The 288,358-nt window shown below is 39.0% G+C and overlaps 2 protein-coding genes and 1 pseudogene across 2 annotated transcripts; 1 reads left to right on the top strand and 2 right to left on the bottom strand.

The window, feature by feature from the left end:
- Positions 1-80,501: 80,501 nt before the first annotated feature.
- LOC132650495 (zinc finger protein 431-like) lies at positions 80,502-252,294 on the top strand (annotated as a pseudogene).
- Positions 99,550-123,863, bottom strand: LOC132650502 (zinc finger protein 431-like; the record flags this gene model as incomplete). Its single annotated transcript, XM_060375833.1, has 4 exons — positions 123,828-123,863; positions 102,380-102,506; positions 102,108-102,168; positions 99,550-100,756 (listed from the first exon to the last, which is right to left on the bottom strand). Coding segments are annotated over exons 1-4 (1,431 nt in total), but the record flags the coding sequence as incomplete, so codon positions are not given.
- LOC132650501 (zinc finger protein 431-like) lies at positions 148,538-151,347 on the bottom strand (the record flags this gene model as incomplete). Its single annotated transcript, XM_060375832.1, has 3 exons — positions 148,538-149,414; positions 150,980-151,040; positions 151,233-151,347. Coding segments are annotated over 3 exons (1,053 nt in total), but the record flags the coding sequence as incomplete, so codon positions are not given.
- Positions 252,295-288,358: the final 36,064 nt, after the last annotated feature.

Genomic DNA, 288,358 nt, shown 5'->3' with positions numbered 1-288,358 from the left:
AATAAGCATGAGAATTCAGATACTTATTTAAAACCAATCTAAAGTACCTGAAAATTTACTGAGAAGACTGTTAGGATCCATAGCAATTCTGTCATTTTATGAGAGCTCTGTGCAATGTAGGCACACATAAACATGGAAACAATGAGAATGTGTAAACACATGATTTATTGTGTTGCTTTTGGTAATAAGGGTGTGTGGAGAGGGGTCATATCTGCAAAACCATCAGATTACATACATTAAATACTTGCAGTTTTACAGTGACTCTAAAACTACTTGATGTTACCTAATTTTAGTTTGTATCCACAGGAAATCCCAAATTCTGCTATCAAGAGTTGATTTTGTATGCTAATACACGATCCCATATCACATTCAAATTTATAGTTCAATTCTGGACCATGTATTATTTTCACTTTTTGTCTTCTCAAATTATACTTGATGAGATAGCTTTTCTGACTGTAACAATGTTTTTTCTGTCAGTAAACTCTATACTGGTCTTCTTTTTATAGATTGAAAATTATTTCATATCACTTTCAATTTTATGTACTAACTGTAGTTTGCTAAACAAATGATTATGTAGGATAATATCATTTACCCTTTTATACTAGAGTAAACGACACTAATGAAATGATCTATTTAAAAATACAAAGATGTTGGCTATTTTTCAACATGAATTCAACAGAATCTGAAGAAAATTTCTATGAATTTCTAAGAGGAAAGATGATTCCAAAGCTATATCCCATGAAAAATGATACAGAATTCCAAATAGGATTATGAAGTAAGAGTACACACATGGGCAGCTGTGACCTCAGAATGTATCTCAGAGCTACAACTACCAAAAATGTGTACAACAGTTTTGACAAAATTAGGAGATGAAGAGAAATAGTGAAAACCATAAGCTTAAAAATATATTCCAATTTCCCTCAAAATTCCCAATGAAACTCTGCCAGGAAAAATGTGTAGTTGACCAAGTTACCTTTGGTTATATATGTGTAGAAATTAAATAAACAGACTTCAAAACTCTTACAAAAGCAACTCAAACTGACCGCTAAAGTATATTTGTGACCCACCAGCTACTATAGATTGTTCTTCCAAAAGGAGAGAAAACATGCTCTATGCTCTGGAGCTCTCTGTTAAAAAATAGTGATCCAAAAAGTGGGCTACGATTCTACAGCCCCTCATGCAATCTTGTGGTTTCAGACAAATCCAGCCCCAATGAAAGCCACACACACAAACCGATGTGGTGAGTGTTTTCATGTTTGCTTACTCCCACATGGATTGTGCCACAAGATATGGAATCTGCATTACACACCTACCCAACACCATGCACACCTTAAAAACCTCTGCATTTCAGAAATTCACTTTGTGTCCTGAAATTAAATTTTCCTGAGTCACAACACTGTGGTTGAAAGTAGTGAAAAGATAAAAAGATTGCAAACAAAAATTGCTGGAGGATGCACATAGCCCCTTCTCTACCAGCTTTAAAACTATTTATAAAATTGTCCACACAAACCTGAATGTGGAATGCAAGGTTCAGAACTTCTAGAGAGCAGACAATTAGTTTTCCAGTCTGTCTTCCCAGTACATACCAAAAGCAATGTATGTGTGTGCACACTGGACAGTGATATTTTAAGCATCATTTTAAACTGCCAGGGCTGCAGAGGAATTCTCCCAGATCCCCACCCAAGGCCCCCAAGAAATCAATACTCAAGGGAGAATCAGTGACAAAGGACCACTCCCCAAGTCACCACATAGATCAACAGAACTACAGTAGACTCACAGTCTCAGCATCACCATATCAGACTCAGAGAGCTTAGCAGACCTGTTCCTCCTGGTTTGGGGGACAGTGGTCCACAGACTCACCATTGCATGGTTTGTGGTTCCCCTCACAGTTCTCTTCAGCTGCATCAGAGAAGAATCCTGAAAAGAAAATATGAGCTACCTTCCAGTGGTGCTGCTGATTGGTAGGTCTGCCCAGAGTCCCTTGTTTCCTTCAGCCACCTGGCTGGGCTTCAGGACAGTAGCAGCTCCTCTACTGGGGAATCCAATCAAAAGGCTCAGACAGCTGAGGCCTTCCCAGTTGGGCCCTTCCACCTTAGGGTCAGACAGAGCCCTACTATAAGAAATCTGTATTTTAGTACAACATTCCAGTCTCCAAGACACAAGGAGACAGTTCCTCTTCCAAGACACAGGGTCCTTTGTGTGCATATTCCAACACACAATCAATGTTTAGTGCAGCTATCCCTACCTCATAGCTGAGAAATCCCAAAGCCAAACAAGTCAAAGTCAAACAGTAACAACAATTACAGCAAAAAGTGACCATGAATTTAAAAGTAAGGAGTGGTAAATGAGAAATGAATGAAAAAAAGAAAAAAAGGTAAGGACATGAATGATTCTAGGTATGTTACAGTAGAAAGTTTATTATACATAAAAGAGACAGAATAGCAAGAGGCAGGGATGTCTGGGAGAGTTCAGAGGGGACATGACTGCGAGCCTTACAAGGAAAGGGAGGAGAGGAGAGGGCAAAGCCAGACCAAGAGGCTAGGATATTAAATAATAGATGAAAAAGACCAGGTAACCAAAATGGTTGGATTACATTAGTAAGACCATCCAGGGGAAGGGGAACTCAGACCCTAGGCTAGAAGGCTGAAATGCCAACCATTAACCTATGGCAGGTAGAAACAGAGTTATGCTGGGAGAACCAGCAACTGGGCCTGCTTTGCGTTGTTAAATAGGTATCTCAGCCATTTGTTCCAGCATTTGAGACTTAACAGTAAGGAAGAATGAGGAGGCTGAAATGATTTAATTATAATCTCAAAAACTGTTGTAAAAGTTGAAACAGGGTTCATGCTCCAATAGTTTTCTAGGACTAGACATGCCTAGCAGGGCACACCAAGTATTATTCACTCCTTTTATCTTGGGACGCACCATTATTGTTAGAGTAATAACATTCCTGTTAGGCTCGGCCACACCATTTTGTCCAGATCTTCTGTGTTTGTTGAATCAATGTAACTACAGAAGTTTGGTTTCTAGAAATAAGTTTAGTTCCTCTTCCAGAATCTTAATTGCCTTGGTATGTGAAATCCAAGTATTACTAGTTTGGACTTTTCCTAACCATCTAAAATTGAATAACTGACACTTCCTGTCCAAGCAGGAAAGCTCTCACCATCCTTCTTCTCCATCCCTTTTTGTGCTATGATGACACCAGCTTCATAGTTGGTCAGTGAACTCATTTCATACACAGGTCCCTCTTTATTTGTAATTGCCCACCCTATAAAAGCCAGGGATGTTTGAGGAACCTCATTCACTGGTCTCTTTTCCATTTCACTGACCAGGTTAAGGTCCAGCCTGAAATGAGTTGCAAGGCACTGGGCCACAGACGCAGGATTACGTGTTCAAAGTAACTCTTAACTACACAGTGTGAAGAAAGGATGCATTTTGGGAGACAGTGCTCTAAACAGAAACTAATGAGAAATCCCTTTTTAAATGGGAATGAAATTCTTTTAAAAAATCATTTAATATTATTTTTTGTGCAGTACTGTGAAGGTATCAGATCCCTTGGAATTAGCATTACATACAGTTGTGAGCTGCTATGTGGGTGCTGAGAATTGAATCTGGGTCCTTTAGAAAAAGAGACAGTGCTCTTAACCACTGAGACATGTCTCCCGTCCCAGGAATGAAATTCTTAATAACTGGGAAATGTTGGAAAAGAGAAACAAATAAGAGATTAGAGCAGTGATACATAAAGAAAATAAAACTTAGTAAGGAATACCAACAATTGACTTTTTTAGAAAGATAAATATAATTGAAAAATGTGTAGGTATACTGACTTTTAATAAAAGCAGGCCCTTTTCTGGTAGAGCTATTGGCATTAATTGGATACAGTTTGGACTTGATTCTACCTGCAGTGTTAGCTGCTGAGATTACTGCCACTAGCACTAGTCTCAAATTTCTGAGCAGACATAGCCCTGTCCAAGAAGACTGCACATAAATGCATAGGATAGACGTTACTTGGAAATTCAATATTCACTGGCTCCATCTAAGGTACCTAAATTGAACACCCACCAATCTGGTCTATTTTCACTCACATGCAAAAGTTAATATGTGCTAGAAATTGAAAAATCTCACTAACCCTGTGGGGATCATGTCCTTCTTCATAGGGTGACCCCTGCAGCTGACTGCCTTAAATTTTAGTCCTTGATCTAGCTATTGCCTATCCTGTTTCACCCAGCAATTGTACATAAAAAAATGTTCTTCCTGTTCTGAACAGAAGGCAGAAACCATGCTCCACATGGAAATCCTTTCACTGTAACTACAATGGACAGTATATCACTAATTCAAATTATAAAGTTCTTTTTTGGTACAGCCCTTTAACTAAAGAATTCAGAAAGTTTAACCAAGAGGAAATCAAGGTCATTGCCCTAGGAAGAAACAGACTGGGATGAAGGTGACCTCAGTCTGAATAGCTTGTCTTGGAAACATTTATCTACCAGGCTGAAGATGCAGCTGGTCTAGAATTAATATCCCCTCCCAAGGAGAAATCACTGCAAACACAATTAAAAGATTAAGACAGCATGCAATTAATGACAGCATACATTCAGCTCTGGCCAATGCTCAAAAGGAGCCAGCTGAGGACAAAATTTTGCATTACACATATCTTGTAACCTTTAAGTCACTTTGAGGTTCAGTCCCCAGGTTATGTTTTCAACAATTTAAATGGGGACTGGAGACTTGTAAGTCTAGCCACTTAGAAAGATTTACACAGCAAAAATATTGCCAGAAGTAGACTAGTGCCCTCAAACAGCAGGTCATTCTTCAGTGACAGGGTCCTGAAGTGAGTGTGCCAGAAGAGAAAAAGGCAACATTGGAAAAAATAAAAGCTGGGGTGGGGATGTCTTATACAAGCTATGTGTTAAGCTGAGTAAGCATTTTTATCCTTCAGTTCATTTATTTAATCACTTAACAGCCAGATGGAAAAATCCACCCTCCTTTCCTCCCTGTCTCATCCCCACACCCCACTCCTCCCTACCTCTATCCTCATAGGAGCAGATCTCCTTCCCCACTTAAGTACCAACATACCCTGATGCATCAAGTCTAAATGGAACCAATTTTACCCTTTCCCACTGAAGCTAGGCAAGGCAGTCCAGGTGGAGGAAAGTGATCCAAACCCAGGTACAGAGTCAGAAACAGCCAGGACTCCCATTGTTAGGAGAGCTACATGATGACCAAGATACACATCTGCTACATATGTGGAGGGGTTCTATGTCCAGCCCATGAATACTATTTAGTTGGTGGTTCAGCCTCTGAGAGGTCCATGGCCATGTTAGCTTCTCAAGAATAACATCTGGTATACTACTTTCAAGGGTTTTGTAGGAGACAATTAATATTTACTATTGGTTTATCTACCGGTAATGCTTGCAGTTAATCTTAAACAGCTGTATAACCAAATCACCACACAGAGACTTAGCTTTTAGTTAACCTAGAACACAATGCTGGGCAATATTTACTCCCTCCTAAACCTCCAAGCCCTCAGTTTCCTAATATTTAGATTTCCCACATTAAACTTGCTTTTTGTAAAATCTTAGGTCTGGTTCATGTTCCATGTCCTCCACGATCTCTCCTCCAGCTCTGCTCTCCTCACTCTCCTCTCACCCCTTCTCCTCCCACTCATTCCTGCTTTCTGGCTCCTCCCCTCTTTCCTGTCCTCTGCCTCCTCCCTGCTCAACACTGTGTCTAGTTGCTTTATATTGTCCTGTTTACACAAGAGTTGAGACAGGATGCCTAAAATGAGTATCACAATGCAATATCCGGATTGAAACCAGAGAGTTGGGGGTGGGGTGCAGAAGAAATCAGTATTTGAATGAACAAGGGTAAGGTGTATACATTAAAAAATATATCAACACAGGGGAAATGGAAGGAAATGGTTAACTTCTATAATGTCAGCAGAAAATATCATATGTAGGAACAAACTCATGAGGAGTCTAATGACACAAATCTGCATTAAGAGGAACACAGGGTCTCTCAAGAACATTATTAACTAAGCCTACAGTGGCCTTGGAAGTGACAACCACAGCCCCAAGTGGTGGAAAGAGCTAGTATCTTATGATCTGAAGCAATGCCCCCCCCCAAAGGCCTGGGACTCAGACCATTACAGGCTCTCCCAAACATGTTCCTCGCTTTTGAGAAGGAACTCCATTTTATTCTAAATACATGGATAACTTAGTGAAAGCTCCCAAGGCCTAGGCCCCTGTCTGTTACTGGCTATGCCAAGAATGTTAATGGGTTTGAGAAAGAACTATGCCATTCCTCTTACATGAAGGCCTCATGGAATGCCTTCATTGATCATGTCAGCCATGAACACAAAGACATTTTTTGTTTGTTTGTTTGTTTGTTTTTTCTGTTGTTGTTGTTTTCCTTTTCAAAGTGTTGTCAACCAGTATAGACTTGCCCCTGTGGAAAAAACTATTCTTTTCCCAAAAACAAATCTGGACCTTTAGGTAAATGAATTTTAATTCAGAACATGACTGTTCTAGCAAGAGATCAAATCCAAAGACATTCTAGGTCTATACAGTCTGGTTGGAATACAAACACAACTTTAATCACAGGAGAGAGAGATAAGCTGATCCTTGTGGACTAGGCAAGCCAGGTATAGCGCAAGCTTCAGGAAAGAAAAGCTTAGGTCTGGGTGTGATGGTATAAACCTTTAATCCTAACCCTCAGGAAACTGAGGTATGCAGATGTTTGAGTTCTAGCCATGTCTGCTCAGGCTGTTCAGCTGAGTGAGTCAGTGAGTTGAGAGGCAATGCAGTCAAGTTGAGTTTGCAGAATTCAGAAAAAAAGTTTTACTGGGAGACTTTTACAGACACAAGTTGAAGAGAGAAACTAGGCACAGGTGAAGACAGACAGAACCAGAGAATGAGAACCATCTAGAGGATTATAACATATTGCCAAAGTTAGTATGAGGTCAAACAAAGCAATTCAGTCAGAAACTAAGAGAAGCCAGACTGGAGGGGAGTCTGAGCCAGAACAGCTGAGTTGAACAGCCTAGCAAGCGTTCTAAAAGAAATAGAAAGGGTGAGTTTATTCAGCACCAAGTCTCAGAGGATGAAAACATTCTAAGCCTAGATTTGATTGTATGGAGGCTAGAAGCTTGCAGGACTAGGCCTAGGTTAGCAGATGAAGGCACTAAGTTCCTGGAGGAAAATTACATCAGGGGAATAAATGTTACTTTAACACCTTTATGTCACCACAGGCTATAATGTTGGTAGTGACCCTGAGACCGCCTTGAGCCACTCCGTAGAGGCCTGTTCTTTGATATGAGGATCGGCCCGGTAGCTGGTTGTAAATCACATTTATCTCTTTTTTGCTAGGGTTAGAGCCAAATTTCTGGACAAGCCCAGTCAGCATGTGTATGCTAGCATGCTAATCTCTAAGAGGCCTGGTTAGCATACCTGTGGGGTGACTGAGAGGCAGTCCTCTCCCCTGGCTAAATTCTATTTAGTGTCGCCTATACTTCCCAATCCTTTACATCATCAATTCTACTCTTCCTCATCACAGCTTAATATTGGAGTGCTACCCAACACACGAGATGCCATTTCCAACCCCCACAAGACTACCTCTGAATGGATCTCACACCCAAAGGTTAAATGCTAAGAGCAGAACTTGTAGAACACACTAGAGAAACTGGAACACTGAAGACAAACTCAAGTATTCCGAGTTTGGTGTCCAGCCACGAGGATGATTCTGCACAAGAACCCCTGCTGCAAACGCTCTGCGCGAATGCGATCCCCTCAGCGAAGTGACTCAGATGCCACCACTGGTTCCAGCGAGGGCTCAGGACCACAAGGTTCGTCCCCAGGGGCCGCCGCTGACTAGCCAGTCCTGGAAGAGACCCAGCACACCAGCTCCCGCCGTTCAGCCGCCTTCTCCTCCCTGCACTCACCATGTTGCAACTTCGTAGCTTGCCTCAGTTCCCTCACAGCACCCAAACAGTGGCGGCAGCGATCAGAGCTCTTCACCTGGAACCCTGAGAGCCTGTTCGGCAGCAGGAGCTGAACCCATACAAAGGCACACGGAAGAACACGCCCCCTCTCTTGACTGGCAGGTCCGGTCAGAGGCCCTGATTGGCCAGAGAGTTTTGTGTGACAGGAGGGCTCCCTTAGGGTTAGGGTGTCTCCCTTAGGGTTAGAGTGTGTGGAAGGGACTCAGCCCGTTATTCCCTGACCCTGGCTTCCAGGCCAGGACCGTGCCTTCTTCAGGTCTAAGGAGATTCACATTTCAGCAGCACTAACGCCTGTCCTCCCAGCCTCGGGACCACCCAGCCCTCCCACACTTGCCGCTCAGCCACTTACTGCTCTCCTCTGTGGGAAGGGACCCTAGGCTCCCAAATTCAAGATCTCAGGGCATGTCGGAGGCCCCACAGCACTCAGTAAGCAGTTCTCTTTCTTCCTCCTGATGGATCAGGCTTCCTTAGCCCATTCCTCAACTGCAGTGGAGTTACCCATCTGTTCCACAAATGGAAGGTGCCCTTGAATATTAACAAGTAAAGAGCATTTTTTTAAATTATGTATACATTTTATAATTAAAGAACAAAATACAAATTAAGGTGAATTCTTTATTAAATTACCATGGTGTTTAAATGCTTTAGCAGTAATATACATATATAATATATAATATAATATAATATAATATAATATAATATAATATAATATAATATAATATAATATAATATAATATATAAAAGGTAGGAATCACATACACCTAGAAGCCCATTCTTGTGAGATGATTAATATATCTAGAGAACATACTTAGTACAATCAAACAATGCTGACAAAAAATGATTGCAGGATTCTTAAGTTATGCTGCATCATATTCATCTTTGGTGAAATGTCGAGTTTACAGTGATTTACAAGTACTACAGAGGAGTTTATTAGGATTTATAAATGACTCCCATAGGAGTCATATAGTCTTCTCAGAGAACAATATGGATTGTGTTTTGTAATAAATGCAAAATGTACTCTTGGCAAAAAGTGTAAAAGCTGCTAACAGAATTTGGGTTGAGACTGAGTTCCTTATACATTTCATTTCTGAATATAAATGATTTTTAAAAATTGTATTTTTTATAATATTCCAAGTTTATTCACTCTCTATCCCATCTATAGGCCCCTCCTTCAATCTCTCCCGATCTCACAGTTGCTCCCTCATTTCCATCCATGCCCCACTCCATCTTTTCTGAGACTGATTCTCCAACCAAGGACCATGCATGGAGATAACCTAGAACTCCTGCTCAGATGTAGCCCATGGCAGCTCAGTATCCATGTGGGAACTCTAGTAAGGGGAACAGGGACTGTTTCTGACATGAAATTAGTAGTTGGCTCTTTAATCACCCCTTCTAAGGGGGGGAGCAGCCTGACCAGGCCACAGAGGAATACAATGCAGCCAGTCCTGATGAGACCTGATAGGCTAGGGTCAAATGAAAGGGGAGGAGGACCTCCCCTATCAGAGAAATTTCAAGAAACAATATTTTTGTTTTGTGGCTTCATGCTGGGCTCAGATAACTGCACCTAAGTTTCACCTGGTACCTGTGAAAAACCGTGTGCCCGCAAGGACCAATGAGAGAGGTTGTGTGTGTGTGTGTGTGTGTGTGTGTGTGTGTGTGCATGTGCAGGTCTTGGGGAGGTTTTCCCTGTAGATAAAAATTATGCACAGAAAAAGCCAGACACTTTTCTTTATTTTGTGAGGGTGCTTTGATGGGGAACCATGAGAAACCAGAACTTAAGGGCTGAAGAGCTGAATGGCCTTATCTGATTTAAAAACTCATGGGTGGGTGCTGGAGAGATGGCTCAGTGGTGAAGAGCACTGGCTGCCCTTCCAGATGGTCCTGAGTTCAATTCCCAGCAGCCCACATGATGACCCAGAACTGTCTACAATGGGATCTGGTGCTCTCTTGTTTCATACAGGCATATATTCAGACAGAGTGCTCATGTATAAATAAATAAATATTTAAAAAAAAAAAAACAACAACAACAACTCATGGGTTTCTCTTTAAGGTTTAAAGCTTAAAACATATGCTCTGTTTGGTGCAGATCCAAAGAATTTGAAGGGAGCCAGTATGCTGGTGAACCACTTAAAAGACAGGCCTATCCACAGCCAGGTCAGGGTCACCTTGGCTCCCAAAGTACAAACCTTCCAGAAGTTCTTACCAGGGGCTGTTCTGAAAACACAGTCCTCACTTAAACTGAACAAGATTATATTGAACTTTGGAGGGGAAGTCGAGGCCTGTAATCTGAAAAAAAGTTCTCACCTCAATGTCTCCAAAAGGAAACAGTGCAAATTCTGGCTGTGGAGGAGGCCCTTAATGAGACGGTTTCCCTTGGAAATGGACATGTTTGGGGAAGGTGCAGGAACTGACTATATGGGAAGGATATGGGCCCTGCATACCAGTCTGATTTTTGCAGGAAGAATATTAAGTCACTAGGTGAACTCTTGGTTGTGCAAGGACTCGCTTGAATGGAAACAAAAATGTTTCCTAGTGGCCTGATTTAACAATGCATTCAGCCAGTAAAAATACACAAGAGCAAGTTCGGCAGCACATAGACATATCTGAGATGTCTCCCCAGTCCTTAAAAGACACATTGATTTAAGTCCTTTTGGGATAATGGTGGTTTTGGTTGAGTTGCCCCTGGAAGTTGGTCCTACTTCTATATGTGTCCAGTGTCTCTGTCTATTTTGGCTTTTGCATAACTAGAACCTGGGTGGCGGCCTCCTCCTTTTATTCAGGGTAACAAGCCTGATTGGAGTCAAATGGGTTCCCGACAGTTGGAGGCCACAGTGAGGAGACAGAATGGAAGTGCTGGGAATGTTGTGTGAATTTGTTTCCATCTTAATCCCGAGTGTGGGATTTCAGTTTGCACATAGTTCATCCACAACTATTAATGGTCTCTCAGGACATGGCTTTTTGACAGCTGATAACAGGCCTGCCTCGTGCACTGAGAAGGACTCTGAGCATATCCTGGAGTAGAGAGAAGGTGGCTGTATCTGCAGTTGATGGGGACTGATATGGAGACTCTCAAAGGACCCTTGATCAACAACAGCCCAGAGAAGTAAAGCGGTCGGTTTTACCTATTCCCCACAATGGGGAGGCTGAGGCTTAAACACCCCCAAATAAAGCAGAATTGTAAAAAAACAAAAACAAAACATAACAAGCACTTATAAGAAAATAGGAAAGAATTGCTACCCTCCCATGATTCAGAAGTCATGATGTGTTAATATTATAAAGCATTCAGTGAGCAGAAGCATAGTGATTTTTTCTTAATTGGGTTTACAAAATTTATTTTTAATATATTATATATATATTAATATAGATATGTGATATATTATATACTGTATAACATATATTTATATGTAATTGTATATATATTATATATTTTTATATATTTATGGATTGTTATTTTATATAAATATATTAATATAGTTATAGAGATATATTTTATATATATTAGGTATACCATATATATTTATATATAATTATATATTATATATTTATTGATTGGTTTTTATATACATATATTTATATAGATATATTTTATATATTTATGGATTGTTTGTTCACACAGTACCCTAGTAGTGCAGGACACCAGACTTATGTTACTAAAAAACAAACCTTTAATCGTCAGATGAGAGTGCATATAGAGTTGACACAGCCTTACACTCGTGTATGCACATCTTGAAAAGTTGGCAAAATCACAAGGCTCTGCTTTATACATTCCAAAGAACCACTGGATAATGTAATTCATGGTTATGGTTTCTCGTTGCTGGTGGGAAGACTACAGAGAGGAGTAGGTTGTTGGCCCATGACCTCATTCTAGTGAGCTCATCATCGAAGGGCAGGGACATGATTCATTGGGGTGCGGGTGGCAGGGAGGGAAAACAAGGGAAGAGAAATAATGGAACCCTTTGATGCCGCATCAGATCAGAATTGAAACCCAAGCCAGGGATGAATCCAAGGCTGCTTGTCTCATGGCCGAATCGTTTCTCTTGCCTCTGATGCAACTGCTCTGTAGTGAATCCTATCTAAAAAGAGGTTCAGTTGCTGCCCTTTCCAGCCTGTCCTTATATGATTCAACTGTGAAATTGTTGCAGAAGAAATAGAAGAGAAATAGTACTCACTAGGACCTCAGCAGTTATTTTCCTCAGTAGGAGGCACTGGGGAACAGAGAGAAAAGTGAGTGTGGATGTGAAGGTTGAGTTAAGGCCATGACAAGATAGAAGCTGGGTTTATTTCCTAAATTTTATATAGTAAAATACATACAATTTCAACTTCCCATAGCAGCTGTTTGTGTTTGTCTGTTTTGATTTGTTTAGGATGGTTGGATTTTGTTTGTTTGCTTGTTTTTGTTTTTCTAGGCTGTGCAGGACTCTGTAGACCAGGCTGGCCTTGAACTCACAGGCCAGGCTTCAGTCAGATCTTACTGAAGAAAGGAAAAAGAGGCTCTATGTCAACAGACTTTCACTACAGTGGCAGTTTCCCGAACTTGGCTTATGGGAAAGAAATATGATTTCCATTGTCATATTGTAATGTTCTCTGTGTTCCTTTGTGTCAGTCATTCTTCAAATACAAGAATAGGAAACTGAGGGACTTAAACAGAACTCGAGAAAGACCCATGAAGGAGCCACAGCATCTCAGCCCATGTGGAGGTCAGGCAGTGGCTTCAAATTTTTTCTCAAGAAATTGGCATAGTGAATTCAGGTGGCACTAACCGCTCTGGTGACTGCAGGGAATTCAAAACTCCTCCAGAACTCCTCTCGTCCAAGGGTTTGGATGAATTCCTCTGCGAAGGTTCCTATGTGTGTCTGAGCTTGGAGAGCATCCCTGAAGAGGAGGAGAGGGTCTTCCTCCCCTCACCCTTAAATGTCTCTCATCATCTACCTGTGCAGGCCTGACCCAGGTGCATTTACCATTTATAAAACCATGAGGGTGTGCATTTGCGGCCTGTGGTCTCCTTAAATGTCATAATCACTATGACACTATTCTATCCTATTCTATTCTGATTACTGTAATCCTAGAGAAACTTCTTTTTCTCAGGGGTCCCGATCTGATCGTGAAATTGTTGTCATATGTAGCCAATATGGAGGAGGGGATGGGGTGGAGTGGGTAAGGTGTGTCTATGCAGGCTCAGAGTAAGATTTCTTTCCCCGATAAGAAACAGAGAATTCAGATAATCTCACAGATGGCTGGGGAAAGCAGTGGAAGTTGATTGCTTTGTTTTTAATGGCTGAGTATATGCTTTTGTGTAAATGTGCCACGGTTTCTTTATCCATTCTTCAGTTGTGGGACATCTAAGTGGTTTCCAGATTCTGACTATTACAAATAAAACTGCTATGAATGTAGTTGATTAGGTGTCCTTCTTATAGAGCTTCTTTGGGGGATATATCCATTAGTGGTATAGCTAGCTCTTTCCAAATTTCTGAGAAATCGCTAGATTGATTTCCCAAGTGCTTGTAAAAGTTTTCACTCACACCAGCAAGGAAGGCTTGTTCCCCTTTGTCCTCATACTCACCTGGATCTGCTACAACTTGAGATTTTTGATCTTAGCCTTTCAGACTGGGTATGAGATAGAATCTCAGAGTAATTTTGATTTGCATTTCTCTGATGATGATGGAAGGTGAGCATTTCTTTAAGTGCTTCTAAGCCATTCAAGATTTCACTGTTGAAAATTCTTTGTTTAGTTCTGTAAAATTATTTAATTGGGTCATTTTTTATTGTAGTTTGATTTCTTGAGTCCATTGTATAGTTTCGATATTTGTTGAAAATAGGATTGATGTGTTCTTTTCCTAATGTGTAGATTGACATTTAGTTCCATTGATAGTGTTTACTCCTTATAGATCTGTTGGTGTTCTATTCAGAAAGTTGTCTCCTGTGCCAATGAATTCAAGGCTCTTTCCAGGTTTCTCTTCTAACAGATTTAGTATTTCTGCAGTTATATTGAGGTCTCTGATCCACTTGGATTTGAGATTTTTTTTCAGGGAGAAAAATATATATCTATTTGCATTTTTCTACATGCAGAGATAGTTAGACCATCATGGTTTGTTGAAGAGGCTGTGTTTTTTCCATTGTACGGTTCTGGCTTCCTTGTCAAAAATCAATTGACCAAAGGTATGTGGGTTTATTTCTGGGTCTTTGATTCAATTCCATTGATCAACCAACCAGTCTATCTCTATGCCAGCACCATGCAGTATTATTACTATTGCTGTGTGTTGTAGCTTGAAGTCAGGGATGTAGATAACTCCAGAAGTTCTTTTGTTGTCTAGGACTGTTTAAGCTGTTCTGGGTTTTTTTATTCTTCCATATAAAGTTTAGAATTGTTCTTTCAAGATCTGAAAAGAACTGCATTAGTATTTTGATGTGATTGCATTGAATCTGTAGATTGCCTTTGGTTAGATGGCCATTTTCACTATGTTAATCCTATGGATCCAGGAAATTGGGAGATCCTTCCATTTTCTGACATCTTCATTTTCTTTCTTCAGACCATTGAAGTTCTTTTCATGCAGGTCTTTCACTTATTTGGTTAGAGTTACACCAAGATACATTATAACATTTGTGGATATTATGAATGGTGAAGTTTTCTTAATTTCTTTCTCAACACATATGTCCCTTATGTACAGGAGGGCTATGGATTTTTTAAAACATTAATCTTGTATCCAGCTACTTTGCTGAAGCTGTTTATCAGCTATAGGAGTTCTCTTGTGGAATGTTTGGGGTCGCTTACATACACTGACACCTGGTCCGAAAATAGCAATATTTTGACTTCTTCCTTGCTGATTTGTATGCCCTTGATCTCCCTTCATTGTCTTACTGCTCTAGCTAGAACTTAAAGTACTATATTGAAGAGGTACAGAAAGAGTGGACATTCTTCTTCTGTCCCTGATTTTAATGAAATTGCTTTGAATTTTTCCACATTTATTCTGATGCTTGCAATTAGCTTGCAGTATATAGTCTTTATTATGTTTAAATGTAGATATTGTATCCTTAATCTCTCTAAGACTTTCATCATGATGGGATGTTGGATTTTATCAAGCACATTTTCTCCATCTAATGAGATGACAGTGATTTTTTTCTTTAAATTTTTTAATGTGGTGGATTACATTGAAGACATTTTGTATGTTGAACCATCCCTGCATCCCTGGGATAATGTATATGATGTGTCCTTGGATTCAGTTTGTATTTTATTGAGTTTTTTTACATGGAAGTTCATGCATGAAATTGGTCTGGAATTATCTTTCTTTGTTGGGTTTTTATGTAGTTTAGGTTTCAGCATGACTGTGGCCTCATAGAATGAATCTGGCAATGTTCCTTCTGTTTCTATTTTGTAGAACAATATGAAGAGTATCTGTATTAGTTCTTTTTTGAATGTCTGACAGAATTCTGCACTAAAACCATCTGGGTCTGGGCTTTTTTTTTTTTTTTTTTTTTTTTTGATGGGAGGTTTTTGATGATTCCTTCTATTTTCTTAGTGGTTATTGGACTGTTTAAACTTTTTCCTGATCTTGATTTATCTTCGGTAGGTGAAATCTATCCAGAAAAATCCTTTGTTTACTTTAGATTTTTTAATTTTGTAAAATACAGGCTTTTGAGTTAAGTCCTAATGATTGTTTTTATTTCCTCATTGTCTGTAGTTATGTTCCCCTTTTTGTTTCTGATGTTTACCTGGATACTCTCCCTCTGTCTTTTAGTTAGTTTGGCTAAGGGTTTGTTTATCTTGTTGATATTTTCAAAGAATCAGCTTTTGGTTTTATTGATTCTTTGTATCAGTCTCTTTGCTTCCAATGTATTGATTCCAGCCTCAAGACTGAATATTTCCTGTCAACTGCTACATGTTGGTGTGTTTGCTTCCTTCTCTTAGAGAGCTTTCAAGTATGCTGCTAAATTACTAATTTGGGATCTCTCCAATTTCTTTATGAAGGCACTTCATTTATCAAAAGGCTGTGAGCTACTTTCATTGTGTCTCATAAGCTTGGGTATGTTTTGCTTTCATTTTTATTGAAAACTAAAATGTCTTTTATTTCTTCCTTTGTTTCTTCCATGATCATGTGGTGTTTCTCTTGTTGAAGTCTAGCTTTAATCCATGGATGTCTAATAAGATTCATGGAGTTATTTCAATCTTCTTATATCTTCTGAGGCTTGCTTTGTGACTGATTTTATGGTCAAATTTGGAGGTTTCCCGAGCCACTGAGAAATGTTCTGTATATATCTGTTAGGCCCATTTGATTCAAGATGTCTGTAAGTTTATTCATTTCCCCACTTACTTTCTGTCTTGATCTGTCCTTTGGAGAAAGTCTGTGCTGAAGTCTCTGACTATTAATGTGTGAGATCCAATGTGTGATTTAAGCTTTGGTAATATTTCTTTTATGAATGACACTACCCTTACATTTGCATCACAGATGTTCATTATTGAATGGTTGTAGTGGTGGATTTTTCCTTTAGTGAGGATAAAGTGTTTTTCCCCATCTCTTTTGATTAATTTTGATTGAAAACTTATTTTGAGACATGAAAATGGCTACTTCATCTTGTATTTTTTTTGGGTCAATTTGCTTTCAAAACCTTTTCCAGCCCTATACTCTGAGGTAAGGGCTATCGTTATGCATCATTATTTTTTAGTGTAATCACCCACACCTCAGAACACTCTCTTGATAGTATCCCTAATGACCTATCTATCAAGGCACACACTCAGAAGAATTCTCTACAAGATAATAAACAGCCAACATCCTTTCCTAAGATCCAGAGAGAGAAACAGAAGTGAAGAAATTAAACATCATAAACCTAAAATAGACAAGTGAAGATAGCAACAACTAGAATCACAATTATCCCAAACCCAGATAACTAGACACCAGAGTGAAATCAAAATCATTAACACCCAAGACAGCAAATCACCACAACCCTACTAGAGGAGACCCTGAGGAATTCAATATAGCCACAGAACAAGACAATGATTTCAAAACAAAGATAAATCAAGGACATAGCACAGGATATATATAAAACCTCAATGATGTCTGTGAAAACAAAAAGTGAAATAAAACACTGAAGATAGTTGAAGACATTTTATTACAAAAGGAATCGATAAAATGAAAAACTGAGATATATCTAGAAATAAAAAATGGCTGAAGAAGTCTAACAAAAACTCAAGTGATAAACCTCACCAACAAACATGAAAAAGACATTTTCATGACTAGAGAAAAATACTATTCCTTAATTTCTCATCCATTATATTCTCTGATTCTTGATTTTACTGAGCTCTTTAATCTATTTTGGTGAGTTTTGTTCAGAGTGATACATGAGGATCCTTTGAATTATTTTATGTGCACACTTCTAGTTTGACCACAACAATGTGATGAAGATGCTGTCTTTTTTTTCCAGTGTTTATTTCAAGATTTCTTATTTTAAAAATATTAACTGTCCATAGGTATTTGGATTTCTGCATGGGTTTTTCATCTCATCATCAAACAAAGTGTTTGTTACTCTGCCAGTACCATGCTGTTACTACTATAGTTTTTAGTTCAATTTAATCTTTGGATGGGTGATCCCTCTTGCAGGTCTTATTTAGGATTGTTTTAGGTTTCATGGTTTGTTTGTGCTTCTATTTAAAGCTGAAAATTTTCCTTGCAACAATTGTCCTTTCAACAATTGACAACAGAATTGTCTGGAATTTTGATGAAGATTGCACTGAATGATTGCAATGAGGATTGCATTTTTTTATGATGGAGAGTTTTGCTGTATTAATCTTAGTTGTCAATGAGTAGGGGAGATCTTCCTAGCCCTTGCCCAGGCATAAAGATAAACCATCTTCAATATTACAGCAGATAACTGAAAATCTTCTTCATAACAAAGGACCGCCATCATTCTGAAAATGAAGAAGTGTACAAAAAGCTAAAATACGTTCACCAATTACACACCCAAATATATTCTAATAGTCAAATGAGTAAATAAGTCAAAAGAAAAATTAGATATCAAGAAAATATACAATACGAATAATACACAATATAATTCTAAATAAAGAATTCTTTATTACTATTATTAATTACAGTTTATTCACTTTGTATCCCAGGTGTAGCACCCTCCCCATCCCCTCCCAATCCCACCCTCCCTTTTATTCTCCTATGCCCCTCCCCCAGTCCAATGATATCGTAGGACTTCATCCTCTTCCATCTGACACAAGTCTATCAAGGCTCATCAGGACTGGCTTCATTGTTTTCCTCTGTGGACTGGTAAGGCTGCTACCCCCTCACATGGAGGTGATCAAAGAGCCAGCCCATGAGTTCATGTCATGTCACAATTTGCAGATGATATATGGTAGTAGACCTGAGTGACCCCAAAATTTTCCCAGGGAACACCTACAGCTGATAAATCTATTCAGCCAAGTGCCCGGATACAAAATCAACTCAAAAAAAAAAATTAGTAGCACTCCTGTACACAGAAGACAAAAGAGCTGAGAAAGAAATTGGGAAAACAACACCCTTCACAATAGCCACAAAGGACATAAAGTACCTTGATGTAACTCTAACCAAACAAGTGAAAGACTTGTATGAAAAAAAAACTTCAGTCTCTGAAGAAAGAAATAGAAAAAGATATGAGAAGAGAATTCTTAAAGAAATAATTCAAATGGCTGAGAAACATTTAAAGATATGTGCAAGATCGATAGTCACCAGGGAAATGGAAACCAAAAGTAGTTTCAGGTATGGTGTAAAGAGAGTCACATTGGCTAAGAATATTCAGACATTGCTAGTAGGAGTACAAAAATGTATAGCCACTAAGGACATATTTGTGGCTTTTCCTCAGCAATATGGAGAATGTTCTGCCTCAAGAACCAGCTATACCACTCTTGGGCATATATCCAAAGAATGTTTCATCTTTCCATGGAGACATTTATGCAAACATGTTTATGATTGCTTTAATCAACACTTCCAGAAATTGCATAAAACCCAGATGTCCATAACAGAAGAATAGATAAAGAAAATGTGGACATTTATACAACAAAACAGTACTCAGTCATTTTACAAAGTAAATCATGAAATTCGAAAGAATATGCATATCTGCAAGCAAACTAGAAAAAAATCATTCTGAGTATATAGTAACACAAGTTCAAAAATACAAATATGGCACGTATCTTCTCACATGTTAATATTACTTTTAAAGTGAATGATAAGCAATGTACAGCACATAAAACCATGTAGGATACACACAGAATAGGGGACTAGTGTTTGAGAAAAAATAACTAGATCTCCCTAGGAGAGGTTAATAAAATAGTTATTGATAGATGGAAGATGGGCTCATAAAGAAGAATCGGTTGGAAGTGGGGAAAAGGACATTATGGAAAGTAATATGAAGAGAGACAGTGAAGATGAAATGTCAATTGAATATTACTGTAGTAACCTAATACAGCAAAAGCTGCCTAAAATGTATACATATCTGAAGGTGATCCAAATGAAATAATACGGGAGAGTCCCAACAGCATGTCATTTGTCATCAAATGAAGTATGTGTTATATCTACTTGAGGTGGTGGACAAAAGAGTCTTATTAGAATGTCTAAACAATGCACACTTTTATCAAGATTATAATTTGCTCTCCATAAATTTACTACAAGTCTCTATCGCTGAATACAGCATTTACACAACTCACTGAATATAGAGAAATTAAGCTAGTGCCTACATAGAAATTTCACTATATAGGTACATTTATCTATATCTGAATTGATATATATATATAGACAGAGAGAGAGAAAGAGAGAGAGAGAGAGAAATAGATTTATGTGTGTAATCTGTATATGTATTTTTAAATTCCAATAACCAAATATTGCAAGATTATACATAGGAGGCATCAATTAATTATTTTGTTTGTTTATATATAAGAGTTAACAGTACATCATTTTTTCACTTTCCTACATTCAAAGCCTCTTGCAGTTTTAGCTCTTGAAATTTCATGGCTGCGTTTTCATGAATGGAGTTTACATAAGTTAGATGTCAAATTTTGATTTGCATTATATTGTATATATCTCATTATAATAATGTATATAGTAAAAATACCATGAAATTATATCAGTAGTAATTATGATGATAAACAGTATTACAGTAAACTAGAAAAGTATAGAGATGAAGTACTTTTCGTTTTGGTTGTTGTTATGAGATAGTTGACTGAGCCCAGCCACATCAAGATTTCTGTTGCCAGGTTCAAAACTGAGTTCATAATCACAGGCTTCAAAACTTACTCCTATCCTGATTCTTAAAGTGATTAATGTTTGTCTTTTAATCAGGAAAGAATGTAAAGAGGAAAGTGGCTGATAATCTAAGCTAAGCATACAACTTATAAATTTGTTGTCTGTCTTGATTTAAATTGCTTATGAGCAGCTTGCCCCCTCTTTTGGTCCTGTATAATTCTGAATTTGGTGCCAGACTTTCAGGAGGAAATCTGAATACAAAAGCTGAATTGAGAACCCTGAACCCAGGTGTCCTGCATAAGGCTGAGTCACTAGTATTTACTTTCTTGGTCAAAACCCCATGTCAAAATATGAATGAATTCTCTCCCTCTCCAGCCCCCACACCAATGTCCCTATTCTAGTCCACTGATAAGGGATGTCCTCCTCCTCTACTATCTTACTGTAGCCTATCAAGTCTCATCAAAATTGTCGGGATCTACTTTCCCTGTTGCTTAGTTTAGCCACTTTGACTGAAAGAAGTGATCAAAGAGGTAGCAAAGTGATCAAAGAGTGACTGCCCCTGCTCCCCTTACTAAAGGAAATCAAATGTTCAAAGTACCCTTCACAACAGCAGTCCAAAACAAACAAGCTGTTTTTTTTTATGACCTACAATTTTGTCTCAGACCCTGGTGTTCTCCAAAGTCACTGTGGACCATGATGAAATCATACAGGTTGTAGAAGAAAGAAAGAACCAAACATGTTTTTCACCTGGAGGAACCAGGTGTAGAGCCCCAGGGCTATGGGATTCCAAGAGTACATGGATGACAGGGAAATAGAACAACAAAAAGACAGCAAATTCAGAGCAAGTCTGGCTACAGTGACAGAAATATCTCAGTACTATGACCCTCAGTTGTCTGGACTTTGCTACAGTGTTTGTACTGACCTGTCATGTAAAACTTTGGGTATGCACAGACTAAGAGGCTGAAGCAACAGTAGGAAGCAGCTGTACCATACAAAGTTTTCTCTAACACTGCTGAGGTCTAAGCCTGTTACAGGACCTAAGCCAAGAATCTCCTTGGATCAGCCTCAATGCAGGGGACTGTCTCTGCATAGTGAAGAGTCTGACATGTCCCTTCCTTTGCTTTGTCTCAGCCTCCTCCTGAAACCTTTGTTTACATCAATGAGGATGCCTCTGCTCAGTTGTGGTTATTACTGGGGGCCCAACAACTACATGGAGGCAGATGTTAACCTTGCTACATTTATTCCCATTTCCAGCCCCATTATAAAGTCCGGAATGTTTTTGACAGAGAACCAAGTCAACTATGGAATGCCGATCTGTGAGTACTTGCTTGAATGTGCTATGGTTGTTCTGGTTAAAAGACAGTACATGACCTGCTAAACACATGTAATTCCATTGAGAATAATGAACTAGATAGAGGACAATGTGAAAAACAGTTTCACATTTTTTTTTCTGCTTCATTGTGCATTGCAAACATTTACACTTCTCTGTGTTATGTTTCCAGCCAGAAATAAATCAGGGATAGGAAAAACCTAACTTTTGTGTCTGATCCATGGTGTGATTCCATGGTCAGGCTTATATATTAATAACACACTGACTCTAATATGTCCTGATAAGTTTCCATTCTTCTCAGGTCTATTTAGCCATCTAAAGATCTTATGTTTGAATATCTGTTTCTTTCCAGAGACTTGGAGAGTTCTGCTAAATTGAAATTGAATATCCCTATGTCTTCAGTACAACTCTTAGGATCTCATGTTTCTCATATTCTGGCTTTAGTATATTTAAAGTATCTCAGAGTTTAGACGCTGTGGTCATAATCATTACTTATTTATTTATCATTGACATTGTAATATAGTGTTCTGAAATTCGTGTGTTTCATGCCCATATTCTGTCTTCTACTTAGATCTGCTGGAAACCCAGTGTTCTGTGATTTGATTGGAAGCTCTATGATTTTCATTTCCAACCTTTCTGTCTTTCTCCTCCTTCAGAATATCAGTTTTATCTTAGGATTTATTTTACATGGTACTGAGCATTGTCTGTGTATTGCTGTTTATTCTATCCCTCATTGAAGTTCTCCTTGAAACTGTTGATTCTTGTCTCAATGCCCAGTTGAATTCATTGCTTGATTCTGTCTTCTTTTCTGTTGTTCATCTCTTTACTTTCTGAAGTATTCATCTGCCACTTTATCTCTCTGATAAACTGTGAGTTAGGTTGTTGGTTATTTATGATACTGTAGAGGTGTCATTAGGCTTTTTCATATTTCTATTGTTTAGTTGATACTATAAATGGTACACATGTTCATCTGAACATCAATTTTGGGATTAGTGTGGTCCTTTGATGAAAAGTACCTTATTGAAACCTCAATACATATTTCCTCTCTGAGCAGGAAACAAACATACAAGCCTGTGGTCCTGGTACTTGTATTGTTATGGAGTACTTAAATAGAAAAACAGACACACTAGAATTCCTAATTTATTTTGGAAGTAAGGGACTCTTAGGAATGCTTTCACTAGATGGAGAAACCATAGTTCAGTAGCTCACTGCCGCTGGAGAGAGAAGGAATTCCAACACAGGAGGAAGGAAAGAGCCAATCCTCAGAGATAGACAAGAGACAGAAAAGACTGAATTGTTAATTGACAGAAGTCTTAATCTAGATTCTGTTTGTCCTGTGATAGGTGTATCTAGTCTTAATTCCTTGAAGTAGTTTACACAAAGAAATAAAATTTTAAATATATTAACATGTCCACAATCTGTAATCTATTCTGAAATCCTCACTTTAGGAAAAGCAAGTGTATGTAAACAGCTGGGTTAAACTCATGCTTTAGAGCTAAAGCTGGGGTACCAAAAAGGATGGTTCTGGGCTACAAAATGAACAGCCTTTCCTCTCTCTGAATGTGTAATGGCAGATAAGATTTCAGCACAATGAGAAGCATTGAGGTATATCTTCAGCAGGAATGAAAGGACATTAAAAAGTTTGATTTTATAACTATGACAAGACTAGCCATACTGTCAACATGTCAAGAGATCTGAGAGAAATTTGAGCAGGCAGTATAATCCAAATTTCTTTTATATCTGTCAAAATGACAGAGACTTAACAGATCCCTGGCACCCAGTCGGAGATCCTCCATGGCAATCTCAAAGACTTCATAGCCATCAGAGTTTGGCAGTCTTTTGATGCCACACCAAACAACATTAAGGCTTCAACTGCCACACAGGGCATCATCGGCCTCCAAACACTAGACTCATGAGGCCTGAAAGATTTTTTTATGAAGGAGGCACTTGGGAAAATTCACCTACCCTAGCCAGGCAGAGTATGGCATTTAACTCTACAATTTCCATAGGTTGGGCAGGGACAAACTGGTGGGAGAAACATGTGGCAATTCATTGTTCAGTTTTCAGCATTACCGCAGTTAAAATATGATCAAAGAAAAGGCCATTTCTGTCCATTTTATTTGTGGATAGGCATAGCTAATGACTCCAGATGTCTGTCAGAGAAAGCCTTTTTCATTAAATTAATTCCATATTTGACAGAGCTCTCTGGGATTTGAGGAGGAGCATCTCATTTATTACCATACCTTTTCACTTGAATATTTTTACTAATTAAATCAATTCACATCTTAGTAATATGTTGCACCCTTCTTTACTCCCAATTCCACCCTCTCTCCCACATCGCCCTCCTCTATCTTTTCCCATAAATACACACTGCAGCTCCTGTAGTCTTAGGATAAGTGAGTTGTCTCCATCCCCTGTGGTCTGTTAGGGTAGCACAATCAGGGGAAAGTGATCAACAATCAGAAAACATATTGCATGTCGGAGTTATCTTCCTCTTCCCTAACTACTGGACCCACATGAAGCCTAATCATCCCTTCAACTACTTATATGTAGAGGACCTAAGTTCAAACCATGCATTGTCCTTGGTGGTGCTTCAGACACTGTAGAACCCTCTGGGCCCTGTTGCATTGGCCCTGATAATCTTCATGTGGAGTTCCTGTCACACATATATACATGAATGAGTATATGGATATAACCAACTGAATCAATTGTTTACTCTTTAGAATTACTTTTATGTGATTGGAAAAACATCAGCACTCAGCTCAAATGGAAAAAATGGAGAACGAATTTATTGTTGAATAAATTTGAGAGTCTGGGAACACAATTAAAGTCATCCCAAATCCCATGTTTCAATATGGAAGTAGATTCATGCATTTTTCATAGTAAGTGAATAAAGACAGCTATAAGTCCAATATATCACTGGAAACATCAGAGAGGAGGTAGACAGCAAGATGGAGAAATTTATCATACAGGTCTAAGATGCTGTATGATGTAATTCTTGTCTTTTAGAGAGGCAGAAGCCAGTGGTGTTCTGGGTTACTGAATTCCAAAATGATTTTGTTCACTGTCTGTAAGAGATCAACTCAACATTAGAGGTGTCCAAGAAACGGCGACTCAGGATGTGTCAGGTAGTCTGGACTATGGTAATGAGGCCCCAGAGCTACTACATTCCAATCTCTCCATATCATTAAAGTTTTTATAGCCAGTCTTTGCAGACATAGCTGTTTCCAGGAGTTCTCATTGATACATGTATACAATCATACAGTTCAATATTACTTTGGGATAATCCCTGGGAAAGACTAATTTTCTTTCTCTCAGTTGTTCCTCATTGCCTGGTGTTGACCAATAGATTCTCTCTTAACATAGCATCTGGCCATATATCTCAGATTAATGCAGTACAACCAAATGGTGTTTCTTCCCAGTGATGGTAGGGCTGAAAGCAGAATCGTTCCTTCAGTAGAACCTAGTGGCCTATAGACTCATGATTTCTGTTAAGCTCCCTCTGTAAGGGTTACCCAGACTCTTATCTACCACAGGTTTTGAAAGAAGCTTCTGAAGTTCCTTCCCTAAACACTGAAGGCCATGAGTGAGAAAGTTCAGCTCACCTATGTGCAACAAAGTTACACCTCCTCCCAAGGACGTTCAGCCAACCAACCTGCAACAAAGTTACACCACCTCCCCTTGAGAGCACTTTTGTACTGTCTTAAAATGCTTGGGGTTTTCCTCTCTTTTATATGCTAGTATAACTTACTTTTTTCTTTCACTGCCTTACCTAGGAAACTCTAATTCTTTATTTAATTTGCAAGCTTCATGAAATACCTTTTCTTTAGTTATTACTATTTACATTTTGTAAGGAAAATTAATTTTTACATTATATTTACATGTGTTTTGCCTACATGTCTGTGTGTGCATGGTTACTTCAAAGGCCAGTGAAGGATGTGGATACCCTAGAAGTGGTGGCACATATTTTTGGAACCTAAAACTGGCTACTGGGACTTGAATCAGGGTCCTCCACAAGAGCAGCAAGTAGTCATAACATATCAGTCATTTCTCAGGGCCCTAGAACACTATTTTACACAGGTTTATTTATTTTTATTTCATGTCTTGAGTGCTTACCTTCTTGTATATGTGTGAATGCCCAGGTATGCTGGTGCCCAAAGATGCCAGAAAGGATCTTATGACCTAGAGCTACACATGGATCCAAGGCTTCCCAGTGGGTACTGAGAACTGATACTAGCTTTTACTCAAAGGGGTCTGTGTGCTTAAATGCCTGGGCATCTGCCTATCCACCAAAGAGATACTTTAACAGTAAGAGTGCATACAAACTTGTTAAAATTTTTAAGTGAGTATAAAATTAAATCATTTCAAAATAAAAGGACATGAAGTGGTTAATCATATTGCTAGTGAACACCTTAGTAACTCTTCCATACCCCAATGCCTCCACAAACAGAAAGATCATCAGCACCTATATATTCAGCAGTCATACGACATAGACAAGTGACAATGCACAGAAAAAAAACTATTACTAGATGCAGTTTAATTTCTTAGGTTTTAGGAGCCATTCTATGATGTTCCTAAGTTGTCTGGGCTCATTCACAAAAGCTTCAAATGTCACAGGAAAAGTCATGGCCTAAGACCTCTAAGTTTCTGAATTTGATAAAGAATTTCTGGAAAAAAATTGACTGACTATACTCATCGCTCTATCCCTATGTGTTTAGAATGAAATGGAAAAACTATCAAATTTTGCTGACTGTATACTTTGCCATGGAGGAGATCAATAAGGACAAACAATTGCTTCCTAATATAACAATGGGTTTCCATGTCTACAATTCCTTTAATTCTAACAAAAGAACCCTGGAGGGCCCTCTGATGTTCTTGTCTGGGAGGAGTAATCATATCCCTAATTACAAATACAAAACAAAACACACAGCTCTAGGAATCATTTCAGGAACCTGGCCAGAATTTTCTGCTGCTATTGGAACACTTTTGGAGCTCTACAAAGTCCCACAAGTAAGTTAGGAAAGTATTTTTGTTCACAGTCACTTAGGAAACCTGACCAAAAGAAAACAAACAATTGTTTACTTTAGACAGATTTCAAAATCATTGAATGAATTACCTTAGTATGGCAATGATTAGTAGGTGAAAGAGTGTGGTGAAAAGCATGAGCAGGACATGAGCAGTATATTCTGATAATTTCAAAGCAGATAACTTAATAATACTCGTGATTCTATCTCTAAATGCTGGCAAGATGTTCTGTGAATACTGAGGCTGTATTTGCTCACAAGTCAAATTTTACAACACCTAAGTGCCAAATCTTGCATATAAATATCTCATAATACATAGAATGGTCAATATCTGACATAAGAAAATAAAAAGTACAGGACATGTTACTAAATTTGCAACAATCCTCAAATGAAAAATTTTCAAGGAATTTTTATGATATCAATCAGGATAATACACCTCAGAGAGCAAAGAATATCTACATAGGTATATTCCAAATACTGACTATTGCCAGCCTATACTGAAGCAAAGCATCCATCAAAAGACATTAGTATAAACAAAGAAAACATTTGGTGAGTGTAAGGGTAGGGAATAATCAAGATCACAAAACCCATAGTGTGGCCCTGATTGTTATCACTCAGTTAAACAATTCATATGTGAAGAAGGAACCTATTTCCTCTTTTAAGGTGATGGCCCCAAATACATAGAGCATCAGAATCACTTTTGTTCCTGTGTTTCTTCAGGTCACATATGGACCTTTTAATTCCAAGCTAAGTGACAAAGTTACATTCCCATCCCTTTATCAGATGTCTCCTAAAGACAGAGGCCTAACCCATGGTGTGATCTCTTTATTGCTGTGCTTTGGCTGGAATTGGGTGGGGCTTTTTGTGGTTGATGATCTGAATGGAAAAGAGTTACTCTCTCACCTGAAAGCAGAAATGGCAACAGAAGATATCTGTGTGGCTTTTACACAAAAAATCCCTGCTTATTGGAAGCTAGGGTTAACAAATATTGCTGGTTTTGTGGACCTGAACCAACATACACAAGTGAATGTACAGGTATTCTATGGTGATATAGATGACTTGTTGATATTCTGCCTTAATAATAGAATATTTTTAGCCAGAGGGAAGGTGTGGATCATGGCAAAGCAACACAATACATTTAGATTCTGCAGCAGATGAGTATTATTTGATATACTTTTTCAGAGGAAGTGTATCATTTCAAAGAAGAGAACTATCCCTGGTTTCAAGAACTTTCTTGAGGATCTTACACCCTCCAGATACCGAGGAGATTTTTATTTCTCTAAATTCTGGATTGACAATTTTCTTTGTTCACGTCCTTCATTGCCATGTAAATCTCTTAATCCCTGCCCAGCGAATATTTCCCTAAAGATTAATCACAAAAAAATTGATCTGATGACCATTTCTGAGTCCAGCTATTCCATATGGAATGCAATGTATTCCATGGCCCATGCACTCCATAAACTGCTATTGAACAAAACTGAAATGGGATCTACCGAAGACAGAAACACAGACTGGCTTCTACCATTGCAGGTAAGTCTCACTCATATGCAAGGGAAGCTCAGGATCTAACATTATTACTAAGTAATTACTGTGGTCAAGCCATTAAAATGTTTTTCTCATTTTATAATTAAAAGTATAAGTTAAAATGGAAAAGCTTCTGTCACAGTGTATGTGTATACATCTGTAATTATCTTATATGATTTTGGGACTGAAAGCACTGACTTGAAGACAGTAAGTTTGAATGTCTTTTAACAAATACTTTCATAGTTTGAGATGAAATTCTGTAACATATAAATGTAATCCATGTAAAGATAAAGCAAGTTTAATATTAAAATTTATGTGCTTTCATGGAATATGCCAAGTTCCATGACGTATAGACATAGTGACCACATCCAAAGCTGCTTTTTCACATAAAATGAAATTTAGGTTAATAATACAAGACTATAAGAAGAACCTTTCATGGAAAATAAATTCCCTGTTCTAGAGTCATGAGTAACTGAAAAGTAATTGCTTGTACAAGTTCTTTATTCTTAATTGCATAAAATGAAGTTAAAACCAAACAGTGCTTCCATCTTAAAGGTTAGAGCATAAACCAGTTAATAAGCTGAGACTATATCTCCATGCATTAGAGATAAATGGATGTGTTTAGGTTTTAAACCAAAAAGATATAAACAGGAATCATCCACACACATACGAGCCTTGATGATCACCTTCAAATAGGGTATCATTAAGAAGACTGTTGAACAAGTAAATTTAACTTTAAATTCTATCAAAGACAGATGAACAAAAAATAAATTCTGAATGTATCGTGTACTATGTAATCTTGAGTATTATGGAAAGCAATGATATTTAACATAGACATTGTCACGGTTTCTGAACATGGTCTACCAGAGATGTGATATTAGGTAAGTTTGTATAAGCCTTCTCTAGATAACAGAGTACCTAAGCAACAGTTCTATAATATGAGTAGGAATTAGATAACAAAATATTGAACATCATAATTTGAAACATTAACCTGTTTAATTTGTTAAATATGGAATTAAATCATGCTAGGGGCATGATTCAGCAAGTATAAGCATGTGCTTCTCATACAGGGTCCCTGAGTTTGGTTGTCAGCACACATATGGTGGCTCACAACTGTCTTAATTTCAGCTCCATGGAATCTGACACACTCTTTTGCTTTCTGCAGGAGTCAGATATGCACTTTATGTACATGTATACACACTTGTAGGCAATAAAGAAAAACAAAAATAACACATATGTAGGGGGCCTGAAGTGGCTCAGTGTTTAGAAGTACTTTGTGCTATTTAAAGACCCACAATTCCTGTTATCTAGATAAAAGCTTACAACTATCTGTAACTCTACTCTGGGCAGTACCATCTTCTGGCCTCCAGAGGCACCAGACACATTTGTAGTGAACATTGTACCAGATAGTGTTCATATCAAAGCTGAAAGTCAAATGTTGTGACAGAAAACAAACCAAAGAGAAATGAAGGCAGGTAGTGGGTCTCTTTTCAGTTTCCTGAATTATAACTGACATAAAGTTTGCACATATTTATTGTACATTTTTAAATGAATCTGGAGTTTTGCATAAACTCCTAATAATATTATCTCATTGTAATCTCATATACATGTATACCAATTTACCAAATTGAAATACACTCATATTCATTGTGTGGCATCAGAAAAGACATATCTTAAGACATATGAATCCACTGATTTTCTCTAAAAAAATTATATTTTCTAATTAGAAATATTTTGCTGGTGCTGGGGAAAGTTACAGGGCCTTGTTTACTCTAAGAACATGCTCCACATGTTCCATATCTTAGATATTTCTCTTTGTGTTCAGTAGCTCTTGTATTACTTTCATGGGGAGAACTTTTCATCTCACTAAAACAAGTGTGGGGGGACACCTAAACAAAGTAAGCCTCTTCAAAAACAAAGCTATGTTAGAGAGAGAGAGAGAGAAGAGATAGATAGATAGATAGATAGATAGAGAGAGAGAGAGAGAGAGAGAGAGAGAGAGAGAATGGATTTCTCTTAAAGGTCATCAAACAGTAATTTGTATGGGCCACTCATATCAAATGATGTCTCTCTTCAGCTGCATCCATTTCTGAGTAAAATTAAAGTGACAAATGCTGCTGGAGATGAAATAAGCTTCGATGAGAACAAGAAAATTATGGAAACGTATGATATACAAAATTTTGTGGAACATACTCAGCACATTTCATTACTAGTTAAAGTGGGAGAGTTTGTCTTCAAGAGTCCACAAGATCAAGGCTTTTTCATCAATGAAGTTCTGATTAAATGGCCAAGCAACTTCAATCAGGTCTGGAAGTTTTCAATATTTAATTTGTAGAGAATATTTGTAAAGGATTACTAAAATTAATTGTGTGATGTCTTTTAGATATTTTTAAATAAATGTTTTTAAATTTCAGTTCACTTTCTTTACAACCCCCAAAATGGTTCCTCTTGCCTCACCTCTCAGCTTCCCCTCTCCTCCTTTTCCTCTCTCCTACTCTCTTTCCCCCAGAAAAAAAAAATGATCTCCCCTCCCACCATATCAACCCTCTCCAACACATCAAGTCACATCATAACTGACCATATCTCATCCACTGAGGCCAGTTCAAGCCAGCCTGCCAGGGGAAAGTGCTCCAAAATGAGGCAATAGAGTTCATGTTTGAAACAGCCTCCGCCCCTCCAACTACATTTGCCAGGCTACAAAGATGAAGAACAAACTACTCATTGGCCAACTATGTGCAGAGGGCCAATGCCCAGACCATACATGCTCCTTAGTTGATGTATCAGTCTCTGTAAACCCCCATGATTCTTAGTTAGTTGTCTCTGTTAGTGTTATTTGGGAGTTGCTGTCCCTTCCAGGGCCTTCCAACACTTCCACAAAATGGATAGAACTCCACCCCATGCTTGTCCCAGTATCATCAACCAACTACAGGGTGGAGCCTCCCAGAAACCTGTTCTGTAAGACTCTACTGTTGTGGTGTGTCTCAGGTTGGGTCAATTATTATTTGGAGTTTTCCCTCAATCTTTATTCCTGCACTTCCTGTAGGCAGGGTAAGTTTTGGATCAAAGGTTTTGTTAATGGGTTGATTTCCCCTCACTGCACTAGTCCTGCCTGGCCAAGAGGTGATCACTTCAGGCTTCACGTCTCTCCCTGTTAGGGGTCTCAGTTATAGGAACACCCACATCCTCCCACCGACCTCCATCTTGACAAATATATTACCTTAGTTTCCCTTCTTGTTCCCAGCCCTAGAACCTCCCACTAACATTGTCCCTACATCTGATCCCAACTCTTGTTTCTCTCCCAATTACATCTCTTATCCAGTCCCTCCTCTTTATCCACTTCTGCTGTCTAATCTATGTCCCCTTCTGAGTGACATTCCAGCACTCTCCCTTAGACCTTCCTTCTTACTTATCTTCTTCGTGTCTGTGGATTGTTGCCGGAGCCCGCCAGCAGAGTTGAACGGTTCTTGAGTTGGGAGTGAGGATTAAAATTAAAAAACTAACACACAACACACATGGGCCTTTTCCAAGAGGCTCCAGTGGAGATATTAGACTCGACCAGCCCCCAGCCTGACTTTATTGCAGAGAGCTTTTAAGCCAGAGTAAAAACAGCTCAGAAAAATGGGTTAAATTTATGAGGAGGTGAAACAATAGGTGTGATTTTGAAAAGCTCTCCCACCTGCTGTCACAAACAAAGGGAGATGGACTTGCAAATTCTTCCCTGGCTTCAGTGAAGGCCTGGTAAAAGCAGTCTTCCTGTTGAGATTTAAATATCAAAGCAGCTACCAGAGCAATGGCTTCCAACAGATCGTGGTAGGTTTATCCTGTACTATAGGTCTAATATCCTCTTGTAAGTGAATATATACCACATGTGTCTTTCTGCTTCTGGATTACCTCACTCAGGATGATCTTTTCTAGTTCCCACCATTTGCCTGCAAATTTCATGATTTCCTTGTTTTTAACAGCTGTGTACAGTTCCATCGTGTAAATGTAGCACAATCTCTTTACCCACTCTTTGGCTGAGGGACATCTAAATTGTTTCCAGTTTCTGGTTATTAAAAATATACCCTGTATAAACATAGCTGAGCAAATGTCCTTGTTGTATGGTAGAGCTTATTTTGGGTAAATGCCCAGGAGTGGTATATCAGGGTCTTGAGGTAGAACTATTCCCAGTTTTCTGAGAAATTGCCCGCTTGATTTCCAGAGAGGTGTGTAAATTTCCACACCCATCAGCAACGCAGGAGTGTTCCCCTTTCTCCACATCCTTGCCAGCATGTGTTAGCACATGAGTTTTTGATCTTAGCCATTCTGACAGGAGTAAAATTGAATCTTAAAATCATTTTGATTTGCAATTCTCTGATGGGTAAAGACATTGAGAATTTAAGTGCTCCTTAGCCATTTGTGATTCCTGCTGTGAATTCTCAGTTTACCTTTGTACCTCATGTTTTAATTGGATTATTTGATATGCTGATGTTTGATTTCTTAAGTTCTTTGTGTATTTTGGATATCAGCCCTCTCTGTGATGTAGGGTTGGTAAAGATCTTTTCCCAATCTGTAAGCTGCTGTTTCGTTCTTTGATTTCTTTGGTTTACAGAAGCTTTATAGTTTCATGAGATCCCACTTATTAATTGTTGATCTCAGAGCTTGTTCTATTGTCATTCTATTGTCTGCTATGCTAATGAGTTCCAGGCTTTTCCTCCATTTTATCTTCTAATAAATTTAGAGTCTCTGGTTTTACTTCAATGTCTTTGATCCACTTGGACTTGAGTATGTGCAGGATGATACATACAGGTCTATTTGCATTTTCTACATGCAGACATCTATTTAGACCTTCAATTTGGTTCGGCTGATCAACCTGTCTGTTTCTGTGCCAATACCATGCAGGTTTTATTTCTATTACTATGTAGTATAGCTTGAATCAGGAATGTTGATACTGCCAGAAGTTTTTATTATACAGAATGTTTTTGGCTATCCTGGGTCTTTTATTTTTCCATATGAAGTTAATGGTTGAACTTTCCAGGTCTGTAAAGAACTGTGTTGGAATTTAATGGGAATTGCATTTAATCTGAGGATGGCTTTTGGCAGGATGACCATTTTTAGTATGTTAATCCTAACAATCTATGATCATGGGAGTTCTTCCCATCTTCCAAAATCTTCAGTTTATTATTTCAAAGACTTGAAGTTCTTGTCACACAGGTCTTTCAATTGCTTGGTTGGTGTTACCCCAAGATATTTTATAGTATTTGTGGCTCTTTGTGAAGTGTGTGTGTGTGTTCACCTACTTTCTTTCTCAGCCTTATTGTTGCTTGTGTACAGAAAGTCTATTGAATTTTTTTGAAATAATTTTATATCCAGACACTTCACTGAAATTGTTTAGTAGCAGTAGGAGTTCACTGGTAGAATCTTGGGGGTCACTTATCATCTTCAAAGAATGATACTTTCAGTTCTTCTCTTCTTGTTTTATATCCCTTTGATCTCTTGTTTTATCACTCTAGGTAGAAATTGAAGCACTGTATTGAAGAGATATGGTGCAATTGGCAGCCTGGTCTTGTCCCTAATTTTAGCAGGAATGCTTGAAGTTTTTGTGCATTTAACTTGATGTTGGTTATTGGCTTGCTGTATATTGCCTTTATTGTGTTTAGGTATGTGTCTTGCCTCCCTGATTGTATGATGTCTCTTTGAAAATTTAAAATTATTATTATATTCTATATTCTTAGCTCTATTGTGATTGTGAGCTTGTGTGTGACTGAGCACATGTACTTGTTAGGGCCACACTCAACACTGGTTATCTTCCTCTGTTGCTCTCCCTTTTATTTTTAAACCGGTTATCTCTCTGAAACCTATGCTTATGGTCTTGCTGTATTCAGTGGAAAGCATATCCTTGAATTTCTCACTGTCTTCATGACCACAAAATTTCTATTACAGGAATATATTCTACACCCAACTTTTCTTTCAATCCTTTCAGGATGATCAGTTCAGGTATTCATGTTCATGTGACAAGAATGTTAAATGCTAAATCATCTCTTCAGTCCAATTTGATTATTTTCAGAAATAAACCACTACTTAACTACTTCCTGCAGATTCAATTAGATGAAGTAAATTTAAATGTGTGTTCATTCATGCTGCAGTTAATGAATGAGTGTTCATAGGTGTGTAGGTGTGTGGTTTATGTGTACATACACATGCATACAAATGTATGTACATATTGACATATTTATTATACATGCATGATCATGCTCAAGCATCCTTCCATTTATACAACTCATACTCAAGCATCTCAATAATTTTGCACATTTGTGAATTAGCATGAACAGAAAATAAACTATGGATTTTGATAGAACACTTTTCTGTAACAAATGTATATGAGCTGCCAGATATGTGTGCCAGGAACTGAACTTATATTTCTCTGCAAGAAAAGTATGAGCTCTTAACTGCTGAGCCAGTTATCCAGAAGAATATTCCTGTTAATATATTAAAATTTATGAGATAGAAAATGAATCCAAATAAAGGCAAAAAAGAGGTCTAAGAATAGATAGAAATGTTTGTTCCTGTCCTACACAATTTTTAACATATAACAAACTAAAGTTGTGCTAGTTTAGTAGTTAATGTTATTAACTAATGTGCAACTGGTGAAAATCCTATGTAACAGTGTAACTAATATTTAAAAAGAAAGAAGTATTCCTAGCATTGGGAATTAAAGGTAAAAGTCACAGTAATAGATCATAATTCACCAATGGCCAAACCATCTTTCATGAGAAAAGTAAACTTCCTTTTGCAGCTGAATCAGAGTGCATGGGTATTACTACATGATTGGAAATGTAAAGGTAGAAATAGATGAGGAAAGATGGACTGGGTTTCTGTCTGACAATCCAACTGTTTCAAAATTCATATGAAAAAAATGAGTTCTGGCTTGCTGCCTCACAGGAGAAAATATATGGACATTGTACACATTTCACAAAGGCTAGGAAGAAGTGAGTCACAGATTAGTCACCATAAAAGGATGTTGAACATTTAGCATTGGAAAGTGTGCTAACTTCAAATTTCCATTCTACACTCTTGTATTAAACACTCTGATTTCCTCATAAACCCATAGAATTTCCATAAGATATATGAATTTAAGTTATTTAGCCTAAATTATTTTAAATTAATGTACAATATTACTACCAGTTTTTCTGTGTTTCCCTCAGATTCCTCAATCTGTATGTTCACAGAGCTGTGGTCCAGGATTCTTGAAAGTTCCACAAGAAGAGAGACCTATCTGCTGTTTTTCTTGTGTATTTTGTCCGGAGCAGCACATTTCCAACCAGACAGGTATAAAAATAATATCTTTTCTCAAAGATATATATTATATGTTATATGTTAATATCTTACATGCTTGGGAATGTAGAATCAGAAAGCTAAGAAGTGACCATGGTATCATAATGTAGTGCTCTTCTCTATGTCTCTTTCACTCATCCCTGAATCCATTAGTAACCACTGCTGATTCCACACGATGTGTGAAGGTTTGAGTGGCAGTTCTCTTGCTATTGTGTCAAAATCAACCTACTTAAAAATGCTTCCTTTTGGTTCATGAAATGGCCATCTCAACTCTTGCAGTGATACTTGCTTTAGGCTACCCATTGAATGTGAGATATCCAGTTGTTCAAGATTGAATTATATTTCTGTAATAAACAAATGTAATGATCGGTGCCTGAAAGTAACTCCGGGAAAAGTAGATGTGTAATTGTTTCCTCAATACACAAGAAATGGAACTGCATTTAAAACACTTAAAAGTTGACATTTCAAGTACCAACAATAGCAGAAAAAGCCAGTCTTCATAAATGAAACTATGGCTGCCTGTTTAAGGTTATTGTCATCCATGTGATAACATATACATGTAACATCACATGGAATGAGCAATTAGTATTTATGAATAAAAAGACAAAGACACAAATACAACATTTAATGAGAAAGAGTCCATGAATTTGAGAGACACTAAATATAAGGTGGGTCCAGGAGAAGGTCTGGAAAGAAGAAGAAAGAGGTATAGTGAGGTAAATGTGTTATTTTAAAAATGAAAAATTTTATTAAAAAAATAAAATGTCATAAGAAAGAAGCATTATTATAACGATGAGAATCTATTATTATTTATTAAACTGAAAAAGGCCAACCCTTAGGCAATTTTATAAGGCTTGTCTATGCTGTTGATTTTCTCAAAGAAATCAAAAAATGGTTTTGTTGGCTCTTTGAATCATTTTGGTTTTAGTATATTGATTTTAGCACTGAGTTTGATTATTTCCAGCCATCTACTCCTCTTCAGTGTGTCTATATCTTTTTTTATTTACTTAGGGGAGATAGGCCTATTTAATTTATTTACTTGATCTTGATTTCACTTTGGTAAGTGGAATCTATCAAGAAAATTGTGCATTCTATATAAAGTTTTTGTAAAGTATAGGCTTTTGAAGTACCACTTAAAGATTCTTTTTTATTTCCTTTGTGTCTGTCCTTATGTCCCCTTTTCATTTTCAACTTTGTTCATTTCAGTACTGTCTTTCTGCCTTTTGTTACTTTGTTTCAGGGCTTGTCTATGCTGTTGATTCTCTCAAAGAAGTAAAAAAATGGTTTTGTTGGCTCTTTTAATCACTTTGGTTTTAGTATATTGATTTTAGCACTGAGTTTGATTATTTCCAAGCCATCTACTCCTCTTCAGTGTGTCTATATCTTTTTTGTTGTTTTGTTTCTAGGTCTTTCAGGTGTGACCTTAGATTGCTTGTATGAGATGTCTCAAATTTCCTTAAGAAGCACCGAGTGCTATCAACTTTCTTGTAAGCACTGCTTTCATTGTGTCCCATAAGTTTGGGCATGTTGTGTCTTCATTTTCATTGAATTATAGAAAATCTTGGATTACTTTATTTCTTTGATTGCCCTGACCCTCGGGGCTTCAATGGGGTTCCGAAGGTGGATAGATTGGAAGGAATGGGGGAAAAAGGAACAAGAGAAGCAAGAAATGAAAGCCAAGTCTGTTCATCTGATCAAGGCTTCTGTTTATTAAAAATTTTTACCCAACTTATATAGGGAGAAGGCAGGAAAGGGGGAAGGTTAATCTACTGCTGTAGGAAATAGGAAGAGTGCATTCATGGGTTAAATATTGTACCTGCAAGATACCATAAGGATGTTCTCTTAAGATATCTTACAGATGCTCTAACAAAGGATGTCCTCACAAGGCACTTCTCTATACAAGTTTCACAGTACAAACACAGACTAATGATTACACAAGTGATTCAGAGTGGGTGTATGATTTTTTTCAATTACATATCCAGGGTTACAAGTTCAGTTGCAATTTAAAAAATACAAAAGGAACAGATATTATTGTTAGCTCAATAACTCTACTTTAAGGAATCCAAAGGATGTCTCCTTAAAAGAAAACACATTTACTATATTACAGCCTGCTTTTAGGCTGGCAGTGTTTGCAGAATGATTGCAGTCTGATTGCAGTCCAGAGATACAGAAAATACATGAACTTGTCTTTTATGAATAGAAAATAATAATAAACAACTCCTTTTACTAAATGTATCATCATCTATGCTATAAATTAGATTTAGTCTATTTTAGTCAATTCTTATTTATTAAATTTTATTTCATCAGGAATGTATGCTCCATTGCCTCATATCTTTAAACAACATTTACAGGGAGTTCTCAGCCTATAATAAAAGAAATATAAATTTTAACACAAATCTCTTGGCTTCTCAGGGTTTGCATATTGTCTTTGTTTACCCTGCACCAATATACTGTTTAGGGGCATATAGCCCAAGAAAACTCCTGAAATGATGGCCTCATCTCTCTATCTGTTTGTCTGTGCTTAATGATCTCCAGGGCCTACAGAAGATTTCCAAACAGTGGACAGATATAGTTAAGTTTAGGCTTTTCATAACAAAGACTCAAACATAACACTTGTGTAGGAAAAACAAAGAAACAAACAAACAGAAATTGAATCATATTGCAGAAAGTCCCCTGTAATACAACACATGGAAAAAGAGTTAGATATAGAATAACAGTGATCCTAACAATCTGGGATTGTGTCAAGCAACTGTGCTGGCTTCATGACTCTCAACAATTTCAGTGAATATGGCTCTGTCATTCTCCCTTTTTGATTTAATATTTATAGATTTATGGCACTATTATATGACATGTAGGTCATTTTTCAGTCTTCAGAATATTACTGAAAGAACAAGACTGAAAATTAGAACAATTCCCAGGACTATTTTGGAATTAATAATGAAATATTAAGAGTCCTGTCCTGAGTCAAAGGATGTCAAAGACTATAGAAATTTATTTGCAACTTCCACATCTGAGATAGGTACTAGTTGATCTGAGCAGATAGCTGCTCTTTGTTGATGCAAGTGTTGTATATTTACTGCCAAATCAGAATTGCTCCATAGTCTATGGAGGCCAGATATAACTTATTCCCATGTTACCTTAGAAAAATTATATAGAAGTGGGGTAACAAATATCCATTAAAACTGTGAGTAAAAAGAAAATTGAGAAGAACCCACAATGGCACAATGGTGGAATTAATGAAGTATATTTTTATACATGGAAGTGATCAAAGTACTTTGTATTGTATACATACTTAGAAACTCACAGTATATAAAAAAGCATTTGAAGGATTGCTTGACAGTGTTACTGCATCTGAATATGAGTAATATATATTTCACTGCCCTAGAGAAATTGATAAATTCTTCAGCAGAAAGTTTATTGTTAATTAAAGAAGATAAAGAGTAAAAATGGGAATTATAAAGATTTTCTTCCTTGGCAGTATCAGAAAGCAGAATATGCCAGGCTACACTTATCAATGGAAAGCACTCTCATGAATTAAATGTGCAATGACTAAATAATTGTAAAAGCTTAAATGTTAATTCACTTCCTCCCCTCAGATCAGCAGGTGTGTATCCCTTGCTCAAGTCAAGAGTACCCAAACCCTGAGAGAAACTATTGCCTGCCCAAGAGATTGACCTTCTTGTCCTTTGAAGATCCTCTGGGCATGGCTCTAGCCTGCACAGCTCTATGCTTCTCTGTCAGCACAACTGCAGTTTTGGGGATCTTTCTTAAACACCGAGAATCACCCATTGTTAAGGCCAATAACCGGACTCTCAGCTACATCCTGCTCATCTCCATCCTCCTCTGTTTCCTCTGCTCTTTTTTCTTCATTGGCCGTACAAACACAACCTCCTGCATACTGCAACAAATAACATTTGCACTGTGTTTACCTTGGCTATTTCCACCGTTTTGGCAAAAACTATAACTGTAATTCTGGCCTTTAGAGTCATGAAACCAGGGAGAACAATGAGAAGATTCTTTGTCTCAGGTGTCTAAAATGCTGTCGTTCCCATCTGTGTCCTGATCCAACTTATTCTCTGCGGAGTCTGGCTGGGAACCTCACCTCCCTACATTGACACAGATGCACACTCTGAAAATGCTCAAGTCATCATTTTATGCAACAAGGGCTCAGTAACTGTTTTCTACTGTGTGCTGGCCTACTTAGGGTCCCTGGCCCTAGGCAGTTTCACTGTGGCTTTTCTGGTGAGGAACCTGCCTGACACATTCAATGAGGCCAAGTTCCTGACATTCAGCATGCTGGTGTTCTGCAGTGTCTGGGTCACCTTCATCCCTGTCTACCAGAGCAACAAGGGCAAAGCCATGGTGGCTGTGGAAGTCTTCTCCATCTTGGCCTCCAGTGCAGGACTTCTGGGATGCATCTTTTTCCCTAAGTGCTACATTATTCTCTTAAGACCTGATATGAACTCTTTGAGATGTATTAAAAACAAAAAATAGCAAATAAAAATTGATCGTTTTGATGTATTAGTTTTCTAATAAACCCATTAGTATACTAAAATTAAATTATTTACATACTTTTAAGTAACCTTTTTCTGAAATGTATATTTAAACAAAAATAAGAGCTCCTCACTTTGTCTCACAATCACAGACATTCTATTTCAGAATAGAAGCTGCTGCTGAAATAATTTTAGTAAGATATTCATGTTACTTATTAATTTGTGGACAATATTAAAAATGTAATTACATGATAGTAATTTAGATAAACAGTGCATGAACTAAATACTTGTTTTATTTCTTATTTTTGGGAGTATAACAGGGCTTTTGGTGGAATTTGAGATTCTTCTATAGAACAGGCATGAAAATAGATCTCTGGAAAGGGGGAGGGTCTTTTAAACAGTTCAGCCATTCCAAAAATCAGAGTAGAGAATTTTCTAAAAGAAAAAAGAAATCTACTACCTGGCCCTGCTCTCCTTTCCTAGATTCAGCACCCCACTCTAGAAATACTTGCTCAGTCACCTTCATTGCTATTGTGTTCACAATAGGTAGGAAATGGAAAATTATAAATATGTTTAACATGATAAATATCATACACATAATTAGTTGTAAGTAGAAAAATTATAATTTAGGTAACCCATATCCAGAAGACAAATATCTCTCATTCTCTATACTGGGGCATCTAGATCCCATGTTTCAGATGTGAGTATCACCATGTAGAAACAAGAAAAAATGTTGGGCAAGCAATAAAATGGCAGGTACAATTGATCTGATTGGCATAATGTGGGGAAGGTCCCCTAATTATCAAGGTGGATAAATATGAAAGAAGGAAGCAGAACAAATAACAGTAAATATTTGTGAAAGGGTTTTAAGCAATCATACTGGGAATTTATCTACATAAAATCCCTATAATACATGTAAGTCCATGCATGAATATGTTACATGTTACAACCTAAATATTTTTAATAATGAACACAGATAAGTATAGTTCACCACTGTCAGAAGAAGCTTTTCTTTCAACAGCAATCATGACTGAAAAACACAACCAATCACAAGGCAGAATTCTGGAGAACACTCACACCTGATAAATCTACAAAACAATTCCCAGATCTAAGGCTCAGAGATTATGCAGAACAGATGATGAAAAATTATATAAGGCAGAGGATCAGAGTATGTTCTGGTAGTGTGTCTCCTAATAATACCAGAAGCTACACCCATAAGATGAACCAATATTAAAAAAAAAAAGAAAAAGAAAAAAAGGCTTACCAATGTACCTGCACAAACATGAAGTGAAAAATGGAAAACGCCAATAGGCATGCAAAAGTGGTCCAGGAAGAAACCGTTGTCTTTAATCCTATGTAAAAAAAAAAAAAAAAAATATGTAGGGAACTAATAAAAGCTGAGAGTGTGAGAAAAAAAAAATCTTTCCAGGAAAGAGCATAAAATCAGTTATTCAACACCAAACAATCAACCCTGAAAACATACAGGGGACCCAGAAATATCCTGAAAAGCCCTTTCCAGTTGCCACATTGCACACAGAGTTTCCCCTGGTTCCCGGTGTCATGTAAATGTCCCCATCCTTCACTACTGGCTATCTTCAGGATCCGGAGCTTTCAGGGATTCGGGATTCCTGATGCCATCGCCCCGCCTATCTGCTTTCGGAAGTAAACAGGCCCGGATGCTGGAAGTCTCATTTGTGCGAAGGAAAAATGTGCCCTTTGATTTCTCCTGATCTGACATGGTCCGGCTGGTCCCTGGTCCCTGGAGAAGGGATTCTGGGGTCTCTGCCCCCCTTTTTTAGTCATTTTGACTCTCCCAGTCAAAACAGAGCTGGTCTCTGGAAGGCAAAAAGGCACTCACACAGATAATAAATCTGTTTTAAAGATTAAAAAAAAAAAAGCTGGAGGCTGGAAAGATGGCTCAAAGGTTAACAGAGCTGACTGCTCTTCCAAAGGTCCTGAGTTCAATTCCCAGCAACCACATGGTGGCTCACAACCATCTATAATGAGATCTGGTGCCTTCTTATAGTGCACAGGCATAATGCTGGAGAATGAATGAATGATGAATGAATGAATGAATCTAAAAAAAATAAAGAAAGAAACAAATCACCGGACTCAGTGTCTCATGCCTGTCATCCCAAAAGCCAGGGGGCTCTCTGAAGCAGAGAATCCCTCTCTCTTCCCTAGGTGCCTGGTTCTATCCCCACGGATCACAGCGTCATCTGTCAAGGGATGTGGTGCCCTCTCGTGGCAAGCATGTGTCACTTAATAACGAGCTTTACATAGATGCTGTAATTAATTTAATACTATGTATTTATTTCAATTTAATAAGAACAGAGCAAGGAGTGTCTCCAGAGCCGGCCTCCTCCTCGAGTCCTGTGGGGTTGGAACTCAGGAGGCTTCTATGCTAGATCAAAACAGGACCTGGGAACCACCTAACTTGAGTCCACCCTCTTCTGCTCTCCCAAATGTGATGGTAAGATTCTATTGCTGAGAACAACACCTCCGTTCATTGGACACAGAGAATCCCAGCTGGCACCTACCTAGAACCTTCACCTCCTTTGGACTACTGTTCATGATACTGGAACATTCACTGAGTGCCACCGGAAGAGAAAGGTCCACACCAACCCAGCCATGCAGCCTTTGCTCATTAATGGTGACATGCCTACAAGATTTGCTGGTGCACTTGTTGTACAAACATCATGGAAGTGACCAACTAATATCTGGTTGGGTTTCAGGAGGCCCACGCCATGAGAAGGAACCTCGATCCAATACTGCTTGGGTACCCAGGAGCCTGAGTCTACACATGCCAGGAATATAAGAGAAATCTAAATGCTACAGTTACTCTAAAGGAGAACAGCCATAGTCACGGATCTGTGCCTTCTTTGGACATCATTGGGAACTTCCTCCTGCAGCAGATGGGAACAAATAAAGAGGCCCATGTCCAGTCGACCTGCAGAGAGAGAGAGGCCTTGAACCATCCCACCCTAAATGAGATGTCTCCAGCAAACTCTCACCCCTAGGGGCTCAAGGTACTCTTGTGTCTAGAGTGTAAGTGCCAGAGGGGATGAAGGACAGGAGGGTAACAATGCCTTGTAAACACTTCAGGACCAACACACATAAGAATGCACCCTGACCCACAAGCTATCTTTTCTATCACTTTCCCCTTTCAGGGCTACCTCACCAGGCCACAGGGGAAGAGGATGCTCTCAGTCCTGATGTGACTTGATATGCTGACATGGGTGGACTTGGGGTTGGCGGATCCCATTCTCTGAGGAGCCAGGTGAGGGGTGATAGGGGAAACAGGGAGGGTAGGCCTGGGAAGAGAGGAGGAAGGGGTCTACGACAGGGATGTAAAATGAATAAATAAAAATAAAAATTAAGGGAGCTGGAGTGATGGCACAAAGCTTAAGAGCACCAGCTGTTCTTTCAAAGGTTTGGAGTTCGATTCCCAGCATCCACGTGGTAGCTCATAATCATCTATAGTAAGACTTGGCGACTTCCTCTGGCATGCAGACAGAATACTGTACAAATAATAAACAAATCTATAATAAAAAGAACTACACCACGAATCATAAATAAAGTTTCACTCCAAAAAGAACACTCTTCATCTCTTTAAATACTACTACTACTACTAATAATAAATGAAACACTTAGTTTTCTCAAAGAGAGTCTCATTGGGGCAACAAACCAGACTAAAATCCTAGGTCCCATGAACAGCAACAGATGGCAACAGAAAAGCTCAAGGGTATACTTGTGGTTTGTCAATGCTTTATATGTATATAAACACACACACACACATATATAAACATATATATATATATATATACACACTTCTGCCTACATACACACACACACACACACACATATTTATATACTGTTCCTTTGTGTACATTATGGCTTCTGGTTTCATGCTTTTATGGTATTTCTTTGTGAATGGACATCTGTATCTCTGCACCCACATGTATCCCACATGTTCTTTCTTTGCTGTTTTATTAATTACAATAGACATGTAAATCATTTTAATGATTTCTGGAAAACTGGAGCCTAACAATTTCCTCTTCATGAAATAGGAAAGTGTGTGTCCATGAGATAAATCCACTTCCCCAAACAAGTGATCTGCCCCACCTTTTAGGGTCCTCTGGTTATCGCTTTGGCACAGCTCTGTTGGTCTTTGTTATCACTGCTGTGGGTTCCAGTCATTGTGTAGATTACTAAGCCTTGACCCTTTGTTGATGGTCCCAGAATTCTAAGACATATCTTGATTATCTGGTGCTGCTGCTGCTTCATCTGCAGTGATGTGATGATGTTGGTATGTCCAGAGCCTAATAACGATTTGTGTTGGGCCATCTTTAGCCCTTATTGGCCATTCTTTGCCAGCCTCTTTGGTGGACCTACTCTACTAGGACTGAGGAATACCTGTACGGTTGTGCTAACTGTAACACAAACTTCTACCAGACCCGGTGTTAAGAATTTTACCTGGAGGGGCGGAGCCAAGATGGCGACTAGCACACACAGTTTCTGAGCAGTGGGATACCTGATCTTCTGAGTTGGAGAATGGAAGGACCCCCAACCCAGGAAAACCACAGCGAGGCTTTCTGAACACCAGAGAACATCGCAGGAGGTGAAAACTTTGGCCTCCGGTCACCCGGAGACTTGCTTGAGGAGGGAGAGAAAAGATCCTTTGTTCTTGCTGCACTCCCTTCCCCCAGACCTCCTTCCTCCTCGGCACAGCTGACTCATCTTTCTCAGCGCAGACCTAACTGCCTGGGGTATACAACCGCTGAGACGGAGCCCCAACCACTTTAGCGGCAGACAAAAGCCAGCAGTACGTACCCCGGAGTCCCAGATTCGTGCAGCAGCTGCACCATCCTCCCAGGGCGCGAATCTGCTAGACACCATACTAGCTCCGCAGGATCGCCATCACTGACGGTACGACCCGCCCAATCCCACAGTGACAGAGAATACGCTATATACTCACCGAAACCAGGCAGAAACGTCATACAACCTGGACACACCAGGCACTGGGCCTCCCAAGCTTGGAGAGCACAACGAAGAGATCCCAGGACTTCCCAGAAAGCATTGGGACTAGCAAGCCAGTCTCCAGTTACAGAGGGACTGTGACGGCGGAGCAGCACTGAACTGGTGGGGCACCACAGCCCTCCAGTTTAAGACTAACCAGGGCCAAACCAGAGAACAGAGAGCCTGATTACCCCATCCCTGCTGAAGTGACCACCCTGAAATCTCCAGCTGCAGCAAGACCTCAGAACCTGGCAGTGACAGCAGCACAGAACTGGCGGAACACATCAAAGAAGCAGGGCCAAACCAGAGAGCAGAGAGCCCCGGATACCACGATCTTGGCCAAGAGACCTGCCTGTAAGTGAGTGCACCCTTGAGAATCTGCAGTTCCCCAGATCCTGGGTCCTTCTAAATCAGAAGCCAGGCATCGAACCCCCCTCCCACCCACATACCCACTTTGGGAAACAGAGGGGCACTAGGGACATTGAAGTTCCTGCCCTGTGGGCCTGATTGAGGAGCTAAGACAGTTAATACCAGAAATTGCGCTGCGATCATCATTAGCGCCTGCGACATATACAGTACAGAGCCCCTCCCACACACTCAAGGGTTCAACATTAGCCATCACTCTGTCCCTCGAGAAACTCATCCACGCACACTTACACACACAGACACACACGCGCGCACGCGCACACACACGCTTGCATTTGCCCCGTTTGCGCCTGCGTACTTTCCTCCCACAGGTACAGCTAGTCCTCAGCAATGCTGAGAGTGCTCAGCTTCCTGAAGAACTCTCCAGACACCAGAGAGAGACAGCACCAGTCTGATCTGCAGAATCCAAAAACAAACAGGGAAGGTTTCAGATAAGCCAATGGCCAGAGGTAGGCAAAAGAACACTTCCAACATAAATCAGGACATCATGACTTCACCAGCAAACCCCAAAATCGATGGATACACCAATTCAGCAGAAGCACAGGAAAATGATTTTAAAGCCATGCTTGCCCAATTATTTGAGGCTCATAAGGAGGAAATGAACAAGTCTTTCAAAGAGATGGCCAGTCAATTGGAGGCAAAGAAAGAAGAAATAGACAATATCCTTAAAGAAACACAGGCAAACATAGCCAAACAAATAGATACACAAGTAGAGGAAAAATTAGTGGCATATAAGAAGGAAATGAAAAAAGAAATAGAGGCCATCGTAGAGAGACAGGAATCCAAATTCAAACACATGAAAGAAATGGTGCAAGGCATGAAAACAGAATTAGAATCAATAAAGAAAACACAAAATGAGAAAACCCTTGAGCTGGAGAACTTGGAGAAAAGATCAGGAACCACAAAAGTAAGCATCACCAACAGAATACAAGAGATGGAAGAGAGAATCTCTGGAGCTGAAGACACACTTGCAGAAATGGATACTTCTCTCAAAGAAAAAGTAAAATCAGAAAAGTTCCAATCACAAAATATCCAAGAAATCAAGGATGCTATGAAAAAACAAAATCTAAGAATAATAGGAATTCACGAAAAAGAAGACTACAGACTCCAAGGTCCAGAAAATATTTTCAAGAAAATCATAGAAGAAAATTTTCCCAACTTAAAGAAAGAGATGTCCATAAATATACAAGAGGCCTACAGAACTCCAAATAGACTAGACCAGAAAAGAAACACATCACGTCACATCATAGTCAAAACACTAAATCTACAGAACAAAGAAAGGATATTAAAAGCAGCAAGGGAAAAAGGCCAAGTAACATATGAAGGTAGACCTATCAGAATCACGCCGGACTTCTCATCAGAAACTATGAAAGCCAGAAGGGCCTGGGCAAGTATCATGGAGACTCTAAGAGATCACAAATGTCAACCCAGACTACTATACCCTGCAAAGCTTTCAATCAACATAGATGGAGAAAACAAAATATTCCATGACAAAACTAAATTTATACAATATCTACACAGCAAACCATCCCTACAGAAGATACTAGAAGGAAAACTCCAATCCAATGAAAACAAATTCACCCAAGAAAACAGGGCATAAAGATAATGTCCCAACAAAAATGAAAAGAAAACAAGCAATGAATCAGGGTTAGATCATCGACTCCATTACAAAAGGAACTAACATGCATTGGTCACTATTATCAATCAATATCAATGGACTCAACTCACCAATAAAAAGACACAGGCTAACAGAATGGTTAAGGAAACAGGATCCAACATTCTGTTGCATCCAAGAAACACACCTATGCAACAAAGACAAACACTACCTCAGAGTAAAGGGCTGGAAAACTGTTTTTCAAGCAAACGGTTCCAGAAAACAAGCTGGAGTAGCCATCCTAATATCTAATAAAAGAGACTTTCAACCCAAGTTAATAAAAAAAGATAAGGAGGGCCACTATATTCTCATCAAAGGAAAAATCCACCAAGAGGACATCACAATCTTGAATATCTATGCCCCAAATACAAGAGCACCGACATTCGTAAATGAAACATTATTAAAGCTTAAATCATACATTGATCCTAATACCTTAATAGTGGGAGACTTCAACACTCCACTCTCACCAAGGGACAGATCAACTAGACAGACACCAAATAGGGAAATAAAAGCACTCACAGAATCCCTAAATCAAATGGACCTAATAGACGTCTACAGATCATTTCACCCAAACTCAAAAGAGTACACCTTCTTTTCAGCACCCCATGGAACCTTTTCCAAAATAGACCATATAGTGGGCCACAAAGCAAGCCTCAACAGATACAAAAGGATTGAAATAATCCCTTGTATACTATCTGACCACCATGGACTAAAGTTAGACATCAACAACAACAGAAACAACAAAAAGCCGACACGCACATGGAAACTGAACAACTTACTACTCAATGACAGCTGGGTTAAGGAAGAAATAAAGAAAGAAATTAAAGACTTCCTAGAATTCAATGAAAAGGAAGGCACAACATACCCAATTTTATGGGACACATTGAAAGCAGTGCTCAGAGGAAAATTTATAGCACTAAGTGCCTGCAAGAAGAAATTCGTAACATCACATACAAACAACTTAATGGCCCAACTGAAAACCCTAGAAAAAAAAGAAGCAGATACACCCAAGAGGAGCAGACGGCTGGAAATAATCAAACTAAGGGCTGAAATCAATCAACTAGAAACAAATAAAACTATCCAAAGAATCAATGAAACAAAAAGCTGGTTCTTTGAGAAAATCAACAAGATAGACAAACCCTTAGCCAAACTAACTAAAAAGCAGAGAGAAACTATCCAGATCAGCAAAATCAGAAATGAAAATGGGGACATAACCACAGACATTGAGGAAATCCAAACAATTATTAGGTCATACTACAAAAGCCTATATGCCACAAAATTTGAGAATCTAAATGAAATGGACAATTTTCTTGAAAGATTCCATCTACCAAAACTAAGTCAAGATCAGGTAGAAAGACTGAATAGCCCTATATCTCCCAAGGAAATCGAAGCAATCATTAACGGTCTCCCCTCCAAAAAAAGCCCTGGACCAGATGGCTTCAGCGCAGAATTCTACAAGACCTTCAAAGAAGTGCTAACTCCAATTCTCCTCAAGCTATTCCACAAAATAGAAACAGAAGGAACACTACCAAACTCATTCTATGAAGCCACAGTCACCTTAATACCTAAACCACACAAAGACCCAACAAAAAAAGAGAACTTTAGGCCTATCTCTCTTATGAACATTGACGCAAAAATACTCAATAAAATACTTGCAAACCGAATCCAAGAACACATCAAAGATATCATCCACCATGACCAAGTAGGCTTCATCCCAGGCATGCAAGGGTGGTTCAACATACGGAAATCCATCAATGTAATCCACTACATAAACAAACTGAAGGAGAAAAACCACATGATCATCTCCTTAGATGCCGAAAAAGCATTTGACAAAGTCCAACACCCATTCATGTTTAAAGTCTTGGAGAGATCAGGGATACAAGGCACATACCTAAACATAGTAAAGGCAATATATAGCAAGCCTATAGCTAACATCAAACTCAATGGAGAGAAACTTAAATCAATCCCACTGAAATCAGGGACAAGACAAGGCTGTCCATTGTCCCCATATCTCTTCAACTTAGTACTTGAAGTCCTAGCCAGAGCAATAAGACAACTAAAGGAGATCAAGGGGATACAAATCGGGAAGGAAGAGGCCAAAGTGTCACTATTTGCAGATGATATGATAGTATACATGAGCGACCCCAAAAATTCAACCAGAGAACTCCTTCAGCTGATAAACACCTTCAGCAAAGTGGCAGGATACAAAATCAACTCAAAAAAATCAGAAGCCCTCCTATATACCAAAGACAAAAAGGCTGAGAAAGAAATTAGGGAAACAACACCCTTCACAATAGCCACTAATAACATAAAGTACCTTGGTGTGACCCTAACCAAGCAAGTGAAAGACCTGTTTGAGAAAAACTTCAAGTCTCTAAAGAAAGAAATCGAAGAAGATATCAGCAGATGGAAAGATCTACCGTGCTCATGGATTGGTAGGATTAACATTGTGAAAATGGCCATCCTGCCAAAAGCAATCTCCAGATTCAATGCAATTCCCATCAAAATACCAACTCAATTCTTTACAGACCTTGAAAAAAAGATTCTCAGCTGCATATGGAGAAATAAAAAACCCAGAATCTCCAAAACGATCCTGTACAACAACAGATCATCTGGAGGTATCTCCATTCCTGATCTCAAGCTGTACTACAGGGCAACAGTAATAAAAACTGCATGGTACTGGCATAGAAACAGAAAGGAGGATCAATGGAACCGCATAGAAGACCCAGAAATAAATCCACACACCTATGAATACTCGATATTCGACAAAGAAGCCAATTCCATTCAATGGAAAAAAGACAGCATCTTCAACAAATGGTGCTGGACCAACTGGATGTCTACATGCAGAAAAATGAAAATAGATCCATATTTATCACCCTGCACAAAACTAAAGTCAAAGTGGATCAAGGACCTCAACATAAAACCAGATACCCTAAATCAATTGGAAAAAAAAGTGGGGAACAGCCTAGAACTCATTGGCACAGGAGACAACTTCCTGAACAGAACACCAACAGCACAGGCTCTAAGAGCAACAATCAATAAATGGGACCTCATGAAACTGAAAAGTTTCTGTAAAGCAAAGGATACCGTCATCAAAACAAAACGACTGCCTACAGATTGGGAAAGAATCTTCACTAACCCTTTATCTGACAGAGTATAATATCCAGTATATACAAAGAACTAAAGAAGCTGAAAAGCAGCAAACCAAGTAATCCAATTAAAAAATGGGGAACAGAGCTAAACAGAGAATTCTCAACAGAGGAATATCGAATGGCAGAAAAACACTTAAAGAAATGCTCATCCTCATTAGCCATCAGGGAAATGCAAATCAAAACGACCCTGAGATATCACCTTACACCCATCAGAATGGCCAAGATGAAAAACTCAAGCGATAACACATGCTGGAGAGGTTGTGGAGAAAGGGGAACCCTGCTCCACTGCTGGTGGGAATGTAAACTGGTACAACCACTCTGGAAAGCTATCTGGCGCTTTCTAAGACAAATAGGAATAGTGCTTCCTCCAGACCCAGCTATACCACTGCTAGGTATATACCCAAAGTTTGTTCAAGTACACAAAAAGGACACTTGCTCAACCATGTTTATAGCAGCTCTATTTGTAATAGCCAGAACCTGGAAACAACCCAGATGTCCATCAACGGTGGAATGGGTACAGAAATTGTGGTATTTTTATACAATGGAATACTACTCAGCAATCAAAAAGGAGGAAATCATGAAATTTGCAGGCAAATGGTGGGATCTAGAAAAGATCATTCTGAGTGAAATATCCCAGAAGGAGAAAGACAAACATGGGATATACTCACTTATATAGACCAATAAGATATGATAAACATAATGAAATCTATACACCTAAAAAAGATAATCAATTGAACAGACATGGGGTAAGATGATCAATCCTCATTTAGAAAGACAGATGGGATGTGCATTGAACGTATGACAGGAGTCTACTGAGCGCATCTGAAAGACTCTAACTAGCAGTGTTTTCAAAGCAAAGACTCATGACCAAACCTTTGGCAGAGTACAGGGAATCATAAGAAAGAAGGGGAGTTTGTCTGATGGGGAAAGGATAGGAGCTCCACAAGGACCAAATATATCTGGGCACAGGGTCTTTTCTGAAACTGACATTCAACCAAGGACCATGTATGGATATAACCTAGAACCTCCACTCAGATGTAGCCTGTGGTAGCTCAGTAACCAATTGGTTTCCCAAAGTGAGGGGAACAGGGACTATTTCTAACAGGAACTCAATGACTGGCTCTTTGGTCTCCCCACCCCCAAAGGGAGGAGCAGTCCTGTTAGGCCACAGAGGAGGGCTTTGCAGCCAGTCCTGAAGATACCTGATAAAACAGGATCAGATGAATGGGGAGGAGGTCCCCCCTATCAGTGGACTTGGAAAGGGGCACGGTGGAGATGAGGGAGGAAGGGAGGGAAGGAGGGAGGGACTGGGAGGGAATGAGGGATCGGGACACGGCTGGGATACAGAGTTAATAAAATGTAACTGATAAAAATAAAATAAAATAAAATAAAATAAAAATTAAAAAAAAAGCATTCTAATGATGAAAGATAATTTCCTTTCTTCACTTTTTAAAAAATTTATTTATGATTTTATAAATTACAGTTTATTCACTTTGTATCCATGTGGTAACCCCATCCTTCTTCCTCTCTTCCTCTCTTTAACCATCCTTCCAAACTTCCTCCCATTCCCACCCCCAAGTCCACTGATAGGGAGGTCCTCCTCCACTTCCATTTGATCCTAGCCTATCTGGTCTCATCAGGACTGGCTGCATTGTCTTACTTTGTGGCCTGGTAAGGCTGCACCCCCCTGATCAAAGAGCCAGACACTGAGTCCATGTCAGAGACAGTTCCTGTTCACATTACTAGGGATCTCAGTTGGAGACTGAGCTGCCATGGGCAGGGGTTGTAGGGGTTCTAGGTTATTTCCATGCATGTTCCTCAGTTGGAGTATCAGGCTCAGAAAAGATCCCTGTGCTCAGTAGTTTTTCATCTGTTGCTTTCCTTGTGGAACTCCTGTCCCCTCAAAAGTCTTTCTTAGTTATCAGAAGAAAATGCAAATCAAAATGACCCAGAGATTTCACATTACACCCATCAGAATGAATAAGATAAAAAACTCAAGTGGCAACACATGCTGGAGAGGATGTGCAGAAAGCAGAACCCTCCTCCATTACTGGTGGTAATGTAAACTTGCACAACCACTTTGGAAATCAACCTGGCACTTTCTCAGAAAATTAGGAATAGCGCTACCTCAAGATCCAGCACATGTCCAAAATATGCTCAAGTATAAAACAAGGACATTTGCTCAACCATGTTTGTAGCTGCTTTATTTGTAATAGCCAGAATCTGGAAACAACCCAGATGCTCCTCAGTTGAGGAATAGTTACAGAAATTGTGGTGCATTTACACAATGGAATACTACTCAGCATTTAAAAATAAGGAAGTCATGAAATTGGCAGGCAAATGGTGGGATCTAGAAAATATCATCCTGAGTGACTTATCCCAGGAACATAAAGACACACAGGGTATACACTCACTCATAAGTGGGTATTAGACATATAATCCAGGATAAACATACTAAAATCTGTACACCCTAAGAATTTAATCACGAAAAGAAACATTTTTTGATCTGTTTTTCATCATAGCTTTGGAGGAAGTAAATTATTTACCATGTTCACTTATAATGTAATGGAGGAGGTCACCAATTGTGGTTTGTGTGCTATATTTTGAAACATTGGTGTAGGTATTGAAGTTTGCTGTATGCGTATCAAATCCAATCACAGAAGCTTATTAGGTCTTTCTGATATTCTTTCTGTGGCTGTTGTTGATCTAATGCATTTCTACTTGGTGATAGGTATTTTTCTCCTGCAAAATATAGAATGGAATTCCCATCATCTATATAACCCATTGCTTATTAATATTAGGTAGAGTGTGATCATGCTTTTCAATGAAGGGTCTCTGAGAAAGTGTGGTGATTTTTTTTTCATTTTCACAAATTCCTCTAAGATGTTTGTTTTCAAGCCTGATTTGGCTGGCAGTAATTAGGCAAAGCTACATTTGAAATCTTGATTATCATGTGTCAGCCATCTGAGTACACGTCCAAGGGTGGAAGATGTTCCCCAATGTGTTCTATTTTTACCAACATTAATGTTAAAATGCTTAATAGTGTGTATGAATGTATGACTGTATATATATATATATATATATATGTGTGTGTGTGTGTGTGTGTGTGTGTGTGTACAGTTTGAAGTTCCATTCTTCTTCATGTTCCCTTTAGTTACTATATGGCACCTAATGTTGAAGTACTGCCTTCTGAATGAATTAGCTAGAGGTGCTAACTAATGTAACAGCAATTATATTTATTTCAAAAAAGGATGTTATGGTGTGTAATGTTATTATGGGTTCTTAGGCCATGACAGATGTGTGAAGACCTGGTGACAGCTTTGTGGGGCTTATTTTGGTCATTGTTATATGATATTCAAAGTCATGTTGCCAGTTTTGCTTACCACAGACGTTCTCCACTGATTTCATTGATACTCAAATAACCTTAAATGAAATATTACATCAGTAAAATATTGTCTTCTATCCAGATTATAAACTTATTGTTATATAAGGATGGAAGAACATGAAATAATTTGAATAATAAATGCTATTTACAAATTAAAATTATATAATCCTTTTGTGTTTTGGAATATGTTTGTTCAGTCTTAGGAGTAAAGACTTGCTCATGACACTGTCTCAGTTCTATAAGTGAATGTCAGAGAACTGTCTCAGTGGGAATAGTTGGTTGTTTCTGAGCCTGATAATTTGAACTCAATTTCTGGGTAGCCCATATTACTCCTATAGATTTTTCTAATATTTCTATACTTGGGCACTTGTATATACAAATTCACACATCAGCACATACATAAATCATTTTTAAACCTAAATAAGGGCCAGTTTTTTCACTGGTCAAAAGACTCTTTGGGTTTCATGTTGAAAACTCATATATGGGATGCAAACAGATAGCAAACAGCAATAAGTTGTCCTCTCACTGGCAGATACGTACTCAAACATTTTTCAATGTATGAAATTAAAGTAAAGGAGAAAACTCACCTATTGACAACATCAGAAATGATTTGCAATTGTAAATAAATGTAGATATTGAAGACTTATTACTGTTCATTAAAAGAAAAATGGTAGCTTTGTACATCTTATTTTATCCTTTCATTCCTTGATTCAAGAATAGGTCATTAAAAATATCTTAGCTTGGCTCAGAGGTGCATCCCTGTCATCCTAGACCTGGGAGTCCATGGTAAGCTAATCTTTCTGAGACTGTGGTCAGCTTGGTCCACAGAGTGAGTTCTCTTTGGGTTTGTTCATTAGTTTCTATATTTGTTGGTTTGTATGTTTAGACAGAATTTATTTGGTGTAAGCTTGGATGTCCTACAGTCACTTTATAGACCTGGCTGGACTCAAATTCAGGCCGCTTCCTCCCTGAGTGCTGGAATTTCAGGTGTGTGCCACCATGCCCAGCTCCAAAGATTGAGTTCTAAAACAGGCGTGCTATGTAGACATATCATGTATTTAAATGATCCACCAAAATGTACTCTATATCTCAAATTATAGGTCCCCCCGCTCAGAGATAGTGCCCAAAAAGCTGGGTCTTGGTATTGGTCCTGGTCCTTGACCTCAGATCCTAGCCCTAGACCCAGCTGTGGCCCCAAAAGTCTGCTGTCAAGTGCTGACTCTGTTGGGCTTTCTCTCTGGGACTCAATCTATCCCAGTAGACCCCCTGGGCACCAACTACACACCTGGCAGCATCGTCTATAGATGGATGCGCATGGCCATTTCACAGGAAACTCTCAACAAAAACAGGCTCTTGGCTTAGTCAGGAACACAACCTAGGAATGGCTCCAACCACTGTGGGCAAATGCGGAGGCCCCATCTCCAAATATATCACTTAAGATGAGTAAGCAACACCTTTTTAATAATAATATGAAACCAATAACAATAATGCAACAGTGAAAAACAGCAATTTAAAAATATACAAAATTAAGGCAATCTTTTCTCTAATGGGAATAGGCGCTGGGTGTGCTCAGTCGGTGATTGTACCAACTATATGTCTACCTTGGGCAGTGAGTACACAGGATCAGGTGCCCCCAAGTGCACCACATTGGAGAGAAACAGTAGCTCACTCTTCAAGTCCACAAGGGTTGTGTGTCCTCTGATACTAAAGCTGGAGGTTGCACTGGTCCAAGTTCTGGCAAGACTGGGGGTCCCGCATAGTCCAGCAGCCACCTCACAATGGCCAGTTCCGGGGCTCCAGAGAAATCCTGGGGGAATTTCTGCAGCCACTGGGACAAGAACGAGAAGATGGCACTGTGGGTGAGAGCAGGGCAGAGGGACACAGGGTTGGGAGCCTGGCCTAGCTTCGCTGCTGCGGGGGGCGGGCATTGGTATCCTTCCTTTCCTGTCCCTCCCTCTGCTGCTCAAAACCCAGGAGCCTGGTGGGACAGTCCCTAGGGAGAGAACCCCAAAGGTGAGGATCCTGGCCAAAATTGGCCCTCCACCCTGGCCTCAAACGTCCCTCCCCGCTCACCTCCCCCTCCACCCCAAGCCCACTCACATCGTTGTCTGCTGGTCCCCATCACAGTCTGACCTGAAAGATCTATACCTGTGACAGTCCACGGGGGTGTTACCCCTAAGGCCCTGTGTCCCCAACCCACCCAGACATCTAGAAGGAACTATTATAATCTTCCAGGGTGGGGTACGGGGGTGCTAGGGGCTCCATCCATAACAAACACTGCAAATGGGGTCCAGAATCCTTTACAAAAACGGGGAAAGGACGCTCAGGGCATGAGAAAGGGTGGTGTCTGACATTCCCTGGGGAAGGTGAATGGCACCTGCTAGAGCCCCACCTCTGTCCCAATTGCCATGTATGGACATGTCACTTTAAAGGGCTAGGCCTGGCACCTAGGCTGCTGCAACTCCGTCATCCCGGTTCTGTGTGGGCACAGGCCCTAGGAAACAGCAGGAGGAGGACTGAGGGCTGCCTCCCTGGTGGAGCCGCTCAACTGCCTTTTCAGGATCAGGTCCAGAACCACTCCTGTGGTCGCAAACTTTGGATAAAGGGCCAGAAAGAGTGGTGGGCAAATAGGGGATCATCTGCTCCACGAAGTTCACGCCATCATTGCTGAGCAATGGGGATACCATGCTGGAAGGCTCGCTTCCTTTCTCTCTGAGAAAGGACCAGGGCAGGAGGTAGGCGTGAAGTGTGCAAACCCCGAGGGGCACCAATGACTTCTATGCCTACACCAAAGCGGGCTTGAAATGTGTTCCTCAGTGACCCAATAGGAACACTTGCCCAGGCCGCGACCACGGTGGATAGGGGGTGAGAGTGGACCAGAAATCTCCCCCACCACATAGAGGCCGTGGTTACCTTGGTCTCCCGGTGGGGAACAGGCCAGAAACGTGTCAGTGAGCGCACCATATGTCTCCAGCAGCGGCCCAGGCGACCACCGCTGACTTCCAAGAGACCTGAGACCCTGGAAGTCTGGAAGCAGAAGAACAGATTCATCTCTCCAGCTCCTCTGGACCAGCTGGTCTGTCCAGGCAGCTGTTGCTGCTACTGGCTTCTGGTTACCTGGCAACCAGGGTTCCGAGTTCCACCTGGAACAATGCTGAGGAAGCATGGTCACTTCCTGGAGTCACCTGCCCAAGCCTCCCCAACATGGGCTCTCCCTGGGAGCCACCAGCCCTGCAGGCTCTGCAACAGTTCCAGAGAGAAATGATGGAGAAGTTGCCTCCCATCACCACTAGAGGGCACAGAGGCACATGAGAGGGTGCCAGGATGAAAAGAAAAGCAGCAGCAGAGAGGGATGACTATCATCTCTCTTTATTCTTTTATTATTATTATTATTATCATCATCATCATCATCATCATCATTATCATTCCTTTCTTCTTCCCTAGTATACTTCAAACAAATTCACCTTCTTTCATTTCCCCTATTGAACTAAAATGTTCTCATCTCTCAGCCTTTGAATATGTATGCTCTTTATCATTTCTGGGGTGTTAGGTCCCTCTTGCTTTCCTTTAGGTTTCATAGTGTAATTTATAGTGATGTAAACATTTCTATGCATGGTCTCTGGGTTTGTTTATGGTGGATTACCCCACAAGACTGTAAGCTTATAGAGAAAGAGTGGTGTTTACATCAATCGCAATTTGTCCTTCTGTGGAAGGACAAATAACCTTTTAAACAGTAAATTCCTTTAACAAAATCTTCATAATCTCATAGTACTACAGAATTCCCACCTAAAGGATGGGAGCATGTAGCATCTTATTTGTTAATGCCAGCCATTGTGCCATCTGTAAAAAACTTTTCCTCAAGTCTTTTTATCTTGTTCTGTTACTGCTGTTACTAGGACAGCCTCCTCTATCCCTGTTGCCTTCTCTGTGTTCTCTTTAATTTATCCCATAATAAGTTACTTCCTCTAAGCTTTAGTGAGCTTTAGCATCTGGGTTTATTATATCTAAAGACTATCTGTTTCTGCCTGTTTTGTACAGAAGGCAGGAATACAACTCAGAGGTAGAACATTTGCTTCACATATAGAAGGTAAGGAAGGAGAAGAAAGGGGAGGAGAAAAAAAGGAAGAGGAGAAGTGAAACATTGCTTTTCTTTATGCAGATGCAATTCCTTAAATACAGGGTTAACAGTCTTCTTGTCTCTGCATTCCAAATAAAGTAGAAATTCCAGATACAGCAACAGTGATACTTATTTGGTGTTAGTTTTTAACCTGATCCTTCTCCTGACATTTACTCTGTACCTGCTTTATATGTAGTTGGTTTTATGTACATGTTCATTTTCTGGGAAGAATCATTTTTTTTTCATTAGGTTTTATGAGAAGTCATATCCTCAGAAAGTGTCCTGGGCTTTTAATCCTACCATACTTATCCCTAGGAGACCATATCTGCAATGGTGATTATGTCCTCTCTGTACATAATTTGATGTTATGACTTCAGGATGCATCTTGAACCTTGTTTTCAAGAGAATGTTATAAACAAGCCTTAAGCTTAACAGGCATTTGTGCCTCATGAAAAAATTTTCATCATAAAATGTCCTGTCTGAAAAGAACATCTGAGATCATTGTAAAATGCACTCTGTTACTTTCATTTTAGTCATTAACATTATTAGTACTATTTACTGTTCTTCATTATTTTGTTAGAGATCCAAATATGATGACTCAGGTGTAGGAGACTGTGTACACACTGTTAACTAAAAAAATAAAACCACACATCCAAACAAGTAAAACCTCCAAATATTGATAAGAATTAGGTTTAGATTTAGTGCCCAAAAATAATTCAGTTGAAATGTGGGAAAAACATTGAAACACCATTATTCAGCAAACGTTTAGAGTATATATGTAAATATGATGAAAGGAATGTACACATAAACAGAACTTAAAAATTCTTGGCACACGGTATATACTCACTCATATAGACATATAATATAGGATAAACCTACTAAAATCTGTACATCTAAAGAAACTAATCAAGAGGGAGGATCCTGACTAAAATGCTCAATCCCTATCCTGTAAGGCAAAGAGGATGGACATCAAAAGAAGAAGAAAACAGGAAACAAGTTAGGAACCTTCCACAGAGGCCCTCTAAAAGGCTCTGCCCTGCAGACTATCAAAGCAGATGCTGAGACTTATGGCCAACTGTTGGGCAGAGTACATGGAATCTTATGAAAGAAGTGGGAAATAGTAAGATCTGGAGAGGACAGAAACTCCACAAGGAGAGCAACAGAATGAGAAAATTTGAATACCAGGGTCTTTCCAGAGACTCATACTCCAACCAAGTATCATGCATGGAGATAACCTAGAACTCCTGCACAGATATAGCCCATGACAGTTAGTGTCCAAGTGGGTTACATAGTAATGGGAAGAGGGACTGCTTCTAACATAAACTGATTGGCCTGCTCTTTGATCTCAGGCCACAGAGGAAGACAATGCAGCCACTCCTGATGAGACCTAACAGACTAAGATCAGAAGGAAGGAAATGGAGACCTCTCCTATCAGTGGACTTGGGGAGGATCATTCATGAAGAAAGGGAAAAGTAGGTGGGATTAGGAGGGGAGGAAGGAGGGGTTTATGGGGGGATACAAAATGAATAAAGTGTAATTAATAAAAGTTTAAAAAATTAAAAAATATTTAACACAAAAAAATTAAATAAATAATAAAAAAATTCTTGGGCACACATACAAAAAGTGGGACTTCATTAAGATTTTTTTTCATTTTTGTTTTCTTGACAGGAAAAGTTTGAACATGTTCCTCCCCTGTCCTCCTTTTTATTCTCCTCCCCTCCCCTTCCCTTCCCTGCCTTCCTTGCTCAGTGTGAATTTACAAACATTGCACTTGAATGGATGCAGTTCTTTGAAAGCATTGCCAAAAGGACCCCTGCAGCCTCACTTCTAAACTTTGAACCTCAAATGCATTCTAGCTATTTTTTTTCTTGCATTGGTGATTAAGTAAAGCAACTCATTTTCTGGGGCGTAGGGGTAGATACCCAGACATGGTGAATTCCTCATCTACCCCTCCCCGTTCCCCATGCTTACGTCCTTTAGCACTTTGGGGAGCACATTGATAGAGGTTCCCCACCCATTCAAACCACAATCAAACATGTGCTTTCTAATATTTTCTAATAAAATTCTTTTAGTTGCCAGTATGAGACCTTGACTAAAAAAGAATTGGCTTCATTCTCAGGTGACAATCTCATAAGTACAGCCAGGCTAATAAGTGACATATCAAGGTGCTCAGGTGGGTATTCTGTGTACAGTGCTAGTACACAGGCTCAGACCCAGGAGCTCAGTGGAGCCAAGCCTTCCCTATTTGAGTTCGGTTCACTTCCTTGTTGAAGCCACCTATGGGTAAAAAAAAAAAAAAGAAGTTTGTGGGATTGGGATTGTACCTCAGTTGATAAGTGGTGAAGCAGAAGAATCAGAAATTCAAGGTCATCTTATAGCTGTTTAGTTTAAGGCCAGGCTGGGCTACAGAGGACCCTAACCAAATAATAATAATAATAATAATAATAATAATAATAATAATAACTACAATACGTTTCAGCTAAGAGCATTATTTGGCGGTCATTGTTCCAAGCCAGAGCTATCCTCAGGTCACCGACCTTCCTCATAGAGATAGCAAGGAGGCAACAAGGTTGAGCCCAGCAAGATTTTCTGTACACAGACCCCTCTCCAACCGAGCCTTCCTAGCCAAATATGTGGAAATATGTGTTCCCACTGATGACCAGAGGTGCCCCAGCTTGTAGTGTTGGGAGCATGGGGAAGGCAAAGTCACAATGGAGCACAGCTGTTTGATCACCAGCCCACTGAGACCATCACAAGCAAACAAAATCACAAAAGTACAACAAAGGAAAAAAATGTACTGGGTATAATGTGCTCAAAGAGTATGGAAGAAGAAAATACCAAAACTCAGAACAGTGGCCTGTCTCTCTATGGGCCCTCTATCCTGTTCCATTAGTGGTGACCCACCCCCAAATCAGGCTCCACCCAACTACACCCGAGTTTGGAATGGTGACCTTCATTCAGCCAGACCAGAGAATGGAGCAGCAACATATCTGTTGATCTCTGTCTACCAGACCACAGGCCAAAGCACCAGCCAAACTCTGCCAGACCAGAGACCACAGCAGCAGGAAATCTCTCCTAGATCAGAGTCCAGAGCAGGGGACACGCTCTGCCAAACCTGAGGCCAGAGTAGTGGATAAGATCTGCCAGACCAGAGACCAGAAAACATTGGCAGAGGTGCCAAGCTTGGGGCTCTACATACTGTATCAATCCCTTGCCACCTCCTTGCCACTCTCACTGGAACTTATGAAGCATGGCTTAAGCCTCCCTGAAATGGGAAAGAATCAGGTCTAGGGGGATAGAAGGATTTTGTCCCATGTCCTCAGTCAGTCCCAGAGACAAAAAAAAAAAATGCAGTGAGAGTCAAAACAGTTAAACAAGACACAGACTAGATCCCATTGCTTGTGAAGCAGAAAAATACACAGAGCCAGAGAGCAGATCCCACCACTCCTGCAGTGGAAAAATGAAAGTAGGATATCAGTGAATCCCTGATGCAGGAGCTACCTGCATTGTCCCTGTCCAAAGATCCAGAGATCACAGAAAACTGGGTACTCTACCACCCTTTACAGATAGGGGCACATTCATCCTCTCTGAGGTCCAGAGAACACAGAAAAGTGGATGCTCAACTCCCTTTACAGATGTGGCCCTTCAAGGGGGGGTCTGGAATGTCTTCCAGGCTCCCTGTGGCCCACAGTTGTCCAGAGCATCAGCTCTAACCTTTCTGACCACATAGATGCATTTTGCCCCATGGCCTGAAAAAAGAAACTAGAGAAACACAGAGACAGACACAGACAGATACAGACAGAGTGCTCACTTACTGGCTGTTGTTCAGTTCCTTGTGCCCGGGGTGCTTGGGAGTCTTGAGGATCCAATATGAGACCCCACATGTTATGCGCAGATCTTAGGGTCCCCAAAGATCATCAGGAGCTGGACCACATATGTAAGAGCAAAGAATTTTATTTGGGCTTAAGCTTGGTCTCTCCAACATCACCAACAGAGTGGATCAGGGAGCAGAACCCTGAGCAGCTGCATGGCAGGGTTTTGACTGGGGTTTTAGGAAGGACCAGGAAGTTCCAGTTTAACAGTTACAGGATTGGGTGACATTCAGCAATGGCAAGCTTTTTATAAAGTGATTGGCTAGCTAACATAACTATCATTGAGCAAGCTATCTCTAGGCCTCAGGAATGTTAGGTATTTTCTGTGTCACTGAATGTTCTACTACAAGGTTGGTAGGGTGCTCAGCACATATATCCCACTTTAAGATACTTTTCCATCCTTGTGGTTATCCTCAGACTGTTCCTTGGGTAAGGAATCTTACAACATGCCCCAATTCCTGGTGACCTTATGGTAGAGTCACTACTCTGGTGACCTTTAAGTGACCTTTTAAGGCCTAGTTCTTGGTGTCCTTTGGGAGGTGTCAGATAGGTTCTCTCAGTTCTAAAAGATCCATTTGAATTTTGTGGGGGTTGTAAATGATATGTCCTGTGTCAGAGAGCACTCCAATATCAAGCTGTGATATAGAAGAGTAGAACTGATGATGTAAAGGATTTACTATTGCTGAGAAACTAGTGGTCCCGTTAGAATTTAGCTGAAGGAAAGCTGCCTGTAAAATACTTCACAGATAAGTAGTATGCTAACCAGGCCTGTTAGAGATTAGGATCCTGGATTATGTAGAAATGTGGCAGGGTGAGGTTTTTTAATTTGTAATTTTCCAACGTGTATTTATTAATTCGTGAATGCGAATGAAAACAGACCAGATTGGTGGCTGTTCAATTTGGGTCAGGTTGCTTGATCCAGTGAATATTGAATTGCAAATTAAGGGACTGTCCTATGCCCATATGTCCAATCCTGATTGACACAGTAATGTCAATTCAAATTTGAGACACAGGCTATTGGCTAAAGCTGTTTCTGTCAGGTTACAGGTCTTAGCAGCTAATATTGTACACAGGGGCAAGGTCAAATAGTATCTTATTAATTGCTTTCCCTCTATAAGAGAATGACCTGTGTTTTTCAAAGTCAGTATACCTATGTGTTTTGTTTTTGTTTTCGTTCTTTGTTTTTTTTTTTTTTCAACTAAGAGGTTAACAGCACTGGCTGCTCTTCCAGAAGTCAAAAGTTCAATAAACCACTGATAAACCACATGGTGGTGACTCACAACATCTATAATGAGATCTGGTGTTCTTTTCTGGCATGCAAGTATACATGCATGCAGTACACTGTACACGTAATAAATTAATATTTAAAATAGTCAGTTGTTGGTATTATTACATTTTGTTTTGTTGATGCATCATTGCTCTAGTCTCTTATTAGTTAATATTCTCTGATAATCCCCAGTCATGAAGAATTTCATTTCTTTTCTCTAGTCTTTGACATTTGATTTTGTTTAAAGCAATGACTCCTGTAGATAAGCCTTTCACATGTTTTGTAGTTTACATTTTATTTGAACACTGAATGCTACCTCTAATGTCCAGTGCTTAGAACATAATTCTGCAACTCTTTTCAGGTGTACCCTGAATGGTCAGTGTGAAGAAAGAAGACCAGTGAATGAGTGTCCATTGACTTTCCTGGTTGGTTTGTTTGTTTGTTTTTGGAGGTGGGTAATTACAACTAAAGAGGGACCTGTGTAAGAACTGAGTTCACTGACCTACTTTGAAGCTTTAGTTACAACACAAGAAGGGAGGGGGAGGAGGGAAGATGGCAATGAGTCAGGTAATCAACTTTAGACAGTAAAAGTGAAAACTGTACATTTGGAGGGATTCATATACAGTGAAATCAAGAATATGGATTAGGAGCTGAGCTTGTTTCTGGAAAGCAAATTTCTATAGTTGAACTATAGATCTGGAGAAACTCATGTGGTAATTCCTAACAGGAATGTCCCCTCTGTCCCTGTTTGAAAATGCACAACCTGAGAGGAAAAAAAATGTTTGAGTAATAATTGATGTGCCCTAATACATACCTGAAGTACCTGAAGAATATTGGACCATAAGGCCATTTTCAACTTTTAAAAATAATTTTTGAGATTATAATGAAATCATTTCATCCTTCTCTCTTCTCTCTACTCTTACATCTCAAATGCTGGGATGAATCGTTAAGGAGGCTACTTAACAATCAAAGCAGACATGGCTGTCAGGTTCTCCCAGCATCCCTCAGTCCTCACCTGTTATAAGGTATGGGTGTCATACACAGATCTCTAGCCAAGGAGTTGAGTTGCCCTCCTCCCAGCTGCCCTTACTATGTATTCTAAATGTTTTGGTTACTTGGTCTTTTTCATTTGTCGTTTATCCTCCTGGCCCTTTGTTCAGGCTCTCCACTTCTCTTTCTCCTCTCTTCTCACATAGCTCAGGGTCATGTCAACTCTAGACTGTCCCAGATTTCCCTGTGTCTGACTATGTTCTCTCGTCTATCTATAATAAACTTTCTACTCCAACATACGTAGGAACAGCCACATCCTTTTTGTTTTATATCTCATTTTCATTGAGCTCCCATTAACTACTCCTTTCTTTCAAATTCATGGCCATTTGTTTCTTTATTGGTTGTTACTCTTTGGCTTTGACTGAAGTTTGGCTGATGGACTTCCCAACTATGAGGTAGAGATGAATTCACTGGACACTGAGTGTGTAACATAAATTACCTGTATCTTGGAAAATGAACAGGTGCCCTGGGAGAGTGGAAGATTGAATTTTAAATCATTTCCAAGATGAGGGTGTTGGAGGATATTTGATCCCAGGGTGATCGCTGAGATTGTGAACTGTAAAAACCCGTGCTTTGTTTGGTGTGGGTGAGCCCTAACACAAATCTTAATTCCAAGAATTTACAATTTATTGTAAACAGGTGATTGTGGTATGGTTCCGTCAGCCCTAGAACATGCCTTTAATTCAAAAGCTCTCTGTGCACAGGATTTAATAGTGTTAATTCTAGGTCAAGAGGCAAAGCAAGAAACCAGCTGACAGATATTAAAGAGTAAGTGGAACTTTCAGCTGAAATATATTTAAGACAGAGGGTAAAAGTGGAAGGAGTTTTAGCTTTGTAGATTTTGGGCTTTTTGAACTTTGAGCTAGAAGCCTTTGGCCTTGGGTTCCTTTAGCCTATCCTCCCTGAGCTGTCATCTGAACTGGTGAGCTTTTGGGGCTTTTTCCTCTTAGAGGTGAGGTGAATAGCAGGGTCAGATGGATGCTTTCTTTGCCTCTCTGCACTAGCAGGTTTTAAAATCGAATAATTGGGATTTTCATTCTTTTATAACAACACTAGGTTTCTGTGTGCCCATAGGGTTTAGGACAAAGCTAGAATGCCTCTCCTATCTGCATCATTTGATCTTTGATCCACTGGTAGAGGAGCTACTACTGTCCTGAGACTCAGCTCTATTGTTCAAGATAATGATGTACTCTGGGGAGGGCTAACAATCAGGAGCAACAGTGGGAGGTAGTTTATGGGTTTGTTCTGGGATTTTCCTCTGATGTAGCTCTAAAGAGCTGTGAGACCAGACCATGTCATGCTGAGTGTGGGGCCATTGTCACCAGGCCAGGAAGAGCAGGCTGCTGAGCTATCACAGCCTGTTCTGCTTTGAAAGAGATGGACTGTGGTTCAGAGTGTGGTTCAGGCTGTGGTTCTGTTGGTCTCCATGTAGTGATCTCGGCAGAGACCCTTGGCCTCCAACCCTTCGTGAGTGTCCAGAGAAGTGAGGACTTTGTGGCCTGGGCAGAAGAAAGTTGTGGTGCTTATAATATCACTTTCTAGTGTGCACACACATGCATTGGTTTTGCAGTGGACAGATTGGAAAACTGAAGGTCTCATTTCTAGAAATGATGAATGTTGTATTCCACATACAGCTTTGAGTAACAAATTTTACAAATCGTTTTGAAACTGGAAGAAAATAGGTGGTGGTGCTCATCTTTCAGGAATACTTGATTATGTTTTTTTTTTTAACTTTCAACTACCACCAGTCACAATGGCATGCTTTAGAGAAATTCAATTCCAGGGTACAAAATGAATTTCTGAGATGCAGAATTTTGTCAGGTGTGCCTGGTTTTAGGTAAGTGGATAGGGCAGATTCCACATCTTGTGACATAATCCATGCATCAGAAAACATATTAAATTATTCTCCAACATTGCTTTGTGTGTGACTTTTGGCAAGGGCTGGGATGTGCCTGAACTCACCAGGGAACATGAGGGACTGCAAGCCATAGCTTATCTTTATGATCAACTCCATTTTCCACTTCCAGAGCAAAAGGGCTCTCTGGAAAGGAGGTTAGTAGTACATGGAGGGTTAGAAATATAACAGTTTAGGTGTCACTTTGAGTTTGTCTTGTGTGATTTGTGAAATCTGTGTTTATTTGATTTTTATTAAAAAACAATCAAAGTTATCTCTGGTCCAGTGCACATTTTTCATGTTAGAGTTTCCTTAGGTCTTTTCATGTAAACTTGGCTATATTTTAGGCTTATGTTTTTGGCTTTTTCTCTCACCCCTTCATTCTTTCACAAACACTGTACACTTTCTTAATTATTGAAGTTTGTGGTAAGTACAGAAGTCACATAATGCCAGAAGATTATGAGATTCATGACAATAGAATCATCCCTCATTTTTCTGTTTTCCTCTGTTTCTTACCAGGTGACTTTTCTGATATGAGATAGAGATTTTGGATTGTTCCTTAGCAATCACATAAAGACAATTTGCACTATGTCTGTAGAAGGCAGAAGAGACAACATGAAGGTGAGTGATACCAGTTGGACAGTTTATTCTTTCCTTTTGACAATTTCTTTTGGTGATCTGTCATTTTCTTCAGAAGTTTCATGTGTCCAGTTGTCTCCATATTCATTAGTTGGAAGATTTTATTCTCCTGAAAAGATTAAATCAAAACCCTGCCCCATCCCTAATTCAGGGGAGAGGGTCCTACCTTTTTAGGCATGTTATATCTTTTATAGGGCAAAATGGTTTTTTGGAAATAGAAAAAGTATAATATCTCAATTAAAGTTAAAAGATCTTTGAAAGTTTATAAATATACCTTAAAGTGTATTTATTTCTAGATAATAAAGTGCATTCACTTTGATTTTCAGCCTGTCTTTCACATGTAGCTTTTAAATGAAATCAATGTAAATCATATGTGCCTGCCTCTGCTTCCCAGGTGGTATGTAAAAGGCATGTGCCTCCCAAATGCTGGGATTAAGGCTGTGAACCACCAACACCCTGTCATTGTAACTCCTGAATTCAGAAAACAACGAATTAATAGTGAACTGCTTGTCTCTGCTGGGATTAAAGGCACTGTCTGTCACTACACTGCTCAAAAATTTTATATTCACTCCAAATTATTCCATCTCAAACAAGTTTATAACTTTGAATTTACTTAAAACATTTAAACCTCTTAACTGTTTTTCATATGAAACAACAAAAGTATCCTTTTTATTTAAGAAGAAAAAACTAGTCTTTATAAGTTTGTGTGGACTCAATGACCAAGCTGTCTGATGAACAGTTACCTCTGCTTATTCAGGGGATCTCCACTATTCAAATCTAATCATTATCAATTTTGATAGGATCCACCATTCCTTTCCTGTGGAGACATTTAGTTTTACCTGTGAAGACACAGTTCAACAGTTTCTCATTGTCTACTCCTTTTAGTTTTGTTTACTTCTTTTTGTTGTACAGTATTTAGGTGTGCTGTTAAGTTGCTAGTAAGAGATCTTGCAGATTTTTTTTTTTCTAAATGTACTTAGTGCTATGAACTGTCTTCTGGTCAACATTTCTATTGTGTACTATGAGTTTTGATATGTTATATATTCATTTCATGGAATTATTGCAAGTTTCTTATATCTTTTGATACTTCCACTGTTCAAGTATATCATCTTTGGAGAACAATGTATGAGTTGCTGAGAAGATGGAACAATCTTTTGTGCTTGGGTGGATGTTCTGTAAACATCATTTGGGTATATTTAGTTTTTTGATGTTAGTTAGCTGGAGCATTTCTCTGTTTAGTTTGGTCAGGAGTGTCCATTGGTGAGAGTGATATATTGAAGTCTTCCTCTATTGGTTTATGAGGGCCAGGGTGTGATGCAAGCTGCAGAAGTGTTTCTTTCATAACTTGGGTGCTCTTAGGTTGGGGGCATAGATGTTAAGTGTTGAAATGTTATATTGCTGGATGTTTTATTTTAATATGTCATGTCATTTGCCATCTTTTGATTAGTTTTTTGGAAACTGTTTCGTTACATATTAAAATTTCTATACAAGCTTGATACTCTAGTCCATTTATTTAGAATATCTTTTTCCAACCCTTTACCTTGAGATAATGTCTATCTTGATGTGAAGCTTTGTTTGTTGTACTTAGAAGAAGGGTGGATTCTATTTTATCATCAATTTTGTGAGTCTGTGTCTTTTTATTGGTGAATTTGGGTTGATGTTATTAAGAAATATCATTGAACAGTAATTGTTATTTTTGTGGTGGTGGTGGTTTTAGCACCTTGAGTGGGGCTGTATTTATAGATACATATTATTTAAAATTGACCTTTTTATGGAACATCTTATTTTCTCCATTTGGTGATTGAAACTTTCTGGGCATGGTTAGTAATTTGTATTGTATTGTATTGGTTTCTGCAGTTTTTTAGAGTCAGAAGCACTCTGTCTAAGCCCTTCATCTTCTAGCATTTTTACTGAGAATACAGGATTAATTCCAAGAGATCTGCCTTTTTTGTTTTTTGGTTGGTTTTTGTTTGTTTTGGTTTGTCGGATTGGTTGGTTAGTTTGGTTTGTTTGTTTGTTTTCAGTTGCAGCTTTTCATATTCTTTCTTCGTTCTGTATATTTAGAGTTTTGATTATTCTCTGGTAAGAGGACTTTCTTTTCTGATCCAGTATCTTTGGTATTTTGTATGCTTCTTGTGCTTTGATAGACATCTTCTTCTTTAGGTTAAGAAATTTTTCTCGTATGATTTTGTTGAAAATGTCTACTGGACCTTTGATCTCATCCTTCTTCTTCTAATCTGATTATCAGCATGTTGTGTGTTGTCATAATGTCCCAGAGTTCCTGGATGTTTCCTGAAAGTTTGTATGTAGACAGGCTGGTTTTGAACTTCTAGCTCTAACTCCAGTCGAGTGTTGGGCTTAAATGTAGGCCAACATGCCTGGCATCAACATCACCATCATTGGCTGCTGAGCATGGAATATATGGTTTTAGGTATTTATTTTGTTTTGTTTTGTATATGTAAGCATAGGCTATTGTGTTGATTTTCATCAACATCATGCATTTGAAATTTGGCAGGGAGTATATTTAATTTCTTAGGATGGCATTTAATGATGACACTAACACTATCTGAGCTTTCTGAGTCATTGAATTGTGGGTTTGTGACACTCTCCTTACCTGTTGTATTTTGTTTTTTTTAAATTTTATTTGTTTGTTTTATTCCCATTTAATTCATTTTTAATTTAAATTTGTTTTTTTTTTTAAATTTATTCTCTGACATGAACTCGAGTCTTTGATTACCTCCTCCTGAGTGTTGCAGTCTTGCAATGCCACAGAGGAAGATGATGCAGCCATCCTTGATGAGACCTGATAAGCTAGAAGGGGAGGAATTCCTCCCCAATTAGGAGACTAGAGAAAGGGCATAGGGGCAGAAGAAGGAGGGTTGGTGGGCCTGGGAGGAGATGAGGGAGGGGGCTATGGCAAGGATACAAAGTGAACACATTGCAATAAATAAATTAATTAAATTAAAAAATAATTTATCCACTAAACATCCCAATTGTAATCTTCTCCCTTGACTCTTCCTTGTCTCACCCTCCATTCTTCTTTCCTCCTTATCCCACTTCCTATATCTCAGATACAGGGAACCTTCCTCTCCTACCATCTGAACCCAGCCTATCAAGTCTCACTACAACTTCCTGCATCCTCTTCCTCTGTGGCATAGCAATGCCCCCTCCACCAAGGGGAAATGATCAAATAGCAGACAACAGAGTCCATGTCAAAGCCAGCACCTTCTCCCCTTACTATGGATCGAACATGGAGACTGAGCTGCCTATCAGCTACATCTGAGCAGGGGTCTGGTTCCTCTTCATGAATGGTCTTTGGTGGGTCCATCAATCTCTGCGAGTCCCCATGGGCCCAGATTTGTTGTCCTTGTTGGTCTTCTTATGGAGGTCCTGCCAGCTCTGGGTCTTTCTACATTCTATTCTCCCACTCTTTTTTATGATTCCCTGTGCTCTACCCAAAGTTTGGCTGTGAATCTTAGCATCTGTTTCGAACCCCTAATGGGCAGAGTCTTTTGGAGGATATGTATGTTAGGCTCTCATCCTCTTCCCTCTCCTCAGTCACTTCTGGTGTTGATTCTATTTCCACTTTTGCATAAGAATTGAGCATCTTTCATAGGGTCCTCCTTTTTATTTAGCTCCTTTAGGTCTGTAGATTGTAGTATGTTTATCCAATATTATGGCCATTATCCATTTACAAATGAGCATATACCATGCATGTCTTTCTGGTTTTGGAATAACTCACTTAGGATGATCATTTCTAGTTCCATCTACTTGCCTGAAAATTTTATAGTTTCCTTTATTTTTTAAATACCCGAGGTGCATTCCATTGTGTAAATGTACTACAATTTCTGTAAAACAATGGTTTGGTTGAGAGACATGTAGTTTGTTTCCCTGTTATGGCTATTATGAATAGAGATGCTATGAACACAGTTGAGCAAATATCTTTGTTGAATGGTGGATCATCTTTTTGATATATGCCCAGGAATGGTAGAGCTGGGTCTTGAAGTAGCACTAGTTCCAATTGTCTGAGAAAGCATCGGATTGATTTTTATAGTGGTTGTATAAGTTTGCACTCTCACCAGCAATGGAGGAGTGTTCCTCTTTCTCCACATTCTCACTAGCTTGCTGTCACTTCAGGTATTGACCTTAATCATGATGGGTTTAAGATGGAATGTCATTTGCATTTCCATGATTACTACAGATATTGAGCATTTAATGTCCACCATTTGATATTTCTCTGTGGAGAAATCTCTGTATAGTTCTGTACCCCAGTTTTAAATTGGATTATTTGGATTATTGGAGTTTAATTTCTTCAGCTCTTTATATATATTGTTTATTAGCTCTTTCTGTTGTATGTAGCGTTGGTGAAGATCTTTTGCCAGGCTGTAGGCTGTCATTTTGTTCTGTTGATAGAGTTCTTTGCTTCATAGAAGCTTTTTGTTTCATGAGATCCTATTCCTTAATTCTTGATCTCAGAGCCAGTGTTCTTGGTGTTCTGTTGAGGAATTTATTATCTATGCCAATGAGATCAAGACTCTTTCCCACTTTTTCTTCTAACAGATTTAGTGTATCTGGTTTTATGTTGAGGTCTTTGAACAACTTGGACTGTAGTTTGATGTGGGGTGATAAATATGGATCTATTTTCATTTTTCTACATGTAGACTTCCAGTTAGACCAGCACCATTTGTTGAAAATGCTGTCCTTTTTCCATTGCATGGTTTTGGCTTCTTTGTCAAAAATCAAGTGTCGATAGGTGTGTGGGTTTATTTATGACTCTTCACTTCAATTCCATTCATCCACCATTCTGATTTTATTTCAGTACCGTGCATTTTTTATTACTATTGATTTATAGTAGAGCTTGAGATCAGGGATGGTGATACCTACTGAAGATCTGCTATAGTACAAGAGTGTTTTAGCTATTCTGGCTTTTTTATTTATCCATATGAAGCTGAGAATTGTTTTTTTCAAGTTCGTTAAGGAATTGTGTTGATATTTTGATGGGAATATTATTTAATCTATAGATTGTTTTTGGTATGATAGCAATTTTTACTATGTTGATCCTACTGACCCATGAGCATGAGAGATATTTCTCTCTTCTGGTATCTTTTTCAATTTCTTTCTTCAGAGGCTTAAAGTTGTTTATTTTTTTTTCGTGCAGGTTTTTCACTTGCTTGTTGAGGATAACTCCAAGATACATTATGTTGTTTTGTTTTTTTCCTACCTATTGTGAAGGGTGTTGTTCTCCTAATTCTTTCTCAGTCCATTTGTCTTTTACATACAGGAGTGCTACTGATTTTTTTTTTAGTTAACTTTATATCCAACCACTTTGATAAAGTGTTATTCAACTGTAGGAGTTTCCTACAGTAGAATATTTGGGGTCACTTTTATATACTGTCATATATGTGAATAGCAATACTTTGACTTCTTCCTTATCAATTTGTATCCCCTTGATCACCTTTAGTTGTCTTATTGCCCTAGATAGGACTTTGAGTACTGTACTGAAGAGATTTGGAGAGAGTGTGTGGCCTTGTCTTGTCCCTGAGTTCAGTGGAATTGATTTAACTTTCTTTTCATTTAGTTTGATGTTAGCTATAGGACTACTGTATATTGTTTTTACTATTTTTAGATCTGTGCCTCTGTCCCCAGTCACTCCAAGACTTTAAACAAGAATAACTGTTGGATATTGTCAAAAGCTTTTTTGGCTTCTAAGGAAATGATCCTGTGCTATTTTTTTTCAATTTGTTTATATGATGGATTAAGATTCCATATATTGGACCATCCCTGCATGCCTGGAATGAAGCCTACTTGGTCATGTTGGATGATATTTTTGGTATGTTCTTGGATTTGGTTTGTGGTTAATTTATTGAGTATTTTTGCATCATTGTTCATAAAAGAGATTGGTCTGAAGATTTCTTTCTCTTTTGGGGTCTTTTAAGATTTATCAAGGTAACTGTGGTCTTACAAAAGGAGTTTGGTCATGTTGTGTCCATTTCTATTTTGTGGAATAATTTGAAGAATGAAAACTCTTCATTGAAGTTCTTGTAGAATTCTGCTCTGAAATCATCTTGCCCTTGGCTCTTTTTTTGGAAGGATTTTGATAGCTGCTTCTATTTTTTTAGGCAGTATAAGTCTCTTTAATATCTTTACCTGATTTTTATTCAACTTTGGTAAGTGGAATCTAACAAGAGAATTGTATATTTCATTTAGATTTTTCAAATTTTGTGGCATATAGGCTTTTGACATAAGAGCTAATGGTTCTTCAGATTTTCTCAGTGTCTGTTATCTCTCTGTCTTCCTTTCAGACTTTGTTGATTTGGATAGTGTCTTTCTGCCATTTACTTAGTTTGGCTAAGAGTTTGTCTATATATTTGATTTTCTCAAAGAACTAGCTCTTGGTTTCGTTGATTTTTTTAAATTATTTTCTTTGTTTCTAATTTATTGATTTCAGCCCTGATGTTGGTTATTCCTAGTGGTCTACTCCTGTTGGGTGTGTTTGCTTCTTTTTTTTCTAGGGCTTTCAGGTGTGCCATTAAGTTGCTTGTATGGGATGTCTCCAATAGCTTATGAAGGCCTTTAGTGATATTAAAAGTCCTCTTAGGACTGCTTTCATTGCACCCCACAAGATTAGGTATGATGTGCATTCATTTTCATTGAACTGTAGGAAGTTCTTTCTTTATTTCTTTCCTCACCTAGATTTCATTGAGTAGGGAGTTGTTCAGTTCCCACGTGTGTGTAGGCTTTTTATTATTTCTGTTATTGTTGAGGTTCATCTTTAGTCCATCATGGTCTGATAAGGTACAAGATATCATTTCAGTCTTGTTGTATCTTTTGAGGCCTGGTTTGTGACCTACTGTATGGTCAGTTTTGGAGAAGGGTCCATGAGGTGCTAAAAGAAGATAGATTCTTTTCTTTTTGGGTTTAAAAATTCTCTAGATATCTGTTAGGTCCATTTGATTCATGACATCCATTAGTGTCATTATCTCTCAGTTTAAGTTCTTTTCCATTGCTCTGTCCCTTGATAATAGTGACATGTTGACTTCTCCCACTATTAATGTACGGTGATTGATATGTTCTTTAAGTTTTATTAATGTTTCTTTTACAAATGTGGGTGTCCTTGTATTTGGGGCATTGTTGCTCAGAATACAGATGCCATCTTGGTGGAATTTTCCTTTGATGAGTATGAAGTAGTCTTCCTCATTATTTATTTATTTATTTATTTATTTATTTATTTATATTTAGGAGCAATAACTGACATCAGGCAATATTTTCATAGTTTGAAACTATGTGTAACAGCATAGTTTTTAAAAAAATCTTTCAACATTTTATTGTGTTCTTTTTACATTTTTATTAATAACAGTTTATTCACTTTGTATCCCCCCTGTACCTCCCTTCCTCCTCCCCTTCCAATCCCACCCTCCATCTTTCCCACCCCTGGTCCTTTCCCAGTCCACTGATAAGGGAGGTCCTCCTCCCCTTCACTCTGATCCTAGTCTATCAGGTCTCATTAGGAGTGGCTGCATTGTCTTCTTCTGTGGCCTGGCAAGGCTGATTCCCCCTCAATGGGAGGTGATCAAAATCAAAAAGCAGGCCAATAAGTTCCTGTCAGAGACAGTGCCTGTCCCCATTACTATGAAGCCCACTTGAATACTGAACTGCCATAGGCTACCTTTTGTGCAGGGGTTTCAGGCCATCTCCATGAGTGGTCCTTGGCTGGCGTATTAGTTTCACAAAAGACCTCTGTGCCCAGAATTTTTGGAACAGTTACTGTCCTTGTGGAGCTCCTGTCCTCTCCAGGTTTACTATCTCCCAGTTCTTCCATAAGATTCCCTGCACTCTGCCCAAAGTTTGGCAATGAGTCTCAGCATCTGCCTTGACACCCTTCTGGGTTAGAGCCTTTTAAAGGCCCTCTGTGGTAGGCTCCTGTCCTGTTCCTTTGTTCTCCATCATCTGATGTCCATCCTCTTTGCCTTTTTGCATGGGGTTTGAGCATCTTAACCAGCATACTTCCTGATTAACTTCCTTAGGTGTACAGATTTTAGTATTTTTATCCTATATATTATATTCTATATCCACTTATAAGTGAGTATATACCCTGTGAGTCTTTCTGCTTCTGGGATACCACACTCAGCATGATCTTTTCCACTTCCCACCATTTACCTGCAAGTTTCATGTTTTCCTTGTTTTTCATTGCTGAGTTATATTCCATAGTATAGATATACCACAATTTCTGTATCCATTTCTCAACTGAGGGCCATCTCTGCTGTTTCCAGCTTCTGGCTATTACAAATAAAGCTATTACAAACATAGCTGAGTAGATGTCCTTGTTGTATACTTGAGCGCCTTTTGGATATATGCTTAGGAGTGGTATAGCTGGATCTTGAGGAGGCGCTATTCCTAATTGTCTGAGAAAGTGTCAGGTTGATTTGTAAAGTGGTTGTATAAGTTTACATTCCCACCAGCAATGAAGGAGGGTTCCCCTTTCTCCAAATCCTATCCAGCATGAGTTGTCACTTAAGTTATTCTTCTTAGTCATTTTGATGGGTGTAAGGTGAAATCTCAGGGTGGTTTTGATTTGCATTTCCCTGATGACTAAGAATGTTGAACATTTCTTTAACTGTTTCTCTGCCATTCTATATTCCTCTATTGAGAATTCTCTGTTTTGCTTTGTACCCCATTTTTTAATTTGGGTTACTTGATTTGTTGCTGTTTAACTTCTTGAATTCTTTATAAATACTGGATATTAACCCTCTGTCAGATATAGGGTTAGTGAAGATCCTTTCCCAATCTGTAGGCAGGAGTTTTGTTTTGAAAACAGTTTCCTTTGACTTATAGAAGATTTTCAGTTTCATGAGGTCCCATTTATTGATTGTTGCTCTTAGAGTCTGCACTGTTGGTGTTCTGTTCAGGAAGTTGTAGCCTGTGCAAATGAGTTCAAAGCTCTTCCTCACTTTTTCTTCTAACAGGGTTAGTATGTCTGGTTTTATACTGAGGTCTTTGATCCACCTGAACTTGAGTTTTGTGCAGAGTGATAATTATGGATCTATTTTCATTTTCCTACATGTAGACATCCAGTTAGACCAGCACCTTTTGTTGAAGATGCTATCTTTTTTCCGTTGTATTTTTTTGGCATCTTTGTAAAAATCAGGAGTCCATAGTGTGTGGGTGTATTTCTGGAACTTCTATCCAATTCCTTTGATCCACTAGTTAGTGTCTATGCAAGTACCATGCAGTTTTTATTACTTTTTCTCTATAGTACAGCTTGAGATCAGGGATGGAGATACCTCCAGAAGATCTTTTATTATGGAAGATTGTTTTAGCAATTCTGGGTTTCTTGTTATTCCATATGAAGTTGGGAATTTTTCTTTCAAGGTCTGTAAAGATTTGTGTTGGTAATTTGATGGGAATTACATTAAATCTGTAGATTGAATTTGGTAAGAGGACCATTTTTACTATGTTTATCCTGCCAAGCCATGAGCATGAGAGATCTTTCCATCTTCTGATATCTTCTTCTATTTCTTTCTTTAGAGACTTGAAATTTTTTCATACAAGTCTTTGACTTGCTTGGTTAGCGTCACACCAAGGTACTTTATGTCCTTTTTGACTATTGTGAAGGGTGTTGTTTACCTAATTTCTTTCTCAGCACTTTTGTCATTTGTATACAAAAGGGCTACTGATTTTTTGAGTTGATTTTGTATCCAGCCACATTGCTGAAAGTATTTGTCAGCTTTAGGGGTTCCCTGGTAGAATTTTGGGGGTCACTCAGGTATACTATCATATCATCTACAAATAGTGATACTTTGACTTCTTCTTTTCCCATTTGTATCCCCTAATCTTCTTTAATTGTCTTATTACTCTAGCAAGGACTTCGAGAACTATGTTGAAGAGATATGGAGAGAGGGGGCAGCCTTGCCTTGTCCCTGAATTCAGTAGGATTGTTTTAAGTTTCTCTCCATTCAGTTTGATGTTGGCTATATGTTTTCTGTATATTACCTTTACTATGTTTAGGTATATGCCCTGTATCCCTGATCTCTCCAATACTTTAAAAATGATTGGATGCTGGATTTTTTCAAATGCTTTTTCAGCATCTAAGGAGATTATCACGTGTTTATTTTTCTTTCACTTTGTTAATATGGTGGATCATATCGATAGATTTTTGCATATTGAACCACCCCTGAATACCTGGCCTGAAGCCTGCTTTGTTGTACTGGATGATATCTTTGATGTATTTTTGTATTGGGTTTGCAAAGTATTTTGTTGAGTATTTTTGCATCAATGCTCATAAGAGAGATTGGCCTGAAATTGTCTTTATGCTGGGGTATCCAGGGCTGCTTGCTCCTGAATAACTGGGTTCTGGAGATGCCATATTGTTTGTCTTTTGTTGGTTGAGCTTTTACACTGGCCTCTACCCATTGGTATATCTTAGGTGTTGGGTGTTAGTTTCTGGTACTTCCTGGAATCCTGTGGTGGGTCGAATCCCCTTGGCAGAAAGACTTTTCCCAAAGGAGCTCTCCTCCGTTTTTTAGGTATGGTCAATGAATGGCAGGTGTTTTTCAAGAATTGCCACAGCTCATCTCAGGCATACAGACCTGAGTAGTAATTGTTGCCTTTGTTAGTAAAGGGGGCTATCCTCTCACCCAGAGAAGTTCTGGAGACAGCTGCCCTGCTGCTGGGTTTCTTGCTGTAAATTTAGTGAGCTGCTGCTGTAACCTGGGTGCCTTCTGGTTTGGTCAGTTTAGTTAGGGAAAACTGGTTGTCCTTTGGAGCAGTATCTGGGGGTTGATCTCAGGGAACCCAGGCTTCTGTAGGTTTGAGTTTGGAGCTCTATACCACAGTAGCCAAGTGGTAATCAGTGGCAGGTGAGCACCACTTTCATGTATACAGCAGGAGGCTAGAGTATGGATCCTGTGGATAACCAGAAAGTTTTCTGGAGCTAGGTGTCCTGAGGTAGGGCCAGATATTTTCCCCACCTTAGGGTTTTCTCCCAATAGGAAGACTCAGTCTGTGGTGTTTGACGTGGTGTGTAGAAAGCGTAGGCACTTGCCAATGATGGCTCCAAGCTGGTGACTGGGAAAGAAGCTGAGAACTTTTCCAAAAATGTTCCTGTGTATGGTGGATGTAGTGTGTGTGTGGAGAGTTGGCTGAGTTCTCTAAGCTGGGACCTGCTGTTTCCCTGCCTGTGGGGTTTTCTCCAGACAGGGAAACCCAGCCTCTAGTGTCCGGGGGCACACAATTCTGTGATGGAGAGTAGGGCATATAAGCCTAGCAGCTGGAGGCACACTCAGGCCTGGCGGCTGTGCACCCACTGGTCTGCAGAACCTTCTCAGGGATAAAATGGGTGACCTGAGGTCAGTCCTGCTTTCTTCCCTGTTTTTTTTTTTCCTAGACTGGGGCTCCCAGTCTATGGTGCCCTGGAGAACATAATTTAGTCTGGAAAGTTTATCAGGACAGAAAGGTGTATCCTGGGACCCGGGATATCTTCCGGGTTCTTGCTGAGTGACCTGAGAGTGGACCTGACTGACTCCCACACCGTGGAGTTTCCTCTCACCTGGGAAACAGGATCTCTGTTGTTTTAGGGCCCAGAGTTCAGTCTTTTAGTTGCTGTACCAACATTGCTGTCCTACTCCTCAGACCCAATGTCCTTCTGGCACCACAATCTTGGATTCCCCCCTTCCTCATCCCTTTCAATTAATTTTGGTTGAAAGTCTATTTTATTAGATATTAGAATAGCTACTCCTGCTTGCTTCTTGGGTCCATTTGCTTGAAAACCTTATTCCTGCTGCAACATCCCAGGAACTTTCCCAGAGATTAGCTGGGTGCTCTGAGGTTGGACCCGATTGTTTACCTCATCATTGGTTTTCTTCTTACATTTGAAACACAGTCAGTTGGGACCCACAGATCCAACTATTGGATGCCATGCAGTCTCTGCTACCCAGCTTATCAGACACAGTATGCAATCAGCCCAACCATCTGGGATCTATTTTTTTTACAGTTTTTTTTTCTTTATTTTTTTTATCAGTTACATTTTATTAACTCTGTATCTCAGCCGTGTCCTGATCCCTCATTCCCTCCCAGTACCTCCCTCCGTCCTTCATCTCCACCGTGCCCCTTTCCAAGTCCACTGATAGGGGGGACCTCCTCCCCATTCATCTGATCCTGTTTTATCAGGTATCTTCAGGACTGGCTACAAAGCCCTCCTCTGTGGCCTAACAGGACTGTTCCTCCCTTCGGGGGTGGGGAGACCAAAGAGAAAAAAGATAATCAATTGAGCGGACATGGGGTAAGATGATCAATCCTCATTTAGAAAGACAGATGGGATGTGCATTGAACGTATGACAGGAGTCTACTGAGCACATCTGAAAGACTAACTAGCAGTGTTTTCAAAGCAAAGACCCATGACCAAACCTTTGGCAGAGTACAGGGAATCATAAGAAAGAAGGGGAGTTAGTCTGATGGGGAAAGGATAGGAGCTCCACAAGGACCAAATATATCTGGGATCTATTTTTAATTTTTACTGAATATGAGTATTTTGATTGTATGCATGAATATGCACCTCTTGCGTGCCTAATCCTCACAGTAGTCTGAAGATGTCTTCAGAACTCATGAACTTATAGCAATTGATAGTAGTGGGTCCCAGGTAATCACTGACAATTGAGCCCAATTATTTGAAAGAGTAGCAAGAACTCCTCACTGCTGAGCCATCTGTCCTGTTTTATGTTGCTTATTTATGATCAGCATTTACATTTACATGTTAATATTTTCATCTTTCTATTTTTAGGTGTTTAAACATGCATTCCCTTTTAATAAGATATCATTGAAGTTACAGTTTAAGCTGGGGCAGTGCAATTTCTGGAGAATAAATATACAACAGGAGTGAATGTATAATTCCTTGTAGAAGCTTCAGTAAAGACCTCTGAGTTCTTTCAATATTTTGATTTGTTTGATCGACTTTTAGGGGAGGCTCTGTCTTACTATATAGGTCTGGCTGTCCTAGAACTCTTTGAATAGATAATGCTGACATCCAGTTCAATAAGATACAGCTGCGTCTGCCTCCTGAGTGATGGAATTGAAGGCATGACAGAATACACCCAGCTTGTCCACCATTTTTTGTAGTTAATAACTGTTAATAAATTTCTCTGATCTGTACTTAGTATTGATCATCTGTTAATTTCTCTCTCTGTGTGTCTCTGTCTCTGTGTCTCTGTCTCTTTGTCTCTGTCTCTCTATTTCAAACCCTACTCTCTGTTAGTCTTTGTCCACATTAATTGCCATGTCTATTCCAAAGCTATATCCTCTTCAAAAAGTTCATATATGATACAGTTAAAACTTGTTATTCCATTTTCTTCTAAAATGACTTAGTGATAACATTAATACTTCTTTTTTAATAGAAAGTTTTAATCTTTATTTTTAATCTATAGACTACATTATTTAGTAAGGAGGATATACAAAACAATGATCAAAGAATAATTGTGTGTTCTATTCCTTTTCTTTTGTCTGGTCACTCAGAAATATGGTGCTATTGGCTATGATTGTTGTTGCTTGCCACTCACATTATTTTTATCCATGTATTCACTGTAGTCCACTTTCCCTTCCACGAATATATGAGTCCCCCTCTTCACATACTGATATGCCACATCCCTGAGCCCTGGTCAAAACATAATATTCAGTACCATGTTGTCTTTTGACTGATGTTACCCATCTGTTCAGTGTCCCCTGATCAACACATCTCATTTGTTGCTATATAAAATATCATGACTGTGTTTTGTCCTTCCACCTGTCTCATGACAGGGTCCTGACCTACTCACCCAAGTAACTGAAAATGATTCATAGATTGCTCAAGTACCCAACTAATGGCTACTTTATATTCATGTCTTACAAACTGATGAAACACAGGTTTTTGAAGCACGCCTTTGTTTTTTGTTTGTTTGTTTGTTTTTGTTTTTTTTTCAATCTAACCTTTAGGCTTTTTCATCTCCCCTACTTCACATCATGCACAGCACCCAACTGTATAACATTCGCACTTCTGTGTCAGAAAATAAATGGAAGAAGCAGTAGAATTGTATGATTATATTGACAATGACGTATAAATTATATTGTTGCCACTGTTTCTGTTGTACAATTGTATGGCTATTTTAGAATTCAGTGACCTTCAATGATGTGCATGTGAAATTCAGCCAAGAAGAGTGGGCCTTGCTGGAACCTTCCCAGAAGCAACTCTACAAAGATGTGATGCTAGAGACCTGTGAAAACCTCACTGCTATAGGTAAGACTGCAATTTTTCTTTCACTTTTAAAATAAAGAGACAACTCTTACTTTGTTATTGATCCTCTTCTGTAATTCCAATTGAGAATGAGGAGGAATGTGGTAAATAAATCAGGCATGATTCTAAGGGTCAAGAAGATAATGATTTATGTTTTGCCTTAATAATAACATGTTATTTCCAATAATATATATTTTCTCGTACTATATTTTAGGCTACAATTGGGATGACCATAATATTGAAGAACATTTTCAAAGTTCTACAAGTAATAAAAGGTAACATTATGTGCACACTCATACAGCTATGAATCTTAAATTTTAATGTGTCCTGGAAGTTTTGGTGTTTTTTGTTTGTTTGTTTATTGGCTGCTTTTTATTTTCTGTTTTTGAAATAGATTTTTTCTGGGTATCTGTGACTTTCTTAAACTTGCTTGTTAGACCAGCCTGACCTCAAAATAACAAGCAAGATATGCCTGCTTCTGCCTCCACAAGTGCTGGGATTAAAGGCATGTACCAGCACACATGGCTGTGTCCTGGAAGTTTTAAAGAAAAGCAACAGTGTAAAAACAGCACTGCTTTACGTGTACTGATGATCATTAAAATCTCATAATTTCATGTACTTCAATGTCAGGTATCTGATTTGTGTTTACAAGGCACTCTCCTAAGATAGAAGAAAATAAAATAATATTGTAACAAAAATACCATTTGAATCATATGGACATTACAGCTACTGACTTTAACTGCCAATCTGTTTAGTCTCATTCTATCTACTCAGATATTGTAAGAGGTATGCACACTGAATTGGTGATCAGTATGTGTTCACAACCTTCTAATAAGCAAAAATTTCATAGTAGAACCAGTGTTACTCATTTTCGTGCAGTAACTTTGTAAATTTTAGTGAAAGAAGCAGCTTATGAGAATCAAGAATATTGTTGTGGAGAAACCTTAATCCCTATATGACATGTCTATGATGAACAAAAAACAAACTGTGTTAATTCAATGTGGGAATCTTTATTATTTTTGTAAATTAAACTGGTATATCATATGTCAAAATGATTCTAAGACACATGAGCATAGGGATATTGAAAGAAGCAGTGTCCCTGTTTTTCTCCAAGAACAATTGATTTGGTAGTAGTCCCCACTGTGAGTAAATTTTCTGAATGTGATAAATGGTTACTGTTAATTGGTTTTGCAACTTCACTGAGAATTTATCAGCAAACTCATATTGCTGAAAATACCTATGAATACTAGGAATTTGGAACTTCTGCTTTTCCTGGCTCACTTTGTAAATGAAGTATCATTCATAGAGTACAAAAATTTGTGAATGGGATTGCTGTGGTAAAACTCTGAATTCTTAAATACTCTTCATATATAGGAGAAAACCTCTTATAGAAAAATGATGCTATAAAAGTGATCCACATAACAAATTCTCTTACCATCACAGGGATCTTCAAAAATACCCATAATGAAGGGGAATACCGTGAATGTAAATAATGTGATAAAACTTTTAAATTTGATTCTTCTTTACCATTAGACCAAATTATGAAATCAATTCATATATATAAATATATTTATTAGTGTAATGAAATGACGGTGGTAAATCTTTCACATGTGCCAATTTTCTTTGCAGGCATGAAAGCAGTCATACTGGAGAGAAACCCTTTAAATGCACTCTATGTGGGAAAACCTTCCCGTATATCACTGTTCTTATATGGCATAAAAGAACACACACTGGAGAGAAGCCTTACAAATGTAATCAATGTGGTAAAGCCTTTGCAAAAAGCAGTCAGCTCATACGGCATAAAAGAACACATACTGGAGAGAAACATTATGAATGTAATGAGTGTGGCAAAGCCTTTGCAGAAAACAGTACTCTCTTAAGCCATAAAAGAACACACACTGGAGAGAAACCTTATGAATGTAACCAATGTGGTAAAGCCTTTGCACAAAACAGTCATCTCATAAGCCATAAAAGAACACACACTGGAGAGAAACCTTATGAATGTAATGAGTGTGGTAAAGCCTTTGCAAAAAACAGTCATCTCATGAGCCATAAAAGAACACACACTGGAGAGAAACCTTATGAATGTAATGAGTGTGGCAAAGCCTTTGCAGAAAACAGTACTCTCTTAAGCCATAAAAGAACACACACTGGAGAGAAACCTTATGAATGTAACCAGTGTGGTAAAGCCTTTGCACAAAACAGTCATCTCATAAGCCATAAAAGAACACACACTGGAGAGAAACCTTATGAATGTAATGAGTGTGGTAAAGCCTTTGCAAAAAACAGTCATCTCATGAGCCATAAAAGAACACACACTGGAGAGAAACCTTATGAATGTAATGAGTGTGGCAAAGCCTTTGCAGAAAACAGTACTCTCTTAAGCCATAAAAGAACACACACTGGAGAGAAACCTTATAAATGTAACCAGTGTGGTAAAGCCTTTGCACGAAACAGTCATCTCATAAGCCATAAAAGAACACACACTGGGGAGAAACCTTATGAATGTAATGAGTGTGGTAAAGCCTTTGCAAAAAACAGTCATCTCATGAGCCATAAAAGAACACACACTGAGAGAAACCTTATGAATGTAATGAGTGTGGCAAAGCCTTTGCACAAAACAGTCATCTCATAAGCCATAAAAGAACACATACTGGAGAGAAACCTTATGAATGTAACCAGTATGGTAAAGCCTTTGCACAAAACAGTACTCTCTTAAGCCATAAAAGAACACACAGCAAAGAGAAACCTTATGAATGTAACCAGTGTGGTAAAGCCTTTGCAGAAAACAGTCATCTCATAAGACATAAAAGAACACATACTGGAAAGAAACCTTATGAATATACCCAACCAGATAAAGCCTTTGCACAGCAGAGTAGTCTCCAAAAACAGGAAAAGACACACAGTGGAGAGAAGCCTTGTGAGGGTAATTAGTGTGATAAAGCCTTTGCATGTAACAATCATCTCCTAAGACAACAGCACATTCTGGAGGGAAACCATATGAATATAACTATGTGGCAAAGCCTTTGCACATAAAATCTCCTAATACATAAAATAACACATACTGGAAAGATGTCTGACTGTAACCAATGTGAAAAAAACTTTTGGACTTCAGAATCATCTTCACACTCATGAAAGAAATCCTAATTGACAGAAAGCCTGTGAGTGCTTTAAACATGGTGAAACCATTCCACATTTGTATAATCTTCATCATCATGAAAGGATTCATAATAGAGGAAAAACTTATGAATGTGTTAAAATGGTGAGGCCTTGCATAAATCTAGAATCATCATCATCATAAAAGTATCCTTACTGGAGAGGAATTCTGTGAGTATAAGCAATTTGGAAAGGCCTTTGTGTACTTTGGTCCACTGAGATGCAACGGAACTGTAAAACTAGCTCAATGGAAATGACCTCCCTTTTTTGAAGGGAACATGCAACAGTATTATATATTAAGGGGCAATAGGAACGGAGAGTAGTCATGGGGCAGAGAAGGGAGGGGGATTACTATTGGAATTTAAAGTAAATAAACTTATTTTTAAAAAGAATACAATGAATGGTGAATATCAATTACATGCAACACTATTCTATAAAAAGGTATTTACGGAAGACTTATTGATAATCCTGATTCTCAACATTTAGTGTTTTCAATTGCCTCAGTTTACACAAGAAACTTTTAGTCCAGTGGATGAATATGTAGGGAATGGTGAATTAACACCAGCCAGGAAGTTCTCTGAGAGTATCACAACAGTGGTAGCCTGTAGAAGTTTCTTTGTGTACACATACCTATTGTTCCAGGGGTTCTATTGAAAACCATCACAACCCAGACTGAAGTTTGAGATGTGAGGGTGGAGGCTTTCTCTTCTATGTATGACCCTGCTGCTGGCCTAGTTGTATAACCATGGCAAGGATGAGTTTTCTCTGCCTGACATCATCTGGAGAGTGTCTTTACACATAGATGCCATCAATCAAGTTTGATACATGGCCTATGACACAGATCCATGATAACTCTCCCCTCCCTTCAAATATAGGATAATTAGGTTCCATGTTCTTGTTCACATGATAGGAATGTGCTTTTTAATGCAAATCAAGCATCCTTGAAGTGCCCAGTTTTAAACAATTATCTACACCTATCCTTAGAGCATCCCAGTCACTCCCCAAGGGGTACATACCCTCTGTTTTCTGGAATTAAAGTTTAACTTACTTTCTGAGGTGGTTCCCAGAGTGTTCTGATCACTGTTATGCTTGTGGGTCTTCCAAGCTTTATACCTCATCTTCTGGCCCCTCCTTCCTTTCTGGGCTGGTGAGAAACAGCCTCCAGGCAGCAAGAAAACCACGTTCTCGGAAATGCTTGTGATAAAATGTTTTACATTTCATAGCATTTCAAATTTCATGTGTTTCTGGATATGAGATGGTAAATAAAACAGTGTCTTTGGGATGGGACTCTTTGAAATGAGTTATACCTAGTGTTGATTTCACTAAAAGCTTGCAGGCAAGCTTCATGGTATGAAATCTTCTGAGTTGAGCACAGTGGCCTATGGAGGAGAAATAAGGGCAGAAATTTTATTTTCCTGTTTTTAATAGCTGAGTAGTGTTCTGATAATGTATGGGTAGATGGCAGAGGAGGGGAACTTCTCTTTTCAGTGGACTAAGGAAAAAGGATTGGGGGAAAGAGCGAAGGGGGGTGGGACCAGTAGGAGTTGAGGGAGTAGCCTTTAATAGGGATATATAATGATTAAATTGTGAAAAAATAACAATGATTAATAAAATAAAATTGAAGTAGAAAAACAAAACTTATAAGCAAAACTTCGAGTCCAGTCTGGGTACCCACCCTCCATCAAAGAAAAGAAAGAAGATATAAAGAAAGAAAAAAAATTAGAAAGATATAAAGAAAAGAAAAATATTTTCTTGTATCTGTTGAGACTTTCTTCCTTGTGAGCTCATTTTTTAATCATTGCCTAATGGAGAACATGCTGCTCTCTCTGAAGTTTATATTTCCATAAACATAGGTTTCATACCTGGAACAAATGGCAGAGGTTCATATTTAACATATCAAAACAGACATAGCTGCTAATTTTCTCCCAGCAATCCCTAAGTCCTTCCATGTTATATGGTCCTCCAGGCTGGCATAGTGCACCCAATACCCTGAATTCTTCCTAGGGCCTGAGCTAAACTCATTTCCCCCTTCCCCATATGTAGGCAAACTATTTTGGCTTCCTGGTCCTGTTGATAGCCATGCAAGAGTAACAGCAAAACATCTGTAGCACTCGTGGAATGTGGCTCCCCCGTTAGCATAGTCATGATGAGTTTGTCTTGGAGAAGCATAACCCCAAGAACTGCTTATACTGAGGACTTTGTGCTGTTGTGGAACATAGCTCTATTTGATGCCATTATGATGCCCATATTCCTCATTTGGTGTCTGTTGTTATGCCCCCATTTTCATTTCTTATGTTGCTGATTTGCGTATTTTCTCTCTGGCTTTTAGTTAGTTTGGCTAAGGGTTTGTCTACCTTGTGGATTTTCTCAAAGAATCAGCTCTTGGTCCCATTGATTGTTTGAATTGTTTTCTTTGTTTCTAATTCATTGATTTCTTAGTTTGAATATTTCCAATCATCTACTCCACTTGGGTGTGTCTGCTTAAGTTGAAGTCACGCCATAATTCTTCCTGACATTTAAAAGGAGCTACAATAATCCTTCCTAAACTATCAAGAAAAGAGAAGATAAGAAAAAAGGAAAAGAAACAGAAGGAACCCTTTGAAACTCTTTCTAGAAATCCAGCATTGCTGTCATAAGCAATCCAGTAAAACACAAAAAACAACAACAAAAGAAAACTACAGGCCAAAACTGTTGATAAAAATAGACTTTCAACCAAAGTTAAACAAAAAAGATAAGGAGGGGGTGCTGGAGAGATGTCTCAGAGGTTAAGAACTGACTGACTGCTCTTTGAAAGGTCCTGAGTTCAATTCCCAGCAACCATATTTTGACTCACAACCATCTATAATGAGATCTGGTGTTCTCTTCTGGTGTGCAGGTGTACATGCTGGCAGAATAATGTACACATAATAAATAAATAAATAAATCTTAAAAAAGAAATTAAAAAAAGATAAGGAGGGACAATTCATTCTCATCAAAGGAAAATTCCACCAGGAGGACATCACAGTCCTGAACATCTATGCCCCAAATACAAGAGCACCTGCTTTTGTAAATAAAAACATGATTAAATCTTAAATCACACATCCCAACACCTTAATAGTGGGAGACTTCAACACTCCACTCTCATCAAGGGACAGATCATCTAGACAAAAGCTAAATAGGGAGAAATGACACTTACAGAGCAAATTTACTGAAGCAAATAGACCTAATGTCTACAGAACTTTTCAACCAAACACAATGGAGTATGCCTTATTTTCAGTACCTCATGGAAATTTCTCAAAAATTGACCACATAGTCAGACACAAAGCAAGTCTCAACAAATGCAAGAAAATAAAAATAATTTCTTGTATCCTTTCAGACCACCATGGCCTAAAACTGGACCTCAACAACAACAGAAACTACAAAAGCATACATACATATGGTAACTAAACAACTCTCTACTCAGTGACAGCTTTCTCAGGAAAGAAACAAAAAAAGAAACTGGAGACTTCCTAAAATTCAATGAAAATGAAGGCACAACATACCAAAAGTTATGGGAAATGATGAAAGTGCTCCTAAGAGGAAAGTTCATAGCACTAAGTTTCTTCAAAAAGAAGTTCTAGACAAGCAATTTAATGGCAAACCTAAAATCCCTAGTATAAAAAGAAGTAGACACACACAAGAAGAGAAGATGATTGGAAATATTCAAACTCAGAGCTGAAATCAATGAATTAGAAACAAAGAAAACAATTCAAAGAATCAATGTGACCAAAAGCTGGTTCTTTGACAAAATCAACAATATAGACAAACCCTTAGTAAATCTAACTACAAGGCTAATAGAAACTATCCAAATCAGCAAAATCAGAAATCAAAATGGGGGCATAACAAGAGACACTGAGGAAATCCAAACAATCATTAGGTCATAGTACAAAAGCCTACGTGCCACAAAATTTGAAAATCTAAATTAAATGGACAATTTTCTTGATAGATTCCATCTACCAAAATTAAATCAAGATCAGGCAGAAAGATTGAATAGTCCTATATCCCCCAAGGAAATAGAAGCAGTCACCACAAGTCTCTCTTCCAAAAAAAAATGCCCAGGCCACATGGTTTCAGCACAGAATTCTACCAGACCTTCAAAGAAGTGCTAACTCGAATTCAACTTAAATTATTCCACAAAATAGAAACAGAAGGAACATTACCAAATTCATTCTAGATAGCCACAGTCACCTTGAAACCTAAACTACACAAAGACCCAACCAAAAAAGAGAAATTCAGACCTATTGCTCTTATGAGAATTGGTGGAAAAATATTCAATAAAATATTGGCAAACCTAATTCAAGAATATATAAAAGATATCATCCACCATGACCAAGTAGGCTTCATCTCATGCATGCAGGGGTGGTTCAGTAAATGGAAATCCATCATTTAAACAAACTGAAGGAGGAAAACCACATGATCATCTCCTTAGACATTTGACAAAATCCAACATCCATTCATGTTTATAGTCTTGGAGAGATCAGATATACAAGGCACATAGCTAAACATAGTGAAGAAATTACACAGCAAGTCTATAGCTAACATCAAACTAAATGGAAAAAAAACTTACATCAATCCCACTGAAATCAGGGACAAGGCAAGGCTGCCCAAGTACTGGAAGTCTTCGCTAGAGCAATAAGACAACTAAAGGAGATCAAGCGGATACAAATTGGAATGGAAGAAATCAAAGTATCACTATTTGCAGAAGATATAATAGTCTACATGAATGACACCAAAAATTCATCCAGAGAACACCTTCAGCTGATAAACACCTTCAGCCTTGCCAGGCCACAGAGGAGGACAATGAAGTCAGTTTGGATGAGATCAGATAAGCTAGGGTCAGATGAAAGGGGAAGAGGACCTCCCTTATCTCTGGACTTGGAGAGGGGCATAGGAGGAGATGAGGAGGAGTAGGTGGAATTGGGAGGGGAGGAAAGAGGAGGCTACAGCTGGGATACAAAGTGAATAAGCTCTAATTAGTATAAAAAATAAAAACTTAATTTAAAAAATTGAACAGCAAAAAGTTTAAAGAAAAAAGTTGCACTTAGCACTTTTGGAACTGAATACAGCTGGCAGCCTTCAACAAAGATAGTGGTAAAACCATGGCTCCACCTTCTTTATCCATGAACCAACATGGTGGCTAGCCATGTGTTGCTGCATACTGTGGCCGCCAATGCAAAACAGCCATTAGGTGTCACTGATGGTGTTACTACAGCCTACAGTATAGCACTGTGGAGCATTTACAGCTCCCCATAACTAAAATTTCTAAAATTGTAATCAAATACGTTTTAGAACCAACTGCATAAAAGAACAGTACTTTAACTATTCTGGCCATACCAAACCTGTCAGCCAGAAAGAAACGGCATTAATCCATTCACTCAGGAGCTGGTGGTAGGTATATAATGGTTAACAATTACCTGAATACAACCCTGTATAACCCTATGGTAACATGGAGCTGCAGTTTTATTCTCCTGTTAAAGAGCATAAGCAGACATTTTGCATCAAATAATCTCCAGCCTTTTAAGTGAAAAACAACATATTTTACAGTTCTTTCTCAAATCATATTTGCAGGAAAGCAAAACCAAAGCAAATACAGTTCATATGTCCTCTGGCTTTCTATACATACTCTGATCTTCCATAAAATTCTATATAACTTCCGGTTACTTTGGACAAGCTATTTCTTTCTTTTTTTTCTTTTTTTCTTTTCTTTTCTCTTCTTTTCCTTTCCTTTCCTTTCTTTTCTTTTCTTTTCTTTTCTTTCCCTTTCCTTTCCTTCCCTTTCTTTTCTTTATTGTCACAGTTTCTTGCCTTCTCTCTTGCTTTTCAGACAACATAAAAACCTTCATCAAAATCCTCTCAACATTTCTTTACTAAGCCATGGGTTTTTTACCATCTTGAGATGATAAACTGTAAAAACTGCACTTTTCTTAATTGCTTCAAACAATATGGCTTAGTTTCATTTGGTAAAATGAATAAAATAAATACCAAGGTCTCTTGACCTTCCCAAAGGGTCAAGAAACTGTTCTATGTTCTTTGTTAGATAGCCCAAGGTCATTATTTTAAATGCCTGATAAACTTTAAAATGTGTCATAGTCTTAAACATTTAAACATTCTCCAAAACTTGTTTTTGCTATATGAAAATAAATTACTCTTTTTATGAGTAAAACTACAAAGCATAACCATAGTTTTAAAAGTCAGAATCAAATTTTAAAACCAAATTTTACCAGTGCGAACAATCCAATCTCTAAATTCAATACCAATTTAGAATGAGTCTTGTTTTCTTAGTCGAAAAGGAAACGGGATAAACAAAATTCATTTTGACTAAGAGGTTCTGTAACCACTCTTTTCCTTTGTTCTACCCCACGTGGCAATTTCAAAATGGTGGAGTCACATCAGAATGCATGACAAGCCACATGGTTGCTATTTAAAAACATCTGTGCTTCTGTAGATCTAATAAACACATATGCACACATATATGTTCTAAACAAGAGTTTGAATTTAATCTTTAGACATATTCAATAACTGTTAAGCTATAAACAAGACATACAGAGCATATTAACCATTTAAGATCAGTAAAAAATATGAAGTGGCGATATATACATTTAAACTGAGAAAACTTCTCTTACTCCATCCAGCTGTAATTGCCCTATCAGTCTGGGAAAGCTCTCACAGCCCACCCTGCTCTTGGGTGTCCTCTATCTGTCCCGCCCCGAGGCATTCTCCTACCAAAGACCAAAGGCTTCCCAGCTTATAGTGCTAGGAGCATGGGGCAAGCAAAGTCACCATAGTGCATAGCTGTTTGGTCACCTGCCTACTGAGACCATCATAAACAAACAAACAAACCCATAAAAGAAGACAAGAAAATAATGTACCAATACAATGTGTACAAAAAGAAAGGGAGAGGAAAGAAAACCCAAAGGGGTAGTGGACCATTTCTCAATGGCTCTCTTCCCTGTTCCATTAGAAGGTGGCCTTCCCCCAAATTGAGCTATATACAATTATACTAGCCTGAAATGGCAGCCCATTATTATACCAGACCAGTTGATCTGAAATCTCAATTCCCTCAGCCCACTCCTGCCATGGGGCATTGCTGCTGCTTCCCCCACCATGAAGAAAATGCACTCAACAATCATAGCTCCTAGCTGGGCAGGAGCAGTCCTGACAATTTCATCCCCAGACCCACCCATGTATTCTCTCCCTCTGGCTGCCAGAACACCTGATTCTGCCACAGCAGGAAGTGGAGAAGGTGAACAGGACGAGGGTGGAGGGGGTGAAAGGAACAAGGAGGGATTACAGCAAGTCTGTCTCATAGCATCCATCACAGTCCCATACTCCAATACAAACAAACATTCATAAACACAAGGAACAAAATAGACAGACAAATGCATGCATACTTGCTGCTACACTACTGAAAACAAAACCAGAACCAAGTGTCTGGCTTTTGTTCATGGTTGGAAAGGCAAAAGCAGAAACAGGTTCTTCCTCTGGGAAAGGCACATCTGTCCCAAAGAAGTTTCTAAACACAAGGACTAAAATAGGACAGGTGCAGACTGAGTGGCCGTGTAGCCAGATCATAAGGTAAGCTCAGATCCATGGAACTTTAGATCACTGCTCTGGTTTCCCTGCCACAAAAGCTCCAGAGCAGTGTGTGATTCTGAATCACCTCCCAACCTCAGGACTCTACCCAAGTGCCCACCAAAAAAAAGAAAAAAGAGAAAAGAAAAGAAAAAGAAAACAAACAAACAAACAACAACAACAACAACAAAAAAAAAAACGAAGACAGGGGTAATCCCCTGACTTTGGCAGCTGTGATTACCCCGAAGTCTTCCTCTGATCACATCCTGCTGCCATCACCAATATGAACACCTGAGGATTTTTCAGAATAGAGGACAGAAAGTAATCACACACATGCACACTTAGATACTTACGAGCCGCAATAAGACCATCTAGGTCAGGGTCCTGGAGTCTTGGGGATCCTGATGAGCCCCGCAAATGTTATTCTCAGTTCATGAGACCCCAAAAGGTCACCAGGAATTGACTCCACTGAAAACATATGAGGGTTTATTTAATACAAGCTCGAGTCCAGGTCACAAACAACCTCCTTGGTGAAGAGGAGGAGTATGGCAGGGTGGTCTAGGGCAACAAGGTTTTTAAAGGGAAAAGCCATAAGCAGTGAGTTACATGCCTTGGAGTTACATGACTGTGAAAGGGAAATTTACTTTTGAAATGATTGTTTTACTTTACATGCTAAGACACTAAATGGTTCTGGCCTGAACATCTGGTCCGGTAACCTAGCAACTATATCTCTACTGGGCAAGAAAAGAATGCGGTAGGGCTAGTTCACCCCTGAAGGTGGCTGGACATGTATACACCTGTCTGGTCTTTCTTCAGTCTTATGCTTTAAACTTTAAACCAAAGCCCCTCCCCAAAAAATTAAAAAATAAAGCTTAAATTTTGATTCTTTGGTCTCTCACTATGTAGTAATTCCTTTGTCTCAGAAATGTAAAAACTATGAAGCCCACTGGAATTTTCTTCACCCATGTGATGTAAATATGTATATTGATGTGTTTGCATGAACTAGGTCAGTCTGTTTTTTTGGTATATTTTACATGAGTGTATGTCAATTATCTGGCTATAAGGAGTTCCTCTTTCATCGTCCATGGAATATGTGCAAATATGTACAGGTTTATATATCTGATCATTTGTCTACGTGTATGTATGGGAGAACAGGCCATAACAGCTGGTCAGGGAAGATGTTTTCCTAAAGGGCAGCCTGAACTTGCTACAGTTTCTGCAGAGGACATGCTAGCTGAAATCAGCATCATCATCATACATAAACTTGTAGGAATTTGTTAGTAAAATTTCTTGTTTCACCCACTTTTTTCAGTAAGTGTATGCCTGCAACCTCTATCTTTTCTATCCATTTCTCTTTAGATCATGGAGGGTTAATAGGACCCTAAAACTCTACCAGACCTCTGAGCCTGCCTCAGAGACAGGAAAGATGATTGCCACTGAGCCCATAGTGGCCTGAAGAGTATCTCGGGGTAAACAAGCCTGCAATTCTTTGTCAGTCTAATTAAGACCACCTGTTGTTAAGCAATAAAAACATTAGGGAAAGAGTGACTTTGTTGTCAGAGTGACCAGAAAGCCTTAAGTGGCTCAATTGGTAAAGCACTAGGCTCCAAGTAAGGAGACTGGGGATTAACACCTAAATAAAACTGCTTTTGACTTCATCAAGATGCCCAAATCAAGTTTAGATATACAGAAAGAGACAAATATCAGTCCCTGACCCTGAATTCACCTGCTTCAGTCTTTCCAAGCTGGGTATTCACTTCTGGATATTAACAATTATCAATTATTTTGAGGCTAAAATTTCATCGTGAAATTTCTTTCTTCCCTTTTCTTTCTCCAGGCCTTCCCATACACTGCCCCATGCTCACCTTCAAATTCATGGCTTCTTTCTTCATTGTTATTTCATGTGTTATATATACATGTATTTTAAAATATAAACTGCTTGTTTTTTGAAGTATATGCAAATTTATTGTCTTTAATCAGTGCTTTCAGTTCCAAAATCATGTAAGATAATTACAGACATATATACATAAACTGTGACAGAACCTTTTTCCATTTTATCTCATATTTTTAATTATAAGATGAAAATGTTTTACTGTCTTGACCACAGTAAATTACTTACAAATGATGTAAGATTGTGAAGCTTCTCTTGCTGATGAGTGAGGCTTACCTGCCATGGTAGACTCTCACCCTTGTTTGTGTCTTCTTTAGATCCCGTTTCAGTTTTGCTCAACAGCATTTTCTGGAGGGCATGGGCCACTGCCTACACTACATTTCATATGGAATAGCTGGGCTCAGACTTGGTCATCCCATCATTTTCTTCTGATTTAATCTGTATTGAAATGTTTGCTGTGTATGGTTTATGATTTCCACATAGCAAAGCAGGTGAGCAATCAAAGTTGTCAATCCAGAATTTATGGAAGAATCTCCTGGGTACTGGGGGGATGTAGGTGCCTCGAGAAAATGCTTTAAGCCAGGGATGGCTCTTTTCTTTTAACATGAGAAGATTCCTCTGAAAAAGTTTATAATATCATTCTTATTTGATAGACTCTAAATATAATGTGTTGCTTGGCCACGTTCCACACCTTCCTTCTGGTTGAAAATATTTTGCCATAAGGAAAACACATCAATTATTTATATCACTATAGACTACCTGTATATTTGCCTGTGTATTTTGGTTCAAGTCCAGCAAATCAACACCAACTAGTACCCAAGTATCAATTAGCTGGGATTTTTTCCCGAAAACAGACACACACATAGATTGATCTTTCTTCCTTCTTTCTTCCTCCTCCACCTCATCCTTTTTTTTCTTGGCCCATGTATATATGCCTTCATGTCAGCAGAGGAAGCCTTATGCACAGAGCTTACCACTGAGCACAGAGCACCTTACCTACTAAGCCTCCAGCACACCAAGCATTATTTAGTGTCCTGCCTGCTCACACACCGCTGGCCAGCAGAGGGCGCCAGAACACCCTAAACAAGGTCATGATGCCCAACCTGAGCTCAGGCGGGTTGGAACAATCCCCCCAGGATGCAGGCAGCAGTGTGGGAGTGCAGGATTGTGCATCTCTCTTTAGTCACCCCCCGCCGTCTGCGGTTCTGCCCCACGCACGAGGCGTTAGGGGACTCCAGGCAGAAGGACTGACAGATGTCGGTGGACAGGGGAGGGATTGCTTGCAGTCAAATATCTGAGTCCCCCACCCCGTCTCTCTCATGAATCCTGTCCCTTGTGCTGCCTATAAAGCCCCTGCGGGCTAGTCCCTAAATCACGTGCCGGGGTCCCTCAGCTTTGCTCATGGGTGGCATGGCAAAAAGCCTGGAAGTAGGCTGGGGAAGCCTCTTCACGCTACTGCAGGCCTCAGTGGCATACAGCCAACACAGCCTTTCCCCTGGTCCCTGTGTCGGTAAATCTAAGGTCTTGCCAGACAAGCTTGCAATAGCCTTTATTCCAGGCACATGGGATGCAGACACAGGATGATCCTTGTGATTTCAATGTAAGCCTGGTTGGCAAAGACAGTCCAGGACTGTGGTTTTTATTTTTTGAGGTATTTCTGCATTGGGATTTTTACGTAATGAGTTATCTCATAGGTAACATGGTTTTCAAACCACCTTTGATTTTTTCCCCCCAGAAGTGTTCATAGTGTTCAGAATGGGGCAACTCATAGCAGTCTTGGAAACATTTAAACAGTTTTACTATTTTTATGTGTTTTTGTGTTTTCCCACGTGTATGTCTGTGCATAACATGCATGCCTATTGTCTGCAGGGGCCAGAAATAGGCAATGGATCTTCTGAAATTGTTCTTACACAAAGTAGCGAGATACTATGCCCATGCTGGTAAGAGAATTCAAGACTGTGGAAGTCTTTTCAGTGATTTGATTTGATTTTAGTTCTTAAATTTTTTTCACAATTTCTTGTTATATAGCCTGATTGAAACCCCCTTCCTCCAATCCCCCCAGTCCCACCATCCCTCCTTCTTCCTCCTCTCCCCTTTTCCTAGTGCAGGTAAAGGGGGAGTACTTCACCATTGCCATCTCACATAGCCTGTTAAGTCCCATCAGGAGTGCATGGATCCTCTTCCTCCATGGCGGCATCCCAAGGGGTGAGTAATTAAAGAGCAGGCAATGTAGAATTTCTTTACCAAAAAAAAATATATATATATATATCACCCCAAAAAATCTACTTTAGAAATCATGAAAATAACATAATATCTTCCACAAGCCAAAAACAAACAAACAAACAAAAAACCAGACATTTTACTCTTTGGGCCATTATACTGAAAAAAAAAATTTAAAAGCTTGAACATTATCACAGCTTTGAGTTTATTACTTTCATATTTATACCATTGAGAATTTATTTAGTCTTCCTACATGTGTATGAGTGTTTAATTAATGTTTTCTTGTGTGTCCCTGGTTGTATGCCCTTGCACCAACCACAGGCATGCACTGCTTTCGGGAAATTCTGAGCCTCTGACTGAGTGATCAAAATCCTTTACATGAACTGCCAGAGTTCTTAAATGAGGAGCCATCTCTCAAGACACATTATTTATTTATTAATGAAATTCCCTTTTTATTTTCCATATTATTGTCTGTTCACTCAAATGTGATCAACATGTTTGCTTATAATAATTTTATTAGTGAATCTGTTATTTAAGTGAAAGTATATTATTTTTTTATTAAAAATATTTCGTTATGAATTTTTAATTTATTTTTATTATTACAATTTATTCACTTTGTATGCTATCTGTAGCCCCATCCCTCATCTCCCCCAAATCCCACCCTCCTTTCCTCATCTTCTCCTATACCCTTCCTCAAGACAACTGATAGGGAGATCCTCCCCTCCTTCCATCTGACCCTAGCCTATCAGGTCTCATCAGGACTGGCTGCCTAGTCTTGCTCTGTGGCCTGCTAGCACTGCACTCTGCTTCAGGTGGAGGTAATCAAAGAGTTCATATCAGAGATGGCCCCTGCTCCCCTTACTAGGGTGTTGACTTGGAGGCTGAGCTGCCACGGGCTCCATCTGAGTATGGGGTTTAGGTATCTCCACGAATGGTCCTTGGTTGGAGTATCACTCCTTGAAAGAAACCCTGGGCCCAGAATTTTTCATCTGTCGCTCTCTTTGTGGAGCTCCTGTCCCCTCCAGGTCTTCCCAGCTCCCCCGTCTTTCATAAGATCCCCTGTGCTCTGCCCAAAGTTTGGCTGCGAGTCTCAGCATCTGCTTGGCTACCCTGTTAGACAGAGGCTCTCGGAGGCCCTCTCTGGTAGGTCCCTGTCCTTTCACTTCTTATGCCGCTCCCCCCACACCCGTGTACATCACATTGGCTTTCTGGGTGAGGACTGAGCGGTTTCCCGAAGGTCCTACTTCTTGTTCTGCAAATTTTCACATGTTCATTCTGCATGATATGACTCAAAGTTCCTTATAAGTGAGTCTCTACCAGGCCTGTCTTTCTGCTTCTGGGATACCTCGCTCGGGATGACATGGGAAGAATAAATAAAATCTCAGATATAGAAATACGAAAGTAATAAACTCAAGGCTGTTAAAGTGTTCAAGCTTTACTTTTCGGAAGGGCCACTCTCTTTCTCTAGTGGCCCAAAAAAAGTAAAATGTATGTTGTTTTGCTTGTGGAAGATATTATGTCATTTTAAAGATGTGTCTAAGGTAGATTATTGGGCTGTCTTTTCTTTTTTTTAAATAAATTCTCAGTTCCATAGAATTTATTATTTATTTATTTATTATTGATTATTTTATTGATTTTTATTACAGAGTTAATAAAATGTAATTAATAAACAACAACAATAATAATAATAGTAGTAGTAGTAGTAGTAATAAAATAATAAAACACTTCTCAAAAATAATTCTCAGTTGCCTGCTCCTTGATTACTCACCCCCAGTGATGTAGCCTTGCCAGGCCCCAGACAAAGAGGTTCCATGTCCTCCTTATGGACGTTAAGAAGCTCGGGGAAGATGGCAATGGTGGAGAGAACTCCCCCTTTCAGTGGAACAGGGGAAGAAGATAGGGGGAAAAGGGAGGGAGGGTGCTACTGGAAGGGGAGTTGTGGAATGGGTCTCCATTAGGTAATGATTAAAAAATGAGCTCACAAGGAAGAAAGGTGGCAAAGACAAAGATTCTATTGTTCTTTGCTTTCTTTATATCATCTTTCTTTTCTTTGAGGGAGGGCGGGTACCCAGACTGGACTCAAATTTTTGCTGTCAAGTTTTGTTTTTCTAATTAATTTGTATTATATTAATCATTTTTATTTTTTCAGAATTTATTCATTGTATACCCCTTTTTAAAGGCCACTTCCTCAACTCCTACTGGTCCCATACTCCTTCCCTCTTTCCCCCAAACCCTTTCCCCTAATCCTTTCAAAGGGGGAGTCCTCCTCCACTCCCATCCATCCACACATTATCAGAACACTACTCAGCTATTAAAATGAGGGAAATAAAATGTCTGCTCTTATTATTTCTGCATAGGCCACTGTGCTCAACTCAAAAGAATTCATACTATGAAGCTTGCCTGTAAGCTTACTGTGAAATAAACAATAGGTATAACTCAGTTTAGAGAGTCTCACCCCAAAGACACTGTTTGATTTACCATCTCACATCAAGAAACATGTGAAATTTGAAATGCTATGAAGTGTGAAACATTTTTTTCACAAGGATTTCAGAGAACATGGTTCTCTTGCTGCCTGGAGGCTGTTTCCCACCAGTCCAGGAAGGAAGGAGGCCCAGAAGATGAGGAAGCCACCCAGAAGATGAGGAAGCTTGGAAGCCACCCAAGCATAACAGTGATCAGAACACTCTGGGAACCACCTCAGAAAGTAAGTTCAACTTTAATTCCAGAAAACAGAGGGTATGTACCCCTTAGGGAGTGACTGGGATGCTCTAAGGATAGGTGTAGATAATTGTTTAAAACAGGGCATTTCAAGGATGCTTGATTTGCATTAAACAGCACATTCCTATCATGTGAAAAAGAACATGGAACCTCATTTTCCTATATTTGAAGGGAGGGGAGTAATCAGGGATCTGTGTCAAAGCCCATGTATCAAACTTGATTGATGGCATCTATGTCTAAAGGCACTCTCCAGATGAAGTCAGGCAGAGAAAACTCACCCTTGCCATGGTTATACAACTAGGCCAGCAGCAGGGTCATACATGCAAGAGAAAGCCTCCTCCCTCACATCTCAAACTTCAGTCTGGGTTGTGATGGTTTTCAATAGAACCCCTGGAACAATAGGTATGTGTACACAAAGAAACTTCTACAGACTACCACTGTTGTGATACTCTCAGAGAACTTCCTGGCTGGTGTTAGTTCACCATTCCCTACATATTCATTCACTGGACTAAAAGTTTCTTGTGTAAACTGAGGCAATTGAAAACAGTAAATGTTGAGAATCAGGATTATCAATAAGTCTTCCATAAACACCTTATTATATAATACTGATACATGTAATTGATATTCACCATTAATTGTATTCTTTTTAAAAATAAGTTTATTTACTTTAAATTCCAATAGTAATCCCTCTCCCTTCTCTGCCCAATGACTACCCTCTGTTCCTATTGCCCCTTATTATATAGTACTGTTGCATGTTCCCTTCAGAAAAGTGAGGTCATTTCCACTGAGCTAGTTTTACAGTTCTGTTGGATCTCAGTGGACCAAAGTACACAAAGGCCTTTCCAAATTGCTTATACTCACAGAATTCCTCTCCAGTAAGGATACTTTTATGATGATGATGACTCTAGATTTGTGCAAGCCCTCACCATTTTAACACATTCATAAGTTTTTCCTCTATTATGAATCCTTTCATGATGATGAAGATTATACAAATGTGGAATGGTTTCACCATGTTAAAAGCACTCACAGTCTTTCTGTCCATTAGGATTTCTTTCATGAGTGTGGAGATTATTCTGAAGTCCAAAAGTTTTTTCACATTGGTTACAGTCAGACATCTTTCCAGTATGTGTTCTTTTATGTATTAGGAGATGTTATGTGCAAAGGCTTTGCCACGTAGTTATATTCATATGGTTTCCCTCCAGAATGTGCTGTTGTCTTAGGAGATGATTGTTACATGCAAAGGCTTTATCACACTATTTACCCTCACAAGGCTTCTCTCCACTGTGTGTCTTTTCCTGTTTTCGGAGACTACTCTGCTGTGCAAAGGCTTTATCAGGTTGGGTATATTCATAAGGTTTCTTTCCAGTATGTGTTCTTTTATGTCTTATGAGATGACTGTTTTGTGCAAAGGCTTTACCACACTGGTTACATTCATAAGGTTTCTCTTTGCTGTGTGTTCTTTTATGGCTTAAGAGAGTACTGTTTTCTGCAAAGGCTTTGCCACACTGGTTACAGTCATAAGGTTTCTCTCCAGTGTGTGTTCTTTTATGGCTCATGAGATGACTGTTTTTTGCAAAGGCTTTACCACACTGGTTACATTCATAAGGTTTCTCTCCAGTGTGTGTTCTTTTATGGCTTAAGAGAGTACTGTTTTGTGCAAAGGCTTTGCCACACTCATTACATTCATAAGGTTTCTCTCCAGTGTGTGTTCTTTTATGGCTCATGAGATGACTGTTTTTTGCAAAGGCTTTACCACACTCATTACATTCATAAGGTTTCTCTCCAGTGTGTGTTCTTTTATGGCTTAAGAGAGTACTGTTTTCTGCAAAGGCTTTGCCACACTGGTTACATTCATAAGGTTTCTCTCCAGTGTGTGTTCTTTTATGGCTCATGAGATGACTGTTTTGTGCAAAGGCTTTACCACACTGGTTACATTCATAAGGTTTCTCTCCAGTGTGTGTTCTTTTATGGCTTAAGAGAGTACTGTTTTCTGCAAAGGCTTTGCCACACTCATTACATTCATAAGGTTTCTCTCCAGTGTGTGTTCTTTTATGGCTCATGAGATGACTGTTTTCTGCAAAGGCTTTGCCACACTCATTACATTCATAAGGTTTCTCACCAGTGTGTGTTCTTTTATGGCTTATGAGATGACTGTTCTGTGCAAAGGCTTTGCCACACTCATTACATTCATAAGGTTTCTCTCCAGTGTGTGTTCTTTTATGGCTCATGAGATGACTGTTTTCTGCAAAGGCTTTGCCACACTCATTACATTCATAAGGTTTCTCACCAGTGTGTGTTCTTTTATGGCTTATGAGATGACTGTTTTGTGCAAAGGCTTTACCACACTGGTTACATTCATAAGGTTTCTCTCCAGTATGTGTTCTTTTATGCCGTATGAGCTGACTGCTTTTTGCAAAGGCTTTACCACATTGATTACATTTGTAAGGCTTCTCTCCAGTGTGTGTTCTTTTATGCCATATAAGAATAGTGATATAGGGGAAGGTTTTCCCACATAGAGTGCATTTAAAGGGTTTCTCTCCAGTATGACTGCATTCATGCCTGCAAAGAAAATTGGCACATGTAAAAGATTTACCACTGTCATTTCATTACACTAATAAATATATTTATCTATATGAATTAATTTCATAATTTTGTCTAATGGTAAAGAAGAATCAAATTTTAAAGTTTTATCACTTTATTTACATTCACAGTATTCTCCTTCATTACGGGTATTTTTGAAGATTCCTGTGATGGTAAGAGAATTTTTATGTGGATCACTTTTATAGCATCATTTTTCTATAAGAGGTTTTCTCCTATATATGAAGTGTATTATAAGAATTCAGAGTTTTAACACAGCAATCCCATTCACAAATTTTTGTACTGTATGAATGATACTTCATTTACAAAGTGAGCCAGGAAAAGCAGAAGTTCCAAATTCCTAGTATTCATAGGTATTTTCAGCAATATGAGTTTGCTGATAAATTCTCAGTGAAGTTGCAAAACCAATTAACAGTAACCATTTATCACATTCAGAAAATTTACTCACAGTGGGGACTACTACCAAATCAATTGTTCTTGGAGAAAAACAGGGACACTGCTTCTTTCAATATCCCTATGCTCATGTGTCTTAGAATCATTTTGACATATGATATACCAGTTTAATTTACAAAAATAATAAAGATTCCCACATTGAATTAACACAGTTTGTTTTTTGTTCATCATAGACATGTCATATAGGGATTAAGGTTTCTCCACAACAAAATTCTTGATTCTCATAAGCTGCTCCTTTCACTAAACTTTACAATGTTACTGCACGAAAATGAGTAACACTGGTTCTACTATAAATTTTTTGCTTATTAGAAGGTTGTGAACACATACTGATCACCAATTCAGTGTGTATACCTCTTACAATATCTGAGTAGATAGAATGAGACTAAACAGATTGGCAGTTCAAGTCAGTAGCTGTAATGTCCATATGATTCAAATGGTATTTTTGTTACAATATTATTTTTTTCTTCTATCTTAGGGGAGTGCCTTGTAAACACAAATCAGATACCTGACATTGAAGTACATGGAATTATGAGATTTTAATGATCATCAGTACACATAAAGCAGTGCTGTTTTTACACTGTTGCTTTTCTTTAAAACTTCCAGGACACAGCCATGTGTGCTGGTACATGCCTTCAATCCCAGCACTTGTGGAGGCAGAAGCAGGCAGATCTGTGTGATTTTTGAGGTCAGGCTGGTCTAACAAGCAAGTCTAAGAAAGTCACAGATACCCAGAAAAAAAATCTTTTTCAAAAACAGAAAATAAAAAGCAGACAAAAAACAAACAAACAAAAAACACCAAACTTCCAGGACACATTAAAATTTAAGATTTATATCTGTATCAACATGTACATAAAGTTACCTTTTATTACTTGTAGAACTTTGAAAATGTTCTTCAATATTATGGTCATCCCAATTGTAGCCTAAATCATAGTACGAGAAAATATATATTATTGGAAATATCATGTTATTATTAAGGTAAACTTAACTCACTATCTTCTGTGACCCTTAGAACCATGCCTGATTTATTTACCGCATTCCTCCTCATTCTCAATTGGAATTACAGAAGAGGATCAATAACAAAGTAAGATTTGTCTCTTTATTTTAAAAATGAAAGAAAAATTGCAGTCTTACCTATAGCAGTGAGGTTTTCACAGGTCTCTAGCATCACATCTTTGTAGAGTTGCTTCTGGGAAGGTTCCAGCAAGGCCCACTCTTCTTGGCTGAATTTCACATGCACGTCATTGAAGGTCACGGAATTCTAAAATATGCCATACATTTGTACAACAGAAACAGTGGCAACAATATAAATTTATACTTCATTGCCAATATAATCATATAATTCTAGTGCTTCTTTAATTTATTTTCTGACACAGAAGTGCGAATGTTATACAGTTGGGTGCTGTGCGTGATGTGAAGTAGGGGAGATGAAAACGCCTAAAGGTTAGATTGAAAAAAAAAACCAAAGGTGTGCTTCAAAAACCTGTGTTTCATCAGTTTGTAAGACATGAATATAAAGTAGCCATTAGTTGGGTTCTTGAGCAATCTATGAATCATCTTCAGTTACTTGGGTGAGTAGGTCAGCACCCTGTCATGAGACAGGTGGAAGGACAAAACACAGTCATGATATTTTATATAGCAACAAATGAGATGTGTTGATCAGGGGACACTGAACAGATGGGTAACATTAGTCAAAAGACAACATGGTACTGAATATTATGTTCTGACCAGGGCTCAGGGATGTGGCATATTAGTATGTGAAGAGGGGGGCTCATATATTTGTGGAAGGGAAAGTGGACTACAGTGAACACATGGATAAAAATAATGTGAGTGGCAAGCAACCACAATCATAGCCAATAACATCATATTTCTTTGTGACCAGACAAAAGAAAAGGAATAGAACACATGATTATTCTTTGATCATTGTTTTGTATATCCTCCTTACTTAATAATGTAGTCTATAGATTAAAAATAAAGATTAAAAATTTTCCATTAAAAAAGAAGTGTTAATGTTATCACTAAGTCATTTTAGAAGAAAACGGAATAACAAGTTTTAACTGTATCATATCTGAACTTTTTGAAGAGGATATAGCTTTGGAATAGACATGGCAATTAATGTGGACAAAGACAAACAGACAGAAGGGTTTGGAATAGAGAGACAGAGACATAGAGACAGAGACACACAGAGAGAGAAATTAACAGATGATCAATACTAAGTACAGATCAGAGAAATTTATTAACAGTTACTAACTACAAAAAATGGTGGACAAGCTGGGTGTATTCTGTCATGCCTTCAATTCCATCACTCAGGAGGCAGACGCAGCTGTATCTTATTGAACTGGATGTCAGCATTATCTATTCAAAGAGTTCTAGGACAGCCAGACCTATATAGTAAGACAGAGCCTCCATTAAAAGTCAATCAAACTAACACAAAATATTGAAAGAACTCAGAGGTCTTTACTGAAGCTTCTACAAGGAATTATACATTCACTCCTGTTGTATATTTATTTTCCAGAAATCCGCAGTGCCCCAGCTTAAACTGTAACTTCAATGATATCTTACTAAAAGGGAATGCATGTTTAAACAGGTAAAAATAGAAGACAAAAATATTAGCGGTGTAAATGATGATCATAAATGAGCAACATAAGATAGGAGAAATGGCTCAGCAGTGAGGAGCTCTTACTGCTCTTGCATATAATTGGGCTCAATTGTTAGTGTTTACCTGGGACCCGCTACTTTCAATTGCTATAAGTTCATGAATTCTGAAGACATCTTCAGACTACTGTGAGGATTAGGCACACAAGAGGTGCATATTCATGCATACAATCAAAATACTTATATTCAGTAAAACCTAAAATTAGATCCCAGATGGCTGGGGTGATTGTACACTGTGTCTAATAACCTGGGTAGCAGAGACTGCACAGTGACCAATAGTTGGATCTGTGGTCCCCAAACACCACTGACTGTGTTTCCAAGGTAAGAAGAAAACCAATGATGAGGGAAACAATTGGGTCCAACCTCAGAGTGCCCAGCAAATCTCTGTGAAAATTCCTTGGATGTTGCAGCAGTAATAAGTTTTTCAAGCAAAGGGACCCAAGAAGCAAGCAGGAGTAACTATTCTAATATCTAATAAAACAGACTTTCAACCAAAATTAATTGAAAGGGATGAGGAAAAGGGAATCCAAGATGGCATTGCCAGGAGGACCAGGAAAGGAACAAGACAGCAATGTTGGTACAGCAACTAAAAGACTGAACTCTGGGTCCTAAAAGAACAGCAATCGTGTTTCCCAGGTGAGAGGAAACTCAGTGGTGTGGGGATCATTCAGTTCCACTCTCAGGTCATTCAGTGAGAACCCGGAAAATATCTCAGGCGCAGGATGCACCTGTGTGTCCTGATCACCTTCCCAGGCAAAACTGTGTGCTCCTGGGCACCAGAGACTGGGAGCCCCAGTCTCAAAAAAAAAAGAAAAGGGAAGAAGAAAGTTGGACTGACCTCAGGTCACCCAGTCTATCCCTGGAAAAGGTCCTGCAGGCTGGTGGGTGCACAGCTGCCAGCCTTGAGTGGGCCTCCAGTTGCGAGACCTGCATGCCCTACTCTCCATCACAGACAGAACTCTGTGCCCCAGGACACTAGAGGATGGGTTTCCCTGTCTGGAGAAAACCCCACAGGCAGGGAAACAGCAGGTCCCAGGTTAGAGCACTCAGCCAACTCCCCCCACACACACACTACCACCACCCCACATGGGAACATTCTTGGAAATGTTTTCAGGTTCTTTCCCAGTCACCAGCTTGGTAGCCATCTGGCAAGTGCCTACCCATTCTACACACCATGTCAAACACCACAGACTAGGTCTTCATGTTGGGAGAAAACCCAAAGGTGGGGAAAACATCTGGCCCTACCTCAGGACACCTAGCTCTAGAGAAGTTTCTGGTTATTCACAGGCTCCAGACTCTAGCCTCCTCCTGCACATGTGAGAGCAGTGATCAGCTGCCACGGGTTACTGCTTCGGTACTGGGGAAAAGAGCTCTAACCTCAGACCTACAGAAGCCTGGGATCCCCAAGATCAACCCCCAGATACGGCTCCAAGGGACAACCAGTTATCCCTAACTAAGCTGACCAAACCATGGGGTACCCAGGTTACAGCTACAGCTTACTAAATTTACAGCAAGAAAGCCAGAAGCAGGACAGCTGTCTCCAGGACTTCTCTGGGTGAGAGAAGAGCCCTCTTGACTAACAAAGACCACAATTACTGCTCAGGTCTCTATGCCTGTGGTGAGTTTTGGCAGTTCCTGAGAAATACCTGCTATTCAGTGACAGTACCCCAAAAGCTGAGGAGCCCTCCTTCAGAAAAAATCATCTTCCTGCCAAGGGGATTATCCCCACCACAGGATTCCAGGAAGCACCAGAATCTAACACCCAACACCTAAAATAGCCAAATGGGTATAGGCAAGTGTAAAAGCTCAAAAAGACAGAGCAGTATGGCATCTCCAGAACCCGGTTATTCAGGGGCAAGCAGCCCTGGACACACCATGGTAAATGAAATTCAAGAAGATGACCTTACATCTGTGCTTATGAACAGGATAATAGCGGAAAAAAATAAACTACATAAAGATCTAGATGAAGATAAAGTCAAACAGATTATTGCCTTTTGCAAAGAAATGGAGGAAGATAAAGTCAAACAGATTGTGGACATCCTTAAAGAAATACAGGAAGTTGCAGCCAAGTAATTTGTGGCTTTTAGAGAGGAAATACTTAAATCACTAAAAGATATTAAAGAAACAGAGGATTGTTTGAACAAACAGCTGAAGGAATTGAAGGAAAATACGGTCAGAGAAGTGAAGGAAATCAATAAAATGGCTCAAGATCTGATAAGAGAATTGGAAAAAAATTAAAGAAAACACAAGTGGAGGAAACTGTGGAGATAAAGAACTTAGGGAGGAAAAGAGGAACTACAGAAGTAAGCATAAGCAATAGACTATGAGAGATGGAAGAAAGAATCTTAGGTGTGGAAGACACAATGGAATAAATAGATGTAGCTATCAAAGAAAATGTTAAATCTAAAAAATTCCTGACACAGACCATCCAAGAAATCCAAGACAACATGAAAAGCAAAACCTAAAAGTAATAGGAATCGAGGAAAAAGAAGATTCCCTCCTCCAAGGCCCAGAAAATATTTTCAACAAAATCATAGAAGAAAATTTCTCCAACTTAAAAGAGAGGTCTACAAGAATACAAGAGGCCTAAAGAACACCCAATAAATTAGACCAGAATAGAAAATCCTCCCACCACATAATAAACAGTAAGTATACAGAACAAAGAAAAAATACTAAAAGCTGCAAAGGAAAAAGGCCAAGTAACATATAATGGCAAACCAATCATTATCACACCTGACTTTTCATCAGAGACTATGAAAGCCAGAAGGGCCTGAACAGATATCATGCAGACCCTAAGAGAACACAGATGACCACCCAGGCTACTATACCCAGCAAAAGTCTCAGTCATCATAGATGGAGCAAACAAGATATTTAATGACAAAATCAAATTTAAACAATACCTACCCACAAATCCAGAGGTACAGAAGCTCCTAGAAGGAAAACTAACTACAACCCAGGAAAGCTAACTACATTCAGGAAAACACAGGAAAGAAATAATGTCACTACAGCAAAACTAAAAGTAACCAAGCACACAAACACACTACCACAAGCAACATCAAAATAAAAGGAGCTAACAGCCACTGGTCATTAATTTCCCTCAACATCAATGGACTTAACACTCCAATAAAGACACAGACTAACAGAATGGATATGTAAACAAGACCCAACAATCTGTTGCATACAAGAAACACATCTAAGTCAAAAAGATAGACATTACCTGAGAGTAAAAAGGTGGAAGGTTCCAAGCAAATGGACCCAAGAAACATGCAGGAGTAGCCATTTTAATATCTAATAAAGTAGATTTTCAATCAAAATTAATCAAAAGACACGAGGAAGGTCATTTCATACTCATCAAAGGAAAATTCCGCCAAGAAGAAATCATAATTCTGAACATCTATGCTCCAAATACAAAGGTACCCACATTTGTAAAAGAAACATTAATAAAACCTAAACCGCACACAAATCCCCACACATTACTACTGGGAAACTTCAACACCCTACTCTCAACAAAGGACAGGTAAACAACAGAAATTAAACAAAGAAACAATATCTCTAATAGAGGTCATGTATCAAATGGATCTAACAGATATCTACAGAATCTTACACCCAAAGACAAAAGAATTTACCTTCTTCTCAGCACCTCATGGAACCTTCTCCAAAATAAACCATATCGTTGGTCACAAAGTGAGTTTCAACAGATATAAGAAGATTGAAATAATGCCTTGTATCCTATCTAATTACCATGGACTAAAGCTGGACCACAACAACAACAGAAATAGCAAAAAGCCTACACTCACATGGAAACTGAACAACTCACTACTAAATGACAGCTGGGTCAGGGAAGAAATAAAGAAAGAAATTCAAGTCTTCCTAGAATTCAATGGAAATGAAGACACAACACAACCAAACTTATGGGAGACAATGAAAGCAGTGCTAGAAGGAAAGTTCATAGCACTAAGTGCCTTCAAGAAGAAATTTGTAACATCTCACACAATCAACTTAATAGCTCATCTAAAGGCCCTAGAAGAAAAGAATCAGAAACACCAAAAAAGAATAGACACCTGGAAATAATCAAACTCAAGACTAAAATCAGTAAATTAGAAACAAATAAAACAATTCAAAGAATCAATGAAACCAAGACCTGGTTCTTTGAGAAAATTAACAAGATAGACAAACCCTTAGCCAAACTAACTAAAAGCAGAGAGAGATTATCCAAATTAACAAAAGCAGAAATGAAAATGCGACAAAACAAAAGACACTAAGGAAATCCAAACAATCGTTAGGACTTACTTCAAAAGTTTATATGCCAAAAAATTTGAAAATCTAAATGAAATGGACAATTTTCTTAATCAATTATACTTACCAAAGCTGAATCAAAAGCAGGTAAATCAATAAAATAGTCCTTTATCCACTAAGGAAATAGCATTCCTCAAAAGACTGCAATCCACAAAAAGCTCAGGACCAGATGGTTTCAGTGCAGAATTCTACCAAACCTTCAAAGAAGAGGTAACTCCAGCTAGCTTCCATTTATTCCACAAAATAGGAACAGAAGGAACTACGAAACTCATTCATTGAAGCCACAGTCACCTTGTAACCTAAACCTCACAAAGACCCAACAAAGAAAGAGAATTTCAGGCCAATCTCCCTTATGAACATTGATGCAAAAATACTCAACAAAATACTTTGCAAACCCAATACAAGAACACATCAAATATATCATCCACTATGACCATGTAGGCTTCATGCCAGGTATGCAGGGGTGGTTCACTAAACAAAAATTCATCAATGTGATCCACAATATTAAAAAATTGAAAGAAAAAAAACACATGATAATCTCCTTAGATGCTGAAAAAGCATTTGAAAAAATCAAGCATCCATTCATGTTTAAACTATTGGAGAGATCAGGGATACAAGGCACACACCTAAACATAGTAAAAGCAATATACAGCAAGCCTGTAGCCAACATCAAGTAAACAGAGAGAAACTTAAAGCAATCCCACTGAATTCAGGGACAAGGCAAGGCTGCTCACTCTCTCCATATCTCTTCAACATAGTTCTTGAAGTCCTTGCTAGAACAAGAAGAAAATTAAAGGAGACCAAAAGGATACAAATTGGAAAGGAAGAAGTCAAAGTATCACTATTTGCAGATTATATGATAGTACACCTGAGTAACTCCAAAACTTCTACCAGGGACATGCTACAGATGATAAACACCATCAGCAAAGTGGCTGGATACAAAATTAACTCAAAAAAATCAGTAGCCCTCCTGTATACAAAAGATAAAAGAGCTGAGAAAGAAATTAGGGAAACAACACCCTTCAAAATAGCCACAAAGGACATAAAGTACCTTGGTGTGACCATATCTAAGCAAGTCAAAGACTTGCATGAAAAAAACTTCAAGTCTCTGAAGAAAGAATTAGAAGAAGATATCAGAACATGGAACTATCTCTGATACTCATGGCTTAGCAGGGTTAACATAGTAAAAATGGACATCTTACCAAAAGCAATCTACAGGTTCAATGAAATTTCCATCAAAATATCAACAGAATATTTTACAAACCTTGATAGAAGATTTCTCAACTTCATATGGGATGCAATGAAAGTAGTCCGAAGAGGAGTTTGAATACCAACAAAGGCCATCATAAGCTATTGGAGACATCCCATACAAGCAACTTAATGGCATACCTGAAAGACCTAAGAAAAAAGAAACAGACACACCCAGCAAGAGTAGACCACTAGGAAAAACCAAACTCAGGGCTGATATCAATAAATTAGAAACAAAGATAATAATTCAAAGAATCAACGAAACCAAGAGCTAGTTCTTTGAGAAAATAAAAAACACAGAAAATTCTTAGCCAAAGTAAGTAAATGGCAGAAAGACACTATCCAAATCAACAAAGTCTGAAAGAAAAAGATATAATAGACACTGAGAAAATCCAAAGAACCATTAACTTTTATGTCAAAAGCCTATATGCCCCAAAATTTGAAAATCCAAATGAAATATACAATTCTCTTTAAATTCCACTTACCAAAGTTGACTCAGCATCAGGTAAAGATAATAAATAGTCTTATAGTGCCTAAGGCAATAGAGGCAGCCATCAAAATACTCCCAACCAAAAGAATCCAAGGGCCAGATGATTTCAGAGCAGAATTCTACAAGACCTTCAAAGAAGAGCGAATACTGATATTCTCCAAATTATTTCGCAAAATAGAAATGGATGCAACATGACCAAATTCCTTTACACAGTCACCTTGATAAATTCTCAAAGATCCCCAAAAAGAAAGACCAATCTCTTTTATGAACAATGATGTAAAAATACTCAATAAAATACTTGCAAACCAAATCCAAGAACATATCAAAGATATCATCCACCACGACCAAGTAGGCTTCATCCCAGGCATGCAAGGGTGGTTAAGTATATGGAATCCATCAATGTAATCCACTGTATAAACAAATTGAAAAAAGACCATTTACTTAGATGCTGAAAAAGCATTTGACAATATCCAACAGTTATTCTTGTTTAAAGTCTTGGAGAGACCAGGGACAAGGCACATATCTAAAATAGTAAAGATAGTATACCGAATATATACAGAATATACAGAATATATACAGAATAGTATATAGCTAACATCAAACCAAATGAAAAGAATGTTTAAGTCAATTCCACTGGACTTGGGGACAAGACAAGGCTACACACTCTCTCCAAATCTCTTCAATACAGTACTCGAAGACCTATCTAGGGCAATAAGACAACTAAAGGAGATTAAGGGGATACAAATTGATAAGGAAGAAGTCAAAGTATCTCTATTCACAGATGATATGACAGTATACAAAAATGAGCCCAAAATTCTACTGTAGGGAACTCCTACAGTTGAAAAACACTTCAGCAAAGTGGGTGGATATAAAGTTCACTTAAAAAAAACTCAAAAAAAATACACTCCTGTATGCAAAAGACAAATGGACTGAAAAAAATTAGGAAAATAACACCCTTCACAATAGCCAGTAAAAAAACAAAACAAAACAAAACAAAAAAAACAACAACAACCAAAAAAACATAATGTATTTTGGTGTTATCCTCAACAAGCCAGTAAAAAACCTATATGAACAACAACAACAACAACAAAAAAAAAAAAAAACCCAAAAACTTCAAGCCTCTGAAGAAAGAAATTGAAAAAGATACCAGAAGATAAAAATATCTCTCATGCTCATGGATCAGTAGGATCAACATAGTAAAAATTGCCATTGTAACAAAAACAATCTACAGATTCAATGATATTCCCATCAAAATATCAACATAATTCATTAAAGAACTTGAAAGAACAATTCTCAGCTTCATATGGAAAAATAAAAAAGCCAGAATAGCTAAAACAATCCTGTACAATAGGGGATATTTAGTAGGTATCACCATTCTTCATCTCAAGGTCTATTATATATCAATAGTATTAAAAATTGCATGGTACCATAATAAAAACAATCAGTGGATCAATGGAATTGAAGTGAAGACCCATAAATAAACCCACACACCTATGTTCACTTGATTTTTGACAAAGAAGCCAAAACAATGCAATGGAAAAAGGACAGCATCTTCAATAAACAGTGCTGGTCTAACCTGAAGTTTACATGTGGAAACATGAAAATAGATCCATATTTATCACCCTGCACTAAACTGCAGTCCAAGTTGTTCAAAGACCTCAACATAAAAGCAGATACACTAAATCTGTTAGAAAAAAAAGTGGGAAAGATCCTCGATCTCATTGGCATAGAAGGTAACTTCCTCAACAGAACACCAAGAGCACTTGCTCTAAGATCAGGAATTAATGATTAGGATCTCATGAAACAAAAATCTATGAAGCAAAGAACACTGTCAATAGAACAAAATGACTGCCTACAGCCTCAGAAAAGATCTTCACCAACCCTACATACAACAGAAAGAGCTAATAAACAATATATATAAAGAGCTCAAGAAATTAAACTCCAACAATCCAAATAATCCAATTTAAAACTGGGGTACAGAACTAAACAGAGATTTATCCACAGAGGAATATCAAAATGGTGGACATTAAATGCTCAATATCTATAGCCATCATGGAAATGCAAATGACATTCCATCTTAAACCCATCATGGTTAATGTTAAAACCTGAAGTGACAGCAAGCTAGCAAGAATGTGGAGAAAGAGTAACACTCCTCCATTGCTGGTGGGAGTGCAAACTTATACCACCGCTTTAGAAATCAATCTGATGCTTTCTCAGACAATTGGAAATAGTTTTACTTCAAGACCCAGCTATACCATTCCTGGGCATATATAAAAAAGATGCTCCACCATTCAACAAAGATATTTGCTCAACTATGTTCATAGCATCTATATTCATAATAGTCAGAATAGGGAAACAAACTACATGTCTCTCAAACAAACCATTGTTTTACAGAAATTGTGGTACATTTAAACAATGGAATGCTACTTGGGTATTTGAAACAAAAAGGAAACCATGAAATTTTTCAGGCAAGTGGATGGAACTAGGAATTATCATCCTAAGCGAGTTATTCCAAAACCAGAAAGACATGCATGATATATACTCATTTGTAAGTGGATAATAGCCATAATACAGGATAAACATACTACAAGCCACAGGCCTAAAGGAGCTAAATAAAAAGAGGACCCTATGGAGGATGGTCAATTCTTATTCAAAAGGGCAAATAGAATTGACATCAGAAGTGACTGAGGAGAGGGAAGAGGATGAGAGCCTAACATACATATTCTCTGAAAGACTCTACCCAGCAGGGGATCGAAGCAGATGTTAAGACTCACAGCCAAACTTTGGGCAGAGCACAGGGAGTCATAGGAAAGACTGGGAGGATAGAAAGACCCAAAGCTGACAGGAGGTCCATAAGAAGACCAACAAGTCCAATGAATCTGGGCCCAGGGGACCTGCAGAGACTGATGCACCAACCAAAGACAATTCATGAAGAGGACCCAGACCCCTGCTCAGATGTAGCTGATAGGCAGCTCAGTCTCCATGTGGGATCCATAGTAAGAGGATCCCACGTCTCTCACATGGACTCTGTTACCTGCTCTTTAATCACTTCCCCGTGGTGGAGCGGGCATTGCATGTCACAAAGGAAGAGGATACAGGCAGTCCTAGTGAGAATTGATAGGAGGGCTCCTACCATCTGAGAAGAAGAAAATTAGATAAGGGGGAAAGAGGAAAGGAGGGTAAGGCCAGCAAGAGACAAGGGAGGGGTTTCAACTGGGATGTTAAGCAGATAAATTATTTTTAAATGCTATTTATTTATTTATTATAATTTATTCACTTTGTATCCCTACTGTAACTCCCAGTCCCATCCACCCTCCTTCTTCCCTCCCATGCCCTTTTTCTAGTCTCCTGATAGGGGAGGAACTCTTCCCCTTCTGTCTGATCCTAGCTTATCATGTCTCATCAAGGATGGCTGCATTATTTTCCTCTTTGGCCTCACAAGGCTGCACCCTCCAGGAGGAGGTGATCAAAGAGCCAAGTTCATGTCAGAGAATAAATTATTAAGAAACAAATTTAAATTAAAAATGAATTAAATGTGAATAAATAAATAAATAAAGTTAAAAAGAACCAAACAGAACAAGTAGGAAGGTTGTCATACACTTGACCCTACATTCCAGGCTCAGCGGCCAATGATGATGATGTTCATGCCAGGCATGTTGGACTAAATTTAAGCCAAATACTCAACTGCAGTTAGACTTGTAAGTTCAAAACCTGCCTGGTCTACATACCAACTTTCAGGACAGCCACAGCTACATAGAAACTTTTTCTTCAATGTCAAAACAGAAACATTATCTTCTCTGGGAGCTATTTTGATTCAATCAAATATGTTCTGACCAAATTCACTGTAGAATTATTGTCATCCCATAATGAAAATGTAGTCTAATTTCAATGATCCTAAAATTCTGCAATAGCTCATACACTGTCCAAATGTCCAAAGTCTCTACTGACACAGAAGAAAAATCTCTTGGGTGCCACATCTTGTAACATCAGAAACAAGTTACATCATTCCAACATAGATGCACAGAATACCCATTTTCATTCCAGTATATAGTGATGGGAGACTGGACCAAGGAAAAAAGATCAGCAAGGAAGACAACAAATCCTGTTGCTGATTCAAAAGGCTTAGATGGTCCTATCCCTGCAATGTATCATACATCTCTGTTTGGTTACTTCCACTTCCTAAAGGCAGCACTATATTAGATGTGTCTCATAACTTAGGTATCTGAACATCTTGTAGTGTCAAGGTACAACTTGACCCTGCTTCATGCAATGAACCTTTATAGCATCTTCGCTGGGGATCTGATTCTGCCAAACACAGATGGCTGGCACAGTGCTGAACAGAAACCACAAAGAAAACATCCATTACCTTAAAATTTGAATCTTTCTTGTTTCCAGAACCAGCACAACATGGGTCAGCCTGTCAAGATGGATTCTAAATTGGGATGGACGTTGTCACACTTTGACCACATTTGGAGCAGCTTTTATATGAAGTTCTTTCCTGGCACTAGGAATCACGTTGCCTACTCCTTCCATTAACAGAAGAATTAGCAAGAGGGAGTATTAATCTATGGAAACCATCTTAGGCTTCAGATCCAAAGCTAGGACCTTCTCTTTGATGGCAATAATCTCCTTGAAAATTCCTGTCTCTGTTTCACCACGTTTCTGCCATCTAAAACTACCTAGTGTTTTTCTCTACAAACCAAAGACCTTACATTTATTTCTGCTCCACTTGGCTCATTCTTTTACTCTGGCCCTGAACATCTCACTAATAATATCCATTCAACAGATTCAACATTCCATGTAAGAAATCCAGCCCATTATTTTTTAATTCTACTTTACTCAATTTCTCAAGGCATGGGCAGAATAAGCATGATTTGCAGCTAAAATATCACACAAATGACCTCTAGCTTAATTTTCCATGGAGTCTATTTTCCACTGAAATCCTATGACCTGGACTTACTTTGTCTGCATTACTGTCAACACTCTGATCAACTAAGTCCTACCAGAATAGCCGATGAAGCTCTGTATACAGCTTTCTAAAGTTTTTCCCATCTTAAATCCTGATGTTTTCCATATTCCTTAAAAAGTGAATATTCCAAGGTTGTGTCCAGCAGTGAAATCACTCTTTGTATATATATATATATATTTGTTCTAATTTGCTACTTTGTTCTGTGACTACATCCCGTAACCAAAAGAATCCCAGGTCATAAATGGGTTTACTCATTGAGTTTGGTTGTGTCAGATCACAGTCCATCATTTTGGGAGCTTAGCATAGAAAGTCAAGTTTGAATGAAATTAAGGCAAAAGCCATGACAAACGTTTTTGGGTTGGTCTCCTACTTAATCACTGTCTCATGCTCAGGTAGTTATCTTACGTGGGCCAAGCCCATTTTCTTAGGGTTATTGCATCTCTCAGTGGAAGAGCCTTCCCACATCAATCATCTGTCAACACAATCTCTCACAGATATAGCAGCCAGCTTCTCTGTTGAGGGCATGCCCTTAATTGAGGCTCCCTCAGATGACTGTAGGCTTTGAAATGTTGACAACTGAAGCTAATAAGGACAAAGATACAACAATATATGAAAAAGTAAGAGGGAACAAGTCAGGAGCCTGACACAGAGGACCCATGAAAAGCTCTGCCCTGCAGACTATCAATGTAGATGCTGAGACTTATGGGCAACCTTTGGGCAGAGTGCATGGAATCTTAGGAAAGAAGTGGGAAACAGTAAGATCTGGAGAGGACAGGAACTCCACAAGGAGAGCAACAGAACCAAAATACCTTAGCACAGGGGACTTTCCTGAGACTGATATTCCAACCAAGGACTATGCATGGAGAAAACCTAAGACCCCTGCACAGATGTAGCCCATGGCAGTTCAGTATCCAAGTGGGTTCCATTTTAATAGGAACAGGGACTGTCTCTGACATGAACTGATTGGCCTGCTCTTTAATTACCTCCCCCTGAGGGGGAAGCAGCATTACCAAGCCACAGAAGAAGACAACGCAGCCATTCCTGATAAGACCTAATTGACTAGGATCAGAAAGAAGGAAAAGAAATCCTCCCCTATCAGTGGACTTGGGGAGGGGCATGCATGCAGAAGGTGGAGGAAGGGAGGGATTGGGATGGGAGAAGGGAGAGAATCACAGGGGGGATACAAAGTGAATAAAGTGTAATTAATAAAGAAAAAATATAAAAAAACAAAAATATTGTGTTAATTCTATCAGTCACTTAAGTAGTAAAAACCGATACATTGACGATTGCAAGAATTTGAAAACACAGATATACCAAGGAATGAGGAGAGGGAAGCCTTTAAGATCAAGAAGAGAAAAGTAAAACTGTTTCTCTAAATCAAGTCCCCAAATCAACAGAAACTCAAGGAATTATAGCATAATATAATAAATTTTCAGAAGGCAAAAATATGTGAAGGTCTATTCCTTTCAAGAGAAAAAATTAATATAATATAATATAATATAATATAATATAATATAATATATATAAACAAATCACACAATATACATAGCACCCCTGTCAAAAGGAAACACAAAGATAGGCCTATAAATATAACATAGTCCTATAAGCAAATACAATAGGATTATAGTCAAAATCAAAATCAAAGACATCACTGACCATTACTCAACTTGTGCAATCTGGTTATTTCCTTTGGCAACAATAAAAAATGTATTGGAGGTGGAGGGCTATTCCAATTGAAGAGATTCCATTAAAGCATACAAATGTTTCAACATTAGAATAAAATAATTTTGACTACTAAAATTATCTCATACTCTTATGATAAAGAAAGGGATATCTGTTATGATCATTTGGGAACTATATTATTTTCTGTGATTGATGATTGGATATATGTCTGCACCAGTGTCAGAAAATGTAAACTTTTAAATGTCAAGTAGAAGAAAGCAGATTTTTATAGAAACAGTGTGCTTGTATTATATACTTAAACACCTCCTTTTGCACCAATTGCTGTAATGACCAATATCATCTTCATCATCTTCATGATGTTTGTTTGTTTAAAGATTTTTTTTGTGTATCTTTCAGCTATGTTTGTATATTCAGGATGTGCTGTGGTATGTGATATGAATAAATTCCATAAGGAAATCCAGGCAAAACATAATCACACTATTGGAGGAAACCAATAAATTCCTTAAATAAAGCCAACAAACATTTGAGGGATGTGAGGCTTTGCTGGATTAGGGTAAACTCTGACATCTTTGGATAGCCATTTATTTGCACTCAGTCTATGAAGGTGAACTCTGTCTTCTCAAGGAAGGGCCTAAAAATCCACTCCCTGATATGTTTGACCCCAGGTCTGGTAAAGAGCCTCAGGGCAGATTATTAGCCAAACCCTTTCCTGATAAGAAAACTGCTCCAACAAGCATCTCTAAATTCCTAGAAATGCATCACCCTGCTTAGGATCTTATTCTTCAGCAGTGACTTTCAACTGTACTCAGAGATTTTCCCCCTACAAATAGGATAATTAAGTACTGTGTTCTCCTTCTTGCAATAGGACCATGATACTGCATGGAAAATGAATATACATTTTCATGCATACATAAGCCAAGTATCCTTGACCCCTAGACCATAGTAAATCAAACATTCATCCTCAAAATCCTTCTCTTTGCCCAAGGTTTATAAATCCCTGACTTCAAATAAACATGCTGGGTGTGAATCCATGTGGTTGGTTGTATGCCACTTGATACCATCAGCCTTCCATCATGGCCCCTGAGAGTCATCATTTATCTCCCTTTGGGCCTGCTCAATGGCCCACTGGGCCTAGGACTCACTGGGTCTGTGTCTCACCAGGCCTGAGTCTTGGTTGCAACCAACCAGGCATGGACTTTCACCTGCACTTCTGAGGTGCTTAGCACAGCAGCTTAACCAAGAATGGTAACACTTTGGTATTGCCATAGGCTAGAACACCCGAATTTCCACTACCACTGGTGATCTCATTCTAGCTGTAACAGTCCATAGAAAATTCTTTTGATACTCCAGCCTAGTGAACATATCAGATTCAGAAGCCAGAAAAATATCAATTGAATTTTTGGCTTTTGAAAATGCTTATTTAAAATGCAAAAAGGTGATTAGACCTTTAAAAGCAAGATCAGCACCAAGAGCGGCATGGATTAGAAATACAATGGATATTTGATCTCAGGTTTATGATACTAACCTGATAGGAGAAGAACTTTCTAAGAATCTAAGTAAAGGAAAGGGGTCCAGCATGGCAGAAAACAGTGTGCAATGTTTCTGAGGGGAACAGGATCTAAAATTCTGAAATTTGTGAATGGAGGGGCTGCTGAAGCCAGAACATCCACATTGAGGTTTCCTGGGTGAGAGGGGAAAATCTGTGAGTTTGGAGATTTTGTAGCCAGGTCACCCATGGACATCTCTGAGGATTGAGAGTGTCGAATATTCAACCCCCCCTGTAATTCCCCTTGCCCAAGCATGGGTCTCCCTGCTCAGCAGAGGTGGCAATAGTTGTCCCATGCATATGATGATATACATGAGTGATCCCATAATTTAACCAGAGAACTCCTTCAGCTGATAAACACTTTCAGCAAAAGGGCTGGATACAAAATTAACAAAAATTCTGTAGCCCTCCTATATATGAAAGACAAAAGGGCCAAGAAAGAAATTAGGGTAAAAACAACCTTCAAAATAGCCACTAATAACATAAAGCACCTTGGTGTGACTCTAACCAAACAACTGAAAGACCTGTTTAAAAAACAATTCAAGTTTCTGAAGGAAGTAATTGAAAAAACATATCAGAAGAAGAAAAGAGCTCCCATGCTCATGGATTGGTAGGATTAAAACAATGAAAATGGCCATCCTGCCAAAAGCAATCTACAGATCCAGTACAATTCCCATCACATACCCACACAATTCTTTACAGACCTTTAAAGAAAAAAAAAGTCAGTTTCATATAGAAAACAAAAAATCCAGAATTGCTAAAACAATCTGTACAACAACAGATCTTCTGGATCTCAAACTGTTCCACAGAGCAATAATAATAAAAAACTGCATGCTACTAGCATTGGTACATAATGGTGAATCAATGGAATCAAACAGAAGACTCAGAAATAAACCAACACAGCTACGGATACTTTATTTATTTTTTTGACAAAAAAACCAAAACCATACAATTGAAAAATGACAGAATCTTCAATAAATGGTGCTGGTCTAACTGGATGTCTACATGTAGAAAATGCAAATAGATCCATATTCATCACCCTGAACCAAATTAAAGCACAAGTGGATCAAAGATCTCAACATAAAACCAGATACACCAAATCTGTTAGAAGAAAAAGTGGGGAAGAGCCTTGAACTCATTGGCACAGGAGACAACTTCCTGAAAAGAACACCAACAGCACAGGCTCTAAAATCAACATTCAATAAATAGGACCTCATGAAACTGAAAATCTTCTGTAAAGCAGAAGACTGTCATCAGATCAAAACAACATCCTACAGACTAGGAAAGTATCTTCTCCAACCCTAAATCTTACAGAGGAATATTGAATGGCAGAGAAACATTTAAAGCAATGCTCAAAGTCCTTAGTCATCAGGGAAATGCAAATCAAAACTACCCTGAGATTTACCTTACACCCATCGGAATGCCTAGGATAAAAAACTCAATTGACAACACATGCTGGTGTGGATGTGGAGAAAGGGGAACTCTCCTCCATTGTTGGTGTGAATATAAACTTTTAAAACCACTTTGGAAATCAATCTGGCTCTTTCTCAGACAATTAGGAATAGTGCTTCCTCAAGATCCAGCTATACCACTCCTAGGCATATATCCAAATGATGCTCAAGTACATAACATGGAAATTTGCTCCACCATGTTCAAAGCAGCTTTATTCATAATAGCCAGAAGCTGGAAACAACCCAGATGTCCCTCAGTTGAGGAATGGATACAGAAATTGCACATTTACACAATGGAATACTACTTAGTAATTAAAAACAAGGAAATCATGAAATTTGCAGGCCATTGGTGGGATCTAGAAAAGATTATCCTGAGTGAGGTATCCCAGAAGCAGAAGGACACATATGGTGGATATTAGACATATAATATAGGATAATCATACTGAAATCTGTATAGCTAAGGAAGAAGGAGGACCCTGGGTAAGATAATCAATCCTCACTCAGAAAGGCCAATGGGATGGACATCAGAAGAGGGAGAAAACAGGGAACAGGGCAGGATTCTACCACAGAGAGCCTCTGAAAGACTAAGGAATATGGAGACCACTGGACAAATAAAACTTTGGAAGAAAAAGGATAGATCACCTAAAGAAAATGTCCAAAGAAAAGGAGTAAACTGGCCAAGTGGTATCACCTACCTCCATGTTGTCTCTTCTGCCTTCTACAGACATAAGTGCAAATGATCTTTATGTGCTTGTTAAAGGAGAATTCAAAATCTCAATCTCATATCAGAAAAGCCACCTGGTAAGAAACAGAGGAAAACAGAAAAATAAGGGATGATTCTATTGTCATGAATCTCATAATCTTCTGGCAAGATGTGATTTCTGTACTTACCACAAACTTCAATAATCAAGAAGAATGTGTACAGTGTTTGTGAAAGAATGAAGGGGTGAGAGAAAAAGCCAAAAACATAAGCCTAAAATATAGCCAAGTTTACGTGAAAAGACCTAAGGAAACTCTGGCATGAAAAATGTGCACTAGACCAGAGATAACTTTTATTTTGTAATTAATACAAATTAAATAAACACAGATTTCACAACTGCTACAAGACAAACACAAAGCGACACCTAAACTGTTATATTTCTGACACTCCAGCTACTACTAACCTCCTTTACAGAGAGTCCTTTTACTCTGGAATTCTCTTGGAAAATGGAGGTGATCATAAAGCTGGGCTATGGCTTGCAATCCCTCATGTCCCCTTGTGGGTTCAGGCACAGCCCAGCCGTTGCCGACACTCACACACAAAAAATGTTGGAGAATAATTTAGTATCTTTTTCTTGCTGCATGAATTATGTCATAAGATGTGGAATCTGCCCTATCCACTTACCTAAAACCAGGCACACCTGACAAAATTCTGCATCTCAGAAATTCCTTTTGTACCCTCGAATTGAATTTCCCTAAATCACACCATTGTGACTAGTGGTAGTTGAAAGGTAAAAAACAACAACAACAACAAAACGTAATCAAGTATTGCTGAAAGATGACCACCACCACCTCTTTTCTTCTAGTTTCAAATGATTTGTAAAATTTGTTACACAAAACTGTATGTGGAATACAACGTTCATCATTTCTAGAAATGAGACCTTCAGTTTTCCAATTTGTCCACTGCAATACCAACGCCTGTGTGTGCACACTAGGTAGTCAAATTATAAGCACCACAACTTTCTACTGCTCAGGTCACAAAATCCTCACTTCTCTGGTCAATAAACACTCAGGAAGGGTTGAAGGCCAAGGGTCTCTGCCGAGATCACCACATGGAGACCAACAGAACCACAGCCTGAACCACAGTCCATCTCTTTCAAAGCAGATCAGGCTGTGAGAGCTCAGCAGCCTTCTCTTCCTGGCCTGGGGAAAATGGCCCCACACTCAGCATGACATGGCCTCTGGTCTCACTCACAGCTCTTTAGAGCTACATCAGAGGAAAATCCCAGAACAAACCCATCAACTACCTCCCACTATTGCTCCTGACTGCTATGCCTGCCCAGAGTTCCTCATTAGCTTGAACAATAAAGCTGAGTCTCAGAAAAGTAGTAGCCCCTCTATCAGTGAATCAAAGGTCAAATGATGCAGATAACAGAGGCATTCTAGCTTTGCCCTAACCCCTATGGGTACACAGAGCCCTAGTTTTGTTCTAAAAGAATGAAAATCCCAATTATTCGATTTTAAAACCTGCTAGCACAGAAAAGGCAAAGAGAGCACCCATCTGATTTTGCTACTCACCTTACCTCTAAGAGGAAGAAGCTCCAAAAGCTCACCAGTTCAGATGACAGCTCTGGGGGCGATAGGCGAAAGGAACCCAAGGCCAAAGGCTTCTAGCTCAAAGCTCAAAAAGCCCAAAATCTACAAAGCTAAAACTCCTTCCACTTTTACACTCTGTCTTAAATACATTTCAGCTGAAAGTTCCACTTACTCCTTAATCCCCGTTAGCTGGTTTCTTGCTTTACCTCTTGACCTAGAATTAACATTAATAAATCCTGTGCACAGAGAGCTTTTGAATTAAAGGCATGTTCTAGGGCTGATGGAACCATACCGTAATGACCTGTTTACAATAAATTGTAAGTTCTTGGAATTAAGGTTTGTATTAGGGCTCACCCACACCAAACAAAGCACGGGTTTTTACAGTTCACAATCTCAGGTATCACACTGGGATCAAATATCCTGCAACATCCTCATCTTCGAAATGTTTTAAAATACAATCTTCCACTTTTCCAGGGCACCTGCTCATCTTCCCAGATACAAGCCATTTATGTTGCACATTCCATTACACACTCAGTGTCCAGTGCAATCACCTCTACCTCATAGTTGGGAAGTCCTTCATCAAAACTTCAGTCAAAGCCAAAGAGTAACAACCATTAAAGAAACAAATGGCCATGGATTTGAGAGCAAGGAGTAGTTAATGAGAGCTCAATGAAAATGAGAAATAAAACAAAAAGGATATGGCTGTACCTAGAAATGTTGGAGTAAAAAGTTTATTATAGATAGACAAGAGAACATAGTCAGACACAGGAAAATCTGGGACAGTTAGATTTGACATGACCCTGAGCTATGTGAGACGAGAGGAGAGAGGGAAGTGGAGAGCCAGAACAAAGGTCTAGAAGGATAAATGATAAATGAAAATGACCAGGTAACTAAAACGGTTAAAATACATAAGGAAGGACAGCTGGGAGGAGGGCAGCTCCACTCCTGGGCTAGAGATCTGTGTTTGACACCCATACCTTGTAACAGGTAAGGACTGAGGGATGCTGGGAGGAACTGACAGCAAGGTCTACTTTGCTTTGGTAAGTAGGCTCCTCAACCATTCATCCCAGCATTTGAGACCTAAGAGTAGAGAGGAATGAGTAGGTTAAAACAATTTCATTATAATCTTAAAAATTATTTTTAAAAGTTGAAAATGGCCTTATGGTCCAATATTCTTCGAGGACTTCAGGTATATATTAGCGCACATCAATTGTTACTCACCTTTTCTCTCTGGTTTTGCAATTTCAAATGGGGGAAACATTCCTGTTAGGCAGTACCGCACCAGTTTCTCCTGATCTTCTGTATTGTTTTAACTAGTTCAACTATCAAAATTTGCTTTCCAGAAACAATCTCAGCTCTTAATACATATTCTTGATTTCATTGTGTATGAATCCCCTCAAACATCCAGTTTTCACTTTTACTGACTGTCTGAAATTGATTACCTGACTCATTACCATCTTTCCTCCTCCTCCTCCCTTTTTGTGTTGTAACCAGCTTCAAAGTAGGTCAGTGAACTCAATTCTCACACAAGTCCCATCTTCAAAAAAAAAAAGAACAAACAAACAAAAAAAAAAAACAGGAAAACCAGGGCTGTCAGTGGACACTCATTCACTGGTCTCTTTTACTTCACAGAGACCAGTCATGGCCCACCTGAAAAGACTTGCAAGACTGTGTTCTAGGCACTGGGCAGTAGAGGTAGCATTCAGTGTTGAAATAAAGTGTAAACTATATAACAAGTGAAAAGCTGATCTACAGGAGACATTGCTTTAAACAAAACAAATATCAAAGTACTAGAGAAAAGGAATGAAATTCTTAATGACTGGGGATTATCAGAGAATATTAACTAATAAGAGACTAGGAAAATGATGCATCAACAAAAAAATTAATAATACCAACAACTGACTTTTCTAAGTATTTATTTATTTATTATTATGTATACAATGTTCTACACGCATGAACACCTGTACACTGAAAGAGGGCACCATATCTCATTATAGATGGTTGTGAGCCACCATGTGCTTGGTGAGAATTGAACTCATGACTTCTGGAACAGCAGCCAGTGCTCTTAAGCTCTTAGTTGAAAAAAAAAACACATAGGCATACAGACTTTGAAAAACACAGGCCATTCTGTGGTAGAGGGAAAGCCATTAATAAGATACTGTTTAATGTTTCCCCTGTGTCCAATATTAGCTGCTGAGACTGGTAACCTGACAGACATAGCTTTATCCACTAGCCTGTGTCTCAAATTTGAACTGACAGAACTATGTCAATGAGGATTGTACATACAGGCATAGGACAGTCCCTTAATTTGAAATTCAATATTCACTGGATCAAGCTACCTGACCCAAATTGTACACCCACCAATCTGGTATGTTTTCATTCACATTCATGAATTAATAAATACACGTTGGAAAATTACAAATTAGAAACCTCATCCTGCCACATTTCTAGATAATCCTCGTGAGCAAACATGTATCCCGGGATCCTAATCTCTAACAGGCCTGGTTAGCATACTACTTCTCTGTGGAGTGTTTTACAGGCAGTCTTCCCTCATCTAAATTCTAACTGGTGTCACTCATTTCTAAGCAATAGTAAATACTTTACATCATCAGTTCTAATCTTCTATATCACAGCTTAATATTGGAGTGCTCTCTGACACAGGACATACCATTTACAACCCCCACAAAATCCAAATGTATCATTAGAATTGAGAGAACCAGACCTTGCACCTCCAAAGGTAACCACGAATTAGGCCTAAAAATGATTACCTAAAGGTCACCAAACTAGTGGCCCCTCCACAAGGTCACCGCAAACTAGGTTATGGGTCACCAATTCCAGAAATAAGGTCATAAGATTCCCTACCCAAGGAACAGTCTGAGGATAACTACAAGAATGTGAAAGTATCTTATCTCAAGTTGGGATATTTGTGCTGAGCAGCCCACCAACCTTGTATTAGAACATTCCATGGCACAGAAATTAACTAACATTCCTGAGACCTATAGCTACCTCACTCAGTGTTAGTTATGTTAGCTAGCCAATCACTTTGTAAAATGTTTGCCCTCACTGAATGTCACCCAATCCTGTAACTGTTAAACTGGAACTTCCTGTTCCTTCTTCAGACTCCAATCAAAACCCTGCCATGCAACTTCTCAGGGCTTTCCTCTCTGGTCTGCTGTGTTGGTGATCATGGAGGGACTGGGGTTAAGCCCCTATAAAGCTCTCTGCTCTTGCATATGTCGTCCAGCTCCTAAGATCTGGGCATAACATTTGGGTGCTCATACAGGATTCCCAAGAGCCCCAAGCACCACTGGCACATGAAGCTGAACACCAGCCTGTTGAGTGAGCACTCTGCCCATATCTGTTTGTCTGCATCTGCCTCTGTGTTTCCGTAGTATCTGTTTTCAAGCCTTGAGGCAAAATCTGTAATCTATGTGGTCAGAAAGGTTAAAGCTGATGCTCTGGAGAGCTGTGAGCCACACGGGGCCTGGAAGACAGTCCATATCCCTCTTGAAGGGGCGCATCTGTAAAGAGTTGAACACCCAGTTTTCTGTGATCTCTGGATCACAGAGGGCATGAATGTGCCCCTATCTGTAAAGGGTGGTAGATAACTCAGTTTTCTGTGATCTCTGGATCATTGGATAAGGACAAGGCAGCTAGCTCCTGCAGCACAGATTTGCTGATTTCCTACTTTCATTTTTTCCACTGCAGGAGTGGTGGGATCTGTTGTCTGGCTCTGTGTATTTTTCTACTGCACAAGCAGTGGGATCTGGCTGTTTTGTCTTTTTGTTTGACTGTCTTGTCTGTCACTGTCTGGTTTTTGTTATTGGGCCTGACTGAGGACATGGGACAGAATCCTTCTATCTCCCTAAATTCTATTATTTCCCATTTCAAGGAGCCTTGAGCCATGCTCCAAAGGCTAAGTGACAGTGGTAAGGAGGTGCCAAGGGATGTATGTGGTATGCAGAGCCCCAGGCTTGGCACCTCTGCCACTGGTCTCTGGTCTCTGGTCTGGCATAGCTTGGCTACTGCTCTAGGTCTCAGATCTGGTAAAGATCAACAGATACTGGAGTTGCTACTCCAGTCTCTGGTCTGGCTGAATGCTTGCCGTTCCAAACTCTGGTGTAGTTGGGTGGATCCTGATTTCAGGGCAGGCCACCACGAATGGAACAGGATAGAGGGCCCATAGAGAGACAGGCCACTGTTCTGAGTTTTGGTATTTTCTTCTTCTATTCTCTTTGCGTGCATTGTACCCAGTACATTTTTTCTTGTGTTGTTCTTTTGTGGTTTTGTTTGCTTGTGATGGTCTCAGTGGGCCAGTGACCAAACAGTTGTGCTCCACGGTGACTTTGCCTTCCCCACACACCCAGAACTACAAGCTGAGGCACCTCTGGTCTCCAGTGGGAGCACACATTTCCACATGCTTGGGTCAGAAGGCTTGGTTGGAGAGGGGTATGTATGCAGAAAATCCTGTTGCGCTGGACCTCATTGTTTCCTTGCTTCCTCTCTGAGGAAAGTTGGTGACCTGAGGTTAGCTCTGACTTGGAACAATAATCGTCAAATATGCTCTTAGCCAAAACATATTGTGGTTATTACTGTTATTATTATTTGGTTAGGATCCCCTGTAGCCCAGCCTGGCCTGAAACTAAACAGCTATAAGATGACCTTGAATTCCTGATCCTTCTGCTCTGCCTCTTGACAACTTTCTTCCTTGCTCAGTGTGAATTTACAAACATTGCTCTTGAAAAGATGCAATTATGTGAAAGCATTGCCAAAGGGACCCCTGCTGTCAGGAGGGGAGGGGAGGAACATGTTCAAAAATTTCCTGGCATGAAAACAGAAAGGAAAAAAACAACCCTGCTTAATTAAGTTCCACATTTTGTGTGTATGCCCAAGAATTCTTAAGTTGTGTTTATATGTACATCCTTACATCATATATATACTCTAAAAGCTTGCTGAATAATGGTGTTTCAATGTCTTCCTCACATTTCAACTGAATTATTTTGGGGCCCTAAATCTAAACCTAATTCTTATTAATATTTGAAGGTTTTGCTTGTTTTGAATGTATGGTTTTATTTTCTTAGTTAACAGTGTGTGCACAGTCCCTTACACCAGGGTCATCATACTTGGGTCTCTAGAAAAGTAATGATAAACAACAAACAGTACTAATAATGTTAGTGACTAAAATGAAAGTTACTGAGTTCATTGTACAACGATCTCAGATGCTCTTTTCAGACAGGACATTTTATGATGAATTTTTTTTAATGAGGCTCAAAATGGCTCTTAAGCTTAGGGCTGGTTTACAGCATGCTCTTGAAAACAAGGTTCAAAATGCATCCTGAAGTCATAACATCAAATGATTTACAGAAATGGACACAATCAACTTTATAGATATGGTCTTCTGGGGATAAGTATGGCAGGATGCAAAACCCTGGACATTTTCTTATAAAACCTAATGAAAACATACATTCTTCCCAGAAAATGAATATTTTCATAAAACCAACTATGTATAAAGCAGGTATTCAGTGAATGTCAGGAGAGGGACCAGGTTAAAAACTAACACCAAATAAGTAGCACTGTTGCTGTATCTGGAATTTCTATCTTGTTTGGAAGGCAGATACAAGAAAACAGTTAATCCCTGTATTTAAGGCAGAGCATCTGCATAAAGAGAAGCAATGCTTTGCATCTCCTGTTCCTTTTCTTTCTCCTCCTCTTCTTCCTCCTTCTTTACCTTGTATATGTGAAGCAAATGTTCTACCTCTGAGCTGCATTCCTAGCTTCTGTGCAAAACAAGTAGATACAGATAGTCTTTGCATATGATAAAGCCAGATGCTAAATCTCACTAAAGCTTAAAGGAAATAACTTGTTATGGGACAAATGAAAGAGAACACAGAGAAGGCAACAGGCATAGAGGAGGAGGTCTTAGTAACAGCAGTAACAGAACAAGATAAAAAGACTTCAAGAGAAGTTTATTACAGTCGGCACAATGGCTGGCATTAATAAATAAAATGCTACATGCTCCCATCCTTTAGGTGGGAATTCTGTATTACTATCAGATTACGAAGACTTTGTTCAAGGCATTTACTACTTAAAAGGTTATTTGTCCTTCTACAGAGAGTTACTGTTTGTGAATTAGTTACCCAGTACTGTGCTAAGTCCCGAACACACAGAAAATGATTCATGAAAGCACCATTCTTTCTCTAAAAGCTTACAGCCTTGTGGGGTATTCCACCATAAACAAACCTATAGACCATGCAAAGAAATGTATACATCACTATAAAATCCACTATGAAACCTAAAGAAAAGCAAGAGGGATCTAACACCCCAGAAGGGATAAAGAACATACGTATTCAAAGGTCCAGAGTTGAGAACATTTTAGTTCCATAGGGGAAATGAAAGAAAGTGAATTTGTTTGGAATATAAATGGGAAGAAAGTAATAATAATATTAACAACAACAATAATAATAGTAATTGCCAGAGCCCGCCAGTAGAGTTGAATTGTTCTTGAGTCTGGAGTGAGGACTGAAATTGATAAACCAACAGACAACACATGGGACCTTTCCCAGAGGCTCTAGTGGAAGCTAGATGCCTTGCTTTATATCAGACTCCTCTTAAGACAGAGTAAAAGCACTTTAGTATAATGAGTTAAATTCACAAGTAGGTGAAACAAGAGGTGTGATTTTGACAAGGTATCCTACATGCTGTCTCAAAGAAAAGAAGCTAGACTTGGAAATTCTTCACTAACTCCAGTGAAGGCCTTAAAAAGCAGTCTTTCTGCTGAGACTTAAATATCAAAGCAGCTGGTAAAACAGCAGTTCCCAACAAGAAATAACAAAGACTAAAGAGGAAGCTGAGGAGATGGTTTAGTGATGAAAAATACTTTCTGTGGGGCTGGAGAAATGGCTCAGATGTTAAGAGGACTGGCTGTTTTTTGTCATGAGTTCAATTCCCAACAATCACATGGTGGCTCACAACCATCTATAATGAAAATTGTTGCCCTCTTCTGGCATGCAGGTGTATATGAAAACACAACATTATATACATAATAAATCTTAGAACAAAGCAAAACATTCTCTACTTTTTTTGCAGAGTTCCTAGCATGTCCATGGTGGTTCACAATCTTCAGTAGCTCCTGTTACAGGGAATTTGATGCCATATGGCCTCCTGGGAAATAAGACACACATGTGGTACACTTCTATACATACAAGTAAAATAATCTTATCACTCATCTACACAAAAGATAAAAATACCCTCTCAAAAAAAAAGAGGTCAGCAGGTGTGGTGGCACACACTTGATCTCAGTGATTTTGAGGCCACCCTGGTCAACAGAGCTAGTCCAGTCAGGCAAAGCTACATAGAGAAATCCTGTCTTGAAAAGCAAAGCAAAATGACAACCAACCAACCAAACAAACAAACAAACAAAACAAAACAAAAAAGATCATAAAACAAGTGTGGTGACACATGCCTGTAAATGGAGCATCAGGAAGGTCAGGAATGAAGGAAAACCTGGACTATATGAAACTCAGTCTCAAAAACAAAACAGCAGCAGCAACAACAAAACAACACAAGAATCTGAGTGCCTGAGATGCTTTGGGACATTAAAATTTTTATCTTAATTCCTGTCTCCATAGGAAGCTATTGAGGAGTGTAGTTCTTTGAATGACAATGACCCCTACTATCTCATATGTTCGAAAATCTGGTCCCCCGTTGGTGGAACAATTTTGGAAACATTAGTAAGTGTGATCTGGTTGAAGAGTTGTGTCACTGTGGGTGGGCTTTGAAGTTTTAAAATCCCACACCATTCTCAATTAGCTCTTTGCCTCATACTTATAGATCAGGATGTAAGCTCTTAACCACTGTTTGCTCTGGTGCTCTGCCTGCCATTACTGTCTGCCACCATGGTCTCTGCCATGATATTCATGGACTTATCATCTGAAACTCTAAGTACCCAAACAACTGTTTCTTCTATAAGCTGCTTTGGTCATGATATCTTAGCATAGTGATAGAAAAATAACTAAGACAAGTGATTTGAAAATAGGATAGAATTGATTTGGTGTACACTTATCTCAAGGAACTTTTTGTTCTATAAAATTAATAGTAAGATTACAAAAATTTAAACATACACACACTTTTATGCACTGCCTGGGGATGGGTCCATGTGGTCTTGTTCTCAATTCCCAGCATAACTTAAAGGGGAAACTTACACAATGTTCTGAGCCCTTGATGTCCTGCAGATGAAGGAGGAGGATGTCCTCAAATTCCTTGCCACAGGAACCCAGTTATGTGGCACCAACCTTGACTTTCAGATGGAGCAATGCATCTACAAAAGGAAGAGTGATGGTATCTACATCATAAATCTGAAGAGGACCTGTTGCTTTCGGCTCAGACTACTGTTGCCATTGAGAACCTTGCTGATGTCAGTGTCATCGCCTCCAGGAACACTGGTGAGCAAGCTGTGCTGAAGTTTGTCGCTGCCACTGTAGCCACTCCAATTGTTGCCCCCTTCACAACTGGGATCTTCACTAACCAGATGCAAGCAGCTTCAGGGAGCCATAGCTTCTAATGGTAACTGATCTCAGGGCTGAAACCAGCCCTTCCCAGAGGCTGCTTAGGTGAAACTGCCTACCATTGCTCAGTGCAAGACAGATTCTCTGCACTATGTGGACATTGCCATCCACGTAACAAGGAAGTTCACTCAGTGGTGGATGCTGGCCGAGGAAGTACTCCTCATGCATGGCACTATCTCCTGTGAGCAGTCATGGGAGGTTATGCTTGGTCTTTACTTCTACATATACCCAGAGGAGACTGAGAAAGAATAGCAGGCTGCTGCTGAGAAGGCCATGACCAAGGAGGAATTCCAGGGTGAATGGACTGTGCCAGCTCCTGAGTTCACTGTCGCTCATCCCGAGGTGGCAGACTGGTCTGAGGGTATGCAGGTGCCCTCTGTACCCATGCAGAAGTTCCCTACTGAAGACTGGAGTGTCCAGCCAGACACTAAGGACTGGTGAACAGCTCCCACAGCATAGGCCACTGATTGGGTTGGAGCCACCCCTGAGTGGTCCTGAGCTCCTCTGCAGAAACCTGTGCAAACAGAAAAGGTGGAAGGAAAATAAAGTTCCTAAAAGCTGAAAATATGCACACACACACACACACACACACACACACACACACACTTTAGAAACAATAGTTTTGAGTGTTGGGTGTAATGGTACACTTCTGTAATCCTGGCTCTTAGGAGGTTGGGGCAGAAGGATGGTGAACTTGGGCTATGTAGTGAGATCATCTCAACAATAATGACAAGACTAGAACAACTAGAGATTGTTTTGAGGCTGGGGTATGTAGCTCAGTAGTAAATCATGTGCTAAGGATGCACAAGGTGGTTCTAGGCTTCATTGTTATCTCCAAAATACCAAACAACCAAAGCAGAATATTGGGGCTGGAGAGATGACTTGGAGGCTAATAGAACTGGCTGTCCTTCCAGAGGACCTGAGTTCAATTCCTGGCAACCACATTGTGGTTCACAACCACCTATACAGGGATCTGATGCCCTCTTCTGGCATGCATGTAGAGAACTCATAGACATAAAAATCAAAATCAAAAAAAGAAAAAAAAAATGGGCCGAAGAGATGGCTCAGAGGTTAAAAAAAACACTAGCTACTTTTCTAAAGGTCCTGAGCTCAATTCCCAGCAACCACCCCCCTCTCTACTCTAGCATGCACACAGACTGCACCAACAGAGTCAGCTTTGTGGAAACATACCCTGTTCAGGTACTAGGGATCTGTACTCAGAGGAGCCCACCTTTGTTCTAATGCTCTGCTAAAGCTTTTGAAATCTTTAACTTTTGAACAAGGGATCCTTCACTTTTGTTTTGCACTGGACTCTGCAAATTATGTAGCCAAGGCCTGTGTACCAAATATTCAATCTATATAAGAACAGCCTGCAAAGCCTCTCAGTAGCACTGTGACCACTGCAGTCCCAGATACTTCGAAAAAAAATGTCAAGACACAATGGCCTAAGACACAGTCTGTCAGCCATCTCTGGATTTCTCTTTCCTGCACTCCAAACAGAGTTCAAACTGAAAATGTGTGCTTGGTACACTAACTTTTTTTTTCTCAAAATAGGGCTTTTCTGTGTAGACCAGGCTGGCCCTGAACTCAGTGTGACCCACCTGCCTCAGCTTCTTTGAGTGTGGGCTCACGGGTGTGTGTCACTGCTCCAGGCTTACAGACTTAATTTTAAGACTGGGTCAATATCTTGCTTTTTGTCTTTAGGTTTTCTATATAAGGACTTGGAACATAGCTCAGTTGGTAAAGTGCTTGCCTTGCATCCATGAAACCTCGTGTTTTGTACACACCTGTAATCCCAATAAGGAGGTGCAGTCAGGGGCATCAGAAGTTCAACATCATCTTAATGTGCTTGGAATTTTTGAGGCTAGCCTGAGATAAGTAAAACCTGATTTTAAAAAATAAGTTTTACATATAAAAAGCCATTTTTTTACACACATGGAACCAATGAAGAGGGAAAAGGGTAAGGAAGGTATTATAAACTATCAAGATGGGAAATGACAATGATGTGAGTGTGAAATGGACATGTGGGAAGTAGGAGCAACAGGACTGAAAGACAAATGTGGGCCTGAGTGAAAGGCCAGTATCGAGGGTAGCAGTCATTGAGATTTTTGCTTAGGCAACTTCGTGTTTTGAGATATGGCAGTCATCAGGGAAATTTCCACATCTCTCAGTCTCCTAAGTTATGGGTTGGGAGAAGAAATCTGAAGGAGCCCTGGTTGTGGCTGCAGGAAATATGATCAAATCCAACTCTCAGACTGCCTGCCTAAACTGTAGTGGCTAACCACAGCAAGCATTGGCAATGCCTGTACAGTGAAACCACTTACCCCACCACAGTCCACACGGGGAGTATCAGGCTGAGAAATCCCCCCACACTAGGAATCAGCTTCATCTTGTCTTGTAAGGCAAGAAAGGCTGTCTTCTCTCTTGCATAGCTTCATCACTTGAGGCTCCCAGCCCTCAGCAAAACAAATCTGGACTTGGATTGTTCTCTCCCTTGTTAGTGAAAGATGATGGTAGTTATCTTAGGGGGTAGAATGGCCTTTAGCCAGCCTCATCAATCAGGCTGTCCTGTCCAGGCTTATCAGTTTCAGCAGCCTGGCAGTTGTTAGGTGAGAAACCAAAGTATATCTTCAGTGGATGTTAATGTGTTCATGCATAGATAGAAACACACAGTACTTTTAGGCCTTTACCTTATGTCATGGGAAAACTTCATTTACAAAACAGCCATTTAAATGTCCACTAGTCTATCTAAGACCTTAATAGAATAAACATAGTCAAGAAGGTAGTGCTCAATTCTAGGTTTGGGAAACAACTTTGATAAAGAAAAAGAAAGAAATTAAAATAAACTTGCAAGTTGGGAATGTAGTTTAGTATTAGTAGGATGAACAATGATTACCTCAGGTTAATGTCAATATTTTCAAAGAGAATTTAAACAATATGCATTTAAAGAGTAAATGGGGGCTGGGGAGATGGCTTAGTAGTTAAGAGAATTTGATTCTCATCCAAAGAACTAAGTTCAGTTCCTAGCATCCATGCTGGATGTTCACAGTTGTCTCTCCCTCTAGATCTGGGGTCTCTGACACTCTCTTTTGGTCATCACATGCACACACATACATATGTACACACAAAGAGTTATACACACACAAAATAAACATAGATCTTTTAAAAAAGGTAAAATGAGAACCCTATCATTACAAAGTCAACCCAAAATGGATCAAAGGCCAAAATATAAGAGCTATAAGTGTGCAAAGGTTACATAGTAGTGAACTTTCCTGATGTTAAATTCAATAATTAATTTTTAAATATGACACAAAAATCATAGAAAACCAATAAAACTTTGGACTTCATCAAAGTAAAATACTTTTTTGAACCAAAGGGTAATATCAAGAAGATAACATGACAGTCTACAGAAAGAAAGTCTGCAGAGTTTTTATTTGACAGAAGTCTAGTTTTTAGAATAACAAACACAACAAAAACAAACAGGGCTGGGCTAGGGGTATGGCTCAGTAGAACAGAGCTTGCCTAGCATGGGGGAAGCCAAGGGTTAGACACCTCAGCAGGGTGTGGTAAAGGTGTAGTTAGGCAGAGGACTAGAATAGATATTTCTTCAAGGAAGATTTAGAAATGGCAGTCATACAGAGGAAAATATGCTGAACACCATGAGTCATTAAAGAAATATAAATCAGGAGGACAGTAAGACATCTACTCAGCTAGGCCTGGTGGTTAATTCCATGCTGTTAACCTCAGTATTGGGGGTGAAAATTAGGCTGGAGGATCCAGAGTACAAGAGTAAACTAGGTCACAGGTTAGTTGGGTCTCTAGTGAGACCCTGTCTTAAGAGCAACAGCATAAGTTAATAATTCACACTTATTGGGACAGGCAGTGGTGGCACACTCTTAATCCCAGCACTTACTCAGGAGTACAAGGCAGATAGATCTCTGAGTATGAGGCCAGCCTGGTCTACAGAGTGAGTTTTAGGACAGCCAGGGCTACACAGAGAAAAACCCCCTTTTTTTTAAACAAGCTAAAAAAGTAAAGCAAACAACAAAATCCCAAACAAACAAACAAAAAGTAATCTATACCTCTTAAGATATCTATAATATTTTAAAAAAAACAACCAAGGAAACAACTGTTGACAAAGATATAAAGATAGAAATAAAGTTAGAATTCTTGTTCAGTGTTGGTAGGTAAAATCATTACCATATGTAATTTACTACTGTCCATTAGTGCTACTCTTAAGGGTATACCAAGAGAATTGCAAACTGGTACTCAGGCACTTTTTTTTCTTTTAAGATTTATTCATTTTATGTATGTGAGTGCTCTATCTGTATGTACACTTGCATGCCAGAAGAGGGCATCAAATCCCAGTACAGATGGTTATGAGCTACCATGTGGGTGCTGGGAATTGAACTCAGGACCTCTGAAAGAGCAACCAGTACTCTTAACCACTGAGATATCTCTTTAGCTCCACTCACATATTTTCTATACATGGTCATGGCGCTAGACAGAAACAATGCTCTATGCTCTAAATCACCAGTGGATAAGCAAGGCCTGATTTGTACATAGAGAAGAGGGTTATTCAACAGTAAGGAAGAATGCAGTACTGATGCTCTGATATAGTACAAGGCAGCACTAATGATAGAGCATGGATAAAACTAGGAAAAAAGCCAGGTGGTGGTGTGATGGCTCACACATTTAATCCCAGCACTCAGGGGGCTGAGGTAGGCAGATCTCTGTGAGTTCAAGGCCAGCCTTGTCTACAAAGAAAGTTCCAGGACATCCAAGGCTACACAGAGAAACCCTCGCTCAAAATATCAACCAACCAACCAACCCAAAAGCAAAAACCCAAAACCTAGGAAACAATATTCCAGACAAGATTAATTCAAGTTATAGGAAACAGGCAAACCCATAGAATCAGAAAGTGAGTGGTTATTGCCAGGGCCTAGAGAGAGAAATGGTAGTGTATATTTAATGGATTTGGGGTGGGTGATGAAAATGGTTTGAAACAAAAAAGACAGCTGTATTCGTTGTCCAATGGTGAGATATATTAAATGCCACTGGAGTGTATATTTACTTTTATGATATATAAATTTATTCCAAGTATAAAAAGATTGTTTATTTTATGTGTATGGATTTTGCATGTCTCTGACATGAACTGACTGCCCTGCTCTTTGATCACCTCCCCTTTAGGGAGCAGCCTTACCAGGCCACAGAGGAAGACAGTGCAGCCAGTCCTTATGAGACCTGATAGACTAGGATCAGAATGAAGGGGAGGAAAACCACCCCTATCAGTGGACTGGCAGAGGGGCATGGGTGGAGAAGGGAGAGGGTGAGTGGGATTGGGAGAGGAGGAGGGAGGGAGCTACAGGGGGGATACAAAGTGAATAAATTGTAACTAATGAAAATTAAAAAAAATAAAAAAAGAAATAAAAAATAAACTCAATCGACTAGGATAATCTCTAGACTGGACAAAGAGCCCCATGAATTTATCTGATTGCACTTTTGCAATAGAGCAACTTGGAAGTTAATACCTGTTTCAGCTACCAGAGCTTTGAAACAAAAAAGCAGTGAAATTCAGGTGAGCAGGGCTCCCTGGGAAGCGACAGGACCATTTCAGGAGGATCCCTGGGATGCCCTGTTCTTAGGTGGCACCCAACTCTCTTGGGCACTCAGAGGAAAGCCCAAGGTGAACGCTCCCAGCCCAGGAATCCCAGAAACCATAGGTGTCTCTGAAGATTGCGCAAGTCTTTTCCTCCCCCGCCAGCTCGGTGGCATGTTTCTAAAATCCCAATCTGCACAACATAAACAGAAAACGTTCAGCCAGAAAGCCTCGGTGGTGCAAATTAAAAGCTTCCAGCAGAGGGCGGAAGAATCTTTGCTGCGCGGCCAGTGGCAAGCAGGCAGCAGAGAAGAGCAAGCTTTCCAGTGACCTCACGACCCTCCATGCCCTTCTCCCCCCACTGCAAAAGGGAGAGAGAAGGCGGAAGGAAAGACCCATGATAGAGGAAAATAAAGAATAGGGGAGGGGGGCGTTGAGGCAGAGGGCGGCCTCTAAGAGCTACCCCTCGGAGCAGCCGCCCACTTCCTGAGCCGAGGGTCCAAGCCGCCTCGGGGGAACCCGAAGGCCGAGCCCTCGCAGATGGGGCGGGGGAGGGGCTTGCGCGAGGCCCAGCGCAGGCGCAGTGCGCGCCTCCATTGTCAAGCGTGACGTAAGCGCCATTGCTATGGCAACAGCCGCCAAAGGGAAAAGGAAAATCCCTTTGGGTTGCGGCGGCGGCGGCGGCGGCAAGGGTTGGCGACTGGAACCCGCTTCCCGGGCACGATGGCGGCGGTCGTGGCTTGGCTAGTGGACTACTTCATCGTGGAAGGCTGAGACCAGGAGAATCCAGGTAAGGGTGTGGGGCAGGCGCCGTCCCGGGCTCCGCCTCCGCCTGACCCGGGCTCCGCCTCCGTCCCCTCGGGCTCCGCCTCCGCCCCAGGCTCAGCCTCTGCACACACTAGGCTCCGCCTCTGCTCTTCCAAACTCCGCTTCCCTCATCCGCTGGGCTCCGTCTTCACTTCACAGGGCTCCGCCTCCCTCTGCTTCCCGGCCTCTCCCTGTCTCTACCCCGAGTTCGCTTTCGTTCCCGGGCTCCGCCCCCCCTCCGCTAGGCTCCGCCTCTGCTACCACGGGCTCCGTCTCCCTCCTCCGCCGGACTCCTCCCCTGCCCCCCCTGGCTCCGCCTCCGCCCCTCGGGCTCCGCCTCCGCCTACAGGCTCCTCCCCCGCTCTGCTTCTGGGCTCCGCCTCCGCCCCCAGCAGCCATCCAGTGGGCTAGGCGGTGCTGGGCCTGGCATCGCGGCTGGGAGGCTGAGAGGAGAGAGGGTTGGGTCCCAAGGTGGAGGAGCCTGTTGGCCATCGCGGAGCAGGCGATGTGTGTGAGGGACGCGCTAGACGGCAGTTGCGAGGCAAGGCAGGGCTGTGCAGCTGGGGGCTGGAGGGCTGGGCGGGTCGGGAGAGCCTGTCTGAGTTCTGCCAAGAGCTTTTGTGGAGGATGCTGGTACCTGGGACCGCGCCCTCTTGCTGCCAGGGTTGGGAGGGCGGGAGTACACTCTGAGGAGTTTCTAGGATACCCTTGTGCTCTGCATCCTGAGGAAGAGTGATGCTGGGGCCAGTCCTCCAGGAATGGAAGTGCAGAGTCCGGTGCTGCCTCCTGCCTGCCCTAGGGCGGGTAGAGTGGGGGAGCTTGGACATCCCAGTCGAATGAATGCCTTAAAAATGTACTTAAAAAGGCTACAGGATCCGTGCACATTTCCAGGAATATTGTTTCAGGACGTATGTGCCAGCATTCCAGAATGAAATGACTCTTCTTAAGTAAAAACAGCCACTGCAGGTGCTCTCTCTCATTTAGATTTCACGTGATTTAATTGTTCTCTTTATTCATCAGAGAATTCTTCATAAGGAACAGTTTGGCAGATACACTGCTGTTTATACTTTGATGGACTTGTACAACCAGGAGTTTACAGGGTTCATGTGGGCTTATTTTCCTATTTGTATTTCTTTGGGTTGCTAGGTGTAGATAATCAGGATATAATAACAAGGTTACTGTAGAGCTGGGAAAGCTCTTTTATTTCAGGTTTATTCCAGTTTTACACTTGCAAGGAATTTTAGCTACCAGCCCTGCAGCCCCTTGTCTCAGGAGGTGCTTGGTTGTGTTTGGATGATTGTTAGTCGTTGGTAGCACTAGTGTACTAATGTTCTACTCATCTCTTTTTTATTATTTATTCATCCCTAAGAAATTGTTTAAGAGCAGGGACCCTTCACATTTTTTTCTCACTATTATCTAATTGAGGTCATTTAAGAGAATCACTTGCAGGTCGGTAGGATGGCTTGCTGGGCAAGCCTGGAAACCTGAGTTTGATCCCTGAATTCCTGAAAAGGTGGAAGGAAAAAGTGATTGCACAGAGTTGTCATCTGACCTTCCCATATGTTCACTGATATTCATCCTTTACCCACATCATGAACACTCCCCCCACACACATACACAATAACAAAAGAAGACTGGGCTGTATTTAGAGAATCTTCTTGCTGCTCCAAAATGTCATGTCATTTCACTTTTCAGTCTCTTACAGACATAGTCTTACCCAGACTGCCAGTGTGGAGAATCAGCTTTGTTTTTAATCTTGTTCAGTTTTCAGTTACATTGTTCTTCTCCTTACAACAATTTTATTTAGTTTGTTTTTTTGACACAAATTCTCTCTACAGAGACCTGGTTGTCCTGGGCTTCCCTATGTAGACCAGGCTGGCCTTGAACTTACAGAGATCTGCCTTCCTCTGCCTCCCAAGTGCTGGAGTTAAAGACCACACACAACTTCCCCACAACAATTTTGAAACAATAACAAACTTGAAGATAGTTCCAAGTATGTACAGTTAATTGTTGTTTTACTTTGCACATTTTGAAAGGAAGCTGCTGACCTTATGCCCTGTCACTCAGAATGGTCTAGTGTTGATTTTATACAAACAAGAACTTTGTCTTACATAATGACAGTTCAGTTATCAAATTTGGTAATTCACACTGACACAGTATTACATTTAATTTGGGTTGTGTTGACTATGTTATTACTCACATAATTGTCGAGGAAGTGGGTACATTTAAGTGTTGCATTGTTTCCTTATCTTTTTAGTCTCTTTCAATATGGAATAGTTCTGTCATCTTTTTCATAATCCTGTCACTTGTGATGACTGTGGGTCAGTTATATTTTTTCTTCATTAATTTATTTATTTGTTCATTTTACATCTCACAACCCCACTCCCTCCTCTCCTCCCAGTCCTGCCCTCATCCCACTCACCCATATTCCCCAGATAGCCCCCAACCAACCCACCCTGGCACATCAAGTTACATCAGTATTAAGTACCTCCTCTTTCACTGAGGCAAGACAAGGCAGCCCTGCAAGGAAAATGGGATCCAGAGGGAAGCAACAGAGATAGGAGCCCAAGTCAGAGACAGCCCCTGCTCTAGTTGTTAGGGGACCCACTTGAGGACAAACAGCCCATCAATTTCATATGTGGAGGGATCCTAGGACTAGTCCAGGCATGTACTCTTATTGGTTCTTCAGTCTCTATGAGTCCCCATGGTCCCAGGTGAGCTGGCTATGTAAGTCTTGTGGTGTACTACCCCCTCCCAGCTCCCTAAATCTTTCCTTTAACTCTTCCACAGGACTGTCCAAATTCTGCCTAATGTTTGTTTGGCTGTGGGTCTCTGCAACTGTTTCCATTATCTATTGGATGAAGCCTCTCAGATGATAGTTATGCTAGTGTCCTCTCTACAAGCATAGCAGAGTATTATTAATAGTGTCAGAAGTTGAGTCTTTTCTATGGGTTGGGTCTCAAGTTGTGCCAGTCACTGGTTGGCCATTTCCTCAATCTCTGTTCCATCTTTTATTCCTGCATATCTTGTAGATGACAAATTTGGGTCGAGGGATTTGTGAGATGGTTGGGGTCCCCCTCCCTCCTCTGGCTACAGGATGTGTCTACTTCAGGTTCAATATCCCTGCTGCTAGGAGTCTCAGCCAGGGTCAACCTCATATCTTCCCAAGCACCTCCAAAATTCCAGGTCTTCATCTTATCTCAGAGATGCCTCAACACCAATTTCCCTTCTTTCTTAGCCCTCTTACTCCCCCATCTCCACTTTACCCACACATGATCCCCCCTCCTGTTCCTCTCTTCACCCCCCTCTCCCACCCACCTCCTCTCTCACTCCACTTCCCATGTCTGTCCCCTTCTTAGTGGGATTCAAGTATCCTCTCTTCTACCCTCCATGTTACCTAGTTTATTTAGGTCTGTGGGCTGTACCATGGTTATTTTGTGCTATATGGCTAATATCCCAGGTTAGTTATTTTTATAGACTCTCTCTAAGCTCTTTGTGTTCTCATGGATCAATACATAAACTGGGACAAGGGTATCACAAAAGTATAACACATTGTGTCCTATCAGGTGGTACATATTTTGACTTAGATTACTTTTAATCAGTGTTTTCCAGGATTTTCTACTACACAGTTAATACCTTGCACCCCCATGAGTGCCTTGACACTCTGTGTCTTGGTCTTCATCAGAATGTCAATGCATTTGCCATACACTTACATCAATATGGAGTCATGATTTATGTGCCTTCTGTAGTGGACTGGACTGTTACTGTTTGTTTTAGTCTGCTGCGGCTAAGTGACAAATGATTTATATACAAAGGCTTTACTTTTCAGAGTTGTGAACTCTGGAAAGTCTAAAGTTAAATTATGAGGTCTAGTTGGGGGCATGCTTATCTAGTCCTGTTCTCACTTTAAACTCAGTGTTATAGGATCTCTTCAATAAGGTTATGAACCTATTTATAAGGGCTTCACCTCCCAGACCTGGGTACCTCCCAAAGATCTCATGCAGCTCTGTTACTTTGGGTCTTAGGACTTCAACATAGGAATTTTGGGAGGACATAGATATACGTATCATTTTGATGTTTAAATTGTTTTGTCATTTGACCAATGAGAGCTTATAAATCTGGCTTCTGTGTCTTTTATTTTCTTTCCATTTTTAATCTTAATTTTTACTCATTACACTTTATTCACATTGAATCCCTCCATGCCCCCTCCCTCCTCCTCTCCCAATCCCATTCTCCCTCCTCCTTCTCCACACACATGCCTCCCCAAGTCCACTGATAGGGAGGTCCTCCTCTCCCTTCCCCTGATCATTGTCTATCAGGGCTCATCAGGAATAGCTTCACTGTCTTCCTCTGTGGTCTGGTAGGGTTGCTTCACCCTCAGGGGGAGGTGATCAAAGAGCAGGCCAATCAGTTCATGTCAGAGACAGTCACAGTTCCCATTACAATGGAACCCACTTGGACACTGAACTGCCATGGGCAACATCTGTGCAGGTTTCTAGTTTATCTCCATCAATGGTCCTTGGTTGGAGTATCAATCTCAGAAAAGACCCCTGTGCCCAGATTTTTTTAGTTCTCTTGTTCCCCTTGTGGAGCACCTGACCTCTCCAGGTCTTATTATTTCCTACTTCTTTCATGAAGTGCTCTGCACTCTGCCCAAAATTTGGCTACAAGTCTCAGCATCTTCTATGATACCCTGCAGGGTAGAGCCTTTCAGATTCCCTCTGTGGCAGGCTCCTATCATGTTCCCTGTTTTCTCCCTCGTCTGATGTCCATCCTCTTTGTCTTTCTGAATGTGGATTCAGCATCTTAGCTAGAGTCCTCCTCCTTCATAAGTTTCTTTAGTTGTACAGATTTTAGTATGTTTATCCTATATTGTATATCTAGTATCCACTTATGATTGAGTATACACCCTGTGTGTCTTTCTGCTGCTGAGATACCTCACTCAGGGTGATATTTTCCAGTTCCCACCATTTGTCTGCAATTTTCATGATTTCCTTGGGGTTTTTTTTTTTGTTTTTGTTGTTGTTGTTGCTGAGTAATATTCCATTATGTAGATGTACCACAATTTTTGAATCCACTCCTCAGTTGAGGGGCATCTGGGTTGTTTCCAACTTCTAACTATTACAAATAAAGCTAATAAAGCTGTTATAAACATGGTTGGACAAATGTCTTTGTTGTAGACTTGAGCATCTTTTGGATATATGCTTAGCAGTGGTATAGCTGAATCTTGAGGAAGCAGTATTCCTAATTGTCTGAGAAAGTGCCAGATTGATTTCCAATGTGATGTACAAGTTTACATTCCCACCAGGAGTGCAGGAGGGTTCCTCTTTCTCAATATCCTCTTCATCATGTATTGTCACTTGAGCTTTAGATCTTAGCTCTTCTGATGGGTGTAAGGTGAAATCTGAGGGTTGTTTTGATTTGCATTTCCCTGATGATTAAGGGCATTGAGCATTTAAGTGTTTCTCTGCCATTCCTCTATTGAGAATTCTCTGTTTAGCTTTGTACCCTCCCCCTTTTTTTAATTGGATTATTTGATTTACTGCTCTTTAACTTCTTGAGTTCTCTATATATTCTGGATATTGGCCCTCTGTCAGATATAGAGTTAGTGAACATCCTTTCCCTATCTTTAGACAGTATCCTTTGCTTTACAGAAGCTTTTCAGTTTCATGAAGTCCCATTTATTGATTGTAGCTCTTAGAGCCTGTGTTTTTGGTGTTTTGTTACACCAGCAAAGACACAAGACCTGAGAAAGAGATTTTCCTGGCACAGGCAAGAAGAGCATAAGAGTCCTTTCCAAAGCAATGGTTTGCTTCAAGAAAGCAAGCACCGGAATTTAACTTATGGCATATGGATAAGTTCAAATGTGGGTTTGTCTACTCAGAGACATTCTAAATTAAGTCCTATTCTCAATGTGAAAATAATGTAAAAATAAGAGATAAAAGGGCACTCTTGGCATTTCTTGGCAGAAATAGATGTAAAAATTTTAAAATTATAGACAGAAATGCCTCTGGAATGTTTACTTTTGACCACAGTTCTTAGCTGAAAATGAAGTAAATGAGGCCATGAAAGTAGATTTCTCAGGGAGCAATGACATCTGGTAATAATATCTATCTATGAGAGGGATATTACAATGCTACAGTTCTCACTCACAGAAAGGACAGAGAGCCCAATTTCAGAAAACTTCTAACATCGCTGTGTACACTATCCCTCAGGAAAAAAAATCTATTACTTGAAAGATAGTTTGCATTTTGAAATCATTTTGATACATGATATTCCTACATAGCCAGGCCTGTTTTAGAAGTGTCCGTGGAGTTGGGCATGGTGGCACACACCTGTAATCCCAGCACTCAAGGAGGAAGAGGCAGACAGATTTATGTAATTTTGAGGATGGCTGGGTCTACAAAGTGAGTCCAGAACAATCAAAGCTACACAAGAAAATTGTGTCTCAAAAACAAACAAACAAACAAAAAAAACTGAGAATACAGTCTGTGGAACAATCTGGCCTCAGTCTCAGAGAGATCAGCCTGCCACTGAATCCTAGGTTTAGGGTGACAAGGATGCACTTCTGAGCCAAGCTATGATTTTTAAGTCGTCTATCCTTGAATCAATAAATTAAATGATAAAATAAGATGTACAGAGGAACCATTTTCCTTTTCAAGAACAACAATAAGTCTTCAAATTCTACAAATAATTTCTGTCATCTATAAGTGGCTCCATTGCTTTGTTAATTTGATCATTTATAACTGGATATAAGGTATATAATACTAAAATCTGTACAGCTAAAGAAGCTAATCAAGAAGGAGGACCCTGGGTAAGATGCTCAATCTTCGTTCAGAAAGGCAAACGGGATGGACATCAGAAGACAGAGAAAACAGGGAACTGGACAGGAAACTACCACAGAGGGCCTCTGAAAGACTCTATCCAGCAGAGTATCAAAACATATGCTGAGACTCATAACCAAACTTTGGGCACAGAATAGGTAATCTAATGAAAGAAGGTGGAGATAGAAAGACCTAGAGGGGACAGGAGCTCCATGAGGAGAGGAATAGAATGAAAAACTCTGCACACAGGGATATTTGGAGACTCATAATCCAAACAAGAACCACAAATGGAGATAATGTAATACCCGACAGATTTAGCCCATTGCAGCTTAGTGTCCAAGAGGGTACCCTAGTAATGGGAACAAGGACTGTCTCTGACATGAACTCAGGACCTGGCTCTTTGATCACCTCTGCCTGCAGGGGGAACAGCCTTACCAGTCCACAGAGGAAGACAATGAAGACAGTCCCCATGAAACCTGATATACTAGGTTCAGATGGAAGGAGAGAAGTACCTCCCCTATCCAGTGGACTGGGGGAGGGGCATAGGAGAAGAAGAGGGAGAGAGGGTAGGATTGGGAGGGGATGAGGAGGGGTCTAGAGCAGGGATACAAAGTGAATAAACTGTAATCAATAAAAATAAAAATGAATTAAAAAATGCTGAGTTGTGTTTGTGTATACATACATGTTATTGTGTATATGTGATAGAGTACAACTTATTGCTATTTATTATCTACATCCCATATATAAGTTCTTGACATGGAACACAATGAGTCTTTTGGCCAGTGACCACACTGGCCCTTATTTAGCCTGAAATTATATTTACGTATATGCTAGTGTGTGATTTTGCATATACAGCAGCCCAACTATAGAAACATTCGAAAAATCTATGGCACTGATATGAACTACTCAGGGATTGAGCTCAAATCATCAGGCTTAGCAATAACTAAATTTACCCACTGAGACAATTCTCTGACCTTCACTTGCAGTTTTGAGAAATTCTTAAGAATAAGTCTTTACTCCTAAGAAGGAACTAACATATTCCAAAACAAGACAGGAGTGTATAATTTTCATTTGCAAGTAGAATTTATTATTCAAATAATTTCTTTTTCTTCCATCCTCAGATGACAATATAGTCACAATCAGAATAGAAGACAATATTGTACTGATGTAATTTTTCAAGTAAGTTTTATGAGTCTCAATGAGCTTAGTGGGGAGTGTTTGTGGTATGCAAAAGAGACCACATACCTTGAAGATCATAGAACCATGACAAAAATAGATCCCACACTCTTCGTATAGCTGTCATAGCCTAAGAATGAATAGTCCATCACACACATAACATGTCTTTTTGAAATAAATCTTGTTGCTGTTACATTAACTTTCACTTCTAGATAAATCTCTAAGAAGGCAATACTTCAAGATGATGTGCCATATAGTAAATATGGGAACATGTAGAAGCATGAATCTTCAAACAATATATACATACATACGTACACACATAATATTAAGCATCAATTAATTATTTATATCCAAGCAAGGCTTAAAAACAAACATCTTAAATGAATTTGTGAAAACATAAAAAAGTACAAGTTCTCATAGACCCTTTCTTGAAAACTATGATCTCACACTGTCTGATATAAATGAGCATTGCGCCACATAGAGGATGTGGATTCCATTCTATGCATTGCAGCAGAAAAATACCTATAACCAAGTGGAAATGCATTAGAACATGAACAGCCACCACAGAAGGAATATCAGAACAACCTAATAAACTTCTGTGAATGGATTTGCTACACACACAGCAAATTTAATACCTACTCCAATGTTTCAAAATTCAGACCACAACCACAATTGGTGATCTCCTCCATTATAATGAAGTGAACATGGTAAATAATTACTTCTTCTGAGGCTCTGATAAAAACAGATTCAAAATAGTTTCTTTTCTTGGAAATGAATACATTTATTATGTCCAAAGTAATAAACACTTTTGCATAAATAAGATTACTCTCTTCTACGAATGCTTTTCTACTTCCTGACATCAAGATGATATATTAATATTTAAGATATTTACAGTACTGGATACATGGTTTTGCAGTTAAGACAAGTTCATTCCCAGGACCTAGGTCAGGTTTTTGACAACTTTCTATAATTTTTGTTATGAGAAAATCAGTGGGTCTGGTCTATATGGAAAGTAAAGTGGACAGGCACATGAACAGACAAAGACAAACTGTTATCACGTAAGAGAAATTAGAACAAATTCTTAAATATACTCATGTTTTACTTGTATAAGCATTCATTACTGAACTCAGGTGTTGAGGGAACTACAGGCTTATCTACAAATATCTTCATCATGAATTCCTTCATGTAACAGAAATCAAACATGTAGGTTTGAAATCAGAGAAATGAATCCTTTTCAGTTGGTGGTATCATTTTGGGAATGTTTAAAAAAATGTATCCCTGCTGGAGAAAGTATGTTACTTGGGGTGGGCTTGATAGTTTTCAGCTGCATACCATCTGTAGTTCCCACTCTCTGTTTCATGCTGCAGGTGGAGGTTGTGAGCTCCAAGCTTCCTACTTTAGCTGCCATGTATGACATTTGTTTTGCCCAATTTAAAGTGATCCCATATCCTCTCCCATACCATAAGGCAAAGTAAACACATTTAGAAGTTGCCATAGACATTGTGTTTGGTCACAGAAAATGCACTAATATGCACACATAAATTTTACAACTGGATGATTTATTTCATGTAATTGAAGTGAATTGTGAAATAAAAATGGATTATCTTACTGTTTCAATCCATATGCCTTTGGTCCATGAGATTTCAATTGGAAACAAAATAAGGATGGATGTCACAAACACATGCATACATCGTTGACACTTCTTAGAATTTTCCTCCAAACTAATCTAGTGTAATTGAATGCAAGTTGGTGGGTCAAAGACCTTTACAAATCTTTTATTCTAATAGATGTTCTACAGAATGAGTTCTTTTAGGTTCTCAAAGGCTACTGTGATATGCAAAGGCTTTAAGATGTAGCCCACAGAGTAAAGCTTTTACTCTTATATAATGGTAGCATGAAGCAGAAAACCTTATCATACTGACTATATTCATGGTTTTTCTCTGCAGCATGACTTTTTCTCATGATTTCAAGGAAAACCCTATGAAAAGGATTTACCACATTGCTTATTCAGAGGGTTTTCCTGCAGTGTGTTTTCTTTTATATATTTGGAGATAACTGTATTAAGAAGAGGCTTTATCACATTGAAGACATATATAAGGTTTCTCTCTACTATCTGACCATTTGTATACTTGAAGATAATTTTGATATGCAAACCATGTAAAAGCAAATTGTATGTGGGAACATGCAAAAGCAATTTGTCCTAACTATTTCCTTTTAGTTACCACCATTCATTGATATATAGGGTGAACATAAGTTCAAGTTCATAGTCCCTAGGAAAGCTGTAGACTTCTCAATAGCTGACCGGCTTTAATTACTTAACTTTTGTTGCTCAAAATGACTGTTCCATACCATGATTTCTGGTCCCCTAACATAATGACTGACCCAAACCACAAATTCTCTTTATTAAAACACAATACCTTTTCCTAACCACAAAAGAACAAATGGATATGATTGTTTTGACTGTTAAACCTACATTTTGCATCACGTGACTTCCTCTAAGACATAAACAAATCCCATATCCCTAAACCATAACTAATGGAAATAATTCAGTTGTAAAACGCTAAAGATGTTTATGATTTTCAAGCTCAGAACCTCTGTAACTTTCTGGCTCATTGGATGGGTAGGCATCACAGTTAAACATTATGTGTCCTTCATCAAACTGGATGACAATATTTTTTTTATCGGTATTGATCTGTTTGAGTTATAATGGATTCAGTGGACAGAAGAACACAAAAGCCTTACCATATTCATTATATTCTCAGATTTTTCTCTCCATTTTGAAACGTTTATGATGATGTAGAATATAGATATGTGCAAAGGTCTCCCATTTTAACACATTTCATAAATTTTCTCTCTGTATGAATTCTTTCCTGATGACGAAGATTATACAAATGTGGAGTAGCTTCACCATGTAAATACACTCATAGTCTTTTGTTCCAGTATGAATTCTTTCATGACATTGAAGATAATTGTGAAGAGCAAATTTTTATTAGGAGATGACTGTTTTGTGAAAAGGCTTTACCACATAGATTACATTATTAAGGTTTCTCTCAAGGGTGAGGTCTTTTATGTATTAGGAGATGACTGTTACATGCAAAGGCTTTCACACATTGATTACATCCATAAGAGTTCTCTCCAGTGTGAGCTCTTTTTTGTATTAGGAGACTACTGTTACATGCAATGGCTTTATCACCTTAGTTACATTCATAAGGCTTCTCTCCAGTGTGCTTTCTTTATGTCATAGGAGATTACTATTATGTCAAAATGCTTTATCACATTGGTTGCATTCATAAAGTTTCTATCCAGTGTGCTTCTTCTATGTACATGGAGATTATTATGGCATGCAAACTTTTTCACTCATTGGTTATATTCATAGGGTTTCACTCCAATAAGTGTTCCTTTTCAAGATAAGTCTTACATGAAAAGACTTCATGACATCAGTTATATTCATAAGGATTTTCTGCAACATGAATTTTTATGTCTTCGGAGAACACTGTTATCTGCAAAGGCTTTACCACATTGGTTACATTCATAAGGTTTCTCTCCACTGTCAGTTCTTCTATGTAGCAGGAGATGACTGTTACATGGAAAGGCTTTACCACATTCATTACACTCATAAGGTTTCTCTCCAGTGTGAGTTCTTTTATGTCATGACTGTTCGATGCAAAGGCTTTACCACATTGGTTACATTCATAAGGTTTCTCTCCAGTGTGAGTTCTTTTATGTACTAGAAGGTTACTGTTACATGCAAAGGCTTTACCACATTGGTTACATTCATAAGGTTTCTCTCCATTGTGAGTTCTTTTATGTACTAGGAGACCAGTGTTACATGCAAAGGCTTTACCACATTGGTTACATTCATAAGGTTTCTCTCCAGTGTGAGTTCTTTTATGTACTAGAAGACTACTGTTCTGTGCAAAGGCTTTACCACATTGGATGCATTCATAAGGTTTCTCTCCACTGTGAGTTCTTTTATGTACTAGAAGACTACTCTTGAATGCAAAGGCTTTATGACATTGGTTACATTCATAAGGTTTCTCTCCACTGTGAGTTCTTTTATGTACTAGAAGTCTACTGCTACATGCAAAGGCTTTACCACATTGGTTACATTCATAAGGTTTCTCTCCAGTGTGAGTTCTTTTATGTACTAGAAGGTTACTGTTACATGCAAAGGCTTTACCACATTGGTTACATTCATAAGGTTTCTCTCCACTGTGAGTTCTTTTATGTACTAGAAGTCTACTGCTACATGCAAAGGCTTTACCACATTGGTTACATTCATAAGGTTTCTCTCCAGTGTGAGTTCTTTTATGTACTAGAAGACTACTGTTACGTGCAAAGGCTTTACCGCATTGGTTACATTCATAGGGTTTCTTTCCACTGTGAGTTCTTCTATGTAGCAGGAGATGACTGTTACATGCAAAGGCTTTACCACATTCATTACACTCATAAAGTTTCTCTCCAGTGTGAGTTGTTTTATGTATTAGGAGATGACTGTTACGTAGAAAGGCTTTACCACATCGGTTACATTCATGATGTTTCTCTCCTCTATGTATCCTTTTATGTCTTAGGAGATGACTTTTATGTGCAAAGGCATTGCTATATAGGCTACATTCATAGTGATCTGCACCAGTATGCATACTTTTACATGTGTGGGGACTACTGTGATGTGCAAAGACTTCATATTGAGTATCTTCAGGGAGTTTGTCTGCACAATGATTGTTTTCATACCTGCAAAGATAATTGGCACATATGACACCTTTTCCACATTCATTACACTAATGGATGTTTTTGACACATGACTTAATTTTGCAATTTGAATTAAAGGTAAAGAAGAATTACATTTTGAGTTTTCATCATTATTTTTATATTTATGATGTTCTTCTCTAAGGGTTGTTTTGCATATTTGAAAATACCTGTGATGGTAAAAATATTTTTTTACCTGGCACACATTTATCATATACTTTCTTCTATAGGATGTTTTACCACATGTTTATAGAAAACTAGAATACCTCAGAGCTTTAACACACTAACTGGATTAATAACTTTCCCTATACTGTGCGCCAAACTAAATATGTAAAGATAATTGTTAGAAAAAGAATAATTTGTATATTCCTAAAACTTATATTTTTTGCACTGTGATTTTGTGAGAATTCCTAATGAAGGTGAATAGCCAGGTAAATGATGTTAGTGTATATTCTGTGAAAATGTGCCAGTACAGGTGAATGCTGATTGATGAGCCAGCAACCAGCTAAGTACTGACGAAATCATATTATTGTTGGTTCTATGGCTGATCACCTGTCATATATTTTGTAAACATTTGTCCTTCCTTACTTATCTATTGGAAATAATAAAGAGCTAACAAGTGATAGCACTGCACAAAATGTAGGACAGAACTTCTGAGTGAGAGAGGGTTGCTGGGAAGAAAGCAAATGATAGGCTACACATCAGCATGACAGTGAGGTTAACAGTAACAGATGGACATGACCATGAACAAAGAAGTAGAGCTGGCCATGCATCCGGACACTGTGCTAGGTTTGTGTTAGGGAAAAAAAGGGTTCAGAATCTGCCCAGTTAAATTTCCTAAGCTTTACAATATTAAAAAGCCTCTGTGTCATTATCTGTACTGCTGGCAGCTCTAAATAGCCTATATAAAGTATAATAGGTATGAATTTTTAAACATCCACTCAAAATGGGGACTACTATACCTTTTAGTTGTTCTGGGTGGTACATTGTTTCTTTCAATATACATATGTTATAATGACTTGTATACATTGTGATACATGATTATATCACTATTAAAGAATAATAATAAATAACATGATTTCATGATGCATTCACACATATCTGAGTTGTAGGAGACTAAACAAATTTCACTTTTACCTCATAGCGCTAATGAGTAAACCATTTAAACATTGATCTTGTGTAAGTATGATTTCCTTGCATTCTTTCTTAGAGGAATGCCTTGCAAGCACACATCAAATACCTAACATGGAGGTACATGGTTTAGTAACAAGTTAGACATCATCAATTAATACACTTAAAACAGTTCATTTACACCCTCCCTTCTCTTTCAAACTTCCAGAACATATTAAAATTTTCTCAGAACGATATTCATTCATAAAAATTACCTTGCATGTCTTCTAGAATTTTGAAAATGCTCTTCTATATTATGACTTTCCCAATTGTAGCCTAAAATACAATAACACAATATGTATGATTCATTATCGGAAATAAGACAAAATTTAAGTCGTGCTCTATGGTCAAAGAAAGAACCATTCACCTCATTCTTGCTCATCCTCAAGAGAAATTGCAGAAGCACTTCAATAATGAATAAAGAGTTTTCCGCATATTTTAAAAGGTAAAAAAAATTCACTGTCCTACCTATAGCAGTGAGGTTCCTGTAGGTCTCCAGCATTACATCTTTGTAGAGATTCCTCTGGGAAGGATCCAGCAAAGCCCACTCTTCTCGAGTGAAATTCACATGCACATCATTGTAGGTCAATGCTGTCTAAAATATACACACACATGTACAACAGAAAGCATGATATTTAGAATACTGGAAATGTATCCTTCATTTAAAACATTTTTAGGGGGAGCCAAGATGGCGGCGCCAGGAGAACAGCGCATCTGAGAAGCAGGACAGCACTCTCCATGCAGAGACCAGGAGACTGAACTCAGGGCCCTGAAACTACATCGATCGTGGTTCCCAGGTGAGGGGAGGCTCCCACAGCGTGGGAATTGGTCGGGTCCTCTCACGGCTACCCAGCCAGAACCTGGAAGAAATCCCAGATAACGCAGGCTTTGGGAATCCAGGCTGGAGCCGCAAGCAGGCGTGTCCCAGTCACTTTCCCAGACTGATCTGTGGGCACAAGGGTACATGAGACTGGGAGTCCCAGTCATGGGGGAACCCCACGGGGAAGCACGGTTGCAGGTCTGATCGCAGGTCACCCAGTCTTTTCCCGGAAGGTCTGTGCCGCCATCACAGTCGAGCTCCTGCCGTGCACAAAGAGCTTTGCGCTCAGCTCAGCAGTACAGACAAGCTGCGCGCCCCAGTACAACAGGGACTGGGAACCCCTGTCCGGAGAGGACCCCACAAAGAAGGAAGAAACCGTGCTGCTGGGGTCACCTAGGGAAAGTCTAGCAGACTGCAAATTGCAAACAGGTGAGTACAGCCACGCATCACAGATCTGGGCCCAAACAGGGAACACAGAGTGATTGGAAACTCAGCTCCCGCAGACTAGCAGGTGGGCGCACGCTCCACCAGCTCAGAGGCCTGCTTCATAGCAACTACTCCTTACAGACAGAACTGAGTGCCCCAAGACACCGGAGCAGTACTCACCCGCCACAGATTATCTCTTGGGTTCTGGGGCACAGAGCCCCAACCTCAGACCTACAAAAGACCGGGAACCCTGAGATCAACCCCCAGATACTGCTCCAAGGGGCAACCAGTTATCCCTAACAAAAGCGACCAAACCACGGGACACACAGGTTACAGCAGCTGATCACTAAATTTACAGCAAGAAAATCCAGAAGGAGGGCAGCTGTCTCCAGTACTTCTCCCGGTGAGAGGAGAGCCCTCTTGACTAATCAGGACCACAGTTACCACCCAGGTCTCTATGTCTGAGGTGAGCTGTAGCAACTCCTGAAAAACACCAGACATCCAGGGACTATACCCAAACAGCTGAGAAGGCTTCCTTCAGGAAAAAGCATTTTCCTGCCAAAGGGATTCTCTCCACTACAACAGTCCAGGAACAACCAGAAACTAAATTCAAACAACTAAGATAGCCCAATGGGTAGAGGACAGTGTAAAAGTTCAACCAACAAAAGCAAGAGCATTATGGCATCTCCAGAAGCCAGTTATCCAGGGGCAAATAGCCCTAGACACCCCAGCATAAATGAAATTCAAGGAGACGACCTAACATCTATGCTCAAGAAGATGATAACAGAGGAAACAAATAAAATATGAAAAGAAATAGAAGCTGCAGCCAAACGGAATGTGGCCTTTAAAGAGGAAATGCTTAAATCACTGAATGAAATAAAAGAAACAGTGGATTGTTCAAACAAACAGCTCAAGGAATTGACAGAAAAACATGAAAATACACTCAGACAGGGGAAGGAAACCAACAAAATAGCTCAAGACCTGAAGATAGAATTGGAAAAATTAAAAAAAAAAACACAAATGGAAGAAATTGTGGAGAGAAAGAACTTAGGGAAGAAAGCAGGAACTACAGAGGTTAGCATAACCAATAGGCTATAAGAAATGGAAGAAAGAATCTCAGGTGTGGAAGATACAATGGAAGAAATAGATGTATCTGTCAAAGAAAATGTTAAATCTAAAAACTTCCTGACACAGACCATCCATGAAATTCAAGACAACATAAAAAGACAAAACCTAAGAATAATAGGAATAGAGGAAAAAGAAGATTCCCTGCACCAAGGCCCAGAAAATATTTTCAGCAAAATCATTGAAGAGAATTTCCCCAACTTAAAGGAGAGGCCAATAAGAATACAAGAGGCCTATAGAACACCCAATGAATTAGACCAGAAAAGAAAATCCTCCCGCCTCATAATAATTAAAACTGTAAGTATACAGAACAAAGAAAAAATACTAAAAGCTGCAAGAGAAAAAGGCCAAGTAACATATAATGGCAAACCCATTAGAATCACACCTGACTTTTCGACAGAGACTAGGGCCTGGACAGATATCATGCAGACCCTAAGAGAACACAGATGTCAGCCCAGGCTACTATACCCTGCAAAACTCTCAGTCCTCATAGACGGAGAAAACAAGATATTCAATGACAAAAACAAATTTCAACAATACCTACAAACAAATCCAGCATTACAGAAGACACTGGAAGGGAAAATACAACCCAAGAAAGCTAGCTACATTCAAGAAAACACAGGAAATAACCCTACTACAGTAAAACAAAAAAAAAACAACCAAGCACACAACCGTATGACCACAGCCAACGTCAAGTTCAAAGGATCTAACAGCCACTGGTCATTACTCTCTCTCAATATCAATGGACTTAATTCTCCAATAAAAAGACACAGACTAACAGAATGGATGCGTAAACAAAACCCAGCAATCTGCTGTATACAAGAAACACACCTATGTCACAAAGATACACATTACCTGAGGGTAAAGGGATGGAAGATGGCTTTTCAAGCAAATAGATGCAAGAAGCAAGCAGGAGTAGCCATTCTAATATCTGATAAAATAGTCTTTCAACCAAAATTAATCAAAAGAGATGGGGAAGGACACTTCATACTCATTAAGGGAAAATTCCAAGAAGACAACACAATCCTGAACATCTATGCCCCAAATACAAGGGCACCCACATTTGTGAAAGAAACATTGATAAAACTTAAACCACATATAGATCCCCACACACTAATAGTGGGAGACTTCAACACCCCACTCTCAACAAAGGACAGGTCAACAAAACAGAAATTAAACAAAGAAACAATATCTCTAACAGAGGTCATGAATCAAATGGACCTAACAGACATTTACAGAACCTTACACCCAAACACAAAAGAATTTACCTTCTTCTCAGCACCTCATGGAACCTTCTCCAAAATAGACCACATAGTTGGTCACAAAGCAAGCCTCAACAAATACAGGAAGATTGAAATAATCCCTTGTATCCTGTCTGATCACCATGGAATAAAGCTGGACCTCAGTAACAACAGAAATAGCAAAAAGCCTACACATACATGGAAACTGAACAACTTGCTACTAAAAGACAGCTGGGTCAGGGAAGAAATAAAGAAAGAAATTAAAATCTTCCTAGAACTCAATGAAAATGAAGACACAACATACCCAAACTTGTGGGACACAATGAAAGCAGTGCTAAGAGGAAAGTTCATAGCACTAAGTGCCTTCAAGAAGAAATCTGAGACAGCGCATTCAAGCAACTTAATGGCTCACTTAAAAACCCTAGAAAAAGAAGAAGCAGATACACCAAGAAGGAGCAGACGGCTGGAAATAATCAAACTCAGGGCTGAAATCAATCAATTAGAAACAAATAAAACAATTCAAAGAATCAATGAAACCAAGAGCTGGTTCTTTGAGAAAATCAACAAGATAGACAAACCCTTAGCCAAGCTAATTAAAAGTCAGCGAGACACCATCCAAATCAACAAAATCAGAAATGAAAAGGGGGACATAACTACAGACACTGAGGAAATCCAAGCAATCATTAGGACTTACTTCAAAAGTCTATACGGAACAAAATTTGAAAATTTAAATGAAATGGACAATTTTCTTGCTCGATTCCACTTACCAAAGCTAAATCAGGACCAGGTAAATCAATTAAATAGTCCTATATCCCCCAAGGAAATAGAAGCAGTCATCAAAAGTCTCCCATCCAAAAAAAGCCCAGGACCTGATGGTTTCAGTGCAGAATTCTACCAGACATTCAAAAAAGAGCTACCTCCAATTCTCTTCAAACTATTCCACAAAATCGAAACAGAAACAGTACCAAACTCATTCTATGAAGCCACAGTCACCTTGGTACCTAAACCTCACAAAGACCCAACCAAAAAAGAGAACTTCAGGCCAATCTCCCTTATGAACATTGATGCAAAAATACTCAACAAAATACTCGCAAACCGAATACAAGAACACATCAAAGATATCATCCACCATGACCAAGTAGGCTTCATCCCAGGTATGCAGGGGTGGTTCATTATATGGAAATCCATCAATGTGATCCACCATATTAACAAATTGAAAGAAAAAAAACCACATGAAAATCTCCCTAGATGCTGAAAAAGCCTTTGACAAAATCCAACATCCATTCATGTTTAAAGTACTGGAGAAATCATGGATACAATGCACATATCTAAACATAGTAAAGGCAATATACAGCAAACCTATAGCCAACATCAAACTGAATGGAGAGAAACTTAAAGCAATCCCACTGAAATCAGGGACAAGACAAGGCTGCCCACTCTCTCCATATCTCTTCAACATAGTTCTGGAAGTCCTTGCTAGAGCAATAAGACAGTTGAAGGAGATCAAGGGGATGCAAATTGGACAGGAAGAAGTCAAATTATCACTATTTGCAGATGATATGATAGTATACATGAGTGACCCCAAAAACTCTACCAGGGAACTCCTACAGCTGATAAACATTTTCAGCAAAGTGTCCGGATACAAAATTAACTCAAAAAATCAGTAGCCCTCCTGTATACAAAAGACAAAAGGGCTGAGAAAGAAATTAGAGAAACAACACCCTTCACAATAGCCACAAATGACATAAGGTACCTTGGTATAACCCTAACCAAGGAAGTCAAAGACTTGTATGAAAAAAATTTCAAGTCTCTGAAGAAAGAATTAGAAGAAGATATCAGAAGATGAAACTATCTCCCATGCTCATGGCTTGGCAGGATTAAAATAGTAAAAATGGCCATTTTACCAAAAGCTATCTACAGATGCAGAAATTGTGGTACATCTATACAATAGAGTATTACTCTGCAATGAAAAATAAGGAAATCATGAAATTTGCAGGCAAATGGTAGGACCTGGAAAGGATCATCCTGAGTGGGTTGTCCCAGAAGCAAAAAGACACACAAGGTATATACTCACTCATATAGACATACAACATAGGAGAAACCGACTAAAATCTGTGCATCTCAAGAAACTAAGCAAGACAGAGGACCCCGACTAAAGCGCTCAATCCCCATCCTGAAAGGCAAAGAGGATGGACATCAGAAACAGAAGAAAACAGGAAACAAACTAGGAACCTGCCACAGAGAGTCTCTGAAAGCGTCTACCCTGCAGACTATCAAAGCAGATGCTGAGCCTGATGGGCAACTGTTGGGCAGAGTGAATGGAATTTTATGTAAGAAGTGGGAAATAGTAAGAGCTGGAAATGACAGGAACTCCACAAAGAGAGCAACAGAATAAGAAAATTTGAACACAGGGACTCATACTCCAACCAAGAACTATTCATGGAGATAACCTAGAACCCCTGTACAGATGTAGCCCATGGCAGTTCAGTGTCCAAGGGGGTTACATAGTAATAGGAAGAGGGACTGCCTCTGACATAATCTGATTGGCCTGCTCTTTGATCTGAACATTATTTACCAAGACCACAGTGACTTTGGAACTGATGAGGGTATCTCCAGGTGTTAGAAAGAGTTGGGTTCTCAGAATCTGAAGGAAACCCTCCTCAAACCCTCCTCCCTGAGGTGGGGAGCAGCCTTACCAGGCCGCAGAAAATGACAATGCAGCCACTTTTGATGAGAAATGATAGACTAAGATCAGAAAGGAGAAGAGAACCTCCCCTATCAGCGGACTTGGGGAGGGGCATGCCTGCAGAAAGCGGAGGGAGGGTGGGATCGGGAGGGGAGGAGGGAGGGGCTAATGGGGTGATACAAAATGAATAAAGTGTAATTAATAAAAAATTAAAAAAAAAACAAATTATCTTCTAGATATAACTAATTGTTTTTCAAAGAAAATACCCATGCTCTAGACCTCTATCTGTAAATGGAGGTCACCAGAAAGGTGGGCTATGGGGTTATAGCTCATGTGCCCCCAGTGATTGAAGATAAACACAGTTCTACTGAATCCCATAAACAAAACAATGTGAAATAGTAATTTTAAGTCTCGTTCTTGCCACATGTATTCCAGCACAAGATATGAAATCTGTCCTATGTAACTGCATAACACTATGTACACTTGAGATATCTCTGCAGCTCAGAAACTCCTTTTAATCCTGGAATTCTGTTCTTAAGTCACATCATCGTGGCTGCTGTGAGTGGAAACATAAAAGGATGCTAATCAAATACTGCTGAAGACTGATCTACATTTCTTCCTTGACACCATTTTGAAGCCTATTTGTAAACTTGTAACATTCATCACAAAACAACTGAATTAGGAAACAATGTTTAAAGCTTCTTGAAATCTGACTTTCATTTTTTCCAAGCTGTCTTCCTACTGCACACACAGTAGACAGATCATTGTATGTCTCAAATGAGTAATTTTTAAGACTCTGATGTGCACAGCCTTGAACTTCAGAATTTAGGAATTTTAACCAAGAGGAAAGCAAAGTCATGCATCTGGGGAACAAGAGGCTAGGAAAAATGTGACTTGAGCCAACAACACTTGTCTCAGAAATATTTTTCCAAAACAATGAAGATGCAGCTATTCTAGAGTTAATATCCACCATCAGGGAGAATGTATGCCACACACAATTAAATGGTTAATTAAAAAAGTTTTCTTTAATAATAGCATGTATCTAGCTCTAGTTAATGCTATAAGACAACCTAAAACTGATTTTTTACTCCATACATGCAGTCTTCCTTAAGTCTCTTTTAGGCTCCAGTTTATATATTAAACAATTTCAATATGGACCAGAGAGTTCAAGTCTAGCCACTGAGCCAGTTGGGAGATATTCCTAGAATGATTTATGTACTCCACTCCCCTAATACAGTAGGTCATTATTCAGTGACAGGGTATAAGTGAGATGTCTCAGAGGTTTCAAATATTAGGAAAAGTAGAAGGTAGAAAATGTAGAAGCTAGGGTGGGAAGGTTTTGCACAAACTATATCTTATCCTAATTAAGCTTCTTAAGGAGCATAGCATATTGTACACTCCTTGGGGAGAAATGGAAGGAAACAGGAGACATCTATGAATTGATCAGACAATCTCATACAATGGTATAAAACCATGAAAAGTCTAATAAACAACACTGCACAAGGGGAACACAGGATCTCAAGAACATTATTTACCAAGAACACAGTGACTTTGGAACTGATGAGGGTATCTCCAGGTGTTAGAAAGAGTTGGGTTCTCAGAATCTGAAGGAAACACTCCTCAAATGCCCTGAACCTGCAGCTCACCCTATTCCTGGTTTTAGAATAGGAACAGTGCTTTATTTTAAATACCTCATAATCTTGGGCAAATCTCCCAAAGACTAGGCCACAGGTTGATCTGGTTCTGCCAAGCATATCTGAGGAGTACGAGAAGAAGTTAGGTCACTCTCCATACACGAGGCTCTTGGGGAAAGCTTTGTTTGATCAGGGCAGTGTTTTCCCTGTTCAATTGGTTTTCACCAGATGTCTTCCCCATGTGACAGAGCTATGCTTTTCTCAAGAAAACTGTAACTTTATGGCACAACAGTCTTTAATGCTGGCTGTCAGTCTGTAATGGCAATTAAGCAGCTTGTTAGATGCCTGTTCTTTGACATGGACATGGGCCAGTGCTTCATATGAATCAGGGATGTCTCCCTGGTTATGGCTGTATACAAATTTGTTGACTATCGTCTTATGCAAACATGTATTTCTGAGCATCCTTATCTCAAGCATGCCTGGTTGGCATGCTACTTATCTATGTAGCCCTTAGCTAAATTCTACTTGGTGTGACTTCCTGTCACCTAAGTATTGGTAAATCCTTTACATGAACAATTCTAGGTGTTTACACCACAGCTTTATAATGAAGTGCTACTCAACACATATGTTATTTACAACCTTCACAAAATTAATTCCAAAGGAATCTTATACCTGAATGTTAAATGCCAAGGTCAGTACTTGGAAAAGATACTAGAAACTAGGCCTCTCTGAGTTTGCATCCTACCAAGGACATTTCTGTGTTCAAGCCCCTGTTGCAAATACTTTGTAAACATGCAAGCCCATAGTGTGTAAGGAGGCAGCCTCCAGTGCCCCAGCCCTCTCCAAGCAACTCTTCCACTCTACTAGCAAGATTAAATTAACTTCACATTCCAAACCTTTCAGCGCCATCTCCCACTGAACCCATTAAAACATTTTCCTAATTATCAGTTAACTGGTAAAACTTGCTGCTACCTTAACCAATGTGCCTGAATTGTAAAAATATATCACTTACAAAGCCCTGCCTTATTACAGACAGAGCACTCATGTCTTTGTTTCTGTTTCTTTATCACCTTGAGCTCCAGACCACGTGTCAAGGGATATAAATGAAGGGCCTTGGAATCCAGACCAAATGTCTTGGAAAACAGTTAAAGGCCTTGAGCCCAGTGGATCAACACAGCCTCCAATAGAAACTCCCTTGCCTGACCCACAATGTTAAAATTTGATTGGATGACCCCAGGACTCACCAAGGGGCCCTTGCCGTGTGGATTTAACTCTTTAAATATACAATAAATCTTACTCTGGGTCACCTTTCAGATCCTGAACTGGCTGCCTCCCTGAGCTCAGAAAATAAAGCTTTCATTTTAACCTTCTGTTCTGGAAATGAGTTTTCTTCGCCCCCAAACAAAAGCTAACATAGCCAAGATATTCAGATGCTCTGCTCTGTTCAGAGCTAGGAAAAGGGACATCTCCCATGGCTGATTCTGGCTGCTGGTTCCCACCCAGCCCCATGAAAGACCCTACACAGAAGCTCTTGTCGTTCAGCCTCCTGCTCCACCAGGTTGGGGGCACTGACCACAAACTCACCAAACTTGTCTGAAATCGCCTCACAGCACACAGCAGCTGCACTCATACCAGAGCACACCAACCATTCAATCCAGCTCAGCTATAGAGGGAACATGCACTATGTCGCCAAGAAGAACCGGCCTCTTCCTCAAATGGAGGGATGGAAGATTCTGATTGGCCAGTGAGTCTTGAGTGACATGAGCGCCTCCCTTAGGTTTACACTATAATGAAGGGACAAGGCTTAGTTATCTATGGCTCAGGCTTCGGTTTCAGTACCAAATCTTCTTCAGATATGCAGAGATTTGCATTTCATCATTTGTGCCTGTCCTCCCCTAGCCTACCCTCTGTCTTCCACACTCACAATGCAATTTCCCTCTTCCTGCTGGAATCAAGGTGGACATTGCACAACTGTTATTCAACCTGTAGCAGAGCGAACAGCCTGTCCCACAGGAGGAAGGGTGCCAAGAGTATTAAAAATTATAGAGAGATTTTAGAAAATGGAAGGAGATTTTATGTTCTGTGAATTCACGCTGGGGTCAGGTAAACTGCAGCCACTTTTCTCCTGGAAGATCAGAGAAAACCCAGGAGAAAAAAAAGCAGGAAAAACATGACACATTGGAGTACTATCATCAGGTAAAAATTTCTCCTCAATGGGAAGATGTAGAAAACAGAAAGTTATACTAGTGAAGGCTCTACCCATGAAAAGAACTGACAGAATAAATTTCTCTGTATATGTATACAGCTAATACATATATGTATACACACACACATACAGACACAGAGATATATATTATGATTTGGTATTTTGAGACAGGGCTTCTCCTTTTAACCTTTGCTGTCTTGGACTAGATCTGTAGACCAGGCTGACCTTAAACTCACAGAGACTGGCCTGCTTCTTTCTGCCAGAGGACTGGGATTTAAGGCCTGTGCCACCAAATCCATCTCAGATTTTCTGTTTTGTTTAGGCCTGTTATTGTCAACCAGCCTGAACTCACAAAGAACAGCCTGTGTCTGCCTTTCATGTGCCTAGATTAAAGGCTTGTGCAAGCATGACTGGCAAGACCTTAGGCTTTAAGGATTTGTTTAAGGGAGGGTTTCTTATATAACTAAATTTTTATAAGATTTTTGAGTGGGTGGATGAGGGGACCTCTAATTATTATTGTCTGTGCACAGATGTTAAATCAGACATTGCTGCCATCCTCACAAAACCTTCTTATATCAGAGCTTTTAATCTTATTCTTAAGAAATTTTATTTTATTTTTTTGAAAAACATCTCACCAGGCAGTGAGTTCTGTGCTGAGCATCAATTGCACTGTGGGTCCGGTCCTCTGAGGGCAAGGAATCATATGAAAGAAGAGAGAGTTAGTATTACATGGAGAGGACAGGAGTGCCACAAGGGCCAATTAATTATATATGGGAACAGGGGTCCTTTATGAGACTATATCTCCAACCAAGGACCATGTATGGATACAATCTAGAATCCCTGCTAAGTTGGAGCCCATGGTAGCTTGGTATCTAAGTGTGTACCCTGGTAAGGAGAACAGGGTTTATTTCTGACATGAACTCAATGGCTGGCTCTTTGACCTCCCTCTTCTGTGGGAGGAGCAGCCTTGCTAGGCCACAAAAGTGGACACTGCAGCCAGTCCCAATGATACCTGATAAGCTAAAGTCAGATTGAAGGGGAGGTGGACCTCCCCTATCAGTGGACTTGGAAAAGGGTAGGGAGGAGGGTGGGAATCAGAGGTAATGAGGGAGCAGGCTACAGCTGGGATACAAAGTTAATAAACTGTAACTTATACTTAAAAAATAAAAATATAAAATAAAAAACAGAGAACAGATCTCAATAAAGAATTCTCAACAGGAGAATCTCAAATAGCTGAGAAACACTGTTCAGGTTCAGCATCCTTAGCCTTTAAGGTTTGAGGTTTAATTTTACACATGTCAGAATGGTGAAGTTTATCAGGACAAGCGACAGCTCACTCATACTGAAGGTGGAGAGGTGGACCAGGTGCAGGCTGAAAGACTTCACCCCTATGTTCTAGTCTCTTTGGGGTGAGACAGTACTGTACAGGCTCCCGAAAGAGAAACCTGGACACAAACCCAGAATAAAAACCACTCCACCTAAAATCTGTACTGCTTACAAGATGTAAAGGGGTGGTGGTGGCACCAAACTTGCTTGAGTGGTGAGCTAATGTTTGGTTTAACTTGCAGCCTAAGCCATGGGATGGAACCCACTCCCTGCATGGCCAGGAATGACACAGAGACATAAATGGCAAGCATTGCATGTGCATGTCTCAGCACCAGGTCCTCTACTGAGGTGTCATGGCTGTTAGCTCTGTACTTTTGTGGGAATCCTAACATTAGGAACAGGTGTAGCTTTGACTCTCTCACCTGCTCTTGAGAATCTTTTTCCCCTATCAGGTTCCTTTTCAATCCTCAATGTGAGGTCTGTTTGCTTTATCGTTTTGTATCTTGTTTGGTCTTGTTTGGCAGTCCTATCTTAGAGGCCTGTTTTTTTCTGAAAAGGATACAGAGTGGAAAGAGTGGATCTGGGGAAGAAGGGAGGTATGCTGGACGTGGGAGAAGTAGAGGGAGGGTAAACAGTGGTCAGAATATATTGTATGAGGGAAGAATCCTTTTCAATTAAAAAGCATTAATTAAATTTTCCTACCTAAAAAATGGGAAAAAGGGATGCAATCAAAGAGAAGTGAAATAGTGACGACTAGGAAAACACAATCATGACGTACAGTTATTGTTCTCTGTGCATAGAGAGAAACCATCACTCAGGAGTTTAACAAGCTTATTCTTTAGTCCCATCTAGATCTGTGAAATCAGAAGTTTTGCTCTCACCAATGTGAAATATATATCATGCAGGTAAAAAATATGGTAATTTTCTGCTGTTATGTGGAATTATAGGGGACCCTGCTCACTTAATTCCAAAAGAGTACTCTTTCTTCTCTATAATAAAAACTAAAGTTTGGAGCTGGAGAGGTGGCCCAGCAGATAAGAACACTCTCTGTTCTTTCAGAGCTCCTGAGTTCAATTCCTAGCAACCACATGGTGGCTCACAACCATTTATACTGTGGTCTGTTGCACTCTTCTGGCATGCAGGCGCATGTGCAGACAGAACATTAATTAAATAAATAAAATCTTTAAAAAGAAGCAACCAAAAAGAATGTTTGAATAATATTCACAATAACAGAAATAAATGCATAATGTTATACACTATACATTAAATATATAATACATTAAGTATATACAAACTGATGTTTTAAAATGTTAAGTGTTTAGACATGTTTTTCCAATAAAAATAAAAGTATTACCATCTAAGACAGGTTAGCTGATCAGAACAAAACTAAGAAAAGTGTCACTTGTGTAAGACTATTACATTTTTAATCAACTGTAATTTATTGTCATTATTTCAATTCAAACAAAACAAGTCAGTCTGTTTCTTAACTCATTTTCACTTCGTGTAGCATGACTCATTGGCATAAAGCTCTCAGACCACCAAAATAAACCAACTATCTGCATTTTTATACTATACTATAAAAGCACATTTGCTTCTTTTCCATAACAACTTTTCCATAATAATTTTGTTCCATAACAAATTATTTCATGACTCATTGGCATAAAGCTCTCAGACCATCAAAATAAACCAACTATCTGCATTTTTATACTATACTATAAAAGCACATCTGCTTTTTTTCCATAACAACTTTTGCTCTAAAAAGTCTGATATTTGATTTTCCTTCTCCACATACCAACTGAAAAATGTTATAAAAATTCTTTGAAAGTGATTGCTTCACCTAGGTTGTGTTGTTTCTGCCTTTCATTAGGTAGACAAGATAATTGAACGTCTCCTACCCAATGGACAAATAGAAATGCAGCAAGATTGAAATTAGAGAGAGAAAGAGAAGTTTGTTGATTTAACACTGTTTATGCTGTACTTATATCCTCTTTCATGACTAATACAGCACTGACTGTGAGAGTCTTTTAAAAGTGTGTAATCCTTTAACCATTGCTATTGTCTTCATTTATTTACCATACTGTCCTCCTGAGATACTCAGAGTGACCTCAACAAATGAAGAATTAGGTTATTTTGAAAGGTATGCCACCACGAACATAAATGCAATAAGCATGAGAATTCAGATACTTATTTAAAACCAATCTAAAGTACCTGAAAATTTACTGAGAAGACTGTTAGGATCCATAGCAATTCTGTCATTTTATGAGAGCTCTGTGCAATGTAGGCACACATAAACATGGAAACAATGAGAATGTGTAAAAACATGGTTTATTGTGTTGCTTTTGGTAATGAGGGTGTGTGGGTAGGGGTAATATCTGCAAAACCATCAAATTACATACATTAAATACTTGCAGTTTTACACTGACTCTAAAACTACTTGATGTTACCTAATTTTAGTTTGTATCCACAGGAAATCCCAAATTCTGCTATCAAGAGTTGATTTTGTATGCTAATACACGATCCCATATCACATTCAAATTTATACTTCAATTCTGGACCATGTATTATTTTCACTTTTTGTCTTCTCAAATTATACTTGATGAGATAGCTTTTCTGACTGTAACAATGTTTTTTCTGTCAGTAAACTCTATACTGGTCTTCTTTTTATAGATTGAAAATTATTTCATATCACTTTCAATTTTATGTACTAACTGTAGTTTGCTAAACAAATGATTATGTAGGATAATATCATTTACCCTTTTATACTAGAGTAAATGACACTAATGAAATGATCTATTTAAAAATACAAAGATGTTGGCTATTTTTCAACATGAATTCAACAGAATCTGAAGAAAATTTCTATGAATTTCTAAGAGGAAAGATGATTCCAAAGCTATATCCCATGAAAAATGATACAGAATTCCAAATAGGATTATGAAGTAAGAGTACACACATGGGCAGCTGTGACCTCAGAATGTATCTCAGAGCTACAACTACCAAGAATGTGTACAACAGTTTTGACAAAATTAGGAGATGAAGAGAAAAAGTGAAAACCATAAGCTTAAAAATATATTCCAATTTCTCTCAAAATTCCCAATGAAACTCTGCCAGGAAAAATGTGTACTTGACCAAGTTACCTTTGGTTATATATGTGTAGAAATTAAATAAACAGACTTCAAATCTCTTACAAAAGCAACTCAAACTGACCGCTAAAGTATATTTGTGACCCACCAGCTACTATAGATTGTTCTTCCAAAAGGAGAGAAAACATGCTCTATGCTCTGGAGCTCTCTGTTAAAAAAAAGTGATCCAAAAAGTGGGCTACGATTCTACAGCCCCTCATGCATTCTTGTGGTTTCAGACAAATCCAGCCCCAATGAAAGCCACACACAAACCGATGTGGTGAGTGTTTTCATGTTTGCTTACTCCCACATGGATTGTGCCACAAGATATGGAATCTGCATTACACACCTACCCAACACCATGCACACCTTAAAAACCTCTGCATTTCAGAAATTCACTTTGTGTCCTGAAATTAAATTTTCCTGAGTCACAACACTGTGGTTGAAAGTAGTGAAAAGATAAAAAGATTGCAAACAAAAATTGCTGGAGGATGCACATAGCCCCTTCTCTACCAGCTTTAAAACTATTTATAAAATTGTCCACACAAACCTGAATGTGGAATGCAAGGTTCAGAACTTCTAGAGAGCAGACAATTAGTTTTCCAGTCTGTCTTCCCAGTACACACCAAAAGCAATGTATGTGTGTGCACACGGGACAGTGATATTTTAAGCATCATTTTAAACTGCCAGGGCTGCAGAGGAATTCTCCCAGATCCCCACCCAAGGCCCCAAGAAATCCATACTCAAGGGAGAATCAGTGACAAAGGACCACTCCCCAAGTCACCACATAGATCAACAGAACTACAGTCGACTCACAGTCTCAGCATCACCATATCAGACTCAGAGAGCTTAGCAGACCTGTTCCTCCTGGTTTTTGGGACAGTGGCCCACAGACTCACCATTGCATGGTTTGTGGTTCCCCTCACAGTTCTCTTCAGCTGCATCAGAGAAGAATCCTGAAAAGAAAATATGAGCTACCTTCCAGTGGTGCTGCTGATTGGTAGGTCTGCCCAGAGTCCCTTGTTTCCTTCAGCCACCTGGCTGGGCTTCAGGACAGTAGCAGCTCCTCTACTGGGGAATCCAATCAAAAGGCTCAGACAGCTGAGGCCTTCCCAGTTGGGCCCTTCCACCTTAGGGTCAGACAGAGCCCTACTATAAGAAATCTGTATTTTAGTACAACATTCCAGTCTCCAAGACACAAGGAGACAGTTCCTCTTCCAAGACACAGGGTCCTTTGTGTGCACGTTCCAACACACAATCAATGTTCAGTGCAGCTATCCCTACCTCGTAGCTGAGAAATCCCAAAGCCAAACAAGTCAAAGTCAAACAGTAACAACAATTACAGCAAAAAGTGACCATGAATTTAAAAGTAAGGAGTGGTAAATGAGAAATGAATGAAAAAAAGAAAAAAAGGTAAGGACATGAATGATTCTATGTATGTTACAGTAGAAAGTTTATTATACATAAAAGAGACAGAATAGCAAGAGGCAGGGATGTCTGGGAGAGTTCAGAGGGGACATGACTGAGAGTCTTACAAGGAAAGGGAGGAGAGGAGAGGGCAAAGCCAGACCAAGAGGCTAGGATATTAAATAATAGATGAAAAAGACCAGGTAACCAAAATGGTTGGATTACATTAGTAAGACCATCCAGGGGAAGGGGAATTCAGACCCTAGGCTAGAAGGCTGAAATGCCAACCATTAACCTATGGCAGGTAGAAACAGAGTTATGCTGGGAGAACCAGCAACTGGGCCTGCTTTGAGTTGTTAAATAGGTATCTCAGCCATTTGTCCCAGCATTTGAGACTTAACAGTAAGGAAGAATGAGGAGGCTGAAATGATTTAATTATAATCTCAAAAACTGTTGTAAAAGTTGAAACAGGTTTCATGCTCCAATAGTTTTCTAGGACTAGACATGCCTAGCAGGGCACACCAAGTATTATTAACTCCTTTTATCTTGGGACGCACCATTATTGTTAGAGTAATAACATTCCTGTTAGGCTCGGCCACACCATTTTGTCCAGATCTTCTGTGTTTGTTGAATCAATGTAACTACAGAAGTTTGGTTTCTAGAAATAAGTTTAGTTCCTCTTCCAGAATCTTAATTGCCTTGGTATGTGAAATCCAAGTATTACTAGTTTGGACTTTTCCTAACCATCTAAAATTGAATAACTGACACTTCCTATCCAAGCAGGAAAGCTCTCACCATCCTTCTTCTCCATCCCTTTTTGTGCTATGATGACACCAGCTTCATAGTTGGTCAGGAACTCATTTCATACACAGGTCCCTCTTTATTTGTAATTGCCCACCCTATAAAAGCCAGGGATGTTTGAGGAACCTCATTCACTGGTCTCTTTTCCATTTCACTGACCAGGTTAAGGTCCAGCCTGAAATGAGTTGCAAGGCACTGGGCCACAGACACAGGATTACGTGTTCAAAGTAACTCTTAACTACACAGCGTGAAGAAAGGATGCATTTTGGGAGACAGTGCTCTAAACAGAAACTAATGAGAAATCCCTTTTTAAATGGGAATGAAATTCTTTTAAAAAATCATTTAATATTATTTTTTGTGCAGTAATGTGAAGGTATCAGATCCCTTGGAATTAGCATTACATACAGTTGTGAGCTGCTATGTGGGTGCTGAGAATTGAATCTGGGTCCTTTAGAAAAAGAGACAGTGCTCTTAACCACTGAGACATGTCTCCTGTCCCAGGAATGAAATTCTTAATAACTGGGAAATGTTGGAAAAGAGAAACAAATAAGAGATTAGAGCAGTGATACATAAAGAAAATAAAACTTAGTAAGTAATACCAACAATTGACTTTTTTAGAAAGATAAATATAATTGAAAAATGTGTAGGTATACCGACTTTTAATAAAAGCAGGCCCTTTTCTGGTAGAGATATTGGCATTAATTGGATACAGTTTCAACTTGATTCTACCTGCAGTGTTAGCTGCTGAGATTACTGCCACTAGCACTAGTCTCAAATTTCTGAGCAGACATAGCCCTGTCCAAGAAGACTGCACATAAATGCATAGGATAGACCTTACTTGGAAATTCAATATTCACTGGCTCCATCTAAGGTACCTAAATTGAACACCCACCAATCTGGTCTATTTTCACTCACATGCAAAAGTTAATATGTGCTAGAAATTGAAAAATCTCACTAACCCTGTGGGGATCATGTCCTTCTTCATAGGGTGACCCCTGCAGCTGACTGCCTTAAATTTTAGTCCTTGATCTAGCTATTGCCTATCCTGTTTCACCCAGCAATTGTACATAAAAAAAATGTTCTTCCTGTTCTGAACAGAAGGCAGAAACCATGCTCCACATGGAAATCCTTTCACTGTAACTACAATGGACAGTATATCACTAATTCAAATTATAAAGTTCTTTTTTGGTACAGCCCTTTAACTAAAGAATTTAGAAAGTTTAATCAAGAGGAAATCAAGGTCATTGCCCTAGGAAGAAACAGACCGGGATGAAGGTGACCTCAGTCTGAATAGCTTGTCTTGGAAACATTTATCTACCAGGCTGAAGATGCAGCTGGTCTAGAATTAATATCCCCTCCCAAGGAGAAATCACTGCAAACACAATTAAAAGATTAAGACAGCATGCAGTTAATGACAGCATACATTCAGCTCTAGCCAATGCTCAAAAGGAGCCAGCTGTGGACAAAATTTTGCATTACACATATCTTGTAACCTTTAAGTCACTTTTAGGTTCAGTCCCCAGGTTATGTTTTCAACAATTTAAATGGGGACTGGAGACTTGTAAGTCTAGCCACTTAGAAAGATTTACACAGCAAAAATATTGCCACAAGTAGACTAGTGCCCTCAAACAGCAGGTCATTCTTCAGTGACAGGGTCCTGAAGTAAGTGTGCCAGAAGAGAAAAAGGCAACATTGGAAAAAATAAAAGCTGGGGTGGGGATGTCTTATACAAGCTATGTGTTAAGCTGAGTAAGCATTTTTATCCTTCAGTTCATTTATTTAATCACTTAACAGCCAGATGGAAAAATCCACCCTCCTTTCCTCCCTGTCTCATCCCCACACCCCACTCCTCCCTACCTCTATCCTCATAGGAGAAGATCTCCTTCCCCACTTAAGTACCAACATACCCTGATGCATCAAGTCTAAATGGAACCAATTTTACCCTTTCCCACTGAAGCTAGGCAAGGCAGTCCAGGTGGAGGAAAGTGATCCAAACGGAGGTTACAGAGTCAGAAACAGCCAGGACTCCCATTGTTAGGAGAGCTACATGATGACCAAGATACACATCTGCTACATATGTGGAGGGGTTCTATGTCCAGCCCATGAATACTATTTAGTTGGTGGTTCAGCCTCTGAGAGGTCCATGGCCATGTTAGCTTCTCAAGAATAACATCTGGTATACTACTTTCAAGGGTTTTGTAGGGGACGATTAATATTTACTATTGGTTTATCTACGGGTAATGCTTGCAGTTAATCTTAAACAGCTGTATAACCAAATCACCACACAGAGACTTAGCTTTTAGTTAACCTAGAACACAATGCTGGGCAATATTTACTCCAGCCTAAACCTCTAAGCCCTCAGTTTCCTAATATTTAGATTTCCCACATTAAACTTGCTTTTTGTGAAATCTTAGGTCTGGTTCATGTTCCATGTCCTCCAAGATCTCTCCTCCAGCTCTGCTCTCCTCACTCTCCTCTCACCCCTTCTCCTCCCACTCATTCCTGCTTTCTGGCTCCTCCCCTCTTTCCTGTCCTCTGCCTCCTCCCTGCTCAACACTGTGTCTAGTTGCTTTATATTGTCCTGTTTACACAAGAGTTGAGACAGGATGCCTAAAATGAGTATCACAATGCAATATCCGGATTGAAACCAGAGAGTTGGGGGTGGGGTGCAGAAGAAATCAGTATTTGAATGAACAAGGGTAAGGTGTATACATTAAAAAATATATCAACACAGGGGAAATGGAAGGAAATGGTTAACTTCTATAATGTCAGCAGAAAATATCATATGTAGGAACAAACTCATGAGGAGTCTAATGAAACAAAGCTGCATTAAGAGGAACACAGGGTCTCTCAAGAACATTATTAACTAAGCCTACAGTGGCTTTGGAAGTGACAACCACAGCCCCAAGTGGTGGAAAGAGCTAGTATCTTATGATCTGAAGCAATGCCCCCCCAAAGGCCTGGGATTCAGACCATTACAGGCTCTCCCAAACATGTTCCTCGCTTTTGAGAAGGAACTCCATTTTATTCTAAATACATGGATAACTTAGTGAAAGCTCCCAAGGCCTAGGCCCCTGTCCGTTACTGGCTATGCCAAGAGTGTTAATGGGTTTGAGAAAGAACTATGCCATTCCTCTTACATGAAGGCCTCATGGAATGCCTTCATTGATCATGTCAGCCATGAACACAAAGACATTTTTTGTTTGTTTGTTTGTTTGTTTGTTTTTTCTGTTGTTGTTGTTTTCCTTTTCAAAGTGTTGTCAACCAGTATAGACTTGCCCCTGTGGAAAAAACTAATCTTTTCCCAAAAACAAATCTGGACCTTTAGGTAAATGAATTTTAATTCAGAACATGACTGTTCTAGCAAGAGATCAAATCCAAAGACTTTCTAGGTCTATACAGTCTGGTTGGAATACAAACACAACTTTAATCACAGCAGAGAGAGATAAGCTGATCCTTGTGGACTAGGCAAGCCAGGTATAGCGCAAGCTTCAGGAAAGAAAAGCTTAGGTCTGGGTGTGATGGTATAAACCTTTCATCCTAACCCTCAGGAAACTGAGGCATGCAGATGTTTGAGTTCTAGCCATTTCTGCTCAGGCTGTTCAGCTGAGTGAGTCAGTGAGTTGAGAGGCAATGCAGTCAAGTTGAGTTTGCAGAATTCAGAAAAAAAGTTTTACTGGGAGACTTTTACAGACACAAGTTGAAGAGAGAAACTAGGCACAGGTGAAGACAGACAGAGCCAGAGGATGAGAACCATCTAGAGGATTATAACATATTGCCAAAGTTAGTATGAGGTCAAACAGAGCAATTCAGTCAGAAACTAAGAGAAGCCAGACTGGAGGGGAGTCTGAGCCAGACCAGCTGAGTTGAACAGCCTAGCAAGAGTTCTAAAAGAAATAGAAAGGGTGAGTTTATTCAGCACCAAGTCTCAGAGGATGAAAACATTCTAAGCCTAGATTTGATAGTATGGAGGCTAGAAGCTTGCAGGCCTAGGCCTAGGTTAGCAGATGAAGGCACTAAGTTCCTGGAGGAAAACTACATCAGGGGAATAAATGTTACTTTAACACCTTTATGTCACCACAGGCTATAATGTTGGTAGTGACCCTGAGACCGCCTTGAGCCACTCCGTAGAGGCCTGTTCTTTGATATGAGGATCGGCCCGGTAGCTGGTTGTAAATCACATTTATCTCTCTTTTTTGCTAGGGTTAGAGCCAAATTTCTGGACAAGCCCGGTCAGCATGTGTATGCTAGCATGCTAATCTCTAACAGGCCTGGTTAGCATACCTGTGGGGTGACTGAGAGGCAGTCCTCTCCCCTGGCTAAATTCTATTTAGTGTCGCCTATACTTCCCAATCCTTTACATCATCAATTCTACTCTTCCTCATCACAGCTTAATATTGGAGTGCTACCCAACACACGAGATGCCATTTCCAACCCCCACAAAACTACCTCTGAATGGATCTCACACCCAAAGGTTAAATGCTAAGAGCAGAACTTGTAGAACACACTAGAGAAACTGGAACACTGAAGACAAACTCAAGTATTCCGAGTTTGGTGTCCAGCCACGAGGATGATTCTGCACAAGAACCCCTGCTGCAAACGCTATGCGTGGATGCGATCCCCTCAGTGAAGTGACTCAGATGCCACCACTGGTTCCAGCGAGAGCTCAGGACCACAAGGTTCCTCCCCAGGGGCCGCCGCTGACTAGCCAGTCCTGGAAGAGACCCCGCACACCAGCTCCCGCCGCTCAGCCGCCTTCTTCTCCCTGCACTCACCATGCTGCAACTTCGTAGCTTGCCTCAGTTCCCTTACAGCACCCAAGCAGCGGCGGCAGCAATCAGAGCTCTTCACCTGGAACCCTGAGAACCTGCTCAGCAGCAGGAGCTGAACCCATACAAAGGCACACGGAAGAACACGCCCCCTCTCTTGACTGGCAGGTCCGGTCAGAGGCTCTGATTGGCCAGAGATTTTTGTGTGAAAGGAGGGCTCCCTTAGGGTTAGGGTGTCTCCCTTAGGGTTAGAGTGTGTGGAAGGGACTCAGTCCGTTATTCCCTGACCCTGGCTTCCAGGCCAGGACCGTGCCTTCTTCAGGTCTAAGGAGATTCACATTTCAGCAGCACTAACGCCTGTCCTCCCAGCCTCGGGACCACCCAGCCCTCCCACACTTGCCGCTCAGCCACTTGCTGCTCTCCTCTGTGGGAGGGGACCCTAGGCTCCCAAATTCAAGATCTCAGGGCATGCCGGAGGCCCCACAGCACTCAGTAAGCAGTTCTCTTTCTTCCTCCTGGTGGATCAGGCTTCCTTAGCCCATTCCTCAACTGCAGTGGAGTTACCCATCTGTTCCACAAATGGAAGGTGCCCTTGAATATTAACAAGTAAAGAGCATTTTTTTAATTATTTATACATTTTATAATTAAAGAACAAAATACAAATTAAGGTGAATTCTTTATTAAATTACCATGGTGTTTAAATGCTTTAGCAGTAATATACATATATAATATAATATATAATATAATATAATATAATATAATATAATATAATATATAAAAGGTAGGAATCACATACACCAAGAAGCCCATTCTTGTGAGATGATTAATATGATTAATATGTCTAGAGAACATACTTAGTAGAATCAAACAATGCTGACAAAAATGATTGCAGGATTCTTAAGTTATGCTACATCATATTCATCTTTGGTGAAATGTCGAGTTTACAGTGATTTACAAGTACTACAGATGAGTTTATTAGGATTTATAAATGACTCCCACAGGAGTCATATACTCTTCTCAGAGAACAATATGGATTGTGTTTTGTAATAAATGCAAACTGCCCTCTTGGCAAAAAGTGTAAAAGCTGCTAACAAAATTTGGGTTGAGACTGAGTTCCTTATACATTTCATTTCTGAATATAAATGATTTTTTTAACATTTTATTTTTTATAATATTCCAAGTTTATTCACTCTCTATCCCATCTATAGGCCCCTCCTTCAATCTCTCCCGATCTCACCCTTGCTCCCTCATTTCCATCCATGCCCCACTCCATCTTTTCTGAGACTTATTCTCCAACCAAGGACCATCCATGGAGATAACCTAGAACTCCTGCTCAGATATAGCCCATGGCAGCTCAGTATCCATGTGGGAACTCTAGTAAGGGGAACAGGGACTGTTTCTGACATGAAATCAGTAGTTGGCTCTTTAATCACCTCCTCCTATGGGGGAGGGAGCAGCCTGACCAAGCCACAGAGTAATACAATGCAGCCAGTCCTGATGAGACCTGATAGGCTAGGGTCAGATGAAAGGGGAGGAGGACCTCCCCTATCAGAGAAATTTCAAGAAACAATATTTTTGTTTTGTGGCTTCATGCTGGGCTCAGATAACTGCACCTAAGTTTCACCTGGTACCTGTGAAATACCGTGTGCCCGCAAGGACCAATGAGAGAGGTTGTGTGTGTGTGTGTGTGTGTGTGTGTGTGTGTGTGTGTGTGTCTGTGCATGTGCAGGTCTTGGGGAGGTTTTCCCTGCAGATAAAAATTATGCACAAAAAAGCCGGACACTTTTCTTTATTTGGTGAGGGTGCTTTGATGGGGAATCATGAGAAACCAGAACTTAAGGGCTGAAGAGCTGAATGGCCTTATCTGATTTAAAAACTCATGGGTGGGTGCTGGAGAGATGGCTCAGTGGTGAAGAGCATTGGCTGCCCTTCCAGATGGTCTGGAGTTCAATTCCCAGCAGCCCACATGATGACCCACAACTGTCTACAATGGGATCTGGTGCTCTCTTGTTTCATACAGGCATATATTCAGACAGAGTGCTCATGTATAAATAAATAAATATTAAAAAAAAACAACTCATGGGTTTCTCTTTAAGGTTTAAAGCTTAAAACATGTGTTCTGTTTGGTGCAGATCCAAAGAATTTGAAGGGAGCCAGTATGCTGGTGAACCACTTAAAAGACAGGCCTATCCACAGCCAGGTCAGGGTCACCTTGGCTCCCAAAGTACAAACCTTCCAGAAGTTCTTATCAGGGGCTGTTCTGAAAACACAGTCCTCACTTAAACTGAACAAGATTATATTGAACTTTGGAGGGGAAGTCGAGGCCTTTAATCTGAAAAAAAAGTTCTCACCTCAATGTCTCCAAAAGGAAACAGTGCAAATTCTGGCTGTGGAGGAGGCCCTTAATGAGATGGTTTCCCTTGGAAATGGACATGTTTGGGGAAGGTGCAGGAACTGACTATATGGGAAGGATATGGGCCCTGCATACTAGTTTAATTTTTGCAGGAAGGATATTAAGTCACTAGGTGAACTCTTGGTTGTGCAAGGACTCGCTTGAATGGAAACAAAAATGTTTCCTAGTGGCCTTATTTAACAATGCATTCAGCCAGTAAAAATACACAAGAGCAAGTTCGGCAGCACATAGACATATCTGAGATGTCTCCTCAGTCCTTAAAAGACACATTGCTTTAAGTCCTTTTGGGATAATGGTGGTTTTGGTTGAGTTGCCCCTGGAAGTTGGTCCTACTTCTATATGTGTCCAGTGTCTCTGTCTATTTTGGCTTTTGCATAACTAGAACCTGGGTGGCGGCCTCCTCCTTTTATTCAGGGTAACAAGCCTGATTGGAGTCAAATGGGTTCCCGACAGTTGGAGGCCACAGTGAGGAGACAGAATGGAAGTGCTGGGAATGTTGTGTGAATTTGTTTCCATCTTAATCCTGAGTTTGGGATTTCAGTTTGCACATAGTTCATCCACACCTATTAATGGTCTCTCAGGACATGGCTTTTTGACAGCTGATAACAGGCCTGCCTCGTGCACTGAGAGGGCCTCTGAGCACATCCTGGAGTAGAGAGAAGGTGGCTGTATCTGCAGTTGATGGGGACTGATATGGAGACTCTCAAAGGACCCTTGATCAACAACAGCCCAGAAAAGTAAAGCGGTCTGTTTTACCTATTCCCCACAATGGGGAGGCTGAGGCTTAAACACCCCCAAATAAAGCAGAATTGTAAAAAAACAAAAACAAAACATAACAAGCACTTATAAGAAAATAGGAAAGAATTGCTACCCTCCCATGATTCAGAAGTCATGATGTGTTAATATTATAAAGCATTCAGTGAGCAGAAGCATAGTGATTTTTTCTTAATTGGGTTTACAAAATTTATTTTTAATATATTATATATATATTAATATAGATATGTGATATATTATATACTGTATAACATATATTTATATGTAATTGTATATATATTATATATTTTTATATATTTATGGATTGTTATTTTATATAAATATATTAATATAGTTATAGAGATATATTTTATATATATTATGTATGCCATATATATTTACATATAATTATATATTATATATTTATTGATTGGTTTTTATATACATATATTTATATAGATATATTTTATATATTTATGGATTGTTTGTTCACACAGTACCCTAGTAGTGCAGGACACCAGACTTATGTTACTAAAAAACAAACCTTTAATCGTCAGATGAGAGTGCATATAGAGTTGACACAGCCTTACACTCGTGTATGCACATCTTGAAAAGTTGGCAAAATCACAAGGCTCTGCTTTATACATTCCAAAGAACCACTGGATAATGTAATTCATGGTTATGGTTTCTCGTTGCTGGTGGGAAGACTACAGAGAGGAGTAGGTTGTTGGCCCATGACCTCATTCTAGTGAGCTCATCATCGAAGGGCAGGGACATGATTCATTGGGGTGCGGGTGGCAGGGAGGGAAAACAAGGGAAGAGAAATAATGGAACCCTTTGATGCCGCATCAGATCAGAATTGAAACCCAAGCCAGGGATGAATCCAAGGCTGCTTGTCTCATGGCCGAATCGTTTCTCTTGCCTCTGATGCAACTGCTCTGTAGTGAATCCTATCTAAAAAGAGGTTCAGTTGCTGCCCTTTCCAGCCTGTCCTTATATGATTCAACTGTGAAATTGTTGCAGAAGAAATAGAAGAGAAATAGTACTCACTAGGACCTCAGCAGTTATTTTCCTCAGTAGGAGGCACTGGGGAACAGAGAGAAAAGTGAGTGTGGATGTGAAGGTTGAGTTAAGGCCATGACAAGATAGAAGCTGGGTTTATTTCCTAAATTTTATATAGTAAAATACATACAATTTCAACTTCCCATAGCAGCTGTTTGTGTTTGTCTGTTTTGATTTGTTTTGGATGGTTGGATTTTGTTTGTTTGCTTGTTTTTGTTTTTCTAGGCTGTCCAGGACTCTGTAGACCAGGCTGGCCTTGAACTCACAGGCCAGGCTTCAGTCAGATCTTACTGAAGAAAGGAAAAAGAGGCTCTATGTCAACAGTCTTTCACTACAGTGGCAGTTTCCTTAACTTGGCTTATGGGAAAGAAATATGATTTTCATTGTCATATTGTAATGTTCTCTGTGTTCCTTTGTGTCAGTCATTCTTCAAATACAAGAATAGGAAACTGAGGGACTTAAACAGAACTCGAGAAAGACCCATGAAGGAGCCACAGCATCTCAGCCCATGTGGAGGTCAGGTAGTGGCTTCAAATTTTTTTCTCAAGAAATTGGCATAGTGAATTCAGGTGGCACTAACCGCTCTGGTGACTGCAGGGAATTCAAAACTCCTCCAGAACTCCTCTCGTCCAAGGGTTTGGATGAATTCCTCTGCGAAGGTTCCTATGTGTGTCTGAGCTTGGAGAGCATCCCTGAAGAGGAGGAGAGGGTCTTCCTCCCCTCACCCTTAAATGTCTCTCATCATCTACCTGTGCAGGCCTGACCCAGGTGCATTTACCATTTATAAAACCATGAGGGTGTGCATTTGCGGCCTGTGGTCTCCTTAAATGTCATAATCACTATGACACTATTCTATCCTATTCTATTCTGATTCCTGTAATCCTAGAGAAACTTCTTTTTCTCAGGGGTCCCGATCTGATCGTGAAATTGTCGTCATATGTAGCCAATATGGAGGAGGGGATGGGGTGGAGTGGGTAAGGTGTGTCTATGCAGGCTCAGAGTAAGATTTCTTTCCCTGATAAGAAACAGAGAATTCAGATAATCTCACAGATGGCTGGGGAAAGCAGTGGAAGTTGATTGCTTTGTTTTTAATGGCTGAGTATGTGCTTTTGTGTAAATGTGCCACGGTTTCTTTATCCATTCTTCAGTTGTGGGACATTTAAGTGGTTTCCAGATTCTGACTATTACAAATAAAACTGCTATGAATGTAGTTGATTAGGTGTCCGTCTTATAGAGCTTCTTTGGGGGATATATCCATTAGTGGTATAGCTAGCTCTTTCCAAATTTCTGAGAAATTGCTAGATTGATTTCCAAAGTGCTTGTAAAAGTTTCCACTCACACCAGCAAGGAAGGCTTGTTCCCCTTTGTCCTCATCCTCACCAGGATCCGCTACAACTTGAGATTTTTGATCTTAGCCTTTCAGACTGGGTATGAGATAGAATCTCAGAGTAATTTTGATTTGCATTTCTCTGATGATGATGGAAGGTGAGCATTTCTTTAAGTGCTTCTAAGCCATTCAAGATTTCACTGTTGAAAATTCTTTGTTTAGTTCTGTAAAATTATTTAATTGGGTCATTTTTTATTGTAGTTTGATTTCTTGAGTCCATTGTATAGTTTCGATATTTGTTGAAAATAGGATTGATGTGTTCTTTTCCTTATGTGTAGATTGACATTTAGTTCCATTGATAGTGTTTACTCCTTACAGATCTGTTGGTGTTCTTTTCAGAAAGTTGTCTCCTGTGCCAATGAGTTCAAGGCTCTTTCCAGGTTTCTCTTCTAACAGATTTAGTATTTCTGCAGTTATATTGAGGTCTCTGATCCACTTGGATTTGAGATTTTTTTTCAGGGAGAAAAATATATATCTATTTGCAGTTTTCTACATGAAGAGATAGTTAGACCATCATGGTTTGTTGAAGAGGCTGTGTTTTTTCCATTGTACGGTTCTGGCTTCCTTGTCAAAAATCAATTGACCAAAGGTATGTGGGTTTATTTCTGCGTCTTTGATTCAATTCCATTGATCAACCAACCAGTCTATCTCTATGCCAGCACCATGCAGTATTATTACTATTGCTGTGTGTTGTAGCTTGAAGTCAGGGATGTAGATAACTCCAGAAGTTCTTTTGTTGTCTAGGACTGTTTAAGCTGTTCTGGGTTTTTTTATTCTTCCATATAAAGTTTAGAATTGTTCTTTCAAGATCTGAAAAGAACTGCATTAGTATTTTGATGTGATTACATTGAATCTGTAGATTGCCTTTGGTTAGATGGCCATTTTCACTATGTTAATCCTATGGATCCAGGAAATTGGGAGATCCTTCCATTTTCTGACATCTTCATTTTCTTTCTTCAGACCATTGAAGTTCTTTTCATGCAGGTCTTTCACTTATTTGGTTAGAGTCACACCAAGATACATTATAACATTTGTGGATATTATGAATGGTGAAGTTTTCTTAATTTCTTTCTCAACACATATGTCCCTTATGTACAGGAGGGCTATGGATTTTTTTAAAACATTAATCTTGTATCCAGCTACTTTGCTGAAGCTGTTTATCAGCTATAGGAGTTCTCTTGTGGAATGTTTGGGGTCGCTTACATACACTGACACCTGGTCCGAAAATAGCAATATTTTGACTTCTTCCTTGCTGATTTGTATGCCCTTGATCTCCCTTCATTGTCTTATTGCTCTAGCTAGAACTTAAAGTACTATATTGAAGAGGTACAGAAAGAGTGGACATTCTTCTTCTGTCCCTGATTTTAATGAAATTGCTTTGAATTTTTCCACATTTATTCTGATGCTTGCAATTAGCTTGCAGTATATAGTCTTTATTATGTTTAAATGTAGATATTGTATCCTTAATCTCTCTAAGACTTTCATCATGATGGGATGTTGGATTTTATCAAGCACATTTTCTCCATCTAATGAGATGACAGTGATTTTTTCTTTAAATTTTTTAATGTGGTGGATTACATTGAAGACATTTTGTATGTTGAACCATCCCTGCATCCCTGGGATAATGTATATGATGTGTCCTTGGATTCAGTTTGTATTTTATTGAGTTTTTTTACATGGAAGTTCATGCATGAAATTGGTCTGGAATTATCTTTCTTTGTTGGGTTTTTATGTAGTTTAGGTTTCAGCATGACTGTGGCCTCATAGAATGAATCTGGCAATGTTCCTTCTGTTTCTATTTTGTAGAACAATATGAAGAGTATCTGTATTAGTTCTTTTTTGAATGTCTGACAGAATTCTGCACTAAAACCATCTGGGTCTGGGCTTTTTTTTTTTTTTTTGATGGGAGGTTTTTGATGATTCCTTCTATTTTCTTAGTGGTTATTGGACTGTTTAAACTTTTTCCTGATCTTGATTTATCTTCGGTAGGTGAAATCTATCCAGAAAAATCCTTTGTTTACTTTAGATTTTTTAATTTTGTAAAATACAGGCTTTTGAGTTAAGTCCTAATGATTGTTTTTATTTCCTCATTGTCTGTAGTTATGTTCCCCTTTTTGTTTCTGATGTTTACCTGGATACTCTCCCTCTGTCTTTTAGTTAGTTTGGCTAAGGGTTTGTTTATCTTGTTGATATTTTCAAAGAATCAGCTTTTGGTTTTATTGATTCTTTGTATCAGTCTCTTTGCTTCCAATGTATTGATTCCAGCCTCAAGACTGAATATTTCCTGTCAACTGCTACATGTTGGTGTGTTTGCTTCCTTCTCTTAGAGAGCTTTCAAGTATGCTGCTAAATTACTAATTTGGGATCTCTCCAATTTCTTTATGAAGGCACTTCATTTATCAAAAGGCTGTGAGCTTTTCTCTTAGGACTACTTTCATTGTGTCTCATAAGCTTGGGTATGTTTTGCCTTCATTTTTATTGAAAACTAAAATGTCTTTTATTTCTTCCTTTGTTTCTTCCATGATCATGTGGTGTTTCTCTTGTTGAAGTCTAGCTTTAATCCATGGATGTCTAATAAGATTCATGGAGTTATTTCAATCTTCTTATATCTTCTGAGGCTTGCTTTGTGACTGATTTTATGGTCAAATTTGGAGGTTTCCTGAGCCACTGAGAAATGTTCTGTATATATCTGTTAGGCCCATTTGATTCAAGATGTCTGTAAGTTTATTTATTTCCCCACTTACTTTCTGTCTTGATCTGTCCTTTGGAGAAAGTCTGTGCTGAAGTCTCTGATTATTAATGTGTGAGATCCAATGTGTGATTTAAGCTTTAGTAATATTTCTTTTATGAATGACACTACCCTTACATTTGCATCATAAATGTTCATTATTGAATGGTTGTAGTGGTAGATTTTTCCTTTAGTGAGTATAAAGTGTTCTTCCCCATCTCTTTTGATTAATTTTGATTGAAAACTTATTTTGAGACATGAAAATGGCTACTTCATCTTGTGTTTTTTTGGGTCAATTTGCTTTCAAAACCTTTTCCAGACCTATACTCTGAGGTAAGGGCTATCTTTATGCATCATTATTTTTTAGTGTAATCACCCACACCTCTGAACACTCTCTTGATAGTATCCCTAATGACCTATCTATCAAGGCACACACTCAGAAGAATTCTCTACAAGACAATAAACAGCCAACATCCTTTCCTAAGATCCAGAGAGAGAAACAGAAGTGAAGAAATTAAACATCATAAACCTAAAATAGACAAGTGAAGATAGCAACAACTAGAATCACAATTATCCCAAACCCAGATAACTAGACACCAGAGTGAAATCAAAATCATTAACACCCAAGACAGCAAATCACCACAACCCTACTAGAGGAGACCCTGAGGAATTCAATATAGCCACAGAACAAGACAATGATTTCAAAACAAAGATAAATCAAGGATATAGCACAGGATATATATAAAACCTCAATGATGTCTGTGAAAACAAAAAGTAAAATAAAACACTGAAGATAGTTGAAGACATTTTATTACAAAAGAAATCGATAAAATGAAAAACTTAGATATATCTAGAAATAAAAAATGGCTGAAGAAGTCTAACAAAAACTCAAGTGATAAGCCTCATCAACACAGTCCAAAACATGAAAAAGACATTCTCATGACTAGAGAAAAATGCTATTCCTTAATTTCTCATCCATCATATTCTCTGATTCTTGATTTTACTGAGCTCTTTAATCTATTTTGGTGAGTTTTGTTCAGAGTGATACATAAGGATCCTTTGAATTATTTTATGTGCACACTTCTAGTTTGACCACAACAATGTGATGAAGATGCTGTCTTTTTTTTCCAGTGTTTATTTCAAGATTTCTTATTTTAAAAATATTAACTGTCCATAGGTATTTGGATTTCTGCATGGGTTTTTCATCTCATCATCAAGCAAAGTGTTTGTTACTCTGCCAGTACCATGCTGTTACTACTATAGTTTTTAGTTCAATTTTATCTTTGGATGGGTGATCCCTCTTGCAGTTCTTATTTAGGATTGTTTTAGGTTTCATGGTTTGTTTGTGCTTCTATTTACAGCTGAAAATTGTCCTTGCAACAACTGTCCTTTCAACAATTGACAACAGAATTGTCTGGAATTTTGATGAAGATTGCACTGAATGATTGCAATGAGGATTGCATTTTTTTATGATGGAGAGTTTTGCTGTATTAATCTTAGTTGTCAATGAGTAGGGGAGATCTTCCTAGCCCTTGCCCAGGCATAAAGATAAACCATCTTCAATATTACAGCAGATAACTGAAAATCTTCTTCATAACAAAGGACCGCCATCATTCTGAAAATGAAGAAGTGTACAAAAAGCTAAAATACGTTCACCAACTACACACCCAAATATATTCTAATATTCAAATGAATAAATAAGTCAAAAGAAAAATTAGATATCAAGAAAATATACAATACGAAAAATACACAATATAATTCTAAATAAAGAATTCTTTATTACTATTATTAATTACAGTTTATTCACTTTGTATCCCAGGTGTAGCACCCTCCCCATCCCCTCCCAATCCCACCCTCCCTTTTCTTCTCCTATGCCCCTCCCCCAGTCCAATGATATCGTAGGACTTCATCCTCTTCCATCTGACACAAGTCTATCAAGGCTCATCAGGACTGGCTTCATTGTTTTCCTCTGTGGACTGGTAAGGCTGCTACCCCCTCACATGGAGGTGATCAAAGAGCCAGCCCGTGACTTCATGTCATGTCACAATTTGCAGATGATATATGGTAGTAGACCTGAGTGACCCCAAAAATTTTCCCAGGGAACACCTACAGCTGATAAATCTATTCAGCCAAGTGCGTGTATACATAATCAACTCAAAAAATTAGTAGCACTCCTGTATACAGAAGACAAAAGGGCTGAGAAAGAAATTGGGAAAACAACACCCTTCACAATAGCCACAAAGGACATAAAGTACCTTGATGTAACTCTAACCAAACAAGTGAAAGACTTGTATGAAAAAAAAACTTCAGTCTCTGAAGAAAGAAATAGAAAAAGATATGAGAAGAGAATTCTTAAAGAAATAATTCAAATGGCTGAGAAACATTTAAAGATATGTGCAAGATCGATAGTCACCAGGGAAATGGAAACCAAAAGTAGTTTCAGGTATGGTGTAAAGAGAGTCACATTGGCTAAGAATATTCAGACATTGCTAGTAGGAGTACAAAAATGTATAGCCACTAAGGACATATTTGTGGCTTTTCCTCAGCAATATGGAGAATGTTCTGCCTCAAGAACCAGCTATAACACTCTTGGGCATATATCCAAAGAATGTTTCATCTTTCCATGGAGACATTTATGCAAACATGTTTATGATTGCTTTAATCAACACTTCCAGAAATTGGATAAAACCCAGATGTCCATAACAGAAGAATAGATAAAGAAAATGTGGACATTTATACAACAAAACAGTACTCAGTCATTTTACAAAGTAAATCATGAAATTCGAAAGAATATGCATATCTGCAAGCAAACTAGAAAAAAATCATTCTGAGTATATAGTAACACAAGTTCAAAAATACAAATATGGCACGTATCTTCTCACATGTTAATATTACTTTTAAAGTGAATGATAAGCAATGTACAGCACATAAAACCATGTAGGATACACACAGAATAAGGGACTAGTGTTTGAGAACAAATAACTAGATCTCCCTAGGAGAGGTTAATAAAATAGTTATTGATAGATGGAAGATGGGCTCATAAAGAAGAATCGGTTGGAAGTGGGGAAAAGGACATTATGGAAAGTAATATGAAGAGAGACAGTGAAGATGAAATGTCAATTGAATATTACTGTAGTAACCTAATACAGCAAAAGCTGCCTAAAATGTATACATATCTGAAGGTGATCCAAATGAAATAATACGAGAGAATCCCAACAGCATGTCATTTGTCATCAAATGAAGTATGTGTTATATCTACTTGAGGTGGTGGACAAAAGAGTCTTATTAGAATGTCTAAACAATGCACACTTTTATCAAGATTATAATTTGTTCTCCATAAATTCACTACAAGTCTCTATCGCTGAATACAGCATTTACACAACTCACTGAATATAGAGAAATTAAGCTAGTGCCTACATAGAAATTTCACTATATAGGTACATTTATCTATATCTGAATTGATATATATATATAGAGAGAGAGAGAAAGAGAGAGAGAGAAATAGATTTATGTGTGTAATCTGTATATGTATTTTTAAATTCCAATAACCAAATATTGCAAGATTATACATAGGAGGCATCAATTAATTATTTTGTTTGTTTATATATAAGAGTTAACAGTACATCATTTTTTCACTTTCCTACGTTCAAAACCTCTTGCAGTTTTAGCTCTTGAAATTTCATGGCTGCGTTTTCATGAATGGAGTTTACATAAGTTAGATATCAGATTTTGATTTGCATTATATTGTATATATCTCATTATAATAATGTATATAGTAAAAATACCATGAAATTATATCAGTAGTAATTATGATAAACAGTATTACAGTAAACTAGAAAAGTATAGAGATGAAGTACTTTTCGTTTTGGTTGTTGTTATGAGATAGTTGACTGAGCCCAGCCACATCAAGATTTCTGTTGCCAGGTTCAAAACTGAGTTCATAATCACAGGCTTCAAAACTTACTCCTATCCTGATTCTTAAAGTGATTAATGTTTGTCTTTTAATCAGGAAAGAATGTAAAGAGGAAAGTGGCTGATAATCTAAGCTAAGCATACAACTTATAAATTTGTTGTCTGTCTTGATTTAAATTGCTTATGAGCAGCTTGCCCCCTCTTTTGGTCCTGTATAATTCTGAATTTGGTGCCAGACTTCCAGGAGGAAATCTGAATACAAACGCTGAGTTGAGAACCCTGAACCCAGGTGTCCTGCATAAGGCTGAGTCACTAGTATTTACTTTCTTGGTCAAAACCCCATGTCAAAATATGAATGAATTCTCTCCCTCTCCAGCCCCCACACCAATGTCCCTATTCTAGTCCACTGATAAGGGATGTCCTCCTCCTCTACTATCTTACTGTAGCCTATCAAGTCTCATCAAAATTGTCGGGATCTACTTTCCCTGTTGCTTAGTTTAGCCACTTTGACTGAAAGAAGTGATCAAAGAGGTAGCAAAGTGATCAAAGAGTGACTGCCCCTGCTCCCCTTACTAAAGGAAATCAAATGTTCAAAGTACCCTTCACAACAGCAATCCAAAACAAACAAGCTGTTTTTGTTTTTGTTTTTTTTTATGACCTACAATTTTGTCTCAGACCCTGGTGTTCTCCAAAGTCACTGTGGACCATGATGAAATCATACAGGTTGTAGAAGAAAGAAAGAACCAAACATGTTTTTCACCTGGAGGAACCAGGTGTAGAGCCCCAGGGCTATGGGATTCCAAGAGTACATGGATGACAGGGAAATAGAACAACAAAAAAACAACAAATTCAGAGCAAGTCTGGCTACAGTGACAGAAATATCTCAGTACTATGACCCTCAGTTGTCTGGACTTTGCTACAGTGTTTGTACTGACCTGTCATGTAAAACTTTGGGTATGCACAGACTAAGAGCCTGAAGCAACAGTAGGAAGCAGCTGTAGCATACAAAGTCTTCTCTAACACTGCTGAGGTCTGAGCCTGTTACAGGACCTAAGCCAAGAATCTCCTTGGATCAGCCTCAATGCAGGGGACTGTCTCTGCATAGTGAAGAGTCTGACATGTCCCTTCCTTTGCTTTGTCTCAGCCTCCTCCTGAAACCTTTGTTTACATCAATGAGGATGCCTCTGCTCAGTTGTGGTTATTACTGGGGGCCCAACAACTACATGGAGGCAGACGTTAACCTTGCTACATTTATTCCCATTTCCATCCCACTTGACTTACATTATAAAGTCCGGAATGTTTTTGACAGAAAACCAAGTCAACTATGGAATGCCGATCTGTGAGTACTTGCTTGAATGTGCTATGGTTGTTCTGGTTAAAAGACAGTACATGACCTGCTAAACACATGTAATTCCATTGAGAATAATGAACTAGATAGAGGACAATGTGAAAAACAGTTTCACATTTTTTTTTTTCTGCTTCATTGTGCATTGCAAACATTGACACTTCTCTGTGTTGTTTCCAGCCAGAAATAAATCAGGGATAGGAAAAACCTAACTTTTGTGTCTGATCCATGGTGTGATTCCATGGTCAGGCTTATATATTAATAACACACTGACTCTAATATGTCCTGATAAGTTTCAATTCTTCTCAGGTCTATTTAGCCATCTAAAGATCTTATGTTTGAATATCTGTTTCTTTCCAGAGACTTGGAGAGTTCTGCTAAATTGAACTTGAATATCCCTATGTCTTCAGTACAACTCTTAGGATCTCGTGTTTCTCATATTCTGGCTTGAGTATCTTTAAAGTATCTCAGAGTTTAGACGCTGTGGTCATAATCATTACTTATTTATTTATCATTGACATTGTAATATAGTGTTCTGAAATTCATGTGTTTCATGCCCATATTCTGTCTTCTACTTAGATCTGCTGGAAACCCAGTGTTCTGTGATTTGATTGGAAGCTCTATGATTTTCATTTCCAACCTTTCTGTCTTTCTCCTCCTTCAGAATATCAGTTTTATCTTAGGATTTATTTTACATGGTACTGAGCATTGTCTGTGTATTGCTGTTTATTCTATCCCTCATCAAAGTTCTCCTGGAAACTGTTGATTCTTGTCTCAATGCCCAGTTGAATTCATTGCTTGATTCTGTCTTCTTTTCTGTTGTTCATCTCTTTACTTTCTGAAGTATTCATCTGCCGCTTTATCTCTCTGATAAACTGTGAGTTAGGTTGTTGGTTATTTATGATACTGTAGAGGAGTCATTAGGCTTTTTCATATTTCTATTGTTTAGTTGATACTATAAATGGTACACATGTTCATCTGAACATCAATTTTGGGATTAGTGTGGTCCTTTGATGAAAAGTACCTTATTGAAACCTCAATACATATTTCCTCTCTGAGCAGGAAACAAACATACAAGCCTGTGGTCCTGGTACTTGTATTGTTATGGAGTACTTAAATAGAAAAACAGACACACTAGAATTCCTAATTCATTTTGGAAGTAAGGGACTCTTAGGAATGCTTTCACAAGATGGAGAAACCATAGTTCAGTAGCTCACTGCCGCTGGAGAGAGAAGGAATTCCAACACAGGAGGAAGGAAAGAGCCAATCCTCAGAGATAGACAAGAGACAGAAAAGACTGAATTGTTAATTGACAGAAGTCTTAATCTAGATTCTGTTTGTCCTGTGATAGGTGTATCTAGTCTTAATTCCTTGAAGTAGTTTACACAAAGAAATAAAATTTTAAATATATTAACATGTCCACAATCTGTAATCTATTATGAAATCCTCACTTTAGGAAAAGCAAGTGTATGTAAACAGCTGGGTTAGACTCATGCTTTAGAGCTAAAGCTGGGGTACCAAAAAGGATGGTTCTGGGCTACAAAATGAACAGCCTTTCCTCTCTCTGAATGTGTAATGGCAGATAAGATTTCAGCACAATTAGAAGCATTGAGGTATATCTTCAGCAGGAATGAAAGGACATTAAAAAGTTTGATTTTGTAACTATGACAAGACTAGCCATACTGTCAACATGTCAAGAGATCTGAGAGAAATTTGAGCAGGCAGTATAATCCAAATTTCTTTTATATCTGTCAAAATGACAGAGACTTAACAGATCCCTGGCACCCAGTCGGAGATCCTCCATGGCAATCTCAAAGACTTCATAGCCATCAGAGTTTGGCAGTCTTTTGATGCCACACCAAACAACATTAAGGCTTCAACTGCCACACAGGGCATCATCGGCCTCCAAACACCAGACTCATGAGGCCTGAAAGATTTTTTTATGAAGGAGGCACTTGGGAAAATTCACCTACCCTAGCCAGGCAGAGTATGGCATTTAAATCTACAATTTCCATAGGTTGGGCAGGGACAAACTGGTGGGAGAAACATGTGGCAATTCATTGTTCAGTTTTCAGCATTACCGCAGTTAAAATATGATCAAAGAAAAGGCCATTTCTGTCCATTTTATTTGTGGATAGGCATAGCTAATGACTCCAGATGTCTGTCAGAGAAAGCCTTTTTCATTAAATTAATTCCATATTTGACAGAGCTCTCTGGGATTTGAGGAGGAGCATCTCATTTATTACCATACCTTTTCACTTGAATATTTTTACTAATTAAATCAATTCACATCTTAGTAATATGTTGCACCCTTCTTTACTCCCAATTCCACCCTCTCTCCCACATCCCCCTCCCCTATCTTTTCCCATAAATACACACTGCAGCTCCTGTAGTCTTAGGATAAGTGAGTTGTCTCCATCCCCTGTGGTCTGTTAGGGTAGCACAATCAGGGGAAAGTGATCAACAATCAGAAAACATATTGCATGTCGGAGTTATCTTCCTCTTCCCTAACTACTGGACCCACATGAAGCCTAATCATCCCTTCAACTACTTATATGTAGAGGACCTAAGTTCAAACCATGCATTGTCCTTGGTGGTGCTTCAGACACTGTAGAACCCTCTGGGCCATGTTGCATTGGCCCTGATAATCTTCATGTGGAGTTCCTGTCACACATATATACATGAGTGAGTATATGGATATAACCAACTGAATCAATTGTTTACTCTTTAGAATTACTTTTATGTGATTGGAAAAACATCAGCACTCAGCTCAAATGGAAAAAATGGAGAACAAATTTATTGTTGAATAAATTTGAGAGTCTGGGAACACAATTAAAGTCATCCCAAATCCCATGTTTCAATATGGAAGAAGATTCATGCATTTTTCATAGTAAGTGAATAAAGATAGCTATAAGTCCAATATATCACTGGAAACATCAGAGAGGAGGTAGACAGCAAGATGGAGAAATTTATCATACAGGCCTAAGATGCTGTATGATGTAATTCTTGTCTTTTAGAGAGGCAGAAGCCAGTGGTGTTCTGGGTTACTGAATTCCAAAATGATTTTGTTCACTGTCTGTAAGAGATCATCACAACATTAGAGGTGTCCAAGAAATGGCGACTCAGGATGTGTCAGATAGTCTGGACTATGGTAATGAGGCCCCAGAGCTACTACATTCCAATCTCTCCATATCATTAAAGTTTTTATAGCCAGTCTTTGCAGACACAGCTGTTTCCAGGAGTTCTCATTGATACATGTATACAATCATACAGTTCAATATTACTTTGGGATAATCCTTGGGAAAGACTAATTTTCTTTCTCTCAGTTGTTCCTCATTGCCTGGTGTTGACCAATAGATTCTCTCTTAACATAGCATCTGGCCATATATCTCAGATTAATGCAGTACAACCAAATGGTGTTTCTTCCCAGTGATGGTAGGGCTGAAAGCAGAATTGTTCCTTCAGTAGAACCTAGTGGCCTATAGACTCATGATTTTTGTTAAGCTCCCTCTGTAAGGGTTACCCAGACTCTTATCTACCACAGGTTTTGAAAGAAGCTTCTGAAGTCCCTTCCCTAAACACTGAAGGCCATGAGTGAGAAAGTTCAGCCCACCTATGTGCAACAAAGTTACACCTCCTCCCAAGGACGTTCAGCCAACTAACCTGCAACAAAGTTACACCACCTCCCCTTGAGAGCACTTTTGTACTGTCTTAAAATGCTTGGTGTTTTCCTCTCTTTTATATGCTAGTATAACTTACTTTTTTCTTTCACTGCCTTACCTAGGAAACTCTAATTCTTTATTTAATTTGCAAGCTTCATGAAATACCTTTTCTTTAGTTATTACTATTTACATTTTGTAAGGAAAATTAATTTTTACATTAGATTTACATGTGTTTTGCCTACATGTCTGTGTGTGCATGGTTACTTCAAAGGCCAGTGAAGGATGTGGATACCCTAGAAGTGGTGGTACATATTTTTGGAACCTAAAACTGGCTACTGGGACTTGAATCAGGGTCCTCCACAAGAGCAGCAAGTAGTCGTAACATATCAGTCATTTCTCAGGGCCCTAGAACACTATTTTACACAGGTTTATTTATTTTTATTTCATGTCTTGAGTGCTTACCTTCTTGTATATGTGTGAATGCCCAGGTATGCTGGTGCCCAAAGATGCCAGAAAGGATCTTATGACCTAGAGCTACACATGGATCCAAGGCTTCCCAGTGGGCACTGAGAAATGATACTAGCTTTTACTCAAAGGGGTCTGTGTGCTTAAATGCCTGGGCATCTGCCTATCCACCAAAGAGATACTTTAACAGTAAGAGTGCATACAAACATGTTAAAATTTTTAAGTGAGTATAAAATTAAATCATTTCAAAATAAAAGGACATGAAGTGGTTAATCATATTCCTAGTGAACACCTTAGTAACTCTTCCATACCCCAATGCTTCCACAAACAGAAAGATCATCAGCACCTATATATTCAGCAGTCATATGACATAGACAAGTGACAATGCACAGAAAAAAAAAAACTATTACTAGATGCAGTTTAATTTCTTAGGTTTTAGGAGCCATTCTATGATGTTCCTAAGTTGTCTGGGCTCATTCACAGAAGCTTCAAATGTCACAGGAAAAGTCATGGCCTAAGACCTCTAAGTTTCTGAATTTGATAAAGAATTTCTGGAAAAAAAATTGACTGACTATACTCATCGCTCTATCCCTATGTGTTTAGAATGAAATGGAAACACTATCAAATTTTGCTGACTGTATACTTTGCCATGGAGGAGATCAATAAGGACAAACAATTGCTTCCTAATATAACCATGGGTTTCCATGTCTACAATTCCTTTAATTCTAACAAAAGAACCCTGGAGGGCCCTCTGATGTTCTTGTCTGGGAGGAGTGATCATATCCCTAATTACAAATGCAAAACAAAACACAAAGCTCTAGGAATCATTTCAGGAACCTGGCCAGAATTTTCTGCTGCTATTGGAACACTTTTGGAGCTCTACAAAGTCCCACAAGTAAGTTAGGAAAGTATTTTTGTTCACAGTCACTTAGGAAACCTGACCAAAAGAAAACAAACAATTGTTTACTTTAGACAGATTTCAAAATCATTGAATGAATTACCTTAGTATGGCAATGATTAGTAGGGGAAAGAGTGTGGTGAAAAGCATGAGCAGGACATGAGCAGTATATTCTGATAATTTCAAAGCAGATAACTTAATAATACTCGTGATTCTATCTCTAAATGCTGGCAAGATGTTCTGTCAATACTGAGGCTGTATTTGCTCACAAGTCAAATTTTACAACACCTAAGTGCCAAATCTTGCATATGAATATCTCATAATACATAGAATGGTCAATATCTGACATAAGAAAATAAAAAGTACAGGACATGTTACTAAATTTGCAACAATCCTCAAATGAAAAAATTTCAAGGAATTTTTATGATATCATTCAGGATAATACACCTCAGAGAGCAAAGAATATCTACATAGGTATATTCCAAATACTGACTATTGCCAGCCTATACTGAAGCAAAGCATCCATCAAAAGGCATTAGTATAAACAAAGAAAACATTGGGTGAGTGTAAGGGTAGGGAATAATCAAGATCACAAAACCCACAGTGTGGCTCTGATTGTTATCACTCAGTTAAACAATTCATATGTGAAGAAGGAACCTATTTCCTCTCTTAAGGTGATGGCCCCAAATACATAGAACATCAGAATCACTTTTGTTCCTGTGTTTCTTCAGGTCACATATGGACCTTTTAATGCCGATCTAAGTGACAAAGTTACATTCCCATCCCTTTATCAAATGTCTCCTAAAGACAGAGGCCTAACCCATGGTGTGATCTCTTTATTGCTGTGCTTTGGCTGGAATTGGGTGGGGCTTTTTGTGGTTGATGATCTGAATGGAAAAGAGTTACTCTCTCACCTGAAAGCAGAAATGGCAACAGAAGATATCTGTGTGGCTTTTACACAAAAAATCCCTGCTTATTGGAAGCTAGGGTTGAAAAATATTGCTGGTTTTGTGGACCTGAACCAACATACACAAGTGAATGTACAGGTATTCTATGGTGATATAGATGACTTGTTGATATTCTGCCTTAATAATAGAATATTTTTAGCCAGAGGTAAGGTGTGGATCATGGCAAAGCAACACTTAATACATTTAGATTCTGCAGCAGATGAGTATTATTTGATATACTTTTTCAGAGGAAGTGTATCATTTTCAAAGAAGAGAACTATCCCTGGTTTCAAGAACTTTCTTGAGGATCTTACACCCTCCAGATACCGAGGAGATTTTTATTTCTCTAAATTCTGGATTGACAATTTTCTTTGTTCACTTCCTTCTTTGCCATGTAAATCTCTTAATCCCTGCCCAGCGAATATTTCCCTAAAGATTAATCACAAAAAAATTGATCTGATGACCATTTCTGAGTCCAGCTATTCCATATGGAATGCAATGTATTCCATGGCCCATGCACTCCATAAACTGCTATTGAACAAAACTGAAATGGGATCTACCGAAGACAGAAATACAGACTGGCTTCTACCATTGCAGGTAAGTCTCACTCATATGCAAGGGAAGCTCAGGATCTAACATTATTACTAAGTAATTACTGTGGTCAAGCCATTAAAACGTTTTTCTCATTTTATAATTAAAAGTATAAGTTAAAATGGAAAAGCTTCTGTCACAGTGTATGTGTATACATCTGTAATTATCTTATATGATTTTGGGACTGAAAGCACTGACTTGAAGACAGTAAGTTTGAATGTCTTTTAACAAATACTTTCATAGTTTGAGATGAAATTCTGTACAATATAAATGTAATCCATGTAAAGATAAAGCAAGTTTAATATTAAAATTTATGTGCTTTCATGGAATATGCCAAGTTCCATGAGGTATAGACATAGTGACCACATCCAAAGCTGCTTTTTCACATAAAATGAAATTTAGATTAATAATACAAGACTATAAGAAGAACCTTTCATGGAAAATAAATTCCCTGTTCTAGAGTCATGAGTAACTGAAAAGTAATTGCTTGTACAAGTTCTTTATTCTTAATTGCATAAAATGAAGTTAAAACCAAACAGTGCTTCCATCTTAAAGGTTAGAGCATAAACCAGTTAATAAGCTGAGACTATATCTCCATGCATTAGAGATAAATGGATGTGTTTAGGTTTTAAACCATAAAGATATAAACAGGAATCATCCACACACATACGAGCCTTGATGATCACCTTCAAATAGGAACATTAAGAAGACTGTTGAACAAGTAAATTTAACTTTAAATTCTATCAAAGACAGATGAACAAAAAATAAATTCTGAATGTATCGTGTACTATGTAATCTTGAGTATTATGGAAAGCAATAATATTTGACATAGACATTGTCACGGTTTCTGAACATGGTCTACCAGAGATGTGATATTAGGTAAGTTTGTATAAGCCTTCTCTAGATAACAGAGTACCTAAGCAACAGTTCTATAACATGAGTAGGAATTAGGTAACAAAATATTGAACATCATAATTTGAAACATTAACCTGTTTAATTTGTTAAATATGGAATTAAATCACGCTAGGGGCATGATTCAGCAAGTATAAGCATGTGCTTCTCATACAGGGTCCCTTGAGTTTGGTTGTCAGCACACATATGGTGGCTCACAACTGTCTTAATTTCAGCTCCATGGAATCTGACACACTCTTTTGCTTTCTGCAGGAGTCAGATATGTACTTTGTGTACATGTATACACACTCGTAGGCAATAAACAAAAACAAAAATAACACATATATAGGGGGCCTGAAGTGGCTCAGTGTTTAGAAGTACTTCGTGCTATTTAAAGATCCACAATTCCTGTTATCTAGATAAAAGCTTACAACTATCTGTAACTCTACTCTGGGCAGTACCGTCTTCTGGCCTCCAGAGGCACCAGACACATTTGTAGTGAACATTGTACCAGATAGTGTTCATATCAAAGCTGAAAGTCAAATGTTGTGACAGAAAACAAACCAAAGAGAAATGAAGGCAGGTAGTGGGTCTCTTTTCAGTTTCCTGAATTATAACTGACATAAAGTTTGTACATATTTATTGTACATTTTTAAATGAATCTGGAGTTTTGCATAAACTCCTAATAATATTATCTCATTGTAATCTCATATACATGTATACCAATTTACCAAATTGAAATACACTCATATTCATTGTGTGGCATCAGAAAAGACATATCTTAAGACATATGAATCCACTGATTTTCTCTAAAATAATTATATTTTCTAATTAGAAATATTTTGCTGGTGCTGGGGAAAGTTACAGGGCCTTGTTTACTCTAAGAACATGCTCCACATGTTCCATACCTTAGATATTTCTCTTTGTGTTCAGTAGCTCTTGTATTACTTTCATGGGGAGAACTTTTCATCTCACTAAAACAAGTGGGGGGGGACACCTAAACAAACTAAGCCTCTTCAAAAACAAAGCTATGTTAGAGAGAGAAAGAGAGAAGATATATATATATATATATATATATAGAGAGAGAGAGAGAGAGAGAGAGAGAGAGAATGGATTTCTCTTAAAGGTCATCAAACAGTAATTTGTATGGGCCACTCATATCAAATGATGTCTCTCTTCAGCTGCATCCATTTCTGAGTAAAATTAAAGTGACAAATGCTGCTGGAGATGAAATAAGCTTCGATGAGAACAAGAAAATTATGGAAACGTATGATATACAAAATTTTGTGGAACATACTCAGCACATTTCATTACTAGTTAAAGTGGGAGAGTTTGTCTTCAAGAGTCCACAAGATCAAGGCTTTTTCATCAATGAAGTTCTGATTAAATGGCCAAGCTACTTCAATCAGGTCTGGAAGTTTTCAATATTTAATTTGTAGAGAATATTTGTAAAGGATTACTAAAATTAATTGTGTGATGTCTTTTAGATATTTTTAAATAAATGTTTTTAAATTTCAGTTCACTTTCTTTACATCCCCCAAAATGGTTCCTCTTGCCTCACCTCTCAGCTTCCCCTCTCCTCCTTTTCCTCTCTCCTACTCTCTTTCCCCCAGAAAAAAAATGATCTCCCCTCCCACCATATCAACCCTCTCCAACACATCAAGTCACATCATAACTGACCATATCTCATCCACTGAGGCCAGTTCAAGCCAGCCTGCCAGGGGAAAGTGCTCCAAAATGAGGCAATAGAGTTCATGTTTGAAACAGCCTCCGCCCCTCCAACTACATTTGCCAGGCTACAAATATGAAGAACAAACTACTCATTGGCCAACTATGTGCAGAGGGCCAATGCCCAGACCATACATGCTCCTTAGTTGATGTATCAGTCTCTGTAAACCCCCATGATTCTTAGTTAGTTGTCTCTGTTAGTCTTATTTTGGAGTTCCTGTCCCTTCCAGGGCCTTCCAACACTTCCACAAAATGGATAGAACTCCACCCCATGCTTGTCCCAGTATCATCAACCAACTACAGGGTGGAGCCTCCCAGAAACCTGTTCTGTAAGACTCTCTACTGTTGTGGTGTGTCTCAGGTTGGGTCAATTATTATTTGGAGTTTTCCCTCAATCTTTATTCCTGCACTTCCTGTAAGCAGGGTAAGTTTTGGATCAAAGGTTTTGTTAATGGGTTGATTTCCCCTCACTCCACTAGTCCTGCCTGGCCAAGAGGTGGTCACTTCAGGCTTCACGTCTCTCCCTGTTAGGGGTCTCAGTTATAGGAACACCCACATCCTCCCACCGACCTCCATCTTGACAAATATATTACCTTAGTTTCCCTTCTTGTTCCCAGCCCTAGAACCTCCCACTGACATTGTCCCTACATCTGATCCCAACTCTTGTTTCTCTCCCAATTACATCTCTTATCCAGTCCCTCCTCTTTATCCACTTCTGCTGTCTAATCTATGTCTCCTTCTGAGTGACATTCCAGCACTCTCCCTTAGACCTTCCTTCTTACTTATCTTCTTCGTGTCTGTGGATTGTTGCCGGAGCCCGCCAGCAGAGTTGAATGGTTCTTGAGTTGGGAGTGAGGATTAAAATTAAAAAACTAACACACAACACACATGGGCCTTTTCCAAGAGGCTCCAGTGGAGATATTAGACTCGACCAGCCAGCAGCCTGACTTTATTGCAGAGAGCTTTTAAGCCAGAGTAAAAACAGCTCAGAAAAATGGGTTAAATTTATGAGGAGGTGAAACAATAGGTGTGATTTTGAAAAGCTCTCCCACCTGCTGTCACAAACAAAGGGAGATGGACTTGCAAATTCTTCCCTGGCTTCAGTGAAGGCCTGGTAAAAGCAGTCTTCCTGTTGAGATTTAAATATCAAAGCAGCTACCAGAGCAATGGCTTCCAACAGATCGTGGTAGGTTTATCCTGTACTATAGGTCTAATATCCTCTTGTAAGTGAATATATACCACATGTGTCTTTCTGCTTCTGGATTACCTCACTCAGGATGATCTTTTCTAGTTCCCACCATTTGCCTGCAAATTTCATGATTTCCTTGTTTTTAACATCGTGTAAATGTAGCACAATCTCTTTACCCACTCTTTGGCTGAGGGACATCTAAATTGTTTCCAGTTTCTGGTTATTGAAAATATGCCCTGTATAAACATAGCTGAGCAAATGTCCTTGTTGTATGGTAGAGCATATTTTGGGTAAATGCCCAGGAGTGGTATATCAGGGTCTTGAGGTAGAACTATTCCCAGTTTTCTGAGAAATTGCCCGCTTGATTTCCAGAGAGGTGTGTAAATTTCCACACCTATCAGCAACGCAGGAGTGTTCCCCTTTCTCCACATCCTTGCCAGAATGTGTTATCACATGAGTTTTTGATCTTAGCCATTCTGACAGGAGTAAAATTGAATCTTAAAGTCATTTTGATTTGCAATTCTCTGATGGGTAAAGACATTGAGAATTTAAGTGCTCCTCAGCCATTTGTGATTCCTGCTGTGAATTCTCAGTTTACCTTTGTACCTCATGTTTTAATTGGATTATTTGATATGCTGATGTTTGATTTCTTAAGTTCTTTGTGTATTTTGGATATCAGCCCTCTCTGTGATGTAGGGTTGGTAAAGATCTTTTCCCAATCTGTAAGCTGCTGTTTTGTTCTTTGATTTCTTTGGTTTACAGAAGCTTTATAGTTTCATGAGATCCCACTTATTAATTGTTGATCTCAGAGCTTGTTTTATTGTCATTCTATTGTCTGCTATGCTATTGAGTTCCAGGCTTTTCCTCCATATTATCTTCTAATAGATTTAGAGTCTCTGGTTTTACTTCAATGTCTTTGATCCACTTGGATCAAAAACTAACACACAACACACATGGGCCTTTTCTAAGAAGCTCCAGTGGAGATATTAGACCCCCAAGTATGTGCAGGATGATACATACAGGTCTATTTGCATTTTCTACATGCAGACATCTAGTTAGACCTTCAATTTGGTTTGGCTGATCAACCTGTCTGTTTCTGTGCCAATACCATGCAGGTTTTATTTCTATTACTATGTAATATAGCTTGAATCAGGAATGTTGATACTGCCAGAAGTTTTTATTATACAGAATGTTTTTGGCTATCCTAGGTCTTTTATTTTTCCATATGAAGTTAATGGTTGAACTTTCCAGGTCTGTAAAGAACTGTGTTGGAATTTAATGGGAATTGCATTTAATCTGAGGATGGCTTTTGGCAGGATGACCATTTTTAGTATGTTAATCCTAACAATCTATGATCATGGGAGTTCTTTCCATCTTCCAAAATCTTCAGTTTATTATTTCAAAGACTTGAAGTTCTTGTCATACAGGTCTTTCAATTGCTTGGTTGGTGTTACCCCAAGATATTTTATAGTATTTGTGGCTCTTTGTGAAGTGTGTGTGTGTGTTCACCTACTTTCTTTCTCAGCCTTATTGTTGCTTGTGTACAGAAAGTCTATTGAATTTTTTTGAAATAATTTTATATCCAGACACTTCACTGAAATTGTTTAGTAGCAGTAGGAGTTCACTGGTAGAATCTTGGGGGTCACTTATCATCTTCAAAGAATGATACTTTCAGTTCTTCTCTTCTTGTTTTATATCCCTTTGATCTCTTGTTTTATCACTCTAGGTAGAAATTGAAGCACTGTATTGAAGAGATATGGTGCAATTGGCAGCCTGGTCTTGTCCCTAATTTTAGCAGGAATGCTTGAAGTTTTTGTGCATTTAACTTGATGTTGGTTATTGGCTTGCTGTATATTGTCTTTATTGTGTTTAGGTTTGTGTCTTGCCTCCCTGATTGTATGATGTCTCTTTGAAAATTTAAAATTATTATTATATTCTATATTCTTAGCTCTATTGTGATTGTGAGCTTGTGTGTGACTGAGCACATGTACTTGTTAGGGCCACACTCAACACTGGTTATCTTCCTCTGTTGCTCTCCCTTTTATTTTTAAACCAGTTATCTCTCTGAAACCTATGCTTATGGTCTTGCTATATTCAGTGGAAAGCATATCCGTGAATTTCTCACTGTCTTCATGACCACAAAATTTCTATTACAGGAATGTATTCTATACCCAACTTTTCTTTCAATCCCTTCAGGATGATCAGTTCAGGTATTCATGTTCATGTGACAAGAATGTTAAATGCTAAATCATCTCTTCAGTCCAATTTGATTATTTTCAGAAATAAACCACTACTTAACTACTTCCTGCAGATTCAATTAGATGAAGTAAATTTAAATGTGTGTTCATTCATGCTGCAGTTAATAAATGAGTGTTCATGGTTATATAGGTGTGTAGGTGTGTGGTTTATGTGTACATACACATGCATACAAATGTATGTACATATTGACATATTTATTATACATGCATGATCATGCTCAAGCGTCCTTCCATTTATACAACTCATACTCAAGCATCTCAATAATTTTGCACATTTGTGAATTAGCATGAACAGAAAATAAACTATGGATTTTGATAGAACACTTTTCTGTAACAAATGTATATGAGCTGCCAGATATGTGTGCCAGGAACTGAACTTATATTTCTCTGCAAGAAAAGTATGAGCTCTTAACTGCTGAGCCAGTTATCCAGAAGTATATTCCTGTTAATATATTAAAATTTATGAGATAGAAAATGAATCCAAATAAAGGCAAAAAAGAGGTCTAAGAATAGATAGAAATGTTTGTTCCTGTCCTACACAATTTTTAACATATAACAAACTAAAGTTGTGCTAGTTTAGTAGTTAATGTGATTAACTAATGTGCAACTGGTGAAAATCCTATGTAACAGTGTAACTAATATTTAAAAAGAAAGAAATATTCCTAGCATTGGGAATTAAAGGTAAAAGTCACAGTAATAGGTCATAATTCACCAATGGCCAAACCATCTTTCATGAGAAAAGTAAACTTCCTTTTGCAGCTGAATCAGAGTGCATGGGTATTACTACATGATTGGAAATGTAAAGGTAGAAATAGATGAGGAAAGATGGACTGGGTTTCTTTCTGACAGTCCAACTGTTTCATAATTCATATGAAAAATGAGTTCTGGCTTGCTGCCTCACAGGAGAAAATATATGGACATTGTACACATTTCACAAAGGCTAGGAAGAAGTGAGTCACAGATTAGTCACCATAAAAGGATGTTGAACATTTAGCATTGGAAAGTGTGCTAACTTCAAATTTCCATTCTACACTCTTGTATTAAACACTCTGATTTCCTCATAAACCCATAGAATTTCCATAAGATATATGAATTTAAGTTATTTAGCCTAAATTATTTTAAATTAATGTACAATATTACTACCAGTTTTTTCTGTGTTTCCCTCAGATTCCTCAATCTGTATGTTCACAGACCTGTGGTCCAGGATTCTTGAAAGTTCCACAAGAAGAGAGACCTATCTGCTGTTTTTCTTGTGTATTTTGTCCAGAGCAGCACATTTCCAACCAGACAGGTATAAAAATAATATCTTTTCTCAAAGATATATATTATATGTTATATGTTAATATCTTACATGCTTGGGAATGTAGAATCAGAAAGCTAAGAAGTGACCATGGTATCATAATGTAGTGCTCTTCTCTATGTCTCTTTCACTCATCCCTGAATCCATTAGTAACCAGTGCTGATTCCACACGATGTGTGAAGGTTTGAGTGGCAGTTCTCTTGCTATTGTGTCAAAATCAACCTACTTAAAAATTCTTCCTTTAGGTTCATGAAATGGCCATCTCAACTCTTGCAGTGATACTTGCTTTAGGCTACCCATTGAATGTGAGATATCCAGTTGTTCAAGATTGAATTATATTTCTGTAATAAACAAATGTAATGATCGGTGCCTGAAAGTAACTCCGGGAAAAGTAGATGTGTAATTGTTTCCTCAATACACAAGAAATGGAACTGCATTTAAAACACTTAAAAGTTGACATTTCAAGTACCAACAATAGCAGAAAAAGCCAGTCTTCATAAATGAAAGTATGGCTGCCTGTTTAAGGTTATTGTCATCCATGTGATAACATACACATGTAACATCACATGGAATGAGCAATTAGTATTTATGAATAAAAAGACAAAGACACAAATACAACATTTAATGAGAAAGAGTCCATGAATTTGAGAGACACTAAATATAAGGTGGGTCCAGGAGAAGGTATGGAAAGAAGAACAAAGAGGTATAGTGAGGTAAATGTGTTATTTTAAAAATGAAAAAATTTATTAAAAAAATAAAAAGTCATAAGGAAGAAGCATTATTATAATGATGAGAATCTATTATTATTCATTAAACTGAAAAAGGCCAACCCTTAGGCAATTTTATAAGGCTTGTCTATGCTGTTGATTTTCTCAAAGAAATCAAAAAATGGTTTTGTTGGCTCTTTGAATCATTTTGGTTTTAGTATATTGATTTTAGCACTGAGTTTGATTATTTCCAGCCATCTACTCCTCTTCAGTGTGTCTATATCTTTTTTTATTTACTTAGGGGAGATAGGCCTATTTAATTTATTTACTTGATCTTGATTTCACTTTGGTAAGTGGAATCTATCAAAAAAATTGTGCATTCTATATAAAGTTTTTGTAAAGTATAGGCTTTTGAAGTACCACTTAAAGATTCTTTTTTATTTCCTTTGTGTCTGTCCTTATATCCCCTTTTCATTTTCAACTTTGTTCATTTCAGTACTGTCTTTCTGCCTTTTGTTACTTTGTTTCAGGGCTTGCCTATGCTGTTGATTCTCTCAAAGAAGTAAAAAAACGGTTTTGTTGGCTCTTTTAATCACTTTGGTTTTAGTATATTGATTTTAGCACTGAGTTTGATTATTTCCAGCCATCTACTCCTCTTCAGTGTGTCTATATCTTTTTTGTTGTTTTGTTTCTAGGTCTTTCAGGTGTGACCTTAGATTGCTTGTATGAGATGTCTCAAATTTCCTTAAGAAGCACCGAGTGCTATCAACTTTCTTGTAAGCACTGCTTTCATTGTGTCCCATAAGTTTGGGCATGTTGTGTCTTCATTTTCATTGAATTATAGAAAATCTTGGATTACTTTATTTCTTTGATTGCCCTGACCCTCAGGGCTTCAATGGGGTTCCGAAGGTGGATAGATTGGAAGGAATGGGGGAAAAAGGAACAAGAGAAGCAAGAAATGAAAGCCAAGTCTGTTCATCTGATCAAGGCTTCTGTTTATTAAAAATTTTTACCCAACTTATATAGGGAGAAGGCAGGAAAGGGGGAAGGTTAATCTACTGCTGCAGGAAATAGGAAGAGTGCTTTCATGGGTTAAATATTGTACCTGCAAAATACCATAAGGATGTTCTCTTAAGATATCTTACAGATGCTCTAACAAAGGATGTCCTCACAAGGCACTTCTCTATACAAGTTTCACAGTACAAACATAGACTAATGATTACACAAGTGATTCAGAGTGGGTGTATGATTTTTTTCAATTACATATCCAGGGTTACAAGTTCAGTTGCAATTTAAAAAATACAAAAGGAACAGATATTATTGTTAGCTCAATAACTCTACTTTAAGGAATCCAAAGGATGTCTCCTTAAAAGAAAACACATTTACTATATTACAGCCTGCTTTTAGGCTGGCAGTGTTTGCAGAATGATTGCAGTCTGATTGCAGTCCAGAGATACAGAAAATACATGAACTTGTCTTTTATGAATAGAAAATAATAATAAACAACTCCTTTTACTAAATGTATCATCATCTATGCTATAAATTAGATTTAGTCTATTTTAGTCAATTCTTATTTATTAAATTTTATTTCATCAGGAATGTATGCTCCATTGCCTCATATCTTTAAACAACATTTACAGGGAGGTCTCAGCCTATAATAAAAGAAATATAAATTTTAACACAAATCTCTTGGCTTCTCAGGGTTTGCATATTGTCTTTGTTTACCCTGCACCAATATACTGTTTAGGGGCATATAGCCCAAGAAAACTCCTGAAATGATGGCCTCATCTCTCTATCTGTTTGTCTGTGCTTAATGATCTCCAGGGCCTATAGAAGATTTCCAAACAGTGGACAGATATAGTTAAGTTTAGGCTTTTCATAACAAAGACTCAAACATAACTCTTGTGTAGGAAAAACAAACAAACAAACAAACAGAAATTGAATCATATTGCAGAAAGTCCCCTGTAATACAACACATGGAAAAAGAGTTAGATATAGAATAACAGTGATCCTAACAATCTGGGATTGTGTCAAGCAACTGTGCTGGCTTCATGACTCTCAACAATTTCAGTGAATATGGCTGTGTCATTCTCCCTTTTTGATTTAATATTTAAAGATTTATGGCACTATTATATGACATGTAGGTCATTTTTCAGTCTTCAGAATATTACTGAAAGAACAAGACTGAAAATTAGAACAATTCCCAGGACTATTTTGGAATTAATAATGAAATATTAAGAGTCCTGTCCTGAGTCAAAGGATGTCAAAGACTATAGAAATTTATTTGCAACTTCCACATCTGAGATAGGTACTAGTTGATCTGAGCAGATAGCTGTTCTTTGTTGATGCAACTGTTGTATATTTACTGCCAAATCAGAATTGCTCCATAGTCTATGGAGGCCAGATATAACTTATTCCCATGTTACCTTAGAAAAATTATATAGAAGTTGGGTAACAAATATCCATTAAAACTGTGAGTAAAAAGAAAATTGAGAAGAACCCACAATGGCACAATGGTGGAATTAATGAAGTATATTTTTATACATGGAAGTGATCAAAGTACTTTGTATTGTATACATACTTAGAAACTCACAGTATATAAAAAAGCATTTGAAGGATTGCTTGACAGTGTTACTGCATCTGAATATGAGTAATATATATTTCACTGCCCTAGAGAAATTGATAAATTCTTCAGCAGAAAGTTTATTGTTAATTAAAGAAGATAAAGAGTAAAAATGGGAATTATAAAGATTTCCTTCCTTGGCAGTATCAGAAAGCAGAATATGCCAGGCTACACTTATCAATGGAAAGCACTCTCATGAATTAAATGTGCAATGACTAAATAATTGTAAAAGCTTAAATGTTAATTCACTTCCTCCCCTCAGATCAGAAGGTGTGTATCCCTTGCTCAAGTCAAGAGTACCCAAACCCTGAGAGAAACTATTGCCTGCCCAAGAGATTGACCTTCTTGTCCTTTGAAGATCCTCTGGGCATGGCTCTAGCCTGCACAGCTCTATGCTTCTCTGTCAGCACAACTGCAGTTTTGGGGATCTTTCTTAAACACCGAGAATCACCCATTGTTAAGGCCAATAACCGGACTCTCAGCTACATCCTGCTCATCTCCATCCTCCTCTGTTTCTGCTGCTCTTTTTTCTTCATTGGCCGTACAAACACAACCTCCTGCATACTGCAACAAATAACATTTGCACTGTGTTTACCTTGGCTATTTCCACCGTTTTGGCAAAAACTATAACTGTAATTCTGGCCTTTAGAGTCATGAAACCAGGGAGAACAATGAGAAGATTCTTTGTCTCAGGTGTCTAAAATGCTGTCATTCCCATCTGTGTCCTGATCCAACTTATTCTCTGTGGAGTCTGGCTGGGAACCTCACCTCCCTATATTGACACAGATGCACACTCTGAAAATGCTCAAGTCATCATTTTATGCAACAAGGGCTCAGTAACTGTTTTCTACTTTGTGCTGGCCTACTTAGGGTCCCTGGCCCTAGGCAGTTTCACTGTGGCTTTTCTGGTGAGGAACCTGCCTGACACATTCAATGAGGCCAAGTTCCTGACATTCAGCATGCTGGTGTTCTGCAGTGTGTGGGTCACCTTCATCCCTGTCTACCAGAGCACCAAGGGCAAAGCCATGGTGGCTGTGGAAGTCTTCTCCATCTTGGCCTCCAGTGCAGGACTTCTGGGATGCATCTTTTTCCCTAAGTGCTACATTATTCTCTTAAGACCTGATATGAACTCTTTGAGATGTATTAAAAACAAAAAAATAGCAAATAAAAATTGATCGTTTTGATGTATTAGTTTTCTAATAAACCCATTAGTATACTAAAATTAAATTATTTACATACTTTTAAGTAACCTTTTTCTGAAATGTATATTTAAACAAAAATAAGAGCTCCTCACTTTGTCTCACAATCACAGACATTCTATTTCAGAATAGAAGCTGCTGCTGAAATAATTTTAGTAAGATATTCATGTTACTTATTAATTTGTGGACAATATTAAAAATGTAATTACATGATAGTAATTTAGATAAACAGTGCATGAACTAAATACTTGTTTTATTTCTTATTTTTGGGAGTATAACAGGGCTTTTGGTGGTATTTGAGATTCTTCTATAGAACAGGCATGAAAATAGATCTCTGGAAAGGGGGAGGGTCTTTTAAACAGTTCAGCCATTCCAAAAATCAGAGTAGAGAATTTTCTAAAAGAAAAAAAAATAAATCTACTACCTGTCCCTGCTCTCCTTTCCTAGATTCAGCACCCCACTCTAGAAATACTTGCTCAGTCACCTTCATTGCTATTGTGTTCACAATAGGTAGGAAATGGAAAATTATAAATATGTTTAACATGATAAATATCATACACATAATTAGTTGTAAGTAGAAAAATTATAATTTAGGTAACCTATATCCAGAAGACAAATATCTCTCATTCTCTATACTGGGGCATCTAGATCCCATGTTTCAGATGTGAGTATCACCATGTAGAAACAAGAAAAAATGTTGGGCAAGCAATAAAATGGCAGGTACAATTGATCTGATTGGCATAATGTGGGGAAGGTCCCCTAATTATCAAGGTGGATAAATATGAAAGAATGAAGCAGAACAAATAACAGTAAATATTTGTGAAAGGGTTTTAAGCAATCATACTGGGAATTTATCTACATAAAATCCCTATAATACATGTAAGTCCATGCATGAATATGTTACATGTTACAACCTAAATATTTTTAATAATGAACACAGATAAGTATAGTTCACCACTGTCAGAAGAAGCTTTTCTTTGCAACAGCAATCATGACTGAAAAACACAACCAATCACAAGGCAGAATTCTGGAGAACACTCACACCTGATAAATCTACAAAACAATTCCCAGATCTAAGGCTCAGAGATTATGCAGAACAGATGATGAAAAATTATATAAGGCAGAGGATCAGAGTATGTTCTGGTAGTGTGTCTCCTAATAATACCAGAAGCTACACCCATAAGATGAACCAATATTAAAAAAGAAGAAAAAGAAAAAAAGGCTTACCAATGTACCTGCACAAACATGAAGTGAAAAATGGAAAACGCCAATAGGCATGCAAAAGTGGTCCAGGAAGAAACCGTTGTCTTTAATCCTATGTAAAAAAAAAAAATATGTAGGGAACTAATAAAAGCTGAGAGTGTGAGAAAAAAAAAATCTTTCCAGGAAAGAGCATAAAATCAGTTATTCAACACCAAACAATCAACCCTGAAAACATACAGGGGACCCAGAAATATCCTGAAAAGCCCTTTCCAGTTGCCACATTGCACACAGTTTCCCCTGGTTCCCGGTGTCATGTAAATGTCCCCATCCTTCACTACTGGCTGTCTTCAGGATCCGGAGCTTTCAGGGATTCGGGATTCCTGATGCCATCGCCCCGCCTATCTGCTTTCGGAAGTAAACAGGCCCGGATGCTGGAAGTCTCATTTGTGCGAAGGAAAAATGTGCCCTTTGATTTCTCCTGATCTGACATGGTCCGGCTGGTCCCTGGTCCCTGGAGAAGGGATTCTGGGGTCTCTGCCCCCCTTTTTTAGTCATTTTGACTCTCCCAGTCAAAACAGAGCTGGTCTCTGGAAGGCAAAAAGGCACTCACACAGATAATAAATCTGTTTTAAAGATTAAAAAAAAAAGCTGGAGGCTGGAAAGATGGCTCAAAGGTTAACAGAGCTGACTGCTCTTCCAAAGGTCCTGAGTTCAATTCCCAGCAACCACATGGTGGCTCACAACCATCTATAATGAGATCTGGTGCCTTCTTATAGTGCACAGGCATAATGCTGGAGAATGAATGAATGATGAATGAATGAATGAATCTAAAAAAAATAAAGAAAGAAACAAATCACCGGACTCAGTGTCTCATGCCTGTCATCCCAAAAGCCAGGGGGCTCTCTGAAGCAGAGAATCCCTCTCTCTTCCCTAGGTGCCTGGTTCTATCCCCACGGATCACAGCGTCATCTGTCAAGGGATGTGGTGCCCTCTCGTGGCAAGCATGTGTCACTTAATAACGAGCTTTACATAGATGCTGTAATTAATTTAATACTATGTATTTATTTCAATTTAATAAGAACAGAGCAAGGAGTGTCTCCAGAGCCGGCCTCCTCCTCGAGTCCTGTGGGGTTGGAACTCAGGAGGATTCTATGCTAGATCAAAACAGGGCCTGGGAACCACCTAACTTGAGTCCACCCTCTTCTGCTCTCCCAAACGTGATGGTAAGATTCTATTGCTGAGAACAACACCTCCATTCATTGGACACAGAGAATCCCAGCTGGCACCTACCTAGAACCTTCACCTCCTTTGGACTACTGTTCATGATACTGGAACATTCACTGAGTGCCACCGGAAGAGAAAGGTCCACACCAACACAGCCATGCAGCCTTTGCTCTCCAATGGTGACATGCCTACAAGATTTGCTGGTGCACTTGTTGTACAAACATCATGGAAGTGACCAACTAATATCTGGTTGGGTGTCAGGAGGCCCACGCCATGAGAAGGAACCTCGATCCAATACTGCTTGGGTACCCAGGAGCCTGAGTCTACACATGCCAGGAATATAAGAGAAATCTAAATGCTACAGTTACTCTAAAGGAGAACAGCCATAGTCACAGATCTGTGCCTTCTTTGGACATCATTGGGAACTTCCTCCTGCAGCAGATGGGAACAAATAAAAAGGCCCATGTCCAGTCGACCTGCAGAGAGAGAGAGGCCTTGAACCATCCCACCCTAAATGAGATGTCTCCAGCAAACTATCACCCCTAAGGGCTCAAGGTACTCTTGTGTCTAGAGTGTAAGTGCCAGAGGGGATGAAGGACAGGAGGATAACAATGCTTTGTAAACACTTCAGGACCAACACACATAAGAATGCACCCTGACCCACAAGCTATCTTTTCTATCACTTTCCCCTTTCAGGGCTACCTCACCAGGCCACAGGGGAAGAGGATGCTCTCAGTCCTGATGTGACTTGATATGCTGACATGGGTGGACTTGGGGTTGGTGGATCCCATTCTCTGAGGAGCCAGGTGAGGGGTGATAGGGGAAACAGGGAGGGTAGGCCTGGGAAGAGAGGAGGAAGGGGTCTACGACAGGGATGTAAAATGAATAAATAAAAATAAAAATTAAGGGAGCTGGAGTGATGGCACAAAGCTTAAGAGCACCAGCTGTTCTTTCAAAGGTTTGGAGTTCGATTCCCAGCATCCATGTGGCAGCTCATAATCATCTATAGTAAGACTTGGCGACTTCCTCTGGCATGCAGACAGAATACTGTACAAATAATAAACAAATCTTCTATAATTAAAAGAACTACACCACGAATCATAAATAAAGTTTCACTCCAAAAAGAACACTCTTTATCTCTTTAAATACTACTACTACTACTAATAATAAATGAAACACTTAGATTTCTCCAAGAGAGTCTCATTGGGGCAACAAACCAGACTAAAATCCTAGGTCCCATGAACAGCAACAGATGGCAACAGAAAAGCTCAAGGGTATACTTGTGGTTTGTCAATGCTTTATATTTATATAAACACACACACACATATATAAACATATATACACACACACTTCTGCCTACATACACACACACACACACACACATATATATTTATATACTGTTCCTTTGTGTACATTATGGCTTCTGTTTTCATGCTTTTATGGTATTTCTTTGTGAATGGACATCTGTATCTCTGCACCCACATGTATCCCACATGTTCTTTCTTTGCTGTTTTATTAATTACAATAGACATGTAAATCATTTTAATGATTTCTGGAAAACTGGAGCCTAACAATTTCCTCTTCATGAAATAGGAAAGTGTGTGTCCATGAGATAAAGCCACTTCCCCAAACAAATGATCTGCCCCACCTTTTAGGGTCCTCTGGTTATCGCTTTGGCACAGCTCTGTCGGTCTTTGTTATCACTACTGTGGGTTCCAGTCATTGTGTAGATTACTAAGCCTTGACCCTTTGTTGATGGTCCCAGAATTCTAAGACATATCTTGATTATCTGGTGCTGCTGCTGCTTGATCTGCAGTGATGTGATGATGTTGGTATGTCCAGAGCCTAATAATGATTTGTTTTGGGCCATCTTTAGCCCTTATTGGCCATTCTTTGCCAGCCTCTTTGGTGGACCTACTCTACTAGGACTGAGGAATACCTGTACGGTTGTGCTAACTGTAACACAAACTTCTACCAGACCCGGTGTTAAGAATTTTACCTGATGGCACTGGAGGCCCATAGCTGAGTTTTCTATGCTCTGCCATAACCCACTTTTGTAAGGTATAACTGAGAGAATTTATGGCTGTTCTTATAGTAGAAATACTTCGTGTGACTACCTCAGATGTGCTCAGTTCATGAGACCACAAAAGACCACCAGGAGTTGAATCCATTGCAGAACACATGAGGATCTTTTTATTACAAGCTATAGGGCCCACACCCTCACTGACTCAGTGGTTGAGAGTAGAGTACCTTGTGCTTAGGGTAGGCAGACTTGACTCCTTTCTGTTACAGAGTGCCAACTCTTCTAGTCAAAACAGGGCTGTTCTCAAAAAGGCAGACACATACACAGAGATTATAAATCATTTTTAATGATTATAACAAGAAATCAGGTGTGGTGTCACACACCTGTGACCATCAGTGGGGCAAGCAGAGGCAGGTGTCAGTTCCAGGACATCCAGGTTTGTAAAGCAAGTCCAGGACATGAAAGACCACACAGAGAAAACCTGTCTCCAAAAACAAGGGCTTGCATCCCCTGCCAGCTCATCACACTCACATGTCTAGACATGTTCTAAGTTACATAGTATGACTTTAACCAGGCTATAAGAGTATGCTGCCAAGCATGGTGGCACAGAACTTTAATCCCAGCACTGGAGAGGCAGAGGCAAGAAGATGTTTCTGAGTTTGAGGCCAGCCTGGCGTACAGAGCAAGTCCAAGACAGCCAGGGATACACAGAGAAACCTTGTCCAAAAAATTCAAAATATTATTTATATTAATATTAATATTAAACCAAACATCAGAGCCATGTCTGCAGGCAGTTTGCAGGGTTCCTTTCACAAGGAAGGCACACAGTAGAGTTAATAGAAAAAATGGCAGATGGAAGAAAGATTTAAATCTTGATTTTATTTCAATATTTAAATCTCCATTATAAGAAATTCTTAATGGGTTGAAAACAAAAGAAGTCAAAGATGGCAGGAGAAACTACAGAAGACCCATGGGGCAAGGGCTAGGGGGAGACACAGGGTTCTATTTTTATTTTGTATAGAGAACATGTGAACACCTTCTACTGAAGAAGAATGGTATGAAACACTTGAGGAAATATTCTGCACATCAAGGTCACATTATCACGGTGCTTCTCAGCTACATCTCTTCAAAATGTGCTTTTCTGGTTGTGATGCCGATTACACATTTACTTTTTAAAAGACACATTTGTTCATGTGTGTGTGTGTGTCCCTGGAGGATAGAAGAGGATAGTGGATTCCCTGGAATTGGAATTTCAGTTGGTTAGGGGTTGCCTGACATGGCAGAGTGATACATTTTAATATCTTATTAAATGTGTGAGACATATTAAACATATCAAGTTTGGAAATCTTAAAAGGTGATAATCATCACAAACAGATAAATATACCATCTGCTTCAGTATTCTTACTTTAGTGGCCCAAGCTTTGAACCCCAGCATTCAGAAGGCTGAGACAGGAGGATGACAAGTTCAAGGTTGGCCTCCCCACCTCCTGATGAAAAGGCACAATTTACTCATCCATCCAATTAGCTCAGCTAAGGCAGCATACAGCCTCCTAGTGGTCATGAGTAAGAAACACCATCCTGAAAACACAATGATAAATTTGATTCACCACATGGTGATATAAACTGTTGAGATATACTCGACAGTATTCAAACTTATGTGTGACCATAGTAAAGAATCATTAAGACATCTGTTAATCATCTTTTCATTTTCTTCCTTGAAAAAAAAAATGCCTCCTTCTACATATGTTCGTAACACATCATTTATGTTTTAGAAAATTTAAGTAACATGAAGTAAAGAAAAGTGAGACCAGGGCTAGAGAGGTAGCTCAGATGTTAAGAGCATTGGCTGCTTTTGTAAAGGTCCTGACTTCAATTCCCAGCAACCACATGGTGGCTCACAACCATCTATAGTGAGATCTCATGCCCTCTTATGGCTTGCAGTGGTACATGCAGGCAGAACACTGTAAAATAAGTAAATAAATAGATAGACAGACAGACAGACAGACAGATAGATAGATAAACTAATAAATCAGAAAAAAGAAAGTAGGAAAGAAAAAAAGCATCATTAACAAATTAATACCTTAAATTTCTTCTTAATGTTTTTGGATGATGCTGGAGAGGTGGCTCAGAGGTTAAGAGCACTACTCGATATTCTTCCAAAGGCCATGAGTTCAATTCCAAGCAACCACATGGTGGCTCACAAGCATCTATACAGAGATCAAGTGTGCAGGCAAATGTTGTATAAATAGTAAAAAAATCTTTTAAAAGTTTTGGAAATGTGATCCTCCTGCCTCTGCCTCCTGAGTGCTTACCTTGCAGGTGTGTTCCCCACACCTAGCCTTACCAGGCCACAGAGGAATACACTGCAGCCACTCCTGACTAGTCCTTATAGACTAGAATCAGAGGGAAGGGGAGGTGGACATCCCTTATCAGTGGACTGGGGAAGGGGCACTGCTGGGAGAGATGGAGGGAGGGTGGGGTTAGGAGGGGAGGTGGGAGGGAACTACAAGGGGGATACAAAATGAATAAACTGTAATTAATAAAAATAAATTAAAAAATTCAAAAACATGATGTAGCCTTGTAAGAGAAACGCTAATTAATAGACATAAAGAAGGGGAGACAATTAAACAGATCAACTGTGCTTAGCCCACCTCAGAGAAATTGTATGAACAGTTCCTAAGTATAAAAACAATGGGTAAGCTGGGTGTATTTTGTCATGCCTTTAATTCCAACAACCCTCAGGAGGCAGAGGCAGGTATATCTCATAGAGTTGGATGGTAGCCTGGTCTATGCAATGAGTTCCAGAATAGTCAGGGGCACAGAATACTCTACCAAAAATTAATCAAACAAATGAAAATTAATCAATCAAATCAAAGAACTGACAGCTCTTTGCTCAATTTTCTACACAAGCTATTCATTCCCTCTAATTATGTACATATCATCTAGAAACTTGAAGTGCCTCACTTTAAATTATAGCATTGATATGATCTTCCTAAAATGAAATCTATATTTAAACAGTTACAAATAACAGATGAAAGCATCAGCAATGTAAATGGTGATCAAAAATAGGCAACATAGGGCATGAGAGTTGGCTCAGCAGAGAAGAGGTTTTGCTGGTCTTGCAAATAACTAGTCCTGATTGCCAGTATTTACATAAATATGGAAATCAGGAACCATGGGGAACTGGAATGAGTGGCAACAGGGCCCACGCAGAATCCTGGGAATCAAACACCAGAGACAAGACTAAGAGGGGCATATCTAACTTTATTATCCATTGTAACAGCCTGTAAATGACTGAAAGCCCAATCAGAACCTCCCATGCTATCCTCAAGTACCAGGAACAATCAATGCAGTTGGTTCAACTATAAGGAAAAGTGGGAGTTGAGTGGAGAGGCAAGGTCATGTTAGGAGACACATTGGGAAAGAACCTTCACCAACCCTTTATCTGACAGAGGGCTAATATCCAGTATATATAAAGAACTAAAGAAGCTGAAAAGCAGCAAACCAAGTAATCCAATTTAAAAAATGGGGAACAGAGCTAAACAGAGAACTCACTGTAGAGGAATATCAAATGGCAGAGAAACACTTAAAGAAATGTTCAACGTCATTAGCTATTAGGGAAATGCAAATCAAAACGACCTTGAGAATTCACCTTACACCCATCAGAATGGCCAAGATGAAAAACTAAAGTGACAACACATGCTGGAGAGGTTGTGGAGAAAGGGGAACCCTCCTCCACTGCTGGTAGAAATGTAAACTTGTACAACCACTCTGGAAATCCAGCTGCCGATTTCTTAGACAACTAGGAATAGTGCTTCCTCAAGATCCAGCCATACCACTACTAGGCATATATCCAAAAGAGGCTCAAGTACACAATAAGGACATTTGCTCAACCATGTTTGTAGCAGCTTTATTTGTAATAGTCAGAAGCTGGAAATAGCCCAGATGCCCCTCAACTGAAGAATGGATACAGAAATTGTGGTACATGCACACAATGGAGTATTACTGTGCAATGTAAAACAAGGAAACCATGAAATTTGCAGGTAAATGGTGGGACTTGGAAAGGATCGTCCTGAGTGAGCTGTCCCAGAAGTAGAAAGACACACACGGTATATACTCACTCATATAGACATATAACATAGGATAAACCTACTAGAATCTGTACATCAAAAGAAACTAATTCAGAGAGAGGATCCTGACTAAAATGCTCAATCCCCATCCCAAAAGGCAAACAGGATGGACATCAGAAGAAGAAGAAAACAGGAAACAACCTAGAAACCTGCCACAGAGGGCCTCTGAAAGGCTCTGCCCTGCAGACTATCAAAGCAGACACTGAGACTTACGGCCAACTGTTGGGCAGAGTGCATGGAATCTTATGTAAGAAATGGGAAATAGTAAGACCTGGAGAGGACAGGAACCCCACAAGGAGAGCAACAGAACCAGAAAATTTGAACACAGGGGTCTCCCCAGAGACTCATACTCCAACCAAGTACCAGGCATGGAGATAACCTAGAACCCCTGCACAGATGTAGCCCAGGGCAGTTTAGTGTCCAAGTAGGGTCCATAGTAATGGGAAGAGGGACTGACTCTGACATAATCTGATTGGCCTGCTCTTTGATCACCTCCCCCTGAGGAGGGAACCAGCCTTACCAGGAAACAGAAGATGACAATGCAGCCACTCCTGATGTGATCTGATAGACTAAGGTCAGAAGGAAGGAGAGGAGGACCTCCCTTATCAGTGGACTTGGGGAGGGGCATGGGTAAAGAAGGAGGAGGGAGGGTAGGACTGGGAGGGGAGGAGGGAGGGATTTATGGGGGGATATAAAGTGAATAATGTGTAATTAATAAAATTAAATTTAATTTAAAAAATTCAGGCTTGGCATGAACACTCACTTTCTGGGTTTTTACCCATTTTTATTGAATAAAATTCCTAGGGTTTAGGAAGATGTGCTGCTATTCAGATGAATTAATTCCTGATTATATAATTTCTGATTTGATTCAAACAATTGTAGAAGTTAACTTGCTTAGAACTTCTAAAACAATTTTACAGTTTTATGGCTGCAATAAATACTTTTGTGGTTCTCCATAAGCCTCACTAAGAGAAGGGCTTGAGACTAATTGTGGCTTCAGATAAGCTCTCACTCTAGGGATAGCTCCATTCATTCTTGTATACAGCAAAAATATAGGCAAGTTTACACGTCTAAAAATGGAAATTATAATGGGGCAACCAAGAAATGACTAAATTAAATACAAAACTTGATGTCAATATATATGAATTGTTTCACTGTAATTCCTATGCCTTGTCAGCTTATGGCATAAAATACTATCAGTCTAAATTCACTTTGTATCTTGGAATGGAAGACAGATAAAATTTTGGCCCTGAACTCACTACAAACTAAGAGATAGCTGGATAATCTGTAGCTAGGTCAGTCCTAATTGAGCAGACATATATCTTCTTCTAATCTCTTGGACCCTGTTAACCTTTAACTCCTGTCAACCTTTGTCATTCTGAACTCGCCATGAAATTCTATAATGGATACACAAATACAAAATATTTAGTTTTAATGAAAATACATGTAACCTGTTACAGTTTTTAATTCCTCTTTATCTGTAATCAATTACTTTTTTGATTATGAATTTATTCCTTTGTCTCAGAAATAAAAAAAAGCTAAGACCAGGCCATAAGCAGGACTGAAGCCCCTTGGAAGTTGCTTCATCCATGAGTTGTAAATATATAAATATGTGTATTGATGTGTTTGCATGAAATATGTCTGCTTTTGTACATGTTAAATGAGTGTATGTCAATTGCTGCCTGTAAGGTTCTCCTCTTTTGCATCATCCATGGAATATGTGCATAAATATGTACAGGTTTATATATCTGATCATTTGTCTATGTGATTGTATGTGGGAGCCAGCCATAACTGGTGAACAGGGAAGATCTTCTCCCAAAGGCAGCCTAAATTTGCTGCAGTTTATGCAGAGGAAATGCTAGCTAAAACCAACACCATCATCATTATCATATGTAAGCTTGTGGGAATTTGTTTGAAATGTTTCAGTGAGTGTGTATGCCTGAGACCTCTTTCTTTCCTCTCCATTTCTCATTCATCATTCACAGAAGGACAATGGGACCCTAAACCTCTACCAGCCCTGGGAGCCTACCTCAGAGAGAGGACAGAGGATGGCCAGTGAGCCCATAGTGTCCTGAAGAAAGTGTCTGAGTAAACAAGCCTGAAGCACTTTGTCAGTCTAATTAAGACCACCTGTTGTTAAGCAATAACAACATTAGGGAAAGAGTAATTTTGGTGGGAGGGAGACCAAAAAGCCTTAAGTGGCTCAAATGGTAAAGCACCAGGCTCCAAGTAAGGAGACTGGGGGTTAACACCTAAATAAAACTACGTTTGACTTCCTCATCAAGATGCTCAAACTAAGTTTAGGTATACAGAAAGATACAAATATCAGTCTCTGACCCTGAATTCATGTGCCACAGTCTTTTCACCCTCAGTATTTACTTCTGGATATTAAAATTTATCAATTATTTTGAGTCTATGGTTTCATCACAAAATTTCTTCCTTCCTTTTTTTCTCCCTCCAGGCCTTCCCACATACCCCCCCCACATACTCACCTTCAAATCAAAGACTTCTTTCTTCTTTGTTACTTCATGTGTGATATATATATATATATATTGAAATACAAACTGCTTATTTTTTACAATGCTAACTATATGTATGTTTTCAAGAATGAACATTTCTTTATATAAGACTAAGATCAGAAAGAAGGAGAGGAGGACCTCCCCTATCAGTGGACTTGGGGAGGGGTATGCATGCAGAAGGGGGGGAGGGTGGGGCCGGGAGGGGAGGAGGGAGGTGCGTATGGGGGGATACAAAATAATAAAATAATAATAAAATAATAAAGTGTAATTAATAAAAGTTAAAAAAAAGAAAAGAAAACTAAATATTCTAAGTGATTGTACTTATAGTTAAATACAGGAATGAAAGTAACGAATAATAATCAATTTAAAAAAAACTAAGGAAACACCAAAATGAACAAAATAATGGGAATTTATAAACATCTTTCAGTAAAACCTCAGTAGTAAGAGACCCAATCCTACAACAAAGTGGCAAAGATTGTTAGACAAAACATTTAGACAAAACAATTAGAATTTTTGCTGCATTCAAAGTTTAATACATCAATTACAGTGATTTTATTTGTTGTTTTTATTATTTTTTATTTTATCAATTACAATGTTATTTCAAGCATAATGTAATTTCATCATTACCCTTCTCATTCCTCCTTTGAAACACTCTCATATACTCCTCATTGTTCATTTGCAAAATTGTGGTGTCTTTTTTCATTGTTATTACACACAAAAAAAAAACAAACACACACAGTTTTTGAGCATAGCATTAGAAACAATAACAAAGAAAAAATATCAGGCTGGAAAATGCTTGCTTAAAAACTACCCCACACTCAAGAATAACTGCCAGCACTCACAATTCCTGAATGAAACCGCAGAGGCAGAACTAAGTCCAGAAATTTATACACTGAAACCCCAAATTTATGTCCTCCAGCATATCAAGCCACTTAAAATCCCCAGCCCCTAGTACTACAGCACAGATTCTCCACTTCTTCCCTCAAAAGACTAGCACATCAGTGTTCTGACTGTGAGAAAAATCCTGCTTCTGGAAATACCTGTCTTCTCTCTATTAATTCCGTGTCAACTGCATCAATTTCGATATAACAGACACGATAGCATGCATTGAGGAAAACAGGAATCATAGGTTCATATTTTAACTCTTCTTTCAAATAAACATTCCAATGTAAAATATAAATTGGTAGAGTTCTACATGTATAAAATCTAACAAGATTAAATCAAGATGAAGTAAATTATTTAAACAGACATATAACAACCAAAATAGAAAAAATAATTTAAATTTTTCAAATAAAAAGAAAATAAATAAAAGAAAGCAAGCATAGGTTTAGATTCAGCATGAATTCTACAAAATTCTCAAAGAACTCACTGCAATACTCCTTAAAGTATTCCACAGAAGGGAAAAGGAAGAAACACTTCTATATTTTGGTAAGACACCAGTATTATCCTGATAACAAAAAATCAACTCCTGAAAATTAGTAACTAAACCTAATACTGTGATAACTAATTCATAACTCATGTTATTAAAGAACTTCTGTATAGGTATACAGTTATCTGAACAAGAGACATATTAACTTACCGAACATATTATGACTAGAAGCCATGATTATAGACTATGTCAATATCTATGTCAAATATTACTTATTCCCATAACACTAAGTTACACAGTACACTAAAGATTCAGAGTTCATCTTGTATTTACCTATCATTGACTGAATGTAGAGATCTTGAAGAGACTTGCTCAACAATATTCTTGATGATACCCTATTTGGAGGTGATCTCCAAGGCTTGTTAAGTGTAAATGAGTCCTAAGTCTATATATTGTTTGTTTAAAATCCTCATATTACATTTATCACCAATACAATGAAATACGTCCCAGGCTCAAGAGCACTGTCTGTATTCCAAAATTTCATAATGGAAGCAGTTTTGGTTTCAACTTCATCTTACTTTACTAATACTAAATAATACAAAATACTAAATTAAAATTTGAAAGCAAATTACTTTTCAGTTACTGTTGACTCTAGGACAGAGTATTTATTGTCCACAAAGGGATCTTCTTATGTCTTGTGTCATAAATATAGATTGTAATTTTGGTGAAATGGCTACTTTGGATATGATCCCCTTGTTTATATCTTATGGTGTTGGACATATTCCATGAAATATAAAAAAAATTGTTACTGAACTTGCTATATTTTTGCAATGATTACACTTACAACTTACAGAATTTTATCTCACATTGGAGAAACATTTGTTGAAATATATTAAAATTTAATGTCTTGAAATTGGTGCTTTCAGTCTCAAAATCATGTAAGATAATCATATTCATACATGCATACATTGTAATAGTTCCCTTTTCATTTGAACTTATACTTTTAATTATAAGATGAAAATGTTTTATTGGCTTGACCACAGTAAATAACTTACCAATAATGTAAGATCCTGGTGCTTCTCTTGCTCATGGGTGAGGCTTACCAACCATGGTAGAAGTCCACCCTTGTTTTTGTCTTATTTAGATCCAATTTTTTTATTTCCTCAAAAGCATTTCATGGACGGTATAGGCCACTGCATACACTACATTCCATATAGAATGGCTGGACTCAGAATTGATCATTACAGCCATTTCTTCTAGATTAATCTTCATAGAAATATGTTCTGGGTATGGATTACAATTTCTACAAAGCAAAGCTGGATGCGAGCAATCAAAATTGTCAATCCAGGATTTATGGAAGTAAGAATCTCCTGGGTACTGGGTAAGTCTAGGTGCCTTGAGAAAATGCTTTAAGCAAGGGATGGTTCTTGTCTTTGAATATGTGAAGCTTCGTCTGAAAGTTCATCAAATCATTCTAATTTGATACAGACTCTAAATACAATGTGCTGCTTTGCCATGTTCAACAACTTCCTTCTAGTTGAAAATGTTATTTGCCATGAGGAAAAACATCAATTATTTATATAACTATAGAGAACGTGAACATTTTCCTATGTATTCTGGTTCAAGTTCAGCAAATTAACACCAAATATGACCCAAGTTTCAAATAGGTGGGAGTTTTTTTGAAAAAAAAAAATCACAGACTGATCGATCTTTCTTCTTTCTTTCCTTCCTTCCTCCTCCACCTCCTCCTTTTTCTCTTTGCCCATGTGTGTATGCCTTCAGGTCAGCAGAGGTGGCAGGATTCTTATGTACTGTGTACCCAGCACCCTAACCACTAAGCACAGAGCAATTTTCCTACTCAGCCCCTAACTCCCTAAGCGTTATTTACAGTGTCCTGCCTGCTCGGGCACCTGCAAGACAGCAGAGGGCGCCAGAACACCCTTTACAAGGTCGTGTACAACCTCAACCCTGGCAGGGGTAAACCCATTTCCCCAGGATGCACGCAGGTAGAGTGGGAGAGGCTTGTGCCTCTCTCTTCCCGCCATCCCCCTGCCTGTGGTCGGCCCCAAGCACGAGTCGCTCGAGGACTCTAGGCAGGCGGGCGGTGGACTGGGAATCCCGCAACCTCCTGATTGTGGAGTTCTGGCGAAGAGCTTGCATAAAGATGCTGACCTGGAAAACCCCGCAAAGGTACTGGCGCACCGATTGCGGAAGTCCCACCCCTTCCGGCTTTGTTTTCGAATCTGCCCTGCAGTGAGCAGAGACTTCAGGGCTTGGAGGCTCTGAGTCCCCTCCCCCACCCCCTTTCCACTTCCCAGAATCTCCCTGGCCTCGGACACAGGTTCGTAAAAACAAAGCTTCTAGTCACAGACCAACCATTGTCATTGGTTTCCCACTTGGGAGCGCTCACTGGTCAGTGAAGTACCAACAGTCCCAAGATGCATTGCGGCAGAGACCCACCTGCCTGAGAACTACAAACATGGCTTCGGAGCAAAGACTTCTGGGATTGTATCTGAGAATTACAAAAATGGCGTCCGGTCGCGCGATGCCTTCTCCCGCATACACCGTTGCCAGGGTACCGCCTACAAATCCCAGAACACCCCGCGTGCTGTACCCACCATCACATGTTGGCGTTCCTGGGCTTAACTCTCGGGTGGTTAGGCGAGTAGCCCGGCAGTAGGCCCAGTAAGCCTCTTCACCATGCTGATGGCCGCTGTGGCATAACGTCGTCCTCAAAGCCCACAGAGCCTTTCCCCTGGTCGGGGTGTATGTAAATCTCCCTGCCACGCCATACTGATTCTAGCATCACGATTGGTCAGAAGCTTTGTGATGTCATCGCCCCGCCCCATGTCCCCTAGTTAACACACTTAGCTGCTGTTTCTGCTTCTGCTGCTGCTGCTACTACATACAGTAATAAAGGCCCAGGCCCTGGTAGCTGGAGGAGTCCTTGGGTCTCCTTTAATTACGTCATTGGGAGTCAGACACAGATATTAATTCTCTTTCAAATATTAAAAAAAAAAAGATGGATGAGGCGGCACACGCCTGTCATCCCAGCATTCCTACAGACAGTGGGAGGAGCGTCTCTGAATTTTATTCACTGCAAAAATTTCACTATCTGATGAATTGTACCATTTTGTTTGACAGTGATTGTACTATATTTTTAAAATTACATAATGAACAGTGGATAAAGCAGTGTCTACTCTTCGAGGTGAACCTAGGTTCAATCCCTAACACCTACCACTATCTGTGAATCCAGATCCAGGGTATATCACACCCTCACACAAACAGGAAGGCTGAGAGATATTTTTTTCTAAAAATATAAAATAAAATTTCTTAGTCATGAGAATAAAAGCTCTGCTCTGAGAAGGACTGTGAGAAAGGCAGCAATGACTGATTTAACATCTATGCACCCACAGACACACACACTGATAATAATAATCAGAGGTCCCCTCATTCACACACTCAGAAACTTTTTAAAAAAGATTAGGATATATGAATCCCTCCCTTAAACAAATTCTTAAAAGTCTAAGGTCCTGCCAGGTGTGCTTGCACAAGCTTTTAATACAGGCACATGAGAGGCAGACACAGACCAATCTCTGTGAGTTCAATGTCTGTCTGGTTGGCAAAGAGAGTCCAGGATAGACAGGCCTACACAATGAAACCCAGTCTTAAAAAAAAAAATAAGATTAAAACAAAAAAAAACTGAGCCAGGCATGTTGGCACATGTCTCTAATCCCATCTCTCCAGGAGACACAAACATGCTGCTGTATGAGTTCAATGTCACTGGGGTCCACAAAACAAGTCCAGGACATCATGGCTACAGAGAGAAACCTTGTCTAAAAAAACAGGTTCCTTTGCACCCACACGACTAGATATGTCTGAAATCACATAGTGTGCCTTGGCTATAAGAAAGTCTTGTTAGGCATGGTGGTACACATCCTTTGTCCCAGCACTTTGGAGACAGATGAAGGTGGTTCTCTGTGAGTTCAAGGTCAGCCTGGTTTACAAAGAGAATCGTGGACTGGCAACGATGCACCGAGACACCATGCCTCAAAATTAAAACACATTAAATTAAATTAAATATTAAATTAAAAGAAAAATCAAAGCCTGGACTGGTAGCAAATGCTTCTAACACCAGCATTATGACTGGCAGAGGGAGATGGATCTGTGTTAGTTCAAGGCTTGCTTGGTCTAGAAAGCACGGCAGGTCAGTCAAAGCCATTCAGAGAATCTCTTTCAAAAAAAAAACATCCTAGGATGTAAACAAAAACATTCTAATGATGAAAGATAATTTCCTTTCTTCACTTTTTAAAAAATTTATTTATGATTTTATAAATTACAGTTTATTCACTTTGTATCCATGTGGTAACCCCATCCTTCTTCCTCTCTTCCTCTCTTTAACCATCCTTCCAAACTTCCTCCCATTCCCACCCCCAAGTCCACTGATAGGGAGGTCCTCCTCCACTTCCATTTGATCCTAGCCTATCAGGTCTCATCAGGACTGGCTGCATTGTCTTACTCTGTGGCCTGGTAAGGCTGCACCCCCTGAGGGGGAGGTGATCAAAGAGCCAGACACTGAGTTCATGTCAGAGACAGTTCCTGTTCACATTACTAGGGATCTCAGTTGGAGACTGAGCTGCCATGGAATACATCTGGGCAGGGGTTGTAGGAGTTCTAGGTTTTTTCCATGCATGTTCCTCAGTTGGAGTACCAGGCTCAGAAAAGATCCCTGTGCTCAGTAGTTTTTCATCTGTTGCTTTCCTTGTGGAACTCCTGTCCCCTCAAAAGTCTTTCTTAGTTATCAGAAGAAAATGCAAATCAAAATGACCCAGAGATTTCACATTACACCCATCAGAATGAATAAGATAAAAAACTCAAGTGACAACACATGCTGGAGAGGACGTGCAGAAAGCAGAACCCTCCTCCACTGCTGGTGGGAATGTAAACTTGCACAACCACTTTGGAAATCAATCTGGCACTTTCTCAGAAAATTAGGAATAGCGCTACCTCAAGATCCAGCACATGTCCAAAATATGCTCAAGTATAAAACAAGGACATTTGCTCAACCATGTTTGTAGCTGCTTTATTTGTAATAGCCAGAATCTGGAAACAACCCAGATGCTCCTCAGTTGAGGAATAGTTACAGAAATTGTGGTACATTTACACAATGGAATACTACTCAGCATTTAAAAATAAGGAAGTCATGAAATTGGCAGGCAAATGGTGGGATCTAGAAAATATCATCCTGAGTGACTTATCCCAGGGCATAAAGACACACAGGGTATACACTCACTCATAAGTGGGTATTAGACATATAATACAGGATAAACATACTAAAATCTGTACACCCTAAGAATTTAATCACGAAAAGAAACATTTTTTGATCTGTTTTTCATCATAGCTTTGGAGGAAGTAAATTATTTACCATGTTCACTTATAATGTAATGGAGGAGGTCACCAATTGTGGTTTGTGTGCTATATTTTGAAACATTGGTGTAGGTATTGAAGTTTGCTGTATGCGTATCAAATCCAATCACAGAAGCTTATTAGGTCTTTCTGATATTATTTCTGTGGCTGTTGTTGATATAATGCATTTCTACTTGGTGATAGGTATTTTTCTCCTGCAAAGTATAGAATGGAATTCCCATCATCTATATAATCCATTGCTTATTAATATTAGGTAGAGTGTGATCATGCTTTTCAATGAAGGGTCTCTGAGAAAGTGTGGTGATTTTTTTTCATTTTCACAAATTCCTCTAAGATGTTTGTTTTCAAGCCTGATTTGGATGTCAGTAATTAGGCAAAGCTACATTTGAAATCTTGATTATCATGTGTCAGCCATCTGAGTACACGTCCAAGGGTGGAAGATGTTCCCCAATGTGTTCTATTTTTACCAACATTAATGTTAAAATGCTTAATAGTGTGTATGAATGTATGACTGTATATATATATATATATATATATATATATATATATATATGTATGTATGTATGTATGTGTGTGTGCAGTTTGAAGTTCCATTCTTCTTCATGTTCCCTTTAGTTACTATATGGCACCTAATGTTGAAGTACTGCCTTCTGAATGAATTAGCTAGAGGTGCTAAATAATGTAACAGCAATTATATTTATTTCAAAAAAGGATGTTATGGTGTGTAATGTTATTATGGGTTCTTAGGCCATGACAGATGTGTGAAGACCTGGTGACAGCTTTGTGGGGCTTATTTTGGTCATTGTTATATGATATTCAAAGTCATGTTGCCAGTTTTGCTTACCACAGACATTCTCCACTGATTTCATTGATACTCAAATAACCTTAAATTAAATATTACATCAGTAAAATATTGTCTTCTATCCAGATTATAAACTTATTGTTATATAAGGATGGAAGAACATGAAATAATTTGAATAATAAATGCTATTTACAAATTAAAATTATATAATCCTTTTGTGTTTTGGAATATGTTTGTTCAGTCTTAGGAGTAAAGACTTGCTCATGACACTGTCTCAGTTCTATAAGTGAATGTCAGAGAACTGTCTCAGTGGGAATAGTTGGTTGTTTCTGAGCCTGATAATTTGAACTGAATTTCTGGGTAGCCCATATTACTCCTATAGATTTTTCTAATATTTCTATACTTGGTCACTTGTATATACAAATTCACACACCAGCACATACATAAATCATTTTTAAACCTAAATAAGGGCCAGTTTTTTCACTGGTCAAAAGACTCTTTGGGTTTCATGTTGAAAACTCATATATGGGATGCAAACAGATAGCAAACAGCAATAAGTTGTCCTCTCACTGGCAGATACGTACTCAAACATTTTTCAATGTATGAAATTAAAGTAAAGGAGAAAACTCAGAAATGATTTGCATCTCAGAAATGATTTGCAATTGTAAATAAATGTAGATATTGAAGACTTCATTAAAAGAAAAATGGTAGCTTTGTACATCTTATTTTATCCTTTCATTCCTTGATTCAAAAGAATAGGTCATTAAAAATATCTTAGCTTGGCTCAGAGGTGCATCCCTGTCATCCTAGACCTGGGAGTCCATGGTAAGCTAATCTTTCTGAGACTGTGGTCAGCTTGGTCCACAGAGTGAGTTCTCTTTGGGTTTGTTCATTAGTTTCTATATTTGTTTGTTTGTTTGTTTAGACAGAATTTATTTGGTGTAAGTTTGGATGTCCTACAGTCACTTTATAGACCTGGCTGGACTCAAATTCAGGCCGCTTCCTCCCTGAGTGCTGGAATTTCAGGTGTGTGCCACCATGCCCAGCTCCAAAGATTGAGTTCTAAAACAGGCATGCTATGTAGACATATCATGTATTTAAATGATCCACCAAAATGTACTCTATATCTCAAATTATAGGTCCCCCCTCAGGGATAGTGCCCAAAAAGCTGGGTCTTGGTACTGGTCCTGGTCCTTGACCTCAGATCCTAGCCCTAGACCCAGCTGTGGCCCCAAAAGTCTGCTGTCAAGTGCTGACTCTGTTGGGCTTTCTCTCTGGGACTCAATCTATCCCAGTAGACCCCCTGGGCACCAACTACACACCTGGCAGCATCGTCTATAGATGGATGCACATGCCCAATTCACAGGAAACTCTCGACAAAAACAGGCTCCATATCTCTTGGCTTAGTCAGGAACACAACCCAGGAATGGCTCCAACCACTGTGGGCAAATGGGGAGGCCCCATCTCCAAATATATCACTTAAGATGAGTAAGCAACACCTTTTTAATAATAATATGAAACCAATAACAATAATGCAACAGTGAAAAACAGCAATTTAAAAATATACAAAATTAAGGCAATCTTTTCTCTAATGGGAATAGGCGCTGGGTGTGCTCAGTCGGTGATTGTACCAACTATATGTCTACCTTGGGCAGTGAGTACACAGGATCAGGTGCCCCCAAGTGCACCACATTGGAGAGAAACAGTAGCTCACTCTCCAAGTCCACAAGGGACTGTGTGTCCTCTGATACTAAAGCTGGAGGTTGCACTGGTCCAGGTTCTGGCAAGACTGGGGGTCCCGCATAGTCCAGCAGCCACCTCACAATGGCCAGTTCCGGGGCTCCAGAGAAATCCTGGGGGAATTTCTGCAGCCACTGGGACAAGAACGAGAAGATGGCACTGTGGGTGAGAGCAGGGCAGAGGGACATAGGGTTGGGAGCCTGGCCTAGCTTCGCTACTGCGGGGGGGCGGGCATTGGTATCCTTCCTTTCCTGTCCCTCCCTCTGCTGCTCAAAACCCAGGAGCCTGGTGGGACAGTCCCTAGGGAGAGAACCCCAAAGGTGAGGCTCCTGGCCAAAATTGGCCCTACAGCCTGGCCTCAAACGTCCCTCCCCGCTCACCTCCCTCTCCACCCCAAGCCCACTCACATCGTTGTCTGCTGGTCCCCATCACAGTCTGACCTGAAGGATCTATACCTGTGACAGTCCACGGGGGTGTTACCCCTAAGGCCCTGTGTCCCCAACCCACCCAGACACCTAGAAGGAACTATTATAATCTTCCAGGGTGGGGCACGGGGGTGCTAGGGGCTCCATCCATAACAAACACTGCAAATGGGGTCCAGAATCGTTTACACAAACGGGGAAAGGACGCTCAGGGCATGAGAAAGGGTGGTGTCTGACATTCCCTGGGGAAGGTGAATGGCACCTGCTAGAGCCCCACCTCTGTCCCAATTGCCATGTATGGACATGTCACTTTAAAGGGCTAGGCCCGGCACCTAGGCTGCTGCAACTCTGTCGTCCCGGTTCTGTGTGGGCACAGGCCCTAGAAAACAGCAGGAGGAGGACTGAGGGCTGCCTCCCTGGTGGAGCCGCTCAACTGCCTTTTCAGGATCAGGTCCAGAACCACTCCTGTGGTCGCAAACTTTGGATAAAGGGCCAGAAAGAGTGGTGGGCAAATAGGGGATCATCTGCTCCATGAAGTTCACACCATCATTGCTGAGCAATGGGGATACCATGCTGGAAGGCTCGCTTCCTTTCTCTCTTGAGAAAGGACCAGGGCAGGAGGTAGGCGTGAAGTGTGCAAACCCCGAGGGGCACCAATGACTTCTTTGCCTACACCAAAGCGGGCTTGAAAAGTGTTCCTCAGTGACCCAATAGGAACACTTGCCCAGGCCGCGACCACGGTGGATAGGGGGTGAGAGTGGACCAGAAAGCTCCCCCACCACATAGAGGCCGTGGTTACCTTGGTCTCCCGGTGGGGAACAGGCCAGAAACGTGTCAGTGAGCGCACCATATGTCTCCAGCAGCGGCCCAGGCGACCACCGCTGACTTCCAAGAGACCTGAGACCCTGGAAGTCTGGAAGCAGAAGAACAGATTCATCTCTCCAGCTCCTCTGGACCAGCTGGTCTGTCCAGGCAGCTGTTGCTGCTACTGGCTTCTGGTTACCTGGCAACCAGGGTTCCGAGTTCCACCTGGAACAATGCTGAGGAAGCATGGTCACTTCCTGGAGTCACCTGCCCAAGCCTCCCCAACATGGGCTCTCCCTGGGAGCCACCAGCCCTGCAGGCTCTGCAACAGTTCCAGAGAGAAATGATGGAGAAGTTGCCTCCCATCACCACTAGAGGGCACAGAGGCACATGAGAGGGTGCAAGGATGAAAAGAAAAGCAGCAGCAGAGAGGGATGGCTATCATCCCTCTTTAATCTTTTGTCATTATTATTATTATCATCATCATCATCATCATCATTATCATTCCTTTCTTCTTCCCTAGTATACTTCAAACAAATTCACCTTCTTTCATTTCCCCTATTGAACTAAAATGTTCTCATCTTTCAGCCTTTGAATATGTATGCTCTTTATCATTTCTGGGGTGTTAGGTCCCTCTTGCTTTCCTTTAGGTTTCATAGTGTAATTTATAGTGATGTAAACATTTCTATGCATGGTCTCTGGGTTTGTTTATGGTGGATTACCCCACAAGACTGTAAGCTTATAGAGAAAGAGTGGTGTTTACATCAATCATTTTTGTGTGTTTAGGACTTAGCACAGTATTGGGTACCTAATTCACAATTTGTCCTTCTGTGGAAGGACTAATAACCTTTTAAACAGTAAATTCCTTTAACAAAATCTTCATAATCTCATAGTACTACAGAATTCCCACCTAAAGGATGGGAGCATGTAGCATCTTATTTGTTAATGCCAGCCATTGTGCTTTTCCTCAAGTCTTTTTATCTTGTTCTGTTACTGCTGTTACTAGGACAGCCTCCTCTATCCCTGTTGCCTTCTCTGTGTTCTCTTTAATTTATCCCATAATAAGTTACTTCCTCTAAGCTTTAGTGAGCTTTAGCATCTGGGTTTCTTATATCTAAAGACTATCTGTTTCTGCCTGTTTTGTACAGAAGGCAGGAATACAACTCAGAGGTAGAACATTTGCTTCACATATAGAAGGTAAGGAAGGAGAAGAAAGGGGGGAGAAAAAAAGGAAGAGGAGAAGTGAAACATTGCTTTTCTTTATGCAGATGCACTTCCTTAAATACAGGGGTTAACAGTCTTCTTGTCTCTGCATTCCAAATAAAGTAGAAATTCCAGATACAGCAACAGTGATACTTATTTGGTGTTAGTTTTTAACCTGATCCTTCTCCTGACATTTACTCTGTACCTGCTTTATATGTAGTTGGTTTTATGTACATGTTCATTTTCTGGGAAGAATCATTTTTTTTTCATTAGGTTTTATGAGAAGTCATATCCTCAGAAAGTGTCCTGGGCTTTTAATCCTACCATACTTATCCCTAGGAGACCATATCTGCAATGGTGATTATGTCCTCTCTGTACATAATTTGATGTTATGACTTCAGGATGCATCTTGAACCTTTTTTTCAAGAGAATGTTATAAACAAGCCTTAAGCTTAACAGGCATTTGTGCCTCATGAAAAAATTTTCATCATAAAATGTCCTGTCTGAAAAGAACATCTGAGATCATTGTAAAATGCACTCTGTTACTTTCATTTTAGTCATTAACATTATTAGTACTATTTACTGTTCTTCATTATTTTGTTAGAGATCCAAATATGATGACTCAGGTGTAAGAGACTGTGTACACACTGTTAACTAAAAAAATAAAACCACACATTTAAAACAAGTAAAACCTCCAAATATTGATAAGAACTAGGTTTAGATTTAGTGCCCAAAAATAATTCAGTTGAAATGTGGGAAAAACATTGAAACACCATTATTCAGCAAGCATTTAGAGTATATATGTAAATATGATGAAAGGAATGTACACATAAACACAACTTAAAAATTCTTGGCACACGGTATATACTCACTCATATAGACATATAATATAGGATAAACCTACTAAAATCTGTACATCTAAAGAAACTAATCAAGAGGGAGGATCCTGACTAAAATGCTCAATCCCTATCCTGTAAGGCAAAGAGGATGGACATCAAAAGAAGAAGAAAACAGGAAACAAGTTAGGAACCTTCCACAGAGGCCCTCTAAAAGGCTCTGCCCTACAGACTATCAAAGGAGATGCTGAGACTTATGGCCAACTGTTGGGCAGAGTACATGGAATCTTATGAAAGAAGTGGGAAATAGTAAGATCTGGAGAGGACAGAAACTCCACAAGGAGAGCAACAGAATGAGAAAATTTGAATACCAGGGTCTTTCCAGAGACTCATACTCCAACCAAGTATCATGCATGGAGATAACCTAGAACTCCTGCACAGATGTAGCCCATGACAGTTAGTGTCCAAGTGGGTTCCATAGTAATGGGAAGAGGGACTGCTTCTAACATAAACTGATTGGCCTGCTCTTTGATCTCAGGCCACAGAGGAAGACAATGCAGCCACTCCTGATGAGACCTAACAGACTAAGATCAGAAGGAAGGAAATGGAGACCTCCCCTATCAGTGGACTTGGGGAGGATCATTCATGAAGAAAGGGAAAAGTAGGTGGGATTAGGAGGGGAGGAAGGAGGGGTTTATGGGGGGATACAAAATGAATAAAGTGTAATTAATAAAAGTTTAAAAAATTAAAAAATATTTAACACAAAAAATTAAATAAATAATAAAAAAAAATTCTTGGGCACACATACAAAAAGTGGGACTTCATTAAGATTTTTTTTCATTTTTGTTTTCTTGACAGGAAAAGTTTGAACATGTTCCTCCCCTGTCCTCCTTTTTATTCTCCTCCCCTCCCCTTCCCTTCCCTGCCTTCCTTGCTCAGTGTGAATTTACAAACATTGCACTTGAATGGATGCAGTTCTTCGAAAGCATTGCCAAAAGGACCCCTGCAGCCTCACTTCTAAACTTTGAACCTCAAATGCATTCTAGCTATATTTTTTTCTTGCATTGGTAATTAAGTAAAGCAACTCATTTTCTGGGGCGTAGGGGTAGATACCCAGACATGGTGAATTCCTCATCTACCCCTCCCCGTTCCCCATGCTTACGTCCTTTAGCACTTTGGGGAGCACATTGATAGAGGTTCCCCATCCATTCAAACCACAATCAAACATGTGCTTTCTAATATTTTCTAATAAAATTCTTTTAGTTGCCAGTATGAGACCTTGACTAAAAAAGAATTGGCTTCATTCTCAGGTGACAATCTCATAAGTACAGCCAGGCTAATAAGTGACATATCAAGGTGCTAAGGTGGGTATTCTGTGTACAGTGCTAGTACACAGGCTCAGACCCAGGAGCTCAGTGGAGCCAAGCCTTCCCTATTTGAGTTCGGTTCACTTCCTTGTTGAAGCCACCTATGGGTTAAAAAAAAAAAAGAAGTTTGTGGGATTGGGATTGTAGCTCAGTTGATAACTGGTGAAGCAGAAGAATCAGAAATTCAAGGTCATCTTATAGCTGTTTAGTTTAAGGCCAGGCTGGGCTACAGAGGACCCTAACCAAATAATAATAATAATAATAATAATAATAATAATAATAATAATAATAACTACAATACGTTTCAGCTAAGAGCATTATTTGGTGGTCATTGTTCCAAGCCAGAGCTATCCTCAGGTCACCGACCTTCCTCATAGAGATAGCAAGGAGGCAACAAGGTTGAGCCCAGCAAGATTTTCTGTACACAGACCCCTCTCCAACCGAGCCTTCCTAGCCAAATATGTGGAAATATGTGTTCCCACTGATGACCAGAGGTGCCCCAGCTTGTAGTGTTGGGAACATGGGGAAGGCAAAGTCACAATGGAGCACAGCTGTTTGATCACCAAGCCCACTGAGACCATCACAAGGAAACAAAATCACAAAAGTACAACAAAGGAAAAAAATGTACTGGGTATAATGTGCTCAAAGAGTATGGAAGAAGAAAATACCAAAACTCAAAACAGTGGCCTGTCTCTCTATGGGCCCTCTATCCTGTTCCATTAGTGGTGACCCACCCCCAAATCAGGCTCCACCCAACTACACCCGAGTTTGGAATGGTGACCTGCATTCAGCCAGACCAGAGAATGGAGCAGCAACATATCTGTTGATCTCTGTCTACCAGACCACAGGCCAAAGCACCAGACAAACTCTGCCAGACCAGAGACCACAGCAGCAGGAAATCTCTCCGAGATCAGAGTCCAGAGCAGGGGACACGCTCTGCCAAACCCGAGGCCAGAGTAGTGGATAAGATCTGCCAGACCAGAGACCAGAAAACATTGGCAGAGGTGCCAAGCTTGGGGCTCTACATACTGTATCAATCCCTTGCCACCTCCTTGCCACTCTCACTGGAACTTATGAAGCATGGCTTAAGCCTCCCTGAAATGGGAAAGAATCAGGTCTAGGGGGATAGAAGGATTTTGTCCCATGTCCTCAGTCAGTCCCAGAGACAAAAAAATGCAGTGAGAGTCAAAACAGTTAAACAAGACACAGACTAGATCCCATTGCTTGTGAAGCAGAAAAATACACAGAGCCAGACAGCAGATCCCACCACTCCTGCAGTGGAAAAATGAAAGTAGGATATCAGTGAATCCCTGATGCAGGAGCTACCTGCATTGTCCTTGTCCAAAGATCCAGAGATCACAGAAAACTGGGTACTCTACCACCCTTTACAGATAGGGGCACATTCCTCCTCTCTGAGGTCCAGAGAACACAGAAAAGTGGATGCTCAACTCCCTTTACAGATGTGGCCCTTCAAGGGGTGGTCTGGAATGTCTTCCAGGCTCCCTGTGGCCCACAGTTGTCCAGAGCATCAGCTCTAACCTTTCTGACCACATAGATGCATTTTGCCCCATGGCCCGAAAAAGAAACTAGAGAAACACAGAGACAGACACAGACAGATACAGACAGAGTGCTCACTTACTGGCTGTTGTTCAGTTCCTTGTGCCCGGGGTGCTTGGGAGTCTTGAGGATCCAATATGAGACCCCACATGTTATGCACAGATCTTAGGGTCCCCAAAGATCATCAGGAGCTGGACCACATATGTAAGAGCAAAGAATTTTATTTGGGCTTAAGCTTGGTCTCTCCAACATCACCAACAGAGTGGATCAGAGAGCAGAACCCTGAGCAGCTGCATGGCAGGGTTTTGACTGGGGTTTTAGGAAGGACCAGGAAGTTCCAGTTTAACAGTTACAGGATTGGGTGACATTCAGCAATGGCAAGCTTTTTATAAAGTGATTGGCTAGCTAACATAACTAACATTGAGCAAGCTATCTCTAGGCCTCAGGAATGTTAGGTATTTTCTGTGTCACTGAATGTTCTACTACAAGGTTGGTAGGGTGCTCAGCACATATATCCCACTTTAAGATACTTTTCCATCCTTGTGGTTATCCTCAGACTGTTCCTTGGGTAAGGAATCTTACAACATGCCCCAATTCCTGGTGACCTTATGGTAGTCACTAGTCTGGTGACCTTTAAGTGACCTTTTAAGGCCTAGTTCTTGGTGTCCTTTGGGAGGTGTCAGATAGGTTCTCTCAGTTCTAAAAGATCCATTTGAATTTTGTGGGGGTTGTAAATGGTATGTCCTGTGTCAGAGAGCACTCCAATATCAAGCTGTGATATAGAAGAGTAGAACTGATGATGTAAAGGATTTACTATTGCTGAGAAACTAGTGGTCCCGTTAGAATTTAGCTGAAGGAAAGCTGCCTGTAAAATACTTCACAGATAAGTAGTATGCTAACCAGGCCTGTTAGAGATTAAGATCCTAGATTATGTAGAAATGTGGCAGGGTGAGGTTTTTTAATTTGTAATTTTCCAACGTGTATTTATTAATTCATGAATGCGAATGAAAACAGACCAGATTGGTGGGTGTTCAATTTGGGTCAGGTTGCTTGATCCAGTGAATATTGAATTTCAAATTAAGGGACTGTCCTATGCCCATATGTCCAATCCTGATTGACACAGTAATGTCAATTCAAATTTGAGACACAGGCTATTGGCTAAAGCTGTTTCTGTCAGGTTACAGGTCTTAGCAGCTAATATTGTACACAGGGGCAAAGTCAAATAGTATCTTATTAATTGCTTTCCCTCTATAAGAGAATGACCTGTGTTTTTCAAAGTCAGTATACCTATGTGTTTTGTTTTTGTTTTTGTTTTTGTTTTTTTCAACTAAGAGGTTAACAGCACTGGCTGCTCTTCCAGAAGTCAAAAGTTCAATAAACCACTGATAAACCACATGGTGGTGACTCACAACATCTATAATGAGATCTGGTGTTCTTTTCTGGCATGCAAGTATACATGCATGCAGTACACTGTACACGTAATAAATGAATATTTAAAATAGTCAGTTGTTGGTATTATTACATTTTGTTTTGTTGATGCATCATTTCTCTAGTCTCTTATTAGTTAATATTCTCTGATAATCCCCAGTCATTAAGAATTTCATTTCTTTTCTCTAGTCTTTGACATTTGTTTTTGTTTAAAGCAATGACTCCTGTAGATAAGGCTTTCACATGTTTTGTAGTTTACATTTTATTTGAGCAATGAATGCTATCTCTAATGTCCAGTGCTTAGAACATAGTTCTGCAACTCTTTTCAGGTGTATCCTGACTGGTCAGTGTGAAGTAAAGAAGACCAGTGAATGAGTATCCATTGACTTTCCTGGTTTGTTTGTTTGTTTGTTTTTGGAGGTGGGTAATTACAACTAAAGAGGGACCTGTGTAAGAACTGAGTTCACTGACCTACTTTGAAGCTTTAGTTACAACACAAGAAGGGAGGGGGAGGAGGGAAGATAGCAATGAGTCAGGTAATCAACTTTAGACAGTAAAAGTGAAAACTGTACATTTGGAGGGATTCATATGCAGTGAAATCAAGAATATGGATTAGGAGCTGAGCTTGTTTCTGGAAAGCAAATTTCTATAGTTGAACTATAGATCTGGAGAAACTCATGTGGTAATTCCTAACAGGAATGTCCCCTCTGTCCCTGTTTGAAAATGCACAACCTGAGAGGAAAAAAAAGGTTTGAGTAATAATTGATGTGCCCTAATACATACCTGAAGTACCTGAAGAATATTGGACCATAAGGCCATTTTCAACTTTTAAAAATAATTTTTGAGATTATAATGAAATCATTTCATCCTTCTCTCTTCTCTCTACTCTTACATCTCAAATGCTGGGATGAATCGTTAAGGAGGCTACTTAACAATCAAAGCAGACGTGGCTGTCAGGTTCTCCCAGCATCCCTCAGTCCTCACCTGTTATAAGGTATGGGTGTCATACACAGATCTCTAGCCCAGGAGTTGAGTTGCCCTCCTCCCAGCTGTCCTTACTATGTATTCTAAATGTTTTGGTTACTTGGTCTTTTTCATTTGTCGTTTATACTCCTGGCCCTTTGTTCAGGCTCTCCACTTCTCTTTCTCCTCTCTTCTCACATAGGTCAGGGTCATGTCAACTCTAGACTGTCCCAGATTTCCCTGTGTCTGACTATGTTCTCTCGTCTATCTATAATAAACTTTCTACTCCAACATACGTAGGAACAGCCACATCCTTATTGTTTTATATCTCATTTTCATTGAGCTCCCATTAACTACTCCTTTCTTTCAAATTCATGGCCATTTGTTTCTTTATTGGTTGTTACTCTTTGGCTTTGACTGAAGTTTGGCTGATGGACTTCCCAACTATGAGGTAGAGATGAATTCACTGGACACTGAGTGTGTAACATAAATTACCTGTATCTTGGAAAATGAACAGGTGCCCTGGGAGAGTGGAAGATTGAATTTTAAATCATTTCCAAGATGAGGGTGTTGGAGGATATTTGATCCCAGGGTGATCCCTGAGATTGTGAACTCTAAAAACCCGTGCTTTGTTTGGTGTGGGTGAGCCCTAACACAAATCTTAATTCCAAGAATTTACAATTTATTGTAAACAGGTGATTACGGTATGGTTTCGTCAGCCCTAGAACATGCCTTTAATTCAAAAGCTCTCTGTGCACAGGATTTAATAGTGTTAATTCTAGGTCAAGAGGCAAAGCAAGAAACCAGCTGACAGATATTAAAGAGTAAGTGGAACTTTCAGCTGAAATATATTTAAGACAGAGGGTAAAAGTGGAAGGAGTTTTAGCTTTGTTGATTTTGGGCTTTTTGAACTTTGAGCTAGAAGCCTTTGGCCTTGGGTTCCTTTAGCCTATCCTCCCTGAGCTGTCATCTGAACTGGTGAGCTTTTGGGGCTTTTTCCTCTTAGAGGTGAGGTGAATAGCAGGGTCAGATGGATGCTTTCTTTGCCTCTCTGCACTAGCAGGTTTTAAAATCGAATAATTGGGATTTTCATTCTTTTATAACAACACTAGGTTTCTGTGTGCCCATAGGGTTTAGGACAAAGCTAGAATGCCTCTGCTATCTGCATCATTTGATCTTTGATCCACTGGTAGAGGAGCTACTACTGTCCTGAGACTCAGCTCTATTGTTCAAGATAATGATGTACTCTGGGCAGGCCTAACAATCAGGAGCAACAGTGGGAGGTAGTTTATGGGTTTTTTCTGGGATTTTCCTTTGAGGTAGCTCTAAAGAGCTGTGAGTGAGACCAGACCATGTCATGCTGAGTGTGGGGCCATTGTCCCCAGGCCAGGAAGAGCAGGCTGCTGAGCTATCACAGCCTGTTCTGCTTTGAAAGAGATGGACTGTGGTTCAGACTGTGGTTCAGGATGTGGTTCTGTTGGTCTCCATGTGGTGATCTCGGCAGAGACCCTTGGCCTCCAACCCTTCTTGAGTGTCCAGAGAAGTGAGGACTTTGTGGCCTGGGCAGTAGAAAGTTGTGGTGCTTATAATATCACTTTCTAGTGTGCACACACATGCATTGGTTTTGCAGTGGACAGATTGGAAAACTGAAGGTCTCATTTTTAGAAATGATGAATGTTGTATTCCACATACAGCTTTGAGTAACAAATTTTACAAATCGTTTTGAAACTGGAAGAAAATAGGTGGTGGTGCTCATCTTTCAGGAATACTTGATTATGTTTTTTTTTTTTTTAACTTTCAACTACCACCAGTCACAATGGCATGCTTTAGAGAAATTCAATTCCAGGGTACAAAATGAATTTCTGAGATGCAGAATTTTGTCAGGTGTGCCTGGTTTTAGGTAAGTGGATAGGGCAGATTCCACATCTTGTGACATAATCCATGCATCAGAAAACATATTAAATTATTCTCCAACATTGCTTTGTGTGTGACTTTTGGCAAGGGCTGGGATGTGCCTGAACCCACCAGGGAACATGAGGGACTGCAAGCCATAGCTTATCTTTATGATGAACTCCATTTTCCACTTCCAGAGCAAAAGGGCTCTCTGGAAAGGAGGTTAGTAGTACATGGAGGGTTAGAAATATAACACTTTAGGTGTCACTTTGAGTTTGTCTTGTGTGATTTGTGAAATCTGTGTTTATTTGATTTTTATTAAAAAACAATCAAAGTTATCTCTGGTCCAGTGCACATTTTTCATGTTAGAGTTTCCTTAGGTCTTTTCATGTAAACTTGGCTATATTTTAGGCTTATGTTTTTGGCTTTTTCTCTCACCCCTTCATTCTTTCACAAACACTGTACACGTTCTTAATTATTGAAGTTTGTGGTAAGTACAGAAGTCACATAATGCCAGAAGATTATGAGATTCATGACAATAGAATCATCCCTCATTTTTCTGTTTTCCTCTGTTTCTTACCAGGTGACTTTTCTGATATGCGATAGAGATTTTGGATTGTTCCTTAGCAATCACATAAAGACAATTTGCACTATGTCTGTAGAAGGCAGAAGAGACAACATGAAGGTGAGTGATACCAGTTGGACAGTTTATTCTTTCCTTTTGACAATTTCTTTTGGTGATCTGTCATTTTCTTCAGAAGTTTCATGTGTCCAGTTGTCTCCATATTCATTAGTTGGAAGATTTTATTCTCCTGAAAAGATTAAATCAAAACCCTGCCCCATCCCTAATTCAGGGGAGAGGGTCCTACCTTTTTAGGCATGTTATATCTTTTATAGGGCAAAATGGTTTTTTGGAAATCGAAAAAGTATAATATCTCAATTAAAGTTAAAAGATCTTTGAAAGTTTATAAATATACCTTAAAGTGTATTTATTTCTAGATAATAAAGTGCATTCACTTTGATTTTCAGCCTGTCTTTTACATGTAGCTTTTAAATGAAATCAATGTAAATCATATGTGCCTGCCTCTGCTTCCCAGGTGGTATGTAAAAGGCATGTGCCTCCCAAATGCTGGGATTAAGGCTGTGAACCACCAACACCCTGTCATTGTAACTCCTGAATTCAGAAAACAACTAATTAATAGTGAACTGCTTGTCTCTGCTGGGATTAAAGGCACTGTCTGTCACTACACTGCTCAAAAATTTTATATTCACTCCAAATTATTCTATCTCAAACAAGTTTATAACTTTGAATTTACTTAAAACATTTAAACCTCTTAACTGTTTTTCATATGAAACAACAAAAGTATCCTTTTTATTTAAGAAGAAAAAACTAGTCTTTATAAGTTTGTGTGGACTCAATGACCAAGCTGTCTGATGAACAGTTACCTCTGCTTATTCAGGGGATCTCCACTATTCAAATCTAATCATTATCAATTTTGATAGGATCCACCATTCCTTTCCTGTGGAGACATTTAGTTTTACCTGTGAAGACACAGTTCAACAGTTTCTCATTGTCTACTCCTTTTAGTTTTGTTTACTTCTTTTTGTTGTACAGTATTTAGGTGTGCTGTTAAGTTGCTAGTAAGAGATCTTGCAGATTTTTTTTTCTAAATGTACTTAGTGCTATGAACTGTCTTCTGGTCAACATTTCTATTGTGAACTATGAGTTTTGATATGTTATATATTCATTTCATGGAATTATTGCAAGTTTCTTATATCTTTTGATACTTCCACTGTTCAAGTATATCATCAGTTTTGGAGAACAATGTATGAGTTGCTGAGAAGATGGAACAATCTTTTGTGCTTGGGTGGATGTTCTGTAAACATCATTTGGGTATATTTAGTTTTTTGATGTTAGTTAGCTGGAGCATTTCTCTGTTTAGTTTGGTCAGGAGTGTCCATTGGTGAGAGTGATATATTGAAGTCTTCCTCTATTGGTTTATGAGGGCCAGGATGTGATGCAAGCTGCAGAAGTGTTTCTTTTATAACTTGGGTGCTCTTAGGTTGGGGGCATAGATGTTAAGTGTTGAAATGTTATATTGCTGGATGTTTTATTTTAATATGTCATGTCATTTGCCATCTTTTGATTAGGTTTTTTTTGGAAACTGTTTCGTTACATATTAAAATTTCTATACAAGCTTGATACTCTAGTCCATTTATTTAGAATATCTTTTTCCAACCCTTTACCTTGAGATAATGTCTATCTTGATGTGAAGCTTTGTTTGTTGTACTTAGAAGAAGGGTGGATTCTATTTTATCATCAATTTTGTGAGTCTGTGTCTTTTTATTGGTGAATTTGGGTTGATGTTATTAAGAAATATCATTGAAAAGTGATTGTTATTTTTGTGGTGGTGGTGGTTTTAGCACCTTGAGTGGGGCTGTATTTATAGATACATATTATTTAAAATTGACCTTTTTATGGAACATCTTATTTTCCCCATTTGGTGATTGAAACTTTCTGGGCATGGTTAGTAATTTGTATTGTATTGTATTGTATTGGCTTCTGCAGTTTTTTAGAGTCAGAAGCACTCTGTCTAAGCCCTTCATCTTCTAGCATTTTTACTGAGAATACAGGATTAATTCCAAGAGATCTGCCTTTTTTGTTTTTTAGTTGGTTTTTGTTTGTTTTGGTTTGTCGGATTGGTTGGTTAGTTTGGTTTGTTTGTTTTCAGTTGCAGCTTTTCATATTCTTTCTTCGTTCTGTATATTTAGAGTTTTGATTATTCTCTGGTAAGAGGACTTTCTTTTCTGATCCAGTATCTTTGGTATTTTGTATGCTTCTTGTGCTTTGATAGACATCTTCTTCTTTAGGTTAAGAAATTTTTCTTGTATGATTTTGTTGAAAATGTCTTCTGGACCTTTGATCTCATCCTTCTTCTTCTAATCTGATTATCAGCATGTTGTGTGTTGTCATAATGTCCCAGAGTTCCTGGATGTTTCCTGAAAGTTTGTATGTAGACAGGCTGGTTTTGAACTTCTAGCTCTAACTCCAGTCGAGTGTTGGGCTTAAATGTAGGCCAACATGCCTGGCATCAACATCACCATCATTGGCTGCTGAGCATGGAATATATGGTTTTAGGCATTTATTTTGTTTTGTTTTGTATATGTAAGCATAGGCTATTGTGTTGATTTTCATCAACATCATGCATTTGAAATTTGGCAGGGAGTATATTTAATTTCTTAGGATGGCATTTAATGATGACACTAACACTATCTGAGCTTTCTGAGTCATTGAATTGTGGGTTTGTGACACTCTCCTTACCTGTTGTATTTTGTTTTTTTTTTAATTTTATTTGTTTTATTCCCATTTAATTCATTTTTAATTTAAATTTGTTTTTTTTTTTTATTTATTCTCTGACATGAACTCGAGTCTTTGATTACCTCCTCCTGAGTGTTGCAGTCTTGCAATGCCACAGAGGAAGATGATGCAGCCATCCTTGATGAGACCTGATAAGCTAGAAGGGAAGGAATTCCTCCCCAATTAGGAGACTAGAGAAAGGGCATAGGGGCAGAAGAAGGAGGGTCGGTGGGCCTGGGAGGAGATGAGGGAGGGGGCTATGGCAAGGATACAAAGTGAACACATTGCAATAAATAAATTAATTAAATTAAAAAGTAATTTATCCACTAAACATCCCAATTGTAATCTTCTCCCTTGACTCTTCCTTGTCTCACCCTCCATTCTTCTTTCCTCCTTATCCCACTTCCTATATCTCAGATACAGTGAACCTTCCTCTCCTACCATCTGAACCCAGCCTATCAAGTCTCACTACAACTTCCTGCATCCTCTTCCTCTGTGGCATAGCAATGCCCCCTCCACCAAGGGGAAATGATCCAATAGCAGACAACAGAGTCCATGTCAAAGCCAGCACCTTCTCCCCTTACTATGGATCGAACATGGAGACTGAGCTGCCTATCAGCTACATCTGAGCAGGGGTCTGGTTCCTCTTCATGAATGGTCTTTGGTGGGTCCATCAATCTCTGCAAGTCCCCATGGGCCCAGATTTGTTGTCCTTGTTGGTCTTCTTATGGAGGTCCTCCAGCTCTGGGTCTTTCTACATTCTATTCTCCCACTCTTTCCTATGATTCCCTGTGCTCTACCCAAAGTTTGGCTGTGAATCTTAGCATCTGTTTCGAACCCCTAATGGGCAGAGTCTTTTGGAGGATATGTATGTTAGGCTCTCATCCTCTTCCCTCTCCTCAGTCACTTCTGGTGTTGATTCTATTTCCACTTTTGCATAAGAATTGAGCATCTTTCATAGGGTCCTCCTTTTTATTTAGCTCCTTTAGGTCTGTAGATTGTAGTATGTTTATCCAATGTTATGGCCATTATCCATTTACAAATGAGCATATACCATGCATGTCTTTCTGGTTTTGGAATAACTCACTTAGGATGATCATTTCTAGTTCCATCTACTTGCCTGAAAATTTTATAGTTTCCTTTATTTTTTAAATACCCGAGGTGCATTCCATTGTGTAAATGTACTACAATTTCTGTAAAACAATGGTTTGGTTGAGAGACATGTAGTTTGTTTCCCTGTTATGGCTATTATGAATAGAGATGCTATGAACACAGTTGAGCAAATATCTTTGTTGAATGGTGGATCATCTTTTTGATATATGCCCAGGAATGGTAGAGCTGGGTCTTGAAGTAACACTATTTCCAATTGTCTGAGAAAGCATCGGATTGATTTTTATAGTGGTTGTATAAGTTTGCACTCTCACCAGCAATGGAGGAGTGTTCCTCTTTCTCCACATTCTCACTAGCTTGCTGTCACTTCAGGTTTTGACCTTAATCATGATGGGTTTAAGATGGAATGCCATTTGCATTTCCATGATTACTACAGATATTGAGCATTTAATGTCCACCATTTGATATTTCTCTGTGGAGAAATCTCTGTATAGTTCTGTACCCCAGTTTTAAATTGGAATTTTTGGATTATTTGGAGTTTAATTTCTTCAGCTCTTTATATATATTGTTTATTAGCTCTTTCTGTTGTATGTAGGGTTGGTGAAGATCTTTTGCCAGGCTGTAGGCTGTCATTTTGTTCTGTTGACAGAGTTCTTTGCTTCATAGAAGCTTTTTGTTTCATGAGATCCTATTCCTTAATTCTTGATCTTAGAGCCAGTGTTCTTGGTGTTCTGTTGAGGAATTTATTATCTATGCCAATGAGATCAAGACTCTTTCCCATTTTTTCTTCTAACAGATTTAGTGTATCTGGTTTTATGTTGAGGTCTTTGAACAACTTGGACTGTAGTTTGATGTGGGGTGATAAATATGGATCTATTTTCATTTTTCTACATGTAGACTTCCAGTTAGACCAGCACCATTTGTTGAAGATGCTGTCCTTTTTCCATTGCATGGTTTTGGCTTCTTTGTCAAAAATCAAGTGTCGATAGGTGTGTGGGTTTATTTATGACTCTTCACTTCAATTCCATTCATCCACCATTCTGATTTTATTTCAGTACCATGCATTTTTTTATTACTATTGATTTATAGTAGAGCTTGAGATCAGGGATGGTGATACCTACTGAAGATCTGCTATAGGACAGGAGTGTTTTAGCTATTCTGGCTTTTTTATTTATCCATATGAAGCTGAGAATTGTTTTTTTCAAGTTCGTTAAGGAATTGTGTTGATATTTTGATGGGAATATTATTTAATCTATAGATTGTTTTTGGTATGATAGCAATTTTTACTATGTTGATCCTACTGACCCATGAGCATGAGAGATATTTCTCTCTTCTGGTATCTTTTTCAATTTCTTTCTTCAGAGGCTTAAAGTTGTTTATTTTATTTTCATGCAGGTTTTTCACTTGCTTGTTGAGGATAACTCCAAGATACATTATGTTGTTTTGTTTTTTTCCTACCTATTGTGAAGGGTGTTGTTCTCCTAATTCTTAATCAGTCCATTTGTCTTTTGCATACAGGAGTGCTACTGATTTTTTTTTAGTTAACTTTATATCCAACCACTTCGATAAAGTGTTATTCAACTGTAGGAGTTTCCTACAGTAGAATATTTGGGGTCATTTTATATACTGTCATATATGTGAATAGCAATACTTTGACTTCTTCCTTATCAATTTGTATCCCCTTGATCACCTTTAGTTGTCTTATTGCCCTAGATAGGACTTTGAGTACTGTACTGAAGAGATTTGGAGAGAGTGTGTGGCCTTGTCTTGTCCCTGAGTTCAGTGGAATTGATTTAACTTTCTTTTCATTTAGTTTGATGTTAGCTATAGGACTGCTGTATATTGTTTTTACTATTTTTAGATCTGTATCTCTGTCCCCAGTCACTCCAAGACTTTAAACAAGAATAACTGTTGGATATTGTCAAATGCTTTTTTGGCTTCTAAGGAAATGAACCTGTGCTTTTTTTTTTTCAATTTGTTTATATGATGGATTAAGATTCCATATATTGGACCATCCCTGCATGCCTGGAATGAAGCCTACTTGGTCATGTTGGATGATATTTTTGGTATGTTCTTGGATTTGGTTTGTGGTTAATTTATTGAGTATTTTTGCATCATTGTTCATAAAAGAGATTGGTCTGAAGATTTCTTTCTCTTTTGGGGTCTTTTAGGATTTATCAAGGTAACTGTGTTCTTACAAAAGGAGTTTGGTCATGTTGTGTCCATTTCTATTTTGTGGAATAATTTGAAGAATATCGGTTTTCACTCTTCATTGAAGTTCTTGTAGAATTCTGCTCTGAAATCATCTTGCTGTTGGCTCTTTTTGTTGGAAGGATTTTGATAGCTGCTTCTATTTTTTTAGGCAGTATAAGTCTCTTTAATATCTTTACCTGATTTTTATTCAACTTTGGTAAGTGGAATCTAACAAGAGAATTGTATATTTCATTTAGATTTTTCAAATGTTGTGGCATATAGGCTTTTGACATAAGAGCTGATGGTTCTTCAGATTTTCTCAGTGTCTGTTATCTCTCTGTCTTCCTTTCAGACTTTGTTGATTTGGATAGTGTCTTTCTGCCATTTACTTAGTTTGGCTAAGAGTTTGTCTATATATTTGATTTTCTCAAAGAACTAGCTCTTGGTTTCGTTGATTTTTTTAAATTATTTTCTTTGTTTCTAATTTATTGATTTCAGCCCTGATGTTGGTTATTCCTAGTGGTCTACTCCTGTTGGGTGTGTTTGCTTCTTTTTTTTCTAGGGCTTTCAGGTGTGCCATTAAGTTGCTTGTATGGGATGTCTCCAATAGCTTATGAAGGCCTTTAGTGATATTAAAAGTCCTCTTAGGACTGCTTTCATTGCATCCCACGAGATTAGGTATGATGTGCATTCATTTTCATTGAACTGTAGGAAGTTCTTTCTTTATTTCTTTCCTCACCTAGATTTCATTGAGTAGGGAGTTGTTCAGTTCCCACGTGTGTGTAGGCTTTTTATTATTTCTGTTATTGTTGAGGTTCATCTTTAGTCCATCATGGTCTGATAAGGTACAAGATATCATTTCAGTCTTGTTGTATCTTTTGAGGCCTGGTTTGTGACCTACTGTATGGTCAGTTTTGGAGAAGGGTCCATGAGGTGCTAAAAGAATATAGATTCTTTTCTTTTTGGATTTAAAAATTCTCTAGATATCTGTTAGGTCCATTTGATTCATGACATCCATTAGTGTCATTATCTCTCAGTTTAAGTTCTTTTCCATTGCTCTGTCCCTTGATAATAGTGACATGTTGACTTCTCCCACTATTAATGTACGGTGATTGATATGTTCTTTAAGTTTTATTAATGTTTCTTTTACAAATGTGGGTGTCCTTGTATTTGGGGCATTGTTGCTCAGAATACAGATGCCATCTTGGTGGAATTTTCCTTTGATGAGTATGAAGTAGTCTTTCTCATTATTTATTTATTTATTTATTTATTTATATTTAGGAGCAATAACTGACATCAGGCAATATTTTCATAGTTTGAAACTATGTGTAACAGCATAGTTTTTAAAAAAATCTTTCAACATTTTATTGTGTTCTTTTTACATTTTTATTAATAACAGTTTATTCACTTTGTATCCCCCCTGTACCTCCCTTCCTCCTCCCCTTCCAATCCCACCCTCCATCTTTCCCACCCCTGTCCCTTTCCCAGTCCACTGATAAGGGAGGTCCTCCTCCCCTTCACTCTGATCCTAGTCTATCAGGTCTCATTAGGAGTGGCTGCATTGTCTTCTTCTGTGGCCTGGCAAGGCTGATTCCCTCTCAATGGGAGGTGATCAAAATCAAAAAGCAGGCCAATGAGTTCCTGTCAGAGACAGTGCCTGTCCCCATTACTATGAAGCCCACTTGAATACTGAACTGCCATAGGCTACCTTTTGTGCAGAGGTTTCAGGCCATCTCCATGAGTGGTCCTTGGCTGCCATATTAGTTTCACAAAAGACCCCTGTGCCCAGAATTTTTGGAACAGTTACTGTTCTTGTGGAGCTCCTGTCCTCTCCAGGTTTACTATCTCCCAGTTCTTCCATAAGATTCCCTGCACTCTGCCCAAAGTTTGGCTATGAGTCTCAGCATCTGTCTTGACACCCTGCAGGGTAGGGCCTTTCAAAGGCCCTCTTTGGTAGGCTCCTGTCCTGTCCCTGTATTCTCCCTCATCTGATGTCCATCCTCTTTGCCTTTCTGCATCGGGTTTGAGCATCTTAGCCAGCATACAACTTCCTGATTAACTTCCTTAGGTGTACAGATTTTAGTATCTTTATCCTATATTTTATATTCTACATCCACTTATAAGTGAGTATATACCCTGTGAGTCTTTCTGCTTCTGGGGTACCTCACTCAGGATGATCTTTTCCACTTCCCACCATTTACCTGCAAATTTCATGTTTTCCTTGTTTTTCATTGCTGAGTAATATTCCATCGTATAGATATACCACAATTTCTGTATCCATTCCTCAACTGAGGGCCATCTGTGCTGTTTCTGGCTTCTGATATTACAAATAAAGCTACTACAACCATAGGTGAGTGGATGTCCTTGTTGTATACTTTAGCACCTTTTGGATATATGCCTAAGAGTGATATAGCTGGATCTTGAGGAGGCACTATTCCTAATTGAGAAAGTGCCAGGTTGATTTTCAAAGTGGTTGTATAAGTTTACATTCCACCAGCAATGAAGGAGAGTTCACCTTTTTCCACATCCTATCCAGTATGAGTTGTCACTTGAGTTATTCTTCTTAGTCATTTTGATGGTTGTAAGGTGAAATCTCAGGGTGGTTTTGATTTGCAATTCCCTGATGACTAAGAATGTTGAACATTTCTTTAAGTGTTTCTCTGCCATTCTATCGTCCTGTATTGAGAATTCTCTGTTTAGCTCTGTACCCCATTTTTTAATTTGGGTTACTTGATTTGTTGGTGTTTAACTTCTTGAAATCTTTATAAATACTGGATATTAACCTTCTGTCAGATATAGGATTGGTGAAGATCATTTCCCAATCTGCAGGCAGTCATTTTGCTTTGATAACAGTTTCCTTTGACTTATAGAAGTTTTTCTGTTTCATGAGGTCCCATTTATTGATTGTTGCTCTTAGAACCTGTACTGTTGAAGTTCTGTTCAGGAAGTTGTCTCCTGTTCCAATGAGTTCAAGGCTCTTCCTCACTTTTTCTTCTAACAGGGTTAGTATGTCTGGTTTTATACTGAGGTCTTTGATCCACCTGAACTTTAGTTTTGTGCAGAGTGATAATTATGGATCTATTTTAATTTTCCTACATGTAGACATCCATTTAGACCAGCACCTTTTGTTGAAGATGCTATCTTTTTTCCGTTGTATGGTTTTGGCATCTTTGTAAAAATCAGGAGTCCATAGTGTGTGGGTGTATTTCTGGGACTTCTATCCAATTCCTTTGATCCACTAGTTAGTGTCTATGCAAGTACCATGCAGTTTTTATTACTTTTGCTCTATAGTACCGCTTGAGATCAGGGATGGAGATACCTCCAGAAGATCTTTTATTATGGAAGATTATTTTAGCAATTCTGGGTTTCTTGTTATTACATATGAAGTTGGGAATTTTTCTTTCAAGGTCTGTAAAAATTTGTGTTGGTAATTTGATGAGAATTACATTAAATCTGTAGATTGCATTTGGTAAGAGGACCATTTTTACTATGTTAATCCTTCCAAGCCATGAGCATGAGAGATCTTTCCATCTTCTGATATTTTCTTCTATTTCTTTCTTTAGAGACTTGAATTTTTTTTCAAACAAGTCTTTGACTTGCTTGGTTAGGGTCACACCAAGGTACTTTATGTCCTTTTTGACTATTGTGAAGGTTTTTGTTACCTAATTTCTTTCTCAGCACTTTTGTCTTTTGTATACAGGAGAGCTACTTATTTTTTGAGTTGATTTTGTATCCACCCACATTGCTGAAAGTGTTTGTTAGCTTTAGGGGTTCCCTGGTAGAATTTTGGGGGTCACTCAGGTATATTATCATATCATCTGCAAATAGTGATACTTTGACTTCTTCCTTTCCCATTTGTATCTCCTTAATCTTCTTTAATTGTCCTATTAATCTAGCAAGGACTTCGAGAACTATGTTGAAGAGATATGGAGGGCGCAGCCGTGACTTGTCCATGAATTCAGTGGGATTGTTTTAAGTTTCTCACCGTTTAGCTTTATGTTGGCTATAGGATTGCTGTATATCACCTTTACTATGTTTAGGTATATGCCCTGTATCCCTGATCTCACCAGTACTTTAAACCTGAATGGATGCTGGATCTTTTCAAATGCTTTTTCAGCAACTAAGGAGATTATCATGTGTTTATTTTTCTTTCAATTTGTTAATATGGTGGATCATAACGATGGATTTTTGTATATTGAACCACCCCTGAATACCTGGCCTGAAGCCTCCTTGGTTGTAGTGGATGATATCTTTGATGTATTTTTGTATTGGGTTTGCAAAGTATTTTGTTGAGTATTTTTGCATCAATGCTCATAAGAGAGATTGGCCTGAAATTGTCTTTATGCTGGGGTATCCAGGGTTGCTTGCTCCTGAATAACTGGGTTCTGGAGATGCCATATTGTTTGTCTTTTGTTGGTTGAGCTTTTACACTGGCCTCTAACCATTGGGATATCTTAGGTGTTGGGTGTTAGTTTCTGGTACTTCCTGGAATCCTGTGGTGGGTCGAATCCCCTTGGCAGAAAGATTTTTCCCAAAGGAGCTCTCCTCCGTTTTTTAGGTATGGTCAATGAATGGCAGGTGTTTTTCAAGAATTGCCACAGCTCATCTCAGGCATACAGACCTGAGTAGTAATTGTTGCCTTTGTTAGTAAAGGAGGCTATCCTCTCACCCAGAGAAGTTCTGGAGACAGCTGCCCTGCTGCTGGGTTTCTTGCTGTAAATTTAGTGAGCTGCTGCTGTAACCTGGGTGCCTTCTGGTTTGGTCAGTTTAGTTAGGGAAAACTGGTTGTCCTTTGGAGCAGTATCTGGGGGTTGATCTCAGGGAACCCAGGCTTCTGTAGGTTTGAGTTTGGAGCTCTATACCACAGTAGCCAAGTGGTAATCAGTGGCAGGTGAGCACCACTTTCATGTATACAGCAGGAGGCTAGAGTATGGATCCTGTGGATAACCAGAAACTTTTCTGGAGCTAGGTGTCCTGAGGTAGGGCCAGATATTTTCCCCACCTTTGTGTTTTCTCCCAATAGGAAGACTCAGTCTGTGTTGTTTGACGTGGTGTGTAGAATGCGTAGGCACTTGCCAATGATGGCTCCAAGCTGGTGACTGGGAAAGAAGCTGAGAACTTTTCCAAAAATGTTCCTGTGTATGGTGGAGGTACTGTGTGTGTGGAGAGTTGGCTGAGTTCTCTAAGCTGGGACCTGATGTTTCCCTGCCTGTGGGGTTTTCTCCAGACAGGGAAACCCAGCCTCTAGTGTCCGGGGGCACACAATTCTGTGATGGAGAGTAGGGCATATAAGCCTAGCAGCTGGAAGCACACTCAAGCCTGGCAGCTGTGCACCCACCAGTCTGCAGAACCTTTCCAGGGATAAAATGGGTGACCTGAGGTCAGTCCTGCTTTCTTCCCTGTTTTTTTTTTCCTAGACTGGGGCTCCCAGTCTATGGTGCCCTGGAGAAAATAATTTAGTCTGGAAAGTTTATCAGGACAGAAAGGTGTATCCTGGGACCCGGGATATCTTCCGGGTTCTTGCTGAGTGACCTGAAAGTGGACCTGACTGACTCCCACACTGTGGAGTTTCCTCTCACCTGGGAAACAGGATCTCTGTTGTTTTAGGGCCCAGAGTTCAGTCTTTTAGTTGCTGTACCAACATCACTGTCCTACTCCTCAGACCCAATGTCCTTCTGGCACCACCATCTTGGATTCCCCCCTTCCTCATCCCTTTCAATTAATTTTGGTTGAAAGTCTATTTTATTAGATATTAGAATAGCTACTCCTGCTTGCTTCTTGGGTCCATTTGCCTGAAAACCTTATTCCTGCTGCAACATCCCAGGAACTTTCCCAGAGATTAGCTGGGTGCTCTGAGGTTGGACCCGATTGTTTACCTCATCATTGGTTTTCTTCTTACATTTGAAACACAGTCAGTTGGGACCCACAGATTCAACTATTGGACGCCATGCAGTCTCTGCTACCCAGCTTATCAGACACAGTATGCAATCAGCCCAACCATCTGGGATCTATTTTTAATTTTTACTGAATATGAGTATTTTGATTGTATGAATGAATATTCACCTCTTGCGTGCCTAATCCTCACAGTAGTCTGAAGATGTCTTCAGAACTCATGAACTTATAGCAATTGATAGTAGTGGGTCCCAGGTAATCACTGACAATTGAGCCCAATTATTTGAAAGAGCAGCAAGAACTCCTCACTGCTGAGCCATCTGTCCTGTTTTATGTTGCTTATTTATGATCAGCATTTACATTTACATGTTAATATTTTCATCTTTCTATTTTTAGGTGTTTAAACATGCATTCCCTTTTAGTAAGATATCATTGAAGTTACAGTTTAAGCTAGGGCAGTGCAATTTCTGGAGAATAAATATATAACAGGAGTGAATGTATAATTCCTTGTCGAAGCTTCAGTAAAGACCTCTGAGTTCTTTCAATATTTTGTGTTTGTTTGATTGACTTTTAGGGGAGGCTCTGTCTTAATATATAGGTCTGGCTGTCCTAGAACTCTTTGAATAGATAATGCTGACATCCAGTTCAATAAGATACAGCTGCGTCTGCCTCCTGAGTGATGGAATTGAAGGCATGACAGAATACACCCAGCTTGTCCACCATTTTTTGTAGTTAATAACTGTTAATAAATTTCTCTGATCTGAACTTAGTATTGATCATCTGTTAATTTCTCTCTCTGTGTGTCTCTGTCTCTATGTCTCTGTCTCTCTATTTCAAACCCTTCTCTCTGTTTGTCTTTGTCCACATTAATTGCCATGTCTATTCCAAAGCTATATCCTCTTCAAAAAGTTCATATATGATACAGTTTAAACTTGTTATTCCATTTTCTTTAAAATGACTTAGTGATAACATTAATACTTCTTTTTTAATAGAAAGTTTTAATCTTTATTTTTAATCTATAGACTACATCATTTAGTAAGGAGGATATACAAAACAATGATCAAAGAATAATTGTGTGTTCTATTCGTTTTCTTTTGTCTGGTCGCTAAGAAATATGCTGCTATTGGCTATGATTGTTGTTGCTTGCCACTCACATTATTTTTATCCATGTATTCACTGTAGTCCACTTTCCTTTCCACGAATATATGAGTCCCCCTCTTCACATACTGATATGCCACATCCCTGAGCCCTGGTCAAAACATAATATTGAGTACCATGTTGTCTTTTGACTGATGTTACCCATCTGTTCAGTGTCCCCTGATCAACACATCTCATTTGTTGCTATATAAATAGCATGACTGTGTTTTGTCCTTCCACCTTTCTCATGACAGGGTCCTGACCTACTCACCCAAGTAACTGAAAATGATTCATAGATTGCTCAAGTACCCAACTAATGGCTACTTTATATTCATGTCTTACAAACTGATGAAACACAGGTTTTTGAAGCACGCCTTTGTTTTTTGTTTGTTTGTTTGTTTTTGTTTCTTTTTTTCAATCTAACCTTTAGGCTTTTTCATCTCCCCTACTTCACATCACGCACAGCACCCAACTGTATAACATTCGCACTTCTGTGTCAGAAAATAAATTAAAGAAGCACTAGAATTATATGATTATATTGACAATGACGTATAAATTATATTGTTGCCACTGTTTCTGTTGTACAAATGTATGGCATATTTTAGAATTCAGTGACCTTCAATGATGTGCATGTGAAATTCAGCCAAGAAGAGTGGGCCTTGCTGGAACCTTCCCAGAAGCAACTCTACAAAGATGTGATGCTAGAGACCTGTGAAAACCTCACTGCTATAGGTAAGACTGCAATTTTTCTTTCACTTTTAAAATAAAGAGACAACTCTTACCTTGTTATTGATCCTCTTCTGTAATTCCAATTGAGAATGAGGAGGAATGTGGTAAATAAATCAGGCATGATTCTACGGGTCACAGAAGATAATGATTTAAGTTTTGCCTTAATAATAACATGTTATTTCCAATAATATATATTTTCTCGTACTATATTTTAGGCTACAATTGGGATGACCATAATATTGAAGAACATTTTCAAAGTTCTACAAGTAAGAAAAGGTAACATTATGTGCACACTGATACAGATATGAATCTTAAATTTTAATGTGTCCTGGAAGTTTGGTGTTTTTTGTTTGTTTGTTTATTGGCTGCTTTTTATTTTCTGTTTTTGAAATAGATTTTTTCTGGGTATCTGTGACTTTCTTAGACTTGCTTGTTAGACCAGCCTGACCTCAAAATAACAAGCAAGATATGCCTGCTTCTGCCTCCACAAGTGCTGGGATTGAAGGCATGTACCAGCACACATGGCTGTGTCCTGGAAGTTTTAAAGAAAAGCAACAGTGTAAAAACAGCACTGCTTTACGTGTACTGATGATCATTAAAATCTCATAATTCCGTGTACTTCAATGTCAGGTATCTGATTTGTGTTTACAAGGCACTCCCCTAAGATAGAAGAAAATAAAATAATATTGTAACAAAAATACCATTTGAATCATATGGACATTACAGCTACTGACTTGAACTGCCAATCTGTTTAGTCTCATTCTATCTACTCAGATATGGTAAGAGGTATGCACACTGAATTGGTGATCAGTATGTGTCCAAAACCTTCTAATAAGCAAAAATTTCATAGTAGAACCAGTGTTACTCATTTTTGTGCAGTAACTTTGTAAAGTTTAGTGAAAGAAGCAGCTTATGAGAATCAAGAATATTGTTGTGGAGAAACCTTAATCCCTATATGACATATCTATGATGAAAAAAAAACAAACTGTGTTAATTCAATGTGGGAATCTTTATTATTTTTGTAAATTAAACTGGTATATCATATGTCAAAATGATTCTAAGACACATGAGTATAGGGATATTGAAAGAAGCAGTGTCCCTGTCTTTCTCCAAGAACAATTGATTTGGTAGTGGTCCCCACTGTGAGTAAATTTTCTGAATGTGATAAATGGTTACTGTTAATTGGCTTTGCAACTTCACTGAGAATTTATCAGCAAACTCATATTGCTGAAAATACCTATGAATACTAGGAATTTGGAACTTCTGCTTTTCCTGGCTCACTTTGTAAATGAAGTATCATTCATACAGTGCAAAAATTTGTGAATGGGATTGCTGTGGTAAAACTCTGAATTCTTAAATACTCTTCATATATAGGAGAAAATCTCTTATAGAAAAATGATGCTATAAAAGTGATCCACATAACAAATTCTCTTACCATCACAGGGAACTTCAAAAATACCCATAATGAAGGGGAATACTGTGAATGTAAATAATGTGATAAAACTTTTAAATTTGATTCTTCTTTACCATTAGACCAAATTATGAAATTAATTCATATAAATAAATATATTTATTAGTGTAATGAAATGACGGTGGTAAATCTTTCACATGTGCCAATTTTCTTTGCAGGCATGAAAGCAGTCATACTGGAGAGAAACCCTTTAAATGCACTCTATGTGGGAAAACCTTCCCCTATATCACTGTTTTTATATGGCATGGCATAAAAGAACACACACTGGAGAGAAGCCTTACAAATGTAATCAATGTGGTAAAGCCTTTGCAAAAAACAGTCATCTCATGAGCCATAAAAGAACACACACTGGAGAGAAACCTTATGAATGTAATGAGTGTGGCAAAGCCTTTGCACAAAACAGTCATCTCATAAGACATAAAAGAACACACACTGGAGAGAAACCTTATGAATGTAACCAGTGTGGCAAAGCCTTTGCAGAAAACAGTACTCTCTTAAGCCATAAAAGAACACACACTGGAGAGAAACCTTATGAATGTAACCAGTGTGGTAAAGCCTTTGCACAAAACAGTAATCTCATAAACCATAAAAGAACACACACTGGAGAGAAACCTTATGAATGTAATGAGTGTGGTAAAGCCTTTGCAAAAAACAGTCATCTCATGAGCCATAAAAGAACACACACTGGAGAGAAACCTTATGAATGTAATGAGTGTGGCAAAGCCTTTGCAGAAAACAGTCATCTCATAAGCCATAAAAGAACACACACTGGAGAGAAACCTTATGAATGTAACCAGTGTGGCAAAGCCTTTGCAGAAAACAGTACTCTCTTAAGCCATAAAAGAACACACACTAAAGAGAAACCTTATGAATGTAACCAGTATGGTAAAGCCTTTGCACAAAACAGTTCTCTCTTAAGCCATAAAAGAACACACACCAAAGAGAAACCTTATGAATGTAACCAGTGTGGTAAAGCCTTTGCACAAAACAGTCATCTCATAAGACATAAAAGAACACATACTGGAAAGAAACCTTATGAATATACCCAACCTGATAAAGCCTTTGCACAGCAGAGTAGTCTCCAAAAACAGGAAAAGACACACAGTGGAGAGAAGCCTTGTTAGGGTAATTAGTGTGATAAAGCCTTTGCATGTAACAATCATCTCCTAAGACAACAGGACATTCTGGAGGGAAACCATATGAATATAACTATGTGGCAAAGCCTTTGCACATAACATCTCCTAATACATAAAAGAACACATACTGGAAAGATGTCTGACAGTAACCAATGTGAAAAAACTTTTGGACTTCAGAATCATCTTCACACTCATGAAAGAAATCCTAATGGACAGAAAGCCTGTGAGTGCTTTAAACATGGTGAAACCATTCCACATTTGTATAATCTTCATCATCATGAAAGGATTCATAATAGAGGAAAAACTTATGAATGTGTTAAAATGGTGAGGCCTTGCATAAATCTAGAATCATCATCATCATAAAAGTATCCTTACTGGAGAGGAATTCTGTGAGTATAAGCAAAGTGGAAAGGCCTTTGTGTACTTTGGTCCACTGAGATGCAACGGAACTGTAAAACTAGCTCAATGGAAATGACCTCCCTTTTCTGAAGGGAACATGCAACAGTATTATATATTAAGGGGCAATAGGAACGGAGAGTAGTCATGGGGCAGAGAAGGGAGGGGGATTACTATTGGAATTTAAAGTAAATAAACTTATTTTTAAAAAGAATACAATGAATGGTGAATATCAATTACATGCAACAGTATTATATAATAAGGTATTTACGGAAGACTTATTGATAATCCTGATTCTCAACATTTACTGTTTTCAATTGCCTCAGTTTACACAAGAAACTTTTAGTCCAGTGGATGAATATGTAGGGAATGGTGAATTAACACCAGCCAGGAAGTTCTCTGAGAGTATCACAACAGTGGTAGCCTGTAGAAGTTTCTTTGTGTACACATACCTATTGTTCCAGGGGTTCTATTGAAAAACATCACAACCCAGACTGAAGTTTGAGATGTGAGGGAGGAGGCTTTCTCTTCTCTGTATGACCCTGCTGCTGGCCTAGTTGTATAACCATGGCAAGGATGAGTTTTCTCTGCCTGACATCATCTGGAGAGTGTCTTTACACATAGATGCCATCAATCAAGTTTGATACATGGCCTATGATACAGATCCCTGATAACTCTCCCCTCCCTTCAAATATAGGATAATTAGGTTCCATGTTCTTGTTCACATGATAGGAATGTGCTTTTTAATGCAAATCAAGCATCCTTGAAGTGCCCAGTTTTAAACAATTATCTACACCTATCCTTAGAGCATCCCAGTCACTCCCCAAGGAGTACATACCCTCTGTTTTCTGGAATTAAAGTTGAACTTACTTTCTGAGGTGGTTCCCAGAGTGTTCTGATCACTGTTATGCTTGTGGGTCTTCCAAGCTTTATACCTCATCTTCTGGCCCCTCCTTCCTTTCTGGGCTGGTGAGAAACAGTCTCCAGGAAGCAAGAAAACCACGTTCTCGGAAATGCTTGTGATAAAATGTTTTACATTTCATAGCATTTCAAATTTCATGTGTTTCTGGATATGAGATGGTAAATAAAACAGTGTCTTCGGGATGGGACTCTTTGAAATGAATTATACCTAGTGTTGATTTCTCTAAAAGCTTGCAGGTATGAAATCTTCTGAGTTGAGCACAGTGGCCTATGGAGGAGAAATAAGAGCAGAAATTTTATTTTCCTGTTTTTAATAGCTGAGTAGTGTTCTGATAATGTATGGGTAGATGGCAGAGGAGGGGAACTTCTCTTTTCAGTGGACTAAGGAAAAAGGATTGGGGGAAAGAGGGAAGGAGGGTGGGACCAGTAGGAGTTGAGGGAGTAGCCTTTAATAGGGATATATAATGAATAAATTGTGAAAAAATAACAATGATTAATAAAATAAAAATGAAGTAGAAAAACAAAACTTATAAGCAAAACTTCGAGTCCAGTCTGGGTACCCACCCTCCATCAAAGAAAAGAAAGAAGATATAAAGAAAGAAAAAAAATTAGAAAGATATAAAGAAAGAAAAAATATTTTCTTGTATCTGTTGAGACTTTCTTCCTTGTGAGCTCATTTTTTAATCATTGCCTAATGGAGAACATGCTGCTCTCTCTGAAGTTTATATTTCCATAAACATAGGTTTCATACCTGAAACAAATGGCAGAGGTTCATATTTAACATATCAAAACAGACATAGCTGCTAATTTTCTCCCAGCAATCCCTAAGTCCTTCCATGTTATATGGTCCTCCAGGCTGGCATGGTGCACCCAATACCCTGAATTCTTCCCAGGGCCTGAGCTAAACTCATTTCCCCCTTTCCCATATGTAGGCAAACTATTTTGGCTTCCTGGTCCTGTTGATAGCCATGCAAGAGTAACAGCAAAACATCTGTAGCACTCGTGGAATGTGGCTCCCCCGTTAGCATAGTCATGATGAGTTTGTCTTGGAGAAGCATAACCCCAAGAACTGCTTATACTGAGGACTTTGTGCTGTTGTGGAACATAGCTCTATTTGATGCCATTATGATGCCCATATTCCTCATTTGGTGTCTGTTGTTATGCCCCCATTTTCATTTCTTATGTTGCTTATTTGCATATTTTCTCTCTGGCTTTTAGTTAGTTTGGCTAAGGGTTTGTCTACCTTGTTGATTTTCTCAAAGAATCAGCTCTTGTTCCCACTGATTGTTTGAATTGTTTTCTTTGTTTCTAATTCATTGATTTTTTAGTTTGAATATTTCCAATCATCTACTCCACTTGGGTGTGTCTGCTTAAGTTGAAGTCACACCATAATTCTTCCAGACATTTAAAAGGAGCTACAATAATCCTTCCTAAACTATCAAGAAAAGAGAAGATAAGAAAAAAGGAAAAGAAACAGAAGGAACCCTTTGAAACTCTTTCTAGAAATCCAGCATTGCTGTCATAAGCAATCCAGTAAAACACAAAAAACAACAACAAAAGAAAACTACAGACCAAAACTGTTGATAAAAATAGACTTTCAACCAAAGTTAAACAAAAAAGATAAGGAGGGGGTGCTGGAGAGATGTCTCAGAGGTTAAGAACTGACTGACTGCTCTTCGAAAGGTCCTGAGTTCAATTCCCAGCAACCATATTTTGGCTCACAACCATCTATAATGAGATCTGGTGTTCTCTTCTGGTGTGCAGGTGTACATGCTGGCAGAATAATGTACACATAATAAATAAATAAATAAATAAATAAATAAATAAATCTTAAAAAAGAAATTAAAAAAAAAGATAAGGAGGGACAATTCATTCTCATCAAAGGAAAATTCCACCAGGAGGACATCACAGTCCTGAACATCTATGCCCCAAATACAAGAGCACCTGCTTTTGTAAATAAAAACATGATTAAATCTTAAATCACACATCCCAACACCTTAATAGTGGGAGACTTCAACACTCCACTCTCATCAAGGGACAGATCATCTACACAAAAGCTAAATAGGGAGAAATGACACTTACAGAGCAAATTTACTGAAGCAAATAGACCTAATGTCTACAGAACTTTTCAACCAAACACAATGGAGTATGCCTTATTTTCAGTACCTCATGGAAATTTCTCAAAAATTGACCACATAGTCAGACACAAAGCAAGTCTCAACACATGCAAGAAAATAAAAATAATTTCTTGTATCCTTTCAGACCACCATAGCCTAAAACTGGACCTCAACAACAACGGAAACTACAAAAGCATACATACATATGGTAACTAAACAACTCTCTACTCAGTGACAGCTTTCTCAGGAAAGAAACAAAAAAAGAAATTGGAGACTTCCTAAAATTCAATGAAAATGAAGGCACAACATACCAAAAGTTATGGGAAATGATGAAAGTGCTCCTAAGAGGAAAGTTCATAGCACTAAGTTTCTTCAAAAAGAAGTTCTAGACAAGCAATTTAATGGCAAACCTAAAATCCCTAGTATAAAAAGAAGTAGACACACAGAAGAAGAGATGATTGGAAATATTCAAACTCAGAGCTGAAATCAATGAATTAGAAACAAAGAAAACAATTCAAAGAATCAATGTGACCAAACGCTGGTTCTTTGACAAAATCAATAATATAGACAAACCCTTAGTAAATCTAACTAAAAGGCTAATAGAAACTATCCAAATCAGCAAAATCAGAAATCAAAATGGGGCATAACAAGAGACACTGAGGAAATCCAAACAATCATTAGGTCATAGTACAAAAGCCTACATGCCACAAAATTCAGAAATCTAAATGAAATGGACAATTTTCTTGATAGATTCCATCTACCAAAATTAAATCAAGATCAGGCAGAAAGATTGAATAGTCCTATATCCCCCAAGGAAATAGAAGCAGTCACCACAAGTCTCTCTTCCAAAAAAAAAATGCCCAGGCCACATGGTTTCAGCACAGAATTCTACCAGACCTTCAAAGAAGTGCTAACTCCAATTCAACTTAAATTATTCCACAAAATAGAAACAGAAGGAACATTACCAAATTCATTCTAGATAGCCACAGTCACCTTGAAACCTAAACTACACAAAGACCCAACCAAAAAAGAGAAATTCAGACCTATTGCTCTTATGAGAATTGGTGGAAAAATATTCAATAAAATATTGGCAAACCTAATTCAAGAATATATAAAAGATATCATCCACCATGACCAAGTAGGCTTCATCTCATGCATGCAGGGGTGGTTCAGTAAATGGAAATCCATCATTTAATCAAACTGAAGGAGGAAAACCACATGATCATCTCCTTAGACATTTAACAAAATCCAACATCCATTCATGTTTAAAGTCTTGGAGAGATCAGATATACAAGGCACATAGCTAAACATAGTGAAGAAAATACACAGCAAGTCTATAGCTAACATCAAACTAAATGGAAAAAAAACTTACACCAATCCCACTGAAATCAGGGACAAGGCAAGGCTGCCCAAGTACTGGAAGTCTTCGGTAGAGCAATAAGACAACTAAAGGAGATCAAGGGGATACAAATTGGAATGGAAAAAATCAAAGTATCACTATTTGCAGAAGATATGATAGTCTACATGAATGACACCAAAAATTCATCCAGAGAACACCTTCAGCTGATAAACACCTTCAGCCTTGCCAGGCCACAGAGGAGGACAATGAAGTCAGTTTGGATGAGATCAGATAAGGTAGGGTCAGATGAAAGGGGAAGAGGACCTCCCTTATCTCTGGACTTGGAGAGGGGCATAGGAGGAGATGAGGAGGAGTAGGTGGAATTGGGAGGGGAGGAAAGAGGGGACTACAGCTGGGATACAAAGTGAATAAGCTCTAATTAGTATAAAAAATAAAAACTTAATTTAAAAAATTGAACAGCAAAAAGTTTAAAGAAAAAAGTTGCACTTAGCACTTTTGGAACTGAATACAGCTGGCAGCCTTCAACAAAGATAGTGGTAAAACCATGGCTCCACCTTCTTTATCCATGAACCAACATGGTGGCTAGCCATGTGTTGCTGCATACTGTGGCCGCCAATGCAAAACAGCCATTAGGTGTCACTGATGGTGTTACTACAGCCTACAGTATAGCACTGTGGAGCATTTACAGTTCCCCATAACTAAAATTTCTAAAATTGTAATCAAATATGTTTTAGAACCAACTGCATAAAAGAACAGTACTTTAACTATTCTGGCCATACCAAACCTGTCAGCCAGAAAGAAACGGCATTAATCCATTCACTCAGGAGCTGGTGGTAGGTATATAATGGTTAACAATTACCTGAATACAACCCTGTATAACCCTATGGTAACATGGAGCTGCAGTTTTATTCTCCTGTTAAAGAGCATAAGCAGACATTTTGCATCAAATAATCTCCAGCCTTTTAAGTGAAAAACAACATATTTTACAGTTCTTTCTCAAATCATATTTGCAGGAACGCAAAACCAAAGCAAATACAGTTCATATGTCCTCTGGCTTTCTATACATACTCTGATCTTCCATAAAATTTTATATAACTTCCGGTTACTTTGGACAAGCTATTTCTTTCTTTTTTTTTTCTTTTTTTTCTTTTCTTTTCTCTTCTTTTCCTTTCCTTTCTTTTCTTTTCTTTTCTTTTCTTTTCTTTCCCTTTCCTTTCCTTCCCTTTCTTTTCTTTATTGTCACAGTCTCTTGCCTTCTCTCTTGCTTTTCAGACAACATAAAAACCTTCATCAAAATCCTCTCAACATTTCTTTACTAAGCCATGGGTTTTTTACCATCTTGAGATGATACGCTGTAAAAACTGCACTTTTCTTAATTGCTTCAAACAATATGGCTTAGTTTCATTTGGTAAAATGAATAAAATAAATACCAAGGTCTCTTGACCTTCCCAAAGGGTCAAGAAACTGTTCTATGTTCTTTGTTAGATAGCCCAAGGTCATTATTTTAAATGCCTGATAAACTTTAAAATGTGTCATAGTCTTAAACATTTAAACATTCTCCAAAACTTGTTTTTGCTATATGAAAATAAATTACTCTTTTTATGAGTAAAACCACAAAGCATAACCATAGTTTTGAAAGTCAGAATTTAAATTTTAAAAACCAAATTTTACCACTGCGAACAATCCAATCTCTAAATTCAATACCAATTTAGAATGAGTCTTGTTTTCTTAGTCTAAAAGGAAACAAGATAAACAAAATTCATTTTGACTAAGAGGTTCTGTAACCACTCTTTTCCTTTGTTCTACCCCACGTGGCAATTTCAAAATGGTGGAGTCACATCACAATGCATGACAAGCCACATGGTTGCTATTTAAAAACATCTGTGCTTCTGTAGATCTAATAAACACATATGCACACATATATGTTCTAAACAAGAGTTTGAATTTAATCTTTAGACATATTCAATAACTGTTAAGCTATAAACAAGACATACAGAGCATATTAACCATTTGAGATCAGTCAAAAATATGAAGTGGCAATATATACATTTAAACTGAGAAAACTTCTCTTACTCCATCCAGCTGTAATTGCCCTATCAGTCTGGGAAAGCTCTCACAGCCCACCCTGCTCTTGGGTGTCCTCTATCTGTCCCGCCCTGAGGCATTCTCCTACCAAAGACCAAAGGTTTCCCAGCTTATAGTGCTAGGAGCATGGGGCAAGCAAAGTCACCATAGTGCATAGCTGTTTGGTCACCTGCCTACTGAGACCATCATAAACAAACAAACAAACCCATAAAAGAAGACAAGAAAATAATGTACCAATACAATGTGTACAAAAAGAAAGGGAGAGGAAAGAAAACCCAAAGGGGTAGTGGACCATTTCTCAATGGCTCTCTTCCCTGTTCCATTAGAAGGTGGCCTTCCCCCAAATTGAGTTACATACAATTATACTAGCCTGAAATGGCAGCCCGTTATTATACCAGACCAGTTGATCTGAAATCTCAATTCCCTCAGCCCACTCCTGCCATGGGGCATTGCTGCTGCTGCCCCCACCATGATGAAAATGCACTCAACAATCATAGCTCCTAGCTGGGCAGGAGCAGTCCTGACAATTTCATCCCCAGACCCACCCTTGCATTCTCTCCCTCTGGCTGCCAGAACACCTGATTCTGCCACAGCAGGACATGGGGAAGGTGAACAGCATGAGGGTGGAGGGGCTGAAAGGAACAAGGAGGGATTGCAGCAAGTCTGTCTCATAGCATCATCACAGTCCCATACTCCAATACAAACAAACATTCATAAACACAAGGAACAAAATAGACAGACAAATGCATGCATACTTGCTGCTACACTACTGAAAACAAAACCAGAACCAAGTGTTTGGTTTTTGTTCATGGTTGGAAAGGCAAAAGCAGAAACAGGTTCTTCCTCTGGGAAAGGCACATCTGTGCCAAAGAACTTTCTAAACACAAGGAATAAAATAGGACAGGTGCAGACTGAGTGGCCGTGTAGCCAGATCATAAGGTAAGCTCAGATCCATGGAACTTTAGATCACTGCTCTGGTTTCCCTGCCACAAAAGCTCCAGAGCAGTGTGTGATTCTGAATCACCTCCCAACCTCAGGACTCTACCCAAGTGCCCACCAAAAAAAAGAAAAAAGAAAAAAGAAAAGAAAAAGAAAACAAACAAACAAACAACAACAACAAAAAAAAAAAAACAACGAAGCCAGGGGTAATCCCCTGACTTTGGCAGCTGTGATTACCCCGAAGTCTTCCTCTGATCACATCCTGCTGCCATCACCAATATGAACACCTGAGGATTTTTTAGAATAGAGGACAGAAAGTAATCACACACATGCACACTTAGATACTTACAAGCCACAATAAGACCATCTAGGTCAGGGTCCTGGAGTCTTGGGGATCCTGATGAGCCTCGCAAATGTTATTCTCAGTTCATGAGACCCCAAAAGGTCACCAGGAATGGACTCCACTGAAAACATATGAGGGTTTATTTAATACAAGCTCGAGTCTGGGTCACAACAACCTCCTTGGTGAAGAGGAGGAGTATGGCAGGGTAGTCTAGGGCAACAAGGTTTTTAAAGGGAAAAGCCATAGGCAGTGAGTTACATGCCTTGGAGTTACATGACTGTGTAAGGGAAATTTACTTTTGAAATGATTGTTTTACTTTACATGCTAAGACACTAAATGGTTCTGGCCTGAACATCTGGTCTGGTAACCTAGCAACTATATCTCTACTGGGCAAGAAAAGAATGTGGTAGGGCTAGTTCACCCCTGAAGGTGGCTGGACATGTATACACCTGTCTGGTCTTTCTTCAGTCTTATGCTTTAAACTTTAAACCAAAGCCCCTCCCCAAAAAATTAAAAAATAAAACCTAAATTTTGATTCTTTGGTCTCTCACTGTGTAGTAATTCCTTTGTCTCAGAAATGTAAAAACTATGAAGCCCACTGGAATTTGCTTCACCCATGTGATGTAAATATGTAAATATGTATATTGATGTGTTTGCATGAACTAGGTCAGTCTGTTTTTTTGGTATATTTTACATGAGTGTATGTCAATTATCTGGCTATAAGGAGTTCTTTTTTCATCGTCCACGGAATATGTGCAAATAGATACAGATTTATATATCTGATCATTTGTCTACATGTATGTATGGGAGAACAGGCAACAACAGCTGGTCAGGGAAGATGTTTTCTTAAAGGGAAGCTTGAACTTGCTACAGTTCCTGCAGAGGACATGCTAGCTGAAATCAGCATCATCGTCATAAGTAAGCTTGTAGGACTTTGTTAGTAAAATTTCTTGTTTCACCCACTTTTTTCAGTGAGTGTGTGTGCCTGTGACCTCTATCTTTTCTATCCATTTCTCTTTAGATCATGGAGGGTTAATGGGACCCTAAAACTCTACCAGACCTTTGAGCCTGCCTAAGAGAAAGGAAAGATGACTGCCACTGAGCCCATAGTGGCCTGAAGAATATCTCTGGGTAAACAAGCCTGGAATTCTTTGTCAGTCTAATTAAGACCACCTGTTGTTGAGCAATAAAAACATAAGGGAAAGAGTGACTTTGTCGTCAGAGTGACCAAAAAGCCTTAAGTGGCTCAATTGGTAAAGCACCAGGCTCCAAGTAAGGAGACTGGGGATTAACACCTAAATAAAGCTACTTTTGACTTCATCAAGATGCCCAAATTAAGTTTAGGTATACAGAAAGAGACAAATATAAGTCCCTGACCCTGAATTCACCTGCCTTGGTCTTTCCAAGCTGGGTATTCACTTCTGGATATTAACAATTATCAATTATTTTGAGGCTAAAATTTCATCATGAAATTTCTTCCTTCCCTTTTCTTTCTCCAGGCCTTCCCACACACTGCCCCATGCTCACCTTCAAATTCATGGCTTCTTTCTTCATTGTTACTTCATGTGTTATATATACATGTATTTTGAAATATAAACTGCTTGTTTTTTAAAGTATATGCAAATTTATTGTCTTTAATCAGTGCTTTCAGTTCCAAAATCATGTAAGATAATTACAGACATATATACATAAACTGTGACAGAACCCTTTTCCATTTTAACTCATATTTTTAATTATAAGATGAAAATGTTTTACTGTCTTGACCACACTAAATTACTTACAAAAGATGTAAGATTGTGAAGCTTCTCTTGCTGATGAGTGAGGCTTACCTGCCATGGTAGACTCTCACCCTTGTTTGTGTCTTCTTTAGATCCCGTTTCAGTTTTGCTCAACAGCATTTTCTGGAGGGCATGGGCCACTGCCTACACTACATTTCATATGGAATAGCTGGGCTCAGACTTGGTCATCCCATCATTTTCTTCTGATTTAATCTGTATTGAAATGTTTGCTGTGTATGGTTTATGATTTCCACATAGCAAAGCAGGTGAGCAATCAAAGTTGTCAATCCAGAATTTATGGAAGAATCTCCTGGGTACTGGGGGATGTAGGTGCCTCGAGAAAATGCTTTAAGCCAGGGATGGCTCTTTTCTTTTAACATGAGAAGATTCCTCTGAAAAAGTTTATAAAATCATTCTTATTTGATAGACTCTAAATATAATGTGTTGCTTGGCCACGTTCCACACCTTCCTTCTGGTTGAAAATATTTTGCCATAAGGAAAACACATCAATTATTTATATCACTATAGACTACCTGTATATTTGCCTGTGTATTTTGGTTCAAGTCCAGCAAATCAACACCAACTAGTACCCAAGTATCAATTAGCTGGGATTTTTTCCGAAAACAGACACACACATAGATTGATCTTTCTTCCTTCTTTCTTCCTCCTCCACCTCTTCCTTTTTTTCTTGGCCCATGTATATATGCCTTCATGTCAGCAGGGGAAGCCTTATGCACAGAGCTTACCACTGAGCACAGAGCACCTTACCTACTAAGCCTCCAGCACACCAAGCATTATTTAGTGTCCTGCCTGCTCACACACCGCTGGCCAGCAGAGGGCGCCAGAACACCCTAAACAAGGTCATGATGCCCAACCTGAGCTCAGGCGGGTTGGACCAATCCCCCCAGGATGCAGGCAGCAGTGTGGGAGTGCAGGATTGTGCATCTCTCTTTAGTCACCCCCCGCCTTCTGCGGTTCTGCCCCACGCACGAGGCGTTAGGGGACTCCAGGCAGACGGACTGACAGATGTCGGTGGACAGGGGAGGGATTGCTTGCAGTCAAATATCTGAGTCCCCCACCCCGTCTCCCTCATGAATCCTGTCCCTTGTGCTGCCTATAAAGCCCCTGCGGGCTAGTCCCTAAATCACGTGCCGGGGTCCCTCAGCTTTGCTCATGGGTGGCATGGCAAAAAGCCTGGAAGTAGGCTGGGGAAGCCTCTTCACGCTACTGCAGGCCTCAGTGGCATACAGCCAACACAGCCTTTCCCCTGGTCCCTGTGTTGGTAAATCTAAGGTCTTGCCAGACAAGCTTGCAATAGCCTTTAATCCAGGCACATGGGATGCAGACACAGGATGATCCTTGTGATTTCAATGTAAGCCTGATTGGCAAAGACAGTCCAGGACAGTCAGGCCTACACAGAGAAACCCAGTCTTAAAAATCAAATCAGAAAATAAGATTAAAACAGAACATTTGCGCTGGGTTTGGTGGCACAGGCCTTTATTCCCAGCAGTCTAGCAGGCAGAAGCAGGCCAATCTCAGTGAGTTCAATATCAGCCTGGTCTACAAATTTAGTCCAAGTTAGCCAGCGCTAAAACAGAGAAACTCTGTCTCAAAATACCAAATCATTCATGTATATAAATTCATGCATATAAATTTTAATATATATTTAAATACATCTTTAATATATTTATTAAATATAAAGTTATTGAATGTATTAATATGAGTTAATGTTTGATAAATATATAATGTAGTTAATATATTATATATTTAATATATATCAATACATATTTTGTTTTAATCATATATATAAAATCTGAGCCAGGCATGGTGGCACATGTCTGTAATGCCAGCTCTCTGGGAGGCACAACTATGCTGATCTGCATGAGTTCAATGTCACCCTGGTCTACAAATCAAGTCTAGGACATGCAAGGGAACAGAGTCTAATAAAACAGGGTCCTTCACACCCACATATCTAGAGTTGTCTGAAATAACAGAGTGTGACTTAAACTATGTTATAAGAAAGTCTTGCCAGGCATGGTGGCACACATCCTTAGTCTCAGCACTTGAGAGGCTGAAGAAGGTGGGTCTCTGTGAGTTCAAGGTTAAACTGATTTACAGAGAGAGTCCTGGACAGGCAACAATGCACAGAGACACCATGTCTCAAAAAAGCACATTAAATTAAATGAAATGAAATTAAAAGAAAATATCAAATCCTGGCATATTGGCACATGCCTTTAATATCAGTACTCTGGCTGGCAAAGGGGGTGGATCTATGTGAATTTAAGGCCTGCTTGGTCTAGAAAGCATGTCCAGATCAGTCAAAGCCATACAGAAAAAAACTGTGTCTCAAAAAACTGCTTCCTGAGATGTAAACAAAAAAGGTTAATTTCTTTACTCATTTCTGAGGGCTCAGGTTGGAGCTGAGGACAGAGATCTACTTGAGTGGGAAAACGACCTCAGGCATGTTTCTTTCTTTCTTTGTTTCTTTGTGTGTTTTTATTTTTAAATTATTCACATGGCCCAGGGTCATGTCCACTTTGGATTTTCCCAGCTGTCCCTGCTCTGTCTATACTCTTCCTCAGATCTGAAATAACTTACTCCTCCCCCATACCTAGTACCCATCAGGTTCATTTCTTTTATATTTCTTTTCTATTCACTGAACACTTCTAGTCTCTCACTCAAGGGGGAAGAAACTTTTCATTTTCCTGTAGAGACATTGAACCCTCCTAAGCTGACCAGGCTGGAAACCCAGTCCCCAGCAAGCAGCCGGAAAGAAGAAATGTTAATATTTACAAGAAATTGTGAACATCATGATTTATTGTACATAAAAAACATTTTCTGGTCCTGGAATTACCATGATTAGATGAATTTTTAATGCTGTGACAGTTCAGGCAGACTGTTGGGTGAACGTTTTGAAAGGCAAATGTTGTTATAAACAAAAATGAAAATTCCAACCATTCTATTTTACCAATAAAGATTCAGGAGCCAGATGCTACAGAGAAAAGATTCTAGCTCAGAGATGCAGATAAAGCACACAGCTGGCCTTCCTTCTCAGCTTCAGTCCAAATGGAGAAAAAAAAAATGTTCACTAGCTCAACTCATGCCCAGGAGAAAAAAAGCCAAAAATCTTGAGGCCAAAGGCTTCCTAGAAATCCCAGGGTGCTAAGGAGCTGAAGCTTAAGCTAAAGCTAAAGCAAAAGTCTGAGATAAGCCTTTCCACACTGTCTTAAATACCCCTCAACTCAAAGTCCCTCCTGCTCTTTAATGTCTGTAAGCATGTTTCTGGCTTCAATTCTTGACCTAGGGTTAACTTTAGTAAATCTTGTGTCCAGAAAGTTCTTGGATTAAAGGTGTCTGCTAGAGCTGGTTGAACCATACCATAATCACCTGTTTACAATAAACAAAAATTTCTTGGATTGTAGGTGTGTGATAGGGCTCAATCACACTGATCAATAAACAGTGTTTTACCATTCACAATTTTGGGGTTCATAATGGGATCAAATACCCTGCAACATTTCTCCTTTTGGCTAAATGAAAGACTTCTCCCTCTAACATCAATAAACTATCTACTATCAGGTATAAATGACATTCACAATGTCTAGTCTGTATGTAATTGGCAAACTTGAAAAAAGTATTCTACTCTCTATCTTGATGAATCAAAAGTTCTGTACCAATTTTAGTAGGTTTATCCTCTTTTATATGTCTATATGAGTGAGTATATACAGTGTGCATCTTTCTGCTTCTGAGATAGCTCACTCGGGATGATCCTTTCCAGGTCCCACCATTTACCTGCAAATTTCATGATTTCCTTGTTTTTTTTTTTTATTGCTGAATAATATTCCATTGTGTAGATATACCACAATTTGTGCATCCATTACTCCACTGAGGGGCATCTGGGCTGTTTCCAGCTTCTGGCTATTACAAATAAGGCTGCTACAAACATGGTTGAGTAAATGTCCTTATTGTGTACTTGAGCCCCTTTTGGGTATATGTCTAGGAGTGGTATAGGTGGATCTTGAGGAAGTGCTATTCCTAGTTGTGTGAGAAAGCGCCAGATTGCTTTCTAGAGTGGTTGTACAAGTTAAACTCTGTACACCTAAAGAAACTAATCAAGAGGGAGGACTCTTGCTAAAATGCTCAATTCCTATCCAGAAAGGCAAAGAGGCTGGACATCAGAAGAAGGAGAAAAGAGGGATCAATTCAGGAGCCTGACACAGAGGACCTCTGAAAGGCTCTGCCCTGCAGAATATCAATACAGATCCTGAGACTTATGGGCAACCTTTGGGCAGAGTGCAGGGAATCTTATCAAAGAAACAGGAAACAGTAAAATCTGGAGAGGATAGGAACGCCACAAGGAGAGCAACAGAACCAAAAAATCTGAGCACAGGGGTCTTTCCTGAGATTGTTAATCCAACCAAGGACTCTGCATGGTGATAACCTAAGACCTCTGCACATACGTAGTCCATGGCAGTTCAGTATCCAAGTGGGTTCCATTGTGATAGGAACAGGGACTGTCTCTGACATGAACTGATTGGCCTGCTCTTTAATTACCTCCCTCGGAGGGGGAATTAGCATTTTCAGGCCACAGAAGAGGACAAGGAAGCCACTCCTGATGAGACCTAATTGACTAAGATCAGAAGGAAGGAAAAGAAGTCCTCCCCTATCAGTGGACTTGGGGAAGGGCATGCATGCAGAGGGCTGAGGAAGGGAGGGATTGGGACAGGAGGAGGGAGGGAACCACGGGGGGATACAAAGTGAGTAAAATGTAATTAATAAAAATAATGATAATTAAACAATTATAAATAAAATAAATAAATAGTAAATAAATAATTAATTATAATTAAAAAAAATATAATTAAAGAAAAATTGTGGTTTTTATTTTTTGAGGTATTTCTGCATTGGGATTTTTACGTAATGAGTTATTTCATAGGTAACATGGTTTTCAAACCACCTTTGATTTTTTTTCCCCCCAGAAGTGTTCATAGTGTTCAGAATGGGGCAACTCATAGCAGTCTTGGAAACATTTAAACAGTTTTACTATTTTTATGTGTTTTCGTGTTTTCTCACGTGTATGTCTGTGCATGACATGCATGCCTATTGTCTGCAGGGGCCAGAAATAGGCAATGGATCTTCTGAAATTGTTCTTACACAAAGTAGCGAGATACTATGCCCATGCTGGTAAGAGAATTCAAGACTGTGGAAGTCTTATCAGTGATTTGATTTGATTTTAGTTCTTAATTTTTTTTCACAATTTCTTGTTATATAGCCTGATTGAAACCCCCTTCCTCCAATCCCCCCAGTCCCACCATCCCTCCTTCTTCCTCCTCTCCCCTTTTCCTAGTGCAGGTAAAGGGGGAGTGCTTCACCATTGCCATCTCACATAGCCTGTTAAGTCCCATCAGGAGTGCATGGATCCTCTTCCTCCATGGCGGCATCCCAAGGGGTGAGTAATTAAAGAGCAGGCAATGGAGAATTTCTTTACCAATATATATATATATATATATATATATATATATATATATATATATATATATCACCCCAAAAAATCTACTTTAGAAATCATGAAAATAACATAATATCTTCCACAAGCCAAAAACAAACAAACAAACAAAAAACCAGACATTTTACTCTTTGGGCCATTATACTGAAAAAAAAAATTAAAAGCTTGAACATTATCACAGCTTTGAGTTTATTACTTTCATATTTATACCATTGAGAATTTATTTAGTCTTCCTACATGTGTATGAGTGTTTAATTAATGTTTTCTTGTGTGTCCCTGGTTGTATGCCCTTGCACCAACCACAGGCATGCACTGCTTTCGGGAAATTCTGAGCCTCTGACTGAGTGATCAAAATCCTTTACATGAACTGCCAGAGTTCTTAAATGAGGAGCCATCTCTCAAGACACATTATTTATTTATTAATGAAATTCCCTTTTTATTTTCCATATTATTGTCTGTTCACTCAAATGTGATCAACATGTTTGCTTATAATAATTTTATTAGTGAATCTGTTATTTAAGTGAAAGTATATTATTTTTTTATTAAAAATATTTCGTTATGAATTTTTAATTTATTTTTATTATTACAATTTATTCACTTTGTATGCTATCTGTAGCCCCATCCCTCATCTCCCCCAAATCCCACCCTCCTTTCCTCATCTTTTCCTATACCCTTCCTCAAGACAACTGATAGGGAGATCCTCCCCTCCTTCCATCTGACCCTAGCCTATCAGGTCTCATCAGGACTGGCTGCCTTGTCTTGCTCTGTGGCCTGCTAGCACTGCACTCTGCTTCAGGGGGAGGTAATCAAAGAGTTCATATCAGAGATGGCCCCTGCTCCCCTTACTAGGGTGTTGACTTGGAGGCTGAGCTGCCACGGGCTCCATCTGAGTATGGGGTTTAGGTATCTCCACGAATGGTCCTTGGTTGGAGTATCACTCCTTGAAAGAAACCCTGGGCCCAGAATTTTTGATCTGTCGCTCTCTTTGTGGAGCTCCTGTCCCCTCCAGGTCTTCCCAGCTCCCCCTTCTTTCATAAGATTCCCTGTGCTCTGCCCAAAGTTTGGCTGCGAGTCTCAGCATCTGCTTGGCTACCCTGTTAGACAGAGGCTCTCCGAGGCCCTCTCTGATAGGTCCCTGTCCTTTCACTTCTTATCCCACTCCCCCCCACCCGTGTACATCACATTGGCTTTCTGGGTGAGGACTGAGCGGTTTCCCGAAGGTCCTCCTTCTTGTTCTGCAAATTTTCACATGTTCATTCTGCATGATATGACTCAAAGTTCCTTATAAGTGAGTCTCTACCAGGCCTGTCTTTCTGCTTCTGGGATACCTCGCTCGGGATGACATGGGAAGACTAAATAAAATCTCAGATATAGAAATACGAAAGTAATAAACTCAAGGCTGTTAAAGTGTTCAAGCTTTACTTTTCGGAAGGGCCACTCTCTTTCTCTAGTGGCCCAAAAAAAGTAAAATGTATGTTGTTTTGCTTGTGGAAGATATTATGTCATTTTAAAGATGTGTCTAAGGTAGATTATTGGGCTGTCTTTTCTTTTTTTTTAAATAAATTCTCAGTTCCATAGAATTTATTATTTATTTATTTATTATTGATTATTTTATTGATTTTTATTACAGAGTTAATAAAATGTAATTAATAAACAACAACAACAATAATAATAGTAGTAGTAGTAGTAATAAAATAATAAAACACTTCTCAAAAAAAATTCTCAGTTGCTTGCTCCTTGATTACTCACCCCCAGTGATGTAGCCTTGCCAGGCCCCAGACAAAGAGGTTCCATGTCCTCCTTATGGACGTTTGCTAGGGGAAGATGGCAATGGTGGAGAGAACTCCCCCTTTCAGTGGAACAGGGGAAGAAGATAGGGGGAAAAGGGAGGGAGGGTGCTACTGGAAGGGGAGTTGTGGAATGGGTCTCCATTAGGTAATGATTAAAAAATGAGCTCACAAGGAAGAAAGGTGGCAAAGACAAAGATTCTATTGTTCTTTGCTTTCTTTATATCATCTTTCTTTTCTTTGAGGGAGGGCGGGTACCCAGACTGGACTCAAATTTTTGCTGTCAAGTTGTGTTTTTCTAATTAATTTGTATTTTATTAATCATTTTTATTTTTTCACAATTTATTCATTGTATACCCCTTTTTAAAGGCCACTTCCTCAACTCCTACTGGTCCCATACTCCTTCCCTCTGTCCCCCAAACCCTTTCCCCTAATCCTCTCAAAGGGGGAGTCCCCCTCCTCTCCCATCCATCCACACATTATCAGAACACTACTCAGCTATTAAAATGAGGGAAATAAAATTTCTGCTCTTATTACTTCTGCATAGGCCACTGTGCTCAACTCAGAAGACTTCATACTATGAAGCTTGCCTGTAAGCTTACTGTGAAATAAACAATAGGTATAACTCAGTTTAGAGAGTCTCACCCCAAAGACACTGTTTGATTTACCATCTCACATCAAGAAACATGTGAAATTTGAAATGCTATGAAGTGTGAAACATTTTTTTCACAAGCATTTCAGAGAACGTGGTTCTCTTGTTGCCTGGAGGCTGTTTCCCACCAGTCCAGGAAGGAAGGAGGCCCAGAAGATGAGGAAGCCACCCAGAAGATGAGGAAGCTTGGAAGCCACCCAAGCATAACAGTGATCAGAACACTCTGGGAACCACCTCAGAAAGTAAGTTCAACTTTAATTCCAGAAAACAAAGGTATGTACCCCTTAGGGAGTGACTGGGATGCTCTAAGGATAGGTGTAGATAATTGTTTAAAACAGGGCATTTCAAGGATGCTTGATTTGCATTAAACAGCACTTTCCTATCATGTGAAAAAGAACATGGAACCTCATTTTCCTATGTTTGAAGGGAGAGGAGTAATCAGGGATCTGTGTCAAAGGCCATGTATCAAACTTGATTGATGGCATCTCTGTCTAAAGGCACTCTCCAGATGAAGTCAGGCAGAGAAAACTCACCCTTTCCATGGTTATACAACTAGGCCAGCAGCAGGGTCATACATGCAAGAGAAAGCCTCCTCCCTCACATCTCAAACTTCAGTCTGGGTTGTGATGGTTTTCAATAGAACCCCTGGAACAATAGGTATGTGTACACAAAGAAACTTCTACAGGCTACCACTGTTGTGATACTCTCAGAGAACTTCCTGGCTGGTGTTAGTTCACCATTCCCTACATATTCATTCACTGGACTAAAAGTTTCTTGTGTGAACTGAGGCAATTGAAAACAGTAAATGTTGAGAATCAGGATTATCAATAAGTCTTCCATAAACACCTTATTATATAATACTGTTGCATGTAATTGATATTCAACATTAATTGTATTCTTTTTAAAAATAAGTTTATTTACTTTAAATTCCAATAGTAATCCCTCTCCCTTCTCTGCCCAATGACTACCCTCCGTTCCTATTGCCCCTTATTATATAGTACTGTTGCATGTTCCCTTCAGAAAAGGGAGGTCATTTCCACTGAGCTAGTTTTACAGTTCTGTTGCATCTCAGTGGACCAAAGTACACAAAGGCCTTTCCAAATTGCTTATACTCACAGAATTCCTCTCCAGTAAGGATACTTTTATGATGATGATGACTCTAGATTTGTGCAAGGCCTCACCATTTTAACACATTCATAAGTTTTTCCTCTATTATGAATCCTTTCATGATGATGAAGATTATACAAATGTGGAATGGTTTCACCATGTTAAAAGCACTCACAGTCTTTCTGTCCATTAGGGTTTCTTTCATGAGTGTGGAGATTATTCTGAAGTCCAAAAGTTTTTTCACATTGGTTACAGTCAGACATCTTTCCAGTATGTGTTATTTTATGTATTAGGAGATGTTATGTGCAAAGGCTTTGCCACATAGTTATATTCATATGGTTTCCCTCCAGAATGTGCTGTTGTCTTAGGAGATGATTGTTACATGCAAAGGCTTTATCACACTAATTACCCTCACAAGGCTTCTCTCCACTGTGTGTCTTTTCCTGTTTTCGGAGACTACTCTGCTGTGCAAAGGCTTTATCACATTGGGTATATTCATAAGTTTTCTTTCCAGTATGTGTTCTTTTATGTCTTATGAGATGACTGTTTTCTGCAAAGGCTTTACCACACTGGTTACATTGATAAGGTTTCTCTCCAGTGTGTGTTCTTTTATGGCTCATGAGATGACTGTTTTTTGCAAAGGCTTTACCACACTCATTACATTCATAAGGTTTCTCTCCAGTGTGTGTTCTTTTATGGCTCATGAGATGACTGTTTTTTGCAAAGGCTTTACCACACTCATTACATTCATAAGGTTTCTCTCCAGTGTGTGTTCTTTTATGGCTTAAGAGAGTACTGTTTTCTGCAAAGGCTTTGCCACACTCATTACATTCATAAGGTTTCTCTCCAGTGTGTGTTCTTTTATGGCTCATGAGATGACTGTTTTTTGCAAAGGCTTTACCACACTCATTACATTCATAAGGTTTCTCTCCACTGTGTGTTCTTTTATGGCTCATGAGATGACCGTTTTGTGCAAAGGCTTTACCACACTGGTTACATTCATAAGGTTTCTCTCCAGTGTGTGTTCTTTTATGGCTTAAGAGAGTACTGTTTTCTGCAAAGGCTTTGCCACACTCATTACATTCATAAGGTTTCTCTCCAGTGTGTGTTCTTTTATGGCTCATGAGATGACTGTTTTCTGCAAAGGCTTTGCCACACTCATTACATCCATAAGGTTTCTCACCAGTGTGTGTTCTTTTATGGCTTATGAGATGACTGTTTTGTGCAAAGGCTTTACCACACTGGTTACATTCATAAGGTTTCTCACCAGTATGTGTTCTTTTATGCCGTATGAGCTGACTGCTTTTTGCAAAGGCTTTACCACATTGATTACATTTGTAAGGCTTCTCTCCAGTGTGTGTTCTTTTATGCCATATAAGAACAGTGATATAGGGGAAGGTTTTCCCACATAGAGTGCATTTAAAGGGTTTCTCTCCAGTATGACTGCTTTCATGCCTGCAAAGAAAATTGGCACATGTGAAAGATTTACCACCGTCATTTCATTACACTAATAAATATATTTATCTATATGAATTAATTTCATAATTTTGTCTAATGGTAAAGAAGAATCAAATTTTAAAGTTTTATCACTTTATTTACATTCACGGTATTCTCCTTCATTACGGGTATTTTTGAAGATTCCTGTGATGGTAAGAGAATTTGTTATGTGGATCACTTTTTTAGCATCATTTTTCTATAAGAGGTTTTCTCCTATATATGAAGAGTATTATAAGAATTCAGAGTTTTACCACAGCAATCCCATTCACAAATTTTTGTACTGTATGAATGATACTTAATTTACAAAGTGAGCCAGGAAAAGCAGAAGTTCCAAATTCCTAGTATTCATAGGTATTTTCAGAAATATGAGTTTGCTGATAAATTCTCAGTGAACTTGCAAAACCAATTAACAGTAACCATTTATCACATTCAGAAAATTTACTCACAGTGGGGACTACTACCAAATCAATTGTTCTTGGAGAAAAACAGGGACACTGCTTCTTTCAATATCCCTATGCTCATGTGTCTTAGAATCATTTTGACATATGATATACCAGTTTAATTTACAAAAATAATAAAGATTCCCACATTGAATTAACACAGTTTGTTTTTTGTTCATCATAGACATGTCATATAGGGATTAAGATTTCTCCACAACAAAATTCTTGATTCTCATAAGCTGCTCCTTTCACTAAACTTTACAATGTTACTACACGAAAATGAGTAACACTGGTTCTACTATAAATTTTTTGCTTATTAGAAGGTTTTGGACACATACTGATCACCAATTCAGTGTGTATACCTCTTACAATATCTGAGTAGATAGAATGAGACTAAACAGATTGGCAGTTCAAGTCAGTAGCTGTAATGTCCATATGATTCAAATGGTATTTTTGTTACAATATTATTTTTTTTCTTCTATCTTAGGGGAGTGCCTTGTAAACACAAATCAGATACCTGACATTGAAGTACATGGAATTATGAGATTTTAAAGATCATCAGTACGCATAAAGCAGTGCTGTTTTTACACTGTTGCTTTTCTTTAAAACTTCCAGGACACAGCCATGTGTGCTGGTACATGCCTTCAATCCCAGCACTTGTGGAGGCAGAAGCAGGCAGATCTGTGTGATTTTGAGGTCAGGCTGGTCTAACAAGCAAGTCTAAGAAAGTCACAGATACCCAGAAAAAAAATATTTTTCAAAAACAGAAAATAAAAAGCAGCCAATAAACAAACAAACAAAAAACACCAAACTTCCAGGACACATTAAAGTTTAAGATTTATATCTGTATCAACATGCACATAAAGTTACCTTTTATTACTTGTAGAACTTTGAAAATGTTCTTCAATATTATGGTCATCCCAATTGTAGCCTAAAATATAGTACGAGAAAATATATATTATTGGAAATATCATGTTATTATTAAGGTAAACTTAACTCACTATCTTCTGTGACCCTTAGAACCATGCCTGATTTATTTACCACATTCCTCCTCATTCTCAATTGGAATTACAGAAGAGGATCAGTAACAAAGTAAGATTTGTCTCTTTATTTTAAAAGTGAAAGAAAAATTGCAGTCTTACCTATAGCAGTGAGGTTTTCACAGGTCTCTAGCATCACATCTTTGTAGAGTTGCTTCTGGGAAGGTTCCAGAACGGCCCACTCTTCTTGGCTGAATTTCACATGCACGTCATTGAAGGTCACGGAATTCTGAAATATGCCATACATTTGTACAACAGAAACAGTGGCAACAATATAAATTTATACTTCATTGCCAATATAATCATATAATTCTAGTGCTTCTTTAATTTATTTTCTGACACAGAAGTGCGAATGTTATACAGTTGGGTGCTGCGCGTGATGTGAAGTAGGGGAGATGAAAACGCCTAAAGGTTAGATTGAAAAAAAAAACCAAAGGCGTGCTTCAAAAACCTGTGTTTCATCAGTTTGTAAGACATGAATATAAAGTAGCCATTAGTTGGGTTCTTGAGCAATCTATGAATCATCTTCAGATACTTGGGTGAGTAGGTCAGCACCCTGTCATGAGACAGGTGGAAGGACAAAACACAGTCATGATATTTTATATAGCAACAAATGAGATGTGTTGATCAGGGGACACTGAACAAATGGGTAACATTAGTCAAAAAACAACATGGTACTGAATATTATGTTTTGACCAGGGCTCAGGGATGTGGCATATTAGTATGTGAAGAGGGGGGCTCATATATTTGTGGAAGGGAAAGTGGACTACAGTGAATACATGGATAAAAATAATGTGAGTGGCAAGCAACCACAATCATAGCCAATAACATCATATTTCTTTGTGACCAGACAAACGAAAAGGAATAGAACACATGATTATTCTTTGATCATTGTTTTGTATATCCTCCTTACTTAATAATGTAGTCTATAGATTAAAAATAAAGATTAAAACTTTTCCATTAAAAAAGAAGTGTTAATGTTATCACTAAGTCATTTTAGAAGAAAACGGAATAACAAGTTTTAACTGTATCATATCTGAACTTTTTGAAGAGGATATAGCTTTGGAATAGACATGGCAATTAATGTGGACAAAGACAGAGAGAAGAGTGTGAAATAGAGAGACAGACACACAGAGACAGAGACACACAGAGAGAGAAATTAACAGATGAACAATACTAAGTACAGATCAGAGAAATTTATTAACAGTTACTAACTACAAAAAATGGTGGACAAGCTGGGTGTATTCTGTCATGCCTTCAATACCATCACTCAGGAGGCAGACACAGGTGTACCTTATTGAACTGGATGTCAGCATTATCTCTTCAAAGAGTTCTAGGACAGCCAGACCTATATATTAAGACAGAGCCTCCCCTAAAAGTCAATCAAACAAACACAAAATATTGAAAGAACTCAGAGGTCTTTACTGAAGCTTCTACAAGGAATTATACATTCACTCCTGTTGTATATTTATTTTCCAGAAATCCGCAGGGCCCCAGCTTAAACTGTAACTTCAATGATATCTTACTAAAAGGGAATGCATGTTTAAACAGGTAAAAATAGAAGACAAAAATATTAGCGGTGTAAATGATGATCATAAATGAGCAACATAAGATAGGAGAAATGGCTCAGCAGTGAGGAGCTCTTACTGCTCTTGCATATAATTGGGCTCAATTGTTAGTGTTTACCTGGGACCCACTACTTTCAATTGCTATAAGTTCATGAATTCTGAAGACATCTTCAGACTACTGTGAGGATTAGGCACACAAGAGGTGCATATTCATGCATACAATCAAAATACTTATATTCAGTAAAAAATAAAAATAGATCCCAGATGGCTGGGGTGATTGTACACTGTGTCTGAAAACCTGGGGAGCAGAGACTGCACAGTGACCAATAGTTGGATCTGTGGTCCCCCAAACACCACTGACTGTGTTTCCAAGGTAAGAAGAAAACCAATGATGAGGGAAACAATTGGGTCCAACCTCAGAGTGCCCAGCAAATCTCTGTGAAAATTCCTTGGATGTTGCAGCAGGAATAAGTTTTTCAAGCAAAGGGACCCAAGAAGCTAGCAGGAGTAACTATTCTAATATCTAATAAAACAGACTTTCAACCAAAATTAATTGAAAGGGATGAGGAAAAGGGAATCCAAGATGGCATTGCCAGGAGGACCAGGACAGGAACAAGACAGCAATGTTGGTACAGCAACTAAAAGACTGAACTCTGGGTCCTAAAAGAACAGCAATCGTGTTTCCCAGGTGAGAGGAAACTCAGTGGTGTGGGGATCATTCAGTTCCACTCTCAGGTCACTCAGTGAGAACCCGGAAAATATCTCAGGCGCAGGATGCACCTGTGTGTCCTGATCACCTTCCCAGGCAAAACTGTGTGCTCCTGGGCACCAGAGACTGGGAGCCCCAGTCTCAAAAAAAAAAAAAAAGAACAGGGAAGAAGAAAGTTGGACTGACCTAAGGTCACCCAGTCTATCCCTGGAAAAGGTCCTGCAGGCTGGTGGGTGCACAGCTGCCAGCCTTGAGTGGGCCTCCAGTTGTGAGACCTGCATGCCCTACTCTCCATCACAGACAGAACTCTGTGCCCCAGGACACTAGAGTATGGGTTTCCCTGTCTGGATAAAACCCCACAGGCAGGGAAAGAGCAGGTCCCAGCTTAGAGCACTCAGCCAACTCCCCACACACACACACTACCACCACCACACATGGGAACATTCTTGGAAATGTTTTCAGGTTCTTTCCCAGTCACCAGCTTGGTAGCCATCTGGCAAGGGCCTACCCATTCTACACACCATGTCAAACACCACAGACTAGGTCTTCATGTTGGGAGAAAACCCAAAGGTGGGGAAAACATCTGACCCTACCTCAGGACACCTAGCTCTGGAGAAGTTTCTGGTTATTCACAGGCTCCAGACTCTAGCCTCCTGCTACACATGTGAGAGCAGTGATCAGCTGCCACGGGTTACTGCTTCGGTACTGGGGCACAGAGCTCTAACCTCAGACCAACAGAAGCCTGGGATCCCCAAGATCAACCCCCAGATACTGCTCTAAGGGACAACCAGTTAGCCCTAACTAAGCTGACCAAACCATGGGGTACCCAGGTTACAGCTACAGCTTACTAAATTTACAGCAAGAAAGCCAGAAGCAGGACAGCTGTCTCCAGGACTTCCCTGGGTGAGAGAAGAGCCCCCTTGACTAACAAAGACCACAATTACTGCTCAGGTCTCTATGCCTGTGGTGAGTTTTGGCAATTCCTGAGAAATACCTGCTATTCAGTGACAGTACCCCAAAAGCTGAGGAGCCCTCCTTCAGGAAAAATCATCTTCCTGCCAAGGGGATTATCCCCACCACAGGATTCCAGGAAGCGCCAGAAACTAACACCCAACACCTAAAATAGCCAAATGGGTAGAGGCAAGTGTAAAAGCTCAAAAAGACAGAGCAGTATGGCATCTCCAGAACCCGGTTATTCAGGGGCAAGCAGCCCTGGACACACCATGGTAAATGAAATTCAAGAAGATGACCTTACATCTGTGCTTATGAACAGGATAATAGCAGAAAAAAATAAACTACATAAAGATCTAGATGAAGATAAAGTCAAACAGATTATTGCCTTTTGCAAAGAAATGGAGGAAGATAAAGTCAAACAGATTATGGACATCCTTAAAGAAATACAGGAAGTTGCAGCCAAGTAATTTTTGGCTTTTAGAGAGGAAATACTTAAATCACTAAAAGATATTAAAGAAACAGAGGATTGTTTGAACAAACAGCTGAAGGAATTGAAGGAAAATACGGTCAGAGAAGTGAAGGAAATCAATAAAATGGCTCAAGATCTGATAAGAGAATTGGAAAAAAATTAAAGAAAACACAAGTGGAGGAAACTGTGGAGAGAAAGAACTTAGGGAGGAAAAGAGGAACTACAGAAGTAAGCATAAGCAATAGACTACGAGAAATGGAAGAAAGAATCTTAGGTGTGGAAGACACAATGGAATAAATAGATGTAGCTATCAAAGAAAATGTTAAATCTAAAAAAATTCCTGACACAAACCATCCAGGAAATCCAAGACAACATGAAAAGCAAAACCTAAAAGTAATAGGAATCGAGGAAAAAGAAGATTCCCTCCTCCAAGGCCCAGAAAATATTTTCAACAAAATCATAGAAGAAAATTTCTCCAACTTAAAAGAGAGGTCTACAAGAATACAAGAGGCCTAAAGAACACCCAATAAATTAGACCAGAATAGAAAATCCTCCCACCACATAATAAACAGTAAGTATACAGAACAAAGAAAAAATACTAAAAGCTGCAAAGGAAAAAGGCCAAGTAACATATAATGGCAAACCAATCATTATCACACCTGACTTTTCATCAGAGACTATGAAAGCCAGAAGGGCCTGAACAGATGTCATGCAGACCCTAAGAGAACACAGATGACCACCCAGGCTACTATACCCAGCAAAAGTCTCAGTCATCATAGATGGAGCAAACAAGATATTTAATGACAAAAACAAATTTAAACAATACCTACCCACAAATCCAGAGGTACAGAAGCTCCTAGAAGGAAAACTAACTACAACCCAGGAAAGCTAACTACATTCAGGAAAACACAGGAAAGAAATAATGTCACTACAGCAAAACTAAAAGTAACCAAGCACACAAACACACTACCACAAGCAACATCAAAATAAAAGGAGCTAACAGCCACTGGTCATTAATTTCCCTCAACATCAATGGACTTAACACTCCAATAAAGACACAGACTAACAGAATGGATATGTAAACAAGACCCAACAATCTGTTGCATACAAGAAACACATCTAAGTCAAAAAGATAGACATTACCTGAGAGTAAAAAGGTGGAAGGTTCCAAGCAAATGGACCCAAGAAACATGCAGGAGTAGCCATTTTAATATCTAATAAAGTAGATTTTCAATCAAAATTAATCAAAAGACACGAGGAAGGTCATTTCATACTCATCAAAGGAAAATTCCGCCAAGAAGAAATCATAATTCTGAACATCTATGCTCCCAATACAAAGGTACCCACATTTGTAAAAGAAACATTAATAAAACCTAAACCACACACAAATCCCCACACATTACTACTGGGAAACTTCAACACCCTACTCTCAACAAAGGACAGGTAAACAACAGAAATTAAACAAAGAAACAATATCTCTAATAGAGGTCATGTATCAAATGGACCTAACAGATATCTACAGAATCTTACACCCAAAGACAAAAGAATTTACCTTCTTCTCAGCACCTCATGGAACCTTCTCCAAAATAAACCATATCGTTGGTCACAAAGTGAGTTTCAACAGATATAAGAAGATTGAAATAATGCCTTGTATCCTATCTAATTACCATGGACTAAACCTGGACCTCAACAACAACAGAAATAGCAAAAAGCCTACACTCACATGGAAACTGAACAACTCACTACTAAATGACAGCTGGGTCAGGGAAGAAAGAAAGAAAGAAATTCAAGTCTTCCTAGAATTCAATGGAAATGAAGACACAACACAACCAAACTTATGGGAGACAATGAAAGCAGTGCTAGAAGGAAAGTTCATAGCACTAAGTGCCTTCAAGAAGAAATTTGTAACATCTCACACAATCAACTTAATAGCTCATCTAAAGGCCCTAGAAGAAAAGAATCAGAAACACCAAAAAAGAATAGACACCTGGAAATAATCAAACTCAAGACTAAAATCAATAAATTAGAAACAAATAAAACAATTCAAAGAATCAATGAAACCAAGACCTGGTTCTTTGAGAAAATTAACAAGATAGACAAACCCTTAGCCAAACTAACTAAAAGCAGAGAGAGATTATCCAAATTAACAAAAGCAGAAATGAAAATGTGACAAAACAAAAGACACTAAGGAAATCCAAACAATCGTTAGGATTTACTTCAAAAGTTTATATGCCAAAAAATTTGAAAATCTAAATGAAATGGACAATTTTCTTAATCAATTACACTTACCAAAGCTGAATCAAAAGCAGGTAAATCAATAAAATAGTCCTTTATCCACTAAGGAAATAGCATTCCTCAAAAGACTGCAATCCACAAAAAGCTCAGGACCAGATGGTTTCAGTGCAGAATTCTACCACACCTTCAAAGAAGAGGTAACTCCAGCTATCTTCCATTTATTCCACAAAATAGGAACAGAAGGAACTACAAAACTCATTCATTGAAGCCACAGTCACCTTGTAACCTAAACCTCACAAAGACCCAACAAAGAAAGAGAATTTCAGGCCAATCTCCCTTATGAACATTGATGCAAAAATACTCAACAAAATACTTTGCAAACCCAATACAAGAACACATCAAATATATCATCCACTATGACCATGTAGGCTTCATGCCATGTATGCAGGGGTGGTTCACTATACAAAAATCCATCAATGTGATCCACAATATTAAAAAAATTGAAAGAAAAAAAAAACACATGATAATCTCCTTAGATGCTGAAAATGCATTTGAAAAAATCAAGCATCCATTCATGTTTAAACTATTGGAGAGATCAGGGATACAAGGCACACACCTAAACATAGTAAAAGCAATATACAGCAAGCCTGTAGCCAACATCAAGTAAACAGAGAGAAACTTAAAGCAATCCCACTGAATTCAGGGACAAGGCAAGGCTGCTCACTCTCTCCATATCTCTTCAACATAGTTCTTGAAGTCCTTGCTAGAACAAGAAGAAAATTAAAGGAGACCAAAAGGATACAAATTGGAAAGGAAGAAGTCAAAGTATCACTATTTGCAGATTATATGATAGTATACCTGAGTAACTCCAAAACTTCTACCAGGGACATGCTACAGATGATAAACACCATCAGCAAAGTGGCTGGATACAAAATTAACTCAAAAAAATCAGTAGCCCTCCTGTATACAAAAGATAAAAGGGCTGAGAAAGAAATTAGGGAAACAACACCCTTCAAAATAGCCACAAAGGACATAAAGTACCTTGGTGTGACCATATCTAAGCAAGTCAAAGACTTGCATGAAAAAAACTTCAAGTCTCTGAAGAAAGAATTAGAAGAAGATATCAGAACATGGAACTATCTCCGAAACTCATGGCTTAGCAAGGTTAACATAGTAAAAATGGACATCTTACCAAAAGCAATCTACAGGTTCAATGAAATTTCCATCAAAATACCAACAGAATAGTATACATACCTTGATAGAAGATTTCTCAACTTCATATGGGATGCAATGAAAGCAGTCCGAAGAGGAGTTTGAATACCAACAAAGGCCATCATAAGCTATTGGAGACATCCCATACAGGTAACTTAATGGCATACCTGAAAGACCTAAGAAAAAAGAAACAGACACACCCAGCAAGAGTAGACCACTAGGAAAAACCAAACTCAGGGCTGATATCAATAAATTAGAAACAAAGATAATAATTCAAAGAATCAACGAAACCAAGAGCTAGTTCTTTGAGAAAATAAAAAACACAGAAAATTCTTAGCTAAAGTAAGTAAATGGCAGAAAGACACTATCCAAATCAACAAAGTCTGAAAGAAAAAGATATAATAGACACTGAGAAAATCCAAAGAACCATTAACTTTTATGTCAAAAGCCTATATGCCCCAAAATTTGAAAATCCAAATGAAATATACAATTCTCTTTAAATTCCACTTACCAAAGTTGACTCAACATCAGGTAAAGATAATAAATAGTCTTATGGTGCCTAACGCAATAGAGGCAGCCATCAAAATACTCCCAACCAAAAGAATCCAAGGGCCAGATGATTTCAGAGCTGAATTCTACAAGACCTTCAAAGAAGAGTGAATACTGATATTCTCCAAATTATTTTGCAAAATAGAAATGGATGCAACATGACCAAATTCCTTTAGTGAGACCACAGTCACCTTGATAAATTCTCAAAGATCCCCAAAAAGAAAGACCAATCTCTTTTATGAACAATGATGTAAAAATACTCAATAAAATACTTGCAAACCAAATCCAAGAACATATCAAAGATATCATCCACCATGACCAAGTAGGCTTCATCCCAGGCATGCAAGGGTGGTTAAGTATATGGAATCCATCAATGTAATCCACCGTATAAACAAATTGAAAAAAAGAACATTTTCTTAGATGCTGAAAAAGCATTTGACAATATCTAACAGTTATTCTTGTTTAAAGTCTTGGAGAGACCAGGGACAAGGCACATATCTAAAAATAGTAAAGATAGTATACAGAATATATACAGAATATACAGAATATATACAGAATAGTATAGAGCTAACATCAAACTAAATGAAAAGAATGTTTAAGTCAATTCCACTGGACTTGGGGACAAGACAAGGCTACACACTCTCTCCAAATCTCTTCAATACAGTACTCGAAGACCTATCTAGGGCAATAAGACAACTAAAGGAGATTAAGGGGATACAAATTGATAAGGAAGAAGTCAAAGTATCTCTATTCACAGATGATATGACAGTATACAAAAATGAGCCCAAAATTCTACTGTAGGGAACTCCTACAGTTGAAAAACACTTCAGTAAAGTGGGTGGATATAAAGTTCACTTAAAAAAAAAACTTCAAAAAAATACACTCCTGTATGCAAAAGACAAATGGACTGAAAAAATTAGGAAAATAACACCCTTCACAATAGCCAGTAAAAAAACAAAACAAAACAAAACAAAAAAACAACAACAACCAAAAAAACATAATGTATTTTGGTGTTATCCTCAACAAGCCAGTAAAAAACCTATATGAACAACAACAACAACAAAAAAAAAACCCAAAAACTTCAAGCCTCTGAAGAAAGAAATTGAAAAAGATACCAGAAGATAAAAATATCTCTCATGCTCATGGATCAGTAGGATCAACATAGTAAAAATTGCCATCGTAACAAAAACAATCTACAGATTCAATGATATTCCCATCAAAATATCAACATAATTCATTAAAGAACTTGAAAGAACAATTCTCAGCTTCCTATGGAAAAATAAAAAAGCCAGAATAGCTAAAACAATCCTGTACAATAGGGGATCTTCAGTAGGTATCACCATTCTTCATCTCAAGGTCTATTATATATCAATAGTAATAAAAACTGCATGGTACTATAATAAAAACAATCAGTGGATCAATGGAATTGAAGTGAAGACCTGTAAATAAACCCACACACCTATGTCCACTTGATTTTTGACAAAGAAGCCAAAACCATGCAATGGAAAAAGGACAGCATCTTCAACAAACAGTGCTGATCTAACCTGAAGTTTACATGTGGAAACATGAAAATAGATCCATATTTATCACCCTGCACTAAACTGCAGTCCAAGTTATTCAAAGACCTCAACATAAAACCAGATACACTAAATCTGTTAGAAAAAAAAGTGGGAAAGATCCTCGATCTCATTGGCATAGAAGGTAATTTCCTCAACAGAACACCAAGAGCACTTGCTCTAAGATCAAGAATTAATGAATAGGATCTCATGAAACAAAAATCTATGAAGCAAAGAACACTGTCAATAGAACAAAATGACTGCCTACAGCCTGAGAAAAGATCTTCACCAACCCTACATACAACAGAAAGAGCTAATAAACAATATATATAAAGAGCTCAAGAAATTAAACTCCAACAATCCAAATAATCCAATTTAAAACTGGGGTACAGAACTAACCAGAGATTTCTCCACAGAGGAATATCAAATGGTGGACATTAAATGCTCAATATCTATAGCCATCATGGAAATGCAAATGACATTCCATCTTAAACCCATCATGGTTAATGTTAAAATCTGAAGTGACAGCAAGCTAGCAAGAATGTGGAGAAAGAGTAACACTCCTCCATTGCTGGTGGGAGTGCAAACTTATACCACCGCTTTAGAAATCAATCTGATGCTTTCTCAGACAATTGGAAATAGTTTTACTTCAAGACCCAGCTATACCATTCCTGGGCATATATCAAAAAGATGCTCCACCATTCAACAAAGATATTTGCTCAGCTATGTTCGTAGCATCTATATTCATAATAGTCAGAATAGGGAAACAAACTACATGTCTCTCAAACAAACCATTGTTTTACAGAAATTGTGGTACATTTACACAATGGAATGCTACTTGGGTATTTAAAACAAAAAGGAAACCATGAAATTTTCAGGCAAGTGGATGGAACTAGGAATTATCATCCTAAGCGAGTTATTCCAAAACCAGAAAGACATGCATGATATATACTCATTTGTAAGTAGATAATAGCCATAATACAGGATAAACATACTACAAGCCACAGGCCTAAAGGAGCTAAATAAAAAGAGGACCCTATGGAGGATGGTCAATTCTTATTCAAAAGGGCAAATAGAATTGACATCAGAAGTGACTGAGGAGAGGGAAGAGGATGAGAGCCTAACATACATATTCTCTGAAAGACTCTACCCAGCAGGGGATCGAAGCAGATGTTAAGACTCACAGCCAAACTTTGGGCAGAGCACAGGGAGTCATAGGAAAGACTGGGAGGATAGAAAGACCCAAAGCTGACAGGAGGTCCATAAGAAGACCAACAAGTCCAATGAATCTGGGCCCAGGGGACCTGCAGAGACTGATGCAACAACCAAAGACAATTCATGAAGAGGACCCAGACCCCTGCTCAGATGTAGCTGATAGGCAGCTCAATCTCCATGTGGGATCCATAGTAAGAGGATCCCATGTCTCTCACATGGACTGTGTTACCAGCTCTTTAATCACTTCCCCGTGGTGGAGCGGTCATTGCATGTCACAAAGGAAGAGGATACAGACAGTCCTAGTGAGAATTGATAGGAGGGCTCCTACCATCTGAGAAGTAGAAAATTAGATAAGGAGGAAAGAGGAAAGGAGGGTAAGGCCAGCAAGAGACAAGGGAGGGGTTTCAACTGGGATGTTAAGCAGATAAATTATTTTTAAATGCTATTTATTTATTTATTACAATTTATTCACTTTGTATCCCTACTGTAACTCCCAGTCCCATCCACCCTCCTTCTTCCCTCCCATGCCCTTTTTCTAGTCTCCTGATAGGGGAGGAATTCTTCCCCTTCTGTCTGATCCTAGCTTATAATGTCTCATCAAGGATGGCTGCATCATTTTCCTCTTTGGCCTCACAAGGCTGCACCCTCCAGGAGGAAGTGATCAAAGAGCCAAGTTCATGTCAGAGAATAAATTATTAAGAAACAAATTTAAATTAAAAATGAATTAAATGTGAATAAATAAATAAATAAAGTTAAAAAGAACCAAACAGAACAAGTAGGAAGGTTGTCATACACCTGACCCTACATTCCAGGCTCAGCGGCCAATGATGATGATGTTCATGCCAGGCATGTTGGACTAAATTTAAGCCAAATACTCGACTGCAGTTAGACTTGTAAGTTCAAAACCTGCCTGGTCTACATACCAACTTTCAGGACAGCCACAGCTACATAGAAACTTTTTCTTCAATGTCAAAACAGAAACATTATCTTCTCTGGGAGCTATTTTGATTCAATCAAATATGTTCTGACCAAATTCACTGTAGAATTATTGTCATCCCATAATGAAAATGTAGTCTAATTGCAATGATCCTAAAATTCTGCAATAGCTCATACACTGTCCAAATGTCCAAAGTCTCTACTGACACAGAAGAAAAATCTCTTGGGTGCCACATCTTGTAACATCAGAAACAAGTTACATCATTCCAACATAGATGCACAGAATACCCATTTTCATTCCAGTATATAGTGATGGGAGACTGGACCAAGGAAAAAAAGATCAGCAAGGAAAACAACAAATCCTGTTGCTGATTCAAAAGGCTTAGATGGTCCTATCCCTGCAATGTATCATACATCTCTGTTTGGTTACTTCCACTTCCTAAAGGCAGCACTATATTAGATGTGTCTCATAACTTAGGTATCTGAACATCTTGTAGTGTCAAGGTACAACTTGACCCTGCTTCATGCAATGAACCTTTACAGCATCTTCGCTGGGGATCTGATTCTGCCAAACACAGATGGCTGGCACAGTGCTGAACAGAAACCACAAAGAAAGCATCCATTACCTTAAATTTTGAATCTTTCTTGTTTCCAGAACCAGCACAACATGGGTGAGCCTGTCAAGTTTGATTCTAAATTGGGATGGACGTTGTCACACTTTGACCACATTTGGAGCAGCTTTTATATGAATTTCTTTCCTGGCACTAGGAATCACGTTGCCTACTCCTTCCATTAACAGAAGAATTAGCAAGAGGGAGTATTAATCTATGGAAACCATCTTAGGCTTCAGATCCAAAGCTAGGACCTTCTCTTTGATGGCAATAATCTCCTTGAAAATTCCTGTCTCTGTTTCACCACGTTTCTGCCATCTAAAACTACCCAGTGTTTTCTCTACAAACCAAAGACCTTACATTTATTTCTGCTCCACTTGGCTCATTCTTTTACTCTGGCCCTGAACATCTCACTAATAATATCCATTCAACAGATTCAACATTCCATGTAGGAAATCCAGCCCATTATTTTTTTAATTCTACTTTACTCAATTTCTCAAGGCATGGGCAGAATAAGCATGATTTGCAGCTAAAATATCACACAAATGACCTCTAGCTTAATTTTCCATGGAGTCTATTTTCCACTGAAATCCTATGACCTGGACTTACTTTGTCTGCATTACTGTCAACACTCTGATCAACTAAGTCCTACCAGAATAGCCGATGAAGCTCTGTATACAGCTTTCTAAAGTTTTTCCCATCTTAAATCCTGATGTTTTCCATATTCCTTAAAAAGTGAATATTCCAAGGTTGTGTCCAGCAGTGAAATCACTCTTTGTATATATATATTTTTTTGTTCTAATTTGCTACTTTGTTCTATGACTACATCCCATAACCAAAAGAATCCCAGGTCATAAATGGGTTTACTCATTGAGTTTGGTTGTGTCAGATCACAGTCCATCATTTTGGGAGCTTATCATAGAAAGTCAAGTTTGAATGAAATTAATGCAAAAGCCATGACAAATGTTTTTGGGTTGGTCTCCTACTTAATCACTGTCTCATGCTCAGGTAGTTATCTTACGTGGGCCAAGCCCATTTTCTTGGGGTTATTGCATTTCTCAGTGGAAGAGCCTTCCCACATCAATCATCTGTCAACACAATCTCTCACAGATATGGCAGCCAGCTTCTCTGTTGAGGGCATGCCCTTAATTGAGGCTCCCTCAGATGACTGTAGGCTTTGAAATGTTGACAACTGAAGCTAATAAGGACAAAGATACAACAATATATGAAAAAGTAAGAGGGAACAAGTCAGGAGCCTGACACAGAGGACCTATGAAAAGCTCTGCCCTGCAGACTATCAATGTAGATGCTGAGACTTATGGGCAACCTTTGGGCAGAGTGCATGGAATCTTAGGAAAGAAGTGGGAAACAGTAAAATCTGGAGAGGACAGGAACTCCACAAGGAGAGCAACAGAACCAAAATACCTTAGCACAAGGGACTTTCCTGAGACTGATATTCCAACCAAGGACTATGCATGGAGAAAACCTAAGACCCCTGCACAGATGTAGCCCATGGCAGTTCAGTATCCAAGTGGGTTCCATTTTAATAGGAACAGGGACTGTCTCTGACATGAACTGATTGGCCTGCTCTTTAATTACCTCCCCCTGAGGGGGAAGCAGCATTACCAAGCCACAGAAGAAGACAACGCAGCCATTCTTGATAAGACCTAATTGACTAGGATCAGAAAGAAGGAAAAGAAATCCTCCCCTATCAGTGGACTTGGGGAGGGGCATGCATGCAGAAGGTGGAGGAAGGGAGGGATTGGGATGGGAGAAGGGAGAGAATCACAGGGGGGATACAAAGTGAATAAAGTGTAATTAATAAAGAAAAAATATAAAAAAACAAAAATATTGTGTTAATTCTATCAGTCACTTAAGTAGTAAAAACCGATACATTGACGATTGCAAGAATTTGAAAACACAGATATACCAAGGAATGAGGAGAGGGAAGCCTTTAAGATCAAAAGAGAAAAGTAAAACTGTTTCTCTAAATCAAGTCCCCAAATCAACAGAAACTCAAGGAATTATAGCATAATATAATAAATTTTCAGAAGGCAAAAATAT

Source organism: Meriones unguiculatus (assembly GCF_030254825.1).
Source record: "Meriones unguiculatus strain TT.TT164.6M chromosome 13 unlocalized genomic scaffold, Bangor_MerUng_6.1 Chr13, whole genome shotgun sequence".
NCBI classification, from domain to species: domain Eukaryota; kingdom Metazoa; phylum Chordata; class Mammalia; order Rodentia; family Muridae; genus Meriones; species Meriones unguiculatus.
Note: the sequence above shows the minus strand (reverse complement) of the source record. Positions and strands in the feature narration are given on the sequence as shown.